The 288,358-nt window shown below is 44.2% G+C and overlaps 1 protein-coding gene across 3 annotated transcripts; it reads right to left on the bottom strand.

Moving 5' to 3' along the window:
- Nucleotides 1-87,585: 87,585 nt before the first annotated feature.
- LOC141126879 (P2Y purinoceptor 2-like) lies at nt 87,586-220,879 on the bottom strand. 3 transcript variants are annotated; one of them, XM_073612914.1, is made up of 3 exons: nt 192,485-193,040; nt 136,625-136,727; nt 87,586-90,415 (listed from the first exon to the last, which is right to left on the bottom strand). In XM_073612914.1, the coding sequence occupies exon 3, from the start codon at nt 90,390-90,392 to the stop codon at nt 89,310-89,312; it is 1,083 nt and encodes a 360-aa protein (XP_073469015.1). In that variant the 5' UTR covers nt 90,393-90,415; nt 136,625-136,727; nt 192,485-193,040; the 3' UTR covers nt 87,586-89,309. The 3 variants fall into 3 exon arrangements, with proteins under 3 accessions (XP_073469015.1, XP_073469016.1, XP_073469014.1); XM_073612915.1 differs by lacking the exons at nt 136,625-136,727; nt 192,485-193,040 and adding an exon at nt 220,776-220,879; XM_073612913.1 differs by lacking the exon at nt 136,625-136,727 and having other exon boundaries at nt 192,485-193,038.
- Nucleotides 220,880-288,358: the final 67,479 nt, after the last annotated feature.

The following is a 288,358-nucleotide window of genomic DNA, read 5'->3' as shown; positions in this document are numbered from 1 at the left end:
GTACCTCGAGCCACACCAGAGAGGCAGCAGGAGCTTAGGGAGCTTAACATGTGGCTGAGGAACTACTGCAGGGAGGAGGAGTTTGGCTTCATGGCCAACTGGGCTGACTTCTCAGTCGGTTACCATCTTTATAGCATTGATGGATTGCACCTAAATAGGAGGGGTGCAGCTTTTTTGGGAATGAAGATGGGCAAAACGTTGGAAGAAATTTTAAACTAGGAGATGAGGAGGAGGGATCAGAAGATGATTTGCTAGTGAACATGGAGAGAGAAGATCTTCAAGTCAAGCCATCATCACCGGAGTCCACTACGTCATCACTCTCTTGAAAGATTCTCATCAGCTCCTTTCTTCAAGAGAGCAATACCACAAGCTATCTTTACCAACAAGAGTGCCACATTATCTCTTCTGCATAGTTCAAGTTTTGTGTGTGGGGATAGTGTTAGAAGACTCAGTGGAAAGTCTGAGGAACCCTCCCAGGGACCAGGTACGGCTTTACCAACACAGGTTCCTACACTGGTGGCGGCTGCCACTCCAGTAACCAGAGGGGATTCCCATCAGCCCTCTATTTCCCTTTCCGCAGCTTCTGAATCACTATCAATATAGTTGGACAAACAAGACAATTGGCTATTCCTAGAAGAAGACTCAACAAAATGTCTAAGGAACCCTCCCAGGGACCAGGCAGGGCTGTACCAATACAGGTTCCTTCACTGGTGGCAGCTGCCACTCCAACAACCAAAGAGTCTTCCCATCAGCCCTCCCAGGAACCCAGTACCTCTGTACAAACACAGGTCCCCACACTGGTGGCGCCTGCCTATCTAGTAAACAGATGGTCTTCCCACCAGCCATCCCAAGGACCAGGTACAGCTGTACCGAAACAGGTCCCCACACCGGTGGCAGCTGACACTTCAGTAAACAGAGGATCTTCCCATCAACCCTTCCAGGGACCAGGTGCGGCTCGAAGAAACATCCATGACCTTTTGGCATCTGCCATCTCAGCTATCTTGTGGAAATGGTAATCGGCCCTCCCAGGGACCGGGTACGACTGTACCAAGACAGATCTCTGCACCAACGCTTCTACTGAGATCACCTAAAAGGTATTTCCAATTTTTCAGCCACATTTTTTACACCTACTTTATATTTTTTACTTGTTCCCATTCACATAGCATAACTTTAAGAAAATTATAAAAATTGCTGGTCACAATTAAAGCCGAAACCCCATGGAAAAAAAAATAAAAAATGGAAACCCAAAATCCAGACCCCCTCCTAAGCACACATCCTGACAGGCCAGGAAAGGGGGGGAGGGGGGTGAGCATACACCTCCTCTCCTCGCCCATACCTCGCCCATACCAGGCCACATGACCTCAAAATAAAGAGGTGCCTTGTCAGGGGGGAGGGGGGTCCCCCTTTTCAAGGTACACTTCTCATGTTGAGGGCACGTGGCCTGGTATGGCTCAGGAGTGGAGGGGGTGCACGCTCATCCCCCCCTTTCCTGACCTGCCAGGCTGCATGCTCGGCTGGGGTTCTGGTATCAGATTTGTAGGAGCCATGTTTTGTTTGTCATTTTTCACACGTGATTCCCTCTTTAAAGGTGAGCAGCAAACTTTACAATTTTTATTAAGTTTTATTCTGTGAATGAGAACATGTAACAGATATAAAGTAGGTATTATCCCAATATGGCTGCAAAAGTGAAAATACCTTTTAGGGGAGCGTCAAAGAAGTTGCGCTGGTGCCCCATTCAAGTGGTCACCATTCAGACGCCCATAAAAACAGCAGAGGCCGGCCAGCAGACCTGGACACAGTAGGTAGAGCTACTAGTGGTAGCAGCTCCACAGACAGACAATCATAGACAATGATGATGGACTATCAGGGCATCCTTGTTGCCCAATCCACCATACTGGGAATGGACTCTCTACCATCTATGAAGAGCCAGGCTTCCACATTCAAGTGAGTTGTCCTGTCCCTGCCTGTCTACATTTCAGGTTACACTCATGACTAGCTCATGTCCTCTTATATAAGACAGAGCTTATCCATGGAGTAGAGACACTATACAGACCAGAGGACATGTATTTGTCCCATTCCACACGAAGGACATCACCAATATTGGAGAAGTTACCACTGAGGCCTACAACAGCTGAAGGACTCTGTAGCTCTAGGTCACTCTACAAAAAGGATCTGCAGCTCTAGGTCACTCTACAAAATGGATCTGCATCTCTAGGTCACTTAAAGCGGAGTTCCGCCAAATTTTTTTTTTAAAGTCAGCAGCTACAAATACTGCAGCTGCGGACTTTTAAAATATGGACACTTACCTGTCCAGGACGCCCGCGATGTCGGCACCCGAAGCCAATCTGTCGCTCGGCTCTCGGGTGCTGCCGCCGCACCCGAGAGCCTTTAGGATATTTAAAGCCGAATGAGGAAGAGGATGAAAAGCGGAACTTCCCTTTATAGGTGAAGTTCTGCTTTAAGATTGGGCAGCACAGAGGCTTAGTAGTTAGTACTTCTGCCTTGCAGCACTGGGGTGTTTGGTTCATATCCTGACCACGACACTGTCTGCATGGAGTCTGCATGTTCTCCCTGTGTTTGCGTGGGTTTCCTCCGGGTACTCCGGTTTCCTCCCACACTCCAAAGACATGCTACCTCGCGTTGGTGATGCAGTGGTAAGCATAGCTGCTTTCTAAGCAGCTGACCCATGTTTGATTCCCGGCCAACGAATGAGGAAGAGGATGAAAAGCGGAACTTCCCTTTATAGGTGAAGTTCTACTTTAAGATCGGGCAGCACAGTAGTTAGCACTTCTGCCTTGCAGCACTGGGGTGTTTGGATCATATCCTGACCAGGATGGAGTCTGCATGTTCTCCCTGTGTTTGCGTGGGTTTCCTCCGGGTGCTCCGGTTTCCTCCCACACCCCAAAGACATGCTACCTCGCGTTGGTGGTGCAGTGGTAAGCATAGCTACTTTCCAAGCAGCTGACCCAGGTTCGATTCCTGGCCAACGCAATCTCACAAGATGGCTGCCTCGCCTGGTAAGTGTTACCCCCCCCCCCTTCTCATAATAGCTGTATATACAATGTTCCCTCTACAGTACTGTGCAAAAGTTTTAGCCAGGTGTGAACAAATGCTGTAACCAAAGGGGCCATGTGATCCCTTCCTGGCTATGTCCTGGTCGGAGATCACTATGAACTTATCATAGGGGCCATGTGATCCCTTCCTGGCTATGTCCTGGTTGTAGATTACTATGAACCTACTATAGGGGCCATGTGGTCCCTGCATGGTTATGTCCTGGTCAAAGATCACTATGAACCTATCATAGAAACCATGTGATTTTCTTCCTGGCTATGTGGGGGGATCGATAGTAGAGAAGGATTTGAAGGTTTTAGTAGATCATAAGCTTAATACATTGCATTGAAAAAGTATTCATACCCCATTCAATTTTCCACATTTTGTCATGTTACAACCAAAAACATAAATGCATTTTATTGGGATTTTATGTGCTAGACTTCTCATCTGCCCCAGCACTGTTATTCCTGCACATCTGTCCCACCTCTGTTCCCCCTGCTCTTCTGCCCCACTACTGCAACCCCCTGCTCATCTGTCCCACCAATTTACCTCCTTTCACATTTGCCCCACCGCTGTACCCCCCTGCTCTTCTGTCCCACCACTGAACCCCCTTCTCATCTGTCTCAACACTGAACCCCCCTGCTCACCTTTCCCACCACTGTAACCCTCTTAACATCTGGCCCAACACTGAACCCCCCACTCATCTGTCCCACCACTGTAACCCCCTGCTCATCTGCCCCATCACTGTACCCCCTTGCTCTTCTGTCCCATCGCTGAACCCCCTTCTCATTCCTCCCACCACTATACCCCCTGCTCTCCTGCCCCACCACTCTAACCCCCTGCTCATCTGTCCCTTCAATACATCTCTTTTCACATCTGCCTCACTGCTCTAACCTCCTGCTTTTCTATCCCACCACTGAACCCCCTTCTCATCTGGCCCAACACCAGTGTTGCCAACTCCCTGAAGTGAAATTTACTGGCAGAACGCCAAAATTTACAAACGGCGCCAATTTTTTTACTGACCCAAAAAATACATGACATTTACTGGCGGATCCACATCTTTTACTGACACTGCAAAAAAGTACCTAAAATTACTGTTTTTAGTGCTAACCACTTGCCGACCGCCTCACGCTGATATACGTCAGCAGAATGGCACGGGCAGGCAGAATCACGTACCCATACGTGATCTGCCTCCCGCGGGTGGGGGTTCCGATCGGACCCCCCCCGGTGCCAGAGGCGGTCGGCTCGAGTTCGCGGGCGATGAGAGGGGAGGCCATCCATTGTTGGCCACCCCCTCCCGATCGCTCCCAGCGAATGAAAATCCTTCCTGTGTCTCTGTAATGTAAACAGAGGCACAGGAAGTGATGTCATCCCTCCTCGAGCCGGTCTTTTCGATCCGGCGCTGAGGAGAGAAGACATCCAAGTAAGTGCACCAACACTACACTGTCAGTAGAACATGCCAGGCACACTTGTCACCCCCCTTCACCCCCCTGTACCCCCTGTCACACTGACATCAATAGCAGTTTTGTTTTTTTTGCATTGGTGGTCAGTTTGTGACAGTTATAAGTGTTAGGGCAGTTAGGTTAGCCCCCTTTAGGTCTGGGGTACCCCCTTTAGGTCCAGGGTACCCCCCTAACCCCCCCTAATAAAAGTTAACCACTTGATCACCCCCCGTCGCCAGTGTCGCTAAGCGATCGTTTTACTGATCGCTGTATTAGTGACACAGGTGACGCTAGTTAGGGAGGTAAGTATATAGGTTCGCTGTCAGTGTTTTATAGCGACAGGGACCCCCATATACTACCTACTAAAGGTTTTAACCCCTTGATTGCCCCCTAGTTAACCCTTTCACCAGCGATCACCGTATAAATGTTTTACGGGTGACGCTGGTTAGTTAGTTTGTTTCTAATAGTTTTTATAGTTTATTATAGTTTTAGGGCACCCGCCGTTTATTACCTTATAAAGGTTTAACCCCCTAATTGCCCGGCGGTGATATAAGTTAAGTTTTTAGGATCAGATAAGGTCTGCGTCGCCCCAGGCAGCGTCAGGTTAGCGCCAGTACCGCTAAAACCCACGCACGCAGCATACACCTCCCTTAGTGCTATAGTATCTGAACGGATCGATATCTGATCCGATCAGATCTATACTCCCCAGCAGTTTAGGGTTCCCATAAATGCAGTGTTAGCGGGATCAGCCCAGCACCTTTTGCTCCTCGGCCCAGCCCAGCCCACCCAAGTGCAGTATCACTGACACTTACAAAACACTAAGCACACATAACTGCAGCGTTCGCAGAGTCAGGCCTGATCCCTGCGATCGCTAACAGTTTTTTGGTAGCGTTTTGAATCAGTCGCTAACAGTCAGGAGCTTTTTTGCCTGTGAGTCTCACTAGTGTACCCCTAAATTTAGAGCCCAAAATACACTAGTGAAGAGGCCTACACGTTTCTGAGCATGACAGATAGTGAAGAGTGAAGAGGAAGTCACTCATCTGTCAGATTCAGGCTCAGAATACGATCCCGTAGAGGACAGCGGCTCCATGACAGATAGCTCTGACGACGGAGTTGTGGTCCCTGCTAAGGTCAGGCGTACCAGACCCAGAACTTCTTCTTCTGTCCTTGAAGTGCAAGAACAGCAGGGCTCTCATATGGAGCAGAGAAGTACTAGTGCCGCTATTCCTTCTGGTGAACTGGCAAGCACCAGCGGCCTAGTACACCCTGGCCGTACATCCAGCACTGCAGTAACACTTGGTGACATGGCGAGTCCCATAAGTGCAGTTCAAGCTGGCGAGGTGGCAAGCACAAGTAGTGTCCCACTGCCACCAAGAAGACGAACACAGGCCCGTCGTGCCCTTCCTGCTGCATTCGCCAATCCGAATTGGGAACCCACCACTTCTGCAGCACCCGTACTTCCCCCTTTCACTGGCCAACCCGGAATTCAGGTGGAAACAGTTGACTTTACGCCACTGGATTTTTATTCGCTGTTTTTCACCGAAGATCTCTATAGATCTATTGTGGACCAAAGCAATTTGTACGCTGGTCAACACATCGCCATTATTCCCCAGTCCTCCCTTGCCAGAGATTGGAGACCAATTACGGTTTCCGAATTTAAGACCTTTCTGGGCCTTTCCCTCCTCATGGGCATAACTAAAAAGAGTGAGTTGCGGTCATATTGGTCCACTGACCCAATTCACCATATGCCCTTGTTCTCTGCCTCCATGACCAGGGCACGATACGAGCAGATTTTGCGGTTCATGCATTTCAACGACAATGAACTCTGTCGTCCTCGTGGAGACCCTGCATACGATCGGCTCTACAAAATTCGGCCCCTCGTAAACCACTTCAACCAGCGTTTTGCAGACTTGTTTACTCCCCATCAAGTTGTCTTCGTTGATGAGTCCCTGATTAAATTTTCTGGCCGCTTGTCATTCAAACAGTACCTTCCCAGCAAGCGTGCCAGATACGGGGTCAAGATGTATAAGCTCTGTGACAGGGCCACAGGCTATACATGTAGATTTAGGGTTTACGAGGGCAAAGATAGTCACGTAGAGCCGACAAACTGCCCTGACTACATAGGAAGCGCTGGCAAGATAGTGTGGGACTTGGTGTCACCCTTATTCGGAAAGGTGTACCACTTGTACGTGAACAATTACTACACGAGCGTGCCACTTTTTAGTCACCTTTTTGATCAACAGATTGGAGCATGTGGCACCGTGCGACCTAATCGCCGGGGCTTTCCCCAGCGGCTTGTAGATTCCCGTCTTAGGCTGGGGGGAGAGAGCCTGCTTGCAGTGTAATAATTTGCTCGCTATGAAGTGGAGGGACAATAAGAATGTTTTCGTTCTTACCTCCCTTCATGCAGACACGACGACCCAAATTACTACGGCGAATGGTGTTGTGGAGAAACCCCTCTCGTGTCCATGAATATAACCAAAATATGGGAGGGGTGGACCTCAACGACCAGTTGTTGGCGCCGTACCTAATTGCCCGTAAGGCCAGACGCTGGTACAAAAAAGTGTCTGTTTATTTATTTCAATTGGCTTTGCTGAATGCTCATGTGCTATACAGAGCTTCAGGACAGACTGGATCCTTCCTTAAATTCCAGGAAGAGATCGTCAGAGCCCTTTTGTTTCCAGACAGTGCTCCACCTCACCTTTCCCAACCAAATGCAGTAAGCCGGCTGCATGAGAGGCTTTTTCCTTATGTCCTCCAGAGTGCCCCTACCCAACGAGCCCCCCAAAAAAGATGTCGTGTCTGCAGCAAGCGCGGATTTAGGCGTGACACCCGGTATTGTTGTCCCTCCTGTCCTGACAATCCTGGTCTATACATTGGTGAATGTTTTGAACGCTACCATACACTAGTTGAGTATTAGCGTAGGGTACAGCACTGCACAGACTAGGACACACTTTCACAGGGTCTCCCAAGATGCCAATGCATTTTGAGAGACCCAAACCTGGTACCAGTTAAAAAAGTTAAAGTTACTAAAAAAAGTGTAAAAAAAAAATAAATAAATAAATAAAAATACAAAAAAATATAAAATAAAAAAAACAAAAATAGTTGCTGTTTTATTGTTCTCTCTCTATTCTCTCTATATTGTTCTGCATTCTATACTGCAATGTTTTATTGTTATGTTTTTATCATGTTTGCTTTATAGGTATGCAATTTTTTTATACTTAGTTTTTTTATTGTTAACCACTTTTTTGTTTTCAGGTACGCCATTCAGCTGCAGAGCGGATTTATTTATCTTGACAGCAACAGCGTTTGCTCCCACGATATATAAAGCCGTGACTCCAGCGCTGTCTGAGGTGATTTCACCACCACAGTTACATACTTCAGCATATACGCCGAAGCGTGGGGGCAGCAGTGGGCAGAGGAGCGATTTGCTCCTAACTTTTGCGGGAGGATGCCCCCATGCTTCGGCATATATATACGGTGCATGTATGTCCATCATTAGAAGTGGGTGGATGAGGGGAGGTATTCTAATGGTGGGCATACCCACCGATCAATATCTTTTTTTCGTTCAGCCCACAGGCTGCATGAAAAAAAAGTTTACAATATATGCCCAACAAGGACCAGCAACGTACTGGTATGTTGCTGGACTTTGAGTGGTTATACCAGAATGATGCCTGCAGGTTTAGGTATCATCTTGGTATCATTCTTTTCAGCCAGCGGTCGGCTTTCATGTAAAAGCAATCCTAGCGGCTAATTAGCCTCTAGACTGCTTTTACAAGCAGTGGGAGGGAATGCCCCCCCGCAGTGGGAGGGAATGCCCCCCCACCCCACCCCACCGTCTTCCATGTTTTTCTCTGGCTCTCCTGTCCCAACAGGGAACCTGAGAATGCAGCCGGTGATTCGGCCAGCTGACCATAGAGCTGATCAGAGACCAGAATGGCTCCAAACATCTCTATGGCCTAAGAAACCGGAAGCTCCGAGCATTTCATGACTTAGATTTCGCCAGATGTAAACAGCGCCATTGGGAAATTGGGAAAGCATTTTATCACACCGATCTTGGTGTGGTCAGATGCTTTGAGGGCAGAGGAGAGATCTAGGGTCTAATAGACCCCAATTTTTTCAAAAAAGAGTACCTGTCACTACCTATTGCTATCATAGGGGATATTTACATTCCCTGAGATAACAATAAAAATGATTCAAAAAAAATAAAAATGAAAGGAACAGTTCAAAAATAAGATAAAAAAAAAAAAAAATTAACAAAAAAAAAAAAAAAAGCACCCCTGTCCCCCCCTGCTCGCGCAAAGGCGAACGCAAGTGTCAGTCTGGCGTCAAATGTAAACAGCAATTGCACCATGTATGTGAGGTATCACTGTGAAGGTCAGATCGAGGGCAGTAAGTTTAGCAGTAGACTTCCTCTGTAAATCTAAAGTGGTAACCTGTAAAGGCTTTTAAAGGCTTTTAAAAATGTATTTAGTTTGTCGCCACTGCATGTTTGTGCGCAATTTTAAAGCATGTCATGTTTGGTATCCATGTACTCGGACTAAGATCATCTTTTTTATTTCATCAAACATTTGGGCAATATAGTGTGTTTTAGTGCATTAATATTTAAAAAAGTGTGTTTTTTCCCCAAAAAATGCGTTTGAAAAATCGCTGCGCAAATACTGTGTGAAAAAAAAAAAATGAAACACCCACCATTTTAATCTGTAGGGCATTTGCTTTAAAAAATATATAATGTTTGGGGGTTCAAAGTAATTTTATTGCAAAAAAAAATAATTTTTTCATGTAAACAAAAAGTGTCAGAAAGGGCTTTGTCTTCAAGTGGTTAGAAGAGTGGGTGATGTGTGACATAAGCTTCTAAATGTTGTGCATAAAATGCCAGGACAGTTCAAAACCCCCCCCAAATGACCCCATTTTGGAAAGTAGACACCCCAAGCTATTTGCTGAGAGGCATGTCGAGTCCATGTAATATTTTATATTGTGACACAAGTTGTGGCAAAAAGACAATTTTTTTTTTTTTTTTTTTTGCACAAAGTTGTCACTAAATGATATATTGCTCAAACATGCCATGGGAATATGTGAAATTACACCCCAAAATAAATTCTGTTGCTTCTCCTGAGTACGGGGATACCACATGTGTGAGACTTTTTGGGAGCCTAGCCGCGTACGGGACCCCGAAAACCAAGCACCGCCTTGAGGCTTTCTAAGGGCGTAAATTTTTTATTTCACTCTTCACTGCCTATCACAGTTTCGTAGGCCATGGAATGCCCAGATGGCACAAACCCCCCCCCCCCCCCAAATGACCCCATTTTGGAAAATAGACACCCAAAGCTATTTGCTGAGAGGTATAGTGAGTATTTTGCAGACCCCACTTTTTGTCACAAACTTTTGAAAATTGAAAAAAGAAAAAAAAATACATTTTTCTTGTCTTTCTTCATTTTCAAAAACAAATGAGAGCTGCAAAATACTCAACATGCCTCTCAGCAAATAGCTTGGGGTGTCTACTTTCCAAAATGGGGTCATTTGGGGGGGGGGGTTGTGCCATCTTGGCATTTTATGGCCTTCAAAACTGTGATAGGTAGTGAGCAGTGAAATCAAAAATGTATGCCCTTAGAAATCCTGAAGGCGGTGCTTGGTTTTCGGGGCCCCGTACGCAGCTAGGCTCCCAAAAAGTCTCACACATGTGGTATCCCCATACTCAGGAGAAGCAGCTGAATGTATTTTGGGGTGCAATTCCACATATGCCCATGGCCTGTGTGAGCAATATATTATTTAGTGACAACTTTGTGCTAAAAAAAAAAAATTGTCACTTTCCCGCAACTTGTGTCAAAAAATAAAATATTCCATGGACTCAACATGCCTCTCGGCAAATAGCTTGGGGTGTCTACTTTCCAAAATGGGGTCATTTGGGGGGGTTTTGTGCCATCTGGGCATTTATGGCCTTCAAAACTGTAATAGGTAGTGAGGAGTGAAATAAAAAATTTACGCCCTCAGAAATCCTGAAGGCAGTGATTGGTTTTCAGGGCCCCGTACGCCGTTAGGTTCCCAAAAAGTCCCACACATGTGGTATCCCCGTACTCAGGAGAAGCAGCTGAATGTATTTTGGGGTGCAATTCCACATATGCCCATGGCCTGTGTGAGCAATATATCATTTAGTGACAACATTTTGTAAATTTTTTTTTTTTTGTCATTATTCAATCACTTGGGACAAAAAAAAAAAAATATTTAATGGGCTCAACATGCCTCTCAGCAATTTCCTTGGGGTATCTACTTTCCAAAATGGGGTCATTTGGGGGGGGGGGTTTGTACTGCCCTGCCATTTTAGTACCTCAAGAAATGACATAGGCAGTCATAAACTAAAAGCTGTGTAAATTCCAGAAAATGTACCCTAGTTTGTAGACGCTATAACTTTTGCGCAAACCAATAAATATACGCTTATTGACATTTTTTTTACCAAAGACATGTGGCCGAATACTTTTGGGCCTAAACGTATGACTAAAATTGAGTTTGTTGGATTTTTTTTATAACAAAAAGTAGAAAATATCATTTTTTTTCAAAATTTTCGGTCTTCTTCCATTTATAGCGCAAAAAATAAAAACGGCAGAGGTGATCAAATACCATCTAAAGAAAGCTCTATTTGTGGGAAGAAAAGGACGCAAATTTCATTTGGGTACAGCATTACATGACCGCGCAATTAACAGTTAAAGCGACGCAGTGCCAAATTGTAAAAAGTGCTCTGGTCAGGAAGGGGGTAAATCCTTCCGGGGCTGAAGTGGCTAAACAGTGAAAATATCAATATTTGAACTATAAACACATAGCTAGTGCTATTAGCAATGTGTTTAAGTTAAACAAAAGCCAAAAAACATATTTCCCAATTTACATGAAGGTCAGGTTACTATAACCCGGCCAGCAGAGAGTTCCCCCTTACATCAGAGTGTGCAGGATGGTAACCAGAGACCACCTTCCGTAGAGTAAATACACTAAGGTAAGGGGGGTTACTAATATAGGGGGGAACCTTTATATCAGTGCCCCCTTACATTATTGTATTCACTCCACCCTTACATTAGTGGCCCCCCCCAGACTGGCCTGGCGGCGCTGTCACTGACCTCAGGTGCACCTTGCAGGGCTCAGTTGGACGGCTCCAGCTTGGCGGCTATTCTATAGTCTCCTCTCCACATTCCACACATGTTTGTCTCTTCCCGTAACCCCCATCCCGGTGGCGCTCCCACTCTTGACTCCTTTCTAGGATCCTCTCAGAGACTGCAGACATGATAAAAGACAAGAGATGGTCAGAGGCTGCGAACATGATACAGAAGGACAGAGGCTGCAGACATGATACAGGAGGTGGACAAAGGCTGCAGACATACTACAGGAGGTGGACAGAGGCTGCGGACATGATACAGGAGGTGGACAGAGGCTGCAGGCATACTACAGGAGGTGGACAAAGACTGCAGACATACTACAGGAGGAGGACAGAGGCTGCGGACATAATACAGGAGGTGGACAGAGGCTGCGGGCATACTACAGGAGGTGGACAAAGACTGCAGACATACTACAGGAGGTGGACAAAGACTGCAGACATACTACAGGAGGTGGACAAAGACTGCAGACATACTACAGGAGGTGGACAGAGGCTGCGGACATACTACAGGAGGTGGAAAGAGACTGCGGACATACTACAGGAGGTGGACAGAGGCTGCGGACATACTACAGCAGGTGGAAAGACTGCGGGCATACTACAGGAGGTGGAAAGAGACTGCGGGCATACTACAGGAGGTGGAAAGAGACTGCGGACATACTACAGCAGGTGGAAAGACTGCGGGCATACTACAGGAGGTGGAAAGAGACTGCGGGCATACTACAGGAGGTGGAAAGAGACTGCGGACATACTACAGGAGATGGAAAGAGACTGCGGGCATACTACAGGAGGTGGAAAGAGACTGCAGGCATACTACAGGAGGTGGAAAGAGACTGCGGGCATACTACAGGAGGTGGACAGAGGCTGCTGCAGACATACTACATCCTCACAGTAGCCTCCTCCTCTGCCCACCATCAGATTACTTCTCCACATCTTCAGCGTGCTGTGTCCTCCTCCTGTACCCCTTTCACCTCTCCACAGGTCAGGGCAGCACAGTGCTGCCCTGACCTGTGGAGAGATGAAAGGGGCGCAGGAGGAGGACACCGCACACTGATGAATCTGATGTGGATTGGAGAAGTAATATGATGGTGAATAGAGCACATCAGTCTCTGTCCCCTGCATATGCCATGCAGCCAGGGCCAGGGACAGAGACTGATGTGCTCTATTCACCATCATATTACGTCTCCCGGCTCCCAGTAATGTCCTCCTTTTACTACGGATATTATCCCCCCTACAGCTTCACTCTCCTTCAGTACCTCCGCTCCGCCTATGACGAGTGTGCAGTGCAGTCATGCACTGCCTGAGAGGACAGAGTCGCCTGGCTGGCCGCCGTGGTCTCTCTCAATGGATTCGAAAATGGCGCCAGGCGGCGCAATTACATTACTGCGCATGCGCCGCCCAGCCGAGCGCGTACGAGCTTTCCCGAGCCCAGGCAGCGTCGGAACGGCGCATGCGCCGTTGCGTGGTTGTGATCGCGGCCATCATTTTTACGAGCACCAGTGCCCCTAAAGGCTTTCACAGGCCCCCTGAAAAAGGGTTCAAATTTACGGGCTGCCCGTATATCTACGGGCGGTTGGCAACACTGCCCAACACTGAACCCCCCTGATCACCTGTCCCACCACTGTAACCCTCTTCTCATCTGTCCCACCGCTGTACCCTCCTGCTCATTTTCCCCACCGCTGTACCCTCTTCTCATCTAAGATATTCGTGATATGCAGAGTGGTGAAAGGAAGCAGAGATGAGACACATCTACCTGTCCTGGCACATTCACCCTTCTGATCCAACTCTCGCATCCAGCCCACATGCTTGTATGTGATGTATGGGATGGATGTATGGGATGTATATTTGGGGTGTATATGCCGCAGCAAAAGTTGGGTGTGATTTTCAGAGTCTGTGTGCTGTATGACGGAGCTGTGTAAATCTCAGGACTGGATGGACAATCACCAATCCATAAATTGGGGGGTCAGTAACTTGTAGATCTTGGACAGGTGATTGGTTGTATAGTTGTGTAGAGAGGTGGGAGAGGGGTTGTGTACAAGGGTGGGGGAGGAGTTGTGTACAGAGGTGGGGGAGGGGTTTTGTACAGAGATGGTGGGGGAGGTGTTCCCTCAGATGAAACGGCTGTGGTAATTACTATAGCAATGAAACTGATCAAATCACCTGTGGAAAATAATGGGAAGCCTGAAAACATGACCTGTTGTGGCGCCTTGAGGACTAGAGTTGAGAAATACTGACTTTGAATCCCGGAAAGGAAGTGATGTCATCATTCTTCCGGCGCCATCTTTGTTGAAGGCAATAGCCGGTGTTTCGTCAGAATTGGTGACCCGTTAGAATGTGTAACAGAAGTGATGTTCCGTCACCGCCATCTTGCTACACCCCGCACTCGGCCACAGTAAACATACAGCAAGAAGGTGGGAAGCGGGCATCTTGTTACACCCAATGGAGTTATACATTTCACTGTTATTTTTAACAGTAAACGCAGCTTATATCGTGAAATACAGTATTTACAATTCTGTCAGACTGTGTAGATGTTGATATTTGAAAGCAGCGGCAAGCCTGCTGATCTTACAGGTTTTCAAATCCGACAGAACACTGCTACATGCTGGGACTTGTTGTTCATACACTGAGAATCCTCCATAGAGGTCTATGGGGACATGCTGGGACTTGTAGTTCATACACAGAGAATCCTCCATAGAGGTCTATGGGGACATGCTGGGACTTGTTGTTCATACACTGAGAATCCTCCATAGAGGTCTATGGGGACATGCTGGGACTTGTTATTCATACACTGAGAATCCTCCATAGAGGTGTATGGGGACACGTTGGGACTTGTAGTTCATACAGAGAGACCTCCGTAGAGAACTATGGGGACATGCTGGGACTTGTAGTTCACACACAGAGAATCCTCCATAGAGGTCTATGGGGTGCTGGGACTTACTATACTGTACTGTACATGGACAGACTTTTAACTAAGCCAACATTTCTGTATTAAAAAATCCTTTTTTTTATTGGTCTTATATTTTTATTGGTTTATATGTAATATTATAATTTTCTGAGATACTGAATTTTGGGGTGTCACTAGCTGCAAACCATATATATCACTCTGTGTGTAACACATCTGTATAAAATATATCACTTTTTGAATGCAATTAGGCCAATTTCACACCGAGGCGCCGGCGGTAAAGCGCCGCTATTTTTAGCGGTGCTTTACCGTCGTTTTTGCTGAGGTATTCGGACGCTAGCGGGGCGGTTTTAACCCTTTTTCAGCCGCTAGCAGTGGTTTGGCCGCACTGCCCATTCATTTCAATGGGCAGGAGCGGTGGAGGAGCGGTGTACACACCGTGCCAAAGATGCTGCTTGCAGGAGTTTTTTTAACGTCCTGCCAGCGCATCGGCAGCGGCAATCTTCTTATAGCCTAGGCCATCTTTTTTTTTTTTTTTTTTTAACAACAAGGTTGGTCTTTATTGAAAAAGAAATGGCATACACAATAGAGTCAATCAGAACAGTGAGTGGCCACAAAATAATGCACACATGGCTTACAGGAAGAAACAATTAAATAAAGTACATATCATAAGTAATTTGACTTGGTCCTATCAGTGGAATAGGAGGGGAAGGGAAGAAGGGAAACTGGAGGGGAGGGGGGGGACGGAAGGGAGACCAGCAATATCACCATACTACATGTAGCATTGAAACGGTAACATTTATGTAATCAACATCCGGGGTCCGTCCAAGGACGCCACACTCTCCTAAACTTCTGAGGGCACCCTCTGCTTATATAGGTCAGTTTGTACAAAGGTAGGACGGCATTGACTGAATTTTCCCACGCCTTTACCGTAGGAGCGCTACGGGAATTCCATTTCAATACAATCCCCTTCTTGGCATAAAATAGCAGCAATGATATCAACAACTTAGTATATCTGGGTCGCTGGTCATCATCGTGTATGCCTAACAGCGCTAATTCTGGGGTTAATGGGAGCTCTAGTTGTAGACGAGCATTAATACCTTCCATTATTGTGGACCAATAGAACAACAGCCTGGGACAGGACCAAAACATATGTATATATGAGCTGTCCGGTGATCCACATCTGGGGCACTCCGGGGATTTTTCAGGGTATATTCTGTGCAACCTCTGAGGCGTGAGATATGTCCTATGAAAAAACTTGGCCTGTACCAATTTGTCCCTGGAGGATATCACTAGTTTAAAACTTTCCTCAAAACTTTCCTCGTAGGACTCCCTATCCAAAGTAGGGATATCAGCACCCCATCTAGTCCAAAGTACCTCCATCTTGGGAGAGTCTTTCTTAATGAGAGTGAAATATAGCGCAGACAAAGGCTTGGACAGATCCTCCTGGGCCAACAAGTCCTCAACCGCATCAGATGTGAGATCTGGCGGGGTCGGGAACTGCGCACGGAAGGCGTGCCTCAACTGGTGGTATCGGAACAGCATCCACCGAGGAAGGCCAAACGACCTACCCAAATCTGAAAAGGAGCGGATAGAACCGGCTACCACAATATCCTTTAGCAATTTAATGTTATACCTAGCCCAAACCTGTGGGTCCGGGATTGTCCGGAAATGTGGGAGGGAAGGGTTTCCCCACAGGGGACAGAAGGGTGACCACCTACCCGGAGAGACAAACCTCCGTCTAGCTATGCTCCACACCGCTAAAGTAGTTTTGGTAGGTATCGGCAAGGAGGGGTATGCTGAGACTCCCCGATATATCAAATTACCCAATTCCTTGAGAGACCCTACGACAGTCGCCTCAAGACAGACTGCAGCATTGGCTTTAGATTGTTCCAACCACCATCTGACCGTGACCAATATGGCCGCCCAGTAGTAGATCAGCAGGTTGGGCATCGCCAACCCCCCAAAATCCACCGGGAGCTGCAGAGTCGACCTAGCCAGTCTAGGGAAGGAGCCCCTCCACAAAAAGGAGCCAATACAACTGTCCAGCTCCCAGAAAAGGGAACGAGGCAGCAGCACCGGGCAGTTCCTGAACAAATAAATACATTTGGGGAGATAAATCATCTTGAGAACGTTGATACGTCCTAGTAGATTAAGGGGCAGGCTGGCCCACCTAGAGCAGTGTTCTTTAAGGCGTGACACCACTGGTTGAATATTAAGGCGTTGGAAGGACTGGGGATCTCTCGCTACCCTGATTCCCAAATACATAAATTCATCCACCCATCTCAGCGACGACTGCACCGCGGACTGTCTGGCCTGCGCATCAGCCTAGGCCATCTTTATGTAGAGCAGCAATTCTTTTTTTCAGATCCTCAGAGAGTTCTTTGCCATGAGGTGCCATGTTGAGCTTCCAGTGACCAGTATGAGAGAGTGAGAGCGATAACACCAAATTTAACACACCTGCTCCCCATTCACACCTGAGACCTTGTAACGAGTCACATGACACCTGGGAGGAAAAATGGCTAATTGGGCCCAATTTGGACATTTTCACTTAGGGGTGTACTCACTTTTGTTGCCAGCGGTTTAGATATTAATGGCTGTGTGTTGAGTTATTTTGAGGGGACAGCAAATTTACACTGTTATACAAGCTGTACACTCACTACTTTACATTGTAGCAAAGTGTCATTTCTTCAGTGTTGTCACATGAAAAGATAGAATAAAAAATTTACAAAAATGTGAGGGGTGTACTCACTTTTGTGAGATACTGTATATTTGCAAACGTGTGCAAACAAAACCCTCTGTTTTTAATGTGAATTGTTAGACAGGGTTAATTTGTTTGTTTTGCAGGCTGGCTGGTAAGTGTGTCGGGAAATAATTTGTTACTTTGTGATTTACATTGTATTACTGTCCACAGTACTCCCCTAACAATGCCTTCATCTGCTTTTTTCTCCAAGTAGTCGGAGCCATCTTTGTTCAGGCCTCATCCAGGATCACTATCCACTCACTGGACTGAGATGCCAGTTCAGAGATAACACAATCATGTAAATCTTAGTGCCTGTGCAGTTCTTGGCTGTTCTCACAAATGTTTGATTTAGATGAGCCCCTGTGGCAGCCTCTGAGCTTGTGGCTTGCTAAAAGTTACAGTGCTGCAGTTGGATCACTGGGGGGGGGGCAGGAGATTGAGGGAATGTTTCCTGGCCTGGGCAAACTTACGGACTGGAGCTTAAAGCGGAGTTCCACCCAAAAGTGGATACCAGACCCTTATTCGAGCATGCGAGCTAGCGCCCCCCCCCCCCCCCCCTCCTAAACCAAACCAGGTCACATACCCTCAAAATGGAGGAGTGCTTTGGGGCAGGGGCCTCTTCCCCACAACCCTGACTGGTGGTTGTGGGGGTCTGCGGGAAGGGGCTTATCTGAATCTGGAAGCCCCCTTTAACAAGGGGTCCCCCAGATCTCCCCAAAAAATGTAGTGTATAACTGACAGTAGGCAGTTTTTCACAATCCCTTCATTAAAAAATATATATAAAAAATGTCCCCCACAAAGAGAAAAAAAAACCTCTGGCCCTGAAGAAGTCTCCCATTGTCTGCCCGCTCCGCCATCTGACAGCTCTTAAATAACTAAGGGGCGGGGTCACTGACATTCGGCTGTCAGTGGGGAAACTCGCTGACAGCTGATGAGTCATCGGTTGTTAAGGATGCAGTGGTCGGCTTCCCGGCCCACACCTTAACAACCAACTATTCTTCACACAGAATTAGAATGAGTCAATCAATTTTCAACTGATTTTCAAAATTTGGAATTCGTTAGAAAATAAAGAAACCAAACGAGACTAAACGAAATTTTCCATCCTGCATATGCCTGATGACATTGTAGAGCACAAACAAAACGATTACATGTGTCAAAGCCAAAGTCATAACAAAGTAGCACTCATCCAAAGTCACATCAAGTCGCAGAGTAAAGTCGCAATGGAAATTGCATGATTTTAACACCTTCCCGCCACAATGGCAGCGGTGGGCAAATGGGCGTACCTGTACGTCCCCTTTAAGAGGCGCGCGCCCGCCGCGTACAACGTGACCATGCCCGCAGGACCGGCGGACTCAATGTCTGCCGGTCTTGTGGCGATTCATGTCACGGATGCCTCAGAACGGGGAAGTGCCTATGTAAACAAGGCATTTCCCCGTTCTGGCTTGTGTCATGGCAGAGATCACTGCTCCCTGTCATCGGGAGCAATGATCGCTGTCATGTCAGTGGAAGCCCACCCGCCCCTCACAGTTAGAATCACTCCCTAGGACACACTTAACCCCTTGATCGCCCCCTAGTGTTTAACCCCTTCCCTGCCAGTGTCATTTACACAGTAATCAGTGCATTTTTATAGCACTGATTGCTGTATAAATGACAATGGTCACAAAATAGTGTCAAAAGTGTCCGATGTGTCCGCCATAATGTCTCAGTCCTGATAAAAATCGCAGATCGCCACCATTACTAATAAAAAAAAAATAAAAATAAAAATGTCATAAAACTATCCCCTATTTTGTAGACGCTATAACTTTTGCGCAAACCAATCAATATACGCTTATTGCGATTTTTTTTTTACCAAAAATATGTAGAAGAATATATATCGGCCTAAACTGAGGAAAAAAATTGTTTTTTTATATATTTTTGGGGGATATTTATTGTAGCAAAAAGTCAACAATAATTAGTTTTTTTCAAAATTCTTTTTTTGTTTATAGCGCAAAAAATAAAAACCGCAGAAATGATCAAATACCACCAAAAGAAAGCCCTATTTGTGGGAAAAAAAGGACCTCAATTTTGTTTGGGTGCAACGTCGCAACGACTGCGCAATTTTGAGTTAAAGCGACGCAGTGCCGAATCGCAAAAAGTGCTCTGGTCAGGAAGGGGGTCAAATCTTCTGGGGCTGAACCGGTTAAATACCACCAAAAGGAAGCTGTAATTGTGGGGGGGGGGGGAATTACATACATTTTTTGGGGTACAGCGTCGCACGACTGCGCAATTGTCAGTGAAAGTAAAGCAGTGCCGTATCGCAAAACCTATACGTATCTCCTCCTGGGTTACAGCCAGGTCCTACACCACCGCTCCAAAGGTTCATCAATGGTTGGAAGAAATTGGCGAAAGTGGAGTTTTGGCTTAAAAATTGGGACATTTTGGTCAACAGTGCCTTGTAGCATTGGGGTTCCCCGTTCAAATGCCAGCTAGGACACTATCTGCAGTGAGTTTGCATGTTCTCCCTGTACTTGGGCAGGTTTCCTCCCACACTACAAAGACATGCTGGTAGGTTTATTGGCTCCTGTCTAAATTGGCTGCATGTGAGCATGTATTATAGAGATCTTAGATTGTAAGCTCTTTGAAGGCAGGGGCTGATGTGAATTTAAAAAATAGAAAGCACTGTGTAAATTGTCAACGCTAAAGAAGGTGTCACCTTGTGGCAAAATGCATGAGAAGCTTAGGGTGCCTATGGCTTTAACCACTTGTGGACTGCCTGCCTGCTATGTACTGTGGACAGGCAACAAGCAAAGCAACTGAGCTGTATGTCGCTGCCTGGTTCCTGTGTGATTGTACACAGCGGGAGCCCGTCAGCAAGTCCGGGCCAATGATTCACAGCCGGGACCTGCTGGTTGGCTGTGTCCAATTACAGTCCAGAGCGCTGTGTTGACAATCAACACAGAGCTCTGTACAGAGAGAACAATCTCTCTGTTTCTCATCCCTGCAAAGCATGGGATAAAGAGGCCTCATCTGTGCCCTCTAATACCTCCTTCCAGTGCCACTTGCCAGTGCCATGAATCAGTGCCCTCCAGTGCAGAAGTGTCAGCAATCAGTGCCACCTATCAATGCCCACGAGTGCCACCTATCAATGCCCACCAGTGGTGCCAATCAGTGCCTCATCAGTGCCGCCCAGCAGTGCTGCCTATCAGTGTCACCTACCATTGCCGATCAGTGCCCATCACTGCCACCTATCAGTGCCAGCTATCAGTGCCACCTATTAGTGCCCTTCAGTGCCAACTATCAGTGCCCTTCAGTGCCGCCCATTAGTGGCCACCAATGCCACCTATCAGTGCCCACCAGTGCCACCTATTAGTGCCCATCAGTGCCGCCTTATCAGTGCCCATCAATGCAGCCTCATCAGCGTACATCAATGAAGGAGAAAAATTACCTGTTTGCAAAATTTATTAACAAAATGTATTTTGTATTTTTTTTTTTTTAAATCCGTCTTTTTTAATATTTTTTTACAAAAAATGAAAACCCCAGAGGTGATCAAATAACACCAAAAGAAAGCTCTATTTGTGGGAAAAAATGAAAAAAAATTCATTTGGGTAAATTCGTACATTTGTAAATTAGAAAATTCAGAAATTTGTAAATTCGAAGTTTGAAAATCGAAAAAACCCGAAAATTCAAAAATCTGAATTAGTAACTAACTATTAAATTCTAGGTATTGTAATTTCCTTTCAAATTTGACTGTCAGTGAACGTAACAAATACAAATTTATCCGAAGTTACGAATTATCCAAAATGAATGCTGCATCTAAACAAATGGAACGGAACAAATTAATAATAAATAATAATAATAAAACGTTGTTATTATTATTATTGTTATTTATTATTATTAATTCATTACGTTCCATTCCGTTTTTTCAGATCATTCATAACTTCGGATAAATTTGTATGTGTTACGTTCACTAACAGCCAAATTTGAAAGGAAATTACAATACCTATAATTTAAAAGTTACTAGTAATTACTAATAGTTAAGTTAGTATTAGTTAACTATTATTTCAGATTTCCGAATTTTCGAATTTACGAATTCACTAATTTACTAATGTACGAATGCACGAATGTACGAATGCCCGAATTTACGAATGTCCAATTTTATCGAATTTCTGAATATTCGGAAAAAATTTGTTAAACGGGTTTTCGTTAATCGGATATTCCCGAATAAACAAATTTGTCGAAATTTGTTAAAAAACTAATTCGGAACGAAACGAATTGCACATGTCTAATCTGTAAGACTAGATGTCCAGATCACCCCAACCCCCCCTTACATCAGATGTCAAGAGCCCCACCATCTGTACAGAGGTCAAGAGCCCCATCCTCTGGTGTACAGAGACTGCAAGAGGCTGATCCCAAGTTAGAGTCAGGTGCGTACCTATTTGCATGCAAAAGAAATTAATTCAACGTTTGGGTCTTTCTATATGGTTTATATCTGCAATAAGTGAAAAACAAGTCAACACAATTGAAGCCTAACTCCGCATTTAACCACTTGTGGACTGCCCCATGCACATATACCATACCTCCCAACTTTTTGAGATGGGAATGAGGGACACCTATCAGCAAAAGTATGCAGGCATAGGACACACCCCTTGCCATGCCCCCTTAAAGGAGAATTGTACAAAAAACAAGATTGGTTAAACCAGGGGTGTCCAAACTTTTTTCAAAGAGGGCCAGATTTGGTGAAGTGAACATGCGCGAGGGCCGACCATTTTGCCTGACATTCTTTGAACCATTAAAATTCGGTCTAAGTGTGTTCGTCCAAGCAGTATTACACTGCCCAACAAGAATTCTCTTGCCTTTGTGGCTGTGTGTGAGTAAAGAGATGAGCTCGGGCGTCTTATTTGGATATACCATATTTATCGGCGTAAAAAAAAAGGCACCTTCACTTTAAGAGGGAAGTTTCAGGAAAAAAAACTTAAATTTTAAATAAAGAACTGTGAAGCAAAATAAGGGTCAGGGCCCATCTGCAGACCCCCAATCGCCACGAATGCAGAACCCACCATTGCTAGGAATGCAGCACCAACAATTGCCAGGAATGCAGCACCAACAATTGCCAGGAATGCACCCACCATTGCCAGGAATGCACCCACCATTGCCAGGAATGCACCCACCATTGCCAGGAACGCACCCCCCATTGCCAGGAATGCAGCACCCATCATTGCCAGGAATGCACTCACCATTGCCAGGAATGCAGCACCCATCATTGCCAGGAATGCACTCACCATTGCCAGGAATGCAGCACCAACAATTGCCAGGAATGCACCCACCATTGCCAGGAATGCACCCACCATTGCCTGGAATGCACCCATCATTGCCAGGAATGCAGCACCCACCATTGCCAGGAATGCACTCACCATTGCCAGGAATGCACTCACCATTGCCAGGAATGCAGCACCCATCATTGCCAGGAATGCAGCACCCATCATTGCCAGGAATGCACTCACCATTGCCAGGAATGCAGCACTGACCATTGCAAGAAATGCAGCACCCATCATTGCCAGGAATGCACTCCCCATTGCAAGAAATGCACTCCGCATTGCAAGAAATACAACAACGACCATTGCCAGGAATGCAGCCTTGGAGGGGACATGGAGGGGGCAGGACGAGCGCCAATGATATCCTACAGGAGAATCTCCTGTTTACACAGCGGCTTCTTTAAGTAAAAGTCCCGCCTCCTTTGATGGACAGAACAGTCGTCCAATGGCAACGCCGGAGACAGGACTTCCTAGTACAGAGGCTTCCGTGTAAACAGGAAATACTTCTCCTCGTCCCGCCTCCTCCCTCCGAGGCAGCCAGACTATATATCTGTTGTGGCCCCCGGCGCTGGGAGATCTTCGGGGGCCACAAAAGATATATATGTTTAGATAACCAGGCGGCCCGTTCAAAACCAGACCGCGGGCCGCGATTGGCCCGCAGGCCGGACTTTGGACATGCCTGGGTTAAACCCACAAGTGCTTTTTTTTGCCACTACTATTCCTTTACACTGGCTTTTGGAATTTACAAATGCAGCAATTTAGAAATCAGATAAAAGGTTTAGCGCTGAGAAATAGATTGATAGATAAAAAGTGCATTTTTTTATACAGCTATATAGATCAGACCAAAATGAGGGACAAATGAGGAGGAAAGAGGGACAGAGGGACATTGCTCCAAATCAGGGACAGTCCCTTCGAAATCAGGGACAGTTGGGAGCTATGCATATACAACGATGGGGGCAGAGACTCTGCACCCGATCACGTACATTTCTGGGTAGGGGGGTGCGTGTGCATGCCTGCCGCCCCATCTTTGATGTGCTACAGCACAAGTCAGTTAGCAGGTCCCAGCCAACGATTTATGGCCGGAACCTGCTGATTGGCTTAGCGAATCACAGTATAGAACCCTGTGTTTACTAACAACACAGGGCTCTGTACATGGAGCAGAGATGTGGCTGTAAATCAGCCACATCTACTAGTAAAAGCAGCACATATTAGACACATTACACATTATTAGGCACACAGTTAACCCTTTCCTTGCCCCTAGATGTCAACCCCTTTCTAGCCAGTGTCCTTAGTACAGTGACAGTATACAGTATTATCAATGATCACTATATTAGTGTCACTAGTGATGTCAGTATCAGTCAGTTCCCACTCAGTTTCAGTTAGTGTCCCGCCGCACAGTCCCACTATAAGTCACTGATCACCACCATTACTACCATAAAAAAATAAAATAAATAAAAATTCCAGTGTTTATGCCACCATTTGTAGACGCTATAAACCAATCAATATACACTTATTGGGATTTTTTTTTTCTTTACCAAAGACATGTAGCAGAATACATTTTGTCCTAAAATTATGAAGAAATTCGATTTTTTTTTTTTAATTGGATGTTTTATAGCAAAAAGTAAAAAATATTGGTTTTGGTTTTTTTTTTCAAAATGTTTGGTCTTTTTTCGTCTATGTAATAAAAAATAAAAACCCAATGGTGATCAAATAACACTAAAGGAAAGCTCTATTTTTAAAATTTTGTTTTTGCACAGAATTGCATGACCACGCAATTTCCAGTTAAAGCGGAGTTCCACCCAAAAATAGAACTTCTGCTTTAAGTGCGCGTGACCCCCTGTCATTTTTTTTGGGGGGGGGGGGGGGATACCCTCTTTTTAGAGGGATCCAGCTCCTACATCCTCCCGGGGCACCACAGCGCCGGAAGGAAGTTCACTTCTCAACCCCCCCTCTCAGCAATCATCTGGGACACGTCACAGGTCCCAGATGATTGCCTGGCCAGTCACAGTGCGCAGCACGACTCGCGCATGCGCAGTGCGTGTCCGGCCCTGAAGCCACAGCTGGGTGCCCACAGTGACAATTCGGGTGCCGCAGAGAGGAAGGGGAGACCCCTTTCACAGCGAGGGTGTTTTGCAGGCGCTATAGCGTTAAAAATAGCGCCTGCAATCCGCCCTCAAACAGCTGCAGCATTGTCTCCAGTGTGAAAGCCCCGAGGGTTTTCACACCGGAGCGCTGCGCTGGCAGGACGTCAGGAAAAGTCCTGTCAGCAGCTTCTTTGGAGCGGTGAAGGAGCGGTGTGTTTACCGCTCCTCCACCGCTGCTCCCCAGTGAAATCGATGGGGCAGCACTGGGATACCGGCGTCAAAACGTTGCGGCGCATTGCGGGAGTTTTCAACCCTTTCTCGGCCACTAGCGGGGGGGTAAAACGCCGCTAAAATAGTGGTGTTTTACCGCCGATGCTGTGGGCGGCTCGGTGTAAAAGCCGTCTAAAGTAGCACAGGTGGTAATGTCGCTTCAAATAGTTAACCGCTTAAGGACTGGAAGAATTTGCCCCCTTAATGACCAGGCCATTTTTTTTTGTGATACGGCACTGCTTCGCTTTAACTGACAATTTCGCGGGACGTGCGACGTTGCACCCAAACAAAATTGATTTCCTTTTTTTTTTCCACAAAGCTTTCTTTTAGTGGCATTTGATCACCTCTGCAGTTTTTATTTTTTGCGCTATAACAAAGAGCGGCAATTTTGAAAAAAAATAAAAATCGCAATAGGCGTATATTGATTGGTTTGCGCAAAAGTTATCGCGTCTACAAACTGTGGGATAGATTTAGGGACTTTTATTTTTTTATTATTTTTACTAGTAATGGCGACGCTCTGCGATTTTTTTTAGCAGCACTGCAACATTGCGGCGGACAAATCTGACCCCAAATTACACTTTTTTGGGGACCAGTGACACTATTACATTGATCAGTGCTATAAGAATGCATTGATCGATGTAAGAATGGCAGTGGCAGGGAAGGGGTTAACACTAATGCCTCGTACACACGAGCGGAATTTTCATCGGAAAAATCTTGGATTCCGCTCAAGTTTGCCTTGCATACACACGGTCACACAAAAGTTCTCTGAACTTTCGGCCGTCAAGAACGCGGTGACGTACAACACTACGACGAGCCGAGAAAATGAAGTTCAATGCTTCCAAGCAAGCGTCGAATTGTTTCCGAGCATGCGTGGTTTTTTGCGCGTCCGAATTGCATACAGATGAACGCATTTTCGGATAGGAACTTTTTCCGACTGAAAAATTGAGAACATGCTCTCAATCTTTTGCTGGCGGGAATTCCGCCAGCAAAAGTCCGATGGAGCATACACACGGTCGCAATTTCCAACCAACAGCTCACATCGGACTTTTGCTGGCGGCATTTCCGATCGTGTGTACGGGGCATGAGGGGCGATCAAGGGGTTAACTGTGTTCCCTTAGGTGTGTTCTAACAGTGTGGAGGGATGGGTTTACTGGGACGTGACAGCGATCGCTGTTCCCGATCACTGGGAACAGCAGATCTCTGAGATGTCCCCTGTCAGAACGGGGATCCGCCTTATTTACCATTCTGCCTCTGTATACCGCGATCGCAGTTTTTTTTGTGCTGCTTTATGAATTGAACTTAGCTAGGAGAGCAAAAAACAATATCTATGCATGATGCAAAGAGCAAATGATGGTTTGTAGTGAGCAGCTTAGGTTATGTTCACATTTGTGCGTTGGGGGAACGCATGCAAAAAAAAAAAAAATCGCACCCTTTCCCGCAAGGCACAGAAACACAATGCCCTTTACAAAGCCATTCATTCTTAAAGTGATTGTAAGGGTTCGTTTTTTATTTTTTGTAAAATAACAAACATGTCATACTTACCTCCACTGTGCAGCTCGTTTTGCACAGAGTGGCCCCGAACATCTTCTTCTGGGCTCCCCCAGCGGCTCTCTCGTCTCCCCCCCGCATCAGATAGCCCCCTAGGAGAAGAGCTTTCCTGAGGGGGTTACCTTGCGGGCGCGCTCCCGAGGCCAGCATTCGGCGTCCATAGCCGTTGAATGTATGACTCAGCCCCGCGCCCCCGGAGCCTGCGTCATTGAATTTGATTGACAGCAGCGGGAGCCAATGGCTGCACTGCTATCAATTTATCCAATCAAGAGCCGAGAACCCCTGGCAGAGAGATAACGCGTCCCCGTCGGGTCAAGTTCTAGGGCTCAGGTAAGTAAAACAGGGGGAGCTGGGGGGGCCGGTCACTGCCAGGTGTTTTTTCACCTTAATGCATCGGATGCATTAAGGTGAATAAACATGAACCTTTACAACCCCTTTAAAGTGCTACTAAACCCACAACAGTAAAATCAGTCTGTATATGCAGTAAAGCATGCTTGTTACACTCACTGTGGAACCTAAGGGGTTAATCCTCCGCATTGTGTAAAAAAAAAAAAGTCTGTTTGATCCTGTCTTCTCTGATCCTCCCCTTCTTCCACTGTCCCCAACCCATCTCCTGATAGAACAGAGCCTTGGGGGCACTCTGCACATGCTCAGTTTGGTGTGTGTTACTAGAGAGTTTGTTTTTTTCTTCGGAGGGTGCATGTGATCAGCACGGGTTCAATCAGCACTGTCCAGACAGAGGGTCAGGGGTCCTGCAGCCTCATAGGACAATCAGGGGAGAATGAAAACTCCTTCTTCAAGCTTTAAAAAAACACTGATAAAAGTCACAAGACTGCTATATACTGCTGATGAGAAAAGGTATTTAGCAGTTTATAGTTACTAAGAGCCCTTGCACACTGGGGCGGGGGGCGGCGTCGGCGGTAAAACGCCGCTATTAATAGCGGCGTTTTACCGTCGGTATGCGGCCGCTAGCGGGGCGGTTTTACCCCCCGCTAGCGGCCGAGAAAGGGTTAAAAACCACCGCAAAGCGCCTCTGCAGAGGCGCATTGCCGGCGGTATAGCCGCGCCGTCCCATTGATTTCAATGGGCAGGAGCGGTAAAGGAGCGGTATACACTCCGCTCCTTCACCGCTCCGAAGATGCTGCTAGCAGGACTTTTATTACCGTCCTGCCAGCGCATCGCTCCAGTGTGCAAGCCCTCGGGGCTTTCACACAGGAATACATGCAGCGGCACTTTCGGGGCGGTTTGCAGGCGCTATTATTAGCGCAATAGCGCCTGCAAACCGCCCCAGTGTGCAAGGGCTCTTAAATAATTGCATTTCCATGTTCTGTGTACTGTGGGAGACCAGATATAGTGAATGCAGGGTCCTGGGTTTAGTAACACTTCAATGGCACTCCCATGCATTTGCGACCGGGAGCGTTTCCACATGAAGATTTGTGTGCGACTATCTTGGTTACTTGGGGAGCCACAGCCTGGTCTGAATAATGTGTCCGGGTTTCAGTCCGCCTGAAACCCGGACACATGATTCAAAACCTTGCCTGTCCGGCCTATTTCATGCTGGCCATATCCAGGTAAATTGTTGTTTTGAAAAAAAAATATTTTTGGAAAATTCATTTGATTTTCTAACCATTGATAGGGTCAAACTGACAATCTTTTTTGACCATGGTGACAATAAAAAAATTGAAGGAGCAGGATGGAAAATGTTTCCTGAGCTAAAAAAACAAAACAAAAAACCACCAAGCCTCCTTTCACATCTGTGCGTTTTGTTAATGGTACTCCCACACATACAGTCAGGTCCATAAATATTGGGACATCGACACAATTCTAATCTTTTTGGCTCTATACACCACCACAATGAATTTGAAATGAAATTAACAAGATGTGCTTTAACTGCAGACTTTCAGCTTTAATTTGAGGATATTTACATCCAAATCAGGTGAACGGTGTAGGAATTACAACAGTTTGTATATGTGCCTCCCACTTTTTAAGGGACCAAAAGTAATGGGACAGATTAACAATCATCCATCAAACATTCACTTTTTAACCACTTCAGCCCCGGAAGGATTTACCCCCTTCCTGACCAGAGCACTTTATGCGATTCGGCACTGCGTCGCTCTGACAATTGCGCGACGTGGCTCCCAAACAAAATTGACAGCCTTTTTTTCCCCACAAATAGAGCTTTCTTTTGGTGGTTTTTGATTGCCTCTGCGGTTTTTATTTTTTGCGCTATAAACAAAAATAGAGCGACAATTTTGAAAAAAAAACGCATTATTTTTTACTTTTTGCTATAATAAATATCCCCCAAAAATATATAAAAAAACATTTTTTTTCCTCAGTTTAGGCCGATATGTATTCTTCTACATATTTTTGTTAAAAATAAAAAAAAAAAATCGCAATAAGCAATTATTGATCGTTTTGCGCAAAAGTTATAGCGTTTACAAAATAGGGGATAGTTTTATGGCACTTTTATTAATAACAACATTTTTGACACATTTTTGGGACCATTGTCATTTATACAGCAATCAGTGCTATAAAAATGCACTGATTCCTGTGTAAATGACACTGGCAGTGAAGGGGTTAACCACTAGGTGGCACTGTGGGGGTTAAGTGTGTCCTAGGGGCGTGTTAGGGGGGGGTGGCTACATGTTACACGTCACTGATCTCTGCTCTGATGACAGGGAGCGGTGATCAGTGACACTGTCACTAGGCAGAACGGGGAGATGCTGTTTACATCAGCATCTCCCCGTTCTTCCTCCACGTGAGGCGATCGCGGGTATCCCCACGGCGATCAAGTCCGCAGGACCCGCAGACCCGACTCACGGAGCTTGCCGCCAGCGGCAGGCACGTGCCCGCTGGCTGCCCCTTAAAGGGCAACGAACAGGTACGTGGTTTTGCCTGTACGAGCCCTTCTGCCGCAGTATATCTGCGTGAGGCGGTCGGCAAGCGATTAATACTTGGTTGCAAATCCTTTGCAGTCAATTACAGCCTGAAGTCTGGAACACATAGACATCACCAGACGCTGGGTTTCATCCCTGGTGATGCTCTGCCAGGCCTCTACTGCAACTGTCTTCAGTTCCTGCTTGTTCTTGGGGCATTTTCCCTTCAGTTTTGTCTGGCAGTAGGTTTTGTTTTTCTGCCTTCAAATGCCAAAAAACAAAACAAAAAAAAAACATCAAATGCCCCAAAAAGCATTGTTGGTGTTCCGGCTGAAATTATACTTTTTAAATAAAAATACCCCTATAATACACAAGCTCAGGGCTTTTTTTTCTCAGAGAATAGGTGCCCCCTTTTGGGAGTTCCTCATTGTCTTTGCCCCTACCTACCTCTGAGCACCACTCCCTGGTTCCACCCCCTACCCACCTCCCAGCACTGCCCCTTTTAGAGTATACAGAACTAAGTAACATTTGTGGTACTAAGTAATTTGTATGGAATTTGTTATTGATAACAAGAAAAGTAATAAAATAGACCCCCCCACAGCCAACAACAATAGACCCACCAGCAACAATAGATCCCCCCCCTGCAACAATGGACCACCTACAACAAAATACCACCCAGCAACAGTAGACCCTCTAGCAGCCAGCTATAATAGACTGCTCCCTCAACAGTAGATCCCTCCCAGCGACAACTGACCTCCCAGCAACATAAGACCCACCCCAGCAACAATAGACCCCCCCCAGCAGCAACAATAGACCTCCCCCAGCAGCAACAATAGACCTCCCCCAGCAGCAACAATAGACCTCCCCCAGTAGCAACAATAGACCTCCCCCAGCAGCAATCAACCCTTCTGCAGAAATAGATCCCCTCCAGCAACAATAGATCCCCCAGCAGCCAGCATCAATAGACACTGTAGCACAACCCAGCACTCCTTGCCATTACATACATTCAGTGCTGGAGGTGCCGGAACTGCGTTCCCCGCGCATACCCGCTGAAAAAAAGCCCTGCATAAGCTTAATGTATTTTAGTAAAGTTAGTCTGTAAACTAAGGTCTGTTTTGTTAGCTTATAGCAGTAGTTTGTTATGTTATAAACTTACAGCAGGCCGTGGGCATCTAAAGTGTGGGCATCTGAAGCCAGACTGTATTTCTTCCTGGATCTCATCCTTGCAGATCTCGCACATGCTCAGTGCAGCACAAGCAGTGTAATAGGTTTCAGGTCAGGTTTCCATAGCAACGGTGATGTCAAAGGAAGTTGCAGCCCGTTCCCAGAAGGCATTGCAAACAGGAAATGATGCGATGGGCCACGGCCAGGGAGGAGGAAGTGAAAAATGAATACAGCAGATATACAGTAGCTGCTGAGAAAAAAATAAAAATATATATACAATTAGTTTACAGTGCACAGTTTAGTGAGGGATGCTGAAGATGGGTGGAACTCCACTTTAATGCTTAGCATGCATGTGGCCTTATACTTAGGCCTTGAGCTGGGCCGCACTCCTCCACAGTAAGGATACACTGAGAAGGGGGCAAGCGGACATCTTGTTACACCCACCTGAGTTTTGTATTTCACACTTATTTATAACAGTAAACGTAGCTTATATGGTGAAATACAGGATTTCGAAATCCGTCAAACTGTTTACATGTTGAATTATAAAAGCAGCGCTGTTCTGTCAGATTAGCAAACCTGTGAGATCAGCAGGTTTGCCGCTGCTTTTATAATCCAACATCTAAACAGTCCGGCGGATTTCTAAATCCTGTATTTCTCCTTATAAGCTCTGTTTACTGTTAAAAATAAGTGTGAAATGCAAAACTTCGCTGGGTGTAACAAGATGTCCGCTTGCCCCCTTCTTAGTGTATCCTTACTGTGGAGGAGTGCGGGGTGTAGCAAGATGGCGGCGAGGGAACGTCACTTCCGTTACAATATCTGATGGGTGGCCAAATCTGACGAAACACCTGAAACTGAAGGACGGCAAAATCCTTCAGCACATCTGCGCACACGTGGTTTCGCGTAAACGTAATTCTCTCCTAGGTGAGAATGGAGGAAGTACAAAACAGCACAAAAAAAAAAAAGTTTAAAAGTTTTTAAAAAAAAAAGTAAAAAATGTTTTTCCATTTGTTACAGAGGGAGGGGGCTGGAGGCAGATACAAACAATTCATTCTTTGGGGTGAAGGTCTACTGTAAGCTAGCCATAGAACCTACCGAGCAGCTGAATTTCAATCCGTGTGTGGCCATCCTTGCTCAACAGAATTTGATTGTTTAATCGACAAAGGGACAGGCTAGAAAACATTTCTCGTTTTAGAGGCGGCAGCGGCTGATGATAATATTCTGACAGCAGCAAGTCAGGTTTAGCCTGCTGGCTGAATGAAAACAAACCCCGTCTATGGCCAACTTTACGCATCTTAGTGAAACGGCATAATGGTGGCCTTTGCTCCTTTACACCCAGATCCCCCTCTACTTGGCACACCTCTGTATGCATGTTTGTACAGCTGTTTGCTTGAATGATGGAGTGTAGCTTTTTGCTATAACCAAGCTGGTATCTTTTCGATCGCAGGTGAATGGGGGCGCGCAAAAAGGATTCGCAAGGAGAGAACGTCATACGATTTCTGCAGGACTTCAGACTGATTGGAGAAAATGGCCTCCATATCCTAATACTAAAAAAAGACAACTGATTCTGTTTAGTGGTATCTAATTCTAAAGATGACCTGACAGGTTTATTCAATGAAGTGGTGCCAAGGGTAGGGCCCATTCACACCAGCTCCAGTATATTGCTCTTATGCTGATGACCAGGGGCGTTGCTAGGTGGCAAAAAGACCAGAGGCTTCAGCTCGAAGTCCAAGGCCAGCAATGGGGGGGGGGGGGTGTATGCGATGCAGGCTTTTTTCTGGCTGGGCGGTGGGGTTATCCACTGTGCCCATCAAATGCAGCCACTGTGCCCCATCAAATGCAGCCACTGTGCCTCATCAAATGCAGCCACTGTGCCCCATCAAATGCAGCCACTGTGCCTCATCAAATGCAGCCACTGTGCCCCATCAAATGCAGCCACTGTGCCCCATCAAATGCAGCCACTATGCCCCATCAAATGCAGCCACTATGCCCCATCAAATGCAGCCACTGTGTCCCATCAAATGCAGCCCCTATGCCCCATCAAATGCAGCCACTGTGCCCCATCAAATGCAGCCACTGTGCCCCATCAAATGAAGCAACTGTGCCCCATCAAATGCAGCCACTGTGCCCCATCAAATGAAGCAACTGTGCCCCATCAAATGCAGCCACTGTGCCACATAAAATGCAGCCACTGTGCCCCATCAAATGCAGCCACTGTGCCCCATCAAATGCAGCCACTATGCCCCATCAAATGCAGCCACTATGCCCATCAAATGCAGCCACTGTGCCCCATCAAATGCAGCCACTGTGCCCCATCAAATGCAGCCCCTATGCCCCATCAAATGCAGCCACTGTGCCCCATCAAATGCAGCCCCTATGCCCCATCAAATGCAGCCACTGTGCCCCATCAAATGCAGCCACTGTGCCCCATCAAATGAAGCAACTGTGCCCCATCAAATGCAGCCACTGTGCCACATAAAATGCAGCCACTGTGCCCCATCAAATGCAGCCACTGTGCCCCATCAAATGCAGCCACTGTGCCCCATCAAATGCAGCCACTGTGCCCCATCAAATGAAGCCACTGTGCCCCATCAAATGCAGCCACTGTGTCCCATCAAATGCAGCCACTGTGCCCCATCAAATGCAGCCACTATGCCCCATCAAATGCAGCCACTATGCCCCATCAAATGCAGCCACTGTGTCCCATCAAATGCAGCCCCTATGCCCCATCAAATGCAGCCACTGTGCCCCATCAAATGCAGCCACTGTGCCCCATAAAATGCAGCCACTGTGCCCCATCAAATGCAGCCACTGTGCCCCATCAAATGCAGCCACTGTGCCCCATCAAATGCAGCCACTGTGCCCCATCAAATGCAGCCACTGTGCCCCATCAAATGCAGCCACTGTGCCCCATCAAATGAAGCCACTGTGCCCCATCAAATGCAGCCACTGTGTCCCATCAAATGCAGCCACTGTGCCCCATCAAATGCAGCCACTATGCCCCATCAAATGCAGCCACTATGCCCCATCAAATGCAGCCACTGTGTCCCATCAAATGCAGCCCCTATGCCCCATCAAATGCAGCCACTGTGCCCCATCAAATGCAGCCACTGTGCCCCATCAAATGAAGCCACTGTGCCCCATCAAATGCAGCCACTGTGCCCCATCAAATGCAGCCACTGTGCCCCATCAAATGAAGCCACTGTGCCCCATCAAATGCAGCCACTGTGCCCGTAAAATTAAGCCACTGTGCCCCATCAAATGAAGCCACTGTGCCCCATCAAATGCAGCCACTGTGCCCCATCAAATGCAGCCACTATGCCCCATCAAATGCAGCCACTATGCCCCATCAAATGCAGCCACTGTGTCCCATCAAATGCAGCCCCTATGCCCCATCAAATGCAGCCACTGTGCCCCATCAAATGCAGCCACTGTGCCCCATCAAATGCAGCCACTGTGCCCCATCAAATGCAGCCACTGTGCCCCATCAAATGCAGCCACTATGCCCCATCAAATGCAGCCACTATGCCCCATCAAATGCAGCCACTGTGTCCCATCAAATGCAGCCACTGTGCCCCATCAAATGAAGCCACTGTGCCCCATCAAATGCAGCCACTGTGCCCGTAAAATTAAGCCACTGTGCCCCATCAAATGCAGCCACTGTGCCCCATCAAATGCAGCCACTGTGCCCCATCAAATGCAGCCACTGTGCCCCATCAAATGCAGCCACTGTGCCCCATCAAATGCAGCCACTATGCCCCATCAAATGCAGCCACTGTGTCCCATCAAATGCAGCCCCTATGCCCCATCAAATGCAGCCACTGTGCCCCATCAAATGCAGCCACTGTGCCCCATCAAATGAAGCAACTGTGCCCCATCAAATGCAGCCACTGTGCCCCATCAAATGCAGCCACTATGCCCCATCAAATGCAGCCACTATGCCCCATCAAATGCAGCCACTGTGTCCCATCAAATGCAGCCACTGTGCCCCATCAAATGCAGCCACTATGCCCCATCAAATGCAGCCACTGTGTCCCATCAAATGCAGCCACTGTGCCCCATCAAATGAAGCCACTGTGCCCCATCAAATGAAGCCACTGTGCCCCATCAAATGCAGCCACTGTGCCCGTAAAATTAAGCCACTGTGCCCCATCAAATGCAGCCACTGTGCCCCATCAAATGAAGCCACTGTGCCCCATCAAATGAAGCCACTGTGCCCCATCAAATGCAGCCACTGTGCCCCATCAAATGCAGCCACTATGCCCCATCAAATGCAGCCACTATGCCCCATCAAATGCAGCCACTATGCCCCATCAAATGCAGCCACTGTGTCCCATCAAATGCAGCCCCTATGCCCCATCAAATGCAGCCACTGTGCCCCATCAAATGCAGCCACTGTGCCCCATCAAATGAAGCAACTGTGCCCCATCAAATGCAGCCACTGTGCCCCATCAAATGCAGCCACTATGCCCCATCAAATGCAGCCACTATGCCCCATCAAATGCAGCCACTGTGTCCCATCAAATGCAGCCCCTATGCCCCATCAAATGCAGCCACTGTGCCCCATCAAATGCAGCCACTGTGCCCCATCAAATGAAGCAACTGTGCCCCATCAAATGCAGCCACTGTGCCCCATCAAATGCAGCCACTGTGCCGCATCAAATGCAGCCACTATGCCCCATCAAATGCAGCCACTGTGCCCCATCAAATGCAGCCACTGTGCCCCATCAAATGAAGCCACTGTGCCCCATCAAATGCAGCCACTGTGCCCCATCAAATGCAGCCACTGTGCCCCATCAAATGAAGCCACTGTGCCCCATCAAATGCAGCCACTGTGCCCGTAAAATTAAGCCACTGTGCCCCATCAAATGCAGCCACTGTGCCCCATCAAATGAAGCCACTGTGCCCCATCAAATGCAGCCACTGTGCCCCATCAAATGCAGCCACTGTGCCCCATCAAATGCAGCCACTGTGCCCCATCAAATGAAGCCACTGTGCCCCATCAAATGCAGCCACTGTGCCCCATCAAATGCAGCCACTGTGCCCCATCAAATGAAGCCACTGTGCCCCATCAAATGAAGCCACTGTGCCCCATCAAATGCAGCCACTGTGCTCCATCAAATGCAGCCACTGTGCCCGTCAAATTAAGTCACTGTGCCCATGAAAAGCAAGAAAATCAGCACCCATTGTATTTCTAAATCCGATTGAATATTACTTATATGGTGGGGAGGAGGGGGAGGGGGAGACACCAGAAGCACCTTAATACCTTTATCCTCTCTTCTGTCCGAGTCACCACGGCCGTTATTCTGTTCTCCTGCTGGCTGCTGCCCATACACACAGCGTGATTTTGGAGGGAGAATGCAACTGCATCCTTGGTGTCACTGAAAGAAAAAAAGTCCCTGCCCATTGATGGTGTCTGGAAGAAAAAAATGTCCCTGTGTCCATCATTATGTGATGTGCACCAGTAAATTTAAGGGGGTGGGGTGGTAAGAAGCTGACAGTGGGGTACAGGGGGGATGATGATGACAGGGGGATGCATACGACAGGGGGATAATGATGACAGGGGGATGCATATGACAGGGGGTACAGGGGGAATGATGATGACAGGGGGATGCATATGACAGGGGGTACAGGGGCAGTGATGACAGGGGGATGCATATGACAGGGGGATGATGATGACAGGGGGATGCATATGACAGGGGGTACAGGGGGAATGATGATGACAGGGGGATGCATATGACAGAGGGTACAGGGGGAATGATGATGACAGGGGGATGCATATGGCAGGGTGTACAGGGGGATGCATATGACAGGGGGTACAGGGGGTGATGATAGGGGGATGCATATGGCAGGGTGTACAGGGGGATGCATATGACGGGGGTACAGGGGGGATGATGATAGGGGATGCATATGACAGGGGGATGATGACAGGGGAATGCATATGGCAGAGGGTACAGGGGGGATGATGATGGCAGGGGGATGCATATGACAGAGGGTACAGGGGGGATGATGATGACAGGGGGATGCATATGGCAGAGGGTACAGGGGGGATGATGATGACAGGGGGATGCATATGGCAGGGAGATGATGGCAGGGGAATGCATATGGCAGAGGGTACAGGGGGGGTGATGATGACAGGGGGATGCATATGGCAGGGGGATGATGACATGGGAATGCATATGGCAGAGGGTACAGGGGGATGATGATGACAGGGGGATGCATATGACAGAGGGTACAGGGGGGATGATGATGGCAGGGGGATGCATATGACAGAGGGTACAGGGGGGATGATGATGACAGGGGGATGCATATGGCAGAGGGTACAGGGGGGATGATGATGACAGGGGGATGCATATGGCAGAGGGTACAGGGGGGATGATGATGACAGGGGGATGCATATGGCAGGGAGATGATGGCAGGGGAATGCATATGACAGAGGGTACAGGGGGGATGATGACAGGGGAATGCATATGGCAGAGGGTACAGGGGGGATGATGATGACAGGGGGATGCATATGGCAGAGGGTACAGGGGGGATGATGATGACAGGGGGATGCATATGGCAGAGGGTACAGGGGGGATGATGATGACAGGGGGATGCATGTGGTAGGGGGGATGATGATAAAAAGCTTGATGAAAGGAATCGGAGGTAGTGTGATGGGATGCCAGGAACAGGGAAATGATGAGGGGCATGATGATGACAGGGGACAGTAGATGGCATCATATCATTAGGGCTGTGCGTGTGTGAGGTGACAGGTGGCTGATAGCAGGGAATGACATCACAGGATGTGTTAGTGTCGGGCAGCAGGACATGCTATATGTACCTTGAGACTCCGGCAGACTGGCTCCCCGCTGATTGCGATGCCTGCTCTGGCAGGTCCTCCACTACAGCCTTCCATCCCGGAGATGAGGTCAGGGAGCTGCTCAGCCACGGCGGCCATTATCCGCACTCTGCACATGTTAGGAGATCCGCAGAGTGCTGGAGAAGGGGAGGAGTCGGGGGAGGGTAGCAAATGAATCCACTCACTGACCCAACAACTAGTGGACGGAGGTTGTGACAAGCTCCCAGCGCCGCCTTCTTTTCCTCCACAGAACGCTGCCCTGAAAGGACTACTACTGTTACAAATGGAGATATGGAACCAGCGGCCTTGGCTGATTCACTCCGCCGGTAACAGTGCAGTGGGCGGCGCCACAATGGCCACATTACACAGAAGGAAGAATGCAGCTGCCGCCACCGCTGCTGTACGTTCTTTCTGGACCTGCTTTGACACTCGGGGCTATTGAGCCCACATTCGGGGCTCCAGCCTCAATAGCCCACCCTTAACGACGCCTATGCTGGTGACATTGGTAGGGGTGGTGTGGTGTATTGCAATGTTTACTTTTTTTCAACTTTATTGAAATGTCACAAAATTACATTTAACCGTATACACTGCAGTGCATTGACATGTGGTGACATGCTTGCATTTTTTTATGCAATACATTACACACCACAGCACATGTATGGTATGAACAGGGCACATAGAGAACATTTGTTTTATATCTGCCCCTGGGTTGAGCCTGTGTTGATGCCAATCAATGCAGCCCGATGCATCGGGTGTGATTGAGCACTAATGATAGGTTGCACTAGCAAAAAATGGGTTACTGCATACCTCCCAACATTTTGAGATGGGAATGAGGGACACCTACTAGCAAACGTATGAAGGCATAAGACACGCCCCCTGCCACACCCCCTTAAAGGAGAATTAACCAAGAAACAAAAGGTTAATTAAATCCACAAGGGCTTTTTTTTTTTTACTACTATTCCTTTATATTGGCTTTTAAAATTTACAAATGCAGCAATTTAGAATTTAGATGAAAGGTTTAGCACTGGCTGGGAAACACCTTTTGAAAGATAAAAAGTGCATTTTATATACAGCTATATAGAACAGACCAAAATGAGGGACAAATGAAGGGGACAGAGGGACATTTCTCGAAATCAGGGACAGCCCCTCAAAATCAGGGACAGTTGGGAGCTATGGGTTACTGCACTTTTTAAAGTCACCATTGCTCTTGTAGCAGTACCATTCTATAGGCATAGATGTAGCTTGATCTTTAGATCCATTGACTGTTGTGCTGGTATCCACAATGGTATCTATAATGTGCTCTTTGCTGGCCTCTGCAGGAGAGCTGCTGCCATGACATGTAGGATCAGACAGCCACTTTAGGGGACTGTTGCTGCTGGTTAACCAATCAGATTAAACCTGTAAATGCAGATTAGGAAAAAAAAATTAAAAAAAATACATTTGATGTTTTTTACCTGATAATGCAGCCACTTTTTTGTCTTCCCAATAGAAGCTCTATGGACCGACATAGAAGCTAAGCTGGTATTAATTTTACCATTCAGCACTGGCCTCCAGAGCTTGTTTTCCACTGTGGATGTTCTCTGCATGGAATTGCTTTCCCAATATTTACCTGAATTTCCTAGAACGTTTCCAGCCACAAAAACATACTGCTAGCTACTACTTCCTTCCCCTAGTGTGTATGACTGTGGTCATAAATAGACTAATCTCCTCCAGTGGTAGGGAGGGACCCAATGTGTGTAGTGTTCTTGATAAGGTTCCATGGCCTACGTAATGTTACACAACTAATAATTTAATACTATAGAGCCATAAGTCATGTTGGTCCTTTCTTGCTTTTAAATAGGTGAAATACTGCATGTATCACTGTCTTGCACAGCACACTGGTTTGCTTTTAAAGCAGAACTCCAAGTTTCAGTAAAAATTAAATAATTTGTGTGGTCCAAGCTGGTCCAAAAGAACTATTTGCTTCATCAGCAGATGCAGCAGCTGTGTAAACTAGCCTCAGCTATATACTAGGGGTGCAACGGATCAAAAATCTCACGGAACGGATCGATCCTCGGATCACAGTCACGGATCGGATCATTTTCGGATCAGCAAAAAAAAAAACACACAAATCTTGTTACACCCACCGGAGTTTTAGATTTAAAAGCTATTTTCAACACAAAACCAAGCTTATATGCATAAATACAGTATTTGTGCATATAAGCTCAGTTTTGTGTTGAAAATGGCTTTTAAATCTAAAACTCCGGTGGGTGTAACAAGATGTCCGCTTGCCCCCTTCTCACTCTATCATTATTGTACTGTGCAGGAGTGTGGGGTGTAGCAAGATGGCGGCGACGAAACGTCACTTCCTGTCGAGACAGCGGCAGCTTCCGGGTGTACTAAGATGGCCGCCGGCTCCGGAGCTAGGCCGAAGCCGCGGCCTTTCCTATGGCTGAGGCCGAAAAGTGCTCCGCGGATCGCGGGTGTGCCGATCCGCGGAGGGTGATCCGTACGGATCACGGATCGGCAACGATCCGTTGCACCCCTACTATATACAGTATACAGCAATGTGTTCCAGCAGCAGGACAGGGGCTTCCCGCACTGAGCACTGCTTAGCCATTCCAAGAAAGCTTTGTACAGTGGCAAGAAAAAGCCATTCCAATAGACAAACACAATGTGCCTTAAGTAATATTTAGATAGATTTTTATTTTTTTTTAAATAATAAACATGTTCTACTTACCTGCTCTGTGTAGTGGTTTTGCACAGAGCAGCCATCGTCATCATCTTCTCGGGTCCCCCGACCGGTGCTCCTGGCCCCTCCCTCCTGCCGAGTGCCCCCCCAGCAAGCAGCTTTCTATGGGGACACCTAAGCAGGCTCTGTCCCAAGCCATTGCTCTGTGTGTCAATTCACAAACAGAGGGCGGCTTGGCCCCGGGCCATCCCTCTCTCCTTAGTGGCTCACTGGCTGTGATTGACAGTAGCAGGAGCCAGTGGCTCAGCCAATGAGGAGGAAGAAATCTGGACTGAGATGGGGCTCAGCTAAGTATTAGGGTGGGCTTGGGGGGGACCGCTGCGCGCAGAAGGTTTTTTTACCTTCATGCATAGAATTCTTCAAGGTAAAAAAACCTTGTGCCTTTACAACCGCTTTAAGCTAATAACACACAAACAATTCTAAGTTCTCCTGTCTTTATTGAACACTTTCCTGGGCCACATTGGAAGAAGAGGAATTGTCTTGGGCCACACATAAAATACAATAACAATAAGGAAAGCTGATGAGCAGAAAAAGTCAGACAGATCACACATTAACCACTTCAGCCCCGGAAGGATTTACCCCCTTCCTGACCAGAGCACTTTTTACAATTCGGCACTGCGTCGCTTTAACTGCTAATTGCGCGGTCATGCAATGCTCTACCCAAACGAAATTTGCGTCCTTTTCTTCCCACAAATAGAGCTTTCTTTTGATGGTATTTGATCACCTCTGCCGTTTTTATTTTTTGCGCTATAAACGGAAAAAGACTGAAAATTTTGAAAATAAATGATATTTTCTACTTTTTGTTATAAAAAAAATCCAATAAACTAAATTTTAGTCATACATTTAGGCCAAAATGTATTCGGCCACATGTCTTTGGTAAAAAAAATGTCAATAAGCGTATATTTATTGGTTTGCGCAAAAGTTATAGCGTCTACAAACTAGGGTACATTTTCTGGAATTTACACAGCTTTTAGTTTATGACTGCCTATGTCATTTCTTGAGGTGCTAAAATGGCAGGGCAGTACAAACCCCCCCCAAATGACCCCATTTTGGAAAGTAGACACCCCAAGGAAATTGCTGAGAGGCATGTTGAACCCATTGAATATTTATTTTTTTTGTCCCAAGTGATTGAATAATGACAAAAAAAAAAAAAAAATTTACAAAAAGTTGTCACTAAATGATATATTGCTCACATAGGCCATGGGCATATGTGGAATTGCACCCCAAAATACATTCAGCTGCTTCTCCTGAGTACGGGGATACCACATGTGTGGCACTTTTTGGGAGCCTAGCCGCGTACGGGGCCCCGAAAACCCAGCACCACCTTCAGGATTTCTAAGGGCATACATTTTTGATTTCACTCCTCACTACCTATCACAGTTTTGAAGGCCATAAAATGCCAAGATGGCACAACCCCCCCCCAAATGACCCCATTTTGGAAAGTAGACACCCCAAGCTATTTGCTGAGAGGCATGGTGAGTATTTTGCAGCTCTCATTTGTTTTTGAAAATGAAGAAAGACCAGAAAAAAAATTTTTTTTTTTTCTTTTTTCAATTTTCAAAACCTTGTGACAAAAAGTGAGGTCTGCAAAATACTCACTATACCTCTCAGCAAATAGCTTGGGGTGTCTACTTTCCAAAATGGGGTCATTTGGGGGGGTTTTGTGCCACCTGGGCTTTCCATGGCCTCCGAAACTGTGATAGGCAGTGAAGAGTGAAATCAAAAATTTACGGCCTTAGAAAGCCTGAAGGCGGTTCTTGGTTTTCGGGGTCCCGTACGCGGCTAGGCTCCCAAAAAGTCCCACACATGTGGTATCCCCGTACTCAGGAGAAGCAACAGAATTTATTTTGGGGTGTAATTTCACAAATCCCCATGGCGTGTTTGAGCAATATAACATTTAGTGACAACTTTGTGCAAAAAAAAAAAAAAAAAAAAAAAAATTTGTCTCTTTCCCGCAACTTGTGTCACAATATAAAATATTCCATGGACTCGACATGCCTCTCAGCAAATAGCTTGGGGTGTCTACTTTCCAAAATGGGGTCATTTGGGGGGGTTTGAACTGTCCTGGCATTTTATGCACAACATTTAGAAGCTTACGTCACACATCACCCACTCTTCTAACCACTTGAAGACAAAGCCCTTTCTGACACTTTTTGATTACATGAAAAAATTATTTTTTTTTGCAAGAAAATTACTTTGAACCCCCAAACATTATATATTATTTTAAAGCAAATGCCCTACAGATTAAAATGGTGGGTGTTTCATTTTTTTTTTTCACACAGTAATTGCGCAGCGATTTTTCAAACGCATTTTTTGTGGAAAAAACACACTTTTTTAAATTTTAATGCACTAAAACACACTATATTGCCCAAATGTTTGATGAAATAAAAAAGATGATCTTAGGCCGAGTACATGGATACCAAACATGACATGCTTTACAATTGCGCACAAACGTGCAGTGGCAACAAAATTAATACATTTTTAAAAGCCTTTAAAAGCCTTTACAGGTTACCACTTTAGATTTACAGAGGAGGTCTACTGCTAAAATTACTGCCCTCGATCTGACCTTCGCGGTGATACCTCACATGCATGGTGCAATTGCTGTTTACATTTGACGCCAGACCGACGCTTGCGTTCGCCTTAGCGCGAGAGCAGGGGGGACAGGGGTGCTTTTTTTTTTTTTTTTTTTTTTCTTTATTATTATTATTTATCTTATTTTTAAACTGTTCCTTTCATATTTTTTTTTAAATCATTTTTATTGTTATCTCAGGGAATGTAAATATCCCCTATGATAGCAATAGGTAGTGACAGGTACTCTTTTTTGAAAAAATTGGGGTCTATTAGACCCTAGATTTCTCCTCTGCCCTCAAAGCATCTGACCACACCAAGATCGGTGTGATAAAATGCTTTCCCAATTTCCCAATGGCGCTGTTTACATCCGGCGAAATCTAAGTCCTAAAATGCTCGTAGCTTCCGGTTTCTTAGGCCATAGAGATGTTTGGAGCCACTCTGGTCTCTGATCAGCTCTATGGTCAGCTGGCTGAATCACCGGCTGCATTCTCAGGTTCCCTGTTGAGACAGGAGAGCCAGAGAAAAACACGGAAGACGGTGGGGGGGGGGGGCATTCCCTCCCACTGCTTGTAAAAGCAGTCTAGAGGCTAATTAGCCACTAGGATTGCTTTTACATGAAAGCCGACCGCTGGCTGAAAAGAATGATACCAAGATGATACCTAAACCTGCAGGCATCATTCTGGTATAACCACTCAAAGTCGTGAATGGCGTACCTGAAGACAAAAAAATGGTTAACAATAAAGCACAGTAAACGGTAAAGTATAAAAAATTGCATACCTGAAAAGCAAACATGATAAAACATAATAACAATAAAACATTGCAGAATAGAATACAGTAAAAAAGAGCAGAACACCAGAGAGAGAATAGAGAGAGAGAGAACAATAAAACGACAACTATTTTTTTTTATTTTTGTTTGTGTTTTTTTTTTTTTTTTACACTTTTTTTTTGTAACTGTAACTTTTATAACTGTAACCGGTTCCAGGTTCGGGTCTCTCAAAATGCGATGGCATCTTGGGAGACCCTGTGAAAGTGTGCCTAGTCTGTGCAATGCTGTACCCTACGCTAATACTCAACTAGTGAATGGTAGCGTTCAAAACATTCACCAATGCAAAGACCAGGATTGTCAGGACAGGAGGGACAATAATAGCGGGTGTCACGTCTATATACGCGCTTGCTGCAGACACATCTTTTTTGGGGGGGTTCGTTGGGTAGGGGTACTCGGGAGGACATATAAATGCCTCTCATGCAGCCGACTGCATTTGGTTGGGGATGTGAATGGGGGAAATACGGGCGCTGCAGAAGTGGTGGGTTCCCAATTAGGATTGGCGAATGCAGCAGGAAGGGCACTATGGGCACGACGGGCCTGTGTTTGTCTTTTTGGTGGCAGCGGGACACTACTTGTGCTTGCCACCTCACCAGCTTGAACTGCACTTATGGGACTCGCCACGTCACCAAGTGTTACTGCAGTGCTGGTATGACTACGACTGGGGTGTACTAGGCCGCTGGCGCTTGCCAGTTCACCAAAACGCTACAAAAAAAAGTGACAGTGATCGATCGATACTGCACTTGGGTGGGCTGGGCCGGGCGGAGGGGCAAAACGCAGGTGCTAGCAGGTATCTGGGCTGATCCCACTAACACTGCGTTTTTGGGAACCCTAAACTGCTGGGGACACTAGTATAGATCTGATCGGATCAGATATTGATCCGATCAGATACTATACCACTAAGGGAGGTGTACGGTGCGTGCGTGGGTGTTAGTGGTACTGGCGCTAATCTGACGCTGCTTGGGGCTGGTGCTTGCCAGTTCACCAAAATGCTACCAAAAAAACTGTTAGCGATCGCAGGGATCAGGCCTGACTCTGCGAACGCTGCAGTTATGCGTTTAGTGTTTTGTAAGTGACAGTGATCGATCGATACTGCACTTGGGTGGGCTGGGCGGAGGGGCAAAACGCAGGTGCTAGCAGGTATCTGGGCTGATCCCGCTAACACTGCGTTTTTGGGAACCCTAAACTGCTGGGGACGCTAGTATAGATCTGATCGGATCAGATATTGATGTGTTCAGATACTATACCACTAAGGGAGGTGTACGGTGCGTGTACGGTGCGTGCGTAGGTGTTCGCGGTACTGGCGCTAATCTGACGCTGCCTGGGGCGACGCATATCACCGCCGGGCGATCAGGGGGCTAAACCTTTATTCGGTAATAAACGGCGGGTGCCCTGACACTAAAAAAAATAAACGAACTAACCAGCGTCACCCGTAACAGTTATACGGTGATCAGTGGTGAAAGGGTTAACTAGGGGGCAATCAAGGGGTTAAAACATTTATTAGGTAGTATATGGGGGTCCCTGTCGCTATAAAACGCTGACAGCGAACCTAAATATTTACGTTCCTAACTAGCGTCACCAGCGACACTAATACAGCGATCAGAAAAATGATCGCTTAGCGACACTGGTGACAGGGGGTGATCAAGGGGTTAAAACTTTATTAGGGGGGGTTAGGGGGGTACCCTAGACCTACAGGGGGCTAATACTAACTGTCCTACCACTGCTAACTGTCACAAACTGACACCATGCAGTAATCAGGAAAAAAACAAAACAAAAAAACCTGCTTGCTGTCAGTTTGTGACAGGGGGGGGGGTGATTGGGGGGGGATCGGGGGGCGATCGGGGGGGGATCGGGGGTGTTTAGTGTGCCTGGCATGTTCTACTGTGTTGTGTGTGTGTTGGTGCACTTACATGTCTTCTCTCCTCGGTGCTGGAACGGAAACTGGCCAGCCGAGGAGAGATGACATCACATCCTCTGCCTCTGTGTACTATACAGAGGCAGGGGATGTTTCTCATTGGCTGGGAGCGATCGCGAGGGGGGGGCCACGATCGGATGGTCTCCCCCTCGTCTCTCAACTCTCCCAGCCAAACGCCGACCGCCGATGGCACCGGGGGGGGGTCCGATCGGACCCCCCGCCCGCGGGAAGGCAATCACGTACCAGGTACGTGATTTTGCCTGCCCGTGCCGCTCTGCTCACGTATATATGCGTGAGGCGGTCGGCAAGTGGTTAATGATCATATACTTCATTTTTTTTGTGATATATTTAATTATAAAAGTAAAGGATGGGAACATTAAACTAGTGCGATATTTGACACCGTTTTTGATAAAGGAACGTATCAATATCTGGTTGGATGGATGTAGTAGCAATTCTCAATGAATTCTCAAGGTGCTCATCAGATATTTTGGTTGGAAATCCTTGGAAATAGTTGCTCACAAAATATAGGAGCTGCTGAAAACTGATGACCTTAAGGAGTGACTGTAAAGAGTGGGAGATTTTTCTTTGGGAAGAGAAAAAAACGTATAAAAGTCCAATAAAGAAACATTGTTACGTTTTTCGGAGGGAAAACCAAGTGAACCCATAGACTAATTACTAAACAACCTCTGCCGGGTCAGCCCCCCATATCAAAATTTTTGAAAAAATCTTATGCAGTTTGTTAGATCTTTGTTAGATCAGGTTAGATCAACCATTGTTTGCGTTAGATCTCACACAGAAGAAGCGATATTAACAGTTATTTGCTGGGGGGCTAACCCGTCATCAGCCCCCCTTTATCAAAAAATTGACCAAACAGTTAGCTATTTTGGAAGCAATTTGTTAGATCCGGTAAGATCAAGTGGTTTTAATGTTAGATCTCACATAATTAGGGACTTATTAAGTGATTAATGAGGGGGGGCTGGCCCCCCCTTATCAACTTTTCTGGCCAAAAATCATTCAGGCTAATAGATATTCGTTAGATCCGGTAAGATCAAGTGGTTTTAACGTTTGATCTCACATCATTTCAGAGATATTCCACATCAAAATAGAGATATTAGGTGGTACATATGGACGGGTTAGTCCAACTTATCGAATTGTCTGGCCAAAAACCATTCAGGCTAATAGATATTCATTAGATCCGGTAAGATCAAGTGGTTTTAACGTTAGATCTCACATCATTTCAGAGATATTCCACATCAAAATAGAGATATTAGGTGGTACATATGGACGGGTTAGCCCCCCCTTATCAAATTTTAGGGCCAAAAATCATTCAGGCTAATAGATATTCGTTAGATCCGGTAAGATCAAGTGGTTTTAACGTTAGATCTCACATAATTAGAGACTTATTAAGTGATTAAGGAGGGGGGGGCTGGCCCCCCTTATCAAATTTTCTGGCCAAAAATCATTCAGGCTAATAGATATTCGTTAGACCTGGTAAGATCAATTGGTTTTAATGTTAGATCTCACATCATTTCAGAGATATTCCACATCAAAATAGAGATATTAGGTGGTACATATGGACGGGTTAGCCCCCCTTATCAAATTTTCTGGCCAAAAATCATTCAGGCTAATAGATATTCATTAGATCCGGTAAGATCAAGTTGTTTTTCATACATGAAATATATGAAAAGTATATTTTAAATATCTCTGAAATAATGTGAGATCTAATGTTACAACCACTTGATCTTACCGGATCTAACGAATATCTATTAGCCTGAATGATTTTTGGCCAGAAAATTTGATAAGGGGGGGCCAGCCCCCCTCATTAATCACTTAATAAGTCTCTAATTATGTGAGATCTAACGTTAAAACCACTTGATCTTACTGGATCTAACGAATATCTATAAGCCTGAATAATTTTTGGCCAGAAAATTTGATAAGGGGGGGCCAGCCCGTCCATATGTACCACCTAATATCTCTATTTTGATGTGGAATATCTCTGAAATGATGTGAGATCTAACGTTAAAACCACTTGATCTTACCGGATCTAACGAATATCTATAAGCCTGAATAATTTTTCGCCAGAAAATTTGATAAGGAGGGCTAACCCATCCATAGCTTAAACCTGATTGTAGGGTTTATCACGCTTATGTGTCAAAACACGAGAGTGTGAAGCATATTTATCCACGAAGCAAGTGGCAGGAAAAAATGCTTTGAAAAGTCATCAAACATCTGGAAACGATCGTGCTATGTGGCTCTAATACGTTGCAGCCAAACCGATGAGCTAAAATAGTTGACCATGTGATTGGGCATTCTTTGCAAAGTTAAGGCTTACCTCATTTACTAAGCTCTGCAGCAATCCAGGAGATAAGGCTTATGAACGATTATACATCATACGGGGTGACATCTCTTATTGAAAGTGGGGGAAATTTCTCTGGCGCTGACAGCTACCGGAACACCCGAGGCTGGGTAAAAGCCTAAGGCACGTTGGGTCTCTGTGAAAGGAGACCTAGGGAGCTGGTAAGCGGCAGTATTATCTGTGGTGGAGGCACTTTTTTCAACATACCCTCACACTCTATCACGTCCAGTGTTGGAACTGCATGTCACTATTTATGAAAAATCTTTAATCCATCCCCTGGAAGAGTGCCTATATCAGTTGACTTATTGCTTTTTTGAAAAAGAATTTTTTTTTTGTAATGGACTCATACATTTAAAATATAAGTTTTATGGAATGTTTTTGATATAATTTTTCACTATTTTATTGTGCACTGATCACGGGTGTTAGTGAATACTTTTCATATAAGTGTAATGGTAGGACTCGCAAAGATTCATGCAAGGAAGTTTAATATACAGCGCAGCTTATTATTTTGAATAATCCATCCATATGTACCACCTAATATCTCTATTTTGATGTGGAATATCTCTGAAATGATGTGAGATCTAACGTCTCTGAAATAATGTGAGATCTAACCTTAAAACCACTTGATCTTACCGGATCTAACGAATATCTATTAGCCTGAATGATTTTTGGCCAGAAAATTTGATAAGGGGGGCCAGCCCCCCCTCCTTAATCACTTAATAGAGATATAAGGTGGTACATATGGACGAGTTACCCCCCCCCATTGCAATTTTCTGTCCAAAAATTATTCAGGCTAATAGATATTCGTTAGATCCGGTAAGGTCAAGTGGTTTTAACGTTAGATCTCACATCATTTCAGAGATATTCCACATAACAATAGAGATATTAGGTGGTGGTACATATGGACGGGTTGGCCCCCCCACATGTAATTTTCTGACCAAAAATCATTCAGGCTAATAGATATTCGTTAGATCCGGTAAGATCAAGTGGTTTTAACTTTAGATCTTACATAATTTCAGAGATATTCCATAAAAAATAGAGATATTAGGTGGTACAGAAGGTACATCCATCTTCAACCGTCTCTGGATGGTCTCTGGAACCTTCTTTGCATGGTTCTTCAGCGGGTGCCTGTAGTCTCTCCTCACACCTCAGTTCACCAATTTTGGAGGGACGTCCAGTTCTTGGTAATGTCACTGTTGTGCCATATTTTCTCCACTTGATGATGACTGTCTTCACTGTGTTCCATGGTATATCTAATGCCTTGGAAATTCTTTTGTACCCTTCTCCTGACTGATACCTTTTAACAATGAGATCCCTCTGATGCTTTGGAAGCTCTCTGCGGACCATGGCTTTTGCTGTAGGATGCGACTAAGAAAATGTCAGGAAAGACCTACTAGAACAGCTGAACTTTATTTGGAGTTAAAGGCACTTTAAATGATGGCAGGTGTGTACAGACTCCTATTTAACATGAGTTTAAATGTGATTGCTTAATTCTGAACACAGCTACTGTACATCCCCAGTTATAAGAGGGTGTGCACACTTATGCAACCATATTATTGAATTTTTTATTTTTTCTCTAAAAAAAGATTTCAGTTTGTTTTTCAATTGAGTTGTACAGTTTATAGGTCACATTAAAGGTGGAAAAAGTTCTCAGGGGTGTGTAGACTTTTTTATAGCCACTGTAAATCTCTCTATCATCATATTGCCATTGTCCTTGATACGTTGGACACTAGAGGGCACTAGTATATATCTGTAGCAGATTTTACTATTTACAAGACACATTCATAAATTCCATTATTTAAAGGAGATTCATTGTCTTTTCTGCATCACTCATTGTCACAAATTGTAGCAGATCCTTTATAAACAAATGAAAGGAAATACACTTTATTCTGTAATGCTTTTCCATCACAAGGGTTCATGATAATTATCTTTCTTTGATAAGGGATGATAAATTCCAGACTAAGATAATGGCCCACGTGTTGCACTCTTGAGCAGGAGGGTCATCGGGTGCGTAGCTGGATCGCTGCATGTGCCATCCGCTCCTGTCAATATTTGCTGATAGGCGTTCGGTACACAGAGGCGCTAATTACCTCTCAAAGTTTCTGTGACAACTAACCCAGCCCGGTGTTGGAAAATGTCTCTAATGTGGATATTCTCGTTGTTAATGCAAAACAGTAATTGCTTAGGAAGTGCATGACGCCAGGTAAGTTAAGTATATGATATTGGAGATTAAGGGAAAGCAAGTGTAAGGACGGAACAAACACACGGGGCGGAAAAAAAAATAAGCCCTAACAAAACAGGGGAGATTTTACTAGCCTAAGGTCACATTTTCATGTCTTTTCATCAATAGTGTCTGAATTCTTACATTTTTTTTCATTTACGTATATATGCTTTTCTTGGTGTCCAATAGGCATATACACTCACCAGTGACTCGGTTAAATTGATGATAGGCAACTCCTATCCTCATATTGATTAGTGGTTCCAAATTATTAACAACTACTGCAGTAGGGAACAGACACAAAAGATACGCTCAGCATCTTTCCAAATAACTGTTCTGCTTTATTATGACGCAATTGAAGGTTTTTATACACATGATTACGTAGGTATCACATTAATATTACAATTGTAGGTTTATCGTAACAAGGGGCGTTACATAGGCAGGCTAATTCTAATCAGGACTCGAAAGAATGTAAACATTTACTGAAAACATTATTAGTGCCGTGTGCACAGTGAGGGCAGAGTGCAATACATATAAAATAGAATACAATTATATACAGAACTTACAAATTTCCATTACACCAGCCACTTTATTAGGTACACCTGTTCAATTGCTTGGTAACACAAATTGCTAATCAGCCAATCACATGGCAGCAACTCAATGCATTTAGGCATCTAGATATGGTGAAGGCAACTTACTGAAGTTCAAACCGAGCATCAGAATGGGGAAGAAAAGGGGATTTAAGTGACTTTGAACGTGGCATGGTTGTTGGTGCCAGACACGCTGGTCTGAGTATTTCAAAAACTGCTGATCTACTGGGATTTGCACACACAGCCATCTCTCGGGTTTACAGAGAATAGTCCAAAAAAGAGAAAATATCCAGTGAGCGGAAGTTTTGTTGACAAAAATGCCTTGTTGATGTCATAGGTCAGAGGAGAATGGGCAGACTGGTTCCAGATGATAGAAAGGCAACAGTAAAGCCCCGTACAAACGATCGGATTTTCCGACGGGAATTGTGTGATGTCAGGCTGTTGGCGGAAAATCCAACCGTTTGTACGCTCCATCGGACAATTGTTGTCGGATTTACCGCAGACAAATGTTGGACGGCAGACTTTAAAATTTTCCACGGACAAACATCTGTTGTCGGATTTTCTGAGCGTGTGTACACAAGTCTGTCAGACAAAAGTCCAAAGTATAAACACACATGCTCGGAAGCAAGGACAAGCCGGAAGCAGTCGTTCTTGTAAACTAGTGTTTCTTAATGGAGAATTAACATTCATGACGCGGCAAATTATGAAATCTCAAAATACAGCGCACAATTCTCTTCTTCTTTAATGGGATAATAATGAAGCTGCTTTGCTGGTGATACTGATGGAGTTATTGCAAACGGATTTTCAAAGGCTTTTTTTTGCTAGTGATATCAAGAATAATATTATTATGCTTGTCATTTTTTTTTTTTTTTACCACAACACCATTATCCTGAAGTTTTTAAGATCAAAGATACAACTATGTTGGTGTCCCTTTTCAATTTTACATTGTATTTTTTTAAATGTAACTGCCTACTCCCAAACTGTCATTTGAAGTAAAACACATAGCCAAGTATTATTCTACACTATTTTTTTATTGTGCATTAAAAAAAGAAAACAAATAAAATTAGACATGCTATCTGCCAATAGAACTTAACCAAAAAGTGTATTCTATGTATCCAAAAATATAGAAAATATAACAAATCAAATCATTATTCAACCAAAAAATAAAATAAAAGCCTCATTCATGTGTCCTGCTTCTTAATATAGGGGGTCACCAATGCCAAGAGTTGGTGAAAGCAGGGGTCCGTCATCCGGAGATAATTCCGAAAATCATCTGGATTATTCTCCTGGTGCTCCCGCAGCAAAGGCATATGACATAATTGGTCACAATTAATAAAGCAACCAATTTTTGGTCAAAGAAATCCTCCTCCTCCTATTCCTGGACTTGGGTCAAAGCAATAACTCCAAGGCCAATAATAAATAACATGTTATCTCCTCCGATTCCGCAACATGTCTGGTTGATGAATGGCCGTTCAGAAACGAACTGAAAAGCGCAAAATGATAAGCGCAAAATGAAATGCGCAAATCAATACTCACCAAACACGAAATGATCAGAAGGAGCCCAAAGGGTGGAGCTGAAAAAACACGTAGTACGTCACTATGTTCATGTTTGTTGGCTGACAATTCCTTGCCGTTTGTATGCAAGACAAGTTCCTGGCTAACGCCCTTTGGACAAAAGTCCGAGGTTTTGTCTGCGGAAAATCTGATCGCGTGTACGAGTGTAATCACTCATTACAACCAAGGCATGCAGAATACCAACACATCGAACCTTGAAGCAGATGGACTATGGCAGCAGAAGACCACACCAGGTGCCACTCCTGTCAGCTAAGAACAGGAAACTGAGGCTACAATTAGCACAGGCTCACCAAACTTGGATAATAGAAGATTGGAAAAACGTTGCCTGGTCTGATGAGTCTCGATTTCAGCTGCAACATTCAGATGGTCGGGTCAGAATTTGGTGTAAACAACATGAAAGTATGGATCCATCCCGACTTGTATCAACGGTTCAGGCTGGTGGTGGTGTAATGGTGTGGGGGATATTTTCTTGACACACTTTGGGTACCTTAGTACCAACTGAGCATCATTTAAACGCCATGGCCTACCTGAGTGAAGCAGGAAAAAATTCTCACCGCACAGGTATGGATCTACACCAGGTGTGAACTCCATTGTCTTCCAGGATAAAGAGCCCCAGGTGCTGGCTAATGCTCAATCATGTTGAAGGTAGATAAGAAAATCCGGACAGCCGCACTCCAGGAAAATGTAGTTCAAAAATTATTTATTTATATTTTTTTGAGCATATAGTATACAAAACACTATGGCAGAAGGTACAGGCAATCAGCTAACGCGTTTCTCACTTATGCTAAGTGCTTACTCATAGCTCCTTCCAGCAGGATAATGCACCATGTCACAAAGCTCCAATCATCTCACCACTGGTTTCTTGAACATGACAATGAGGTCACTGTACTCCAATGGCCTCCACACTCACCAGATCTCATCCAATAGAGAACCTTTGGGATGTGGTGGAATGGGAAATTGGCAACTTGGATGTGCAGCCGACAAATCTGCAGCAACTGTGTGATGCCATCATGTCAGTATGGACCAAAATCTCTGAAGAATGTTTCCAACACCTCGGTGAATCTATGCCACCAAGGATGAAGGCAGTTCTGAAGGCAAAAGCGGGTCCAAACCGGTACTAGTAAGGTGCACCTAATAATGTGGCCTGTGAGTGCAATTGCCCATTTAAATAGGCTAAAAAGTTCACCCCCAACACCCCCCCCCCCCCCCATTCACACAAACAACCCAGGGTCATGCAGAAGACAATAACCCAGAATTCTCCCCCTTGATATTTTCCAATACATTTCAGTTACTGAGCACAACCATAGCAAAAGCTTTTGAGGTTGATTTACTGAAGGCAAATAGACTGTTCACTTTGCAAGGGAAGTTGGGAAGGGGATTTTCTCCAGAGCTTAGTGAATGGGGTGAAGCACTGCCAACTTCCATCATCCAATAATGTGCAACCAAGACGGCTGTTTTTTTTTTACCTTTCACGTGATTGGGACATTTTTTGCACCACATTCACTAAGCTCTGGGGCACATTCCCTTGCAAAGTGAACAGGCTGTTTGACTTTAGTAACCAACCCCTTTGTATCAGTGTGGTGCTCTGGATGCTGATAGGCATATCATTTCTTATTTGGATAGGCGTTGATATTTCACCATCCACCCCGTTCCACCCACACCACTTATGGTAATGCAGGAGATATGTTGAGGGACACAATGCTCTAGAGTTCCCTGATATTTTTCCAATGACTTGCAATTACCGGGTATCCAAATGCGCAAGATTTAGGCAAACTTCCTGGCACCAAGGGCAAGAGACTAACCAATCAAACAATGTTTGATATGAAATTGTATTTCCCTCCAGATTTGATTCAGAATGTCTTGTTTGGTTTGCGCCCAGCCCTATCGTTTATTGTGCAAAATAAACCAAAAAAATTGCGCTTGTGTTAGACCTATAAAAAGCTGCAAACACAACAGTGAAAAATTTTCCATCCAAAGATAATATACACTATATTGTCAAAAATATTGGGACGCCTGCCTTTACACACACATGAACTTTAATGACATCCCAGTCTTAGTCTCTAGGGTTCAATATTGAGTTGCCCCACCCTTTGCACCTATAACAGCTTCAACTCTTCTGGGAAGGCTGTCCATAAGGTTTAGGAGTGTGTCTATGGGAATGTTTGACCATTCTTCCAGGAGCACATTTGTGATGTCAAGCACTGATGTATGATGAGAAGGCCTGGCTCGCAGTCTCCGCTCTAATTCATCCCAAAGGTGTTCTATCAGGTTGAGGTCAGGACTCTGTGCAGGCCGGTCCGGCCCCCCCCCCCAGCGCTCATCCATGTCATCCCATAAATCTCTTTATCCATCCACGTTGTTACATCTAATAAAACATAAAAACAAAGCCAAGGGACTGACTTCTTGTGACGGGATACAAGTGGAGAATGCGTGTTGCCTGGCTGTATAGGAGTAAGAGATAGACATGGGCAGAACAAAAAAAATCACTTTGTTTCGATTCATTATTTACATTTAAATTTGTTTTGTTAAATCATCTTCTGAATTTGTTTCATTTATTCAAATTCAAATCAATACTAATTTTTCTAATTCCATTCGAATTGCATTCCAAGTTGAATTGAATTCTATTCGAATTACATTAGAATCAAATTTATTCTATTTGAAATTCAAATTTGGGAAGATGGTTTTATTCTTTCTATTCCATTCTATTCTATTGTTTTTTTCTATTCTATTGTTTTTTTCTATTCTATTCTTTTATTTTCTATTCTGTTCTCTTCTTTTCTATTATAGTCTATGCTTTTCTATTCTATTCTATTTGAATTCTATTTGAATTCAAATTTATTCTATTCGAATTTTGGAAAACGGTTATATTGTTATATTCTATCTATTCTATTCTTTTTTATTGTCTATTCTATTCTATTCTATTCTATTCTTTTATTTTCCATTCTATACTTCTCTATTCTATTCAAAGTCATTTTATTCGAATTTCAGAAGATGGTTATATTCTTTCTATTCTATTCAAATTAATTCTATTCGAATTTCAAAGATGGTTATATTCTTTCCATTCTATTCTATTTTTTTTTCTATTCTATTCTTTTCTTTTCTTTTATAGTCAATTCTATTCTTTTATTTTCTATTCTATTCTAATGTATTCTTTTCTGTTCTATTCAAATTCGAATTGATTTTATTTGAATTTTGGGAAATGGTTATGTTCTTTTATTTGCCATTATATTCTTTTCTATTCTCTTCGAATTCAAATTTATTCTACTTAAATTTTGAATTTTAGAAGATGGTTTTATTTTTTCTATTTTATTCTATTCTATCTCTTATTCTGTTCTATTCTATTCCTTTATTTTCTATTTTGTTTTATTCTATTCTTTTATTTCCCATTCTTTTCTTTTCTATTGTATTCCTTTTTTTTCTATTCTACTTAAATTTTGAATTTTAGAAGATGGTTTTATTTTTTCTATTTTATTCTATTCTATCTTGTATTCTATTCTATTCCTTTATTTTCTATTCTATTTTATTCTGTTCTTTTATTTTCTATTATATTCTATTCTTTTCTATTCTATTCCTTTTTTTTATAATCTAATCATTTTTTAGGGGAAATTTGAATTGATTCGAAAACTATTTGAATTTGATTTGAAAACCATTTGAATTCAAATTTCATCTGAAATTTTGATTCGTTATTTCGGATTCGTTTTAAATTAATTACTATTGTAATTCGACTTTCCGAATATCGAAAAAAGGGTCCGAATCTCAATTCAGAATGAAATGAAATGTACAGTATAGTAGGAGTGCCAGTTACCAGCAGCCCCTTCGGGGGGTAGTGCTACACTAATATTAGGGGCTTGCCTGGCCTGGAACGTTGTTAATGGTGCCTAGTGTTGTCCACTTTATCTCCTACAGCTCAAAGGGCTGTGTTAAGAAATAGCTGCAAAGGGAAGAGAGTCCTCACATTCTTATTCAGTGTTCTGGAGTAGCCCACAGCTTTCCTAAGCCCCATCCAAGTTAATATGCAATATTAACTTGGATGGGGCTTAGGAAATATGCAATGCCGGGCACTTTTACCCCCTTCCTGCCCAGGCCAATTTTCAGCTTTAAGCGCTGTCACACATTGAATGACAATTGCACGGTCATGCAACACTGTACCTATATGAAATTATTTGATTTTTTTACACAAATAGAGCTTTCTTTTGGTATTTTATTTTTTGCAAAAAAAAAAAAAAAGACTGAAAAAAAAAAAAAAAAAAAAAAAAAGTTTTTCTTAGTTTCTGTCAGAATTTTTAAAAATGTTTCTCCTTCGCTGATGTGCGCTGATGAGGCTGCACTGATGGACACTGATATGCTGCGCTGATGAGGCAGCACTGATGAGACGGCACTAAAGGACATTGATGAGGCGGCACTGATGAGATGGCACTGAAGCTCATAATGAGCACTGATGAGATGGCACTGAAGGGCAATGATGAGGAGGCACTATAATTGCAGCACTGATGGGCACTCATAGGTGGCTCTGATATGCAGAACTGATGAGCAGGCACTGATGAGAAGGCACTGAAGGGCACCGATGATGTGGCACTATAATTGCAGCACTGATGGGCACTGATGGGCACTGATAGGTGGCACTGATATGCAGCACTAATAGGCGGCACTGATGGGCAGCACTGATATGAGCAGGCACTGATGAGAAGGCACTGATGAGAAGGCACTGAAGGGCACTGCTGAGGTGGCACTGATGAGGAGGCACTATAATTGCAGCACTGATGGGAACTGATAGGTGGCACTGGTATGCAGCACTGATAGGCGGCACTGATAGGTGGCACTGATGAGCAGGCACTGATGGGCAGCACTGATGAGCAGGCACTGATGGGCAGCACTGGTGAGCAGGCACTGATGGGCAGCACTGGTGAGCAGGCCCGACTGGCATCACTGATGGGCACAGATTGGCATCACTGTTGGGCACTGACTGGCATCACTGCTGGACACTGTTGGGGCTGCACTCATAATCAGTGCCCTGATTACCTGTGCAGGTCTCCCCTGTGAGGCGATGCCGCTGATCGGCTCTCCTCTCCTCACACTCCGTCAGTGTGAGGAGAGGATAGGAAAGCCGATAACCGGTGTTTCCTTGTTTACATGTAATAAGCTGTGATTGGACACAGCTGACCACATGGGTAAAAAGCCTATTCATCAGGTCTTTATTGAGATCAAGGTGGCGCCGTGTGCCACGACACAGTATGCCCTGTTGGGCACGCAAGCACGGTGAGACTGGGACAACGTCACGTAACGTCATCCCAGAACGAGAGAGCATTCCGCCCTCTGTCATTGGTCTATACAGCTAGGGGGAGTTGGTTAAAAAGGCAACCTCTAGATTATGTACTGAGCCAAAGGAGTCAATGTTGCTGTTTGCCTGGCTGCCGCTACGCCTGTGCGAAAAGAGCCCGGGGACACAAATAAGCGGCCCTTTCAGAGGTTAGCACTGCAAAAGTATTGGAGGATCTTCATGGATGGCTTCTCCCATTGCCTGGTAGATCCATGAAAGGGTTCTCTCTCTTCCATTGGGTTTCCAGGAACCTAGGAAGATCTGAAGAGGGTAAACTTTGGGGGGATAAAATGTCTTCTCCGTATATCAGTATCCATGTCAGTCTATTACATTCTTCCTTCCCACATATTAAAAAGATGTTTATTTTAGATTTCCTCTAATTACACACGCAGACGGGGATAGTTTATCTTACAACTAAACATCTTTAGCTTGGTTTACATCAGCAAAGCAATCAGGACCACTTCCACTTAGCACTGACAGATGGTGCAGTTTATGGTCTACGGTTCGGGAGAATTTCCTGCTGTGGTTTATAAAATACTTATCATTCGTAGAACTGGCTGGAGAAAAGATGTCATCTCCGTATTAGATAACAATAAAACTGCTTGGAGACTAAAAAAAATGTTTGTATCAGCTGGATATCTCAGTGAGTTCTCAGATTCCTCTACTTAAAAATTGTATGGATTCAGAGTAGATTTGTCTTTGTTACTGTAAACCCTACAATGAACTTCTTTTATTTATGCCCTTTTTGTCTCTTAAATATACTATTTGTTATATACTGTATATTTCACAAGTGCAAAAAATACCTGTTGATCCCACCAGAAATCCTGTGAGCTGATAACTTGCTGTATATGCTACCTCTGCTGCACTGTAATCATTTAATATTTTTAAATGTAATTAGGGATGGGCCCGATGTTCGAGCCGAACGTAAGTATGGGGCGCTCGCGGGACGTTTGGCCCGTCGACGGGTGCCCCATAATGCACTGTGAGATCACAGTGCATTGATGGCTGCTGATTGGCCAAAGCATACACCTGACCTGTATGCTTTGGCCAATCACAGCGTGATGTACAGTGAGAGCCATGATTGGCTAAAGGCAGGGTGCCTTTGGCCAATCATGGCTCAGGGGCTAAGTCCACGCCCCACACTATATTAGGCTGCTTCCAACAGCGGCTGTATATAGTGTGCATTAATTGAGAGAGATTAGGCAGGGTAATTAGTGGATTGAGCGTGCAGTCAGTGTAGTGTAAATAAGGCAGTGCAGCGTATATAGTGCAGTGTAGTGCAGAGTATATAACAGAGTGCAGTGCAGGGTATATAGTGCAGTGCAGAGTATATAACACAGTGCAGTGCAGAGTATATAATACCGTGTAGTGCAGAGTATATAATACCGTGGAGTGCAGAGTATGTAATAGTATATAATGCAGTGCAGACTATATAGTGCAGTGCAGTGCTGAGTATATATTAGTGTATTGAAGTGGTTAAGGGGAATCCTATGACAGAATTAGTAAGAAAATAGCATGGAATCCCCCCAAAATCCACACCAGGCCCTTATATGGTATGGATTTTAAGGGGAACACCACTCCAAAATTAAAAAAAAAATGGCCTGTGGTCCCCCCCAAAATCCATACTTGACCCTTATCCGAGCATGCAGCCTGGCAGGCCAGGAAAGGGAAGGGGACGAGCTAGTGCCCCCCTCCTAAACCATACCAGGCTGCTTGCCCTCAATATGGGGAGGGTGCTTTGGGGTGCCCAAAAGCATAAAAATTCTGTACAGTGTTGCATGACCGTGCAAGTGTCATTCAAAATGCAATAAAAAATCACTGCTCCTTTAAAAACATTCATTATAAAAACTTTTTTTGCATTGATACATGTCCCCCAGGGCAGGACCCGGGTCCCCATACACTTTTTAATGACAATAATTTGCATACAAAAGCCTTTAAAATTAGCACTTTTGATTTTTGATGTTTGTGTCCCATGGAGTTTAATAGAGTTTGCATGTTCGCTAGAACTTTTTCCAGTTTGCGGTGTTCTGGTGCGAACCAAAAGGAGGGGTGATCCAATGATCCTGATGGCACAACTACCCTCCCTCTTTTCACCACACCAATCTCAACATCAATAGTGCCAATTTACTATGGGAATTGAAACATCAACTTCTATTGGCTCATTTATAGTATTTTCTATTTACCTTTTATGGTATCATTGAAAGGGCGCTGTTATACAGAATTCTTTTATGTTTTTTCATATGATAATAAAGTCTTTTCATTTTTCATTTGGTGGAATTTTTGCATACCGTGTGTCCATATTTTTAAATTATTATGGATTAGGTTGCATCGCTTGTAGACATAAGACCGTTACATAGTTACATAGTAGGTGAGGTTGAAAAAAGACACAAGTCCATCAAGTCCAACCTATGTGTGTGATTATGTGTCAGTATTACATTACATATCCCTGTATGTTGCGGTCATTCAGGTGATTATCTAATAATTTCTTGAAGCTATCAATGCTCCCCGCTGAGACCACCTCCTGTGGAAGGGAATTCCACATCCTTGCCGCTCTTACAGTAAAGAACCCTCTACGTAGTTTAAGGTTAAACCTCTTTTCTTCTAATTGTAATGAGTGGCCACGAGTCTTATTAAACTCTCTTCTGCGAAAAAGTTTTATCCTTATTGTGGGGTCACCAGTACTGTATTTGTAAATTGAAATCATATCCCCTCTCAATCGTCTCTTCTCCAGAGAGAATAAGTTCAGTGCTCGCAATCTTTCCTCATAACTAAGATCCTCCAGACCCTTTATTAGCTTTGTTGCCCTTCTTTGTACTCGGTCCATTTCCAGTACATCCCTCCTGAGGACTGGTGCCCAGAACTGGACAGCATACTCCAGGTGCGGCCGGACCAGAGTCTTGTAGAGCGGGAGAATTATCGTTTTATCTCTGGAGTTGATCCCCCTTTTAATGCATGCCAATATTCTGTTTGCTTTATTAGCAGCAGCTTGGCATTGCATGCCATTGCTGAGCCTATCATCTACTAGGACCCCCAGGTCCTTTTCCATCCTAGATTCCCCCAGAGGTTCTCCCCCCAGTGTATAGATTGCATTCATATTTTTGCCACCCAAATGCATTATTTTACATTTTTCTACATTGAACCTCATTTGCCATGTAGTCGCCCACCCCATTAATTTGTTCAGGTCTTTTTGCAAGGTTTCCACATCCTGCGGAGAAGTTATTGCCCTGCTTAGCTTAGTTTCGTCTGCAAATACAGAGATTGAACTGTTTATCCCATCTTCCAGGTCGTTTATAAACAAATTAAATAGGATTGGTCCCAGCACAGAACCCTGGGGAACCCCACTACCCACCCCTGACCATTCTGAGTACTCCCCATTTATCACCACCCTCTGAACTTGCCCTTGTAGCCAGTTTTCAATCCATGTACTCACCCTATGGTCCATGCCAACGGACCTTATTTTGTACAGTAAACGTTTATGGGGAACTGTGTCAAATGCTTTTGCATTTCCTTTATCTAGATGGCAACTCACCTCCTCATAGAAGGTTAATAGATTGGTTTGGCAAGAACGATTCTTCATGAATCCATGCTGATTACTGCTAATGATATCGTTCTTATTACTAAAATCTTGTATATAGTCCCTTATCATCCCCTCCAAGAGTTTACATATATTGATGTTAGGCTAACTGGTCTGTAATTCCCAGGGATGTTTTTTGGGCCCTTTTTAAATATTGGTGCTACATTGGCTTTTCTCCAATCAGCTGGTACCATTCCAGTCAATAGACTGTCTGTAAAAATTAGGAACAACGGTCTGGCAATCACCTGACTGAGTTCCCTAAGTACCCTCGGATGCAAGCCATCTGGTCCCGGTGATTTATTAATGTTAAGTTTCTCAAGTCTAATTTTAATTCCGTCCTCTGTTAACCATGGAGGTGCTTCCTGTGTTGTGTCATGAGGATAAACACTGCAGTTTTGGTTACTGAAGCCCCCCGATTCACTCATGAAGACTGAGGAGAAGAATAAATTCAATACATTTGCCATCTCCCCATCCTTTGTAACCAGATGTCCTTCCTCATTCTTTATGGGGCCAATATGGTCTGTCCTCCCTTTTTTACTGTTTACATACTTAAAGAATTTCTTGGGATTTTTTTTGCTCTCCTCCGCTATGTGTCTTTCATGTTCTATCTTAGCCGTCCTAATTGCACCCTTACATTTCTTATTGCATTCTTTATAAAGTCTGAATGCTGAGGATGATCCCTCAACCCTGTATTTTTTGAAGGCCTTCTCCTTTGCTTTTATATGCATTTTTACATTGGAGTTAAGCCATCCAGGATTTTTGTTCGCTCTTTTAAATTTATTACCCAATGGGATACATTGGCTAATGCCCTTATTTAATATGCTCTTAAAGCAAACCCATCTCTCCTCCGTATTCTTTGTTCCTAATATTTTATCCCAATTTATGCCTTTTAGCAGGGTTTGTAGTTTAGGGAAGTTGGCTCTTTTGAAATTCAGTGTCTTTGTGTTCCCTTCATGTTTCCTATTTGTGTGATTTATACTGAAACTAATTGACCTGTGATCGCTGTTACCTAAATTGCCCCGTATTTCCACATCTGTGATCAGGTCTGTATTGTTGGTAATCAGTAGATCCAGTAATGTTTTATTTCTAGTTGGTGCGTCTACCATCTGACCCATAAAATTATCCTGCAAGACATTAAGGAACTGGCGAGCCTTAAATGAATGCGCGGTTCCCTCCGCCCAGTCTATGTCTGGATAATTAAAATCCCCCATTATGATAACACTTCCCATCCTTGCTGCTAATCCAATTTGTGATAGGAGATCCGTCTCCACTTCCTCCCTCAGGTTAGGGGGCCTATAGCATACTCCCAGTATTATTTTCCCCTTAGCTTCATCCCTTTGGAGCTCTACCCATAAGGATTCCACCTCCTCACTAGCTCCCTCAGTGATGTCATCTCTCACATTCACTTGTACATTATTCTTGATATATAGGCATATCCCTCCCCCTTTTTTACCCTCTCTATCCTTGCGGTATAGGGTATACCCTTGAATGTTTGCCAGCCAATCATGAGAGCTGTTGAACCAGGTCTCTGAAATTCCCACAAAATCCAAATCCTCCTTGTACAACAGTATCTCTAGTTCACCCATCTTGTCCGCCATGCTCCTGGCATTGGTGAACATGCCACATAGTTTAGACCGGTCGCATATTGTCCTCGTATTTGGTGTTTCAAGATTGCAACTAGGACTTGCTACTATACTCACCTTGTGTTTTTGTGCTTTGGTTAACCTACCACTAATGCCCCCAATACTACCCTCTGGAATATCTTCCGCGCTGGCTATCACTGTCTCTGGACCCCCCCCCCCCCCATAGTTTAAAAACCCCTCTAACTGTTTGGCCATCTTCATTCCCAGCAGATCTGCACCCTCCTCATTTAGGTGCAGTCCGTCCCTTCTATAGTACGGGTTACCAACTGAGAAGTCGGCCCAGTCCTCCAGGAACCCAAACCCCTCCTTACTACACCAGCTCTTCAGCCACTTGTTTACTTCCCTAATCTCCCTCTGCCTTTCTGGTGTGGCTCGATGTACCGGTAATATTCCTGAGAATACTACCTTGGAGGTCCTTTTCCTCAATTTAGCACCTAAGTCCCTAAAATCGTTCTTTAGGACACTCCATCTGCCTCTGACTTTGTCATTGGTGCCAATGTTACATACTGTATAGGTATTGTCTCCTTAAAGTGAATTTTCATCCTTTAAATCATATAAAAGGCACAGCCAGAAATATTATTATATCATAATTTGAAAAAAAACATTCACCTTTCCATGCAAACTTACATTATCTTACATTCCGGTCAACTTTCAAGTGCCTCTTCTTTCCACAGCCACCATCTTTACTAAGGGCATCTGGAGATACAGCCACTTTCTTGTTTTCTAAGCCGGCCTCCGTTGATGATACACCGCCAATCTCTTGCGTGTGTACCCAGCTGGGGAAAAATATTCACCTTCCCATGCAGGTTTACATTATCTTACATTCCAGTCAACATCCAAGTGCCTTTTCTTTCCTGAGCCGCCATCTTCACTAAGGGCATCTGGGGATCCAACCACTTCCTTATTTTCTAAGCCGGCCTCCGTTGATGTTTTACCACCAATCCCTTGCATGTGTATCCAGTGCTGTAGCTGGGGAAAACTATTCACCTTCCAATGCAAGCTTACGTTATCTTGCATTCCGGTCAACTTCTGAGTGCCATTTCTGTCCCGAGCTGCCATCTTCACTAAGGGCATATAGGGATTCAGCCACTTCCTTGTTCTCTTAGCTGGCCCCCATTGATGATACACCCCCAATCCCATGCATGGCCACCCAGTGCCTAAGCCAGGAAATCATACAATGTGGCAACATAGAAAAAATATGATTTCCTGGCCAGAGTTATGGGCACATGCACAGAATTATTGGCAATTTTGGAAGTCAGGGGGAAGAGAACAAAAAATGTTACAGAATTTAAAGTATAACTAAAGGCAAAACTTTTTTTTTAGTTTAGTAGAGTGGAGATGGATTAGAACCCCTGTCCATTTTTATTGCTCTCTGTGTCCCCGTTAGGGAGATTCCCCCCCCCCCCTCTATTTGTCCAGTTTATCATTATCATTGGAAATTAAAGTAAAAGACAATCCCAAATTTGGAGTTGTCCCCAGAAAAAGTAATAGAGGGGAACTCTTCAAATGGGGATACTATTTCCAGTGACCTGGGGGTCCCCAAAGAGTTCCCTTAATTTACAGGGATTTCTTATCACTTCCTGTTTGGCTATGGGACAGGAAGTGAACGTAAATCTCCCCAATGGGATACAGATGGGGAAAAAAAAATCTGACAGGGGTTATATCCGTCCCTTGCTATATCCAAAATGAAAAAAAAAAAATTGTCTGTAGTTCTACTTAAATAAAATAAAAAAGTTGTATGCAATTCTTCAAGCTCAGGGGGTTGATAGTAATACTATCTGTAATGTGCAAAGAACTGGAAGGGTCTGCTTGAATCAATGACTTTTACATGCATTTTGATATTATTTGTGAATCTACATGCAATACAAGCCTGTGTACATATTGAAAAACAGATTTGACATTCATGGCTACCACAACCCCAATTCATCTGTCAGAAATGATCCAATGCTTAATCCGCAAAGGATTCTGGGTAATGCAATGCAAATGACAAGCCTTGTTCTCACATCATCCCTGTTGAGTCTTGGATGAACATGCTTGTTTGAACAGAGATTACCCATACTGCACTGCAAAATACCTACTCTTAAGACCTCAAAATGGCAGCTGAGCTATTCAAATAGTTTAGAATAAACTTGGCGTTTGCATATCTTTTCCATTCAGATTTTGGCTAGGGATAAAAGAATGGAAAATGTTTTGGAGAAGCTTCAGATAAACAAATATTAATGCAATTACAGTAATTGTATACATGATTATTGGAAATGCGTTAGTTAGACTGGGTCTTCTAATATCTTATATCATGATTTTATAAATTGTGAGGATTTCTTTTAAAATTTGATAATAAAACTGCTTTACTCCAGCTAGAATTGCTAAATGTCTCCCTACCTACCCTCCCAAATGCTTTAGGGCAGTGGTTCTCAACCTTTCTAGTGCTGTGACCCCTTGATAAAATTTCCCAAGTTGTGGGGACCCCTAACAGTAAAATTATTTTCGTAGTGTGGGTTGTCAGCACCACTGACACCATGTACCACTCTTGACTAAAGGATCCGTCAACCTTGGGTCCTTACCATTAAAATTAAAGACACAGACCGCGTGACATGGGTTTTAAAAGGCCACAGCAGCCCCATTTATTAACCAAACAATAAATAACATAACGTGAAAAAACACGTAACACATACCCGTAAGAACAAAAATAATATCCAACAGCAAGAGGTCTTTGGGTGTATTAAAAAAGGCACACTTTATGACCTTAATGGTCTATATCCTCAGCTGAACCCCAACTGGCTCGAGGACGCTCAGACATCACACCAACTTCCATATTCCCTTCCCCCAGGGGACTTATCTCCTGGGAGAACCACCGCTAACCAAAGGAAAGCGCCATCCTTAGATGGGCCCCACTAATCCTGTGACCATGCAAAATTTTCACTGACCCCCCAAAGACCCCTTGAACCGCCGACTGCTGCGACAAAATTGAACAGTAAACCTTAACATGAAATTATACCATAAACCATAAATATAGTTGTTTTTTTTTTTTTTTATGTTTCCCTTTTTTTTTTTTTACTTATGTGTTTTCCTTCTCTTTTTCCTTTTTTTTTTTTTGGAAAAGCAAAGCGTGAAACAACAAAAACATTTACCCCATCCCTAAACACCAACACTCCCCCAACCTGTCCAGCATGCTAACCCCTAACACCAGGGCGGGAGGGCGGGAAGATGTCTCCTCTCCAACTTCTCTGAGTGATGAAGAATCCACCCCCTACACCGGACCCCAAGCCTCTGGGCCCTGCCCCATCTGATTTCTACCTTCAATCAGGTAAGAGATGACTTCGTGCCCTCACCACTGACCTGACTGATCGTTACTTGACCCCTGTTCCTCCCATAGTCATGCAGCCCCTGCGTCCATTCTCTCCTATGGGTCTCACTTTCTCTTTGTTCTCCTTTCTTTCCTTTTATCTCTCTCTATGCCAATTTCTTGTCCCCCCCCATTCCTCTTTCTAGCCAGCTTTCTTGTTCTTTCTCCTATTCTTTCTCTCCCTTTGTCTTTGTTCCTTCCCCTCTTTTCCTCTCCCTTCCATGTATTCTATATTTTTATTCCTTCTCCTACTCCTTGGTGGTGGGGATGGGATGAGTGGCAGTGCTGGCAAGTAGTTGGGATGAGTGGTAGTGCTGGGGGGAGTTCTGATTAGCCAACTTAAGTGCTCTTGATCAAGGTCATCTGCTGATGTGAGAACTGTAGTGGGGACTTTTAATGGCAACTATAATCACAGGTGGTGTCACTCACTGTGTCTCCGGCTTCACTGTGTCTCCAACGTTGTGGTGTCTCACAGCAGTGACACCTATGCCGAAATCAGGAGATGGGGTCTCCTCCAGCCCCACCCACTTCACATTCCTCACCAGTCAGCTGACCTCTAGTCTCTGCCCCCCAGCCATGCTGTGAACTGAATGGGCGGCTGCGAAGAGGCTGAGAGGGCGGCTGCGGGCTCCAGGAACAGCCCAGCTGGGCGGCCATAGGCTCCAGGAACAGCCCAGCTGGGCGACCACAGGCTCTAGGGACAGCCCTGCTGGGTGGCCGCGGAAAGGCTGGGAGAGCAGCGCGGGCTTCAGGAACAGCTCAAGATTCGGTGACCCCTGGCAAATCATCATTTGACCCCCGAGGGGGCCCCGACCCCCAGGTTGAGAACCACTGCTTTAGGGGATGTTCAGACCTAGGTGATATGAAGCATATATGGTGGACATGCCCAGAAGTCAAACGATTGTGGATAAGGGTCTACAACATGGTCAATTCGGTATTACAAATAAATGTACAAGAAGACCCTTGGGAGGCTCTTCTACACAAACCAGTAGAAGGCTCTACCAAATGTGAACGCGCTCTTGTGACCCATATATTCTCGGCCATGAAACAGACGATCGCAGAAGCGTGGAAGACACAGATTCTCAACTTTGCAAAGTGAAAAGTCGGGTAGACGGTACCCTACTAAATGTGAACTTGACAGCGATCTTAACTGATACCAATGATAAATTCCTATGTACCTGGCAGCCCTCCTTAGATTACTTTCCATCAACACAACCACCTATGCGCTTCCTGGAACTGTAATCTATAACGGTGCGCTTATATTTCTGTAGCGAGCCTCTGGGACAGAGATGGCCTCCCTTTCACACCCCCCCCCCTTTTTTTTTCTTCCCTCCCCTCTCTCTCCTCTATCTCTTCGTCTCTTATTTCTGATCCTCTCCACTTCAGAATGGGCCTTTTGCTTAAGGAAAGCGCGGTACCCCTTATTGGTCCCTTGGACGATGATATTGTCTTTAGTTCTGTGGTTTCCAGCTGAAGGGTCCTCTTTTAGGACATGAAGCATATCACAATCTTAAACATGGCTTTGATTTTTCTCCACCTTACAATTTAATGTTGCTTGGTTATTTTCTTTATCATTACATCATTGCTTAATGTTCAATACTTACGGAGGGTAACTCCCTTTGAATCTATACCTTTTATCATACTTTTTTTTTTATTTGCATTATGTAAGTGTCTATGTTTCTTATCATTTCCAATAAAATTCAAGTGAAAAAAAAAAATTGATAAAACAGTATTTTATTAATTGGCGTAGTCATGCCTCAAAATTCCCACCTAGATATACAGTATCTCACAAAAGTGAGTACACCCCTCACATTTTTTGTAAATATTTTATTATATCTTTTCTATTATATCTTTTTTTATATGTGACAACACCGAAGAAATGACACTTTTCTACAATGTAAATTAGTGAGTGTACAGCTTGTATAACAGTGTAAATTTGCCGTCTCCTCAAAATAACTAAACACACAGCCCCAGTACATCCCTAAGTGAAAAATGTCCAAATTGGGCCCAATTAGCCATTTTCCCTCCCCGGTGTTATGTGATCGTTAGTGTTACAAGGTCTCAGGTGTGAATGGGGGGCAGGTGTGTTAAATTTGGTGTTATCGCTCTCACTCTCTCATACTGGTCACTGGAAGTTCAACACGGCACCTCACGGCAAAGAACTCTCTGAGAATCTGAAAAAAAGAATTGTTGCTCTACATAAAGATGGTCTAGGCTATAAGAGTGCCAAGACCCTGAAACTGAGCTGCAGCATGGTGGTCAAGACAATACAGCGGTTTAACAGGACAGGTTCCACTCAGAACAGGCCTCGCCATGGTCAACCAAAGAAGTTGAGTGCACATGCTAAGCGTCATATGCAGAGGTTGTCTTTGGGAAATAGACGTATGAGTGCTGCCAGCATTGCTGCAGAGGTTGAAGGGGTGGGGGGGTCAGCCTGTCAGTGCTCAGACCATACGCTGCACACTGCATCAAATTGGTCTGCATGGCTGTGGTCCCAGAAGGAAGCCTCTTCTAAAGATGATGCACAAGAAAGCCCGCAAACAGTTTGCTGAAGACAAGCAGACTAAGGACATGGATTACTGGAACCATGTCCTGTGCTCTGATGAGACCAAGATAAACTTATTTGGTTCAAATGATGTCAACCAGGCGAGGAGTACAAAGACAAGTGTGTCTTGCCTACAGTCAAGCATGGTGGTGGGAGTGTCATGGTCTGGGGCTGCATGAGTGCTGCCGGCACTGGGGAGCTTCACTTCATTGAGGGAACCATGAATGCCAACATGTACTGTGACATACTGAAGCAGAGCATGATCCACTCCCTTCCCTTCAGAGATTGGGCCACAGGGCAGTATTCCAACATGATAAAGACCCCAAACACACCTCCAAGATAACCACTGCCTTGCTAAAGAAGCTGAGGGTAAAGGTGATGGACTGGCCAAGCATGTCTCCAGACCTAAACCCTATTGAGCATCTATGGGGCATCCTCAAACGGAAGGTAGAGGAGCACAAGGTCTCTAACATCCACCAGCTCTGTGATGTCATCATGGAGGAGTGGAAGAGGACTCCAGTGGCAACCTGTGAAGCTCTGGTGAACTCCATGCCCAAGAGGGTTAAGGCAGTGCTGGAAAATAATGGTGTCCACACAAAATATTGACACTTTGGGCCCAATTTGGACATTTTCACTTAGGGGTGTACTCACTTTTGTTGCCAGCGGTTTAGACATTAATGGCTGTGTGTTAAGTTATTTTGAGGGGACAGCAAATTTACACTGTTATACAAGCTGTACACTCACTACTTTACATTGTAGCAAAGTATAATTTCTTCAGTGTTGTCACATGAAAAGATAGAATAAAATATTTTTATTAAAATGTGAGCGGTGCACACACTTTTGTGAGATACTGTATATACGAAAAGTGCCTGTGAATGGTTTATTATGTTAAGCGTGTGGCACAATAAAGCGAACCTTTTGAATTTTTATTTTGTCTCATAAATAAAGCTATAAGAAACAAAGGAGGTTCTGAAACTAGGTGCTATGCATCAATAGACATACATTTATCAAAATTATGAATAAATCAACTACCTCTGAAACCGAAACGAAACTTGAAGTGTAACTAAAGTGCAGTGTGTCAGCGTTGCTGATTGGAGAACTATAAAGTGGGGAGGGGTTAGACCCTCTGTCAGATTTTGCTACTGGGGATTTTTATTACTGGGGAGATTCACCCCTCCATTTGTACTGTTGACCAGAAAATGAGGGGAAATCTAAAAGTTCAGAGTTGTCCACAGAACAAGTGGTGAAGGGAAATCTTCCAACGGGGACACCTGTCTAACGGAGGGGGGAGTTCCCATTACTTTAGGAGATTTACACTAACTTCCTGTTGTGTTTTGATGACAGGTAATGAAGGGAAATTTCCCTAATGGTACACATACAGCAAAAAATAAATTCACAAGGTTTAACCCTTTTCTACAATATCATAAACTAAAAAAAAAAGGTTTTATTTTGGGGTTTGATACACTTTAATAACAACTGTTGAGATAAGATATCAGACACAAGGGGGTTGATTTACTAAAGGCAAATAGACTGTGCACTTTGAAAGTGCAGTTGCAAGGGCATTTGCTACAGAGCTTAGGAAATGAGGGAGAGCTCTTCTGACTTCCATCATCCAATCATGTGCCGACCAAACTGCTGTTTTATTTTCCTTGCATGTGATTGAGTACTCTTTGCAAAGTGAAGCCTCACCTCATTTACTAATGGTATGCGTGCAGGAGAAAAATCTGGACAGCCGCACTCCGGAATAGGCAAATAAATAAAATCTTCTTTATTCAATAACGTAGCATAAAATCAGTACATGGCACTGTTGGAACAATACAGCATAACCGCTAACGCGTTTCACGCTCTTGCGGAGCGCTTACTCATAGCTGGCGCTTACTAAGCTCTGGAGCAAATGCCCTTGCAGCGCGCAACTGCACTTGGAAAGTGCACAGTCTATTTGCCTTTGGTAAATTAAACCCAAGAAGTGCATTGTTTATAGCAATGGGGTTTATTTACTAAAGCTAGAGAGGGCAAAATTAGTCACAATTCTGCAGAGAAACCAATAAGCTTCTAACCTCAGCTTGTTTCATTAAAGGGGTTGTAAAGTCAGAAGGTTTTTTTATCTTCATGCATTCATTCTATGCATGAAGATAAAAAACCTTCTTTGTGCAGCAGCTCCCCCAGCCCCCCTAATACTTATCTGAGCCCCATCTCTATCCAATGATGTTCACCAGTCCCTCAGCTGTCTCTCCCTCCTGATTGGCTGAGCCATTGGCTCCCGCTGCTGTCAATCAAAGTCAGTTAGCCAATCAGGAGAGAGGGGGCGGAGCTAAATCACAGCTACGTGTCTGAATGCATACACAGAGCTGCAGCTCGGCTCAGTTGTCCCCATAGCAAGCTGCTTACTGTGGGGGGTATTCAACAGGAGGGAAGGGTCAGGAGCACAGAAGAGGGACCCGTGAAGAGGAGGATCCAGGGCTGCTCTGTGCAAATCCACTGCAACAGAGGAGGTTTGTTTGTTAATTTTTTAAAAAATTAGACTTTACAATCACTTTAAGCTTTATCAATAAAACCTGGAAGCTGAATGGTTTCCCTCTAGCTTTAGTAAATAAACCCCAATGAAACAGCCAACCCCTAGGGGTTGATTTACTGAAGTCAAATAGACTGTGCACTCTGTAAGTGCAGTTGCTCAAGAGCTTAGTAAATGAGGTGGAGCTTTACCTTACAAAGAGTACCCAATCATATGCAAGGAAAATTTGATGGGTGCCGGCTTTGAGCGATCCCTGACCCACTGACCCATTTTAGCACCAAACACAACAGTAGAACCGCTAACCTTCTAAAAGCCCAGGATGAATTTTTCTTTTGTTCTCCAGTACAAGAGTAATCCAACGTTTGCCCAATTCACACCTAGCGTTCCTGTGTGTATTTTTTTTTTTTTGGCGCATTTTCATGTGTTCTGCACGTGTTTTTCCCACGATGCACATTGGGCAGCCCAGTAATAACTTGAATGGGCTGCCCTATGAACGACAAAAGTGACAAAGAAGCTCCTGCACCTACTTGGGCATCAAGCTTCTCTCGGTTTTATTATTGTGCATTTTGCACACATTTGTAGTGCGTTTGTCACGTGACAAAACACGTATTTGGTGTGCCATTAACAGTTAATGGCATTGCAAGAGCAACACACGTTTTGCATGTGTTCCCAGGAACGTGCGTGGAAATGCGGGTTTCTGCGCCCGTTCGTGGAATACGCAGGTGTGAATGGGACGTAACATCCCAAGTGCTCTGCTGTTAGATGTAATATGTTTACTTTTGTGTTTGAAACTTGAACCATTGTACAATGCATGCAAATTCTATAAAGCAACTCTATACCTAGAAAGGTTGCTGATGGGGCCCAACTGCTGATCTTTGAGATGCTAGCAATGCCTCTCCCTCTATTAAGTAACATCTGTGATGCCACAATTCCCTTTTAATCTTTTCATACTATTTATTTACAGTAGTTGTTCTAGATACAAATGCTTCAGAGAGTAAGGGCTAAAGTTCTATGTGTGCCAATGAGAACGGGTTTGGTTCCCACACGCTGATGGAGTCACTTGAAACATTGAGAAAAGAAAGAGAAAGGCAGGAATGTAACACAATAGCACATTTATAAAAAAAAGAGAATGAAAAGTAACAGGAACTGGAGAGGTGGGTGACATTTTAGCTGTTCAACTGGCTTGGCAGCTTTCTTTGGTAAAATGAACTTTTCTAGTAAAGGTGTGGGTCTTCCCATAATGTAAATCTCATACTGCACAGAACGGACAGGTTTCCCAAAGTTAATCCTGCTAATGAGCTGGACCCAATGAAAGCAGAGGTCATATTATATTATTATTACATTATTATTATTATATTTATATATTTTTTATATATTATTATTATTAGAATTATTATTATTAATATACATGATTTTTATGGCGCCAACAGCGCTTTACAATATAAAGGGGGACAGTACAATTACAATGCAGTTCAATACAGAAGGAATAGGAGGGCCCTGCTCATGGAGCTTACAATCTAAAGGACATTTGTTAAAGCGGAGTTCCACTCTGAAATTTTTTTTTTTCAGAATCAGACTCCTCTAAACCTATAAAAAAACATTTGGAGGAAAAAATGTATTTATACTTAGCAGAATTGCCCTGTTGCTAGGTAGTCCTCCTAATCTGCCACTTCCTGGTCCGTCACTTCCTCTCTCGCCTGTGCTCCTGGGAAATGATGTGTCATCATTTCCCAGGAGTCTGTGGGCAGTACTGTGATAAAAAATTGTATTATTTCCTGCCAGGAAATGACGCGATTTAAGACGGATCACAGTGCCGAGATGTGTTTATCTATGTTGCCATAACAACGGGTGGGACCTTCCTCTGTCGCCGCCCGTTGTTATGGCAACTTTAGAAACAATCAGCGCTACGCCCGCCGGTGAATCGCGCATGCGTGAGATCGAGAGGTGCATGCTGGTTACTCAGCATGCACCTCTCAAAGGCTTATCCAGGAAGTGATAATCATGATGGCAACGGCCACAGCAGGAGGGAGAAAATTGTAAGTAGTAAATTTATATTTTAGAAAGATCCACAATTAACCATGTATAATCGTTTTTTATTTCAAAAATGAATGATGCTCGGATCAATAAAAAAAAATAAAATAAAAAACATTTGTCCGGAACTCCGCTTTAATATTTATAGAAGGCAAACCATCTATGCAAATATGAAGCTTATTCTAACTATGCTTTATAGAGGGTTTATGCCTCCCTCTGGATCAACTGTGGGCAGTGGCGGCCCATCCATTAGGGGCGCACGGCACCGCCCCCCCTAGCCATGCGTCCAGCCCCCTGATCTACATGCAGGGCACTGGACTGTGGATTCCAATGGGGGGGGGGGTTTGAAGCACATGTTTAGAGCCAGAGGCTCTAATAGACTTCAAAAAAGGGTGGGCTTGGGGAGCAGAGCACTGCGCTCCGAGCCCACCCAGTTGTGTGCCGATAGTGAATGAATATTTGCTATTTTCACACTAAATCTCCTTCCCGCCAATCAGGAAGTGGGTTGTTTGGGTCGTGAGACCCATTTCCCCAGTTGGACAAAAAGTCAGGCGATCCTATTGCATGGCTAGTGCCCAGGATGAGGAGAGAGAAGACGGAGAGGACAGCAGAGCCGCTGACTGCCACCGTGCCGTGCTGGAAGACACCGGAGCCTCAGGAGGAGAGAGGAGACGGAGAGGAGCCGCAGCCCACAACTGCCACCGTCCACCGTGCTGGAGGACACCTGAGTCACAGGAGGAGAGGAGGAGAGAGGAGACGGAGAGGACACCGGCGCCGCAGCCCGCCACTTAGATGGTGTAAGTGCCGGACCGACCGGAAGACAGTGACTGGGGGGAGTGCAGTGTTGTTTGCCACCATCCCCCCCCAAAAAAAAACACCACACCAGCCTTCACTGACTGTGGGTATTGGGTCGGTATGTGGAGGTTTTCTTCACTTTTTTTTTCTATTGAATAAACTACCAGTGGTACTTTTTTTTAGTCACTGACCCATTTAGGAATCTAATGAAAGCTATGGACCCCCCCCTCATAAACACAACTTTGCATGCAATGAATATATGTACTTTTTATTTTATTGAGATTTGATTGCCTCATACATACAGTATATGACATAAACAAAGTGTGATAAACAACCTTAACAAAAACTTTCTCCTTTTCATGCAAAAAATAATGGCCACTCAATAGAAAAAATCACTGCTGCAAAAACAAACATTGGCAAAAGCACGATGGTCTTCTACTCCAAATTCCACTTCGGTCAGGAACAAAATGAATTGGTTTATGTCCAATGAAATACTTGCTGCTATTGTTTGTGATAATATAGACAACTTTGAGAAAACATGGTCCACATGGATTACATCTTACTAACCACGAAATTTTGATTTATCAAAAAAAAAAAGAAAAATTAAATATAAACATATTGTGCAAATTAAACAAAACAGTTTTAATTCTACCCAAATCTACTGCTGCTGCTAGAAAATGACAATTAGCACCTGCTATTATGGAGTGGCACAAGATGACGGTTGTGCAGAGAACGGTAATATAAGTTAAAGCGGAGCTCCACCCAAAAGTGGAAGCTCCGCTTATCTGCCTCTTCCCCTCCGGTGCCACATTTGGCACCTTTCAGGGGGGAGGGGGGAACAGTTACCTGGTTTGACAGGTACCCACTCCCACTTCCGGGTGAGCACGCTGCAGCTGTTTGTCCCCCATCCTCTTTCCCCCACCACCAGGCCATTCACAAAGCACAACAAGCTTTGTGTATGTGCGGAAGGGAACCAGCTGTGGAGCCACAAGGCTTCACTGCCATTTCCCTTACAGGCAATGGTGGTGGGAGCACCCAAGAGCGGATTGAAACATCGGCTGGGGTGCCTACATCACTGTATTTCAGGACAGGTAAGTGTCCTAATATTAAAAGTCAGCAGCTACAGTAGTTGTAGCTTCTGACTTTTAATTTTTTCATGGGGGGGCTGGAGCTCCTCTTTAAGGCCCCTTTCACACAATCGGATCGTTCAGGTCCGCCTGTCAGTTTTGATGGCGGACCTGAACGGGCGCTCCATGTTAGTCTATAGAGCGTCGGATGTCAGCGGAGACATGTCCGCTGACATCCGACCCGGTCCGGCAGACGGATGGCCCTACGTCCAGGTCCATCGCTGGCGGATCGGATCGGGTGAGATCTGATGAAAACGGACATGCTGTCTGTTTTCATCCGATCCCTCCATAGGCGGCAGCGGCACCTGACAAGCCCCTCCCCGCTCAGTGAGCAGAGAGGGACCTGTCATCCGCCGGCTCAGAGGAGATCAGCGGACTGATCTCCCGTTGAGCCGGCGGACAGAGGCGGACTCCGTGGAAGCGGAGTCTGCCTCATGTGAAAGGGGCCTAAAAGGTAAACATGGGCCAACAACTAGTCAAGACATGCTTAATGGTCAGCATTATAAACAATGGCAGGGTGCATTTTCTTTCTTTCTTTTAAGTGGAAACCATTGATCGGGGAAAGGGGGAGGGCTGTATAGTGAATGTAAATGTTATTTTTATTCTGACCCTCATGGACCCCCTGAAACCCATCCATGGACCACTTAGGGGTCCATGGACCCCAGGCTAAGAACCCCTGGACTAGATGTACTTGTGTCTTTTTTCAACCTAACTTTGTAACTATGACTGTACTATTGATGAATAGAAGGCCCACTCCAATGTTCACTTCCAAAGGCTCTTTATTCATTTGTCAAAATTGCAACTGCATCCATAGTGTTCCTGCCCAAGGACTTCACTTCCAATATGGATGTAGTTGTAATGTTGACAGTTTATTAAGGAGCCTTTGGAAGAAGTGAGCATTGGAATGCAGCTTCTTTTCATCAGTGTTCCATGACAACAAGCAAAAATGAACTTCTTGAGCCAGCACCCTAGGCGTTCCCAGCAAGCAAGACAGATGCAGGTCTGGAGCAAGTATACAGGTAAAACATTGGTGTGATGTGTTTTACCTGTTGAAAAAGTTGTAATGCTGTTGAACCAGTTCCATGACCCCCAGCCACACACCATATCCAGATCCCTGACCTCCGTTTTTTCCACTGCAGATATATAATACAGATTCGTTACCATCCTATGCATTACATTGATGAGGTCATCATCAAGTTTTTTTTCTTGCCTGCAGGATTCCATTGGTAGATTGAAAACACTGTATGGTTAATGTTAACTAGTTCAGGGCAGGACTGGGCTTGGGGTAAGGTGACCAGATTTTTCAAATGAAATCCGGGGACATATTTTATTTTTTACTAGTAATGGCAATCAGGGATTTAAAGCGGGACTACGATATTGCGGCAGACTTATCGGACAATAAGTGAAATTTTTTACACTTCTTTGGGGACCAGTGACACTAATACAGTGATCAGTGGTAAAAAAATATACACTGTCACTGTACTAATGACACTGGCAGGGAAGGAGTTAACATCTAGGGCAATCAAAGGGTTAAATGTGCGCCTAGCAAGTGTTTTCTCACTTTGGGGGAGGTGCCTTTACTAGGGGAAGGCATAGATCCCTGTCCCTGCTTTGCAGGAACACAGGATCAATGTCTTCCATACTGACAGAATGGCAATCTGCCTTGTTTACATAGGCAGACCGCCGTTCTGCCTGTGTACAGAACGATCGGCAGGTACCGGCAGACATCGAATCCGCTTGACCTGCTGATCGGCTCTGATGCCAAGAAATGCAGGATCATGTATATATATATAATTCTGCGCAGCGCGACCGCCCTATAGCAGTAAATCTGCCAGCATACCAAGAAAATATAAGGGTCCAAAGCAGTGGGAGAACTATCAGGGTTGCAAAGGTTGTCTTGCCACCGGGCCCTGGTGTTCTGCCACTGTGGGGTACCCCAGCCTCCTCTTGCTGTCCTGCCCCTGCTATTGACAGCGCTGGTCTGGCATCTCTTAGAATTTACAGGCTGGTTCTCTTGTCCTAAGGACGGGAGAAATCAGTCTGTTTTTTTCAGTAACTGAGAGTCCTGGTGGAGTCCTTCCTGCAACTCGCTCTTCTCCCTGCCAATGAGGATGCAAGGGAAGGAGCAGATCGGGCGGCCATGGCTGTGTGAGCGCTCGCATTATGCAGTGTCAGTGAGCAGAGGGAGGGGGGAGGAATCACCGGCAGGAGCTGACTGGGGACGCTCTCCCTCTTAGACATTGCCTTTTTGTAAAAAAAAAAAAAAAATGTTTTTTTAATTGGCGGGGGGGGGGGGGGGGTCACATAGTGAGGCACAGCATAATGTTGGGGGGGTCGGTGCCCGCTCTGGCCCCCCTCTAGGGACGCCATTGTGGGGCGGTCGGCAACTGGTTAAGATCATCAGCATCATGATAACACACAGGCAGCAGGCACTCTATCATGGCTCTGGCTGGCTCTGTCACAGTGTGTCACATAACATGGCTGCTGGGTGCTGATTTTGGTAATTTATGACCAATAAGTTAACAAAATCAGCACCCAGCAGCCATGTTATGTGACACACTGTGACAGTGCACTGCCAGCCAGAGTGCCTGCTGCCTGCAAGTTATGATATCATCCATTATGCCAGAGATATGGACACAGTGCAATGTAGTTGATTCACAGGCACCCCCAAAGCATGTGTTGAAGCCTTAAAGGCACTGGTAGCCCCACAATCGGATCCACTTCCCCTCTGTTCCTGCTGCTGAACACTTTCAGCTGAGCTCAGCTGCCTCTCTCTGCCTGTTGCTGCCACCGCTGCCCGCCTCAAAGCCTCTCAAGTCTCACTCTCCAGGCCCCCGTCTACTACTGGGTGGGGAGCGGAGCTGGGCAGAGGAAGATCACTCCACCAGGGAAGACAAGGAGATAGGCAGGCAGGCGGCTGGCCGGAACTTGAGCCAATACAGAAGAACATACGAGCACAAGCAGAATGGGCATGCACCCAAAACAGAAAAAATAGTCTCTCTGCTTCGACCAGCACATGATCAGAAAGGGGCACAGATAATGGAAGAAATACACCCCCCTCAGCTAGTAGGAGCGGCTGGGTGTGTAATTCAGAATTCCGTTTTTTAAATTCTGCTCTGACTGTCTTTGAAATTGCCTGGGCCCCTGTTCAAATCTAATCCAGGGACAATAACGGGGACAGACTTGGTCCGGGGACAGTGTCCTCAGTCTGGGGTCTGTCCCCGGAAACCAGGGACATTCGGTCACCCTAGCTTGAGGGTGGGGGGGCATTTGCATCCTTGTCTAGTACTAATGAGACACCTTGTACTTGTGGCCCTTCACCTATTAGATATAATTCAGAGCCATCTGCTCCAGCATCAGTCAAATGAAAATCTCCCAGTATCAACTCCTTTGGGTTCCTGTTGTTGGGTAGTATAGCCAAGCACATTTGGTTAAATGGAAAACACAGAGTGGTTGATTTACTAAAGGCAAATAGTCTGTGAACTTTGCAAGTGCAGTTGCACTCATTTTCTCCAAAGCTGAGTGAATGTAGTGAAGCTCTGCTGATTTCCATTATCCAATCAAGTGAAATAAAATGCAGTGTTTTTATTTTCTCCTTGCATGTGATTGAGTATTCTTTACAGAGTGAAACTTAAATTGCATTCACTAAGCTCTCACACTCGCAATGTGCAGAGTCTATTTGTCTTTAGTAAATCAACCCCAGTGCTTAACAAGAAAAGGTTGGGTTTGACCTGCTTTGCCTGCAGTCCAAACAAATCGAACACAAAGGGGGTTATTTACTAATGGCAAATCCACTTTGCACTGCAAGTAGTAAATCAACCCCATAGTGTGTCAGGCACAACCTCTGAACTGCCATGCCTATTGCTTGTTATTATCAATGAGATTTTGCTGATCTGCATTTGACGTAAATTCAATATGGACCTCAAACCCAAAGTCATGGATAGAAAGTCAGACATGAACAGGAACTTCATAGTTGCTCAGTTAACTGCTCTTTGCAAAAGATAAGGTGTGCAGAAAATCTTTGTAGATACAACACCTGCAGAACCTGAAAAAGATGGGCTTCAGCAGCAGGAGATCATGCTACGAATTTATGTAGTTCAGACTGTTCTTATGATGTAATGTAATGATGCATTGAATGTAGGGTTGCCACCTCATCCCTTTAAACCCGAACACAAATTAATTACTCAGGTTCTGTGGCTGATTAAGGTGGTAATTAAATTCACTTGGTGCCTTAGCTGCATTAAACTAGCCCCAGAACCTGTGTAATTCATATGTTCATATTCGGGTTTAAAGGGATGAGGTGGCAACTCTAGTTGAATGGTTTGTTGGCACAAATAAGCCCTGTAGCTATGGGCGTCCGCAGAACTTTTTTCAGGGGAGGGCATCATTTTAGGGTCATCTATGCACCGCCCCTTTTTGACAATGTCATTATCACATTATCATGGTCAGAGACTGCAGACGTAGTACAGTCCCTAGGGCCTCTCTCTCTGGTGGCGCTGGGTAGTGGGAATCTCTCTGGTGGCGCTGGGTAGCGTGGCCCCTTTCTGGTGGCGCTGGGCAGCGTGGCTCTCTCTCTGGTGTAACTGGGCAGCATGGCTCTCTCTCTCTGGCTTCCGCCCAGCACGCGCCTCTTTCTTTGTCCTGTAGTACTCACTCCATCAGCTTTTTTCCAGGCTGCAGTCTCTCAATCTCTCTCTTGATTGAGCTGTAGCCTCCTTTCTGAAAATGGGGCCGCCAATCTTTGGGACTACATGTCCCATGATGCTTTCCTCTCCTAGTCTCCTTTGATTGGCCCTCAGTTATGGCCAATAGGAAAGGAACGGAGCGGGCAGGAAGCTGGGCGGGAAACCTGGTGAGAGACGCCTTCTCTTCTCCCTGACTGGAGAAGGGGGGAGAGCGGGGGAAACCTTTGACAGCCCGCAGCTCACCTTTCTCCTGACACCGCACCACCGAGTTCACTGCTGGACTGAGCAGGGAAAACAACAGGGAAAGTCACACTACACTGATGGGCGGGCTTGACAGCACCTTGATGGTGTCACCCCGCTGGCTGCCCACACCCCCATAGCGACACCACTGTGCTGAATTTAAGATCCGATCCCTGATTCCAGGGGGGGGCACTTGACCCACCTTGCCCCTACCTGCGGACGCCCATGCCTGTAACATTATTTCAGTTCCATAACATAGCTTTTCCTGCTAAGCATGTGTAACTCTATGGCCCCTTTCATACGGGCACCTCTGTCTTGCAGTTTTCACTTGCTCAGCGGGGGATTGCTCCCCTGATTCCCACTGAGCAGGCGGATGACCGGTCCATCTCCACTCATTGTACAAAGCAGACACAGTCCCACTCTCCTCTATGGGAAGATTGGGTGGAAACGGACCGCCTGTCCATTTTCATCTGATGCGATCCGCCAGACAGATGGAAAATATGGACTACCATCCATCTGGATTTTGCGGGCAGGATCGGCTCGGATGGTGCCGACATCCACCGCTCCATAGGGGAGACTGCAAGGTCCAATCAGGTCCGCCTGAAAAACTGACAGGCAGACCTGATTGGAAAACCTGTGTGAAAGGGGCCTAAGGGATAGTAGAGGTCCTTGAGTATAGTTCTGATATGACGCAGTACTATCCAATTATTGACCAAACCTAACTGGCAGGCAAAGGGCCGCATTCGGCCCCAGGGCCACAGTTTGGAGACCACTGCTATTTAGTATAGGAAACAAGTTATAAATATAATGAAGGATGCTTCATTATATATATATCTTGTTTCCTATACTAAATAGCAGTGGTCTCCAAACTGTGGCCCTGGGGCCGAATGCGGCCCTTTGCCTGCCTTTATCCGGCCCTTGAGACACAACTCCTCCCACTGATTTGAGACCCTTTTCTGCCAAATGACACCAACAATGAAGCGCTAAATCTCCCACACACCAATAATGGGGCACTATTCCTCCCAATGATAGGGCACTACTCCTCCCCCTAACACCAAATGTTGCAATGTTTACTCCTACTGATGCCTGGAAATTTTCCGCCACCACTGCCCACAGTCCGGCCCCACTAAAGTCTGAAGGACAATAAACTGGCCCGTTGTTTATAAAGTTTGGAGACCCCTGCTATATAGTAAAATGTTTTTGGATCCCTCGCCCTTTGCAGCTTCTGAGAAGGCTTTCCAAAAGATCTTGGAAAATGGTCAATTGTGCCTAATCAGCAATAACAGCATTTGTGAGGTTGGGAGTTGATGTTGGACAAGAAGACCTGGCTTGCAATCATCATTCTGAATTATCCCAATGGTATTCATTAGAATTGAGGTTGTGGCTCTGTGTAGCCTACTCAAGTTCTTCCACACCAAACTGGTCAAACCATATCTTTATGAAGTTGGCTTTGAGCACAGTCATAGTGGAACAGATAAAGTACTTTCCCTAAATAGTTTTCACCAGGTTGGAATGGCACGACTGCCTAAGATGTCTTTGAATGTTGTAGAATTAAAAGTGTCCTTCACTGGAAACACCTGCACTCTAATTATGGGTATGCACATACTTTTGGCACTATAGGTAGGTATGATGGACAGGTACCTTTAGACCTCTCATGAATGTACACTAAACATGCACTTTTTCATATGCACATATTTGTTTTTTTATGGAAGAATCCAACCTCCAAATGTCAGAATTTGATCCCCAGACTATGGATATTTATTACAGTATCTAAGGGTGTCACAGATTAAGCACCATATATTTTAGGATTGCCAATTGTGGGATGTCAAGTCAAGGACCTGGTGTGGGTAACAAAACTGAATTTCCCAGGAGCACACAAGAAGCACTGGACACATTTAAATCCATATATCCATGCTGCAAGCTTTGCTGGACTGCTATTGGACTGTTATGATTGGGATTAGAAAGGTTTGGTTTAAACACTTCAGCCCCAGAAGGATTTACCCCCTTCCTGACCAGAGCACTTTTTGCGATTCGGCACTGCGTCGCTTTAACTGACAATTGCTTAGTCGTGCGGCGCTGTACACAAACAAGATTGACATCCTTTTTTTCCCACAAATAGAGCTTTCTTTTGGTGGTATTTGATCACCTCTGCGGTTTTTATTTTTTTGCGCTATAAACAAAAAAAGAGCGACAATTTTGAAAAAAAAAGCAATATTTTTTACTTTTTGCTATAATAAATATCCCCAAAAAATATATAAAAAACCAAATTGTATTCTTCTACATATTTTTGGTAAAAAAAAATCGCAATAAGCGTATATTGATTGGTTTGCGCAAAAGTTATAGCGTCTACAAAATAGGGGATAGATTTATGGCATTTTTATTATTATTTTTTTTTTTTATTAGTAATGGCAGTGATCTGTGATTTTTATCGTGACTGCAACATTATGGCGGACACATCGGACACTTTTGACACTATTTTGGGACCATTGTCATTTATACAGCGATCAGTGCTATAAAAATGATTGCTGTGTAAATGACACTGGCAGGAAAGGGGTTAAACACTAGGGGGTGATCAAGGGGTTAAGTGTGTCCTAGGGAGTGATGTTAACTGTGGGGGGATGGGCTACCACTGACATGACAGCGATCACTGCTCCCGATCACTGGGAGCGGTAGATCCCTGTCATGTCACTAGGCAGAACAGGGAAATGCTTTGTTTACATAGGCATCTCCTCATTCTGCCGCTTTGTGATACGATCGCAGGACACCGGCGGACATCGAGTCCGTGGGACCCGCGGGCACGGTCACACAGTACGCGGCGGGCGTGCACGCCCCCAATGCCGCAATTTAAAGTGGATGTACCTGTACGCCCATTTGCCCAGCGGTGCCATTGTGTCGATGTACATCGTCATGCGTTGGTCGGCATGTGGTTAAGCATGTAAAATACTTTCCCTTGTTTTAAAAAAAAAAAAAAAGAAAACAAGCAGACCATTTTTCCATTTAAATGTTTATTACAAAAATTATATATCTCAAAACAAAACGTTTCTTTAGCTTCAAAATAAAGTAGATTATAATAAATTAACTATTCTAAAGACTTTTTGAATTAGGAAATAAAACATCTATATTTATAAAATATAATATTGTTTAGTACAATGTACACTATCACACAGGATGTTTCTGTACACCACAGTTCCACAGAAGAACCCTCAATATTCAGTGGCATATGAACAAGGAGACAATCAGCCATATTGCTCCCAGACTGATAAAACAATGGCAACATTCAAAGGAGGACTATAGGCAGTAGAGAAACCATTTTATACATACAGTATAGTGTATAGCAGGGATGGAAGAATTTGTTTTATATATATATATATATATATATATATATATACAGTATATATACTGTACATGTTTTAAATTTATATATAGAGATCTATATCTATATATATAGATATCTATAGATCTAGATATAGATCTATATATATAGATGTATATATATATAGATAGATAGATAGATACATAGATAGATAGATAGATAGATAGATAGATAGATAGATAGATAGATAGATAGATAGATAGATAGATAGATAGATAGATAGATATAGATATAGATATAGATAGATATCTTTAAAAATAGTGGATGGACGGATCTGTTTGATGAATTTATTTTGTTCAGCCTGCGGTATGGCCAGCCTTAGAAAAAGATCGCCTGAGAAAACGAATACAGCAAGATATAAAAGTATTTCCTAAGGAACTATTCAGTATTTTAAAAACATGGCTAAAGTGCAAGCATCTGATTAGCAACAGAAAGGTGTGCTTTTATATTCTTTTCCTCTAGTCTTTATAAGTCATCCCTGCTGTAGGGCGTGTTTAACATAAAAAGATGACTAAAGGATTTATGTATCTGACACTAATAGGGGTGTTGATTTACTAAAGGAAAATAGATTGTGCACTTTGCAAAGTGCAGTTGCTCCAGAACTTAGAAAATGAGGAAAAGCTCTGCTGATTTCCATCATCCAATCATATGCAAGTAAAAATGCTGTTTTGTTTTTTTTAATTTTCCTTGCACATGATTGGGTATTCTTTGCAAAGTGAAGCTTTACCTCATTTACTAAGCTCTGGAGAAACTGCACTTGCAGAGTGCAATTGTACTTTGCAAAGTGCACAGTCTATTTGCCGTTAGTAAATCAACCCCTATGGGGGTTGATTTACTAAAGGCAAATCCACTTTGCACTACAAATACACTTGGAAGTGCAGTCGCTGTAGATCCGAGGGGGACATGCAAGGAAAATAAAAAACAGCATTTTTGCTTGTACACGATTGGATGATAAAATCAGCAGAGCTTCCCCTCATTTCAGATCTTCCCCTCAGATCTACAGCGACTGCATTTCCAAGTGCACTTTCAGTGCAGAGTGGATTTGCCTTTAGTAAATCAACCCCTATGCATACCTCCCAACTTTTTGAGATTGGAATGAGGGACACCTATCAGCAAAAGTATGCAGGCCTAGGACACACCCCTTGCCACGCCCCCTTAAAGGAGAATTGTACAAAAAACAAGGTTGATTAAACCCACAAGTGCTTTTTTTTACCACTACTATTCCTTTATATTGGCTTTTGGAATTTACAAATGCAGCAATTTAGAAATCAGATGAAAGGTTTAGCACTGGGAAACGCTTTTTGATAGATAAAAAGTTCATTTTATATACAACTATAAAGATCAGACCAAAATGAGGGACATATGAGGAGGAATGAGGGACAGAGGGACATTGCTCCAAATCAGGGACAGTCCCTCGAAATCAGGTACAGCTATGCCTATGTGTCAGTATAATGTCAGTAAAGAGATAGTCCTGACATAAACAGAGCATAGGGGTTGATTTACTAAGGGCAAATCCACTCTGCACTGAAAGTGCACTTGGAAGTGCAGTCTCTGTAAATCTAAGGGATAGATCTGAAATGAGGGGAAGCTCTGCTGATTTTATCATCCAATCATGTGCAAGCAAAAATGCTGTTTTTTTTATTTTCCTTCCATGTCCCTCTCAGATCTACAACAATTGAACTTCCAAGTGCACTTGTAGTGCAGAGTGGATTTGCCTTTAGTAAATAACACAATTTTGCTGGTCAAAATATTGCATTCTTCTGAAAAAGTAAGAGATAAACACAAAATGAATAGGCTGCATGTAACTTGATTATTTTTTTTTTGCACACTTTTGGTGGCTTATTGTGTGCATTTGTTTATTTTAGTTTCTGGGTAAATTAATTTTTATTTCTGTTTGGGTCCCCAGTATGCCGATTTCCCCTCATTTCCTGTACTGATGAAATCATGACACACAGGGAAGTGAGGGAAATACAAAAGAAACTGAGGTTCTAACTCCTGTACAACCTGCTAATATGTTTTTATTGCTATTTGTGTCAATGCTGATATATTTTTCCCACTTTCAGTGCTGGAGACATGAAAATGGAAGCAACCTTCCCAGAGGATACACAGACCTGAGAGGAAAACGGTTTCAGGATTTGAACCAATCAAAAACTGTTAACAAATAATTGATGCAACAAATGCACATTTAATTATTTGCTTTTTATAGAATTTAGTCAGCCGTCCGAACAATCCTTTAGAAAAACATCTGTTGTTCAAAAATTAATCTGCTAAAAGACAAGTACCTTAACCACTTAAAGACCAAGCCTATTTTTTTATACTTGGTGTTTTTTTTGTTTTTTTTTGCTAGAAAATTAAATTACTTAGAACCCCCAAACATTATAAAAAAAAAAAAAGTCCCTTTAAGGCCATTGGGCGGAAGTGACGTTTGACGTCGCTTCCGTCATCCAATGGCACAGAGTCGAGTGGGAGGCATCATTCCCTCACTCGACTTCCTGCCCATCAGGGGTAAGGATCTGATCGCCTCCGCTGCTACCGACGGCTCCGGTCATCGGCGGAGATGACCGGGACGCGGCGGGATGGGGGGGGTGTCACCTAAAAGTGATTTTGCGGCCAACCCGCCACGGAGAACACTTTTATCCTAAAGCGGACCGCCCGCCGTGATTAAAAAATACCGGGGTTATGGAAGCTATCTGCTGCCATAACAGTGGTATTTAACATCAAAGTAGCGGCGTATATCCACAGTGGCCGGTCTGGAAGTATGTAAAAGATAAAACCTTTAGGCTTGGCGTTTTTTAAAAGGAGTCAGGTGCAGTTTTGTTCACCGGTTCAGGTGTGATTCAGGTGCAAATTTTTACTTGAAATTGCACCAGAACTGGACTGAAAAATGCACAGCACTCTTTTTTTAAAAATGGACCGCGGCCGGCCTACATATATGTGAACCGGCTCCAGAGAGAAGGCTGCGGGTTCACATGTCATGCAAATTGGATGTGGTTCAAAATGCATCCAATTTTGCATATATGTAAACCGTGCCTTATGCTCCATACACACCAGCTGAATTTCCGTCACAAAAAGTGTGATGGGAGCTTTTGGTCGGATATTCCGACCGTGTGTACGCTCCATCCAACTTTTTCTGTCTTAATTTCCGCCAGCAAAAGATTGAGAGCTGGTTCTCTATTTTTCCGATGGAGAAAGTTCTTGATGGAAATTCCGTTCATCTGCATGCTCGGAATCAATTTGACGCATGCTCAAAATTCATTTTCTCGGCTTGTCGTAGTGTTGTACGTCACCACGTTCTTGACGGTCGAAAGTTCAGAGAACTTCTGTGTGATCATGTGTATGCAAGCCAAGCTTGAGCGGAATTCCGTTGGAAAAACCGTCCAAGATTTTTCTGACGGTAATTCCGCTCGTGTGTACGGGGCATCAGGATAGAGTGGAGGTGGATTAGAACACCTTTTAGGGTTTTATTGCTGTCTGTATCCCTGTTAAGGAGATTCCCCCTCTCTATTTGTTCTGGTTACCATTGTCCTCAAGAGCAAAAGCAAAAAAAAAAAAATCCCACATTTTGGGTTGTTGCCAGAACAGTAATAGAGGGGAAATCTTCCAATGGAGACACTAGTTGGGTTGACCCTGATGACACCCCAGGATTCCCTCACATTGGAGGGGTTTCCTCTCCTTTCCTGTTTTGGATATGGGTCACAAAGTGATAGGAAATTGCCTATCCTACAGATGGCAAAAAAACAGTAGTTTTAACCCTCCCTTATTCTTTTGGAAATTTAAGTGTTGCCTTTATTGCTTTCATTTCAAACATTCATTCTTGCATTCAGAAGAACATTTAGTGAAAAGTCTTAGTATCTCAAGATAGAAGCTTAAAACCTTTGGGCAAATCAATCTCCAAGGACATGTCTTTGGGTATGTCAATCACCTGTGTATAGAATTCTGAAACTGTTCAGGTTTCCACTATGGTCTCCACTCTATAATTAAATGTCTCTGCCAAGCTCATCAATCATTCCAGTAATGTTCACAAGGTTTAGCCAGTGAACATACATACCTACATTATGTGTTGCTTTGAGACCACTTGGAGACCAGTGGTCTCTAAACTGCGGCTCGCTTGCCTTTGTCAGCTAGCCAACCAACCACCCCCCCGATGTTCACTTGAACACCGCTTTCAACTCACACATGCTTTCCCCCCATCGCTAGATCACTGCATAGCTCGCCCGTCGCCCACCAGGCCCCCCCCCCCCCCCCCCCCGCCGCCAGCATGGCACTTACCCCATCCAGGTCGCGGCTTCGGCGGCTTTCCCCCCTGCATCTCCCAGCGGTCGCTTCTCCTTCCAGCCAATCAGGACTTAGGACTCCCGGCCAATCGGGTAGGAGAAACAAGAAGACATTAGCGAATAATAATTCGCTAATGTCACACAACTGGGTGGGCTTGGGGCACAGTGCTCTGCGTCCAGAGCCCAGCCTTTTTGAAGCCAATTAGAGCCTCAGGTTCTAATCAGTTTTTGAAAAAAACAAAAACATTGGAATCCATGCGTCCGACGCCCTGCATGTAGATTGGGGCCGGGCGCAGGGATTAGAGGGGCAGCGCTCTACATGAGCCTCTGTTCTTGGGACACTATTTCTCACACTGATATGAGGCAGTATTCCTTCCACTGACACCAAAGATGTGGTACTATTCCTTCCACTGACACCAGTGATGAAGAACTATTCCTCCCTAAGGACCCTTTCACATGGTAAGCTTGCTCGGATCTGTCTGTCCGTTTTTCAGGCGGATCCAAGCGGGCCATCCATTGACTACTATGGGAGACGAATATCAGCGGAGATATGTCCGCTGACACCCATCTGCCAACCGATCCGCTAAAATCAGATGTATGACAATACGTTCGCCATCCGTCTTATTGGATCTGATCGGCTGAGATCTGATGAAAACGGACATGCTGTCCGTTTTCATCCGATCTCTCCATGGTAATCAGCGGCGCTCTGACAGGCCCCTCCCTACTCAGTGAGCAGAGATGGACCTGTCTCCTGCTGAGCTGGCGCTCAGCGGATCCACCTCGTGTGAATGAGGCCTAATGCTGCGTACACACGATCGGATTTTCCAACAACAAAACCGTGGATTTTTTTCCGAAGGATGTTGGCTCAAACTTGTCTTGAATACACACGGTCACACAAATGTTGGCCCAAAATTCCGAACCTGGGAACGTGGTGACGTACAAGACGTACGACGAGCCGAGAAAAAGGAAGTTCAATAGCCAGTGCGGCTCTTTCTGCTTGATTCCGAGCATGCCTGAACTTTTGTGCGACGGACTTGTGTACACACGATCGGACTTTCCGACAACAAGTTTTGTTGGCGTAAAATTTGAGAAACTGCTCTCAAACATTTCTGGGCGGAAATTCCAACAGCAAATGTTCGATGGAGGATACACACGGTCGGACTTTCCGACAACAAGCTCACATCGAACATTTCCCGTCGGAAAATCCGACCGTGTGTACGCGGCATTAGACATGAATGATGAGGCACTATTTTTCTCACTGACACCATCAATGGGGCACTGTTCTTTCCGCTGATACCATTTTCTACTCCCACTCGCCAGTCCAGTTCCACCAAAGTCTAGAGGGCAGTAAACTGGCCCTTTGTTTAGAAAGTTTGGAGACCCCTATACTAGACAAACTGATTTTGGCATGGAAGGGCTGTTTATTGTATTATATTGTTTTCATTGGCTGTATCTGAATTGTGAGTATAACTATTTTATCCATATTATCCATACTCACTGTCACCCATGCCTACACCCACTCACACAATCCATGCTAATGACTTGTTTCTTAACATTCTTTTTCAATAAATAGATCATTTTAATGCATTACAATCAACCCAAAATGAGCATTATTACTTTTACTGAAAATTTGGGTTTAGATACACTTTAATGGTCCCGTTTAACAAACAAGATCTTCTAGGTTCCCGCAATTCAGTGCCAAAAAAAAAACAGGTGGACTTGGCCCCTTACATCCTGGTGATTACGGTTGGGCTAGGACTGGGGGCTGGGGACATGTGGGGAGAAATGGGAGTTGAGCTGTTCTCTGCAGCATTACTGTTCGTGGCTGAGCTTAAGTTATTATTTCGTACATAGGCTGAGAACTTGCTTTTAACTTTGGTGAGCCCACTCCTAGAAATAATATTCCTTCGCGCAGTTTGTCCGGCAAGAAAGTACAAGATGGGATCCAGACAGCTGTTAGCGCTAGCCAGCGGTCTTGTCACTTTGTAGGCCATGTTGATTGTGTTCAGCGTATCACAGTCAAGGTCTAATTTTCTAAAGTAATAGTACAAGGTTCGGTTCACGTGAAAAGGTAAGAAGCAGATGATGAATGTGAGAAGCACAATAATGATCATCTTAATTGACTTCTTCTTGGAGTTTGAAGTGTCAGAAGAAGCTGCTGAGGGCTGCATGAGGGCCCGGGTCATCAAAGCATAGCAGATGATGATGATAACAAATGGGACACAGAAGAGCAAAGCCAAGCTGACCGAGCTGTAGACGACGAAGGTATCAAATAAATCCACACTAGAGGTGTCGTGGCAGGTGGTGGTATCTCCCTTTGTGCTCGTGGTCACAAAATACAATATTGGGGACTGGAAAGCCGCAATGAAGACCCAGACCACGACAGATATAATGCGAGCATTTCGAACCTTTAACCAACTCAACGACTTCATAGGGAAGCAGATCCCAATGAATCGGTGGATACTGATGCAAAGCAAGAAGAAGATGCTGCAATACATGTTGTTGTAGAAGAGAAACTTGATGATTTTGCACAAAGCTTCACCAAATGGCCAGTCATCGCCCTGGGAATAATAGTAGATCAGCAGGGGCAGGGAGATGACGTACAGAAGGTCCGAGATAACCAGGTTAAACATGTATGTGGTGGAAGCATTCCAGGGCCTAAGCCGGAACAGAAAGATGTAAAGGGCCAGGATGTTGAGAATAAGCCCAACGCAGAGCACGATCCCGTAGGACACCGGAAGCAGAACATACTTGAAATCTTCATCAAACACACACTTGTAGGGGTTGGTAACATTTTCTGAGCTATTCATTGTTCAGCCGCAATGCTGTTGACCTGTTGAAAACACACAAAAATTAGCCAAAAATTTTAAAAAAGTGAAAAGCTCATCACAGATTTAAACCTCAGACATAAAATATAAACAAAGCATATCCCTCTGTAGCAGGCCCGGACTGGCCATAGGGCAGACCGGGCGTTTGCCCGGTGGGCCGAGGGCCGCTTGGCTGCCAGGCCGCATGTAGAAGCAGGCAGGGCTGGCCGTGGGACGATGTGCATGGCTGAAAGCCGCAATTCGCGGCGCATGTGCCCTGCAGCCCCCGGTCACCTGGCAACCAGGACGCAAGGAGAGGAGGAGGGACAGAGAAGCCGAGGCCACCATACTTCCCTATATGTGGCCGCAGCACCTTGCTTGCTTTCAAGTGCGGGGGGCAGGTATGAGACCCACCCCCCACACTTGAGAGCCAGCAAGGTGCTGCGGACACATATAGGGGACGTGGTGGCCTCGACTTCTCTGTCCCTCCTCCTCTCCTTGCGTCTTGGTTACCAGGTGACCGGGGGCTGCACATGAAAGACGACTAGGTGCTTCAGGGGTAAGGGAAAGCAGTACACACCCACTCCTCTTCCCGCCTGTGAAGGGGTTCGATCTGATGCTCCAGGGCAAGAGAGTGCTCCTTTCCTTAATGGTAACTATGATCCATTTATACCTGGCTCTGTGAGTAATATTTGTACCTGGCTCTGTGAGTAATAATGTGTACCACCTGGCTCTGTGAGTAATAATTTATTACTGGCTCTGTGAGTAATAATTTGTAGCTGGCTCTGTGAGTAATAATTTGTACCTGGCTCTGTGAGTAATAATTTATTACTGGCTCTGTGAGTAATAATTTGTACCTGGCTCTGTGAGTAATAATTTGTACCTGGCTCTGTGAGTAATAATTTATTACTGGCTCTGTGAGTAATTATTTGTACCTGGCTCTGTGAGTAATAGTTTATACTGAAACCCCAAATCAACCGCCCAGACCCCGCCCGTCATGAACGAATCCAACACCCCCACCCCCCGCGTGCGGGCTGCTCAATCTAAAATGCCCGGGCCTTTTTTTGGGCCTGCTCTGTAGTGTGTACTTGTCCCAACTAAGAGCACTAAGTGTCATTTCTATCTGCTGCTTCTTTCCTCTGCTATCAGCATGAATCACTTCTGACAAGTTTTCCTGAACCCAAGAGAAAAAAGTTGACAGGAGAGGGCACAGCCTGTGATTGACAGCCTCAGCTCTGTTCCCGTATGCTGTGTGAAGGAGGTGTGTCTCTTCCCTCCAATCAGCTCTCCAGAGCATAATTTCAATATATATATATGTAGCCAGCTTTTAAAACAGGCTCAGGGCCAGTAGAAAATCAGGATGTTTTATGGTTTAAAAACAAAATAACGAACACCGTAACTCACCAAATATCATAAACTAACTATATTATGAAATTTAAAAAAAAGAAAAATCTTCAACAAGTTAATTTTAACAAATAAAAATCATCCGTAATGCTTATTAACATGTGTGAGTTGACAGGTTAAGTTGACAGAAAGATCTGATAGTGAATCGCTGAATTAGTTGTACAGTTAATCAGCTTGACTACAAGGTCAAAAAACAGAACTATATAGCACAAATCTGACCAATCACGAATGTTATGACTCCTGCTGTAAAATGTATTGCTTGTCTTATCACACATTAATGAAAACTCATGCCTTTTCTACTGTTAACCAGTGTACATAGAGATGCTTATACTAGTCCTGGTGCTGAACACCCAGAGGAGCGATATAATTGTAGAGATATGAAGGAAGCAAAAAGTAATAATGCTGCCCATCTAACTTATCACCATCTTTATTTTATCTGTTGATTTACCTCCAACGTTTGACAAACTCTGCACCATTCCACAGAAAACATCAAACCTTCTACATTAGTCCCGCCCACGAGGAACTTGCCACCGGCTGTCTCTATCACAGTCAAACACGTCGATTTTTTTCATACACTGTATACTGTAGGACTTTACAAAGTACATACCGTATAACCACCCAGAAATCGTCTGCCCCCAAGAAACTAAAATGTTTTCTCAACCACACAATACTGAGACACAATTGTTCCAGAACCAGGAAGGGTAGGCTTACCTATCAATATGCTCTTGGATTGTGGGAGGAAACTAGAGACCTGGAGGAAATCCACAGAAATACAAGGTGTATATATGCACCTCATAGAGAGAGTGCCAGTTGGGAAACATGGCAGAATCTGGTGGGCTCATTCAGCCCCTGGATTCTTATATGTCTTGAATGCTCCAACGGCAATATCTCTCTGCCAAATATGCTAACCTTGCTTCCATTCTTCCTGTTCTTTCCCATAGAGAAGCATGGAGGGGTCCTGTGTGCCTTTGGGTGTTCCAGCTACTCTATTTACATTCTGCTAATATAATATACAGTAAGTAAAAATAATCCAAGAGGATGGTAAGAACCCCTTTCAATAGGTACAGCAGATGAGCAGGCCTGGAACCCCACGCCACCCACATACACCAAGTCACGGAGATGGAAAATAATTTAAGAAGTTCAGCTTTCCATTCAAAGCTGATGGCATTGAATAAAAGAATTAAAAAAGTCCTTGTTAAAGTGTACTTCTGGCTTCTTGAAAATGCATAGAGCCCTCCACCTATCCATGTATCTTCCAAAACTTTAATCAAGACCTATTAAAAGAGATAATGCCCATGGCCCTAATTGTTATTACTATTATTATTATAATACAAGATTTATTTAGAACCGACAGTTTGTGCAGCTCTTTACAACATAGGTTAATTCTAACTAAAGTGTGCTCTGTTCTGCCCTCTCTCTTCCCAGTGTCTCGCCGTTTAATAAATGTGATAGGTGGCCTTTAATGGCCAATAGAGAGGCATGAGATCTAGAGAGACAGGTCAGAGGGTGGCTAAAAACTTTGGTTTCCTAAAGATAAACTCCAGAGCGGATTAAAAAAAAATAACACAATTCAATGTCATTCTCAGTGGTGGCCCGTCCATGCGCCCAGCCCCTAAACTACATGCAAGGCGCCAGACGCATGGATCTCAATGGGTTTTTTTTTTTTTTTTTTAAGTACAAGATTAGAGCCTGAGGCTCTAATTGGCTTAACAAAAGTGTGGGCTCTCGGGGGTGCAGAGCACTGCGCCCTGAGCCCACCCAGTTGTGTGACAATAGCGAATTAATATTACCTATTGTCTTCCTGATTCTCCTCCCGGACAATCAGGAAGCAGGTCTTAAGACCCGATTGGCCGAGAGGATAAGCCATCCCATTGGTCGCCGAGGAAGAAGCGATGCAGGGTGAAGCCGCTGAGGAGGAGGAGACGCAGAGTGAAGCCACCAAGGAGGAGGAGACGCAGAGTGAAACCACCAAGGAGGAAGCCACTGAGGAGGAGGAGACACAGAGTGAAGCCGCCGAGGAGGAAGCCACCGAGGAGGAGGAGACGCAGAGTGAAGCCACAGAGGAGGAAGCCACCGAGGAGGAGGAGACGCAGAGTGAAGCCACAGAGGAGGAAGCCACCGAGGAGGAGGAGACGCAGAGTGAAGCCGCCGAGGAGGTAGCCACCGAGGAGGAGGAGACGCAGAGTGAAGCCACAGAGGAGGAAGCCACCGAGGAGGAGGAGACGCAGAGTGAAGCCACAGAGGAGGAAGCCACCGAGGAGGAGGAGACGCAGAGTGAAGCCGCCGAGGAGGAAGCCACCGAGGAGGAGGAGACGCAGAGTGAAGCCACAGAGGAGGAAGCCACCGAGGAGGAGGAAACGCAGAGTGAAGCTGCAGAGGAGACGCAAAAAGGAGCCAAAGCTTTTTTTTCTTCGAAGCACATGATTAGAGCCCGAGGCTCTAATTGGCTTCAAAAAGGTGTGGGCTCAGGGTGCAGAACACTGCGCCCTGAGCCCACCCAGCTGTGTGACAATTGCGAAATAATATTCACTATTGTCTTCCAGATTCTCCTACCCGGCTACTCAGGAAGTGGGTCTTAAGATCCAGTTGGCCAAGAGGCTAAGCGATCCCACTGGTCGCCGCGGAAGAAGCGATGCAGGGTGAAGCCGCTGAGGAGGAAGCCACCAAGAAGAAGAAGATGCAGAGTGAAGCTGCCGAGGAGGAAGCCGCCGAAGTGTAGGAGACGCTGTGTGAAGCTGCCGAGGAGGAAGCCACCGAGGTGGAGGAGACGCTGAGTGAAGCTGCCGAGGAGGAAGCCACCAAGGAGGAGGAGACGCAGAGTGAAGTTGCCGAGGAGGAAGCCACCGAGGAGTAGGAGACGCAGAGTGAAGCCGCCGAAGAGGAAGTCATCGGGGAGGAGGAGGCGCAGAGTGAAGTTGCCGAGGATGAGGAGACGTAAAAGGAGCCGAAGCTGCCTGTGACCTAGATGGGGTAAGTGCAGGGCTGGTGGGCTGACCAACGAGCAATGGGGGGGGGCTTGGTCAAGGGATAGGGGGTTTGACTGGTTGACCGTCTGAATGGGGAGGGGGTGGCGGGTGGTTTGTTTGTTGCCAGCCCCAAAAAATTAAGCACCAGCCGCCACTGGTCGTTCTGTACTTACTAATACATAATGAACTTTATTTTTCAAAAGTCAAGCATTAAACTACAGCAGAGAAAGATCAGGTCTCCTGCCCTGCCAGACAGGGTTGTGTTGTCTTTCTACATTTTTTTCTGAGTTAATATTATGTTATCACTTTTTCCATCAGTTATTTTACCACACTGTTTTAATGACACGATTGCCTCATCCTCAGATTTTATGATTTTACCTTATCTAAACTGATTTCAACAATAAACTCTTTGACTCTGATTACACGAGATAAACTCACCCTTCTTTTTACATGAAGGCATAGCACAGTCATAGGGGTTGATTTATTAAAGGAAAATAGTCTGTGCACTCTGCAGGTGCAGTTGCTCCAGAGCTTAGTAAATGAGCAGAAGCACTACTGACTTCCATCATCAAATCATGTGCAAGCAAAAATGCTGTTTTTTTTTTATTTTCCTTGCACTTGATTGGATACTCTTTTCAAAGTGAAGCTTTACCTCATTTACTAAGCCGTGGAGCAACTGCTCTTGCAGAGAGCAACTGCACTTTGCAAAGTACACAGTCTATTTGCCTTTAGTAAATCAACCCCATTAGGGTAATGTTTGTCAATATATTTGAATGTATTGCCAATGCACCAGAGTGGACAGAAAAAACACACCTGCACCTTCTTTTCTGACGCATAGGGGTTGATTTACTAAATGGCAAATAGACCGTGCACTTTGCAAAATGCAGTTGCCCTCTGTAAGTGCGGTTGCTCCAGAGCTTATTAAACGAGGAAAGGCTTCACTTTGCAATGAGTACCCAATCACATGCAAGAGAAATAAAAAAAAACTGCATTTTTGCTTGCACATGATTGGATGATGGAATTCAGCAGAGTTTCTGCCTATTTACTAAACTCTGGAGCAACTTCTCTTGCAGAGTGCACAGTCTTTCTCCCTTTACTAAATCAATTCCAGAAGGTTTGATTTACTAACACTACAGTGTGCAAAATCGGGTGCAGCTCTGAAGGGAAACCAATAAGCTTCCAGTTTTTTGGGGTTTTTTTTCGTTGTCAAAGCTTAACCTCCCTGGCGGTATGATTATTTCAGATTTTAGGTGCTGAAAGCGGTACAATTATTATTATTTACAGATATTTGGCGTTTTATATTGTATGCCTGTAATTCTTAGGAATAATTCACTTATATCTGTCCAAACAAGAGTCTAGTAGACATCCCGGGTATGATAAAGTTTGAAAAACGAAATAAAAAATTAGAATATAATAAATAACTATAAATAATTATACCAAATAATAATATAATAATAATAAAAATTATTCAATAATGTAATAAAATCAAAAACACAGAAATTTGCTCAGTTGCAGAATTGTCGCTTTCGTTACTTTTAGTGTTTGGTGACGGATTTCCCCACAAATCACTATCGCTCAATTCCGCAAGTGATTCTAATTTATTATCGCTGTTTTCTAGCTGGTCTAAAGCTACTTTTGACGTAAAGGGACGGTTTTGGTTGCTATGGACAATCTCCAGTTTCCAGGCAGAAAGAACAGCATATATAATATAAAACTGCATGCAGGACACTGGACAGACCACTAGGGACAAAGGGGATGTGTAATTACCCTATTTATCGGCGTATAACACGCACTTTTTTCCCCTTAAAATCAGGGGAAAATCGTGGGTGCGTGTTATACGCCGATCCCCGCTAATTGTGAGCTATCGGTGGCGATCGCCGCCGACATACACATAGCGAGTAGTTTTAAATATGGCGCCGCGGAGTTCGGAGGGACTCGGCGGAGCTGAACAAGCGCCGCCGAAATCACAGAGCCGAGATACACATAGTCGAGTGTATTCGGCTCTTTCCAGCGCCGCTCACAGTCACGCCCAGTCCCGCCATTGGACCTGTGTTATGTCCATCATAGGGCGGGACTTGGCCGGAAAGAGCCGAATACACTCAACTATGTGTATCTCGGCGGCGTTCATTCAGTTCCGCCGGCGCCGAGTCCCTCCGAACTCCGCGGCGCCATATTTAAAACTACATGCATGTGTATGTCGGTGGCGGCGGCGGTAGGCATGGACACTGGGGGCAAGGCTGAACTGGGGCAAGGCTGCACTGACAAGGTTGCACTGGGGCAAAGCTGCACTGACAAGACTGCACTGACAAGACTGCACTGGGGCAAAGCTGCACTGACAAGACTGCACTGACAAGACTGCACTGGGGCAAAGCTGCACTGACAAGACTGCACTGACAAGACTGCACTGGGGCAAAGCTGCACTGACAAGACTGCACTGACAAGACTGCACTGGGGCAAAGCTGCACTGACAAGGCTGCACTGACACTGAAAAGGCTGCAATGACACTAACAAGGCTGCAGATGAACACTGATGAGGCTGCATTGACGGGCATTTTAATGTAAGTTTCTTTTCCTTAAACTTCCCTCCTAAAAGTTTTTTTCCTTAAAATTCTCTCCTAAACTTGGGGTGCGTGTTATACGCCAGCACGTGTTATACGCCGATAAATACGGTATTTGATACAGTGATGTAATCTGTAAGATTACAGTATACTGTATGTATTGTGTGTGTTTCACTTTTTGAATTTGGCGCCGGACTCCGTCCCCGTGCGTCGCAACGCTCGCAGGGAACGGAGCTCGGCACTGTGAATCGAGGGAGACACGGCGGCTCGCCGATCACAGCTGGGAGACATCGCAGGATCCAGGGGACAAGGTAAGTAACCTCTACATGGATCCTGCGATGCGATCCCGAATCTGGCTCGGGGATACCGTTTTTGGCACCACCATGCTCAGCTGCACTACATTTTGTACTTTCCAGTTTTAGTAAATTAACCTCACAGCATTACAATGCAAGGTAGTGTGCATACCTCCCAACTTTTTGAGATGGGAATGAGGGACACCTATTAGTAAAAGTATACAGGCATAGGACACACCCCTTGCCACACCCCCTTAAAGGAGAATTGTACAAAAAAAACAAGATTGGTTAAATTCGCAAGTGCTTTTTTACCACTACTATTCCTTTATATTGGCTTTTGGAATTTACAAATGCAGCCATTTAGAGATCTGATGAAAGGTTTAGCGCTGGAAAACACTTTTTGATAGATAAAAAGTGCATTTTATAAACCTCTATATAGATCAGACCAAAATGAGGGACAAATGAGGAGGAATGAGGGACAGAGGGACATTGCTCCAAATCAGGGGCAGTCCCTCCAAATCAGGGACAGTTGGGAACTATGAGTGTGTAGTGCAGGTACATTGGGGTGCAATTCAGAATGAATGGCTCTATAATGTACCGATACACGTAGGGTGCATTGCTGCATGTTGCAGTAATTTGCACAATTCGCACAATAACATGCACATTATATCAAAGCAATGGTGTGAATCCAGCCTAAAGAACATTACAGGCTAAGTAAAAATCTATGCAACAGCACACTGAAAATTTGAATGCAGAGGGGTTGATTTACTAAAGGCAAATAGACTGTAATAGTCCGTGCACCTTGCAAATGCAGTTGCTCCAGAGCGTAGTAAATGAGGAGAAACTCTGCTGACCTCCATCTTTCTTTTTTTTTTTTTTTTTTTTTTTCCTTGCATGTGATCGGTTATTCTTTGCAAAGTGAAGCTTCCCCTCATTTATTAAGCGCTGCAGCAACTGCACTTGCAAAGTTCACAGTCTATTTGCCTTTAGTAAATCCGCCCCATGTAGCCACTGTGATGGCAGGATTTGTGCTGATTAACCAAGTGATCTCTGTCATGTCCCACCCCCCCTACAGTTAGAACACACCCAGGGAACACACTTAACCCCTTGATCGCCCCCCCTAGTGTTAACCCCTTCCCTGCCAGTGTCATTTTTACATTGAGCATTTTGCATTTTTATAGCACTGATCAATGTAATAATGTCGCTGGTCCCCAGAAAGTGTCACTTAGGGTCAGATTTGTCCGCCGCAATGTCGCAGTCCCGCTAAAAATCACAGCTCGCCGCCATTACCAGTAAAAACAAAAAAAAATAAGTCCCTAAATCTATCCCATAGTTTGTAGACGTGATAACTTTTGCGCAAACCAATCAATATACGCCTATTGTGATTTTTATTTTTTTTTACCAAAAATATGTAGAATATATATAAACTGATGAATAAATTTGTTTTTTTTTTATATTTTTTTTTTTTATATTGTTGGTCTTTTTTTGTTTATAGCGCAAAGAATATAAAAACCGCAGAGTTGATTAAATACCACCAAAAGAAAGCTCTATTTGTGGGGAAAAAAAGGACGTAAATTTTGTTTGGGTGCAACATCGCACGACCGCGCAATTGTCAGTTAAAGTGACGCAGTGCCTTATCGTTAAAAACGGCCCGGTCATTAAGGGGGCAAATCCTTCCGTGGTTAATAGCGGCAGCTCCCAGTCTGCAGACAAACCCCGGAAATGTCATATATAAACAAAGTTTGTTAAGGTGGGACCTGGTTCCCTTTTGTCCTGTGCTGTTTATTAGTAATGTGTGTCAGAGCATCCTGTTTTTAATGCAAGATACAATTCATGTCAGAATTCTGTGTTATTTATAAGATGTTATGTACTACCTGCCTGCAGATCATCGGAATCCCTGCCAAATCAGCGTCAATTCTGAACTCAGCACAGACCAATCATATCACTGCTCTTCCCATTATTCCAAATGAGTCCACAACACTTAAAGTGGAACCAGGGAGAGAATAAAAAAATGACATATATGACGCACTCTGTCACTACCATGAACACAAAAGTCTTTGTTTTTCTGAATCCACCATGTGACATCATTTTTTTTTGTAACCAGTTGATCCTGCCATGAAGGTTTTTTTTTGCCTTCTTTTAACCACTTCAGCCCCGGAAAGTTTTACCGCCCTTAATGTCCAGGCCATTTTTTTTGCGCTACAGCACTGCGTTATTTCAACTGACAATTGCGTGGCCGTGCGAAGCTGTACCCAAATAAAATGTATGTCCCCCCCCCCCCCCCACAAATAGAGCTTTTTGGTGGTATTTGATCACCTCTGCGGGTTTTTTTTTTTTTTTTTTTTTTTGCGCTGTAAACAAGAAAAAAAAAATCTTTTTGCTATAAAAGATATCCAATGCATTTTAAAAAAAAAATCTAATTTCTTCATCAATTTAGGCCAATATTCTGCTACATACTTCGGGTAAAAAAATTCCAACAAGCGTATATTGATTCTATTATGGGGGGAATTGGCGCTGTTCAAAAATGTATAACATATATTAAAATGAAAAGAATAATGCAAATCAATAAAAAATAAAGGTAAATACAAACCAATAAAAATAAAAATAAATACTCCAGGTGATATTTACCCAAACACACTAATGTGCTATAAAGTGCAAAGTGCTGGAAAATATGTGATCTGAAATATATGTAAAATAAATACAATTCATGAAAAATAAATAAATATATAAATAATGGTGATATTAATAACTCCAGATAACATCCTGTAAAAAAGCTGAAAAATAAAACAAAGTCTTTCAAGTGAATCCGCAGCAAACCACAGTGAAAAATTGATTTGCATTTATTGATTTGCATTATTCTTTTTATTTTAATATATGTTGTACATTTTTGAACAGCGCCAATTCCCCCATAATAGAATCTCTTTTGTCTGAATTTCACTGAGGTGATATTCTTTGCTGGGGGGGGGCTGCAGTTCCTTTTTTCCTAAGCGCGGAATAACTGTCCTTTAAGCGTATATTGATTGTTTTGCGCACAAGTTATCGCGTCTACAAACTATGGGGTATTTTTATGGCATTTTTCTTTCTTTTTTTTTTACTAGTAATGGTGGCAATCTGTGATTTTTAGAGGGAATTCGACATTGCGGCGGACAAATCAGACACCTAACTGACACTTTTTTGGGGACCAGCGACACTAATACAGTGATCAGCACTAAAAAATAAAAATGCTCTGTTACTGTACTAATGACACTGGCAGAGAAGGGGTTAACATCAGGGGGCGATCAAAGGGTTAAATGTGTACCTAGCTGGTGCTTTCTGACTTTGTGGGGGTTGCTCTGATTGGATGAAGACAGAGATCGGTGTTCCTGCTTAGCAGGACCACAAGATCTCTATAACTTCCCTGTCAGATAGGTGATCTGCCTTGTTTACATAGACAGATCGCCGTTCTGCCTCTCTGGGGAAATGATCGCGGGTGCCCGGCGTACATTGGATCTGCCGGACCCGCTGATTGGCATCCCCTGTGCCTAATCAGTGCGCGACAGCACCTCCGGCGGCGCGCGCCCCCCAGCGTCTATTACACGATATGACATACATGTACATCGTTTCACGCAATAGAACCAACCTGCCACAGTAATGCCCCGTACACACGGTCGGATTTTCCGATGGAAAATGTCCGATCGGAGCGTGTTGTTGGAAATTCCGACCGTGTGTGGGCTCCATCGGACATTTTCCATCGGAGTTTCCGACACACAAAGTTGGAGAGCAGGAGATAAAATTTTCCGACAACAAAATCCGTTGTCGGAAATTCCGATCGTGTGTACACAAATCCGACGCACAAAGTGCCACGCATGCTCAGAATAAATAAAGAGATGAAAGCTATTGGCCACTGCCCCATTTATAGTCCTGACGTACATGTTTTACGTCACCGCGTTTAAAACGATCGGATTTTCCGACAACTTTGTGTGACCGTGTGTATGCAAGACAAGTTTGAGCCAACATCTGTCGGAAAAAATCCTAGGATTTTGTTGTCGGAATGTCCGAACAAAGTCCGACCGTGTGTACGGGGCATAAAAGTGCAGTAGGCGGTCGGCAAGTGGTTAATAGACCAAGCTGTTCAGCACAGTGGAAGTTAGAGGGTTGAGACAAACCATTTAACACTGGCAGGGGTGCTGGTAATGATCAGCTTCTATTTATTTATGTAAAACCTTAATCCCAAAGAAAAAAAACTATTGCTGTAACTGCTTATAAAGTATTATCTGAAGTTTGGCTTTAATTTGTTAGTCACTTCCATCTAACACTACAACAATGCTGCTGTCTGAGGGTGACTATGTTGCTCCTCCATAGATACAGCGGAGGAATGAGTGTAGCCACCCTTATGCCCCGTACACACGGTTGGATTTTGCGATGGAAAATGTTCTATAGGAGCTTGTCGTCGGAAATTCCGACCGTGTGTAGGCTCCATCGGACATTTTCCATCGGAATTTCCGTCACACAAAATTTGAGAGCTGGTTCTCAAATTTTCCGACAACAAAATCCGTTGTCGTAAGTTCCGATCGCGTGTACACAATTCCGACGCACAAAGTTCCACGCATGCTCGGAATCAAGCAGAAGAGCAGCACTGGCTATTGACCTTCATTTTTCTCGGCTCATTGTACGTGTCGTACGTCACCGCGTTCTTGATGTTCAGAATTTCTGACAAGATTTGTGTGGCCGTGTGTATGCAAGACAAGTTTGAGCCAACATCCGTCGGAAAAAATCCATGGATTTTGTTGTCGGAATGTCCGATCAATGTCTGATCGTGTGTACGGGGCATAAGACAGGAAGTGTGGTACTGGCAGGATCACCAGGTAAAAAAGTAAAGGAATTTAAAAAGCCTGGAAAAAATCCATCTACCATAAAAAGGGTTAGTAAGTTGAAATATATTCTATTTTTGTTCTTGAGTTTAGATCCACATTAAACCTTAACTAAAAGGCAATTTTTTTTTAGTGTTGGATAGAGCAGAGATGGATTAGAACCCCTGTTTACCGTTATCAATATAAGTGGTGGTAAAATAAAATAATACATTTTGGGTTTTCACCAAAACAGGATCACCCCGGCACTGTTGTTTAGAGCGGACAGTTGACTTTCATGTGATAACAATCGATGCGGCTAAGTAGCGTCTCTGCCGCTATCACAAGCCGTGGGACGGGGCGCCCCCCGCCACCTTACGTCCCTCTGCCAGGTCTCCTGTCCCATTGGGAGATCCAAATGACCAGCCGGCACGCCCTCCGGCAGGCCGAACACCCAAACAAAGCCGGAATCGGCTTCGATCGGGTCTCCGATGTAGAAACCCGGAAGCGGCGTCACAATGTCACTTTCGGTTTACTGTTTCGGTTTATGTCCTTAGTTGTTCTTCAGGAATGTATGGAAATGAAAGTGTTTGTGCCCTGGGTTGGCTTTAATCAGTTCCCGTCTTTGTGAATAGCACTGCTTTGTGTATTTATAATGAGTTTATCCTTCTCAAGACATTACAATGAAAAGGTCATATCGAATGGCATTTGTTGTTACTGCGATGCCCACTTTGCCATCTCTGGGGTTAATTTACTAAAGGCAAATTGATTGTGCACTCTGCAAGTGCTATACCTCCCAACTTTCTGAGATGGGTATGAGGGACACCTATCAGCAAAAGTATGCAGGCATAGGACACACCCCTTGCCACACCCCCTTAAAGGAGAATTGTCCAAAAAAATAAGATTTATTAAACCCACAAGTGTTTTTCACCACTACTATTCTTTTATATTGGCTTTTGGAATCTACAAATGAAGCAATTTAGAAATCAAATGAAAGGTTTAACACTGGAATTCACTTTTTAATAGATAAAAAGTGCATTTTATGTCCATCTATATAGATCAGACCAAAATGGGGGACAAATGAGGAGGGACATTGTATATATGCAGTTTAAAAATATGCAGTTTTTATTTATTTTTTTATTTTCCTTGCACTTGATTGGGTATTCTTTGCAAAGTGAGGCTTTACCTCATTTACTAAGCTCTGGAGCAGCCACGCTTGCAGAGGGCAACTGCACTTTGCAAAGTACACAATCTATTTGCCTTTAGTAAATCAACCCCTATGTCTCTAGGTCAGTGCATTTTAGTTCAATTCCTTTTTATTGTTGAAGTGCTGCATGGATAGACATAGCTGCAGAGGCGGCTCTCTAATTAGGCAAACTAGGTGACCGCCTAAGGCCCCTCACTAACAGGGGCCTCGCGGCCGCCTACTTTGCTTGTGCTCAATCACTGACGTCGACGCCGGCAGCTCCGCCTACCCCCGCTGGGGCTCTGTGGCTGACTGACGAATCGGGTACTGCCCGAGGAATAGCGTCTCCAGCACGGAGCGGTTGCATCCCGGTCCGGTGGCAGCAGGTGCGGACAGCGGAACAGTTGAGGCCTCTAGGTGGCGGCAGCGGCCGGATGATAGCACCCGGCTCCTGGTGCCATCTCTACAAGGCGTGTGTCGGGCGGCGGCATGCGGGAGCCGCAGCTGGGCTGCTCCTTCAGCCTGCGCTCACCCGACCTCTCCGCACCTGCCTCCAGCTGAGCTGCCCCGTGACTGAACATGAAGGAGCTCCGCCTCCAATCTCCTGATGCCGCCTGGCTGACCAGAGAGAAGGTGAGTGCCGTGCAGCCTTCCTGTGTGCCTGGATGGGAGGAGCGGTGGGCGGCGGCATATAGCGGAATTGATCTTTCTTTATTCCTCCTGCAGCCGCTGAATCATCTGCAGGAAGGAGAGGAGGAGAAGTGAGCATTCAGTGAGCATTAAGTGAGCAGGAGGTATATAAAAAGTTCAATTCCACTATATGCAGCCGCCCACCGCTCCTCCTATCTAACTTCTTCTGCACTCCCTGTGCTCTCCGACCCTCATTGTGCTCCCTGGCTCCTCCCCCAGTGCTCTTCAGCTCCCCCTGCTTTCCCCTCGCATTCTTTCTGACTCCCCTCCTCTCAAGCTCCCCTGTACTCTCAAGCCCCCACCCCTCCTATGCTTTCCACCTTCCCCAGTGCTTTCTGCCCCCACAACCCCAGTGCTCTCCAGCTCCTTCCTGTTCTTTGCCCCCCTCTCCTGCTCCTGCCCAGTGCTCTCACAGACTGGGACATGGAACACAGCAGGGTCTGCAGACAGGGACAGGGCTAGGGATCTCTCTCACCCCCTTTCCCTCACCCCCCCTCTTTATCATCTTCTCCTATCTCTCTCTCCCCCCTCCCTCTTTTTGTCACCCTCCTTTCTCTCACCCCTGGTCTCTCTCCCTCGTACCACCCCTCTCTTTCTCACCTCCCTCCTCTGTGTCACCCCCAGTCTCTCTCACCCCCTCCCACCACACACTCCCTCTCTCCCCTCTCTCACTCCCCTCTCTCTCCCCCCTCTCTCTCCCCCTCCCCCCTCTCTCTCCCTCCCCCCTTCTCTCTCTTTCTCCCCCTTCTCTCTCTCTCCCCCTTCTCTCTCCCTCCCTCTCTCTCTCCCCCCTCTCCCCCCCCTTCTCTATCCCTCTCTCTCCCCCTTCTCTCTCCCTCTACCCCTTCTCCCTCCCTCTCTCTCCCCCTTCTCTCTCCCCCCCTCTCTTCCCTTCTCTCCCACACCTCGTCTCTTTCTCTCTCCTGCCACCCCTCTCTTCCACAACCCTTCTCTCTCTCCCTCACCCCCTCTCTTATTCACCTCCCTCCTCTGTGTCACCCCCAGTCTCTCCCACCCTCACTCACTCCCTCCATCTCCCCCCCCCTCTCTCTCTCTCTCCCTCCCCTCTCTCTCTACCCTCTCTCTCCCCTCTCTCTCTCTCCCCTCTCTCTCCCCCCCTCTCTCTCCCCCCTCTCTCTCTCTCTCCTCTCACTCTCTCCCCCTCACTCTCTCCCCCCCTCTCTCTCTCTCTCTCTCCCTCTCTCTCTCTCTCCCCTCTCTTTCTCCCCCTCTCTCTCCCCCCCCTCTCTCTCTCCCCTCCCTCTCCCCCCTCTCTCTCCCCCCTCTCTCTCCCCCCTCTCTCTCTCCTCCCTTTCCCCCCTCTCTCTCCCCCCTATCCCCCCTCTCTCTCTCCCCCCTCTCTCTCTCCCCCCCTCTCTCTCTCCCCCCCTCTCTCTCTCCTCTCTCTCTCTCTCCCCCTCACTCTCTCTCTCTCCCCCCCTCTCTCTCTCCCCTCTCTCTCTCTCTCTCCCCCCCTCTCTCTCTCCCCTCCCTCTCCCCCCCTCTCTCTCCCCCCCCTCTCTCTCTCCCCCCCTCTCTCTCTCCCCTCTCTCTCTCTCTCTCCCCTCTCTCTCTCCCCCCTCTCTCTCTCTCTCTCCCCTCCCTCTCCCCCCCTCTCTCTCCCCCCTCTCTCTCTCTCTCCCCCCTCTCTCTCTCCCCTCTCTCTCTCTCCCCTCTCTCTCTCTCTCTCTCTCTCCCCTCTCCCTCTCCCCCCCTCTCTCTCTCCCCCCTCTCTCCCTCTCTCTCCCTCTCCTCCCTTCTCTCCCCCTTTCCCCCCTCTCTCTCCCCCCTATCCCCCCCTCTCTCCCTCCCCCCTCTCTACCTCCCCCCTCTCTACCCACTCTATTCCCTTCTTTCCCACCCCTCCACCTCTCTCTATCCCTGTCTCTCTCCCTCCCTCCTCCCTATCTTTCTCTGCACTGTGTTGGGATTCCCCCACTCTCCTTCCTCCCAAGGCATGGGAAATTCTTAGAGGGGTAGGTTGCCACCTTGCTGGGCCCCTGATGTTTTATTGGCTGCATATGTCTGATGGGTGAGGAGGTTGCCCTGGAAGTGGTGCTGATGAACTGTGTGCTAAATCCGTGCATCTTTCTGCAGCCATTTTAATTGCTTGAATTTTTTTTCCCATTATGGGCGTGAGTGGGGCCTCATGTGTAAAATTCGCCTAAGGCCTCACAAAGCCTAGAGCCGCCTCTGCATAGCTGCAAGTGTATTGGATGACAATCACTGCTCAATTATTGTCAGTAACATCCATTACAGCTGTACTTCTTACAGTTAGCAGTTATCTAGGTCTTCCAGTAAATAGCTAACTATCATTAGCATAACAATGGGTGACAACAGCAGCATACAAATGAAGGCACTAGAACTGACCCTAAATGTTACCTCTCACCGGCCGGCGGTGGCGTGCATGCGCACCCCCTACCCAGACATGTCGGATCACGTACTAGCAGAGTCACCTTGCCGCCGTATATGTAAGTTATTCAATTGCCAAGTGGTTAAGAACATTCTTTTTTTTTTTTTTTAGTCATCAGTGGGGTCAAATTCACGTTCGTGTTTAACTGCAGCGTATGTGGTTTTTGTTTGAAAAAGTCCATTCACTCCAGAAATGAATTTTAAAAGCAATTAAAATCTTAAAGCAGAACTTCTCTTGAAAAGGGAAGTTCCGCCCATGCTCCTCCCCCTTCCTCTGAACTTTTTTCAGGGAGTGGGTACCCATACCTCCCAACGTTTTGAGATGGGAACGAAGAACACCAGTTAGAAAAAGTATGTAGGCATAGGACACACCCCCTTAAAGGAGAATTACAAATGCAGCAATTTAGAAATTGGATGAAAGGTTTAGCGCTGGGAAATGCTTTTTGAAAGATAAAAAAGTCCATTTTATATAAAACTATATAGATCAGACCAAAATGGGTGACAAATGAGGAGGAAAAAGGGACGGAGGAGGGACTTTATTCCAAATCAGAGACAGTCCCTCGAAATCAGGGGCAGTTGGGCGCTATGGGTACCTATTCCTGGCAAGTACCTGCTCCCACTAGGCAAGCTGAATGGAAGTTTGGCCCCTCCTCCCCCCTTTGTGCCTAGGTTTGGCACTTTTTGTTTTTTAGGGTACCTCTTTCTGGCAGGTACCCACTTCAACTTCTACTGAGATCACCTAGGTGATCCCAAGTCCCCTCCTGCAAACTCCTGGGACACATCACTGGTCCCAGGAGGCTGCGGGACCATTTACATAACACAGCGTGTCTACCACATTTGCAGCGGGGAGCCGGCTGGGAACCAGCAGGAAGGCAAAGATGCTTTCCCAAAGTCATCATGGCAGCTCCGGGGACCTGAAGACTAGCAAAGAACCGGCCCGGCGTGATGACAGCGCTGCATCTCTGTGCTAGTAAATTTCTTTTTGTTAAGTCAGCGGGGTTTATGATCAAATGACCGCGGTGATTGGCTACCACTTGTTTGGATAGCTCCCGATTGCAAGAAGCTTTCCTTTAGCCTCCATTAACCGCACCGGGAGTGCGCAGGGGGCGCGGTCTTGGCAAAGCTGTTACTGCTAATTGGTACGTAAATATGCGGCCTCTCTGCGCCAAGTCCCAACCGCCGAGAGGCCTCATATTTGTGTGCCGTTGGCCCCTAGGGGGTTAAAGTACTTTCAAACGACAGTTGTCAAGTCAACAACTGTACAGAAAATGTTTCCTACGAATGTTTGTACAGCAATCTACCATTGTCTGGCCAGATCTTGTTTCTTTATACCTTTTCTAAGTATAGTTTTTACTGAGAGTTTAATACAATAGATTTTGAACCTTGGATCAACCACACATAGTGCAAATACCTGCTAGGACCGCTATTACCTGGCATGAGCCCGGGATAAATCAATGCTCACCTATGATACTTGGATTTTATCAGGTGCAGACCACGTGACTCAAACAGACATACCACAAAGGAAAGATAAACTCTACAAGATAGTCACTAAGTGGCACACTTCAACTGAGTACAACACACATTGCTTTATTGAAAAAATGTTCAATCAAAATGGCAAATCCAATCCCTTCACCAACACTTGTAAAACTATAAAGACAACTTTGTCTTGCTTACAGGTAGCAGCTTAGGTTTGCCACCTGTCCGGGATTCACCCGGACAGTCCAGGTTTTGAAACATGTGTCCGGCTTTCGGGCGGCCTGAAACCCAGACACATTTTTCAGACCGGACTTTGGCTCCCCATATAACCAAGATAGTCACACACAAATCTGTTGCTGTCGGGGAGCTGCGGGTGGCTGTCTGGGGGCAGTTTCGGCATCACCGGGGGGCAGGGTGATGATGTCAGCAAGAACAATTTGGCTACACCCACTGTTTGCTGTGGCGCGCTATGCGCACCGCATTATTACTCTCATTGGGATGTCCCAGGCCGCTAAAGTGTTCGGGTTTGGCTTGAAGAAAAGGTGGCAACCCTAGTGCAAAACCTGTTGTAGCTCTGCATAGAAACCAATCGGCTTCCAGGCTTTTTGTCAAAGCTTAATTGAACAAGCCGAAGTTAGAAGCTGATTGGATACCATACACAGCTGCACCAGATTCTGAGTGTTCCAGTTTTAGTAAATCATTCCCTATGCAATCCAGTGTGCTGTAATGAATTATAGCATGCTGCCACACAAAATTTAATAGAAAGAAAAAAAAAATGTGACAGGATTTAACAATGCATCACAGCGTATGGCAGTGCAAGTTAATAATGTGGTTGAACTATACCTACCTAAACATTGCGTGATGTTCCCCTAGAGAGGACCATCTTGTACCGAAGCTTCAACCTGCATTCATCCCACAGTCAGGACTCTGTGCAGGCCAGTCAAGTTCCTCCACCCCAAACTCGCTCATCCATGTCTTTATGGACCTTGCTGTGTGCACTGGTCCAAATCATTTGGTGGAGGGGGGATTATGGTGTGGGGTTGTTTTTCAGGGGTTGGGTTTGGTCCCTTAGTTCCAGTGAAGGGAACTCTTAAGACATCAGCATACCAAGACATTTTGGACAATTTCATGCTCCCAACTTTGTGGGAACAGTTTGGGGATGGCCCCTTCCTGTTCCAACATGACTGCGCACCAGTGCACAAAGCAAGGTCCATAAAGACATGGATAAGTGAGTTTGGGGTGGAGGAACTTGACTGGCCTGCACAGAGTCCTGACCTCAACCCGATAGAACACCTTTGGGATGAATTAGAGCGGAGACTGTGAGCCAGGCCTTCTCGTCCACATCAGTGCCTGACCTCACAAATGCACTTCTGGAAGAATGGTCAAACATTCCCATAGACACACTCCTAAACCTTGTGGACAGCCTTCCCAGAAGAGTTGAAGCTGTTATAGCTGCAAAGGGTGGGCCAACTCAATATTAAACCCTACGGACTAAGACTGGGATGCCAATAAAGTTCATGTGCGTGTAAAGGCAGGTGTCCCAATACTTTTGGCAATATAGTGTATATCTGTGTTTGGTTTGCACTATTTTTATGGGATTATTTGCTTTTGCACAACATTCACAGTCGTTTTTTGTACATATCTAAGCAGGGTAGCACTATTTATTATACAATTTTTGCACTTTATTAGCTGTGGCTAAGCTATCAGGTGCCTGCAGCAGCTTGCTCCCTTCCATTAGCATCACCTTATTTAAAGTGATAGTGCTGGATTACACTACATATATAGTTTGCACAGAGTTTTACCACTGCAGAGCGGAAACATCCCACAAGAGCTGCAGTTTTTGCGTTGTTCTGACCCAGTCGTGTAGCCATTACAATTTGCCCCTTGTCAAAGTCGCTCAAACCCTTACGCTTATTTTTTTTTTTTTTCTCTTTTTTTCAACACATCAACTTCAGGGACAACATGTTCACTTGTTGCCTAATATATCCCACCCACTTTCAGATGCCATTGTTACGAGATAATCAGTGTTATTTACCTGTCAGCAATAACAGGGGCAATAACTTCTCCGCAGGATGTGGAAACCTTGCAAAAAGATCTGAACAAATGAATGGGGTGGGCGACTACATGGCAAATGAGGTTCAATGTAGAAAAATGAAATATAATGCATTTGGGTGGCAAAAATATGAATGCAATCTATACACTGGGGGGAGAACCTCTGGGGGAATCTAGGATGGAAAAGGACCTGGTGGTCCTAGTAGATGATAGGCTCAGAGGGTTCTTTACTGTAATGCCCCGTACACACGGTCGGACATTGATCGGACATTCCGACAACAAAATCCATGGATTTTTTCCGACGGATGTTGGCTCAAACTTGTCTTGCATACACACGGTCACACAAAGTTGTTGGAAAATCCGATTGTTCTGAACGCGGTGACATAAAACACGTACGTCGGGACTATAAACGGGGCAGTGGCCAATAGCTTTCATCTCTTTATTTATTCTGAGCATGCGTGGCACTTTGTCCGTCGGATTTGTGTACACACAACGGATTTTGTTGTCAGAAAATTTTATCTCCTGCTCTCCAACTTTGTGTGTCGGAAAATCCGATGGAAAATGTCCGATGGAGCCCACACACGGTCGGAATTTCCGACAACACGCTCCGATCGGACATTTTCCATCGGAATATCCGACCGTGTGTACGGGGCATAAGAGCGGTAAGGATGTGGAATTCCCTTCCACAGGCGGTGGTCTCAGCAGGGAGCATCGATAGTTTCAAGAAACTATTATATAAGCACCTGAACGACCGCAACATACAGGGATATACAATGTAATACTGACACATAATCACACACATAGGTTGGACTTGATGGACTTGTGTCTTTTTTCAACCTCACCTACTATGTAACTATGGTTAGAATGTTATGGCTGATCGGTGTATGTATACTGTAGACTTTTTTGGTATAGTTAAATAAAAGAAAAAAAAAAATGACGCCAAATGTGTGACCAGAATAGGGTATAAAAAATGACACGCGGTACAGCTGTAGCAATGAGTAGGAGATAATAAACCACTTATCACATGAAGCAGCAATGGATCAGGCGGCTCAGGAGAAGCTGGGAATGTGATATTTGTTGTTTCAATGATTCAGAACTTCACAACTCCCATTCAATTGTACAGAGGTGGATCTGACGCACATCTGCTCCTCACCTCTCCACCCCGCACACATAGAAAATAATGCAGCAGATGTTTGATATCGGATATTTACAGAGGATAAACTCTTGTGTTTGCCCTTTGCAATAATCTCCTATTTGATGTGACACTGCGCCTTGTTTTATAACTCTTATCTGAAGAATGAACATGTGCACCATCCTCGCAGCAGTGACAGAAAACCTCCCACGCACTTGTCAGCTGATCTCCTAATCTGTACAATGGTTTTGGGTATTTGTTTTATTTTTTTAACTACAGTCAGAGCCAGAAAAAATAGATTTAAAAAACTGTTGTCTTTTTAATCTGATACATATGAAATATCCCATATAAATATTGTGTAATTTCACTTTAAGCCAGCAGGTGGCGCTCTTAGTTTCATTTGACATGTTTTTCTATGCTTGCTGAAAAAAAGTCTCTTGTTAGGCTTAAATTTACTCACACAAGTAAATTATCCAAAGGAGAGCCCTTCTGCTGTGTACAGACGGCCCCGCTCAAGTTTTAATCAGAGACGGGGATTCTGAGAACAGACGGCTACTGCTGTACTCTCAGTTTGGAAAAAGTACAATGCTCAGTCAATCTGGTGTCATAGGCTATATAGGGCCGCTTTTACCAGCTGTACGTCCTGCTGGTTCTGAATGGCAGCCACCCTGGTACTTGAGGATATTCAGGTGATATTATAATTCTCATATTCCTTGAACTTACGGTGGAATTTTTTTAATGTTTTTCATTTCCTGTTATACTTTTCTATCTTGACTTCCTAAGCCCTGCTCTGAACTATGCTTTTTTCTGTTGATGTTTCTCATTGATCTACACTGCTTCTGTGCAATTCCGGCCTCGTTAGGCCTGAAGCTGTGCTGAGACACTGACACTAATTTAGAATTGGTATATATGGTACATAGGGTGATCAACGCTCTATTTCACTCACTATGTGGGCGCTTGTGTGCATATATGCACGTGTATGTGCCTATATGTGAGTGCATATATCTTTGGTTATTTAGCAGGACTTTAATATTTTCTTGCTTCCTTTAATGTCTCCTTATTCCCCCTTTTTTGGTTTTCTTTATTGATTATTATTAGGTTCTTGGTTTTTCTTTCTTTTTCTCCCCTTATCAATTAGTGTTTTTCCAATAGTTTTTTCACTTTTTATACAGGGCCTTTTGGCCATCTGATTTTCTCCATTCCCATAAATTGTGAACACCTTTGGCGCCCCCTAGCCTGTGTTTCTTATTCTCGTCTACACAGCTTTTGTAAGTATGGAGGCTATGTTAGCCCATTTGAGTAAACTATAATTGTCCACCATTATGAATTGATCGTTCTTCCCTTTTCTAATCTCACTTTTTCCCTGCAAGTTCCCTGCAGCTACCCTCGCTGTGTCCCTTTTGTTGCCTTTGGATGGTTTGGGTGCGTCCCCGCCCGTCTGGTGACATGTGGAGGTAGGTGGCTTGGTTAACCATTGGAGGGTGGTTTTAGGAGCCATGTTGTACGATCAATGTATTAATCAATCATGTTCATATGTTTTTTTACATATTGCTATGTTATATGGTAATTATTTGCTTTTCTGTATTTATTGTTCAATAGAGCCATCACCGTATGCTGGCAATTACATATTACCCTGAAGAAGCCAATGATTGGCGAAACATGTAGGGATTGCTACTAGTAATTGTCATTGACACTTTGGCCAGTACCAAGTATTTGTAACACTCTGTATTTTATGCACCTATGTATTGTGTTTTCTTTACTATTTTCTATTTAATAAAATGTAAATTTTTATTATAAAAATAATTGTCTGTGACTATATACTGGGCACTGTTATAATCCTTAGTTCTTATCCTATATTTATAGGTGCACATTGTCTTAAAGTGCATTTAAGGCCCCTTTCACATTGGGGCGGTGGGGGCGTCGGCGGTAAAACAGCTCTATTTTTAGCGCTGCTTTACCATAGTTTTTGCGGCGGTATTCGGCCGCTAGCGGTGCGGTTTTAACCCCCGCTGGTGGCTGAAAAAGGGTTAAAACCGCTCGCATTGCGCGGCTATAGCCGTGGCATTGCCGCAGTATAGCTGCGCTGCCCCATCGATTTCATGGGGCAGGAGCGGTGAAGGAGCGGTGAATACACCACTCCTTCACCGCTCCAAAGATGCGGTTTGCAGGAGTTTTTTTGCCAGCGCACCGCTTCACCACTTCAGTGTGAAAGCCCTCAGGCTTTCACACTGAAGAAACAGTAGAGGCAGTTTTAGGTCGGTTTGCAGGCGCTATTTTTAGCGCACTAACGCCTGCAAACCGCCCCCGTGTGAAAGGGCTCTTAGGCTACTTTCACACTGGGGCGGGGGCCTTAGCGGTAAAGCGCCGCTAATTTTAACAACGCTTTACCGCTGTTATAGCGGCACTAGCGGGGCGCTTTTAACTCCCGCTAGCGAGGAAAGGGTTAAAAACGTCCAAAAAGCGCCACTGCCGAAGTGCTTTACAGGCGCTTCGGCATCGGTGCCCATTGATTTCAATGGCAGGGGCAGTTTAGGAGCGGCCCTCAACCGCCCCAAAGATGCTGCTTGCAGGACTTTTTTTCCCGTCCTGCAAGCGCACCGGGGTGTACACTCACTACTTTACATTGTAGCAAAGTGTCATTTCTTCAGCGTTGTCACATGAAAAGATATAATAAAATATTTACAAAAATGTGGGCGGTGTACTCACTTTTGTGAGATACTGTATATATACTTTTTTTTAATATACACATTTAGTACTACTTGGTAGTCAACCAGGATACTCATATCCTGTAATATACTGCATGGTTTAATGTAGCAACATTAAGATACGTAAATCTGTTAAGCAGATGGGCCCCAATGCTATTTAATTGCGTTGCTGAAAAAACTTGCCTACGCTGACAAATAAAAAAAAGGTCACTTGTAAATCAAGTAAATGATTAATCCCATAACCCCTGACATTTCTCTAACTGTCTCATAAAGTGAGATGACAATATGGATAGTGAGGGACCTTGATCATCACACACAGATGTAAGCTTGTGTATAGCTATGTGAACTATTGCGCTCATAAATACCACTATGAGCAAACACTGATGATCCGCATTCTTTAAAGCAGTCAAAAAACTTAAATCTGATGTATATAAAAGAGTCATTCAGGGGCCATTCCACCAAAAAATCTAAAATGTCAGCTATGGGTGAACGCTGTTCGCTGTTTCTTAGGCCTCATGCATATAAGGGACCTTTGCGGCCGCTGTAGTATTTCAGTCCTTCACGGCGTAGTGTGCTACCAATTGTTTTCTTGGTGACTATGGTCCCAGCTGCCTTGAGATCATTCTGGGCTGATTCCTCACCGTTCTCATGATCATTGGAACTCCACGATGTTAGATCTTGCATGGAGCCCCAGACCGAGGGAGATTGACCGTTATTTTGTGTTTCTTCCATTTGCGAAAAATCGCACCAACTGTTGTCACCCTCCCACCAAGCTTCTTGGTGATGGTCTTGTAGCCCATTCCAGCCTTGTGTAGGTCTACAATCTTGTCCCTGACATCCTTGGATTGATCTTTGGTCTTGGGCATGGTGGAGAGATTAGAATCTTACTGCTTCTGTGGACAGGTGTCTTTTATACAGGTAACAAGCTGAGATTGGGAGCACTCCTTTTAAGAGAGTGCTCTTAATCTCAGCTTGTTACCTGTATAGAAGACACCTGGGAGCCAGAAATCTTGCTGATTGACAGGGGATCAAATACTTATTTCACTCATTAAAATGCAAATCAATTTATAACTTTTTTGAAATTAGTTTTTCTGGATATTTTTGTTGTTATTCTGTCTCTCACTGTTAAAATAAACCTACCATTAAAATTATAGACTGATCATTTCTTTGTCAGTGGGCAAACATACAAAATCAGCAGGGGATTGAATACTTTTTTCCCTCACTGTACATACAAAATACATTATATAATATATTGTATACATACAGAACACAGTGGGGTTGATTTACTAAAACTGGAGAGTGCAAAATCTGGTGCAGCTGTGCATGGTGGCCAATCAGCTTCTTACTTCAGTTTATTCAATTAACCACTTCTGGACCGCCCACCGTCGTTATACGTCGGCACTTTGAAGGAGGGTATCCAGTGGCGAAATTTCCAGGGTCGCAGCAGTCGCACTTGTGACTGGGCCCTTGAGTTCTGCCACTGTAGGGGGGCCCGCCGCCGCTCGGGAGATAGTACACTCACTGGTCATTCATGGGCACACAGTCCCCGCCCGCTCCACCCATCCTCCCCGCTCCTCTCCGCTCATCCTCTCCGCCCACACTTACGGGCACACTGCACAGTCCCCTCCCTCTCCGCCAATCCTCTTCGCCCGCTCCGCCTATCCTTTCTGCCCGCACTCACACTGCACAGTCCCCGCTCGCTCCGCCTATCTCTCCTCCCTCCTGCACGGGCACAGTCCCCACCCATCCTCTTCACCCTCCCGCACGGCACAGTCCCCGCCTGCTCTGCCCATCCTCTTCGCCCGCTCCGCCCATCCTCCCTGCCCGCACTCACGGGCAGACTGCACAGTTCCTGCCCGCTCCACCCTCACTCACGGGCACAGTTCCCGCCTGCTCCACCTATCCTCTCCGCCCGCTCTGCCCATCCTCATGGGTACACACAGGCCCTGCCCATCCTCTCTGCCCACCCAAGCAAGACCTAGCAAGGAGGGGGAAGCAAGTGATCTGCGAGTAATCTGCAAGTGAGTGGCACTGTATTCATCCCTCGTATCAACATTGCTAGTGCTACTTATCCCCCCCCACACCACTACCACTGCTGCCACTGATACCTCCCACCACCACTACTGCCACTGATTCCCCCCCTACACCACTACTGCCACTGACCCCCCCATACCACCATCACTACTGCCACTGATCCCCCCCACACCACCACCACTACTGCCACTGATCCCCCCACACCACCACCACTACTGCCACTGATCCCCCCACACCAACACCACTACTGCCACTGACCCCCCCACACCACCACCACTACTGCCACTGATCCCCCCCACACCACCACCACTACTGCCACTGATTCCCCCCCACCACCACCACTACTGCCACTGATACCCCCCACCACTACTACTGCCACTGATACCCCCTACCACCACTACTGCCACTGATCTCCCCCCACCACACCACCACTGATTATCCCCCACACACACCACCACGACCATTGCTGCCACTGATCCACCCCCCACACCACCATGACCACTGCTGCCACTGAGCGACCAACACCCCCACAGCCACTGGTCCCATCCCGCAACCACCATCCTTGCCACTGATCCCATTCCCTCCCCACCACTGCCACACATCCCATCCAATCCCCCCCTTCCACTACCACTCAACCCATCCCATCCCCCCCCAACCGCCACCTTCGCCACTGATCCCATCCTCCCACCCCCACTGCCACTAATTTCATCCAATGCCCCCCACCGCTTCCACTCATCCCATCCCCCCAACCACCACCCTTGCCACTGATCCCATTCCCCCCACCACCTCTGCCACTCATCCCATTCAATCCCACCTCCCTCAAAGACCACCCTTGCCACTGTTCCCATCCCCCCTCACCGCTGCCTCTCATCCTATCCCCCATCACCACCACTGCTGCCACTGATCCCATCCCCCACCACCACCGCTGCCACTTATCCCAGGGGCATAACTACAGGGGTCACAATTGCAATGGCGCACATGTTGCCCATGTACACCTGGATGGGGGAGCATATAGAGGAACAAATCTCCTCCATTTTTCTCCTGCAGCCACTAAAAGCCTGCTTCTCTTCCTCTCCCTCCAATAGGCATTGCGTGGCTGCAGGAGGAAAATGGAGGGGATTTGTTCCTCCATATGCCGCCCCTCCTATCCAGGTCCTGCTGCCCCCCGGATCAGTGGCAAGGGCCCTGGCCAGAGGTCAGGGGGGCCCTTTATGGTTTCTTGTACCAGGGCCCTGAAGGTTCTAGTTACGCCACTGAGGGTATCGTTGTTATGGCAGCAACTAGCTGCCATAACCCCAGTATCCTCGTCTTCAGCAGGCGGTCCGGTTTAAGATAAAAGTGTTCTCTGTGGCAGATTCGCCGTGAGATCACTTTTATCAGCAGTGGGAAAGGGCCCCCCCCCTCCCCGCCGCAATCTGGTGCCCTCCGCCGCTTACCGGAGCCGTCGACAGCAGCGGAGGCGATCGCGTCTGTCCCCTGCCTTTGTATGGAGACGAGTGAAGAGGGGAAGATGGCCCCCATCCGTCTCTATAACAATGCAGGGCGGAAGCGACGTCAAAATGTCACTTCCGCCCATAGCTCCTAAAGAGCAATTTTTTATTTTCATTTATTTAAATGACATTTTTTTTTTTTTTTTTGCATTTTAATGTAAATATGAGATGTGAGGTCTTTTTGACCCCAGATGTCATATTTAAAAGGTCCTGTCATGCTTTTTTCTATTACAAGGGATGTTTACATTCCTTGTAATAGGTATAAAAGTGACACTTTTTTTTTTAAAAAAACAGTGTCAAAATGTAAAAAAAAAGGTAAAATAAATAAGAAAAAAAATTTTTTTTAAACGCACCCCATCCCGACTAGCTCGCGTGCAGAAGCGAACGCATAGGTGACTAGAGCCCGCATATGAAAACACACATTTTCAAACCACATATGTGAGGTATCGCCGCGATCGGTAGAGCGAGAGCAATGATTCTAGCACTAGACCTCCTCTGTAACTTAAAACATGCAACCTGTAGAATTTTTTACACATCGCCTATGGAGATTTTTAAGGGTAAAAGTTTGTCGCCATTCCACGAGCGGGCGCAATTTTGAAGCGTGACATGTTGGGTATCAATTTACTCGGCATAACATTATCTTTCACAATATAACACACAATAGAAAAAAAAATGTATAATGTTTGGGGGTTCTAAGTAATTTTCTAGCAAAAAAAACCTGTTTTCAACTTTAAACAACAAATCTCAGAAAGAGGCTCGGTCTTTAAGTGGTTAAGCTTTGACAACAAAAAACTCTGGAAGCTGATTGGCTTCTATGCAGAGCTGCACCAAATTTTGCATTTTTTTGTCCTTGCTAGAGGAGAAAATTGGAAACAAAAAGGTGTGTTTAAAAAAATATAAATAAATTAAAAATAAAGAAAATAGTTAGATTAGGGTTTGATCTAGGTCAGTGTCAGGGTTAGATTTAGAGTCAAGGTTAGGGTCAAAGGACATAGGTAGAATCAAAGATTGGGGGTCAAAGGTCAGGGTCGGTGTATTTTAAGTAGTATTTTTTAAAGTTAGTATCAGTGTCAGTTAATGTCAATATCAGTGTGTTTTTAAGGTAGGATAAAAAAAAAATGTGCACTATTGTTTCTGGGTCCTACTAAGGATACATACAACTTACAACAACTAACGTACACATATGGGGTATTGTTGCGATTGTCAGGAACAGGAAAATGTATTTTAGGTTGTTCTTTGGTGGTAGGTTATAGTAATGGCAAGAAATATGCAGCTATTTTTTTTTTTTTTTTTTTTGCTTTTTTTGTGCCAGTTTTCCGTAAATAATAATAAAAAAATTACCATCAAATGAAAGTCCACTATGTCCTGAAAAAAAAAACAAGGTATAATCTACCTGGATAAACCAAGTAGTTGTGATGTTATGTACAGTTTTACTAACACGTGCCAAAGTTGCAAAACTGTGTTCAGGTGTTAAAGTGTTACTAAACCCAGGAGCCTGCATTCACTATATCTGATCTCCCACAGTACAACGAACATGGAAATGCAATTATTTTAGTAAATATAAACTGCTAAATACCTTTTCTTATCAGCAGTATATAGCAGTCTTCTGACTTCTATCAGTGTCTGGTTAAAGCTGGTAGGAGGAGTTTTTTTTTTGTTTGCCGGCTCCTCCCCCCCAAATAATATAGCACCAGCCGTCACTGCTCTCTAGCAATACACACCAAACTGAGCATGTGCTGCTTGTCCCCTATTGCTCTGTTCTGTCAGGAAGTAGACCGGAGTCAGTGGTCAGACAGCCTTTTTACACAATGCGGAGGACTGACCCTTGAGTTCCACCGTTTGTATAACAAGCATGTTTTACTGCATATACAGACTGATTTTACTGTTGTGGGTTTAGTAACATTTTAAGATTTGTTATACCTTCATCATGAAGGAGTTAAAGGTCGCGCGCTGCCTTTTTTTTTATGGTTTTTACACTTTTTTTCCAAATTTTGTTTAAGTTTTTTATGTTTTTTTAAACTCTCCACTGATACAACTAAAACTAATGACAATGCACACTCAGGAGCTGGCAGATGATGCATGTTATCAGCATGAAGTCAGACAGTTGACAGGGAAGCATTTGGAAAGCCTCTCATATTTGGCTGTTGGCTCAAGAATCACCCTCATAAAATATAAGTGAAACTAAATAATAAGGCAAATATAAAACATTTATAGGTGAACTTGCACAGTTATAATAAACAAATGCTGTATAATCCAATTCTTGCATAAGGCCGCACCTAGAATATGCTGTCCAGGTCTGGGCACCAGTCCTCAGGAAGGATGTACTGGAAATGGAGCGAGTACAAAGAAGGGCAACAAAGCTAATAAAGGGTCTGGAGGGTATTAGTTATGAGGAAAAGTTGCGGGCACTGAACTTGTTCTCTTCTTTTTTCGCAGAAAGGAGTTTAACAAGACACGTGGCTACTCATTAAAATTAGAAGAAAAGAGGTTTAACCTTAAACTGCATAGAGGGTTCTTTACTGTAAGAGTGGCAAGGATGTGGAATTCCATTCCACAGGCGGTGGTCTCAGCGGAGGGCATTGATAGCTTCAAGAAACTATTAGATAAGCACCTGAACGACCACAACATACAGGGATATACAATGTAATACTGACATATAATCACACACACACAGTATCTCACAAAAGTGAGTACACCCCTCACATTATTGTAAATATTTTATTCTACCTTTTCATGTGACAGCACTGAAGAAATTACACTTTGCTACAATGTAAAGTAGTGAGTGTACAGCTTGTATAACAGTGTAAATTTGCTGTCCCCTCAAAGTAACTCAACACACAGCCATTAATGTCTAAACCGCTGGCAACAAAAGTGAGTAAACCCCTAAGTGAAATTGTCCAAATTGGACCCAATTAGCCATTTTCCGTCCCCGGAGTCATGTGACTCATGTTACAAGGTCTCAGGTGTGAATGGGGAGCAGGTGTGTTTAATTTGGTGTTATCGCTCTCACTCTCTCATACCAGTCACTGAAAGTTCAACATGGCACCCCATGGCAAATAACTCTCTGAGGTTCTGAAAAAAAGAATTGTTGCTCTACATAAAGATGGCCTAGGCTATAAGAAGATTGCCAAGACCCTGAAACTGAGCTGCAGCACGATGGCCAAGATCATACAGCAGTTTAACAGGACAGGTTCCACTCAGAACAGGCCTCGCCATGGTCGACCAAAGAAATTTTCGTGCACGTGCTTTGCGTCATATCCAGAGGTTGTCTTTGGGAAATAGATGTATGAGTGCTGCCAGCATTGCTGCAGAGGCCGAAGGGGTGGGGGGTCAGCCTGTCAGTGCTCAGACCACACGCCGCACACTGCATCAAATTGGTCTGCATGGCTGTTGTCCCAGGAGGAAGCCTCTTCTAAAGATGATGCGCAAGAAAGCCCCCAAACAGTTTGCTGAAGACAAGCAGACTAAGGATATGGATTACTGGAACCATTTCCTGTGGTCTGATGAGAGAAAGATAAACTTATTTGGTACAGATGGTGTCAAGAATGTGCGGCAGCAACCAGGTGAGGAATACAAAGACAAGTGTGTCTTGCCTACAGTCAAGCATGGTGGTAGGAGTGTCATGGTCTGGGGCTGCATGAGTGCTGCCAGCACTGGGGAGCTACAGTTCATTGAGGGAACCATGAATGCCAACATGTACTGTGACATATTGAAGCAGAGCATGATCCCCTCCCTTCGGAGACTGGGCCGCAGGGCAGTAGTCCAAAATTATAACAACCCCAAACACACCTCCAAGATGACCACTGCCTTGCTAAAGAAGCTGAGGGTAAAGGTGATGGACTGGCCAAGCATGTCTCCCGACCTAAACCCTATTGAGCATCTGTGGGGCATCCTCAAACAGAAGGTGGAGGAGCACAAGGTCTCTAACATCCACCAGCTCAGTGATGTCATCATGGAGGAGTGGAAGAGTACTCCAGTGGTAACCTGTGAAGCTCTGGTGAACTCCATGCCCAAGAGAGTTAAGGCAATGCTGGAAAATAATGGTGGCCACACAAAATATTGACACTTTGGGCCCAATTTGGAAATTTTCACTTAGGGGTGTACTCACTTTTGTTGCCAGCGGTTTAGACAATAATGGCTGTGTGTTGAGTTATTTTGAGGGGGCAGCAAATTTACACTGTTATACAAGCTGTACACTCACTACTTTACATTGTAGCAAAGTGTCATTTGTTCAGTGTTGTCACATGAAAAGATAGAATAAAATATTTACAAAAATGTGAGCGGTGCACTCACTTTTGTGAGATACTGTAGGTTGGACTTGATGGACTTGTTCCCTTTTAGAACACTTTCAGGGCTTGTTCACAGTACCCAGTACGCTCCGTGTTAGTGCCCTCTCTGTGCCAGCAGTGGGAGCGGTGCCTTGTGTTTTTACAATGTAAGGCACTATTTACCTTTTCCTTTTCTTAAAGTAATTCTGAAGGCTGAAAAAACCTTCAGTATTCAGCTCCCCCCACAGCCCCTTCTAATACTTACCCAAGCCCAATCCAGCAAAGTGCATAAGAGTAGCTGCTCTCCCTGGCCTCCACCTCATCATTGGCTGAGAGGGAGCAGCCATTGGCTCCCACTGCATGATCACAACACAGAGCAGTGCAACGGTTGGGAGCCACGTAGGACTCTTTTGCCTGACGAAGGGGTCCTGCGTGGCTCTGAAACTTTGCACTGCTCTGTGTTGTGATCATGCAATAAAATCCGTTTGGACGCTACCTTATGATGCATGGTGTGCTGGCTACTATATACATTGTGACTTTTTGAACCAGTTCCCAGCTGGTTGTTGCTGCAGCACCCAAACCTTTAGAGCTATATCCAGGAACGTGTGCGATGGGAATATGGAGTACTACTTATGGACACAAAGAGCAGGGTTCAGGAGTGAGCACGCACGAGTGCCCATAGCAAGTGGCTTTCTATAGGGGCACTCGGAGAAGAGGAGGAGCCAAGAGCTGCAGTGGTGGACCGCTCAAGCTAGCTCCAATGCTTTGTGGAAAATTTAGGTTCATCTGCGTTTTTCCACAACACACTGAAACCTGTGTAGCCCCCTGGAGTTTAGGCAGGGTTGCTCCTCACAAATTTACTTGCCGGGAGTAGTTATCCTGGTTGATTGTTAGAGATCTATTGATTTCTCTGTAAGTTTGGCCTTGTTGCACTTTTCTCTTCTACCACTAGGTGGCTGGGAACTTGGTGGTACTAGATATGAGAAGGGCAACCCAAGGTCAGGTTATGGGGTATCTCAGCCAATGGGGAGGGGTTTTCTTGGATCCCTTGGCCTGCTGGGAGAGCCTAGATATTTGGGTGGAGTCAGGTTATTTATGTTCTGTGCCACCTGGGCGGCTATCTGGATGGAGATGTGTTGTATTGCCCGGGCTGCTAGACCAGAGACTGGGCCTATCCTGGGCACATCTGGCTGCTAGGCTGTCTGAGGGCCTATCCAGAAGTAAGAGAGCAGCGCAGGGTTGGGATTGCGGCTTGCAGTCCAACCAGAGTTGATGGTTCTGCTAGCCGGGGAATCTGGTGGTCGGAGGTAGAGGGGAAGCTGTCGCCACTAAGAGACTATCCTCCTTATTAACAGGGACCACAGTAAGTACCGGAGCAGTATTCTCACCGAAAGGCAAATTGGGGAATCGGGAAACTTCAGGTGGTAATCAAGCCAGGGACCCAGCCATATACCACCGTGAAGATTGCAGAAGCTTAGTGAATCAGAGCTCAGTGTTCTGAAAAACTACAAGGAGAAGTTGTAGAGAAGGCAAAAGAACTGTTACGCTTTTTGTTAGGAACTGCTGAAGACTATTGCTATAGGAGACAGCATTCCTGCATGTGCAGATGTGGCGTCTTGCTGGAGGCCTTTCCCTGCCCGGCTGTCTTCCTATTGAAGTCCCGGAGTGTGCTAATTGAACTTGCAACTACTCAAGGGTGTCCTGGCCCTAACCCTCTTCCCCCCAAAAAGTTTGTAAGAAAAATAAACATCTCTTTTGCATTCAAGAAGTGTCTGGAGCCCAATAACTTTATCCACCTTGCACCCACTATGCCTCACAATCCACCATATACAGAAAGATGTCAGCTATCTCTGGCCCTGTAGGTTCTCATCAGACTGAAGGGGGCCGGAGACCTTGCTACACCTGAAAACAGGTCCCATAGAAAACTCTTACGGTGACTGCCATTGATCAAGTGCAGAAAAACGCCTGACGAAATGCAAAGCAGGACTCTGAAACGTCATGTACGCTTCTCCACCACTGAAGTCGATGGGAATTTGCTGAGTTTGACATGTGTTTCAAAATGGGAAAACAAAGCCCATGTTCACAAGCACTTACAGTGGTCTGGTCTTTATATTGTTTTTTAAACTTTTTCGAGATCTGAAACATATGTTAGAAAACTAATTACCGGCTTTCTTATTTGTTTTCCTTTGTGCGTTTCGCACCCTTTTGCCTTGCATCATGTCCAATGCATAGCGTGCAGGCTGGTTGAATTCTTGAACCTACTCAGCCTGCCTCGTGACAATAGCGAAATTCGCAAGAAATGTTTAAAATAACTGGGGAATTTAGTTTTTGACACATCTTCTCTATGTAAGTATTTATATTTAGAACTCTCCTGTTTCTCAGAATTTCTGTCTCAGTGCAAAAGGCAAACTATCAATTATGTCAGTGACAATGGGGTTGATTTACTAAAGGCGAATGGACTCTGCACATTGCAAGTGCAGTTGCATTCTGCAAAAGAAATCTGCTCCAGAGCTTAGTAAATGAGAAGAAGCTCTGCTGACTTCCATCATCCAATCACATGCAAGCAAAAATGCTGCTAATTTTATTCCTACTATTTCCACATTTGTTTGGGCATTTGCATTGTCAACAAGTGATCAATCTCTGCGAAATGGACAATTTCTGGCAGCACATATATATATACCTGCAATCTGCAGCTTACACAACACTATGTGATATTTGTCCTGACAGACAGGCCATCTTAGATCAGACATGTCTCTGGCACTGCCCTGGCTCAATAAGCAATGCTCTGCTTTTCATTGTTACCCAAATACCTTTATTTAGCTGCCTTATCAGCCCACGATAAGAAGCAAAATGTAGAATGTTTACACTTATCGGCCTTTTCCACAAGACCTTCCAGGACATACACCAAAGAACCTGACTAAATGTATGTGAAATGTAAATAATATTAGCTGATGAATGAGATGTGGAAAGCAACAGCTATAAAATAGATAAAGTGTACAAATATGATTGTTCCCTGTGCTTGAACACTCACATAATCCAACTATGCATGTTAAATTGGACCTGTCAGTATACTGTGCATTGAAAAAGTATTCATCCCCCTTGAAATTGCAACCAAAAACGTACATGTATTTTATTGGGATTTTATGTGATAGACCAACATATAATTGTGTAGTGGAAGGAAAATGATAAATGTTTTTTTTTCACGTTTTTTTCAAATAAATTTGTGAAAAGTGTGGCGTGCATTTGTATTCAGCCCCCTTTACTCTGATACCCCTAACTAAAATCTGGTGGAACCAATTGCCTTCAGAAGTCACCTAATTTGTAAATTGTGTGGTTTAATCTCCGTATAAATACAGCTGTGAAGCCCTCAGAGGTTTGTTGGAGAACTTAGTGAACAAACAGCATCACGTAGGCCAAGGAACACACCAGACAGGTCAGGGATAAATTTGTTGAGAAGTGTAAAGCAGGTTAGGTTATAAAAAATATCCCAAGCTTTGAACATCTCACGGAGCACTGTTCAATCCATCATCTGAAAATGGTAAAGAGTATGGCACAACTGCAAAGCTACCAAGACATGGCTGTCCACCTAAACTGACAGGCCGGGCAATGAGAGCATTAATCAGAGAAGCAGCCAAGAGGCCCATGGTAACTCTGGAGGAGCAGCAGAGATCTACAGATCAGGTGGGAGAATCTGTCCACAGGACAACTATTAGTCATGCTCTCCACAAATCTGGCCTTTATGGAAGAGTGGGAAGAAGAAAACCATTGTTGAAAGAAAGCCATAAGAAGTTGTGTTTGTAGTTTGCGAGAAGCCATGTGGAGGACACAGCAAATATGTGGAAGAAGGTGCTCTGGTCAGATGAGACCAAAATGTAACCTTTTGGCCTAAAAGCAAAGGTGCTTAGGGTAAAGGTGATGGACTGGCCAAGCATGTCTCCAGACCTAAACCCTATTGAGCATCTGTAGGGAAGAAGGTGGAAGAGTTCAAGGTCTCTAACAACCACCAGCTCCGTGATGTCATCATGGAGGGGTGGAAGAGGAATCCAGTGGCATCTTGTGAAGCTCTGATGAACTCCATGCCCAAGAGGGTTAAGGCAGTGCAGGAAAATATTGGTGGCCACACAAAATATTGACACTTTGGGCCCAACTTGAACATTTTCACTTAAGGGTGTACTCACTTTTGTTGCCAGCGGTTAATGGCACATTAATGGCTATGTGTTGAGTTATTTTGATGGGACAGCAAATTTACACTGTTATACAAGCTGTACACTCACTACTTTACATTGTAGCAAAGTATCATTTCTTCAGTGTTGTCACATGAAAAGATAGAATAAAATATTTACAAAAATGTGAGCGGTGCACTTACTTTTGTGAGATACTGTAGGTTGGACTTGATGGACTTGTTCCCTTTTAGAACACTTTTAGGGCTTGTTCACAGTACCCAGTACGCTCTGTGTTAGTGCCCTCTCTGTGCCAGCAGTGAGAGCGGTGCCTTGTGTTTTTAAAATGCAAGGCACTATTTACCTTTTCCTTTTCTTAACCTCCCTGGCGGTATACCCGAGTCTGGCTCGGGGTGGATTTTTCATACCAAAAGCGGTATCCCCGAGCCAGACTCGGGCTTGCATCGCAGAATCCAGGAAGAGTTTACTTACCTTGTCCCCTGGTTCCTGCGATGTCTCTCCGCTGTGATCGGCGAGCCGCTGTGTCTCGCTCGATTCACAGTGCCGAGCTCCGTTCCCTGCGAGCGTTGCGACGCACGGGGACGGAGTTCGGCGGTAAATTCAAAAGTGAAACACACAGTACAGATACAGTATACTGTAATCTTACAGATTACAGTACTGTATCAAATAATGACACATCCCCTTTGTCCCTAGTGGTCTGCCCAGTGTCCTGCATGCAGTTTTATATATATAAAACTGTTCTTTCTGCCAGGAAACTGGGGATTGTCCATAGCAGCCAAAACTGTCTCTTTACTTTAAAAGTGGTTTTAGACCAGCTAGAAAAAAGGATAATAAATTATAATCACTTGCAGAATTGAGCAATAGTGATTTGTGAGGAGATCCGTCATCAAACACTAAAAGTAACAAAAGCTACAATTCTGCAACTGAGCAAATTTCAGTGTTTTTGATTTGATTACATTATTATATAATTTTTATTATTATTATATTATTATTTGTTATAATTATTTATAGTTATTTATTATATTATAATTTTTTATTTCGTTTTTCAAACTTTATCATACCCGGGATATCTACTAGACTCTTGTTTGGACAGATTTAAGTGAACTATTCCTAAGAATTACAGGCCTACAATATAAAACGCCAAATTTCTGTGCAAAATAATGGTACCGCTTTCAGCACCTAAAATCTGAAATAATCATACCGCCAGGGAGGTTAACGTAATTCTAAAGGCTGAAAAAACCTTCAGTATTCAGCTCCCCTCACAGCCCCTTCTAATACTTACCCAAGCCCGATCCAGCAAAGTGCATAGGAGTAGCTGCTCTTCCTGGTCTCCACCTCATCATTGGCTGAGAGGGAGCAGCCATTGGCTCCCACTGCGGTCAATCACAGCCAGTGGGGATGGAGCGGAAGCAGGGCCGAGCCTGATTCTGTGTCTTATGGACATACAATGTAGATATTTGCCAGCACACTGTGGATCAACAAGGTAGCGTCCAAATGGATTTTATTGCATGATCACAACACAGAGCAGTGCAATGGTTCGGAGCCACGTAGGACTCTTTTGCCTGACGAAGGGGTCCTGCGTGGCTCTGAAACGTTGCACTGCTCTGTGTTGTGATCATGCAATAAAATCCGTTTGGATGCTACCTTGTTGATGCATGGTGTGCTGGCTACTATATACATTGTGACTTTTTGAACCAGTTCCCAGCTGGTTGTTGCTGCAGCACCCAAACCTTTAGAGCTATATCCAGGAACGTGTGAGATGGGAATATGGAGTACTACTTATGGACACAAAGAGCAGGGTTCAGGAGTGAGCACGCACGAGTGCCCATAGCAAGTGGCTTTCTATAGGGGCACTCTGAGAAGAGGAAGAGCCAAGAGCTGCAGTGGTGGACCGCTCAAGCTAGCTCCAATGCTTTGTGGAAAATTTAGGTTCATCTGCATTTTTCCACAACACACTGAAACCTGTGTAGCCCCCTGGAGTGTAGGCAGGGTTGCTCCTCACAAATTTACTTGCCAGGAGTAGTTATCCCGGTTGATTGTTGGAGATCTATTGATTTCTCCGTATGTTTGGCCTTGTTGCACTTTTCTCTTCTACCACTAGGTGGCTGGGAACTTGGTGGTACTAGATATGAGAAGGGCAACCCAAGGTCAGGTTATGGGGTATCTCAGCCAATGTGCAGGGGTTTTCTTGGATCCCATGGCCTGCTGGGAGAGCCTATATATTTGGGTGGAGTCAGGCGATTTATGTTCTGTGCCACCTGGACGGCTATCTGGATGGAGGTGTGTTGTATTGCCCGGGCTGCTAGACCATAGACTGGGCCTATCCTGGGCACATCTGGCTGCTAGGTTGTCTGAGGGCCTATCCAGAAGCAAGAGAGCAGCGCAGGGTTGGGATTGCGGCTTGCAGTCCAACCAGAGTTGACGGTTCTGCTAGATGGAGAATCTGTCAGTGGTCAGAGGTAGAGGGGAAGCTGTCGCCACTAAGGGACTATCCACCTTATTAACAGGGACCACAGTGAGTAACTGAAGCAAGTACCGGAGCAGTATTCTCACTGAATGGCACATTGGAGAATCGAGAAACTTCAGGTGGTAATCAAGCCAGGGACCCAGCCAGCGGAGGTGACGCTTGCAGAGCAGCCGTGTGTGTCAAGCCAGAGACCGAACAGGCCAGTGGGGTGAAGCTTGAGAAGTATTTGGAGTGCCAAGCTAGGGACCCAGCAGAGAGGCGGGGATGACGCTTGAGGAAGATACCACCGTGAAGATTGCAGGAGCTTAAGGGATTCAGTGGCAGTGAATCAGTGGGTCTGGTGAGAGACTGGGAGCTCAGTGTGCTGAAGAACTACAAGGAGAAGTTGTAGAGAAGGCAAAAGAACTGTTACGCTTTTTGTTAGGAACTGCTGAAAACTATTGCCATAGGAGACAGAATTCCTGCATGTGCAGATGTGGCGTCTTGCTGGAGGCCTTTCCCTGCCCGGCTGTCTTCCTACTGAAGTCCCGGAGTGTGCTAATTGAACTTGCAACTACTTAAGGGTGTCCTGGCCCAAGCCCTGTTTCCCCCAAAAAGTTTGTAAGAAAAATAAACATCTCTTTTGCATTCAAAAAGTGTCTGGAGCCCAATAACTTTATCCACCTTGCACCCACTATGCCTCACAATCCACCATATACAGAAAGAAGTCAGCTATCTCTGGCCCTGTAGGTTCTCATCAGACTGAAGGGGGCCGGAGACCTTGCTACACCTGAAAGCAGCAGTAAAACGTGAACAGGTCCCATAGAAAACTCTTACGGTGACTGCCATTGATCAAGTGCAGAAAAACGCCTGACGAAACGCAAAGCAGGACTCTGAAATATCATGTACGCTTCTCCACCACTGAAGTCGATGGGAATTTGCTGAGTTTGACATGTGTTTCAAAATGGGAAAACAAAGCCCATGTTCACAAGCACTTACAGTGGTCTGGTCTTTATATTGTTTTTTAAAACTTTTTCGAGATCTGAAACATATGTTAGAAAACTAATTACCGGCTTTCTTATTTGTTTTCCTTTGTGCGTTTCGCACCCTTTTGCCTTGCATCATGTCCAATGCATAGCGTGCAGGCTGGTTGAATTCATGAACCTACTCAGCCTGCCTCGTGACAATAGCGAAATTCGCAAGAAATGTTTAAAATAACTGGGGAATTTAGTTTTTGACACATCTTCTCTATGTAAGTATTTATATTTAGAACTCTCCTGTTTCTCAGAATTTCTGTCTCAGTGCAAAAGGCAAACTATCAATTATGTCAGTGACAATGGGGTTGATTTACTAAAGGCGAATGGACTCTGCACATTGCAAGTGCAGTTGCATTCTGCAAAAGAAATTTGCTCCAGAGCTTAGTAAATGAGAAGAAGCTCTGCTGACTTCTATCATCCAATCACATGCAAGCAAAAATGCTGCTAATTTTATTCCTACTATTTCCACATTTGTTTGGGCATTTGCATTGTCAACAAGTGATCAATCTCTGGGAAATGGACAATTTCTGGCAGCACATATATATATACCTGCAATCTGCAGCTTACACAACACTATGTGATATTTGTCCTGACAGACAGGCCATCTTAGATCAGACATGTCTCTGGCACTGCCCTGGCTCAATAAGCAATGCTCTGCTTTTCATTGTTACCCAAATACCTTTATTTATCTGCCTTATCAGCCCACGATAAGAAGCAAAATGTAGAATGTTTACACTTATCGGCCTTTTCCACAAGACCTTCCAGGACATACACCAAAGAACCCGGCTAAATGTATGTGAAATATAAATAATATTAGTTGATGAATGAGATGTGGAAAGCAACAGCTATAAAATAGATAAAGTGTACAAATATGATTGTTCCCTGTGCTTGAACACTCACATAATCCAACTATGCGTGTTAAATTGGACCTGTCAGTATACTGTGCATTGAAAAAGTATTCCTCCCCCTTGAAATTAAAACCAAAAACGTACATGTATTTGATTGGGATTTTATGTGATAGACCAACATATAATTGTGAAGTGGAAGGAAAGTGATAAATGTTTTTTTTTTCAAATAAATACGTGAAAAGTGTGTCGTGCATTTGTATTCAGCCCCCTTTACTCTGATACCCCTAACTAAAATCTGGTGGAACCAATTGCCTTCAGAAGTCACCTAATTCGTAAATTGTGTGATTTAATCTCCGTATAAATACAGCTGTGAAGCCCTCAGAGGTTTGTTGGAGAACCTTAGTGAACAAACAGCATCACGTAGGCCAAGGAACTCACCAGACAGGTCAGGGATAAAGTTGTGGAGAAGTTTAAAGCAGGGTTAGGTTATAAAAAAATATCCCAAGCTTTGAACATCTCACAGAGCACTGTTCAATCCATCATCCGAAAATGAAAAGAGTATGGCACAACTGCAAACCTACCAAGACATGGCCGTCCACCTAAACTGACAGGCCGGGCAAGGAGAGCATTAATCAGAGAAGCAGCCAAGAGGCCCATGGTAACTCTGGAGGAGCTGCGGAGATCCACAGCTCAGGTGGGAGAATCTGTCCACAGGACAATTAGTCATGCACTCCACAAATCTGGCCTTTATGGAAGAGTGGGAAGAAGAAAGACATTGTTGAAAGAAAGCCATAAGAAGTTGTGTTTGTAGTTTGCGAGAAGGCATGTGGGGGACACAGCAAATATGTGGAAGAAGGTGCTCTGATCAGATGAGACCAAAATGTAACTTTTTGGCCTAAAAGCAAAGGTGCTTAGGGTAAAGGTGATGGACTGGCCAAGCATGTCTCCAGACCTAAACCCTATTGAGCATCTGTGGGGCATCCTCAAACAGAAGGTGGAAGAGTGCAAGGTCTCTAACAACCACCAGCTCCATGATGTCATCATGGAGGAGTGGAAGAGGACTCCAGTGGCAACTTGTGAAGCTCTGGTGAACTCCATGTCCAAGAGGGTTAAGGCAGTGCTGGAAAATAATGGTGGCCACACAAAATATTGACACTATGGGCCCAACTTGAACATTTTCACTTAAGGGTGTACTCACTTTTGTTGCCAGCGGTTAATGGCACATTAATAGCTATGTGTTGAGTAATTTTGAAGGGACAGCAAATTTACACTGTTATACAAGCTGTACACTCACTACTTTACATTGCAGCAAAGTATCATTTCTTCAGTGTTGTCACATGAAAAGATAGAATAAAATATTTACAAAAATGTGAGCGGTGCACTCACTTTTGTGAGATACTGTAGGTTGGACTTGATGGACTTGTTCCCTTTTAGAACACTTTTAGGGCTTGTTCACAGTACCCAGTACGCTCTGTGTTAGTGCCCTCTCTGTGCCAGCAGTTGGAGCGGTGCCTTGTGTTTTTAAAATGCAAGGCACTATTTACCTTTTCCTTTTCTTAAAGTAATTCTGAAGGCTGAAAAAACCTTCAGTATTCAGCTCACCTCACAGCCCCTTCTAATACTTACCCAAGCCCGATCCAGCAAAGTTCATAAGAGTAGCTGCTCTCCCTGGTCTCCACCTCATCATTGGCTGAGAGGGAGCAGCCATTGGCTCCCACTGCGGTCAATCACAGCCAGTGGGGATGGAGCGGAAGCAGGGCCAAGCCTGATTCTGTGTCTTATGGACATACAATGTAGATATTTGCCAGCACACTGTGGATCAAAAAGGTAGCATCCAAACGGATTTTATTGCATGATCACAACACAGAGCAGTCCAACGGTTCGGAGCCACATAGGAATCTTATGCCTGACGAAGGGGTCCTGCGTGGCTCTGAAACGTTGCACTGCTCTGTGTTGTGATCATGCAATAAAATCCATTTGGATGCTACCTTGTTGATGCATGGTGTGCTGGCTACTATATACATTGTGACTTTTTGAACCAGTTCCCAGCTGGTTGTTGCTGCAGCACCCAAACCTTTAGAGCTATATCCAGGAACGTGTGCGATGGGAATATGGAGTACTACTTATGGACACAAAGAGCAGGGTTCAGGAGTGAGCACGCACGAGTGCCCATAGCAAGTGGCTTTCTATAGGGGCACTCGGAGAAAAGGAGGAGCCAAGAGCTGCAGTGGTGGACCGCTCAAGCTAGCTCCAATGCTTTGTGGAAAATTTACGTTCATCTGCGTTTTTCCACAACACACTGAAACCTGTGTAGCCCCCTGGAGTGTAGGCAGGGTTGCTCCTCACAAATTTACTTGCCAGGAGTAGTTATCCTGGTTGATTGTTAGAGATCTATTGATTTCTCCGTATGTTTGGCCTTGTTGCACTTTTCTCTTCTACCACTAGGTGGCTGGGAACTTGGTGGTACTAGATATGAGAAGGGCAACCCAAGGTCGGGTTATGGGGTATCTCAGCCAATGGGCAGGGGTTTTCTTGGATCCCTTGGCCTGCTGGGAGAGCCTATATATTTGGGTGGAGTCAGGTAATTTATGTTTTATGCCACCTGGACGGCTATCTGGATGGAGGTGTGTTGTATTGCCCGGGCTGCTAGACCAGAGACTGGGCCTATCCTGGGCACATCTGGCTGCTAGGTTGTCTGAGGGCCTATCCAGAAGCAAGAGAGCAGCGCAGGGTTGGGATTGCAGCTTGCAGTCCAAACAGAGTTGACGGTTCAGCTAGACGGAGAATCTGTCAGTGGTCAGAGGTAGAGGGGAAGCTGTCGCCACTAAGGGACTATCCACCTTATTAACAGGGACCACAGTGAGTAACTGAAGCAAGTACCGGAGCAGTATTCTCACTGAATGGCACATTGGAGAATCGAGAAACCTCAGGTGGTAATCAAGCCAGGGACCCAGCCAGCGGAGGTGACGCTTGCAGAGCAGCCGTGTGTGTCAAGCCAGAGACCGAACAGGCCAGTGGGGTGAAGCTTGAGAAGTATTTGGAGTGCCAAGCTAGGGACCCAGCAGAGAGGCGGGGGTGACGCTTGAGGAAGATACCACCGTGAAGATTTCAGGAGCTTAAGGGATTCAGTGGCAGTGAATCAGTGGGTCTAGTGAGAAGACTATTGCCATAGGAGACAGCATTCCTGCACGTGCAGATGTGGCGTCTTGCTGGAGGCCTTTCCCTGCCCGGCTGTCTTCCTATTGAAGTTTCGGAGTCTGCTAATTGAACTTGCAACTACTTAAGGGTGTCCTGGCCCTAGCCCTCTTTCCCCCAAAAAGTTTGTAAGAGAAATAAACATCTCTTTTGCATTCAAGAAGTGTCTGGCGCCCAATAACTTTATCCACCTTGCACCCACTATGCCTCACAATCCATCATATACAGAAAGATGTCAGCTATCTCTGGCCCTGTAGGTTCTCATCAGATTGAAGGGGGCCGGAGACCTTGCTACACCTGAAAGCAGCAGTAAAACGTGAACAGGTCCCATAGAAAATTCTTACGGTGACTGCCATTGATCAAGTGCAGAAAAACGCCTGACGAAACGCAAAGCAGGACTTTGAAATGTCATGTACACTTCTCCACCACTGAAGTCGATGGGAATTTGCTGAGTTTGACATGTGTTTCAAAATGGGAAAACAACGCCCATGTTCACAAGCACTTACAGTGGTCTGGTCTTTATATTGTTTTTTAAAACTTTTTCGAGATCTGAAACATATGTTAGAAAACTAATTACCGGCTTTCCTATTTGTTTTCCTTTGTGCGTTTCTCACCCTTCTGCCTTGCATCATGTCCAATGCATAGCGTGCAGGTTGGTTGAATTCTTGAACATACTAAAACTGAGTCAGCCTGCCTCGTGACAATAGCAAATTAGCAAGAAATGTTTAAAATAACTGGGGAATTTAGTTTTTGACACATCTTCTCTATGTAAGCATTTATATTTATCTCTCCTGTTTCTAAGAATTCCTATCTCAGTGCAAAAGGCAAACTATCAATTATGTTAGTGACAATGGGGTTGATTTACTAAAGAGGAATAGAGTATAAAGAAATAGTAGTGGTAAAAAAAGAGCACTTGGGGGTTTAACTAATCATTTATTTTGTATAATTCTCCTTTAAGGGAGAGTGGCAGGGGGTCTATCCTATGCCCACTTTTGCTAAAAGGTGTCCCTCGTTCCCATCTCAAAAAGTATGTATGACATATGTAATTGTACTGTCCCCCTTTTTATTGTAAAATGTTGTGTAAACTGTTGGCGCTAAATAAATCCTGTATAATAATATTAATAATATACTGTATAGAAGTCTGGATGAATAAACCTCCATCACATCACACTATAAAGCCACCGTATCACTTGTAATATTAAAAAGCAGGTGATTGTGCCTAGGCTGAGAGGTGCAGTCTGGGAGAATGATGTCATCAGTCTGCTGCAGGCAGGAGGAAGCAATTTCTTAGTCTCCTCTACCCCCAGTGATCAGACTGCAATATTTTTGCAATGTTTTTTGCTGAATCAGACAAAATTTGACCCATGGGGGCCCTGCAAGCACCACCACTGACCCAGGTGAAAATTTTTCAGTGGAACAGTGACTTCAAGCAACAGTTATCCCACCTGCTTGACGATGGGTGTGGAGATGGGAGTGTTAATCACCAAGGTAGCAGAGTTTCTGATGGTTGACTTTGCCAAGATTCCCATTTTCCATCACATGCCCAAACTACATAAGAATGTTACTACTATACAGGAGAGGCCGATAGTTGCAGGTATTGGCTCCCTGTTTGAAAAATTGGGCCAACGGATAGACCAATACCTGCAGCCATTGGTCACTAGGCTGCCGGGTTATATCAAGAATACCTCATCAGTACTGAAACATATACAGGAGGTAGAGTTGAAAAACGGTTACCAGTGACTTACATTAGATGTAAATTCGTTATACTTGTGTATTGCCCATGACCTTGCAATCAAAGCTCTCCAATACCATTTGACACAATATAGCTGTCAGGGCTGGGCTCAACCCTTCCTTCTCTGAGCTGGCCGCTCAGCTGTCGGCTAATTGCCAGCTCCTATCTCTCCACAGTCACTCAGCTGTTGATGATATCCTGCTCATCAGTCCTGCCTACTTAAGCCGTCTAGTCCAGAGCAGCTCTGCCTTCGCCTTGGTCAACATCACAGAGACTGTCTCCTGAATTCCTGTTAAAGACTTGCTTGGCTGACATCCCTTCTGGCTCCAGATCCTGCTTGCTGTTTTACTACGCTCATCTCCGGCTCCCTGATGTTTGGCTTGTCTGACTAACTGTTCCGATTCCTGAACTCTGGCTATGTTTTGACTACGTTTGTTCTATTTTCTTTTATTATTAAACAAGTGTGATTCATACTCTAACTGTACTTCTGTCTCGGTCTGATTTCATGGTTTCTGACAATAGTATGTATGCTGTAGCACTTAGAGAGTTTCTGGTTATGTCAGTTGATTTCCTCCTTACCCGCAATTATTTCATGTTCGACCGGATTTTTTACTTGCAGTGTAGGAGGGCTTCCATGGGGGCTCGTTTCTCACCTTCCTTGGTGAACCTGTACATGGGTTGGTGGGAGGAGAATTTTCTCTTCTCTGTTACCAACCCATGTGCAGGTTCTATCCTATGGTACGGTCGATACTTAGAGGATCTGCTCCTAATTTGGGACAGTTCCTCTCTTGATTGTGCCTCCTTTGTATCCTGGGTTAACGATAATTCCCTTAATTTGGAATTTCGTTCTGACAGCCATAATGATACTATACATTTTTTAGACATAACCTTAATGGAAGATGTTGTCCAGGGTATCGTAACTACCCATGCGTATTGCAAGGAGTGGACAATTTGCTACATTTGGCTTCAAGTTGTCATCTCACATACACCAACCGATTGATTGTGATAGGGCAGTTTACTAGGGCCAGACGCAACTGCTCTACTGAAGAAGCTTTTAATAAAGAATCTAATAGTATTACATCAAGGATTCAGTTACGGCAATATGACAAATCGAATGTTGCTAGAGCAGCCTGTCTGGCCTCAGAGAAAAATAGACATATACTTTTGGAGAATGCTGACTTAAGGAGAATTAAAACGAGTAAAGTTGACGTGAGTACCAGGAAGAGGAGTCGGGTTCGGTCCGGTTTGTTACCGCCTTCTCCTTGGAATTCAACGAAATTAAAAATATTATACAAAAACACTTACCTATACTCTCCATGGATAATGATTTGGCACCAATCATTACGACGGGCTGTAGATTTTCAAGCCGCCTTGCCAAAACATTAGGTAATATTCTGTCTCCCAGTCTCTGGCAGACACAAAAAAACCTGGCTTAGCACTGTGGGATCGTACATTTGTGGTAACAACACATGTCGCTTTTGCAGTAGACACTCAAGACAGCATAGGACAGTTGTTTCGCGTGCCACTGGATGAGAATTTTCCATCCGTGATTATATAAATTGTGGCACGGACAACGTAGTCTATCCTGTCGAGTGCAGCAAATGCAATAAACAATATGTAGGCTGTACTTCTCGACCAGTGATGGGGAACCTTGGCACCCCAGATGTTTTGGAACTACATTTCCCACGATGCTCAACTACACTGCAGAGTGCATGAGCATCATGGGAAATGTAGTTCCAAAACATGTGGGGTGCCAAGTTTCGCCATCCTTGTTCTAGACCATTAAGAGCAAGAGTTAGTGAACATTTCCATGGGGCATCTTATAACAGTGACAAAAATCGATCTAACGTATTCAAACATTTTAAGTATGAACATGGTGGGAATATGGCATCTTTTTTCCTTTATAGGTTTGGAAAGAGTTAAATTGTTTTCTTGTGGCGGGGATACACACCGCCAACTTTTGCTACGTGAGGTTTGGTGGATATTCAATCTCCAAACCAGAATAACCAAGGGAATGAATCACCGTTACGATGTAGGTCTGGTCCTCAAATAGCTTTCCCCTTCTTTTTTTGATGTATGTGTATATTACTATGCATATATTGTTTAAATATTTTCTGCAGATGTATTTTTCTTCTCTATTACATATATATCAACAAGGGATTATTCTATTTTATTTTACTAGGTGTTATATTAGGTATTACTTCCTACCCTCCTTCTGTCAGCCTTACACCTGCTGACATTTTGTGTGATTAATCACTGATTGGTCAATTAAATGTGTTAGTAATTGAAGGAGTGGCAGAAACCATTCTTGATGTTTTTGTATATATATATATATATATATATATATATATATATATATATATATATATATATATATTTGTAGCGAGGTCCCGGGCCCCATTTGGTCTAATGAGAACCTTCAGAGTTAGGGACAGCTGACATCCTTTTAATTAGAGTGGGTTACAAGGCATGGGGTGGGTGTAATGCAAGGTAGATCAATGGGCACCAGATACTTCTTGAATGCAAAGAGATTTATTTTCTGAACAGAACTGTGGGAGAGCAGGTTAGGGCCAGGACACCCTTAAGTAGTTGCAAAGTTAATTAGCAGACTCCGTGACTTCTATGGGTAGACAGCCATGCAGGGAAAGGCACCCAGCCGGACACCACATCTGCACGAGTAGGCTCGCTGTCTCCTATGCCACAGTCTTATAACAGTTTCTAACACAAGTTGTAACGAACTTCTTTACTTCCTCTACAATCACTTCTTGTAGGTCTTCACTCAACTGAGCCCCCAGTCTCTCTCACTAGACTTGCTGATCCACTGCCACTGGATCTCCTGAGCTCTTCCAACCTTCTCAGTCAGTACCTTCCTTAAGCGCCACCCCCGCTTTCCTGCTGGGTCCCTAGCTTGGCACTCACAGATACTCCTCAAGCGTCACCACACTTGCCTGTGGGGGGGGGGTGTTGGTAGTGGGGTGTCCCGCGATCCATCCGCGCGGGGGGGGTGTGGTGTGAGCGGGGTGTCAGCATATGAAGCATTTGATGGACACACTGGCAGCATATGATGGGCACACTGGCAGCATGTAATGGGCACACTGGCAGCATTTTATGGACACACTGGCAGCATATGCTGGGCACACTGGCAGCATTTGATGGGCACACTGGCAGCATGTGATGGACACACTGGCAGCATATGATGGGCACACTGGCATAATTTGATGGACATACTGGCAGCATATGATGGGCACACTGGTAGCATTTGATGGCACACTGGCAGGATTTGATGGGCACACTGGCATAATTTGATGGACACACTGGCAGCATATGATGGGCACACTGGCATCATATGATGGGCACACTGGCAGCATTTGATGGTACAGTGGCAGCGTTTGGCACAGTGGCAGCCTTTGATAGCACAGTGACAGCCTTTAATGGGCACAGTAGCAGCGTTTGATGGGCACAGAGGCTGTGTTTGATGGCACAGTGGCAGCGTTTGATGGGCACAGTGGCAGCGTTGATGGCACAGTGGCAGTGTTTAGCACAGTGGCAGCGTTTGATGGCACAGTGGCAGCGTTTGATGGGCACAGTGGCAGCATTTGGGCACAGTGGCAGCGTTTGATGGGCACAGTGGCAGCCTTTGATGGGCACAGTGGCAGTGTTTGATGTCACAGTGGCTGCAATTGATGATTTTTTTTCAAAAAATTTTTGCCCCCCCCCCCCCAGCCGCCACTGTCCAGGACACTCCTTCTGATTAGCTGAGATACAGCAGCAGCGCCATTAGCTCCCGCGGCTGTCAGAGCCAGTCAGCCAATCAGGGGAGAGAAAAGGGCCGGGGCTGTGTGTCTAAATGGACACAGGGAGCTGTGACTCGGCTCCGGTTCCCCCATAGCAAATGCTGACTGTGGGGGCACTCAAAAGGAGGGAGGAGCGAGGAGCAGCAAAGAGGGACCCGAGAAGAGGAGGATCGGGCCTGTTCTGTGCATGACCAACTGTACAGAGCAGGTAAGTATAACATGTTTGTTATTTAAAAAAAAAAAAACAACAAAAAAACAAGACTTTACAATCACTTTAATGCTTTTATGCTGTAAAAGTGTAATAAACAACAAACGTAAAAGCTCTTAAGCTACTGGATGACAGGAAAATGAAATCTAATTGGTTGCTATACTTTGCACATAGTTTCATGAAATAAGCCCGTAATTACAATGCAACAGATCTCCACAGCAGATATCAGGTGACCTGTACCCTACACAAAGGCCAGGCCGTTCCCTGAGGGACACAGGAATAGTTACCGGCTTATTGTTGCTTGGTAACCCGAATGTAAACAGCCGATGGCGTTACTTCAAATCTTGGGGGCACATACTTAAAATTATGATTTGGCTTCAGCCTAATTCTCTTTTTAGCAACCGGCAGTTTAAAATGTGCCAAATTTGTGTCATTGACGTTCACACAAGGTGCGTCCAAATCTAGGACAGGAGAGTTGTCAGCAGAGTTAGGCAGAGACTAGTGATTTGGGTTAAAGTTATAGCTGTAGTAGTATAATGACAAAACGAATAATGCTCTTGCACACACCTAAGCCTGGTCCACACGATCGGATTGTTGGCCAACAAAGCGTCAGACTTTTGTCTGAAGGGCGTGTGCCTGGATCTTGTCTTGCATACAAACAATACACAATTGTCGGCCAACAAACACGAACGTAGCGACGTACTACGTGGAATTTCAGCTCTTGATCGCCACCCTTTGGGCACCTTCTGCTAATTTCGTGTTTGGTGAGCATCGATTCCGAGCATGCGTGTTTGTACTTTGGACTTTTGTGTGATGGACTTGTGTACACACGATACGAAAATCTGACAACAGACCGTTGTCCACCGAAAATTTACTAGCCTGCCATCCAACATCTGTTGGCCGAAAGTTGGCCAACAATTGTCTGAAGGAGCGTATTAACGGTCGGATTTTAGGCAAACAGTCTGTCATCACGCAATTCCCTGCCGAAAATCCGATCGGTTATAGGCTTTACTCTATAACCCTAATACAAAGGTCTTTAATCTCTAACTTCTTTAGAAGACCGCCCCCATAGCAGATTTAGGGCGGCAGCTCTTTGCAGAAACACTTATATATATATATATATATATACAGTCCCTGACAAAAGTCTTGTCGCTTCTCTATTTTGTAGAAACTCCTGCTATTAACCTGACTTTTAATTAATCAATTGGTGTTAGAAATAGCTCATATGAAAAGCTAAAGCCCTCCCAAATGATGTTTAATACACTGAAATAAATTAGTTTCACTGAAAAAAGATTTATCATTTAATCAAGTCAGACAGGTCAAATTTTGGCAAGACAAAAGTTTTGTCGCCTATACAGAAATTGAACAACTTTACTGAAAATCCAAAAATATGTCAGTAAATTAAGTAGTGGTGCTGTGAGATCCAAATTTAATATCTTGTATGACTTCCATGAGCTTGAAGGACAGCATCCATGTGGTTTGGCAAGGATTCATACAATTTATTGATGAAGTCATCAGGAATAGCAAAATAGCATGCCTCCCAGAGTTCATCAATATTCTTTGGTTTCGTCTTCCATGCTTCATCTTTCATCCTACACCACATATGCTCAATGATGTTCATGTCTGGTGACTGGGCTGGCCAATCCTGGAGCATCTTGATCTTCTTTGACTTAAGGAACTTTGATGTGGAGATGGAAGTATGCGATGGAGCACCATCCTGCTGCAAAATTTGGCCTTTTTTATGGTTGGGAATATAAGAGGTAGCTAAGATTTCTTGGTATTTTAGACTATTGATGTTGCCTTCCACCCTGCAGATCCCTCGCACACCCCCATACTGGATGTAACCCCAGACCATGGTTTTGCCTCCACCAAACTTCACTGTTTTCTGGGTAAATCTCGGCTCCATGCGGGTTCCAGTAGGTCTCCTGCAATATTTGCGGCGACTGTGGTGTAATTCAACAGAAGATTCATCTGAAAAATCCACCTTCTGCCACTTTTCCAGAGTCCATCCTTTTAGCAGGCTGTAGCCCTTGGCAAATGCCACACTGTTTTTCAATTGTCTTTTGTTTAGTGCTGGCTTATGGGCACTGATTCGACCATGGAGGCCATTTCCAGACAGAATCCAACAAACTGTTCTGGTTGACACAGGGACTTCAGGTGACCAGGTCTCGTGGAGCTCTGCTGCAGTGGAAAATGGGCTGGCCTTGGATTTTCGAGCCAAAAAACGGTCCTCTCGAGCAGTTGTCTTGCGGGGTTGGCCTAACCTGGCCTTGTCCAAAACTTCTCCAGTCTCTTCAAATCTTTTTTTTATCCTCTGAACTTGACGCTGAGACACATTGAAGGTGTCTGTCACATCAGCAGTGGATCTGGTCTTCAGCCTCTTGATAATCAACACTTTAGTCTTAATCTTAGGCATGTTTGCAGAGGTCTAGTTGCAGTTGAGAAGGTCTAGTGTACTGGTGTTCTTTTTATACACACCTGAGACCTAATTGATCCATTATTAGTCACAGGTGAAGCTCAGGCGACAACACTTATGTCTTGGCAAAAATTGACTCAATGGGCTTTACCAAGCTGTGAATATTAGAATACTTTTTGTCAGTTTAGTTTTGCACTGAAACATTATTACAAAAGCTGTTGGGATTAAAATGACCCATTTCTTGTAACAAAATCTTGATTAGAAATATATTTTAGCGGCACTTCAGGTCAATTTGTATACAAGCGACAAGACTTTTTTCAGGGACTGTATATATATGTGTGATTCTGCACTTCAGGGTTTTGGGCGCGAGCGCGCGCCACTGCTGGCTCGCTCCCACTGTGATTTTACACAGTGGGAGCTGATCAGCGGGTCCCGTAGACCCGATGTCCACCGGGACCCACCGATCGTTCGTTACTCTGACAGAATGACAGTCTGCCTATGTAAACAAGGCAGACTGTCATTCTGTGAGTACAGAAGACACGGATCCTGTGTTTCTGTGAAGCAGAAACACCGATCCATGTCTTCCAGTAGTAAAAGCACCTCCCCCACAGTTAGCAAGCATTCCCTTGGCACACATTTAACCCTTTGAGCGCCCCTGATGTTAACCCCTTCCCTGCCAGTGTCATTAGTACAGTGATAGTGCATATCTTTTGCGCTGATCGCTGTAATACTGCCACTGGTCTTCGAAAAAAGTGTCAAAAGTGTCAGTTAGGTGTCCGATTTGTCCGCCCTCATTACTAGTAAAAAAATAAATAAATGAAACAAATAAAAAAAAAAATATTCCATAATATGTAGATGCTATAACTTTTGTGCAAACCAATCAGTATACACTTATTGGGATTTTTTTTTTACCAAAAATATGTAGCAGAATACATATTGGCCTAAATTGAAGAAGAAATTAGATTTTTATTTTTTTATTTTATTGGATATGTTTTGGAGCAGAAAGTAAAAAAATATTGTTTTTTTTTTAATAAAAATTGTCAGTCGATAGCCTTGTGAAATAAGCCATTCAGTTTAAAATAGAAATGAAAGGCAAAATGTTTTTTTGTGTAGATATATAAAAAAAAAAACAATATAAATACCTTTTTCCCTTTCTTATAAGTCACATAATTAGTCAGGTTGAAAAAAGACACAAGTCTAGTTCAACCAAAAAAATAATAATAATAATAATAATACAATCCCATATACATAATCCTTTACCCACAGTTTATCCAGAGGAAAGCAAAAAACCCCAGCGAAGCATTCTCCAATTTGCTACAGCGGGGGAAAAAATGATTTCCTGATCCCCCGAGAGGCAATCGGATTTTCCCTGGATCAACTTTACCTATAAAAATGTTAGTACCTAGTTATATCATGTACACCTAGGAAAGAATCCAGGCCTTAAAGCAATCTACTGAACTTGCCAGAACCACCTCTGGAGGGAGTCTATTCCACATTTTCACAGCTCTTACTGTAAAGAAACCATTCCATATTTGGAGATGAAATCTTTTTTCCTCTAGATGTAAAGAGTGCCCCCTTGTCCTCTGTGATGACCTTAAAGTGAATAACTCAACACCAAGATCACTATATGGACCCCTTATATATTTGAACATGTTGATCATATCCCCCTTAATCTCCTCTTCTCAAGAGTGAACAAATTCAGTTCCTCTAATCTTTCCTCATAGCTGAGCTCCTCCAGGCCTCTTATCAGTTTGGTTGCCCTTCTCTGCACTTTCTCCAGTTCCCCGATATCCTTTTTGTGAACTGGTCCCCAAAACTGAACTGCATATTCCAGATGAGATCTTACTAATGATTTGTACAGGGGGGCAAAATGATATCTCTCTCTGGAGTCCATACCTCTCTTAATGTAAGAAAGGATAAGTGATCTCATTCCCTCTGTTCTAAGCTGCAAAAGAGCCCTGGGGGGAAGAATAGAAGCAGCACACTGATCTTCCCAGTGACAGTCTGTACGGGGGGGTGGGGGGTGTCAGGACAAGTCTGATCATTGGAGGAGAGCAGGTTGAGTTCCCAGCATAGCTAGAGAACTGACCACGCTGTGCTCTCCTTCTCATGCCGCGTCCACACGGTCGGAATTTCCAACAACAAATGTTCGATGGGAGCTTGTTGTCGGAAATTCCGACCGTGTGTAGGCTCCATCGGACATTTTCCGTCTGAATTTCCGACAAACAAAATTTGAGATCTGGATCTCAAATTTTCCGACAACAAAATCCATTGTCGGAAATTCCGATCGTGTGTAGACGCACAAAATTCCACGCATGCTCGGAATCAAGCAGAAGAACCGCACTGGCTATTGAACTTAATTTTTCTCGGCTCGTCGTACGTGTTGTACGTCACGCGTTCTTGACGTTTGGAATTTCCAACAACATTTGTGTGACCGTGTGTATGCAAGACAAGTTTGAGGCAACATCCTTCAGAAAAAAAACATGGATTTTGTTGTCGGAATGTCCGATCGTGTGTATGCGGCATTAGAGTGGGCAGTTTTTAATAGGAAAGCAGAGGGACTGGTAGGAACACCGAGGATTTCACACAAAGGAAGCAATACAAAGAGAACAGGATACGTTCTCATACAAGTACATGGTACAGCAGCCACATATCAGGAATATGACATTTTGGGGTAACAAATGCTTTAAGATAACTCTGCAGGAACTTGCAAACTTACTGGACTTCCAGAAGGATCAACAGCTACTTTTTTGCATTTATCAAACACTTTTAATGGTAAACTTAACAGACCTAAAGGGAGCAAATAAGAGAAGTTCATCGTTAGGGTTTACATAGACGTTAACAGAAGTGTCATGAATTGCCCCATTTCACGATAATGGTTGGAAAGTTACAGTCATTTAATCCACTTAGTGAATCACTCTCCATGACCTGTTTATGTATATATTGTATATGTAAAAGCAAATAGTGCTAACAGTGTATACATTGCCATTACAATACAAATGTCCGCTGGAGGTCTAAATAATGACCGCTAAGTGTTTACAAACCAATATTTGTCTGCGATAACCTTGCAGAGAAATGTTAGCTTATAGACCCAAGATGAAAAAAAAAACCAAAAAGCAAAAAAAACAACACGTTATCATTTAACTGTCAGTAAAAGGGAATAGAGAGTTCCCAGCAAAGTCTCACGTAAGCCACCACCGTTTTCTGTTGACTGTTACATTTTCCAGCTCAGCTTGTGGTCTTCTCTCGTGACTGTTCTTGTGAAAGAAAAAGGAAGACGCAAACATTAAAGCAACTGATCACAGGTGTTTTGTTGATCAAAGTGGCCAATCAGGTTCTTCCCTTTATCCTTCAAGTGCAGCAAAACGTAAAATCCAAACTAGCTGTGAAGAACTGCTTCCTTGGATCATTTTTTTCATTGGGTGAAGGATGAAGTATGGATAGTTGTCATTTAGGTGTCCTTTTAAGAAGGAGAGGTACGTTGCGATCAAAATGATCATGGCTTATCTCACCTGTGTACCAGTGTATGTAGTTGAGATGAGGAGCAACAGAGGACATGTTCTCGGCTCCTCAGCACACGGCACTTCGCTTCATTCACTGTTACGCAAATGGCCGGTTTATGAAGGTGCAATCTGAGCACCTAACTGGCCATCAGTGTAAAATATCTCACTCCCTGCTTCTTCAACCCAAGAAGAGTTCAAGAAGCAAGGAGAGAGCTTCCGCAGAGTGAGCAGGAGGACTTTCTTCTTTCTCCATCAGCACCAGCAGATTAAAAATGAATATGAATAATAACTGCAAATGTGTACACGTACTGTATGTACTTGAAGTTTCGCTCAAAGCTGGAGGATAAAAGATTTCCCCGCCGGTGTGTAGAAATGTGACAGCAGGCATCCCTGAACTAATTCAGGAGTGTGGACATTTTCAAGGTGAGACACCACTCTAACCAACCCGGTGCTTTAGACGTGGATGTAACTGTGACGAGAAGACTTGGCTCGCAGTCTCCGCTTGAATTCATCCCAAAGGTGTTCTATCAGGTTGAGGTCAGGGCTCTGTTCAAGCCAGTCAAGTTCCTCCACCCCAAACTCGCTCATTCATGTCTTTAGGGACCTTGTTTTGAGCACTGGTCCAAATCATTTGGTGGAGGGGGGATTATGTTGTAGAGTAGTTTTTCAGGGGTTTCCAGTGAACTAATGCCGTGTACACACGGGCGGACTTTTCGACCAGACTGGTCCGACGGGACGAATCCTAAGGACAATCCAACCGTGTGTGGGCTTCATCGGACCTGCAGCAGACTTTTTCGGTCGAAAATCAGACGGACTTTAGATTTGGAACATGTTTCAAATCTTTCCGACGGACTCGAGTCCAGTCGAAAAATCTGCTCGTCTGTATGCTAGTCCGATGGACGAAAACCGACGCTAGGGCAGCTATTGGCTACCAACTTCCTTATTTTAGTCCAGTCGTACGTCATCACGTACGAATCCGTCGGACTTTGGTGTGATCGTGTGTAGGCAAGTCTGTTCATTCGAAAGTCTGTTGGAAGTCCATCAAAAGTCAGTTGAAAGTCCGTCAGATAGACCGTCGGACCTTTGATGCTGAAAAGTCCGCCTGTGTGTACACGGCATAAGGGGCCAAGAGAGTGTTGACAGGTACAATGGTAAACTTAACCACATGCCGACCAGCAGCCGCAGTTGTACTGCGGCAGAATGGCACGGCTGGGCAAAACTACGCTATGTAACGTCGCTCTGCCCTGTGGCCACTAGGGGGCGCATGCGTGCGTCCGCCGCTCTACCCCCGAGTCGATGCGAGTGCCCGGCGGTCTCGATCACCACCGGGCTCCCGCGATCGCCGCTGAGACACGGAGAACCCGGAACTGTGTGTGTAAACACACAGCTTCTGGTTCTCTGAGGGGAGAACAGACGGATCGTCTGTTCATACAGAGTATGAACAGACAATCTGTTATCTTCCCTGCACAGTCTCCTCCCCCCTTCAGTTAGAACACAAACTAGGACACACTTAACCCCTTCACTGCCCCCTAGTGTTAACCCCTTCACTGCCAGTGATACTTTTACAGTAATCAATGCATTTTTAATCGCACTGATCGCTGTATTAATGCCAATGATCCCAAAAATGTGTCAAAATTGTCCGATGTGTCCGCCATAATGTGGCAGTCATGATAAAAATCGCAGATGGCCACCATTACTAGCAAAAGAAAAAAAAATTATAAAAATGCTATAAAACTATCCCCTATTTTGTAGACGCTATAACTTTTGCGCAAACCAATCAATATACAGTGGGGACAGGAAGTATTCAGACCCCCTTAAATTTTTCACTCTTTGTTATATTATATTTTTTATATATATATATATATATATATATATATATATATATATATATATATAGCCATTTGCTAAAATCATTTAAGTTCATTGTTTTTCCTCATTAATGTACACACAGCACCCCATATTGACAGAAAAACACAGAATTGTTGACATTTTTGCAGATTTATTAAAAAGAAAAACTGAAATATCACATGGTCCTAAGTGTTCAGATCCTTTGCTGTGACACTCATATATTTTACTCAGGTGCTGTCCATTTCTTCTGATCATCCTTGAGAGGGTTCTACACCTTCATTTGAGTCCAGCTGTGTTTGATTATACTGATTGGACTTGATTAGGAAAGACACACACATCTGTCTATATAAGACCTTACAGCTCACAGTGCATGTCGGAGCAAATGAGAATCATGAGGTCAAAGGAACTGCCTGAAGAGCTCAGAGACAGAATTGTGGCAAGGCACAGATCTGGCCAAGGTTACAAAAACATTTCTGCTGCACTTAAGGTTCCTAAGAGCACAGTGGTCTCCATAATCCTTAAATGGAAGATGTTTGGGACAACCAGAGCCCTTCCTAGAGCTGGGCATCCGGCCAAACTGAGCTATCGGGGGAGAAGAGCCTTGGTGAGAGAGGTAAAGAAGAACCCAAAGATCACTGTGGCTGAGCTCCAGAGATGCAGTCGGGAGATGGGAGAAAGTTATAGAAAGTCAACCATCACTGCAGCCCTCCACCTGTCGCTGCTTTACGGCACAGTGGCCCGACGGAAGCCTCTCCTCAGTGCAAGACACATGAAAGCCCGCATGGAGTTTGCTAAAAAAACACCAAGGACTCCAAGATGGTGAGAAATAAGATTCTCTGGTCTGATGAGACCAAGATAGAACTTTTTGACCTTAATTCTAAGCGGTATGTGTGGAAAAAACCAGGCACTGCTCAGCACCTGTCCAATACAGTCCCAACAGTGAAGCATGGTGGTGGCAGCATCATGCTGTGGGGGTGTTTTTCAGCTGCAGGAACAGGACGACTGGATGCAATCGAGGGAAAGATCAATGCGGCCAAGTACAGGGATATCCTGGACGAAAACCTTCTCCAGAGTGCTCAGGACCTCAGACTGGGCCAAAGGTTTACCTTCCAACAAGACAATGACCCTAAGCACACAGCTAAAATAACGAAGGAGTGGCTTCACAACAGCTCCATGACTGTTCTTGAATGGCCCAGCCAGAGCCCTGACTTAAACCCAATTGAGCATCTCTGAAGAGACCTAAAAATGGCTGTCCACCAACGTTTACCATCCAACCTGACAGAACTGGAGAGGATCTGCAAGGAGGAATGGCAGAGGATCCCCAAATCCAGGTGTGAAAAACTTGTTGCATCTTTCCCAAAAAAACTCATGGCTGTATTAGATCAAAAGGGTGCTTCTACTAAATACTGAGCAAAGGGTCTGAATACTTAGGACCATGTGATATTTCAGTTTTTCTTTTTTAATAAATCTGCAAAAATGTCAACAATTCTGTGTTTTTCTGTCAATATGGGGTGCTGTGTGTACATTAATGAGGAAACAAATGAACTTAAATGATTTTTAGCAAATGGCTGCAATATAACAAAGAGTGAAATATTTAAGGGGGTCTGAATACTTTCCGTCTCCACTGTATGCTTATTGCGATATTTTTTTACCAAAAATATGTAGAAGAATACATATCGGCCTAAACTGAGGAAAAAAATGTTTTTTTTATATATATTTTTGGGGGATATTTATTATAGCAAAAAGTAAAAAATATTGCGTTTTTTTCAAAATTGTCGCTCTTTTTTTATAGCACAAAAAATAAAAACCGCAGAGGTGATCAAATATCACCCAAAAGAAAGCTCTATTTGTGGGGAAAATAAGGGAAATCAATTTCGTTTGGGTGCAACGTTGCACGACCGCGCAATTGTCAGTTAAAGCGACGCAGTGCCGAATCGCAAAAAGTGCTCTGGTCAGGAAGGGGGTAAAATCTTCCAGGGCTGAAGCAGTTAACAGACCTAAAGAGAGCAAATATAAGAAGTACATTGTTAGGGTTTACATAGACGTTAACGGAAGAAGTGTCATGAATTGCCCCATTTCACAATAATGGTTGGAAAGTTACAGTCATTTAATTCACTTAGTGAGTCACTCTCTGTCCATGACCTGTTTATGTATATATTGTATATGTAAAGGCAAATAGTGCTAACAGTGTATACATTGCCATTACAATACAAACGTCTAAAAACGGTCTAAATAATGACCGCTAAGTGTTTACAAACCAATATTTGTCTGCGATAACCTTGTAGAGAAATGTTAGCTTATAGACTCAAGATGAAAAAAAAAAACAAAAAAAACAACACGTTATCATTTAACTGTCAGTAAAGGAGAATAGAGAGTTCCCAGCAAAGTCTCACGTAAGCCACCACCGTTTTCTGTTGACTGTTACATTTTCCAGCTCAGCTTGTGGTCTTCTCTCGTGACTGCTCTTGTGAAAGAAAAAGGAAGACCCATACATTAAAGCAACCGATGACAGGTGTTTTGTTTCTCAAAGTGGCCAATCAGGTTCTTCCCTTTATCCTTCAAGAGCAGCAAAACGGGAAATCCAAACTAGCTGTGAAGAACAGCTTCCTTGGATCATTTTTTTCCTTGGGTGAAGGATGAAGTATGGATAGTTGTCATTTAGGTGTCCTTTTATTTTTTTTTTTAACTGTTTTGCTTGATATTTTCATCAAACGAAATACAGTGGAAACAAATTACAGACAATCCACAATATATAAGTAGATAGTCAACAATCAGACATTGTTCCCTACTTTTAAAAGAGCAACAATATATTGTGAAAAAAAATTCTATAAATTCCCAGAGAAGGCAGGGATATCAGTAGTAGAACAATTCCCAATATGGGCAGAACATACTGTAGAACAAAAACCGATGAGATGAGCACCTAGTTATGATAAAGAATATGGCACAGGCAACAAAAAGGGAATAAAATATGCATTCCATATAATAAAGACCAATAAACCACTCCTCTACTTATATATCAGGGCTAGGCATTACACCTAGGTATCGAAAAGTTCTATCAATTGGTCCCAAATTTTAGCAAATTTATGAAGGCACCCCCTTGCCTCGTAAGCGAGCTTGTAAGTTGGCAATACCTGATTGATCAGACCAATTGATTAAGAGGAACAATTGTAGAATGTATCCACTGTAGTACAACAATCTTCTTAGCGGAAAACAAAAAAAAGCGTAGGAACTTTTGATAGGAACTTAAATCAACCTCCTCCAATATCCCCAATAGGCACCATTGTGGATTGCACACATTAGGAAGACCGAAATTTGAGGCTATAAAATGGGTTACATCAGACCAGAAAGGTCTTATTTCGTCACAGTTCCAGAGCGTGTGAAGCAGATCCCCAGAACATTTACGGCATTTATGACATTCAGGACTATCACTTTTATGCATCTGAAATAGCCGGAGTGATGTGCAATAAATCCTGTAAAAAAAGCGCAACTGAATCGTTCTGTCTCCGGCTGAGATGGTAGTGACAAAATAAGTTTGAAGAAGCTCTTCCCATTTTTCATCGAGAGGTCTGGGATGTCAGATGACCAACGGTCTTTCAAAGTCTGCAGCCCAGTGGGTTTGTTCTGTACTGCAGAACAAAGAAGATCAGCCCCGCATGCTCAGGTTGTAACAAAGCTTTTTCTAGGGTAGAATTGTGAAATTGTACCCCCCTAAGACTTAATTGAGCCATGGCCACATATTTTAATTGGAGCTATCTAAAATGCCAAAAATTTGGAACCCTAAATTTTGAGCGGGCCCTGGTCATATAACTGGTGTATATATTTCAACCATTTCATCGCCCAGAGACAGGCATCAGGCAGGTTGAAAAAATTAGGAAAGGTTGGTTTAAACCAGATTGGATGATTAGGCGAGATGGAGTATGAGGACTGGGAGTCATGTACTAGGGATAGGCAATGCTCATAGATTTTTCGGGAAACTTTTAACATAGCCGTGCCCTCAGTGGCCTGGACAAATCTCCTATAGATTAAAATAGTCAGGACTTCATAAGAGGAAACTAAGGTTGCTTCAGCCACTGTGGCAGCATTATTTACTTGGGTGAAAAGCCACCAGTGTATGTAGACAAGTTGAGAGGCATAATAATATAGTCGCAAATTTGATAACGCTAGCCCACCCTGGGACGTAGGGTCTCCATGAAGATTCTGGGGTTCTTAGGGTGTTATAGAAATGATGATAGGAGAGAAACTATTTCCTGAAAAACCCTTTTATTATTTTTATTATTATTATACATGATTTATATAGCGCCAACAATTTATGCAGCGCTTTACAATGTAGAGGGGAGGACAGCACAATTACAGTACAGTTCAATACAGAAGGGACAGGAGGGCCCTGATCATAGAACATTCTAAAGGGAGGGGGTGGTGGTACAAAAGGTAATAGATGCAGGGAATGATTTGATGGGGGGTGGCTCGGGGACAGTTGTTAGGTGGGTGTGGGATAGGCTTCCCTGAATAAGTGAGTTTTTAGGGATCTCCTAAAGGTGGACAGGTTAGGGCAGTGATGGAGGACCTTGGCACCTCAGATGTTTTTGAACTACAATTCCCATGATGCTCATGCACTCTGCAGTGTAGGTGAGCATCATGGGAAATGTAGTTCCAAAACATCTTGGGTGCCAAGGTTCACCATCACTGGGTTAGGGGCTGATCAAACATACCGGGGCAGGGAGTTCCAGAGGATGGGAGAGGCTCTGGAGAAGTCCTGAAGACGAGCATGAGAGGAGGTAACAAGGGAGCTAGAGAGCAGGAGTTCCTGGGAATAGCGGAGGGGACGATTTGGGCGATATCTGCAGATGAGGTTGGTGATGTAGATGGGGGCGATGTTGTGGATAGCCTTGTATGTTGTGGTTAGCATTTCGAATTTTATACGGTGGGGTAGGAGAAGCCAGTGAAGGGATTGGCAGAAAGGGGCAGCAGTCACGGAGCAGTTAGTAAGGTGTATTAGTCTAGCAGCAGCATTCATAATAGACTGAAGGGGGGATAGCCTGCGTAAAAGTAGGCCACTAAGGAGAGAGTTGCAGTAGTCAAGGCAGGAAATAATCAAGGAGTAAATACATTGTTTTGTGGTGTCATTAGTCAGGAAGGGTTGAATTCTGGAGATGTTGCGGAGGTTAAAGTGGTTGTAAACCCTTTACAACAACTTTATGCTACAGGTAAGCCTATAATAAGGCTTACCTGTAGCTATAGCTACCCAGGATATCTCCTAAACCTGCATGGTTTAGGAGACATCCCCTATCGCACTGGGGCAAACTGAAGCAACGGCACGTATGTGCCGTTGCTTCAGTCTGTGTGCCGTTACCGGCGGCCCCCGTGCACATGCGCTGGAGTGACGTCTTCGTTGGCTCCGGGCAATCGCAGCGCCAGAGCCGCGATATACGGAAGTAACCCACGGGAAAGCTGTCGCCAGCCGGAGGGGGAGACGAGGACGGCTTCGGGGGCTTTGTTCTCGAGTAAGTAATTCATAAGAGCTAGGATGCTATGCTATGCATACTAGCTCATTATGCCTTTGTCTTGCAGGGTTTTTTTTTAAAACAGAATTTACAACCACTTTAAGGCAGCAGGATTTAGCCAGTGATTGGATGTGGGGGCTGAAGGAGAGGTCAGAGTCAAGAATTACACCCAGCACCCTGGCATGTGTGGAGGGACCAATGGTTGTGCTGTTGATCTTAATGGTAAAGTCATGGGGGGGACGGGACCGGGAAGGAGGAAATATAACAAGCCCAGTTTTAGAAAGATTGAGTTTGAGAAAGTGGTGTGACATCCATACCGATATGTCATTCAGTAAGTTTGAGATCCGTGAGGAGATCGAGGGGGTGAGTTGAGGAGTGGAGAGATAGATCTGGGTGTCATCGGTGTAGAGGTGGTATTGGAAGCCATGGGAGGTTATCAACAGGCCCAGAGAAGAGGTATAGAGCGAGAATAGGAGGGGCCCAAGGACAGAGCCTTGGGGTACCCCAACAGAGAGAGGAAGACGAGCGGAGGAGATGGAGTTGTAAGTGACATTGAAAGTGCGCTGACATAGATCGGAGGAGAACCAGGATAAAGCAGAATCACAGAGGCCAAGGGAGTGTAGTTTGCTGAGGCGGAGCAGGTGGTCAACTGTGTTGAAGGCAGCAGAGAGGTCTAAGAGTAGGAGTATGGAGTAATGCCCATTGGTTTTATCAGTTAGTTAGTCATTGGTGAGTTTTAGTAGGGCAGTTTCAGTGGAATGTTGTGGACGGAAGCCTCACTGTAGGAGGTCAAGAAGGTTGTTGTTCGTGAGGTAGTGACTCATTCGGTCATGGACAAGACGTTCGATGAGCTTGGAGGCAAATGCGAGCAGGCAGATGGGTCTTAACTTTTTCAAACAGGTGGGGTCTAGTGAGGGTTTTTTAAGTATGGGGGTAACCAATGCATGTTTGAGCGGGGAAGGAAAGGTGCCGGAGGAGAGGGAGAGACTATTTCCTGAAAAATCCGTTTAGGATTATATACTGGAAAGTTTGACAGAAAAAATTAAAATTTAGGCAAAAAAATTTTTTTTTTAAAGAGATTGACTATTCCTATCAAAGTCAAGGGTCAAATTTTCCCAACTGCAGATAGGAACTGGGCATTATTCAACTGGGAAGAGGAGTAGTGATGGCCAGGAGTTGGAGAGTGAGTCTGCGGGGGGGGAGGGGGGGGGGCTGTGCTGAAGTTCGGGTGAGTATAGCAGCCAGAGCTTCCAATGGACTGATTTGTTTTTATGGAATTGCAAAAACTGGAATTGGGCTTCAAGGTTTTTATTCTTACTGAATACTGAATAATTTGTTTGCACTTCTATTACATAAAGTTTTGAAAATTTCTATTTAGAGAGCCTTCTTTTGCCGTGTTCTTTGCACTATTTTACTGTGTCTATACCTACTGTTTACTCTTTTACTGTAAAACTTGAAAAAAATAATCAAAATTTGTAAAACAAAAAGTTTTGAAAATCTTTATTTTATATAACTTTTCTTCCATCCTATACACCTTTAAATGGTATTCTTAAGAAGCTGATTTGATTTTATTTGTATTTAATTGTTTTGTTAGGTAGCTATTATTTCCATCTTCTCTGTATTTGAGAGTAAAGGCAAGAAAATTTGGTCTGAATTAAAAAAAAGAAAAAGAAAAGAAGAAGAGGAAGTAAACCTTGATAGTCTCTGGATTGCACTGGATGTGCAATATTTGTTCTCTCTTAAGGTGTTCTCCATCTTAAGGAAGACAATAGAACAGAAATATGAGGAAATATTAAAACACAGAAACCTTTCATAGCTGACAAAGACAATACCCCATTATAGTGGGATTTTCCCCAGACAATTGTACCCCAAAAATACAAGGAAGCAGTAAAGCTCATTATAGTGGAATTTTTTTCCAGACGACAATACCCCAAAAATACAAGGAAATGGTAAAGTAGATTATAGTGGGATCTTTTCCAGACAATAGTACCCAAAAAATACAAGGAAACAGTAAAGTACATTGCAGTAGGATTTTCCCCAGACAACTGATGACTAAAGAAACTCTTATCTTCTGTGTCTATGATAGGCTGTAACTGGCACTGAATGCTGCAAAGAACCACTAAAGGCGTATTTTTCCAGATATAGATGTTTTTAAGCTCTTTAACCACTTCAGCCCCAGAAGGATTTACCCCCTTCCTGACCAGAGCACTTTTTGCGATTCGGCACTGCGTCGCTTTAACTGACAATTGCGCGGTCGTGCGACGTTACACCCAAACAAAATTGACTGCCTTTTTTTTTACCACAAATAGAGCTTTCTTTTGGTGGTATTTGATCACCTCTGCGTTTTTTTGCGCTATAAACAAAAAAAGAGCGACAATTTTGAAAAAAAGCTATTTTTTTTACTTTTTACTGCAATAATATCCCCCAAAAATATATATATAAATTTTTTTTTCTCAGTTTAAGCCAATATGTATGTATATTTAGGCAAAAGATTTTTTTTTTTTTTTTAAAAGAGATTGACTATTCCTATCAAGGGTCAAGGGTCAATTTTCCCAACTGCAGATGGGAACTGGGCATTATTCAACTGGGAAGAGGAGTAGTGATGGCCAGGAGTTGGAGAGTCAGTCTGCGTGGGGGGGGCTGTGCCGAAGTTCGGGTGAGTATAGCAGCCAGAGCTTCCAATGGACTGATTTGTTTTTATGGAATTGCAAAAACTGGAATTGGGCTTCAAGGTTTTTATTCTTACTGAATACTGAATAATTTGTTTGCACTTCTATTACAAAAAGTTTTGAAAATTTCTATTTAGAGAGCCTTCTTTTGCCGTGTTCTTTGCACTGTTTTACTGTGTCTATACCTACTCTTTTACTGTAAAACTTGAAAAAAACAATAAAATTTTGTAAAACAAAAAGTTTTGAAAATCTTTATTTTATATAACTTTTCTTCCATCCTATACACCTTTAAATGGTATTCTTAAGAAACCGATTTGATTTTATTTGTATTTAATTGTTTTGTTAGGTATGTATTCTTCTACATATTTTTGATAAAAAAAATTGCAACAAGCGTATATTGATTTGTTTGTGCAAAAGTTATAGCGTTTACAAAATAGGGGATAGATTTATGGCATTTTTTTTATTATTTTTTTTTTATTAGTAATGGCGGCGATCTGCGACTTTTATCGTGACTGCAACATTATGGCGGACACATCGGACACTTTTGACACTATTTTTGGGACCATTATCATTTATACAGCGATCAATGCTATAAAAATGCACTGATTACTGTGTAAATGACACTGGCAGGGAAGGGGTTAACACTAGGGGGCGATCAAGGGGTTAAGTGTGTCCTAGGGAGTGATTATAACTGTGGGGGGGGGGATGGGCTACTACTCACATGACAGTGATCACTGCTCCCGATGACAGGGAGCAGTAGATCTCTGTCATGTCACTAGGCAGAACAGGGAAATGCCTTGTTTACAAAGGCATCTCCCCATTCTTCTGCTCCATGACACGATCGCAGGCACCTGGCGGACATCGAGTCCGCGGGACCCGCGCTCACGGCGCATGAGCGCCCACAATACTACTTCTTAAAGGGGACGTACCTGTACACTCATTTGCCCAGCCGTGCCATTGTGCAGACGTATATCGTCGTGCGCTGGTCGGCATGTGGTTGAAACTCTAAAGGCACATATAAAGAAACACAATGAAGCTCTGCATTCAGTAGTAAACCACTATATGTGTTTTTTTTTAATGCAAGCAGAATACATGCCTGAATTTACCTAGCGTTATTCTGCCTTCTTCTTAAGAGAGGAAAAAGCAGCACAAGGAGCCAAACAGTGTGCTAACAAAGAACATGCTGATAGGAGGAGAGAGCAGAGTGACAGAGGAAATCATCAGTCAGCTGCTTCTCCTTTCACTGTCCAGTTGCAGGCCGGGGGGAAGGACAAGACCTTTAAAATGTTACTAAACCCAGGACCCTGCATTCACTATATCTGGTCTCCCACAGTACACAGAACATGGAAATGCAATAGTTTTAGTAAATATAAACTGCTAAATACTTTTTCTCATCAGCAGTATAGAGCAGTCTTGTGACTTCTATCTGTGTCTGGTTAAATCTTGTAGGAGGAGTTTTCATTTACCTCTGACCGTCCTGTGAGGCTACAGGACCCCTGACCCTCTGTCTGGACAGTGCTGATTGGCCCAGTGCTGATCACATGCACCCTCCCAAGGAAAAAAACAAAACAAAACCAAACTGAGCATGTGCAGAGTGAGGCTCTAAGTGGCTTCAAAAGTGCACTGCGCCCCAAGCCCACCCAATTGTGTGACGATAGCGAATTAATATTCACTAATGTCTTCCTGCTTCTCCTCCCGGCCAATCCCGGCTCAGGAAGCGGGACCCGATTGGCCGAGAGGAGAAACGGTCCTAGTGACTGCCGAGGAGGAGGAGGGCAAGTCGTGCCGCCATGAAGCCAAGGAAGGAGGAGACGCAGAAGCCCGCTGCCCGGAGGAAGCCCAAGACCTAGTTGGGGTAAGTGCTGGGGCCGATCGACCGACCAGGGGGTGGGGGAGGAGGGATTGTCACCCCACCCCCCAAAAAAATATACCACCAGCTGCCACTGGTAACAAGAACAAAAGACAGTCATGGCAGGATCACCAGGTATTATTCTCGTGAAAAAAAACATAGACTTAGAAAGATTAAAGCAATGTATGAAATGGCATTATTATGGTAAAGCTTACATGACATTTTATTTTTGGGGTTTAGCCTCACCTAAAATTGACATCATTGATTTTTTTTAATATTTGTTCGTCTTTTTTCTAGTACATTGCACCACTTGACAGTATAAAGCTGACTGATGCAAAACACTGAAAAGGATCTACAGATTATATTATTTATAAGCTTCCATTAAACAGATGAGTAATTATTAGTAAAAAAGTCACCCTCTGCCTTCCGCTGTGATTGTGTCACTGTTCCAGCTTTGGGCTGGGATGGCAGCACTGGGGTGGATGATGCATACATAACACAATGCAGTATTTGTACTTGGTCATCTGGAAAAGATTCTGTTCTAGGGGTAAATTGCAGGTTATGCTGATTCTAGAAATGTGAAGCAAACAAGAAGTTTGTGTTTGAGTCCTGTCGATGAAGCAACAGAACTGAATACACAAATATGTCACCCCGGTCAGCTTAGCGACACATCCATGCCGTAGGATGGCTTTGAGGTCATTGACTTTCACCCACGGGAGACGGATAATGATCTACTGTCTCATCTCCGTTCATTTCACTTGCCTGGGAGCTTAAATGGAAAAAAAAGCTTTTAACCCTTTAGGGTAAAAGTCAGACGGACCTAGAAATAAAACATGTTTCAAATCTTTCCGACGGACTCGAGTCCGGTCGAAAAATCCGCTCGTCTGTATGCTAGTCTGACGGACTAAACCTGACGCTAGGGCAGCTATTGGCTACTGGCTATCAACTTCCTTATTTTAGTCCGGTCGTACATCATCACGTACGAATCCGTCGGACTTTGATGTGATCGTGTGTAGGCAAGTCCGTTCGTTGGGAAAGTCCGCCGAAAGTCCGTCCGATAGACCGTCGGACCAGTCCGGTCGAAAAGTCCGCTCGTGTGTACGCGGCATTACAGGATGGCAGATACACAAGAGACATGGGAACTGATTGCTGGGTTAGAAGCTTTTAGGCTTCAACCTGAATAATAATGAAGAGTGGAACAGTAAAGCAGGTTGCTAACAAATATTTACCAAAATGTTGGTGATGAATTAATTGTTTATAGTCCGTTACCAGACATGGATCATACAAAGCATGAAATAACCCTTCGATAGCAATACAGAATCTATGGCCCCTGCTACCCTAATCACCCCCCGGCATTTGCCTTATTTGAGAAACCTTCATCGATGGCTTAATGTATCATTGGCCTCTTGTGAGGTCAGAGTCTGCCACTCATTCAGCTGCAGCAGAAGGAGCTTCTTCCTCCATATACCTATGTTGACCATTAAATCTGAACTTTAGCTAAAAAAAATCCCCTTTGGTAGCTCCCCTCCCAGTATACTAAGACTCCCATTTAGTCCAGGTAAAATGAAGTAGGCAGAACTACTGATCCAAATCCTCCCTCTTGCAAGCCGACTGGTCCCAACTAGCCCCTCTTCTTCACCGGGCATGTGGCCAAGCCTTTTCCGATATTATCACAACCGATGCAGGACCAGGGTGCCTTACATAGTTACAAAGTCTGGTTGAAAAAAGACACAAGTCCATCTAGTTCAACCAATAAAAGGGAAAAAACGGCACTGTACATGAGAACATCAAGGCCCCACCCACATTTTCAAGCTTGAGAAGTATTGGATGAGAGTGTCAGGTGTCGGGGGAGAGAAAATACATGAGTAGGCTTTCTACAATTAAGCTTTAAATGTTTTTCAATCTGTACCTATGGATTTCCCAAAATTTGTATGCACACACTGGAGTGAAAGCATGAATGGCACAAAGAAAAGCCTGGGTGGGTACCTCTGGAAATAGCTACAAAGTAACTGGCACCTAATTGTCAATATTAACTGGCTATCGTCGGGGCCCTTTTGTAATGTGGTGCACGTGAAGCGGAGGATCAGGCACACAGCCACTCCAGCAGCAGAGCAGGGAAGTGAGAGGAGAGAGACTGGCTGGAAGACACACAGGCCGGCGCTCCTCTCAGCCAGCGGCCACCCAGCTTATCATGAAGGAGTAAAAATTGTAGGGGAGAAGAGGCTGTGGGGCTGGTCTAGCAGCACAGAGGGACATGCAGGATTAGGGGGTTATGATCATTTTAACAGCTTTTTCTGGTCCCCTAGCAATCAACCCATGCAGCATGGAGCAGCCCCACTGCAAGGGAGGATTTTTACATTTGGGAATTCAATTTTAACATGTTTTAAGCATGTTATTTACCTGTAAAATGGGACTGTGCTAGGGAATTGAGTAGTTACATTTTCTAAAAGGGGCAAAGACACATTGCAAGCCATCAAAAAATGATTTATAGAAAGGAAAATCATTAAAAGTAACCATGTAAAATACTTGACTGTTCTACGCTGTAACACACAATTATTAATTTCATCTTTTCATTTGTCAAATCACTTTATTTTAGTATGACTTTATATCACAATGCTAGTACTCTCATAGATTAAAGGAAGACCATACTTTACAGATGTGCCTTGGCTTTGTCATTTGGCTTCCACGCATATTTGAAAGAGCATGAACCACTTACCGTACCTATTTATCATTCATATTATTTATTGATTTATTTATTATTACTATTCTATGTCTATTTCTAGCTTTATTTATTTTTTTATTATTATAATTATTATTATTAATAATAATAATATTTACATGAGTATAAACATATTTTAAATGAGTTTCTTTTTCTGGCAAGCACAGTGTTGGCAAACTACTTCTTTTGTAGCTGTAATATTATCATTTGAACTCAGATTTCCATTATAATTCACTTCTGACACGTTCGGGAAAAGAGCCAAGGAAGGGAAGTGTATAGCATAACTGAGAATCATCAAAGGTAAACATTGTAATAAAAGACCGTAAGATCACTTGTCTTCTGTAATCACAGGGTGAATTTACACAAATGAAGGCTCTTCTTAACATAACTTCCTCATCAGATATTGTACAAGAGTTAAAGAGGTTGTAACCTTAAAAAAAAAAAAAAAAAAAAGATCCTGTTCCCCTATAGCAGGTTAAACAGCACAGTGCTTGTGCTGTCTAATTTGTCCCTCTCTATGTTGTAAAAAACATGGTTAATCCTGCCTGTTCCTGTGTCCCCCTTAGTGTGCTGACCACGGTAATCATGGCTGCTGATCCATGATTACCGTGGTCAGGTTACACGCCTTCGTCATCCCGCTGCTCTCCTCTCTCCTCCTCCCTCCCTGCCTGTAAGCTCCCATGTGTGTGTAAACTGCCTCCCTCCCTACTCCCTCCTGCCGCTATCAGTAACTGGAAGTAAAGTTAAATAAATATTACTGCCAGCCCCTCTGTTCTACTAAGCGATCCTACACTATGTACATGTTTGTATAAAATTGTCACTGTAAATACCTTATTTCCGATCGTTTCTGGCTGGTCACATGACCTCCGGCCACTCTCCTCCCCCAATCTAAGGGCTACAGTGGGAGGGGCTGAGCGGAGAGCACATTGGTTACGTGACCTTCCGGCTGACGTCAGAGGGGGATCTCTGACCCTCCCGGTGTTGCCCTTAGATGGGGGGGAGGAGAGCGGCCGGAGGTCACGTGACCGGCCAGAAACGATCTGAAATAAGGTATTTACAGACACAGTTTTATACAAACATGCACACAGTGTAGGATCACTTAGTAGAACAGAGGGGCTGGCAGTAATATTTATTTGACTTTACAACCACTTTAAGCCTAGTACACACTACTATGCTGGGTTGAACGAAAAACAAAAAAACTGACAGCTCAGGTCGGAGCCACTGTACTAACAATCTGATGTTAATACAGCGATCGCCCCTGCTGTGCTATTGTGTTCTGACAGGGGGATGCCTCCCCACCATTGGCCAACCGGGAGCCGGTCGGCAGACCTTTTTCGGTCATAACCCTTTGACAAAAACTGGCTGAGTGGCCGGCTTCTGACGGACTGTCTGCCGTACACACGACAATAGAAACCAGCCGATGCCGCTCAACGATTCGGCCCATGTCTACTAGGCTTTAGCGGTTAAGGAGACGTGTCCCAGAAATACATCCTTTATTACTACTGTTTGTAACAGTCTAAAGTAGCGTACACACTATAAGAAAATTGGAAGAAAAATTCAGTATGAGGTACGACCATACAAACTTTCTAAATGAAAATTTCAGAAGGGACAAATGCCACAATTTTTCTCGTACGTGAACAGAACAAGGGATTTTTGTTTAATGTACACTGTTTTCCTATGAGAAAAATAAGATACGAAAGACTGCACATGACCAGAAACAATAAACAACAAAAAAAAGCCTTTGTCGTACGACTTGCTGTGAATCATTGAGGAAAACCGGCCGATCATTTGCCTGATTTTCTTATGGTGTGTACCCTACTTTACACTAGTCTGTATCATGACCACACTTGGATTTTGGGGGTCAAGTTCAACAAAACTAATATAAAGGTGCTCAATACACTTTTCAAATGCCCCCCTTATGTAGACATCTACAAGTCCTGACATTACTGCTGCATGCCGCTATCTTGGTTGAGATATCAGCAGACTCGGTACTGTAACTGCAATTGACATTTTATATCAGCCTTTCTAAAATTTTGTACCCCGGGGAAACCCTTCAAGATAATATTTGGGTCCCAGTGAACCCTTCTAAAACCAATTCACAGGGCGTCATTAGGGAAAATGCCCTTTATATTGGTGATCAATGGGAAGAATTCCATCCTTACACTGGTGGTCAGAATTCCACCCTTTCAGACAGCTAAAAATATCATTGGTGTTATGCTGCCAGTCTGCAAACTGGTGTTGACCTTGGAATTAGGCAGGCACCATCACATGGGAGGTCATTCAGCCACAGATCAAGGAACCCCTAGCAAGTCTAGGATGAAACCTAGTAGATAATGACTATAATACTACTGTAGCAAGGTCCCAGGCCTCCAGAAGCCTATTGGAGACCTCCAGAGTCAGGGAGAGCTGACATCCTTCTTAGAGTAGAGCGGACATCCTTCTCTGCACCCCCAGCCCACCCTTTTTTGAAGCCAATTAGAGCCTCAGGCTCATGTGCTTCAAAAAAAAAACAAAAAAAAACATTGGAATCCATGCATGTAGATTAGGTGTCGAACACATAGCCACTACAGCCGCGGAAGAATTTACCTCTGATCACCTCTGTGGTTTTTCTTTTTTGTGCTATAAAAAAAAAAGAGCAACAATTTTGAAAAAAAAAAGCAATATTTTTTTTACTTTTTGCTATAATAAATATCCCCCAAAAATATATAAAAAAACGAATTTCTTTCTCAGTTTAGGCCAATATGTATTCTTCTACATATTTTTGGTAAAAAAAATCACAATAAGCGTATATTGATTGGTTTGCGCAGTTATAGCGTCTACAAAATAGGGGATAGATTTATGGCATTTTTACTGTTAATTTTTTTTTTTTTTTATTACTAATGGATCTGCGACTCTGGGACCACTTTACCTACAGGTAAGCCTAGATTAAGGCTTACCTGTAGGTGCAAGAAATATCTCCTTAACCTACACTGTTAAGGAGGTATTTTACAAAAACCGGGCACAGCTGTCTACGGTGCAGGTGCACTGAGCATGCTGTTATTGAGGGCGAACATGCCGCCACTGATGGCACCCGCGCGCATGCGCCGGAGTGACGTCATAGCGGCGGCTCCAGCCAGTCACAGCGCCGGAGCCGCGATACCCAGAAGTTACTCCGGGATAGATGGCGACGGCGGAGGAGGCGAACGAGGGTCACTTCGGGGGCTTCGATCTGAGGTAAGTTGTTCATAATGAGCTAGTATGCGTACCATACTAGCTCATTATGACTTTGCCTTGCAGGGTGTATGGGTGTATTTTTTTTTTTTTTTTTAGGCTTTAGGCTTTACTTCCTCTTTAAAGGGGACGTACCTGTACACCCATTTGCGCAGCCACGCCATTGTGCCGACGTATATCATTGTGCACTGGTCGGCAAGCGGATAGATTAGGGGGGCAGCGCCCCTGCACCCCCCACATGGAGCGGCCGCCACTGCCAATCACGTGCAAGGAAAATTTTTAAAAAATGCATTTTTGCTTGCATATGATTGGATGGTGGAAGTCAGCAGTGCTTCTGCTTATTTGCTAAGCTCTGGAGCAACTGCACTTTGCAAAGCACACAGACTATTTGCCTTTAGTAAATCAACCCCAATGAGTGAGCTAAGGCTCCTTTCACACGGAGGGGAGCAGGGGCAGATCCAGGGGTTCACGTCACTCTTTTTCTGCCATCACTCTTCTATGTTTCCATGTATATGGCAACTCGCTAAACATTGAACACATGCACAAGTCATGGTCCCTCTAACACCTGTTTCCCCCTCTTGAGGCTCATCAGTGCGTAGTCAGTTACTGGATACTTCCCCAGCTGTGTCCGATGTGAGGACCAGCTGTCAGTGGGTGGATGAACTGGCTGGGTTCAGGTTCAGCTGTAGACGTCCTTTCCCCTGACTATAATGGCAGATGTCATGAGTAATGAAGCAAGATGTGATGTGTAATGCAGATGTGAATGTCCGCAGTATAATCGCTATGAAGCACCATCTCTATCCGTTTCCACCGCCTGTGCTTTAACCCTTTCACTACCATGCACATAGACTTGAAAATTAAAAATAATATATTTCCTTAGAGTTCAGCGCCAGGTTTCTATCTTTGTATCTCTACTTAATTTCAATCGGGTACAGACATACATTTTCATCATAAAGTAACATAGAAACATAGAAAAGTGAAGGCAGAAAAAAGACTGAGTAGTTCATTAAGGCCCCTTTCACACTTGTGCATTTTGTCCTGTGACTTGGGACTTGTACCCCTTGATTTCCAATGAGTACCATTCATATCTGTGCGACTTCAAGTTGCACCGACTTCAAAGTAGTCCCTGTACTACTTTGGTCCGACTTTGATGCGAGTTGCAAAATCTACGGAAATGAAGAAATCCTGGACTGCAGCACTCTGAAGAAAGACATCTTTATTTGTAAATCGTTAAAATCCAACAAAAGCCATCTCACAGGAACAGTGTGTAGCAGTAGCTAACGCATTTCACATCGATAGATGCTTACTCATAAGCTGATATGAGTAAGCATCTATCGATGTGAAACGCGTTAGCTACTGCTACACACTGTTCCTGTGAGATGGCTTTTGTTAGATTTTAACGATTTACAAATAAAGATGTCTTTCTTCAGAGTGCTGCAGTCCAGGATTTCTTCATTTCCATTTTTTTTCTGTTTTGTTTTTTTTTTTTGTTTTTTTCATTAACTTTATTATCGGAGTATAGATCTATGTTTGCCCCAAACATGTTTGAAGCCATTTACGGTTGACTGTATCACTACCTCTGCTGGAAGTTTATTCCAAGCGACAACTACCCTTTCAGTAAAAGATTAAAGTGATATTAAAGTCTCGTCCCCCCCCCCCCCCCCTTCATGACCAGGCCATTTTTTGCGGTACGGCAATTGCGCGATTGTGCGACACTGTATCCAATTGAAATGTATGTCTATGGTATGATTTTTTTTACCAAAAATATGTAGCAGAATACATATTGGCCTATATTGATGAATACATTTGATTTTTTATTGGGTATGTTTTATAGCAGAAAGTAAAAAATATACTGTATATATTTTTTTTTAAATTGTCTGTCTTTATTTGTTTATAGCGCAAAAAATAAAAACCGCAGAGGTGATCAAATACTACCAAAAGAAAGCTCTATTTGTGGGAAAAAGGGACATAAATTTTATTTGGGCACAGCCTTGTACGTCAGCACAATTGTCAGTTAATCACTTTTGCCCCCCGGAGGAATTTGCCCCCTTAATGACCAGAGCATTTTTTTGCGATAGGGCACTGCGTCGCTTTAACTGATAATTGTGCAGCCATGAGACGTTGCACCCAAACAAAATTTTCGTCCTTCTTTCCCCACAAATAGAACTTTTTTTTGCTGGTATTTGATCACCGCTGTGGTTTTAATTTTTTGCGCTATAAAAAAAAAATGACCGACAATTTTTAAAAAGAAAAAAAACTTGTATTTTAAACTGAATGGCTTATTTCACAAGGCTATCGACTGACAATTTTGATTAAAAAAAAACAATATTTTTTACTTTCTGCTATAAAACATATCCAATAAAAAACAATTTACAAAAATCAAATTTCATCATCAATTTAGTCCAATATGTATTCTGCTACATATTTATGGCAAAAAAAATCCCAATAAGCGTATATTGATTGGTTTGTGCAAAAGTTATTGCAGCTACAAACTGTGGGATATATTTATGGAATTTTTTTTTTTTTTTTACTAGTAATGGTGGCAATCAGCGACTTATTAGCGGGACTGCGATATTGCCGCCGACAAATCGGACACCTAACTGACACTTTTTATACTTTTTTGGGGACCAGTGACATTATTACAGTGATCGGTGCTAAAAAATACGCACTGTCACTGTACTAAAGACACTGGCTGGGAAGGGGTTAACATCAGGGGCGATCAAAGGGTTAAATGTGTGCCTAGCTGGTGATTCAGTTTTAGTGGGGGAGGTGCTTTTACTAGGGGAAGGCATGGATCGGTGTTTCTGCTTTACAGGAACACAGGATCCATGCATTCTGTACAGAACGGCGATCTGCCTTATTTACATAGGCAGACTGGCATTCTGCCTGTTTACCGAATAATCAGCAGGTGCCAGCGGACATCGAAAGGACCCGCTGATCAGCTCCCACTCTTTAAAATCACACCGGGAGTGAGACGCTGGCGACACGCCCTCGCACCCAATACCTGGAAGTGCAGGATCATGTATATATACATGATCCTGCGCAGCGAGGCTGCCCTGTAGCAGTAAGAACCCTTTCACAATGGGGCGCGGGCCACTATACTTCGTGATGACGTATGACCGGACTAAAATAAGGAAGTTGACAGCCAGTAGCCAATAGCTGCCCTAGCGTCAGTTTTTGTCCGAGCATACAGACGAGCGGATTTTTTGAACGGACTCGATGTTCCAAATCTAAAGTCCATCTGATTTTTGCCCGAAAAAGTCAGTTGCAGGTCCGATGAAGCCCACACACGGTCGGATTGTCTGCCGGACTCGGTCCGTCGGACCAGTCCGGTCAAAAAATCAGCTCGTGTGTACACGGCATTGGAATGGCCCAGTCAAAGTCCAGACCTAAATCCAATTGAGAATCTGTGGCAAGACTTGAAAATTGCTGTTCACAGACACTCTCCATCCAATCTGACAGAGCTTGAGCTATTTTGCAAAGAAGAATGGGCAAAAATGTCACTCTCTAGATGTGCAAAGCTGGTAGAGACATCCCCAAAAAGACTTGCAGCTGTAATTGCAGTGAAAGGAGGTTCTACAAAGTATTGACTCAGGGGGGCTGAATACAAATGTACACCACACTTTTCACATATTTATTTGTAAAGAATTTTGAAACCCATTTATCATTTTCCTTCCACTTCACAATTATGTGCCACTTTGTGTTGGTCTATCACATAAAATCCCAATAAAATATATTTACGTTTTTGGTGACAAAATGTGGAAAATTTCAAGGGGTATGAATATTTTTCAAGGCACTGTATCTATAGATTGTTATTGCGGTCTGTGTCCTCGGTGATGAGAATATTGGCCCCTTTCACACATACGGACCATTTGTCTGTTTTTCATCCATCCGTTGACTGATGAAGATGTACATCAATGCATCTCTATGGAAAAACTGATGTAAACAGATGATTCACTATTTACATCAGTTTACATCCGCATCCATTAACATCTGCTTTTTTAAACTGATCAAAGCCCTCTTTTTGTTCCATTAAAAAAATGGAATGGACATACAATGTATGTAAACAAACGGTCAGTTTTTGCATCAGTTATTGCATTGGTAGTAGATGTAAAAAACTGTTGAGAAAATGATGAGCAACTAATGAAAAACGGATTTAAACTTCATCCACTTTTTCTTTAAAAAAACATAAATGAACTGATGAAATGAACGGTCCGCATGCGTGAAAGGGGCCTTTTTATTATTATTATTATTATAAATGATTTATATAGCACCAGCAGTTTTCACAGCGCTTTACAACATGAGGGCAGACAGTACAAATACAATAGAAATCAATACAGGAGGGATCAGAGGGCCCTGCTCATTAAAGCTTACAATCTATACGTTTATTCCTGTGTTTTTACCTGGCAAGAAAAGCGCAAGAAAAATGTTTCCCTTTAAATCCAATGGGATTACAGGTGCACTGCGTTTTGAGAAGACCTGCATGCTGCATCTTTGGCACTGTTTTGAAAACCACACCAAAAACGCAGCTTTCTATTGAAATGAACGGAAATTGCGGTAAAATCGCGATTTGCAAATTTGGTGCATTTTTGAGTCACGTGTCCACTTATCACAGGTGCAGGCAACTTAAAAAAGGCACAGGAAACGCATCTGAAACAGCAAAATCACATTAAAAATACATATTTTGCTACAGAGTAGTGTGACGGGGCCCTTATCCTCTCTATTTCTCTTGGTAACTATTGTCACCGAGATAGAAAATGATGGGATATCCAAAATTTTACAGAATAGGAGTTGAGGGGAAATCTTCCAATGAGGAGGACTGTTACGGTGAAAGCTGTCTACAAGAAGAATTCCCCTTTCATTGTTGAGATTTCCTCTCACTTATTTTTGCGTCTCTGGGGAAAAATGTGAAGGGAAATCTCTCCAATGGAACACGGAAAACAAAATATTAACTGATATGGGTTTTAACCCTTTCCTACTCTACCCAACCTTAAACCATAACACACAATACATTTACACCCCTAAATTGATAATGCATACACTTTACATTGCAAAATGGCTTAGTGGTAAGCGTGCGTTGATTTGCAACATGGGGATCCTAGGTTTGAGCTCTATCAAGGACCTTTCTTGTGTGGTTTGTATGCTGTCCCTGGCCAAGATAATTAGCTGCATGAGGTCGCTGTTTTTGAGCCCCCCCCTCCTCCTGGAAACATTTGAGAGCCAGTACTGCCCCATGCACACTCTGGATGCCGCCCCATTTTTGCTGCTGCCCCTCCTTTTGGTTGCTAGGGCACTGGCACAGTAACCAATGACACCGTGGCTCTGCCCCCCAGCATCCTAGCAATCAATAATATTGTGTACATCATCGGTTTCTAGGATGCTGGCAGCTGGGCCACAGTATCATTGGCTGTTAGAATATAGGCAGCTTGGATGTACAGCATCATTGGTAGTTTTGGTGTAGGCGGCCGCCTGCACCATAGCAACCAATGACACTGTGAAGCCCAGCCACCAGCATCCTAGCAACCAGCTCCGTAATGCTTCTCTGTGCATAAAGGGCAATAGTACTGATCTTCAGCAAGGATGGCTTGTGCAGTATGGACACTCTGGTCCTTAGTGCCATCCCTTACCAGGTGCTACCTGAGGTGTGCTCCTCGTTTTGCTCCATTGGTGGCACACTGCTCCTTGGTTATGTGTCGGTTCCCAACATCAGTTCAAAAATATACTGGTATCAATCCTTACACCCCTTTCCACCCTAGAATTCCTCATCGCACATCTTTCTACAAAACAGTGGTGGAGTGCAGGCATCCAATGAGTAGAAGACCTATTCCAGGGGTCGCAACTCAAATCCATGGATGAGTTAATAAGCATGTACCACATCTCACCAAAATACCTTTTTTCTTACATGAGGGTGACCACGTTCATGAAAGCCCATCCCAAATCCTCCATACATGTGCATCCTGATGCTTGGAGGTTTCTCAAGAGCCTTAATTCTAATACCAAAGGGATCCCATTGTTCTATTCTCCAATTTAAGGAAACATTCTCCAAAACTACCCCCATGACTCAGTGGGAACATGACTTCCATCAAACTTTCACTGATAACCAATGGAAAATAGCTATACATTACTCCTAGAGTGTCACCCACTGCGTTAAGCATTGGGAACTATATCAAAAAGACCTATCCAGATGGTATCTCACCCCATACCGCTTAGCAAAGTTCTATCCCAACACCTCCCCACTATGCTGAAGAGGATGTGGACATCCTGGTACCCTTCAACACATACTCTGGTTATGCAAGGGACTAACCAACTACTGGAACAAAGTTTTCCAGCTAATATCCCAAGTCACTGAAATACTGACCAAGTCCAACCCAGCACTAGATTTACTTCACTTAGGTCAGTGGTGTCCAAACTATGGCCCTCCAGTTGTTAAGGAACTACAACTCCCATCATGCTCCAGCTGTAGTTTGGACATCCCTGACTTAGGTATAGAACACTTCCCCACAAGTTTTCGTAGTATCATAGTGCTGATCAGGGGAGGCCCGTCCATTAGGGGCGCCCGGGCACCACCCCCCCATCCTTGCCACCCCCTATATGCATAATGGATAGATTCATGCATAGCGTCGCGATCACCCCCTATTCATGTGTCCGGCCCCTTTCGGATCACCAAACATATGAATTACAGCAGCCAGGGATTTTTTTTTTTGAAGCGCTGATTAGATCCATAGGCTCTAATAGGCTTCAAAATAGGGTGGACTCGGGACGAAGAGCATTGCATCTGGAGCCCACCCAGGTGTGTTGCAACAGTGAATGAAAATTCGCTGTTGCAACACTGATCTTCCTCCCGGGCCAATCGGGAAGCAGGTATGAAACCTGTCTCCCGATTGGCCAAAACGTCTGGCGATCCTATTGGACGCCTAGCGTCGGGAGGAGCAGAGAGCAGAAACCACGGAATCTGCACCAGGAGAGGACACTGGAGCAGCTTTCCCCGAGCCCCCCACGCATCCAGTAAGGACAGTGGGCGGTGGTGGGGTAGTGTGTTAGTGCCGCTCCATCGGCAGCACTGGGGGGGCTGTTTGCCGCCCCCCTCCAAAAAAAAAACCACCAGCCACCACTGGTGCTGATTCTTATATCCGCTAAGAGGCTTCTCACCAGACTTTGGAGGTCCGAACAAGCACCCAACATCTCTGAGCTTGTAGTTCTTGTAAATCTCACATATAATTATGAAAAAGGTATAGCCCTTAGAAAGAGTTCCCTGTACAAATATAGTCAAACGTGGAGCCCATGGATCCAAATTATTTCTCATACCACTGCCTGAAACATTATATATATTGCTGACATCAGATGATGTTACCTTTTCTTTACATCATTTGCCTGATTGTTGAAAACAATGTTTTACATAACTGGTCTGTTGTAGACCTTGCTGTCTTTGTGTCCCTTGTACTCTGTACATCACTTGTATTACCTTTTTTTAAAAATGAATCAAAACCTATTGTTGAAAAAAAAAAAAACAATAACATACTGGTGTGTTAAATGAAGCCTACTTCCACCTATAATGAAAACTACCTTGTCTGTCCCTGCTCTAGGAACAAGCAAGTAAATTAATCAGCATTAACTATTTTTAATCCTTATTCTTCTTGCCTTGATGAATTTACAGGAAGGTATGTTATATTTACTTGTTTTAAGCTTTTTTGTTTTTACATTTATAGTTTCATACATCTAGAGTTGCCACCTGTCCAGGATTTGCCCGGACAGACCGGGTTTTGAATCATGTGTCCGGGTTTCAAGCACACTGAAACCCGGAAACATTATTCAGACTGGGCTGTGGCTCCCCAAGTAACCAAGATAGTCACACACAAATCTGTTGCCGTCCGGGAGCTGCGGGCATCTGTCTAGGGGAAGGTTTGGCATCCCTGGGCAATAATGCCAGCAAGAGCAATTTGGCTACACCCAATTTCCGCTACAGCACGCTATGCGCACGGCATTACTACTCTCCTTCCCTTGGGGCACCCAAAGGTGCCCCAGGCCGCTTAAGTGTTGGGGCTTTTTTTTGTTTTGTTTTGTTTTGTTGGGATGTGCCTGGTTTAATGTGCTTTTGCTTGTATACTTTGTATTGTTTTAATGTTGTTTGCATATAAAAATAAAAAAAGAATTTGTTTTAACAAAAAGTGCTCGGACTTGGCTTGAAGAAAAGGGGGCAACCCTACATACATCCCAAGAGTCTTCATGGATTTTTTTTTCTTTCATCTAAAGGAGTGGAGGAGGGGCTTTCTCAGCTAAGCATATCCTCCTGCCTGCATGCCTGAGCTAAGGGCAAATGCATTCTAGAAAGTAAATGCTACATGAATTATCTGCCCTTACTCAAGATGACCGCAGCTAGAAATGCTGTAAGGGTGTTTTTCAAAGTTATTTGTCAGCAAAATAAAGCCTGGACACATGGATGGGTGAGTTTACTGTTAATTAATAAAAAAATTATTAACCACTTGCCGACCAGCCGACGTCATTATACTGCGGCAGGTCAGCGCGTTCCCGCAAATCTCCGTAGCTGTATGTCAGCCCTTTAAACAGCTCTAGCAGGCGCGCGCCTGCTGCGCCGCGGGGGGACCCGGCAGGCGCTATGTCCACGTGCGGTCGCGAGCACGAGAGCCAGAACGGGGATGTGTGTGTGTGTAAACACACACATCTCCATTCTGTCAGGAGAGAGAGATCATCTGTTCCTACTAAGTAGGAACAGCAGTCTGGCTCCTCCTCTACTAAGTCACATCCCCATACAGTTAGAAACACCTAGCAGGGAACACATTTCACCCCTTGATCGCTCCCCTAGTGTTACCCCCTTCCCTATCAGTGACATTTACACAGTAATCAGTGCATTTTTATAGCACTGATCGCTGTATAATTGTCAATGGTTTCAAAAATGTGTCAAAAGTGTCCGATCTGTCCGCGGCAATGTCGCCGTACCGCTAAAAATCGCAGATTGTTGCCATTACTACTAAAAAGATAAATAAAAATGCCATAAATCTTTCCCCTATTTTGTAGACGCTATAACTTTTGCACAAACCAATCAATATACGCTTATTGTGATTTTTTTTTTTTTACCAAAGATATGTAGAAGAATACATATCGGCCTAAACTGATTAAAAATTTATTTTTTTTACGTTTTTTTTTTTTTTTTTTAGATATTTATTATAGCAAATAGTATCAAATATTTTTTTTTCAAAATTAACGTTTTTTTCTTTTGTTTATAGCACAAAAAATAAATACCGAATAGGTGATCAAATACCACCAAAAGAAAGCTCTATTTGTGGGGGGAAAAAAAAAGACATACATTTTGTTTGGGTACAACGTCGCATGACGGCGCAATTGTCAGTTAAAGCGACGCAATGTCGCATCGCAAAAAATGACCCGGTCATGAAGGGGGAAATTCTTCCGGTACGTAAGTGGTTTTTGTTTGTGGTGCTCAGTTTAGTCCCCCGTTAGCGACCCAAAAATGATCTAAGCCATTCAATCTGCATGTGAGTCCGACAACTAGCAGTTTCAAATCTCAATGGCAGCCTCTATATTCTCTTAGCTCTGTTAATGCAAAGTAACAGACAAACCACGGCTTGCAACAGCTTGTGCAGGCAGGTGGAGCTGCGGACCTAGAAGAAAAAAAAAAAAAAAATCTCGATTTCTCAGGATATAGAAGAATCAATGACTGATTCAGCCTGGCCACCTCCAACCACATAACGGAAATACAAGTTTTAAGCGGAAAGGTCTTATTCTATATCGGTCACCATTGTCTATGTATTTCCAATCTCTAAGCCTTAGCGAGAGAATAAAATCATTTTTCCCTCCAACGTAGAGTGGGGATCATACAGGAACTGCATTCCAGAGTCATGAATCAGCCGTCATAACAGCTCATCACACTGAGAAATCATTAGGCGTCCAGCCCGGCACAGCTACACTTCTGTAACTCAATCTCCCCGAACGAATAGAACATTGCGGCAATAATCACAACCACTTCTCTCTCTGCTTCTTCAACATGCTGTTTGGAAAGTGTTTTTTATATTCTAAAAAATGTGTAGGGGCTTGTTTAGCCTTTGCGGTTGGGTGGCGTTAAAAACACGTGGTCGAGCTGTGTTTTTACCACCCTCTCTTATGCTGCAAAGGTAGCAGATGGGAATGTACTTATGCATAGCTCCCAACTGTCCCTGATTTCGAGGGACTGTCCCTGATTTGGAGCAATGTCCCTCTGTCCCTCATTCCTCCCTCATTTTGGTCTGATCTATATAGTTGTATATAAAATGCACTTTTTATCTATCAAAAAGTGTTTTCCAGTGCTAAACCTTTCATCTGATTTCTAAATTGCTGCATTTGTAAATTCCAAAAGCCAATATAAAGGAATAGTAGTGGTAAAAAAAGCACTTGTGAGTTTAACCAATCTTGCTTTTTGTACAATTCTCCTTTAAGGGGGTGTGGCAAGGGGTGTGTCCGATACCTGCATACTTTTGCTGATAGGTGTCCCTCATTCCCATCTCAAACAGTTGGGAGGTATGCTTAAGTACCAAAAAGTATCCCCCTGTTGTGTTCAATGGGCAGTACAACCGCCAAACGCAATTCATTCAAGTGAATTGGACCATGCTGCAATCACATGCATTGCATTGTTGTTCATGTATGGGGCAAACAATAGGTGGTGAGCAGGCAAAGGCATGCTAGCAGAGGGTGCCTGGGCAAACACCAATCACCTCGTGTGGCATAGATTCCCCCTGATGCCAGGCCCTTCTCTCCCCCAACAGCACTGCCACTTTCCCTCCTCTCCTCACCTACCGGCTGCTGCTCCTGCAGGCACACATATGTCATTTATTGGCCCTTCTTTTTCTGAATGAACACATGGTACCGATCACTCGCTGTGTTCATTCATAAATGAAGCATAATAAACTGTGTTTGGCATGCTTCAGTTTGTGAATGAACAGAAAGCCGCTCAGCAAAGAGCACTTCCCATTCATTCACTGTTTAGAGCAGCTGAGGCTGCAGAGAAAGGGATTGGGGAATCTCTGTCCTCAGTCCTTTTCTCTATCTCAAAAGTGAGAAATCATGGGTCTGTTTAGACCTCTAATATTTCACCAAAGCCCCCCCCCCCCCGTAATAGGGCTCCTTAAAAATTGTAAGAAAAAAATAAAAACATAATAAAAAAATAAAATATGAAAGATAGATAGATAGATAGATAGATAGATAGATAGATAGATAGATAGATAGATAGATAGATAGATAGATAGATAGATAGATAGCATAGGCGTGCACACAACGTGTGCCAGGTGTGCCTGGGCACACCCTAATCAACCCCATGTGGCACAGATTCCCTCTGTTTAGACTCCTGATATTTCACCAAAGCCCCTAATGGGGCTCCTAACAATTTTGTAAAAGAAAAATAGTAATTAAAAAACAATATAAAATAAAATAATAAAAAAAATAATACTAAAAAAATAAAATAAAAAATAGAATAAATAATAATAAAAAAAATAAAAAAATAGAATAATAAAAAACTACTGACACCAATCTCTGAAAGATAGATAGATAGATAAAACAATAAATAAATAAAAAATATAATAATAAAAAAATAATAATAAAAAAACAATAAAAAAATAGAATAAAAAAATAGAATAATAAAAAACTACAGACACCACACTCTGCCTTCCTGACACAGTCAGTATATATACACATGGGCAAACAGGGGCATACAGTATTTTTCTTTGAGCTTTGGGGTGCACACGATAGATAGATAGATAGATAGATAGATAGATAGATAGATAGATAGATAGATAGATAGATAGATAGATAGCTCATATTACAGTACAGTATATATTAAGATTTCTTCTATAAACACACTTATGACATATGAAATTATCTCTAGGATATTTTTCTAGGATATGTTTTCTGGTTATCTCTTTTCATAATACAGCATACACACCGTTGTACCTTCTCCAGATTCTTCTCCTCCAAACCTGATCTAATCTTCAGAATAATTTATACAAGGTCAGTACTATACTTAACTCTCATATGTTATCAACTTTTATATATATCCAAATTGATATTTGCCTTTGCACCTGTTGATGGGCATTGAGTACAGCTGCATAAGCTGCAAGTTCTCCCCCGGCTTTTTCTTTCCCTAACAATCTATTTCATGTATAGGGATTATACTGCAGCTTTGCCGCATAGTCGTGCATTTGTCAGCCTTAAATTTTAAGACTCAGCTGCAGATTTTTTCAAAGCTCTTTTGTAATACATTACTATATCGGTGAATTGCAATAACACTTCATTATTTAGTGTCATATAACTGTGTTTTTCATCCACCTGGTCATAAATAGAAAAAAGAAAAAGAAAACTGAGCCCAAAATGATCCTTGTGGCACACAATGGCTGACTATAAAGAGGAATTAAACTTCTGTGTATTATTTGTAATTATAGGTATATCTATAATAAGTCTTACCTATAGGAACTGTAAATGTCTCCTAAACTTGCGCTGTTTAGGAGATATTTAATGATATATGCAGCTGATTACATCATCAGTGCATGCTCTCTGAAGGAACGGCCACCCGTGCCATTACCTCAGTACCCTGTGCTGTGACCGGCGGCTGCCAGGCGCATGCGCGGGGGTGATGTCACACGGCTCTGGCCAGTCACATAGCCGGAGCCCGCGAACCTGGATGGAAGATGAGCGAAGATGGATGGGGCCTCCAGTGAGACGATGAGGGCTTCATTTTCAGGTAAGTGTAACATAATGTGCTAGTATGTGATGCATACTAGCACATTATGCCTTTAATTTTGCAGGTCAGAAAAGAAAAAAAACAGCACTTTACTTCCTCTTTTAACTAATTAGGAATATATTAGTAGCTTTTGTCATTCTTTATGTGACTAGTCTTTATCCCATGTACAGTACAAACATTCTTTAGTCCCTGCTTGCTAAACCTCCACACCAACCTATTATGGGGAACGATATAAAATATATACACTGTTGGGGTTATTTGCTAAAACTGGAGCAGACAGAATCAGGTGACCAATCAGCTTCTAACTTCAGCTTGTTCAATTAAACTTTGGTGATAAAACCTGAAAGCTGATTGGTTGCGATGCACAGCTGCTTCAAATTCTGGCTTCTCCAGTCTTAGTAAATTCCCCTCTATGTGTGCATGTTCCCTTCCTATACAGAACACTACAAATATACACAATATCCATATAATGTATTTACCTCTGTCTCCTGAGAGCTAATAAAGTCCTTCTGTAGTCAATGGAAGCCGGAGATGCTTATGTCAGGAAAAGCCTGGATACTTCCTACGTCTCCTCAATATATAGCCCGGGATTCCTTCTATAAATCACTGTGACAATGGCCATTTACATGTTTTCCATACAGTCTATGTATATGTCATCTCCTCCGGCCCCTCTGCCGGGAATAGACAAATACTGACGTTATTATGGCTTACTCTAAATCTCATACAGTGAGGGAAAAAAGTATTTGATCCCCTGCTGATTTTGTATGTTTGCCCACTGACAACAAAATGATCAGTCTATAATGTCAATGGTAGTTTTATTTTAACAGTGAGAGACAGAATAACATCAAAAATAACCAGAAAAACACATTTCAAAAAAGTTATGAATTGATTTGCATTTTAATGAGTGAAATAAGTATTTGATCCCCTATCAATCAGCAAGATCTCTGCCTCCCAGGTGTCTTCTATACAGGTAACAAGCTGAGATTAGGAGCACTCCCTTAAAGGTGCAGCGGACAGGGATATTTGCTTCGCTTTGTGCTCCTGGCAAAGTTGACCTGTCATGTAGCAAGTAAATTAGGAAAAGCCGCAAATCCCCCTGCAACCACGTGCAATGCAAAATGGGGTTAATACAGGTGGTGAGGAGGAGATGCATCGCTTCCTCGCCACCTGTCAGTAGCCTCTGGAGCGCGATCCAAACGTGGATTGGGCTTCAGAGGCAGGGGAAATTTGGACACATGTCTAAAATTACCTTTTGGCTAGGTTCACACATATGTGGCTCTGTGAGCTGGGTTTTGCACAGGAACAGCAGCTCATTCATTTGAATGGGCTGCTGTGCCACCTGAAACACAGTATAAAAGGTCCCTGCAGTATTTTAGAAATCGCAGTCCGCATGGGAACTGCAAGTGCAGCGCGGTTCCCAAAGCGGAAGCGATATCCAGTGCGTGTGGGGTGCCATTAGGATTATTGGCACCTGCACGCATCCAGTGCATTTTTCTGTGTAAGGTGGTTGCAGCTGCGGAAACAGGTGCAGACCCGCAGTGTGAACCACCCGCACAGATGCGAGCCCAGCCTTAGCAATGCAATAATGAGTACAGAGTTACATTCATTTGTATCTTTTTTTATCTGCCTGGAATTCAGCTTTTAAAGCAACAAAGTTTCCTTGTAATGAATTCTACAGCAAAATGAAATGTTTTGTGTTTATTGATACATCATATAAAGAGCTATTCTGAGAGACGACGTAAATCAGAAACACAAATAGCAGATAATCTTTGTTTGTTTGGCTGACTTCAATAATAGAAAGGAAAGAACAGCTTTCAGTTTCTCGGGTCCTGAAGAACAAGTTATTCCCGTAGTCCATCTCATTGTCCTGACTGTGCCAGAAAAATTGAGACCCAGACTGAAAACCATATGTGTCAAACACAACATGGCCCTCCAGGCCATTTCATGTGGCCCTTGCACTTCTCCTGCAGCTGCTGCACCCCCCCCCCTCGTTTCTGCCCCCACATTGTCTCAGCAGTCATGGGCAGAGAGGAAGACAGAACTCCCCCTACAGATCCTGCACCTCTCTGTGCAGCAACAGCATACCCTCCTCTCCATCTCCCCTGGACTCAGCATTCAGCAGACTCCAGCAGCTGACTCCATCCCTCCTCTGGTCCTCCTCCAGACCCTGCACTTTCTGCTTCCCCAGCAGCAGCATAAGGTTAGAGGGGTGTACTGTAATGTAAGGAAGGGGGGGACTTGACTCCTGATGTAAAGGGGGACGGGGTGCAACCCTGCTCTGGACATCTAGTCTTACAGATACAACCAGCCCTTTGAGGGCATTCATAATGTTGATGGGGCCCGCAATGAAATTGAGTTTGATGCCCCCACTATAAACACTCAGGCTCCACTCATATTTGTTGTCTTGGGATCTCGCGCTGCGATTCTGCCTGCGATCTCAAATCGCACGGCAGTCGCAAAATGCATTTTCAGTGGCACCTAAAAATGGAGCCACTTTGCCACAATAGATCTGTGCCCTGAGAAGAAATTCTGCATACAGTACTTTTTTGCAGCGCAGCCACCGCACGCCGACCAATAGAAGTTCATGAAATGTCCCCGTGAGGTTGATCTACTAAAACTGAAGAGTGCAAAATCTTGTGCAGCTCTGCAGAGAAACCAATCAGCATCCAGTTTTTTTTTTTCAAAACTTACTTGAACAAGCTGAAGTTAGAAGCTGATTGGCTACCATGCAGAGCCGCACCAGATTTTGCACTCTCCAGTTTTAGTAAATCAACTCCATTGCGACATTTCCATAAAGTTTGTTTAAAAAAAGAAACATGAACAGTGTTATATATGGCAATTGGCACATCAGCACTGCCTGCACCACAATGCCCAGCTTCACACTGAGCTGTGGGAATGAAGATTTAGCTCCCGCATGTCAGTCCCGATTTCGGCTGCGATTTCAGAGACATCTGTTCGGGTTTCTGCACAGATGTCAATGTAAATCGCAGCCCGAAATCACAAAAAGTACTACAGAAACTACTTTTTTTTTAATCGTTGCAGTGCCACAGATGCGGCGTCACACCGATTAGGACGGTGCCATTGACAGCAATTGCAGCTGATTTGACAAGTGATTTGACAAATGTCAAATCGCATGTCAAAACGCTCCAGTGTGAACCAGGGCTTAACGAGGCTTAAAATGAATCAGCTCACTCAGCACCTGTACTCATCCATTATCATGATAATGATCCTAGGTGCTGAGTGCGCTGCTGTGGCTGCAGATAGTGTTTGCAATGTAACTATTACTACCTCTGTCAGGAGTGGTCATAGTGTGCAGTAAAACCTTGGATTGTGAGCATAATTCGTTCTGGAAACATGCTTGTAATCCAAAGCACTTGTATATCAAAGCGAATTTCCCCATAAGAAATAATGGAAACTCAGATGATTCGTTCCACAACCATTTATTCATAAGTCCTTCAGTTTATAGTCCATATAAAAATATAGTAATGTGATAAATTGTGTAATCATAAAATGTCCATCCACAAATGGAAGCCTCCACAAGGGGATTAAAAGCAAACCCAGCAGGAGCTCCAGAGTATAACAGAGAAGTGAGGCGCCTCCAAGTGTAGCAATATGTTGCTAAATGTTGTACCTTCATTAAATGTAACCATATTGCTACAATTAGAGACGCCTCTCTTCTCTTTTATACTCAGTTGTGACATAACGCTACTTGTATATCAAGTCAAAATTTGTCTAACCACTTGCAGCCCGCCATATAACAAAATGATGTCGGCAAAGTGGTTGCGATATGCTGACCAGGCGTCATATGACATCTATCAGGATATCAAACCGCTGCGCGCCCCCCGGGGGGCACGCATCGCGGTGATCGTTGTTGAGGGCTGTCAGTCTGACACGCCGCAACTCCGATCTAGGTAAAGAGTCTCTGACGGAGGCTCTTTACCACGTGATCAGCCGTGTCCAATCACGGCTGATCACGATGTCAATAGGAAGAGCCGTTGATCGGCTTTTCCTCACTCGTGTCTGACAGACGCGAGTAGAGGAGAGCCGATCGGCTGCTCTCCTGACAGGGGGGTCTGTGCTGATTGTTTATGAGAGCAGCCCCCCCCCCCCCTCAGATGCCCACCCAGAACCACCAGGATACCGCCAGGACCACCAGGGACGCCACCACATTGGACCACCAGGTATGCCACCCTAGACCACCAGGCAGCTGCCAATCAGTGCTTATCCCCAATGCCTGCCAGTGCCATCAGTGATGCCTTTTAATGCCATTTATCAGTGCCCGGCAGTGCCGCCTATCAGTGCCACCCATAAGTACCCATCAGTGCAGCCTTTCAGTGCCCATCAGTGTCACCTATCAGTGCCCACCAGTGCCACCCATGAGTGCCCATCAGTGCCGCCTATCAATGCCCATCAGTGCCGCCTACCAGTGCCGCATATGAGTGCCCATCATCAGTGCCCATCAGTGCCACCTCATTTGGTGCCGCCTTATCAGTGAAGGAGAAAACTTACTTATTTACAAGATTTTATAACAGAAACAAAAGAAAAACTTTTTTTTTTCAAAATTTTAGGTCTTTTTTTATTTGTTTAGCAAAAAATAAAAAACGCAGAGGTGATCAAATACCACCAAAAGAAAGCTATATTTGTAGGCACAATTCTGTTTAGGTACAGTGTTGTATGACCACGCAATTGTCATTTCAACCGCAACAGCGCTGAAAGCTAAAAATTGGCTTGGGCAGGAAGGGGGTGTAAGTGCCCTGTATTGAAGTGGTTAAATGTAACTATATTTCTACACTTAGAGGCGCCTCTCTTCTCTTTTATACTCTGTAGTGACATGACGCTACTTGTATATCAAGTCAAAATTTGTTTAAAAATGTTGCTCGTCTTGCAAAACGCTCTCAAACCAAGGTTTCACTGTATGCAAACACTGCCTACAGCCCCTTCCGCATGGGGCAGACTGCGTTCTGATCAGCTGGGGAATCCGCTCACAGATCCCCCCGCTGATCAGAGCAGAGCGGGCAGGTTACAGGTCCGCGTCCGATTGGTTTTTGTAGAGCAGACCTGGACACAGCCCACTCTGTTCTATGGGCTGCAGTGTGTAAACAGACTCCGTTGTCTGTTTACATCTGACTACCTCTGATCCGATCCACCTACACAGAGGAGAACAGATTCCCTTCTGTTTGTTTTTAGTGGACCCAACCGAATCATAGGTATGCGGGGGGGGGGGGGGGTCAACCGACGCAGATCTGTTTACACCACCTGGAATTTCTTCCGCATTCTGATGCTTGGTTTGAACATCAGCAAGTTGTCTTCACCACATCTAGATGCCTAAATGCATTGAGTTGCTGCCATGTGATTGTCTGTATTTGTATTGCCAAGCAATTGAACAGGCATACCTCCCAACTTTTTGAGATGGGAATGAGTGACACCTATTAGCAAAAGTATGTAGGCATAGGACACACCCACTGTCACACCCCCTTAAAGGAGAATAACACACAAAAAAAATCATAAAAATTAATTAAACCCAACAGTATTTTTTTTAACCACTTTATTCCTTTATATTGGCTTTTGAAATTTACAAATGCAGAAATTTGAAAATTGGATGAAAGGTTTAGCACTGGGAAACACTTTTTGAAAGAGAAAAAGTATATTTTATATACAACTATATAGATCAGACCAAAATGAGAGACAAATGAGGAGGAAAGAGGGACAGAGGGACATTGTTCTAAATCAGGGACAGTCCCTCGAAATCAGGGACAGTTGGGAGCTATAGAACAGGTTTACCTAATAAAGTGGCCAGTGAGTGTATATCACTCTGCCAGGGCTGCCAGGTGCCTGTGGGTGGCTGGAACTACAATCCTAGCATTGGCAAGTGCACCACGGTGAAAAAAATAAGAAAAGTCAGTCGTTGCTAACGCCTTTTGGGTTCCAAACTTAATGGGGACCAAGGAAATATTATGGACTTGCTTTTATTTACTCCAAGTGTGCAGTGTGTGTCAGGGCACAGTGGACCCCCTTCACTTGAGGCCTACGTGCCCCGCACACATGGATGATACTCCATGGCCACACAGGGTGATCAGGGTGTGCCCGGGCACAGCCGATGCACCCCGTGCACACACCTATTTTTTTCTTTTCAACATTTTAGCACAGATCCACTTCCCAAAAACTGTATTTTTAGTCTGGGGTAACAATGCATCAACGTGTTTCCACTTGGCAGAGGACAATCGCTTGTAGATCCTATATGTGGGTATCTGGGTTGTGACGACAAACGAAGTGGCGTCAGGTCTCAGGCTTTCTATGTTAAGCAACGATAAAGGAGTGGTAGGATTACATAAGATCCAAGCCTGGAAGACGTACTGACATGCCTTGCATACCTCCAGTACAGTGAAATTTAGTTATTTAATCCTTTTATATAGAGCTGGACAGATGAAAAAAACAATTCACAAGCTCCCATGGATAAACACTCCAAACCTTCAATACAAAGCACAACGCCGCCATCATGTCACACGTAAATACAGACGGCCTTACAGAAGGCATACAATGTAATCACTGCACAGCAAAATACACACTGATAATGAACAACAACATAAGATAGTCGTCCCCGATCCCGGCTGCGCTCATATCAGGTAACCGCCAGCTGACCGATCGTAGGTGAAAGGATCGATTGGATGGGCTTGAAAGCCTATTCTGATAAATATTCTTTCCTGTGTGATAAAACGGCGCCTTTTCTATCCTCTCCCATAAACTCCATTTGTGTAAAGATCAGCTCCAGCTAAAAAATTTATTTATTTTTTTTTTTTACATTTTGGTTACAATGAGAAGGGTTAGAAGTATGGGAAATCTACAACATACGAGGCCTTAGCAGAAGTTCTAACCCTTCCGCATCTCCTGGCTCTGTTCCTGTCTGGCTGGAAGTCCCGGATGTTCCTGTCCACCTTTGTGTGTCCCAGCTCCTCCATAAAATAGATAAAAACCTAGCAGGGATGGTGGGAACCCCTGGTAATGGGTGCAGAAGGTGCAGGAAGATCATAACCTATACTGGTTAATTGGGTCCCAACTCTATAGAAGCCGTGGTTTCCATACACTGCACCGATGATGGTCAAAAAGCTGGAAATAGCTGTATGCTTAATCAATGACTCTATAACATATGTGTCAAACACAAGGCCCACGGACTAAATGTGGCCCCCACACCACTCCTGCAGCCGTGGCACCCCCCTCGTCTCCACCCCATCTTGCCTCTGTAGTCAGCAGCAGAGAGGAGGACAGAACTCCTCTGCCAGATCCTGCGCCTCTGTATAGCTGCAACACCCCCCTCGTCTCCACCCCTATCTTGCCTCTGTAGTCAGCAGCAGAGAGGAGGACAGAACTCCTCTGCCAGATCCTGCGCCTCTGTGCCCATCCAGGTGTGTTACAACAGCAAATATTCATTCGCTGTTGTAACACTGATCCCGGCCAATCAGGAAGAAGGTTTGGACACCGGTCACCCGATTGGCTGAAAGGATAGGTGATCCTATTGGACACCTAGGAGGAGGAGGGGAGGAGCTGGAAGCTGCCATGGAGGAGAGGACTCTGAGCCGAGCTGCTGCACCAAGCTGCCCGCCACCCGCCATGATGGGGTTGTGCCGGACCGACCTCCAACCAGCCGCCACTGACCCCAACCCAACTCTATAGAAGCCGTGGTTTCCATACACTGCACCGATAATGGCCAAAAAGCCGGAAATAGCTGTATGCCGAATCAATGACTATAACATATATGTCAAACACAAGGCCCACGGGGCGAATTCGGCCATTTCATGTGGCCCCCACATCCCCACATGCAGCTGCTGCCCCCCACCCTCATCTCCACCTCTGTATTGCCTCTACAGAGAGGAGGACAGAACTCCTCCGCCAGACGTTTGCCCGCAGTCTGCTGTGATTTAAGGCTGTTTCTTAGCTTGCTCTGTTGGGTTAGAAGGCCGTTATAGGAACACTTACGATCGATCGATCTCAAACGTTGTGTACACAAATCATAAACACATTGGTTTGCATTAAAGAGATCCAATCAGGGAAAAGTGAGAGAGTCTGTAAATGCCACCCCAAGACCACTTAAAGTGACACTAAACTCTGATTGGAAACATTTCTTATATATTGCAGCTCTTACCAAATCTTAGATGTGATGGCTGCATTCGTATTTTATTTATTTATGTAAAATTTGTATCCCAAAAGGAAAAAAAAAAGTGTTTGCTGCACCTGTTTGTGTAACTACCGTCTGAGCTGAAGTTTGGCTTCAGTTTGCTCGTGTATCTAAATCTGCTAATACATCTAATACTCCCCTCCCCCCCAGACTGACAATTCTAAATCTCCTAAAACCTTAACCTAACACTAAATCTCCCAAAACCTAACCCTAATTGTAACCTAACATTAAATCTCCTAAAACCTAACCTCAACCTTATACGTAACACTAAATCCCCTAAAACCTAACCCTAATTGTAACCTAACATTAAATCTCCTAAAACCTAGCCTCAACCTTATACCTAACACCAAATCTCTTAAAACCTAACCTTAACCTAACACAAAATCCCACAAAACCTAACCCTAACCTAACACTAAACCTCCTAAAACCTAACCTTAACCTAACACTAAATCCCCCAAAACCTAACCCTAACCTAACACAATCTCCTAAAACCTAACCTCAACCTTGTACCTAACACTAAATCTCCTAAAACCTAACCCTAACCTAACACTAAATCTCCTAAAACCCAACCTTAACCTAACACTAAATCTCCTAAAACCTAACCCTAACCTAACACAATCTCCTAAAACCTAACCTCAACCCTGTACCTAACACTAAATCTCCTAAAACCCAACCTTAACCTAACACTAAATCTCCTAAAACCTAACCCTAACCTAACACTAAATATCTTAAACCCTATCCCTAATTTTAACCTAACATTAAATCTCCTAAAACCTAACCTCAACCTTATACCTAACACTAAATCTCTTAAAACCTAACACTAAATCCCCCAAAACCTAACCCTAACCTAACACAATCTCCTAAAACCTAACCTCAACCTTATACCTAACACTAAATCTCCTAAAACCTAACCCTAACCTAACACAATCTCCTAAAACCTAACCTCAACCTTATACCTAACACTAAATCTCCTAAAACCCAACCTTAACCTAACACTAAATGTTTTAAAACCTAACCCTATCCCAACACTAAATCTCCTAAAACCTAACCCTAATTTTAACCTAACATTAAATCTCATAAAACCTAACCCTAACCTTAAACCTAACACCGATAATCTCCGATTATGTCTGGCTCTTACTCCTTCCCCCCCCTCGCCTTCTAGGGCACACACACAGGTCCCAGAAGTTGGTGGGACCATTCAAGAAGCGCAGCGCGATTTGCACATGTGCAGTAAGAAAGCGACTGTGAAGCCTGAAGGCGTCACTGCTCGTTTCCCTTAGTAAAGATGCCAGCGCCTGCACCCGAAGCTGATTGAAGAATCGGCTCGGGGTGCCGACATCGCTGGATCACTGGACAGGTAAGTGTAGCTGCTGACTTTTAATTTTTTTTTTTATTTTATTTGCTCCGGAAAGGTAAACCTTTCCGGAGCTGAAGAGGTTAAAAAAAAAAAAATTAATCGCAGTCTTAAACCCAACAACTAAATCTAACCCTAAGGCTAAATCTCCTAAAGCCTAACACTAATATTAACCCTTAACTGCTAACAGTAACCTCTCGCCTTGTGATGACACATTTATCCTCCTGTCTCTCCTACCCTATTTCCCCGAAAATAGGACCTAGCATGATTGTCGGTGATGGCTGCAATATAAGCCCTACCCCCCAAATAAGCCCTAGTTAAAGTCCTTGTAGGTCTTATTTTCAGGGTAGGGCTTATTTTCGGGGAAACAGGGTAGGGCTTATTTGGGGGTTAGGGCTTATATTGCAGCCATCACTGACAATCACGCTAGGTCTTATTTTCGGGGAAACAGGGTAGCACCAAAAACAAAGCGAATGTTGGTAAAAATCAATAAAAATGTGCAATAAAATATCAATCTACTATACCCAGCCATTCATACTGCAATTCATTCATTTACTCTGCTGCAGAATAAACATCCCCAGCACCCTCTATTTCCAGCGGAACCCGTCCAACGCAACAAGAATGTTCACTTCCGGGAATCTGTCCGCTCAATGGACTCATTAACATTCATTAGCAATTCCGGAATGACAACTCTTCTTCTGTTATTTCTACTAATTATTTATTAACGACACAACAATCTTCCCTGATAATCTGACAAAGTCAATAGGCAGTAAGAAGGAATGAAAATGGTACAGATTGTATCTCTGGTTACTGACAACTTTCACAGAACTAGAGACAGAGAACTTTCCCCCAATGAGCAATCATTTCCCCAAATAGATAATAGATGGAACCTGATTGGTTATCTCTGTGCTTCTGTCTTTTTACTTAAAAAACAAACAAACAAAAAACAAGTATATTTTGTACGGATAAGTGATTTTTATTCACTTGCTACGTTATGTTTTTTTTAATCTTATTCATATACACTCACCGGCCACTTTATTAGGTACACATTGTTCAATTGCTCGGGAACACAAATTGCTAATCAGCCAATCAGATGGCAGAGACTCAATGCATTTAGGCATCTAGACGCGGTGAAGATGACTTCCTGGGGTTCAAACTGAGCATTCGAATGGGTAAGAAAAGGGGATTTAAGTGACTTTGAACGTGGCATGGTTGTTGAGTCTGAGTATTTCAAAAACTGCTGATCTACTGGGATTTTCACACACAACCATCTCTCGGCTTTACAGAGAATGGTCCGAAAAAGAGAAAATATCCAGTGTGCGGCAGTTGTGTGAAGGATAGGGTTGCCACCTCATCCCTTTAAACCCAAACACATATTAATTACTCAGGTTCTGTGGCTGATTAAGGTGGTAATTAAACTCACTTAGGGTCGGTTCACACTACAACAACTTGGGATCCGACTTCTCAGCCCTCAAGTCGCCCCAAGCAGCTTGACTTTGGGAAATGCATTATAGTCAATGAGAGCCGTCTTAATGTACACTACTGAAGTCGCTCCGACTTCAGAAAAGGTTCCTGTACTACTTCAATCCGACTTCTAGGCGACCTGTACCCATAGAATTCAATGGAAGTCGCCTCCAAGTCGGATCTCCATCTATATTGAAGCGACTTTACAGGAAAAGAAATTTGTTTACCCAGGAAAACCCCTCCCTCCCAGAGAGCTGATTATTCTGTGATTGGCCACAGCCAAAGTCGCCTGTCCTGGAGGCGACTTGAAGTCGCGTTGTAAGTTGCTTAAAGCCGCGCTGAAGTCGCCTTGCAAAGTCGCGCTGAAGTCGTGTTGCCCCTGTGTGAATCGAGGCTTAATGCCTTATCTGCATTCAATTAGCCACAGAACCTGTGTAATTCATATGTGTTTGGGTTTAAAGGGACGAGGTGGCAACTCTAGTGCAGGAAAATGCCTTGTTGATGTCAGAGGAGAATGGGCAGACTGGTTTGAGATGATAGAAAGGCAACAGTAACTCAAATAAACCACTCGTTACAACCAAGGTATGCAGAACACCGTCTCTGAATACACAACACATCGAACCTTGAAGCAGATGGGCTACAGCAGCAGAAGACCACACCGGGTGCCACTCCTGTCAGCTAAGAACAGGAAACTGAGGCTACAATTCACACAAGCTCACCAAAATTGGACAATAGAAGATTGGAGAAACGTTGCCTGGTCTGATGAGTTTTGCGACATTCAGATGGTAGGGTCAGAATTTGGTGTAAGCAACATGAAAGTATGGATCCATCCTGTCTTGTATCACCGGTTCAGGCTGGTGGTGGTGTAATGGTGTGGGGGGGGATATTTTCTTGGCACACTTTGGGCCCCTTAGTACCAATTGAGCATCGTTTAAACACCACGGCCTACCTGAGTATTGTTGCTGACCATGTCCATCCCTTTATGACTACAGTGTACCCATCTTCTGATGGCTCCTTCCAGCAGGATAATGTACCATGTCACAAAGCTCCAATCATCTCACCACTGGACAATGAGATCACTGTACTCCAATGGCCTCCACAGTCACCACATCTCAATCCAATAGAGCGCCTTTGGGATGTGGTGGAACTAGGGTTGCCACTTTTTCTTCAAGCCAAACCCGAACACTTTAGCGGCCTGCGACACCTTTGGGTGCCCCAAGGAGAGTAGTAATGCGGTGCACATAGTGTGCCACAGCTGACATAATCGCCCTGCCCCCCCCAGTGATGCCGAACCTGCCCCCCAGACAGCCGCCCGCAGCTCCCAGAAGGCAACGGATTTGTGTGTGACTATCTTGGTTACTTGCTACAGCCCAGTCTGAATAATGTGTCCAGGTTTCAGTCCGCCTGACACCCGGACACATGATTCAAAACCCGGACTGTCCGGGTGAATCCCAGACAGGTGGCAACCCTAGGTGGAACGGGAGATTCATATCATGAATGTGCAGCCGACAAATCTGCAGCAACTGCGTGATGTTATCATATCAATATGGACCAAAATCTCTGTGGAATGTTTCCAACACCTTGTTAAATCTACTCCACCAAGAAGGCAGTTCTAAAGGCAAAAGGGGTCCAACCCGGTACTAGCAAGGTTTACCTAATATAGTGGCCGGTGAGTGTGAATCTGTCCCGTTTAAGAGTGAAAAATGTCACCTTCCATAAGTGATAGTAACAAAAAAGGAAAAAAGGCTCTAACACAATCAAATAAGTCCAAAAAAATGACAGCTCAGTAGGTGTGCCCTCTAGTGTTGATCTGTATTACGTTTTATCTGTCAACTGCTGTGAGATAAACAATTACAGGACAAACAGTCAATTCCTTGCAGTGGCTACAGTGCTATTTCAGTGAGATGGGAGAAGTAGTAAAGCCAGACTTTGTAGGTCTACTCCGACCCCTCATTCTAATATTGCTTGTGAAACACATCCAAACATTATCCAATCAGGGAGAAAAGTCATAAAGGTCTCTTTGTGAACTGCCATTCTTGTCTCCTGATTTGCCTGTCTATGATATCTGCCTTGATTCTCACAGTGATAATAACATGCTTATCTGGGAACTATGGCTTATGTGACATTGTCCTTTTGTCCCCTTTATCATACAGTTACCATAAAGAAGTAAAAAAAAAAAAATGCTTGCATGCAAAATAGCAGATTCCTTAAAGGGAAATGTAAAAAAACAAAATAGATACTCATGTTATTTTTTATGTAGTTTAGAGTATATGTAAAGCCCAATTATTATTTTTTTACATTTCAACAGAGTAGGGAATTTCTGTTTTTTTTGTTTTTCTTCCTGTGTGTGTCCCGTCAGGAAATGTACCTATACTTCCTGTCCCAGAGACACGACAGGAAGTAAGGGGAAAAAAAAAATATCACCGCTCTAGGAAAGCCGATCGAAAGCAAACATCTCCTCCATGCTGGAAGCAACAGGTGACGGCAACGCTTGTACAACGAAGTAATTAGAGAAAGTCCTGGACAGCCGCACTCAAATTAATATGTTGCCTTTATTAAATAAAAGTCATAAAAGATACATGCCGCAGCAGAAAAATGCAGGAATACTGACGCGTTTCACACTGTAGTCAGTGCTTAATCATAGCTATTCTAAAGGCTTCTAAATACCTTATCTCCGATCTCTTCTGGCCAGTCATGTGACCTCCGGCCGCTCTCCTCCTCCGATCTAAGGGCTACAGCGGAAGGGGCCGAGATCCCCTCTGACGTCAGTGGGGGAGGTCACGTGACCGCTGTGCTATCCACTTAGCCCCTCCCACTGTAGCTAGCCTTTAGAATGGAGGAGAGCGGCCGGAGGTGACCAGCCAGAAAAGATCGGAGATAAGGTATTTAGAGGCCTTGTTTTACACTAACATTTACACAGTGTAGGATGGCTTCATAAAAAAGAGGGGCTGGCAGTGATCTTTATTTAACTTTACTGCCAGCTGTTAATAGCGGCAGGAGGGGAGAGGCGGCCACACACACAGGAGCTGACAGGCAGGGAGGGAGGGGGAGAGGAGAGCAGCGGGATGACGGAGGCACATAACCTGACCACGGTAATCATGGATCAGCAGACATGATTACTGTGGTCAGCACACTAAGGGGGACACAGGAACAGGCAGGATCAACCAGGTTTTTACAGCCTAGTGAGGGGCCGATTAGATTAAACCTGCTGTAAGGGAACATGATCTCTCTCTCTTTTTTTTAATTTTATTTTAGGGTTACAACCTCTTTAACTTTAAGCACTCAATCTGTGCTTTCTGTTTAGTAGTTCTGAACAGCGATCGTGCTTTACTATTATTAATGCCAAGCCAACCTATCAGTCTGCTCAGACTACAAACAATAGACCCTGTGGATCATTTACTTTATTTCAGCCGTTGTTCAGCACGGTGGGTGATAAAAGATCAAAGAAAGAGAAGAATCCACACATTTCCACAACACAAACTGTTATCTCTCTGCTATCAAAATACGGAACTGCAAATAAAAAACTAACTGTCAGTACAGCACACCGCACTTGGGGCTATCAGTGCCCTTCAGTGCCAGCAAGTCTCTAACTGGCAATGCAAGCTGTGAACTGTCGTCTTTCCACAAAAGTCAGAGGACCAGTCCTATAAGACTACTGTCTTGCCATTTACAATGCCAGCCTGTCTCAGAGTGGCATACAATGCAGATGTTTTTTTTTTTGTTGGGCAGCAGTCCAAGCTGGCACAGATGGCCACAGCAATCTGAGGCTTGTAGTTTCACATCAGCTACCCATCAAATCTTGTAAGATTGCCAAGCAATGTTGGATAAGCTGGCCATGCACCTTGCAATCTGAATGAACAATCTCCTTGCAATCTGAATGAACAATCTCCTTGCAATCCGAATGAACAATCTCTTTGCAATCTGAATAATCTCCTTGCAATCTGAATGAACAATCTCCTTGCAATCTGAATGAACAATCTCCTTGCAATCTGAATAATCTCCTTGCCATCTGAATGAACAATCTCCTTGCAAACTGAATGAACAATCTCCTTGCAATCTGAATGAACAATCTCTTTGCAATCTGAATGAACGATCTCCTTGCAATCTGATTGAACAAATTCTCATATCTAAATAGGGTTGCCACCTGTCCGGGATTCACCCGGACAGTTCAGGTTTTAGAATTATGTGTCCGGGTTTCAGACTGTCTGAAACCCGGGCACATTATTCAAAGCGGACTATGGCTTCCCAGCAGGGTTGCTGGCTGCAGTTGTGTAAGCCGAGAGTGTCAGACAGGAGAGGAGAGAGGGCTCAATCTGCTCCTCTTCCTCCCTACCCCTCTGTGTCTGCCCACACTCCAATCCCCGGCGCTGTGTCTCAGAAAAGGAAAGCTGGGGTTGGAAATTTGAAGTCCAGCAGCCTCAGATACATCTGGATGGGAGGTGCTGACTGCCAGGGGGTGAGTGAGCTCACCATCCATCCCTGTCTGTGACTGAGGTCTCCCCTCTTCTCTCTCCTGCCTCTGAGTGAGTACACTAAGGTAAATAAGGGTTCTCAGAGCACCCTTTACATCAGAGTTCCCCTTTACACCAGAGACCACAGTGTTCCTCCTTACATCAGAGTCCTCTCCGTACATCAGAGTTCTCAGTGTTCCCCTTTAGATCAGGGTTCCCAAAGGATCCCTTATGTCAGAGTTCCCAGAGCTTTCCCTTACATCAGAGTCTGCAGAGTCCCCCAAAGGGGGACTCTGTAATTAACTTCACGTAGTTAGGAATGTTATTATATTATATATTATATATTATATTATATTATATTATTATATAGTATTATATTATATAGTATAGTATGTTATACTATAAAAAAAATTGCTGTGCGTAGCTAAAGTGTTCGGGTTTGAGATAAAAAGTTGGCAACCCTCTATCTAAAACAATACTACCTGGTTTGATACAAATGAGTAGATTGTTTAGGTTGGGCTTCTACTATACAGTTAAAATACATCTAAAAGAGACTGATCTGGATTAACTGTGGTTATAGGATTGTGTATATAGGAATTTTTATTGTCCCTTTTATTACTTGATCTAGATGGACTTGTGTCTTTTTTTTTTTCAACCAGTCCAACTCTGTAACTATGAATAGAAATTGCACGTTTAGATGGCAAGGTGTATGGGCACATTTAAGCTCGCCACATTTTTTTTTTTTTTTAGTAAATTTTAGCTGCGTCCAAACCACCGGGAATCGCAAAAAGCAATTACAAGTAGTCTCCCATTCACGTGTTGTGAATTGTGAAGTCACAAACTGGGCAATAAATAAACAGCTTTAATTCAGTTTATCAAAAGAATTCATTAAAAATGGAATCAAAATGAAAAAAAAAAAAAAAAACTTCACCTAAACCGATCAGATTTTTTGATCACGGCAATTTCGACCCCTTTCAACTCGTGGTCGGTCGAAACTGCCATTTTATGTCTTTGACTTTGCAATTTCAAGAAAATATTGAAATGAAAAGTTTTATCTCTCAATCCAATATTTACATGTATACCCAGCATTAGCTCCTCACCCGGCATGGCATGCTGGGTTTTGTAGTTGCACAGCAGCTAGCGGGCCATGTGTTGTCATTCTGCATGAGGAAGTTGGCACGGTTTGCGGTATATTTATTGAAACAACATCCACACCCCTGAACTTCCACAAAGTTTTACTAGCAATCACAGCAATGTATCCAGTACTCACCGTAGAAGTTGGAACCAAAGTCTTGGGGGGGTCTCCCAACCTCCAGAAGACTACATGTCCTCCCTCAAGCCGCCAAGTGCCAATCCCTGGATCCAAAGTCTATAGAATCAGCATGGTTTTTCTAGGGTTTCACCACCAGTCCAGGCTCGTTCCTTAGCTATCAGCCTGTGTGAATGAATACCTTGGGAGGCCAGCTATGAGAGGAGGGAGGAGAGGATCTGGGAGTGACTGGCTCAGACTCACATATCTCCAGGCACTCAAACATACACACATCTATGACATCACCGGGGGAAATGTCACCATCTGACCCCGGCACTTGGGATTTTTAGGTACATCACAAGGTTTGCAGGCCAAAATATCCCCATCGTCATATCAGAAGGAAACACATTGCAAGTTTTTTTTTTTTTTTTTTTTCAAGAATAAGAATAAAACCGTTTCACTTCATTATTCCTGTGTTTTGATCAAAACAGTTTCAGTTCGGAGTTCCCATTTTTTCTTTTGAAATAAACACTTCATTTTCGGTTTCTACTGCTGGGAAGCTGGTGATATATTAACTCCCAGCGCCTGGGAGAGCGGCACCGGTAAATTGTAAAAATCTAACACTAAACTTCCCATTAACCCCAATATAAATATCTTTCAAAAACGAAACTTACAACATTTCTGCTCCCCACATTCCTCCAGCGATCAACAGCAGTGCAAATCAATGGCTGGCTGATCAAAAAACAAAACCAAAAAAAAAAACAATCTATCTATGGCCAGCTTAACACTAACAATAACTTGTCCTATAACCATAACCTTCCTTCTAAACCTACCTGCATCAATAACCTTCACATTCCTTATTACACCAAACAGACCACTAACCTGCCCTTTAACCCTAACACTGGCTTTCCCTAATGGAAAATGATTCCCTTGTTTGCGGGGACACTAATCCTTACTATAGCTCTGTAACCCTAACCTTTACACTAACCTTCCCTGTGACCCTGACCCTTATGCCCTGTACACACGGTCGGATTTTCCAACGGAAAAAGTGCGATCGGATTATGTTGTTGGAAATTCCGATCTTGTGTGGGCTCCATCGGACTTTTTCCGTCTGAATTTCCGACACACAAAGTTTGAGAGCAGGCTATAAAATTTTCCGACAACAAAATCCGATCGGTTAAATTCCAATCATGTGTACACAAATCCGACGCACAAAGTGCCATGCATGCTCAGAATAAATTAAGAGAGGAAAGCTATTGGCTACTGCCCTGTTTATAGTCCCGATGTACGTGTTTTATGTCACCGCGTTCAGAACAATCGGATTTTCCGACAACTTTGTGCGACCGTGTGTATGCAAGACAAGTTTGAGCCAACATCCGTCGAAAAAAATCCTAGGATTTTGTTGTCGGAATGTCCGATCAATGTCCGATCCTGTGTACAAGGCAATACACTAATCTGCCCTGTAACCCTAACCTTTACACTAATCTTCCCTGTAAACCCTAACCCTTACACTAATCTGCCCCGCAACCTTAACCCTTACACCAATACTAATCTGCCCTGATCAGCGGTTGCCGGGGGCTGTGACTAATCATAGCAGAAGCGATCAGTGATCAACAGCAGTGCAAATCGATGGCTGGCTGATCAAAAAAAAAAAAATCTATGGCCAGCTTAACACTAACAATAACTTTTCCTACAACCATAACCTTCCTTCTAAACCTACCTGCATCAATAACCTTAACATTCCTTATTACACCAAACAGACCACTAACCTGCCCTTTAACCCTAACACTGGCTTTCCCTAATGGAAAATGATTCCCTTGTTTGCGGGGACACTAATCCTTACTATATCTCTGTAACCCTAACCCTTACACTAATCTGTCTTGTAGCCCTAAACCTTACACTAATCTGTCTTGTAACCCTAACCATTACATTTATCTTCCCTGTAACCCTAACCTTTACACTAATCTTCCCTGTAACCCTAACCTTTACATTAATCTTCCCTGTAACCCTAACCTTTAATCTTCCCTGTAACCCTAACCTTTACATAAATCTTCCCTGTAACCCTAACCTTTACATAAATCTTCCCTGTAACCCTAACCTTTACATAAATCTTCCCTGTAACCCTAACCTTTACATAAATCTTCACTGTAACCCTAACCCTAACACTAATCTGCCCTGTAACTCTAACCCTTACACTAATCTGCTCCACAGCCTTAACCCCTTACACTGATCTGCCCTGCAACCCTAACCCTTACACTAATCTGCTCCTCAACCTTAACCCCTACACTAATCTGCTCCTCAACCTTAACCCTTACACTAATATTAATCTGCCCTGATCAGCGGGTGCCGGGGGCTGTGACTAATCACAGCAGAAGCAGTGTGGCCTGACTTTATGGGAGGAGCCCGGGGGGGGGGGGTTATATTCAGCCCACTCACCTGTATCCCTCACCTGTATGCCGGTCCCGGTGCCAATGGCTGCACTGCTATCAATCTATCCAATCAAGAGCCGGGACCCCGTGGAGAGAGGGAGAGCGCGTCTCCACTGACGTAAATTCGGGGCTCAGGTAAGTAAAACGGGGGGGCGGTCACTGACAGGTGTTTTTTCACCTTAATGCATAGGATGCATTAAGGTGAAAAAACACGAGGGTTTACAACTCCTTAAGGGTTTTTTACCTTAAAGCAGTGGTTCTCAACCCTTTTAGTGCCGTGACCCCATGATAAAATTTCCCAAGTTGCAGGGGGCCCCTAACAGTAAAATTATTTTTGTAGCGTGGGTTGTCACTACCCAAAGCAAGACAAGTCATTTGCGTCTCTAACCCACGAACATTTAGCGCTCCCTGAGTCCCTTCAAACCCCTATGGTACATTTTAGGATGTACTACTCGTCCTCTTTGTTCTCCTTTCTTTCCCTTTTATCTATCTCTATTCCAATTTCTTGTTTTTTTCCCCCATCCCTCTCTCTAGACATCTTTCTTGTTCTTTCTCTTATTCTTTCTCTCCCTTTTTCTTTGTTCCTCCCCCTCTTTTCCTCTCCCTTCCATGTATTCTCTATTTTTATTCCTTCTCTTACTCCTTGGTAAAGGGAATGGGATGAGTGGCAGTGCTGGGGGGAGTTCTGATCAGCCAACTTAGGTGCTCTTGATCAAGGTCATCTGCTGAGAACTGTAGTGAGGACTTTTAATGGCAACTATAATCACAGGTAGTGTTACTCACTGTCTCCGGCTTCACTGTGCCTCGGACTTTGTGGTCTCGAAACAGTGACACCTATGCCAAACTCAGGAGACAGGGTCTCCTCCAGCCCCTCCCACTTCACGTTCCTCACCAGTCAGCTGACCTCTAGTCTCTGCCCCCCAGTTATGTCTTGAACTGAATGGGTGCCTGCAAAGAGGCTGAGTGGGCGTCCGCGGGCTCCAGGAACAGCCCACCTGGGCGGCCACAGGCTTCAGGGTCAGCCCTGCTGAGCGGCCGCAAAAAGGCTGGGCAAGCGGTGCGGGCTTCAGGAACAGCCCAGGATTCGGTGACCCCTGCCAAATCATCATTCGACCCCCGAGAGGGTCCCGACCCCCAGGTTGAGAACCACTGCCTTAAAGTGTCAGTTATCCTTTACAGAAAAATCTGTAAGTCGAACCTACACAGGTCCCCCCCCCCCCCCCCCCGTCCCACTGACCTGGACCGTGGTAATCTCCAGTTCTAAGCCCGGTATATCCACACCAGGAGCCCAGGGCTTATCTTAGGAGATATTTACTGTATACGCCATGGATGATGACATCGGCGCATGCACTCTAAAGGAATGATGGCCGCCCGTGCCATTTCTTCAGAGCCCTGAGCCTTGACTGGCGGATCCCGCATGCTTGCGTGGGAGTGACATCATCGCGGCTCCGGCCATCCACAGCCCTGGACCCCGTGAACCTGGAAGAAACATCAGGGAAGATGTCAGCCATCTCAGCGGTGTGCGGGCGCTGCTGGAGGGCTTTGTTCTAAGGTAAGTATTTCATAATGAGCTAGTATGCGATCGATGCATACTAGCTCGTTATGCCTTTGTCTTACAGGTTTTTTTTTGTTTATGTTTTTGTTTCCCCGTGGTTTACAACCTCTTTAATGCATTCTATGCATTAAGGTAAAAAAAAACCTTCTGTGCTGCAGAGCAGCCCCCAGCACCCACTTTTTATTACCTGAGCCATTGGCTCCCACTGCTGTCAATCTAATGCTGTGACGAGAGAGCAGGGGGTGGGGCCGATCCACCTACTCTGTGTCAATAGACTCAGACAGGGTGGCTCGGGAGCAAGCACACAGGGTGTCCCAATGGAAATTGGGTTTCCGTGGGGGCATTTGCTGATGAGGAGGGGCCTGGAGCACCGGTGGGGGACCTCAGAAGAAGAGAATTGGAGCTGCTCTGTGGAAAACCGTTGCACAAAGCAGGTAAGTATAGGCATGTTTGTTATTTTAAAAATAAAAAAGGTTTATTGTTACTTTAACAGTAACTCACCATATAATCCTAACCCTTGTGTGATCCCTCCTTTTAACACTAACCATCCCTACAACCCTAACACGAATGCTCCCTATAACCCCATTAGCTTCAGTAGGAGCCGCTGTACTAACAATCAGATGTTAGTACAGCGATCTCCCCTGCTGTTCTATTGTGTTCCGATCAGCCATTGGTTGAGAGTGCTGATCGGGAGCCCATTTTCAGAACGGCTGCCATACATATATATTATATTGAACCGGCCGATGTCGTCTAACATTCGGCTGTGCGTGCGGGGCTTAAAACCAGTGGCAGCCGATGGTAATTTTTTTTGGGGGGGGGACGACAGCAAACAGTAGCAATAACCGCCCCCCCCCTGGTCGACTGGGTATGGAGCACTTACTCCATCTATGGTGGGCAGCGCTTCTCCCAGACTTCACCAGCGGCTTCCCCTGCTCGGTGGCGGCGGCTTCCCCTTCCCCTGCTCTCCACGGGCATCATGGCGGCCAATCAGAACTCTTCTCTTTTCGACCAATTGGAACGGGTCTCAGACCTGATTCTGATTGATTGGCCCGGATTGAGGATCGGTGTTTCAATAGCGAATATTAATTTGATGTTGTAACACCTGGGTGGGCTCGTAGCGCAATGCTCTGCGCCCGGAGCCCACGATATTTTGAAGCATATTAGAGCCTCTAACACAACCCCCCACCCACCCCCCCCATAGGAATTCATGCGCCCGGCGTCCTGAAAGAGGCTGGACGCATGAATAGGGGGTAACGGCCGTGGATCATAGAGCATCAATTAGGATGTGGCGGCCGTGGATAGAGGGGCTGGCACCCGGGTGCCCTTAATGGATGGGCCACCAGTGCTTAAAACTAACTCTGCCTAATGTAAAATGATCCCTTTGTTTACTGGGTTCCTTGTGTGAAAAACTATTTTTTTTTTTGGCAAATGGATATAATAAAATGTATTGTAATACAACCTTGTTAATGGATGTAATACGACTTGTACAATTTCCAGCTATACAACACAAAAGATAGTATTGATTCAGAAATGATTACATAACAATCAACCAAACATAATATCACTAGAGACAGAAATCCCAAGCATGACTTAAAGGAAATCTGAGCCAAGAGAAATATGACGGTGGTTGGGCTCCAGGCAATGCAGGCTCGCTGTCTGTTATGATAATTCAGTACCTTCAACAGTAAGTTTGAGTAAGTCACTCAAACCAAACAAGCAAACTACTCAAAAGTTCTTCCCTTTATGACCTCACTTGCTGCATGCTTGGTCTGAGGCAGTGCATTGAAAAGGTTTAAAGTTGGGTGCTAGTGTTCCAAAAATCCCTTCTAAGCTTTTTTGAACTTAAAACCATCCACATGTACCTCCTAGTACTTCCAAGTTTAGGCTTGGGACTTTTATCTTTACTGACGCTAAACAAACTCTAGCGGGAGCGTGGGGTTTGGACCGCCAACACTTATGCAGGTGAAACAAAAACAAAATAGTACTTATTCAGTAAAAAGCTGCCACCTATCCTACACACTATAATAGAAAATGTTTAAAAAGTCTGGAAATTTTTGGATATCCAATTTCTTGGGAGGAGATTTTAACAAGTCACTATGGATAATTTCAGCCTCCATTGATGGTCCAATGGGGATTCACGTTATGCATAGGTGTCCACGCTGGCCAAACTCCAAACTCCTTACCCTGATCCCCTTCCTCCCTGCTTCTTCTTCCTCTACTCTCCCTAATTTGTAAACTTTCTTTTCTAAACTAATTTCTGTTTTTTCAAGTCCTTTATCCTCAAAATACATGTATTTTATGCTTTCAAAAAAGCCAGAGGAGTGTTCTCTTGGTGGGGACCTCTCCCCATATAGCACTCAATTTTAGAGGTGATACTTTAACCTAACTATCCTTAGAAGACATCTAGAGTACATAAAACCTCTCCCGAAAGGATTATTCATCACTTTTGAGGCATATGTAGCCCTAGATTACATATGTAGCCCTCTTTTGGCGGGAGGGGGGGTATGAGAAACAACCTTCCTCAAACAGAATATTGCGTTAAACCTGCAGGTAAGTAAGAGAACCAGAACCTTTTCTAAGTGGAACGGTGGGATTGATAATAAAGCTGGCAGAGTCTCTACCCAGGACAGGGCCTCTATGAATGGAGGGGATTCCCTTTACCGGGAAATGAATCAGTAATCTAATCAAAGTAATTGGGAACAGAAAAACTACTGCAACCACCATATAAGAATAACCATAAACATATAGATGCACGCTAGTATAGAAATAATACAAACTTTATATAAGAAAAGCATAATAACAGTACATACTGTAAATCTAATGTACAAACAGGTACGTTGTATTATCACCAAAGGGCCCGATACGAGTCCTGGTGGGGAATTGTGCATATATATATATATATATATATATATATATATATATATATATATATACAGTATATTTATATTATTATTTAAGGTACTTATATAGCGCCCTCAATTTACGCAGCACTTTACATATACATTGTACATTCACATTGGTCCCTACCCTCAAGCAGCTTACAATCTAAGGTCCCTAACTCACATTCATATGCTAGGGCCAGTTTAAAAAGAAGCCAATTAACCTACCAGCATGTCTTTGGAGTGATTTATATTGGCTGCGATCGGCGACGTTCAGCTCTGCTCGGCTCCGGCACCCCCCCACCTCAGGCCAAAAGCGGTACTGCACACCACTTTGGCCTGAATCGTGCTCATTTTGCGAGTCAACACTCGCAAACCGAGTTACGAATTTTAAAAATACAGTACTCGTATTGCGAAGCGCTCGTTAACCGCGTTACTCGCAATCTGAGGTTCCACTGTATAGTTATTAATATAGAAATCTTCAGATGAAAGTTGCAGCAAAGTCCAGTTGCAGTGGCCCCTGAGGATGATGCGGCATCTGTCGTTATGTTGGAAACCTGAAGACAAGATCTGCGATGATGAGGAGACCCTCAAACATTACCTGGCCAGCCTGGAACACAGTCCTAGTTATCTTGCACTAATTGTCTCTTCTGATCTGGTATTAGTAGCATAGACAGAACATTTGGTTGAGACCTTCTCTCTCCACTTCGTCCTTGCAGGATCTTTTCCCAACAACTCCAGAGTCAAGAAGTGACATACATAACTATACATTACAGTGAGATACTAGCAGCTGACAGTAGAGTGCAGCGAATCATTACACAGCCAATACATATCTGCTTGGTAACTTACTGTACTGGTCTCTGCACTTTCATTTCATACCATATTTCAAGATGTGTACTCTTGTATGACTGAAGTTACTATATTTTTTTGTATGTGGATTATATAGTATAATATCAGCATTTTCATTATGTGGTCAGTAAATTATATAGCTCTCTCGACATAAGTTTCCTTCAATCACCTCATGGCCAAAGCAACATGTAGTGAAATTATTGAAATTTTTTTTTGCTTTCATAAGCCTAAGGGGCGATGGGGTTTGAAAATGACTGTCACACGGCTAAAAATAAAGATCCCTAAAAAAATATATAAATAAATAAAGATCCTTATTGTTGTGTTGTGTGAAAGCTTTGTAAATTCAGCCTATAGTCTATTTGCAAAATTTTCACCCAAACTGGTGGTTGTAAAAAAAATTGTTCACCCAAAATGTAATCATATACTGTAGCATTTATTATTATAGATCACAATAAAAATATAAAACACACGTATTATATTAGAACCCTTGAAATACACAATAAATTAGGACATTGTGAATCTGGAATGCTGGAATGCAGCATGTACTAAAATAAATTCCTTCAGCTACTTGGCCCAATCTTACACCTAATTGCTGTCTTACTGCATGCCAAAAAAATAAGATTTATCATGACCTTGAGATTTGTAAGTATGCTAATCTTTTAGCCCAGGTTCACACCGCCAGCGGGAATGAAATTGTGCGAGTTCAGCTGAACCTGCACCATTTCATTCCCGCATGTCAGTCCCGACTTCGGGGGCGATTTCAGAGACATCTGTGCGGGTTCCTGCACAGATGTCTATAGAAATCGCACCCCCAAGTTGCCAAAAGTAGTACAGAAACTACTTTTGGGAATCAGTGCAGCACCGCAAATTCTGCGTCACACCGATTCGGATGGTGCCATTGGCGGCAATTGCCGCCGATTTGACATGCGAATTGACATGTCAAATTGCATGCCAAGTGGCTCCAATCTTAGGCTTACTGAGGAGTTGACAGGGTCAGTGGCTTTTTGTTGAGTAGGCTTACAGGCTTAGTAAGGATGGGGTTAATTCCCTTTCATTAAAACTAGAGAGCTGCAGTACCAAATCTCCCCGGTTATGCGGTGCAGCAGAAGTGTGTTGTTAAAGTGACACTAAACAATACCCTAATTCCCCATCCCTGAAATTTTTCATTGAAGTATAACTAAAGGCAAAACTTTTTTTTTCAGTTTTGGATAGAGTAGAGAGGGATTAGAACTTTTGTTCGTTCTTAATGCTGTCTGTGCCCCCGTTAAGGAGATTTCCCCTCTCCTCCTATTTACCATTATCATTGAATCTAAAAGTAAAAGAAAATCTCAAATTTTGGGTTGTCCCCAGAAAAGTAATAGAGGGAAAATCTTTCATTGGGGACACTAATTCTTGTGACCAGGGGGTCCTCAAGGAATTCCCTTAATTTGCAGGGATTTCCTCTCACTTCCTGTTTGTCTATGGGACAGGAAGTGAAGGGAAATCTCCATAATGTGACACAGACGGCGGAAAAAAAATCTGACAGGGATTCAAGGACCCCCAACTGGTCATGTTTTCAGGCTCACCATTATTTTGCACAGGTGATTTGATCAGCTTCACTGCCTTAGTAATTACCACAGCGGCTTCATCTGAGGGAAATCCTGAAAACATGACCTGTTGGGGGTACTTGAAGACTGGAGTTGAGAAAAATTGTCTTATGCAGCGTACACACGAGCGGACTTTTCGACCAGACTGGTCCGACGGACCGAGTCAGGAGGACAATCCGATCGTGTGTGGGCTTCATCGGACCTTCAGCGGACTTTTCCAGTCGAAAATCTGACGGACTTTAGATTTGAAACATGCTTCAAATCTTTCCGATGGACTCGAATGCGGTCAAAAAACCCGCTCGTCTGTAAGCTAGTCCAACGGACGAAAACCCACGCTAGGGCTACTGGCTGTCAACTTCCTTATTTTAGTCCGGTCGTACGTCACCACGTACGAATCCGTCGGACTTTGGTGTGATCGTGTGTAGGCAAGTCCGTTCGTTCAAAAGTCCGTCGGAAGTCCGTCAAAAGTCCGTCGGAAAGTCCGTCGGACCAGTCCGGTCAAAAAGTCCGCCCGTGTGTACGCGGCCTTACTTTATCCAAAATGAAAAAAAAAAAGTTTTGCCAATAGTTCTACTTTAAGGGCCCTTTCACACTGGGGCGGGGGTGACGGCAGCGGTAAAGCACCGCTATTGTAAGCGGCACTTTACCGTTGGTATTCGGGGGAAACCGCCCCGCTAGCGGCCAAGAAAGGGTTAAAAACCCAGGGCTTTCACACTGGAGACAAAGCAGCGGCACTTTCGGGTTGGTTTGCAGGCGCTATTATTAGCGCTATAGTGCCTGCAAACCGCCCCAGTGTGAAAGGGCCCTAAATCATTTCTTATTGTGCTTTTCTGCCACCTTGTAACATTTTTTTTTTGAAAAATTCTGTTTATTATTTTTTGTAACAACAGTTACAAAGAAAACAGAAATAATCGCCCAAAACCAGGCCGCACACTACAACATAACACAACGTTCTTCAGCACTGGACTTGCTGTATAACCCTGAGACTGAACATGTGAATAGTACAAACAGGTTCAGTGACCTATATACATGGTACATAAAACTTCACAAAAGAGCAAATACTGGCTTCACCCACCTAGTATAAACCACAGGTCATCAAATAATACAACAGACCCATGGAATGATGTATAGGCCCACCCACACCCACCCAAAATGGAGAAAGACAGGCAGTTTTCTCATATCTCCAGACCAGATCCCACACATATAATATATTACATCGCATAGACACTGTAAGGTAGCCATTTAATCCAACACCGTGGATGTACTGTTTATCCAATTACCCCACACTTTATCGAACTTCTGTGGTATGCCTCTGCTAGCATATGTACCCTTGTATAAGGGGATGGCTTTGTTAACAAGTGCCTTCCATGCTGGAATAGATGGGGGGGCAGACTTTTTTCAGGAAAGGGTGGAAAAGTGGTGGGAAATTACTGCGCTAAACCAAAATAACTGAAAAAAAGCTGCTAACACTCAAAGTCCAAACAGAGTGAAGGGGATATAGCGTAGCGCTCAGAGATAAATATACAGTATACGTGACATATAATAAATGTGCAGAATAAACATGAGATCCTAGGTTCACTGTTATGAACAGAAGGAAATAAAGGTGAAGTTCAACAGAAAGTGTCCATCAAAAACACAATGGTGAATCTTCAAATGAGAAATATAAATGGTGTAGATAACATAAACTGATAGTGAAGTTGTAGTTTGTGAAGAAATCCTCTGTCATAGGAATATATACTATTACTGGATGTGGTGGAACCACTTACTAGTGGTAGTGGGTCAATTGAGCTTATGTGGGCCGAATGCCACACGGTTTTGGCTTGAGCAGGAGAAGGATCACTCCAGACAGGATGCAACCACTCTTCAATGGTGATGGTCCCAGCAAGATTCCTCAATCCTTGTAGTTCTCCGATGTATATCAAAAGCCTCCACACAGTGTGGAGACCCTCAGGAGGTTGGAGTATGAGCAGGGGTCAGTAAAACCAAGATGAAAAATGGAAAAAAAAAGGAAAAAAGCTCCGTATGGTGCAGGTCAAAAACCACAAAGGTTTATTTAAAATTGTGGTACATCATATGGAAATGGGTACATAAAAACTGGTGATCACAAGTAAAAAATGGAACAAAGAGCAGTATGGGGAGCAAGGATAGCAGGACCAACACGTTTCGTCCCAACGGACTTTAACTGGGGCATGGAAAGAACTATTAACTTCCTAGCATAATAAAATAATAACGTCAACAAAGTACAAGCCATTCTTCTTGGAGCTAGGGCATCAACAAGTCCTAGGAGACACACCTCGGCCATTGGCTGTACACTGATGGCAATAACCTCCTCCACACACTTGGTGGCCCCCCACCAAAAAGTTTGGATGGCCGCACAGTTCCAAAATATGTGTAAAAAATTGGCATAAGATGACGTGCACGACCAGTAGCCGTGCGACTTAGTAGGGAATAATTTAGCCAATCTGGCTGGAGTGAGGTAAATGCAAAAATTTGTATTGAATAAGGTGATCCCTGGTCGATACAAATCTTGAAAAGTTAATTTACCAAAGATCATCCCAGTCATCTCCATCTAACTGAGGGTCCCAGGCCACTCGACAGCGTGCAAGAAGCTCACCAACCTCTGTAAACAATTGTTGGTAGATAGTAGACAGGGCCTTAATGTGGAAGTAAACCCCCCTATCGTTTTCAGCCAAGGAAGCTGCCATTGTTGCCTCTGTTTAATCTACAATGATGCTGCACATGTGATCAGTTATGACACCAGCTATTGGATGGTTTGACAGTTTGGTTGAGAGCACAACCAATGGGAGTGTTATATTTCCGGCATGAGCCGGAAATGAAACTGTTTTAAGGATGGGTTAACTTCCGCTTTAACTAAAGAGTCATCCCTCAGTAGAGACTCCTGGTCACTCATTTGAATCCTAAGGATGTTATTATTAAACTGGGCGTTATACGCACGTCTAAGTTGCAAATAGCGAAACAGATGGGTATTGGGAAGGTGGTATTTGGCTTTCAGAGTATCAAACTGAAAGAACTTTCCATTACTCACAATATCTCCAAGTCTCTCAAAAATGAATTTGGTTCAAATGACTGGATCAGGGTAATCAAAAAAATGCACCAGGTTAGAGAAGCCCGGAGCAAAAAATAATAAAACAAAAATAGCAGAGGGCTGACATGACAGGGGAAACAGGGTACATAAAAAGAGGGCTCACTTGATTGTGAAAGCCGTGGAGGAGGGGGGGACAGAGTTAATAAATAAATCTGGCCCCTCCCTAGCGTCACCACAGCGTGCAGGAGCAAGATTCCCACCCACCCTCCCTTTTGTTTGTTGTCGTTTTTGTTCGATATGTTTTTTTTTTCCACAGAGCTGTATGACCTCAGGATGTTGTGGCAGTTGGCGGGTGTTGGTCTTTGTGGGTGAATGAAGACACCTCGGAAGGAAGAGTTCAGGACCCATCGGTGGTATGGGTCCCGGTGGCGGTATTCCAGTTAACAGTGGTTTAGCTGGAAGTTGGTTAGCGGGTGCACTGCGATCAGTGGGTTGTCCCTGAGCCAGCATGTTGGCTAGAGGCCTATTATCACATTTGAAAGGTACCGCAGCGCAGTATTAAACAGATGGTATTTTGGGGTTCCTGTAAAGACCAACGCTAGTAATGACTAATGGGTTTTTTGTAACAGATGTTTTACGGTTATGTTAATTTTAAATTTAATTGGTTAATAAAAGAGGCTGCTACGGCCAATATTTACTCCAGTTTGGTGTGGTCTTGTTTAATGGGTAATGGTATGGGGTTTGGAGTATGGGGTTGTCCGGCAGTAATGGATGGATGGTACATCTGTTATACAATGGTCAAGGATTCCTCCATAACGGTGAGGAAAAGTCGTTGCCTACGCTCTACCAGTTGCACGCATGGAGATGGTGACATTGTACGGAGCCCTGCTTCCTCATAACAATAAATGAGACAACTCCTCATAGGAGCCAACTATGGCCGCCTCCAGAGCAAAGGGCCGCATCATCGCCCGGGACAATAAGTTATCTGTAAGCGAAAACCTATTGGCCCGCCAGAAAATAATGATAAAAATCAGGAACCGCCAGCTCCTCTTGTTTCCAGGGCAGTTGCAATACCTGAAGTTTAAACCTGGGGTTTCGTCCCTGCCACAGGAAAGATGTAACCAACTGTTCTATACTCTTAAATATAGATTTCTGTATCCAAACAGGTGAGTTCCAAAATATATAGGGAAAGAGAGGTAAAAATTTAATCTTCAATAAATTTACTCTACCTTAACCACTTCCGGCCCGGAAGGATTTACCCCCTTAACCACTTAAGCCCCGGACCATTTGGCTGGCCAAAGACCAGAGAACTTTTTGCAATTCGGCACGGCGTCGCTTTAATTGACAATTACGCGGTCGTGCGACGTGGCTCCCAAACAAAATTGACGTCCTTTTTTTTCCCCACAAATAGAGCTTTCTTTTGGTGGTATTTGATCACCTCTGGGGTTTTTATTTTTTGCGCTATAAACAAAAAAAAGAGCGATAATTTTGAAAAAAATCGCATTATTTTTTACTTTTTGCTATAATAAATATCCCCAAAAAATATATAAAAAAACATTTTTTTTCCTCAGTTTAGGCCGATACGTATTCTTCTACATATTTTTGGTAAAAAAAAATCGCAATAAGTTTATATTGATTGGTTTGTGCAAAAGTTATCGCGTCTACAAAATAGGGGATAGCTTTATGGCATTTTTATTAATCGTTTTTTTTTTTACTAGTAATGGCGGTTTTTATCGTGACTGCAACATTATGGTGGACATTCATATTTATACAGCGATCAGTGCGATTAAAAATGCATTGATTACTGTGTAAATGTGACTGGCAGTGAAGGGGTTAACCAGGAGGGGGCGCTGCAGGGGTTAAGTGTGTCCTAGGGAGTGATTCTAACTGTAAGAGGGATGGGCTACGTGTGACAGGACACTGATCACCGCGCCCGACTCTCAGTGTCTTGTCACTAGGCAGAACGGGGAAATGCTTGTTTACATCAGCATTTCCCCGTTCTTCCTCTCCGTGAGACGATCACGAATATCCCCGCGGACATCGAGTCCGCGAGACACGGAATGACACTCACGGAGCTCGTGGCAGGGTCGCACGCCCCGCCGGCGGCGCGCACGCAACCACACGGCAGCAAATTTAAAGGGACATACCTGTACGCCCATTTGCCTGTCCGTGCCATTCTGCCGACGTAAATGTTCGTGCGGCGGTCGGCAAGCGGTTAAAGCGGAACTTCAGTCATTTTTTCATCTTTCCATCTACTAAATCTTCTGCACTTGTTGTTTTAACTTTGGATAATAAAACATTTTTTTTTCTGCCAGTAAATACCTTATACAGCCCACTTCCTGTTTCTTGTCTGGTAAAAAGCCTAGGCTTATGACATCATGCACAGCTCTCTTTCTCACTCTCACTCTCATGAGAATTTGCCAGGAAGGGAGGGTGGCTGAGTCATAAGAGGGCCAATGAGAGATTCAGAGAGGTGTGCCTCTGTGTGTCTGTGTAAATTTAGGAAGTGAACAGGCAGCAGCTTCAGCTGCCCACAGTTAAAATGGATGCAGCCAGACTCAGTGGAGGAAGATTTCTGCAGCATATTTGGCAAGTACGGAATCACAGTATATATATATAATAATATGCAAAGTGGTTGGAGGGAAGCTTCAGAATGGTAAAGATGTTTTTATTACAGATTATGTGAGCAGACTGCAGTTCCCCTTTAATGACTAGGCCATTTTTTGCGATACGGTACTGTGTCGCTTTAACTGACAGTTACGCGGTCGTGCGACGCTGTACCCAAATAAAATTGATGTACTTTTTTCCCACAAAAAGAGCTTTCTTTTTGTGGTATTTGATCACCTCTGCAGTTTTTATTTTTTGCGATATAAGCAAAAAATCTGACAATTTGGAATAAATTCTATATTTTTTACTTTCTGCTATAATACATAACCAAAAAAAAAAAGAAAAAAATGTATTCACCAGTTTAGGTCAAAATGTATTCTTCTACATATTTTTTGGGGGAAAAAAACGCAATAAGCGTATATTGATTGGTTTGCGCAAAAGTTATAGTGTCTACAAAATAGATTTATGGATTTTATTTTATTTTTTTTATTGTTTTTACTGGTAATGGCGGCGATCTGTGATTTTTAGCGGGACATTGTGGCGGACAAATCTGACCCCAATTGACACATTTTGGGGACCAGTGACATTATTACAGTGATCAGTGCTAAAAAAAATGCACTGATCAATGTATAAATGACACTGGCAGCAGGGAAGGGGTTAACACGATCAAGGGGAAATGGGGATCCCCGTTCTGCCTCTCTTTACTGCGATCGTGGGTGGCCAAAGCTTGCCGGACCCCTGGGGCGAGCTCCTGCAGGACGTGGCGGCACACGTGCACTCCTCCAGCGGCGGGCGCGCGCCCGCTGTATCTCATGCACAGACCAACGTACAGGTATAATGCAAATTATAAGATAAAACAATCAGCGCCACAAGTAAAAAATATTGTGATGTTTAAATAAGATAACCTAATAATAAACGTGCACAGCTGCTATACATTCCGAGTGGTACACCACACTAATTTCAAAATAGATAGTAAATAAATAAATGTAGCGCTATGTGTAAAAATATATATATATATAAATATAAAGTGCAAATCTCTATAATAAATAAATCCTACAAATAAATAAATAGTCCATAAAATGAAAAAATGAAGAAATAAAACATGAAAAAAGAAAAACTCTTCTTGTGATCAGTGTATCCACACAATTCCACCACCAGTGATTGCTCGTCCTCAAAGGGAGTGCACACCACCACCAGTAAAAATGCGCGCTCACCTCCCAGATGAGTCAAAACTCATATGCGGATCTCCCCACGAGCTCTTTGCTCTCACTTCCTCTTCCCAATCAATGGTGGGTAATCCAGATGGCTCTTTTCTTAATGGTAACTCAGCTCATTAACATCCAAAGAAACTAATCACCTCCCAGCTTGGCTCAAGATTCCATGAGTTCAGGACATGTAAATATTAAGTATAGAGACCATAGTGTTCTCCGTATACAAATTTATTCAAAGCCCCCAAACAGACAAGTTGCACTTACAAGATAAAAACTTTGAAATTCACATATAAACCAGAGTAGCACCATCGTGTCCACATGCACAGTGCCTGGCTGGACGTCACTATCAGCACTTCCCTTCTAGACGCGTATCAGCCCATCACAGGCCTTCCTCAGTAGGCCACCTGCTCTGCACCAACGCAGTGGAGATGCAATTGTCTCTGGGCAGCCATCAAAAGGTCAAATCTGCCTGTGGTAGGGTCAGAATTATAGTCTGTGGAACAATCTGTTACTAATTGTTACTAAGAAAGGGTAGTGGCCATCTGTAGCTTTTTTATAGCAACAATGGAAGAAATATATTGCCCTCTAGTGTAGGCCTTAAAAGCATCCCAAGTAGTTTCTGGAGAGGAGGACCCAAAATTATGCTCCCAAAGTTCAGCCAACAATGGTGGGATCTTATCTGCAAGGTCTGGATGGGAGACCCAGTGAGGGCCTAGCCACCACAGTGCTGCATTGCGGGAGGCAGGAGAACGGAGAACTACTACTAGAGGACAGTGGTCAGAGTGGCAACTAGGCAAATAGGATGCCTCAACTACATCCGCAAGAAGTTTAGGATTGGAAAAGGCTAAATCAATGCGGGAGGAGGTCCTGTAGGAGCCTGAAAAGCAGGAGTGGGATCGTTTCCACCTTCAAATTTTGGTGAGACCCACTGCCTGAGCACAGGCAGAAAGGTCTGTGGAGAAGTTTCTGGAAGGGGTGGGTCTATCTAGCTCTGAGGACAGTGTGGCATTAAAATCTCCCATAATCAATATTCTTGCAGGGCAGAAGGGGGTCTTTCCTATCTATTTACTAATGCTGGCAACATTAAAGTGATGCTAGTCTCGTATTTTTTTAGTTAGAAAAACATGTTATACTTACCTGCTCTGTGTATTGGTTTTGCACAGAGCAGCCCAGATGCTCCTCTTTTTGGGTGCCTCTTTGGCGCTCCTGGCCCCTCCCTCTTGTTGAGTGCCCCCACAGCAAGTAGCTTGCTATGGGGGCACCAGAGCCGAGCCCCAGCTCCGTGTGTCCATTCAGACATGGAGCCGTGACCTGGCCCCGCCCCTTTCTCTTCTCATTGGCTGACTGACTTTTATCGACAGCAGCAGGAGCCAATGGCACCGCGCTGCTGTCTCAGCCAATGAGGAGGGGAGTCCTGGGCATCCGAGACACTCCTGCAAAATTGCTGCATCTAGATGGGGCTCAGATAAGTATTAAGGGGGCTGCTGCACACAGAAGGCGTTTTATCTTAATGCATAGAATGTATTAAGATAAAAAACCTTCTGACTTTACAACCACTTTAAGGTTAAAGTAGGTCAAAGCTGATTGAAAGAATGAAGTTCTGCTTTAAGTAGGGGAATGCTAGAACCCCATCAGGCTTTTTGTTGTTTAGAACATACATACCCGAGGTGCCAGATTGAACTTTGTATTAGTTTAGGATTGTAGAAAGTTAATCTTATTCAAATGGTGCACAGTGGCTCCGGTGAGGCTGCCCTTAACAAAAAACAGGGCACCCTTATCCAGGGGACAAAGAATTTGGAACACATGTATAAAATGAATAACGAGAGTGCTAGACCAAAGAGATAAGAGTGCAGAATCTTTTAATATTAGTGTTAGTTCATAACAAGAAAACATAAAATGGCCAATGCGTTTCAGGGCTCAAAGGCCCTTTTTTATGGCTACAAAAAAAGGTTGTAAAAATATAACTTCCCATGTTATTCAATTAATATTAAAAGTCTTTAACCCATATATAAATAAAACACAAGCAACTGTATGGTGATCTAAAATTATTATACAAACTGGCCCATTATGACTGATTATATCAATAAAATGGTGAGCCATAGCATTCATGATGGGAACAGATCTCATTAAAAATTAACAAAATATTTTTAACAGTATAATAAAATGTAATGGAAGTAAATACAGTGCCTTGCAAAAGTATTCACTCCCCTTGGCTTTTTACCTATTTTGTTACATTACAGCCTTTAGTTCAATGTTTTTTTTAACCTGAATTATATGTGATGGATCAGAACACAATAGTAAAAGTAGGTGAAGTAAAATTTGAAAAATATATACACAGAAATCAAAAACTGATAATTGGCATGTGCGTATGTATTCACCCCCTTTGTTATGAAGCCCATAAAAAGCTCTGGTGCAACCAATTACCTTCAGAAGTCACATAATTAGTGAAATGATGTCCTCCTGTGTGCAATCTAAGTGTCACATGATCTGTCATTACATATACACACCTTTTTGAAAGGCCCCCGAGGCTGCAACACCTAAGCAAGAGGCACCACTAACCAAACACTGCCATGAAGACCAAGGAACTCTCTAAACAAGTAAGGGACAATGTTGTTGAGAAGTACAAGTCAGGGTTAGGTTATAAAAAAATATCAAAATCTTTGATGATCCCTAGGAGCACCATCAAATCTATCATAACCAAATGGAAAGAACATGGCACAACTGCAAACCTGCCAAGAGACGGCCGCACACCAAAACTCATGGACCGGGCAAGGAGGGCATTAATCAGAGAGGAGCACAGAGACCTAAGGTAACCCTGGAGGAGCTGCAGACTTCCACAGCAGAGACTGGAGTATCTGTACATAGGACGACAATAAGCCGTACGCTCCATAGAGTTGGGCTTTATGGCAGAGTGGCCAGAAGAAAGCCATTACTTTTAGCAAAAAAACAAAATGTCAGGTTTTGATTTTCCGAAAAGGCATGTGGGAGACTCCTAAAATGTATGGAGGAAGGTGCTCTGGTCTGATGAGACTAAAATTTAAATTTTTGGCCATCAAAGAAAACGCTAAGTCTGGCGCAAACCCAACACATCACATCACCCAAAGAACACCATCCTCACAGTGAAACATGGTGGTGGCAGCATCATGCTGTGGGGATGTTTTTCAGCAGTCGGGACTGGGAGACTGGTCAGAGTTGAGGGAAAGGTGGATTCTGCTAAATAAAGGGATATTCTTGAGCAAAACCTGTACCACTGTGTGTGTGACTTGAGGCTAGGACGGAGGTTCACCTTCCAGCAGGACAATGACCCCAAACACACTGCTAAAACAACACTTGAGTGGTTTAAGGGGAAACATATAAATGTGTTGGAATGGCCTAGTCAAAGTCCAGACCTCAATCTAATGGAAAATCTGTGGTCAGACTTAAAGATTGCTGTTCACAAGAGCAAACCATCTAACTTGAAGGAGCTGGAGCAGTTTTGCAAGGAGGGATGGGCAAAAATCCCAGTGGTAAGATGTGACAAGCTCATAGAGACTTATCCAAAGCGACTTGGTGCTGTGATGGCCGCAAAAGGTGGCTCTACAAAGTATTGACTTTAGGGGGGGTGAATAGTTATGCACGTTGACTTTTTCTGTTATTTTGTCCTATTTGTTATTTGCTTCACAAAAAAAAAAAAATAAAATCTTCAAAGTTGTGGGCATGTTCTGTAAATTAAATGATGCAAATCCTCAAACAATCCATGTTAATTCCAGGTTGTGAGGCAACAAAACACGAAAAATGCCAAGGGGGGTCAATACTTTTGCAAGGCACTGTACATATTAAGTGAAAAAAATAAAAATAGAGACTCAATCAACTTAATGGAAATAACATTTTTTCATTGTCTGTTTCTTTTTTTGCAGATTTTCCCTTACTTCTTGTCTGGTAAAAGATTGTTGAAAAGAAATTAAAATAAAATCTACCTAGCAGAGCCCCGGGGGTTCTAATCCATCCCCACTCTATTTGAAATGTAAAAAAAAATTTGGACTGTATATACATTGTAATCAGACTGGACAAATAGAGTTACAAATACTCTGAGAGGCCTATGTATAGCAGTGATCATCTGTCACCCACCTCATCTGTCAGCAGTGATCATCTGTCACCCACCTCATCTGTCAGCAGTGATCATCTGTCACCCACCTCCCCATATCAATCAAAAATCAATTTTTCATTTTTCAATTGTGTGTGTATACCCCAAAAGTCTGATTGCTGTGTGAAAAGGGTAATGGGCCAGAAATATTTGTCACTTCTTTGACAATAACCTGTGTTTGGAGTTTCATAGGACTAACCAATTTGGTCAGAGCTATTCCTTATTGCACTGGGCTTTTTCTAATAGGCACGGTAGGCTTGTGCCTATAGCCGCCCTCTGGGAGGGGTTCCTGAAATCGTCAGGACCAGCTATCATTTTGACAGCTGGATCCTGAGTGTCTTCACAATGTGTAAAAGTGATTGAGAAAAAAAAAAAACAGTTTTAAGCAGCACAACTGGTGTATGACTTGTTTATGGATTGGGCGTAACATGCCAGGTTTTCTCTGGAAACCCAGTCATTATTAATAACAATAAAGTCATGATATAAAATCATGATATCTGGGGTTAAATGATTAAAGACTGGAACTCGTTTGGCTGTAGCATAAAGAGAATTTTTTTAGACTTATCAGTAATAATGGTAGGGAGATAAGGAGAGAAGGATTAGGCACCAGTCCCAGGTATACAGTGGATATAAAAAGTCTACACACCCCTGTTAAAATGTCAGGTTTCTGTGATGTAAAAAAATGAGACAAAGATAAATCATTTCAGAATGTTTTCCACCTTTAATGGGACCTATAAACTGTGCAACTCAATTTAAAAACAAACTGAAATCTTTTAAGTGGAAGTAAGAATAAAAAAAATAAAATAATATGGTTGCATAAGTGTGCACACCCTTTACCTAATACTTTGTTGAAGCACCTTTTGATTTTATTACAGCACTCAGTCTTTTTGGGTATGAGTCTATCAGCATGGCACATCTTGACTTGGCAATATTTGCCCACTCTTCTTTGCAAAAACACTCCACATCTGTCAGATTGTGAGGATCTCCTGTGCACAGCCCTCTTCAGACCACTCCACAGATTTTCAATCTGATTCAGGTCTGGGCTCTGGCTGGGCCATTCCAAAACTTCATCTTCTTTTGGTGATGCCATTCCTTTGTTGATTTGGATGTATGCTTTGGGTCGTTGTCATGCTGGAAGATGACGTTCCTCTTCATGTTTAGCTTTCTAGCAGAAGCCTGAAGGTTTTGTTCCAATATTGACTGGTACCTGGAACTGTTCAAGATTCCCTCTACCCTGACTATGGCTCCTGTTCCAGCTGAAGAAAAACAGCCCCAAAGCATGATGCTGCCACCACCATGCTTCACAATGGGTACGGTGCTCTTTTGGTGATGTGCAGTGTTGTTTTTGCGCCAAACATTTCTCTTGTAATTATGGCCAAAAAGTTCAACCTTTGTTTCATCAGACCATAAGTAATTTTTCCACATGCTTTTGGGAGACTTCAGATATGTTTTTTTGCAAAATTTAGCTGGGCTTGGATGTTTTTGTTGGTAAGAAAATGCTTCCGTCTTGCCACTCTACCCCATAGCCCAGACATATGAAGAATACGGGAGATTGTGGTCACATGTACCACACAGCCAGTACTTGCCAGATATTCCTGCAGCTCCTTTAATATTGCTGTAGGCCTCTTGGCAGCCTCCCCGACCAGTTTTCTTCTGGTCTTTTCATCAATTTTGGAGGGACGTCCAGTTCTTGGTAATGTCACTGTTGTGCCATATTTTCTCCACTTGATGATGACTGTCTTCACTGTGTTCCATGGTATATCTAATGCATTGGAAATTTGTTTGTACCCTTCTCCTGACTGATATCTTTTAACAATGAGATGCTTTGGAAGCTCTCTGCAGACCATGGCTTTTGCTGTAGGATGCGACTAAGAAAATGTCAGGAAAGACCTACTAGAACAGCTGAGCTTTACTTGGGGTTAATTAGAGGCACTTTAAATGATGGCAGGTGTGTACTGACTCTTATTTAACATGAGTTTGAATGTGATTGCTTAATTATGAACACAGCTACATCCCCAATTATAAGAGGGTGTGCACACTTATGCAAGCACATTTTTTTTTTATTATTTTTACCCCCCCCCCCAACAAAAAAAAAAGATTTTAGCTTGTTTCTCAATTGAGTTGTATAGTTTATAGGTCACAATAAAGGTGGAAAACGTTCTGAAATAATACATTTTTGTCTCATTTTTTTTACATCACAGAAACCTGACATTTCAACAGACTTTAAATATCCACTGTATCTGTAGTACAAGGTGAGGGGGCCACTTGGCAGACCTTTCATCAGAAATGATTAGACAGCCCCACCATAAGATTTTATGTGTCCTTATAACAGAGACCCCAGTGCAATCCCTTTTTAGGAGGAAGGACTCAACAGTCCCTTGAATAGAATATTTTTACATGAAGATAAAATGTCCCTTGGTACAATAGGATACACTTGCTCACTTTTGAATATCTGCATTGACAGCATCTCCACCTTGCTGAACCCCTCTTTGAGGATCATCTTCTTACCGAAAACCTTCTTGGTCATGTCAAGGACTCGCCCATCCACTTCTTTCAGTTTCAGCATGACTGTCTGCTTAATCCAGGGCTCCAAGGTGGAGAGCCCGTCTGCGGACAGAGTCGGCTTGGCTGACCCCGACAGGCTGGTGCCAGCCAGGAGAGAAGTGGAGGTCAAGGGGAATTAATCTGGGGTCTTGATGGAAGTGGCGGAAGCAGGGTTCTCCTTCTTTGTCTTTCTCTTCCCCATCGTTGAGGAGCTCGGTGGAAGGTGCTTTAGGAGTTCTTCCGTGGCTTCCTTCTTATTCCCCAACATCTTCACTCTTTTACAGCATTTAAAAAGGCAGAAGGCAGTAACGCAGAGTAAGGGTAAGGGTTGGAGCGAAGATCGCAATCTCATTCCCTGTGGGGGCTAAGCCTCTAACCCAATAGCAGCGAGCAGGTGAAGCTAAAGTGAATTTGACAATCCTACAAGGCCAGGCAGAGGGTACACCACAAGGACATAAAGGCTTGGATAGAAACCCAGTATAATCCATTTTTAGGAGGAAGCATTCAACAGTCCCATGAATAGAATATTTGTACCAGAAGATGAAATGTCTCTTGGTTCAAAAGGGTACTATTGCCCACTTTTGAATGTATGTTGCATTCAAATTTCGTAGTTTATGTATTACAAAAATACCAATTCAAATGCTCAGTAATTTTACATCTGCCTGAACATATCTCTTAAATGTAAAAATTTACATTAAAGGGTTAAAGGGGTTGTAAACCCTCATGTTTTTTTCACTTTAATGCATCCTCACACTGACTGCCCCCCCCCCCGTTTTACTCACCTGAGCCCTTCGTTCCCTCAGCGGAGACGCGCTCTTCCTCTCTGCTCGGGGTTCTCGGCTCTTGATTGAATAGATTGATGGCAGTGCAGCCATTGGCTCCTGCTGCTGTCAATCAAATCCAATGACGCGGGCGCCGGGGGGCGGGGCCTAGTCTGGCAGTCTGCGTCTATGGACACAAATGCTGAACTCGGGAGTGTGCCCGCAAGGTAACCCCCCAGGAGATTGTTTTTCCCAGGGGGTTTACCGATGTGAGGAGGAGCCGTGAGAGCTGCCGGGGGACCCCAGAAGACGATGATCGGGGCCACACTGTGCAAAACTAACTGCACAGTGGAGGTAAGTATAATATGTTTATTATTAAAAAAAAAGGTTTACAATCACTTTAAATCTCCTTTTCACGTAGAAATGAAAAGGTGAACTAATACCATACATCAGGAGCAGCTAGTCCAAAAGGGGCGCAGGGGCATCACCCCCCTAGTTTGCATGCGTGGATGCATGTGGGGCACCGGACTCATATGTTTTTTTTGTTTTTTTTTCAAGCCACATTATCAGAGCCTAAGACTCTAATTGGCTTGAAAAAGGTTGGGCTCCGGGAGCAGAGCACTGCACCCCAAACCCACCCACTCAATCAATATTCTCTATTGTCTTTCAGGTTCTCCTCCCAGCCACACAGGACAGGAGGCAAATCGGGTTGGCCAGGAAGAGAAGCAGAGGAAGCCGCGGCGCTGCAATGGAGAAGAGGGGAGTACGAACCCGGGGGGGGGGGGGTGTTTGTTTGGCGCCCCCCCCCAAAAGTTTAGCACCAGCCACCACTGCCCTACATCCTCCCCCCTGGGTCTTTGTATACTTCCATGGGTTACCAGCTGTGCCCATGCAGCCTGTGTAGCTGTTCGGGGATTTGAAATCCTTCTTCTTCCTCTTGAAGGATGAGTGATGCTTTGTACCAGCACTTAGCAATCAGAATTGCTCTGATCTGTCCCAGAATCCCTGCAGAAAGAAGAGGGAGAAGAGTGGGAATTTCAAATTCCCCGAACCATTACACTGGCTGCATGTGCACTCATCACCCATGGAGGTAAGTACAACATCGACGGGGGAGTTGGGGAGGTTGTAGGATGTTAGTTCACCCTTGTCAGTTCCAATTTAAAAAGGGTGAATGTACATTTTAAAATTGGAACTGAACTCAAGAAAATTAAGCTTTGCAATGTTTTAAGGAACATCTAGAAATGCTAATTATGCCTAAGCAGTACCCTGAAAAAAATCTACCTTTTTATATGAAAAATAGCAGTGTAGCTCCCAGTATGTGAGTGTGCCTACTCACTCCTGTGCCTACAGCTTTATAGTTGTGTATCTGCAATGTAAGATCTAAAGTACTACTGCCTCTGATTGCTAGGCTAAAGAGATCTGGAGTGTGATTTGGGGATGTCACTTCTGTGCCGTTCACTGTTCTCCTTGCTGGGGGCTTTGAGGAGGCAAAGCCCTGCCTCTGCCAAGATGGCCACCTCCATACAGAGACACAGTATAGAATGAGGCATGGTAAGTGGGGAAAAGTTCAGCTCCCGGAAGACCACTATTAATGTTGGGTTCAGACATCTTCTTGCAGGCAGGCACCTTTAAATGACACTCCAAACACAAGTCAAGTAGATATTATCTTAGTTTTTACTGGAATAAAAGGTATATGTATAAAAAGGGGTTATTGATCAACTGAGTTCTGGATAACAGGCAAGACTCAGGTGAGAAATCCCCTAAACACAGCTTAATTACGGTTCAACGGTACAAAGGCACAATATACATACATACATATACCGTATATATATATATATATATATATATATATATATATATATATATATATATATATATATATAATTATATATATATATATATATACACACACACACACGCACACACACACCACACACAGTGGAATACCAACTAGAGGATAAACTGGAATCACTGGTTAATGCAATATGATACCACACTAAAGGGGGATCCCAGGCCGGGCTATTCAACCTTCATATCCTAACGAGAGACCAGATAGGAGTAGGATAGGGCCCTTTAACAGATAGCAACAGCAATGTCCAGGACGCAGGCCAGCAATGGTCTTCACCGGCAGATGGAGCTCATTGAATTATATCCAAGTTATGGCACAGTGAGGTGATGGCAAGCAGGACAGCTTGAACAGACTAGTGATGTTCCTTATAGTAGTTTCATCTACAACCTAGCATCTTGGACTAGACTGTTAAAATGAATTTATAGAATTATCAAATTTTAATTTACCATTGGGAAGGAGTCAAAGGGGGTTTAGTCCATGCAGTCCACACTTTAAATCTTGGCTGCAGACAGAGATAGTCAAGAGGGGTCGCTGATAAGAACCAGCAGGGTGAAGTGTCCCGGGCCTGAAGGAACTGACAGCTTCAGTTAATAGCTAGCTGCCTCCAAGCTGTGCATGGTAGCATGATTTGGGAACCAGGAAACGCGCTTCGGAGTATGGAGTGCAACTCTTTTGTCTGTTTGACCTATCGCTTCAGGATTAGTCTATACTTTTCAACACAGGCATTATCCTGAGGCACCTGTATTTCTGCTTTTTTGTTGTCCTCTAGATAAAACATGAACAATGTAATTGAGGGTTGTAAAAGTATTAGACTGAGCAGATTTACTTGTTTCAAAAGTTGAAATAATCTGCTGCGCTGCAAATTCCTGTGGCCGGATAGCAGCTGTAGAGCTGGACTACTGTGCTGTATGTAAGTCTATCTTCAGCGGTCCTACACACAGGGGCGGACTGATAACTCATGGGGCCCCCGGGCAATAGGAGATTATGGGACCCCCAGGCAATCAGAGATTATGAAGCCACACAGTATACACACACACAGTATACAATTACACAGTATACACATACATGTACACACAGTATACACAGACAGATGTAAAAAAAACCCAGATTTATACATACTGTCCCTGGTTTTACTGAGGCTGGCAACCCTGATGGGGCCCCCTAGTGGCCCAGGGCCTCGGGCAGTGCCCGAGTGGCTCAATGGTCAGTCCGCCCCTGCCTACACAGCACCCAATTGCCCCCCCCCCCCACTATCCCCCTCCCCTGCTGTCAGAGCTAGAGCTCTCCCATGAGTATAGCTCATGTCCCCTGCTTATTGGAGAGCTTTAGCTCTGATAGCGGGACAAGTGTGAAACCACTGCATTCATACTCAACCACAACACAGGGGACTGATTTTCCTGGATATGCCCAGGAAATATGTTTCCTGGCTTTCCACCCATAGCAGCACAGAGAAACCGCACCTGGTGAAGCCGAGGTGGCTGGGCATGTAATCGGCAACCAGGTATATGGCAGGAACCCAATACCATGCAGCTCCTATTTAATATGCTTTGGAACTCACCTGTGTTACCAGTCCCAAGACTCATCCACCTGTTCACCTGTGTTACCAGCCCTGAGACTCCTCCACCCACTCACCTGTGTTACCAGCCCTGAGACTTCTCCACCCGCTCACCTGTGTTACCAGCCCTGAAACTTCTCCACCCGCTCACCTGTGTTACCTAACATGAGACTTCTCCACCTGCTTACCTGTTTTATCAGCCCTGAGACTTCTCCACCTGCTCATCTGTGTTACCAATCATGAGATTCTTCTAGCCACTTGCTTGTGTCACCAACCCAGACACTCCTCCACCCACTCACCTGTGATACCAACACAGAGACTTCTCCACCCACTCAACTGTGTTATCAATTATGAGATTCCCCCCAGCCGCTTGCCTGTGTTACCAGCCTTGAGACTTCACCCACTCATCTGTGTTACAATCATGAGATTCTTGCAGCCCCTGAGATACCAGCCCTGAGACTCCTCCACCTGCTCACCTGTGTTACCATTCCTGAGACTTCTCCACCTGCTTACCTGTGTTATCAGCCCTGAGACTTCTCCCGCTCACCTGTGTTACCAGCCCTGAGACTCCTCCACCTGCTCACCTGTGTTACCATCCCTGAGACTTCTCCACCCGCTTACCTGTGTTATCAGCCCTGAGACTTCTCCCGCTCACCTGTGTTACCAGCCCCAAGACTCCTCCACCCACTCACCTGTGTTACCAGCCCTGAGACTTCTCCACCTGCTGACCTGTTTTACCAGCCCTGAGACTTCACCACCCGCTCACCTGTGTTACCAATCATGAGACTCTTCTAGCCGCTTGCTTGTGTCACCAGCCCCGACACTCCTCCACCTATTCACCTGTGATACCAGCACAGAGACTTCTCCAACAACTCACCTGTGTTATTAATCATGAGATTCCCCCAGCCTCTCGTCTGTGTTACCAGCCCTGAGACTTCTCCACACGTTCATCTGTGTTACAATCATGAGATTCTTACAGCCGCTTGCCTGTGTTACCAGCCCTGAGAATCCTCCACCCACTCACCTGTGTTACCATCCCTGAGACTTCTCCACCCACTCACTTTTGTTATCAATCATGAGATCCCCCAGCTGCTCGCCTGTGTTACCAGCCCTGAGACTTCTCCACCCGCTCATCTGTGTTACCTGTCCTGAGACTTCTCCAGCCGCTCACCAGTGTTACCAGCCCTGAGACTTCTCCACCCGCTCACCTGTGTTACAATCATCAGATTCTTGCAGCCACTCGGCTGTGTTATCAGCCCTGAGACTCCTTCATTCACTCACCTGTGTTACCAGCCCTGAAAATTCTCCACCCACTCACCTGTGTTACAAGTCCTGAGAATCTTCCAGCCACTCGCCTGTGTTGCCAGTTGATATCCCTCCAGCTGGTCGCCTGTGTTACCAGACATTGCCTGGACCTCACTGTGAAAGATGCAGTCTATGAGGATAAATACAAATTGTCAGCATCAGGATCGTTAGTGGCAGAGTCGCCCATATGCCCTCAGCCTTTGTGTACTGTACTATTTATTGAATTATTTGTATAGGTGACCATTGTCACCAAGAAAAAAAGTGAGGCAAAATCCAAAATGTTAGAGTTGTCAAAAAACAACAAAAAAGTTAATTTTCCAGTGAGGAGAGGACATGTATTCTGGTTATAACTGTCTTATAGGGGAATTCCCCTCATTTTAGGAGATTTCCACATTGCTATATAGGCACTATACAGGCACTTAAATGGTATTAATAACACTTACAATGTTGTTCTCCTGAGGGTTCACTAAGTGATTTTGAAAGGAGCACAATCCAGACTCTTTATAACTTCAGTGTGCGGGTTTTATTGAATCCTCCTGTTATTTGGGATGGTGCTGCTACATTATAAAGAATCTCAGGGTCAGCTTATATGGAATGTTCCCAACTAGCAGTGCCGATGACATCATACCCTACGCTCGGCAGCTGTTGTTCTGGACGTCAGTCAGGGAACAAACTGTAAACAATTAAGGTGACAAATGAACTTTACTGTGTAGGTCAGGTCTAATGGGAGAGGTCCTCACACTCCCCAAACTACCAGTCCAACAGATCCAACAGGATTAGCACAGTTCTGAAGCCAAAATGACAGATCATATTATAGTTGGATTCCAAATTTTCCAGAAACGACTCAATGTTTAATATTATCTCATGGTGGGACTGCCAACAGAAATACATAGATAAAAAGCAAGCAATATACCCAATTCAGAAGTGGGCTGGCAGAGATGCGGTAATAAGTGAGTGCTATGAGAATTGGCAGTTTGGTACCTTGCACCTGCCCGTCTACAGACACCCTTAGGGCAGAACTCCAGCTAAAATATATATATATATATACACAGTATATACAGTATCTCACAAAAGTGAGTACACCACTCACATTTTTGTAAATATTTTATTATATCTTTTCATGTGACAACCCTGAGGAAATTACACTTTGCTACAATGTAAAGTAGTGAGTGTACAGCTTGTATAACAGTGTCAATTTGCTGTCCTGTCAAAATAACACACAGCCATTAATGTCTAAACCGCTGACAACAAAAGTGAGCACACCCCTAAGTGAAAATGTCCAAATTGGGACCAAATTGTCAATATTTTGTGTGGCCACCATTAACCCTCTTGGGCATGGAGTTCACCAGAGCTTCACAGGTTGCCACTGGAGTCCTCTTCCACTCCTCCATGACGACATCACAGAGCCGTTTGAGGATGCCCCACAGGTGCTCAATAGGGTTTAGGTCTGGAGACATGCTTGGCCAGTCCATCACCTTTACCCTCAGCTTCTTTAGCAAGCCAGTGGTCATCTTGGAGGTGTGTTTGGGGTCCTTATCATGTTGGAATACTGCCCTGCAGCCCAGTTTCTGGAGGGAGGGGATCATGCTCTGCTTCAGTATGTCACAGTAAATGTTGGCATTCATGGTCCTCTTAATAAACTGTAGCTCACCAGTACCGGCAGCACTCATGCAGCCCCGGATCATGACACTCCCACCACCATGCTTGACTGTAGGCAAGACACACTTGTCTTTGTACTCCTCACCTGGTTGCTGCCTCACACGCTTGACACCATCTGAACCAAATAAGTTTATCTTGGTCTCATCAGACCACAGGACATGGTTCAAGTAATCCATGTCCTTAGTCTGCTTGTCTTCAGCAAACTTTTTGCGTGCTTTCTTGTGCATCATCTTTAGAAGAGGCTTCCTTCTGGGACGACCGATTTGATGTAGTGTGCGGCGTATGGTCTGAGCACTGACAAGCTGACCCCCCCCACCCCTTCAACCTTTGCAACAATGCTGGCAGCACTTATACATCTATTTCCCAAAGACAACCTCTGGATATGATGCTGAGCACGTGCACTCAACTTCTTTGGTGGACCATGGCGAGGCCTGTTCTGAGTGGAACCTGTCCTGTTAAACCGCTGTATGGTCTTGACCACCGTGCTGCAGGGTCTTGGCAATCTTCTTATAGCCTAGGCCATCTTTACGTAGAGCAACATTTTTTTTTTCAGATCCTCAGAGAGTTCTTTGCCATGAGGTGCCATGCTGAATTTTCAGTGACCAATACGAGAGAATGAGAGCGATAACACCAAATTTAACACACCTGCTCTTCATTCACACCTGAGACCTTGTAACACTAACGAGTCACATGACACCAGGGAGGGAAAATGGCTAATTGGGCCCAATTTGAACATTTTCACTTAGGGGTGTACTCACTTTTGTTGTCAGTGGTTTAGACATTAAAATATTTACAAAAATGTGAGGGGTGTACTAACTTTTGTGAGATACTGTATATAATCATCATAATGCCACATACTGCCCATACCTTATTCTTTATTCATTGCTTTTTATAGACACCATGTGAGACACTCAGGACACCTACCTATATCCTTTACCTGGATTCCCTCCCCTTAGTATACACTTGGTGGTATGTGACCTATTCTTTCCCTACCAGATCACATATAGAATTTTGTCTATATCATAGACCACATCTCCAATTTTCACCTCTGTGTCCATGCTAGGTGGTCTCAATGTGCACCTTTTCGGCCTTCAAAAATGACTGGACTTCATATCCTCTCATTAAGCCCTCGTCTTTTCCAGCTATCCAGCCGTTTTCTTTTGGGAGTGTGCACACCTGTATACAGTGATACCATCAGGCAATGGTTTTCTACTGGTTTTTATGAATTTGGCTTTTACCCTATGAATGAGGAGCACTTTGTAAGTACATCATACATGTTTTGCAATTTTTTGCTTATTGATATGTCATTGTTGGATGTTCTACAATTTTGTGATTTCTTACCATAAATCATACTACAGTTCATGTAGAGTTTTGCCCTGAAGAAGGAGCTATTTTGACTCTGAAACGCGTTGAAAATTTTCTCTGCACGTACACACCACAAATAAGTACACAGACTATTGTATTCTATGATCTTATGCTCTTTTCAGTACTTTTAATGTCATTTGTACAATTGTATCTTTTTTTAATGGAAATGTAATAAAAATTATACATTTTATGATATAATATTGTTTGAGCCATTAACCACTTAAGCCCCGGACCATTTGGCTGGCCAAAGACCAAAAGCACTTTTTGCGATTCGGCACTGCGTTGCTTTAACTGACAATTGCGCGGTCGTGCAACGTGGCTCCCGAACAAATTTGACGTCCTTTTTTTCCCACAAATAGAACTTTCTTTTGGTGGTATTTGATCACCTCTGCGTTTTTAATTTTTTGCGCTATAAACAAAAAAATAGTGTCAATTTAAAAAAAAACGCATTATTATTTACTTTTTGCTATAATAAATATCCCCAAAAAATATATAAAAAAACATTTATTTTCCTCAGTTTAGGCCAATATGTATTCTTCTACATATTCTTGGTAAAAAAAATCGCAATAAGCGTTTATTGATTTGTTTGCGTGCTTACAAAATAGGGGATAGCTTTATGGTATTTTTATTAATATATATATTTTTTTATTAGTAATGGCGGCAATCAGCGATTTTTATCATGACTGCAGCAGACAGATCTGACACTTTTGGCGCGATTTTAGGACCATTCACGTTTATACAGCGATCAATGCAATTAAAAATGCATTGATTACTGTGTAAATGTGACTGGCAGTGAATGGGGTTAACCACTAGGTGGCGCTGTAGGGGTTAAGTGTGTCTTAGGGAGTGATTCTAACTGTGGGGGGGAGGGGCTATGTGTGACACGACACTGAACACCGCTCCCCATTACAGGGAGCGGTGTTCAGTGTCAGTGTCACTAGGCAGAATGGGGAAATGCTTGTTACATTAGCATTTCCCCGTTTCTTCCTCTCCGTGAGACGATCTCGGGTATCCCCACGGACATCGAGTCTGCGGAACCCGCGATCACACTCACGGAGCTCCCGGCGGGTGCGCGTCCGCAAGGCACCTCTTAAAGGGCAACGTACAGGTACGTTAATCTGTTTGTATGTGCCCTTCTGCCGACGTATATCTGTGTGAGGCGGTCGGGAAACGGTTAAAGAATTTAAGGAATTTAACCCTTGTCAGAAAGATAAAAATGAATAGCTTATTAAAGTGGTTGTAAACCCTTTACAACTACTTTAAACTACAGGCAAGCCTATAATTAGGCTTGCCTGTAGCTGCACTGGACATCTCCTAAACCTGCACGGTTTAGGAGATATCCCTGTATTTGCATGTGCCGACGTCATGCAGCACATGCGCATTTAAGCCAACTGAAGCAACGGCACGTATGTGCCGTTGCTTCAGTTGTACTTGCGCGGGAGTGACGTCATCGCGGCTCCGGCCAATCACAGCGCAAGCCCCGGGCGACATGTCGGCTGCCTTTTTTTTTTGCAAGAGGGATTACTTCCTCTTTAAGAGATTGTATCATCTTCAATTCAGAGATTTCCCCCAGCAGTACTTTTTTTTTCTGATACTAGATCTCCTCAATCTGACGGCCAGCTTCATTCAACCCACCTCCTTTGAGCCGAGGTCATCCTGGACCCACCCCCAGCCTGTGACTGGACAGTGAAAGGAGAAGCAGCACAGTAATAAGCTCATCTCTCTATCGCTCTGCTCACTCTTCCTATCAGCATGCTTCTTCTCAGCACATGAATTGATTGGCTCCTTGTACTGCTTCCCCCCTTCCTGATTCTCTGCTCAGCATTCTATGTATTTAGCTGTTTGCCTGGAGTTAACCACTTGAAGATCAGGCGTTTTTTGAAACTTTTTGTTCAAGTAAAAATTAGTATTTTTTTCTAGAAAATTACTTAGAACCCCAAAAATTATACATTTTATACATTAGCAGACCCTGGAGAATGAAATGGCGGTTGTTGCAATATTTTATGTCACACTGTATTTGCGCAGCGGCCTTCCAAACACATTTTTTTGGGGGGAGGAAACACTTTCATTAATTAAAAAACCCCACAATAGTTACCCCATTTTTTTGTATATTGTAAAAGATGATGTTACACCAAGTAAATAGATACCTAACATGTCATGCTTTAAAATTGCGCATTCACGTGGAATGGTGACATACTACAGTACTTAAAAATATCCATAGGCGACGCTTTAAATTTTATACAGGATACCTGTTTAGAGTTACAGAGGAGGTCTTGGGCTAGAATTATTGCTCTCAATCTAATGATCACGGTGATACCTCACATGTGTGGTTTGAACACCGTTTACATATGCGGGCGCGGCTTACACATGCGCTCGCTTCTGCACGCGAGCACGGAGGGAGTGATGGAGTGCTTTCATTTGTTTTATTTATTTTACTTTTTATTTTTACACTGTCCTTTTATTTATTTTTTTATCACTTTTGTTCCTATTAAAAGGAATGTAAACATCCCTTGTAAAAGAAATAAGGCTGACAGGTCCTCTTTATTGAGAGATCTGGGGTCAAAAGAACCCCAGATCTCTCATTTACCAAAAGCGAAATTAAAAAACCGAAAGTTACCTAAAATGATGCTCTGGTCCTCCAAGGGCATAGAGATGAGTGGCAGCCTGGCCTCACTCGACTTCCTGCCCAGCAAATGTGCTCATCGGATGGTTTTCGGACTTCACCAATGGCTCTCGTAAGCCCAGAAACAGGGAAGCAGCAGGGGGTGGGCACCCCATATGCGGTTCTATTTTGCTGCGATTGTTGCAAGAATATATAAAACCCATGTGACAAAAGCAAACCTGGCTTGGGGCCAAAATTTGGTCCTTCTTTGGCTCGACAAACACACATAGGGCAGCCAATTTAAGGTAGTGGGCTATCCTATGCATGACACCTGGAAATGTGTAAATTGCGCAAAATATCACGCGTTCCCACTATGTGAAATGTGAATAGGGCCTAACAGATTTTTACTTTAATGCATTCCCTGCATTAAGCTATGAAAACTCCCCACTGTTCACCCTACCCCTCCAAACACCTACCTGAGTTCTGTCAGGTTTCCAACACTGTTTTAGCTACAGCTCTTCTCCCTTCAATTACTGGTCTCACATAAGACACTAAGAGCTGCAGGAGCAGGGAGTCAGGGGAGACAGGTGAGGCAGAGCCTCACCTGCCATGAATATAAAAAAAACCCCAAAAGATCGTCTACGAGGGTCGTAGCCCACCACTGTTCAAAATTTGGGGCTCCTACGACCTATGGTTCTGGAGATACAGGGCCCCTTGTGCAGCCTCTCGGAAGCTATATACAGAGCGGCCAGTTTAAATACAAGCTGGCACACCCTGTTTGCAGCAGACTGAGAGGAAGAGCTCACAGTGCCTCTCCTCACTTGTCAGAGGCACTGAGCTCAATGGACAGCTTGGAGTCTTGGACCAATGGTAAAGCACCATTAGTCTAAGCTGTCCAATAAAAATGCTGCAGGGGAGGCATGCCTCTCACTGCAGTGTCTAAAAAGACAAATACTCCCTTCCAGCCCAGCCCTCCTAACTACCAGGAAAAAAACGTGTTTATGGGTATAAGATTTACCCACAATCCTAGGTTTTTCTCACACAGTTAGGAGGGAGAATGAAAATCTGCTGCTACTGAAAAGGTACTTTTTTAATCAAGCTAAATTATATATTATTATGCTATATGTTATGAGATAATAATTTATTATTTATCTATTTACTGAGAAATTACTGGTTGAAAGTCATATCTTCAAACTTCAACTTGTCCATTAAGCCACCTGCTTGAGTACAGATTTTGAAAATATAGTAAATTACCTTAAAAATAATATATAATAATTTGTATGTTACTTACTTATGGTAATTAACCCCTTGCCAACCAGGCCAATTCTGACATTTCTCTCCTACATGTAAAAATCATAATTTTTTTGCTAGAAAATTTATGTAGAACCCCCAAACATTATATATATTGTTTTAGCAGACGTCCTATAGAACAAAAAGGGTGGTCATATTTATGTTACATGGTATTTGAGCAGCAATTTTTCAAATGCATTTTTTTTGGAAAGAAACTTTCATGAATAAAAAAAAAAAAAAAAACACTAAAGTTAGCCCGTTTTTTTTTTGTATACTATGAAAGATTACGCTAATAGATACCTAACATGTCACGCTTTAACCACTTGCCGACCAGCCGCCGTCATTATACGGCGGCAGGTCGGCATGATCCCGCGAACCGTCGTAGCTGTACGTCAGCTCCTTTAAGCGGGATAGTAGGCGCGCGAACGCACGCGCTGCACCGCTGGAGTGCCGATGCTCCTGACCGGCGGTCACAATGACCGCCGGCCACGCACAATTGCAGACACGAGAGGCAGAACGGGGACGTGTGTGTGTAAACACACAAATCCCTGTTCTGTGAGGAGAGGAGAGGCAGATCGTGAGTTCCTAATAGCTAGGAACCACGATCTGTCATCTCCTATAGTCAGTCCCCTCCCCCTACAGTTAGAACACACACATAGGGAACACAGTTAACCCCTTCATTGGCCCCTAGTGTTAACCCCTTCCCTGCCAGTGACATTTATAAAGTAATCAGTGCATTTTTATAGCACTGATCGCTGTATAATTGTCAATCGTCCCCAAAATGTGTCAAAAGTGTCCGATGTGTCCGCCATAATGTCGCAGTCCCGATAAAAATCGCAGATTGCCGCCATTACTAGTAAAAAAAATAATAATAATAAAAATGCCATATATCTATCCCCTATTTTGTATATTTATAACTTTTGCGCAAACCAATCAATATACGCTTATTGCGATTTTTATTACCAAAAATATGTAGAAGAAATATCGGCCTGAACTGAGAAAAAAAATTTGCTTTTTTAAAAAAAAAATTGAGGATATTTATTATAGCAAAAAGTACAAAATATTGTGTTTTTTTCAAAATTGTTGCTCTTATTTTGTTTATAGCGCAAAAAATAAAAACCGCAGAGATGATTAAATACCACCAAAAGAAAGCTCTATTTGTGGGAAAAAAAGGATGTCAATTTTGTTTGGGTGCAGCGTCGCACGACAGCGCAATTGTCAGTTAAAGCGACGCAGTAGCCTGGTCATTGAGCAGCCAAATCTTCCAGGGCTGAAGTGGTTAAAAATTGTTTCTCCATGGGATGTGGTGGGAGTTCTCTGGGAATCAACTCATAGGTGATTTCTCTTCATTCCTTTATTATAAGTGGTTAAAATTGCACACACTTGTGGAATGGAACCAAACTTCAGTGCCTAAAAATCTTCATAGGCGACACTTTAAAATTTTTTACAGGTTACATGTTTAGAGTTACAGAGGAGGTCTAGCACTAGAATTATTGCTCTCACTCTAACGTTTGCGGCGTATGTAACCTGTGTGTGTATCTGGCTCTGATACTAGCCAGTGCCTCACCAGTCACTGACCTCACTGTAGGTTCCTGAGCAGGAGCCATCAAACCACACATGTCAGGTATCATCACGATTGTTAGAGTTAGAGCAATAATTCTAGTACTGGACCTCTTCTGTAACTCTAAAAACTGGTAAGCGTTAAAAATGTTAAAGCAGCACCTATGGAGATTTTTAAGTACTGTAGTTTGTCACAATTCTACGAGTGTGTAATTTTAAAGTATGACATGTTAGGTATCTATTTACTCGGCGTAACATCATCTTTCATATTATACAAAATAATTGGGCTAACTTTACTGCGTTTTTTTTTTTTGTTTTGTTTTGTTTTTAATTTAGTAAAATGTATTTATTCCAAAAAAATTGAGTTTGAAAGACCGCTGTGCAAATACAGTGTGACATAAAATATTGCAACGGCTGCCATTTTATTCTCTAGGGTCTCTGCTAAAAAAAATAAAAAAAAAAAAAAAAATATATATATATATATATATATATATATATATATATATATATATATAAAATGTTTGAGGGTTCTAAGTAATTTTCTAGCAAAAAATACAGATTTTTACTTGTAAGCAACAAGTGTCAGAAAAAGGCTTAAGCCTCGTACACACGATCCGATTGTTGGCAGGGGACTGTGTGATGACAGACTGTTAGCCTAAAATCCCAACCGTTAGTACGCTCCTTCAGACAATTGTTGGCCAACTTTCAGCCAACAAATCTTGGATGGCAGGCTAGTAAATTTTTGGCAGACAACGGTCTGTTGTCAGATTTTCGTATCGTCTGTACACAAGTCCGTCACACAAAAGTCCAAAGTACAAACACACATGCTCGGAATCAGTGCTCACCAAACACGACATTAGCAGAAGGTGCCCAAAGGGTGGCGACCAAGAGCTGAAATTCCACGTAATACGTCACTACGTTTGCGTTTGTTGGACGACAATTGTGTGCCGTTAGTATGCAAGACAAGTCTGACGCTCTGTTGGCCAACAACCTGATCGTGTGTACGAGGCTTTAGTCTTCAGGTTAAACTAGGTGCTTTGGATAGAGCCAGATACACACTATAGAAGGATATGCTTAGTTCAGTTTTCATTTCAGAGGTTTCTAACCACTTTAAAGGTGCAGAGACACACCAGAAGCCAGGCCAGGGGTTTAGAAATGACTAAAACCAGACAGCTCAACAAATAGTAGTTTCACAAGGTTCTGGTTTCCTTTAACCACTTAAGGACCGAGTCTCTTTGAGATTTGTTGTTTACAAGTTAAAAACAGTTTTTTTTGCTAGAAAATTACTTAGAACCCCCAAACATTATACATTTTTTTTCCTAACACCCTAGAGAATAAAATGGCGTTCGTTGCAATACTTTCTGTCACACCGTATTTGCGCAGCGGTCTTACCAGCGCACGTTTTTTGGAAAAAATACACTTTTAAAAAATAAGACATCAGTAAAGTTAGCCCAATTTTTTTTTTATATTATGAAAGATAATGTTACCCTGAGTACATTTTTTTCATCAATGGTTTTTTTATTAATTTTGCAAAGAGTATATAACAATACAATGTGCACATTGTATATTAGGTACAGTACAGTCGTTTAGATGTATACAATGAAACAGATTATCTGATTAATGCTATAGCATATAGCAGAGAGCTGTCAAAATGCCTCTTCCGATATCGGAGGTTAATTATGGCATGAGTAGCACTACCCCAGGCGCCCTAATGGGAACACTTTTCACCCGGGGGGGTGGCACTCTGCGTGGACAGTCTCCGGTTTAGATAGATCATAGGTAAGACAGAGTCTATAAGTAAAAGCAGTAGGAGTATTCAAGAGAAGGGAGAAAAAAAAAGAAAAAAAAAAAAGAATTATCGAGAAAAAAAACGGTAACGATATGTTGCTTATCATGAAAATAAGAAAGGTTTCTTGATCGTCAGGTGATTGGTCATGAAAGGAATGATGCAGCTCCAGTCCACATCTCCCATGGCCTCCAGTTATATTTCACAGTGTGTGTAAGGCCCGCGCTAGAGGCCATCATCAACTCAAAGCTGTAGTGGAGGTTCACCGTATCTAGAGTATGTTCAACGGAGGGGGTAGCATCCGTTTTCCATAGTCTTGCGATACATAATCTTGCAGCTAACAGAATATGGGTCACTATGTGTCTGTAAGGTGTTGGTATTGTTTCAATAGTGAGGTTTAGCACAGCTAGATCAGGTGTTGGGTGTACATCTTGGTGTACAACGTCTGATAGTATTTGGAAGATCTTGTTCCAGTAGTTACGCAATTGTGGGCATGTCCAGAAAATGTGAAGCATATCACCTCTGATTGAACACCCGCGCCAGCATTGATCGCTGATAGAAGGATTGAATTTAGCAATTCTGGATGGGGTTAGGTACCACCTGAGGTGTATTTTTTGGGTGTTTTCCCAGAGCGTGGCGCATTTTGTGGATTTATATACTGACTGGATCGCTTTTTGCCATTGGTGTTCCGTGTAGGTCTGACCTAAGTCATGTTCCCAGTGGATATGAGGGGGTTTCTTGGTAAACTGCTGTTTATGGTGTAGGATATTATAAAGTAGGGATATCCCCTTGCGTTTGGGGATGGAGGACGTTAGAAAATCCCATGCTTTAGGATGTATAGTGTATAACTGAAGGTGGGATTTTCTAAGGCAGTGGGTGACTCGGAGGTAGGTGAAGAGTTCTGTTTGGGGTAAGTTATATTCTTGTTTCAAGAGGGTAAAAGATTTGGGTTTGTCTATGAGTAGAATGTGTTGTAAGGTTCGGATACCGTTCTTGGCCCATTGGTTTAAATTTAGGTCTGGGGAGAGGTGATGGAGGGTTTCAATAGGGATAGGAGTGGGAGGATTATCGGGTGTGTCGCCGCTGTTTTGTATTAGTTTTTTCCATGCTGAGACTGACGCTACCATGGTGGGAGGTGTTGCCGCTGACAATTTTGGGCCCCAGGGTGAGCTCATCAACCAAGATTGTAGGTTTGGGCGAAGTAGGTGGGAGTGTTCTATTGAGCTCCAAAGTTTATTAGGTTTTGCGCGGAACCACTCACCAAGCTGGTCCAGTATCGCTGCCGTGTGATAGTCTTCGAAATCTATTGTCCCTGAGCCCCCCGCCAATCTGTGATTTCTAAGTGTCGAATGTGCGCATCTAGGTTTGGTTTCATTCCATATGGTTTTGTTAAGTATGGCTTGCAATGATTTAAAGTAGTATTTAGGTAGGGGTACGGGTAAAGTTCTGAACAGGTATAGGATTTGGGGTAGGTGTATCATTTTGAATGCTGCCAGCCTACCTGACCAGGAAAGGTTGTGTTTGGTTATGGCCTGTGCTTCTATTTTTAAAGTGGCGAGGAGAGGTTTGAAATTGGCTGCAAATAGGAGTTTAACTGATTTCGTAAGGTGGATTCCTAAGTATGGGATGCTGTGGTCGGCCCAAGCAAAGGGGAATTGTGCTTGTATCAGGTTTCGAGAAGTAGCGTCTAGTTTAAGGTCTAGAATATGGGACTTAGTTACGTTGAGCTTGTAATATGATACGCGACCAAACCAGTCTAACAATTTTTGTGCTTCAGGAAGGGAGGAATTTGGATTGGTGAGTACTAGTATGACATCATCAGCAAAGAGGCTGATTTTGTGCGATGTTTTCCCTATTGTGACTCCTGTGAGTAGGGGGTTTGAGCGAACGTGTTCCGCTAGTGGTTCCATGACCCTGAGTACATTGATACCCAACATGTCACGCTTCAAAATTGCGCCTGCTCGTGGAATGGCGACAAAGTTTTACCCTAAAAAATCTCCATAGGCGTTGTTTAAAAAATTCTACAGGTTGCATGTTTTGAGTTACAGAGGAGGTCTAGGGCTAGAATTATTGCTCTCGCTCTACCGATCGCGGCGATACCCCACATGTGTGGTTTGAACACCGTTTTCATATGCAGACGCTGCTCATGTATGCATTCGCTTCTGCACGCAAGCTCGACGGCACGGGGCACGTTTAAAAAAAAAAAATGTTGTGCCACTTTTATTCCTATTACAAGGAATGTAAACATCCCTTGTAATAGAAATAAAGCATGACAGGACCTCTTAAATATGAGATCTGGGGGTCAAAAAGAGCACAGATCTCATATTTACACTAAAATGCAATAAAAATAAAAAAATAAAAATGCTGTTATTTAAAAAAAATGTAAAAAAAAATATGGCCCTTTAGGAGCTATAGGCGTAAGTGACGTTTTGAAGTATGGAGATGGGTGGGGAGGCCATCTTTCCCTCACTTATCTCCATACCCAGCATGAGAAAGGATCCGATCGCTTCCGCTACTGCCGATGGCTCCGGTAAGCGGCGGAGGGCACCTGAGCGCCTCGGGAGGGGAGGGGCCCTCTCCCACCACCAATAAAAGTGATTTTGCGGTGAATCCACCACAGAGACCACTATTATCGGAAAGCGGACCGCCGCCGATGAAGAGGATACCAGGGTCATGGCAGCTAGTTGCTGCCATAACAACGATATTGCTCGTAAAAATTAGGACGTATATCGGCGTGCGGCGGCCCGTAAGTGTTTAAATGTAAACTAGAGGGTTACAAAATTCCTGCCAGAGGAACTAGGACTGTGCACAGAGGGGTTCTTTGGTATTGGTAGAGACCAATGCCTGGGTATTATTATTGTGAACGTATTACTTTCGGTTTATGAGTAAGCAGGGGCGGACTGACAACTCATAGGGCCCCCGGTCAATAGGAGATTATAGGGCCCCCGGGCAATAGGAGAAGATTATGGGGTCCCCGGGCAACAGGAGATTATGGGGCCCCCAGGCAACAGGTTATGGGGCCACACAGTGTACACACACATACAGTATACACACACAGACACACAATATACACACACAGTATACACACACAGAGTACACATACACACACTGAAAAGGTACTGGAGAGGCGGGGCAGCTATAATCTTGGGATTTTTTAAAAAACACAGATTTTTACATACTGTCCCTGGTTTTATTTAGGCTGGCAACCCTGATGGGGCCCCTTAGTGGCATGGGGCCCTTGGGCAGTGCCTGAGTGCCCGAATGGTCAGTCTGCCCCTATGAGTAAGGTATTCTTTCATGCATACTGTACATACTGATTTTTTTCCAGCTGGGAATTCAGGAAATCTAGTTATGTCCAGGAAATCTTTGTTGAATTTTTGCTTTGGGAACGTATTCTTATCATAATCAAGAGGCATTTTTATTCCTGAAAAGTGAAAATAAAGGGTTATATTGTTTCATTCTGGCGTAGAAGTGCGGCATTGTCACTTATCATTACCGGGCCTGTTATCACAGTGTAAATATTGAGACGTTAATGTTCCCTCTGTGTGTGAATGTTTAGCGACTACCAAAAACAGCAACGGCGGCAAAAAGATAAATGAATAAACCCAGTGTTGTGATTAGAGACATCTTTGTGGTTGATATCACAATCTCGGGTGTCTGTGTGACTATTAAACACAAAGCTGGTAAATATAAATCTTGCTATAATAACATACTCGATCAGCTAGCATCTATTGATTGGTTTGCATAAAAGTTATAGCGTCTACAAACTATGGGATATCTTTGTTTATTTATTTTGTTTTACTAGTAATGGCGGCGATCAGCGACTTATAGCGGGACTGCGATATTGCGGCAGAAATTCTGACACTAACTGACACTTTTTGGGAACCAGTGACACTAATACAGTGATCAGTGCTGAAAATATGCACTGTCACTGTACTAATGACACTGTCTGGGAAGGGGTTAACATCAGGGGCGATCAGAGGGTTAACTGTGCGTCTAACCAGTGTTTATGTGTACTGTGTGAGGTGATTTTACTAGGGAAAGAGATGGAATTTATTCCTTGCTTTGCAGGGACGCAAACTCCATCCAGTGGGGTGCTCCTGCCCAAAGGGATTTGGTCATAATCCATGCAATAGACAAACGAAGATTTGGGGGGCACAACCTAAAAGATGCATTAAAGATGGTGCAGCCATTTGACCATAAAACAGAACAAAATATATCAGTGCACATATGCAAAAAATGACATTTAACTCCTGCAAGGCTATTTAAAACACCTAAACATTTGTCGCAGTAAGTGGGCTTAAGCACCATATAGCCATATGGTGTGACCAAATCCCCCTATTTTTTAAAAATGTTCAGGTGTTTTAAATAGCCTTGCAGGAGTTAAATGTCATTTTTTGCATGTGTGCGCTGATATATTTTGTTCTGTTGTATGGTCTTATGACTGCACCATCTTTAATGCATCTTTTAGGGTGTGCCCCCCAAATCTTTGTTTGTCTATTGTATGGATTCTGACCAAATCCCTTTGGGCAAGAGCACCCCACTTCCTCATCATTGCCTCTAATTAGTGTCCAATTGTGTTAGAGGAGGAGTCCTTTAGTTCTCCCATATAGAGGAGTGTATTTCTCCCATGGTTCAGAGAAGCAGGATCTTCCATTCTATGGATAGCGTAGGACCCACTGATAATGGGGTAATTTGTTGCAGTAAGTGGGCTTAAGCACCAAATAGCCATATGGTGTGACCAAATCCCCCTATTTTTTGAAAATGTTCAAGTGTTATAAATAGCCTTGCAGGCGTTACATGTAATTTTTTTGCATGTGTGTGCTGTAATATTTCGTTCCTAGAAAAAAAGACGCCAGCACCCCCTGGGCCCTAGCCAGTCTGAACTCCCCTCCCTTCATCCCGTGGAGCATCTTCTGCCTGCTGAGGAACCTATGCAGCTGGGTCGGACCAAGCTAACCCCCAAAGAACATACTAGGCGCAGAGCTCTGGGCTTGTGTCTGTATTGTGGGGGCAAGGGTCATTTTTGTGACTCCTGCTCACTGCGTCCTGGAAACGCTCGGGTCTAATACATCTGGAAGGTGGAATATTGGACCCAGAAATCACCTTCTCGTCTTCTTTCAGTGTTCCTTCATGTAGGCGATTCCCCTCAATCAATCTTTGCATACCTGAATTCGGGGGCTGCTGGCAATTTTATGGACTGGAGAACTGCTTCTTCCATGAAGCATACCCTTTTGCCCCTCACTACGCCACTGTTAGTCTCGGCAATTGATGGCACTGTTCTCCCAGGGGGCCCTATCTGCTTCCAGACTCTCCCCATTAAGATGTCTGTAGGGATACTCCACCAGGAGTGGATATCCTTCCTTATTCTACCCAAGGCCTTGACCCCCATTGTATTATATTATGCTGTTGGTGATCGGGAACTTCTTGCAATTAAATTGGCATTAGAGGTGTGGCGTCATCTCTTGGAGGTCACTCCATAACGGTTTTTACTGATCATAAGAATCTACAGTACTTACAGAATGCTAAAGGTCTAAATCCCAGACAGGCCAGGTAGAGTCTTTCCTTTTCCCATTTTAATTTCACAATTACATACAAACCTGGTCCCTGCAACGATTGGGCTAATGCACTCTCTAGGTCATTTGACTCTTTGGATGAGGAGTCCACCCCTCAACCGGAGCCAATTGTTCCGACCTCATGCATTGTTGCCCATTCTACCACCCTGGAGTCAAAAACTCCTTCTGGCAAGACCTTCGTCCCCACTGAACTAAGAGCTAAGGGACATGATTCCAAGGTGGCAGGTCATGCTGGGTTCCTCCGATCCTTTCTGCTCATCAGTCGCCACTACTGGTGGCCTAATCTCCGCTCCGTTGTCAAAGAATACGTTAAGGCTTGTCATGTCTGTACTCAGTCTAAATCCTCCATACAAGCCCCTGCTGGTCTTCTTATGCGATTGGTCCTCCACTCCCGTGGGCAGAATTTTCTCACAACAATCATGTAAATACCAGTTTTTAGAAGACACCCTTTTTCACAGTTTAGCTACAGCTCAGTAGCCTTTCAATTCCATTTGGGGTGACGTTCATGATTCCCTCCGGGCAGCTGCTGACAAATTCAAAGGCTTTGCCGGCCGTTGCAGGCGTAAACCACCTTCTCTACAGCCAGGGGACAAAGTCTGGCTCTCCGCCAGGAACATCAAGCTCCGAATTCCTTCTCTGAAGTTTTCCCCAGGATTCATTGGTCCGTACACTATAACCTTTAAACTGAATCCAGTTTGTTTCAAACTTCAGGTTCCTAAAAGCCTCAAAATCTCTAACCCCTTCCATGTTGCCCTTCTGAAGCCTTTAGTCCTCAATAAGTTCTCTCGTCCTCTCTCTACCGCAGCCCGGTTTCTGAGGACAATCAGGAGTAAGAGGTTAGTCAAATTCTGGATTCCCGGCTCTGTAGAGGCATTCTTCAGTACCTCGTGCATTGGAAAGGTTTTGCTCCTGAGGAGAGGTCTTGGATCACTGCATTTGAGGTCTTTGCGCCTCGTCTGTTGAGGAGGTTTCATCTGAGGTTTCCCTCTAAGTCTGGGCCCAGGCGGGGGAGGCCTCATAAGGGGGGGGGGTACTTTCATGGATCCGGAATAATGTTTGTCTGTCAGCTTACCTCTCCATGTGTTCAACTTAAGAGACTAGCCGCCCTTCACCTGGCTGTAATCTCTCCTCACAGCATCGCTCCACCCCAGGCCCTATCAGGGAACACTATATTAACCTGTGCACTGCAAGCCAGCCCTGCTGATCAATATTGTGTGTTTGGCTTCCGTGTGCTCCTAGCTGTGTGTTCTACGTCTGATTCTAGTTACTGATGTTGGCTTATTCTTGACTGTCCTTGTCTGCTTCATATCACGACTTTGGCGTGTTCCTTGACTATCCTTACCTGCTTGTTGCCCTGACCTTTGGCTTTCTCCTGACTATCCTTTGTTGTCGCAGTCTGCTGCTTCCTCTCTACCTTCCTGTAGTCTACCATGAGTGTGAGCTGGGAGGCCCGGGGGTCGCGACCTGGAGCCAGTCAGCCGTAGGGTCCACTACCTTGTGGTGCACTCCTGACCCCAACGGGGTGCATCTGTAACCTGGACTCAGGTGACCTGACACCTTCCTCCTTGTCAGAACGGCAATCTGTCTTGTTTACATATGCAGATCGCATCTCTGTGTCTCTGCCTGACAATCGGCGGTTGCCAGCGGACATCGAGTACCGTGCACCAGCCGATCAGCTTCTGCTGTGTGTGGTCACAGCGGGAGAGAGCCACTGACGGCACACATGCGTACCCCTACCCAGATGTGCGGGACCGCGTAAATATACGGGATTCGACCCACAGCTGACACCTTATAGCAATAAAACTGTAGACAAGTAGTTAAAGTTCAATAGCAGACTTTTATTTATGAGGAACCTCTGTCAGCCATTTATTGTTGACTGTGTGCCCACTGGGGAAATTTTTACTTCACTACCTGTCAAGGTGACCACGCAGTTTTGGACTATTGTCCAAAACTACAAGCAGGCAGTCATTTATTGCAGAACAGACATAGCATATCTCTGCTGCAGCAAGACACTTACCTGCCTGCTCGCAGTCTTCTACTGAATGTACACCGCGCTGCAGATGGCACACTCCACCTGTGCCAAAATGACTGACTCCTGTGCGCATGTGAGGGATGACATCATCCCCCAGAGGCCGGAAATCTGGTACACGGGAGAAGATGAAAGCGACCACTGAAGGATGCAACCACTGCGCCACTTGAAGGTGGAGGTGAGTATATTCAGGAGTTTAATTCCATTCAATATTGATCATGAAGCCCTGAAAGGCACAAGGTGCTTCTGGTGTCTGCTTGGAAACAGTTCAGTAGAATCAGCTTATTCTCGATAATGTAGTGTTCTGGGAAAGTAACTGCTAAGACATGAAATTAATGTATTGACAGGAGAGAGGGAAATCTTCAGGGCACAGAATTATGTAACAAAAGGAGACCCACTCAGAAGTGCTTGATTTATTTTTCCAGAAATCAAGCTACACTGGATGACATGAAAATTAGAGTAGTGTTTCTCAACCACAGTGCCCCCTAGCTTGTTGCAGAGCCCAAGCCCCTCATAGGGCCCCCAACATTATCCCACAGTGCCCCTGAGCCCTTACAGTCCCGTCAACTCCCCTTAATTGCTCCTGCAAAACTCCCAGGCTCCCGAGAGTTGCCCCTGGCTCTCTCCAGAAACCGCATCCCCTACAGGGCCAACAAGTCTAATGCAGTCCCCTAACAACCTCCAGAACCTTTATTCCCCCACAGTGATACCGAGCCCCCTCCAGAATTTCAATACATATTTTGTCTCCCTATACTTTTATTATGTGAGTGTAAACTGTTTTTTTACAGATGGGGCCCAGAAGGTTTTAGACGAATTTACAAGGTCCTGGTCTTAATAAGGTTGAGAACTGCTGAATTACAGTAAGGTACTCGGTGTTGATGGAGGAATCCCTCCTGCAGAGCTATTGTATTCTGACAGCAGGGAGAGTTTCCCGCCGTCAGAGTACGATGATCAGTATTGCCGGCCCTAGCCAGTGGCACTAATCGAGCAAAGCAAAGACAGGCTGGTTATACAGAAATCGTTCAAGAGATGGACTACTGTACAACCAGCTTGTCCATAGATTGATCAAAATTTGGCTGGACCCTGCTGAACCGGTCGAATTTTAATCCATCAAAGGCCAGCTTAAGAGAAGATCACATGCTCCCATGTACCCAGGAGCTCAAGGTTTTTTAAAGTGGCTGTTATGGAGCCAACCAAGTAACGTGGGAGCCAAACAAAAGTGAGCATAATTTTGCCAGGGGGTGCACTTCCAAGATGCTCTGCCACTTTGCCCTCAAAGGGTGTGACAAAGACAGAGTCTCTTTAAGAGTAATCATGTCTAAGACTGGATTTACATCTTAGGTGCCTGTAGGCACAGAAAACTTGGCACCCCAAAGTATACGTAAATCTCAATCTCATATAAATATTAAAGGGGTTGTAAACTCTTGTTTTTGTTTTTTTTTTTAAATAACAAACATGTAATACTTACCTCCACTGTGCAGTTCGTTTTGCACAAATGGCCCCTATGCTCACCTTCGGTGGTCCCCCTGCGGAGCTATCAGCTCCTCCCCGCATCAGAAAAGCCCCTAGGATAAGCGCTCTCCCTGGGGATTACCATGCGGGAGCCCTCCCGAATCCAGCATTTGCGTCCATAGACACAGAATGCCAAACTCGGCAGAGAGGTAGAGCGCGTCTCCTCCGTGGGAACGAATGGGCTTAGGTGAGTAAAACGGGGGAGCGGGCTGGGGGGCTGGTCTGTGTCAGAAGTTTTTTCACCTTAAAGTGGGGTTCCACCCAAAAAAACAAAAATACCTGAAAAATTCTAAAAACAAAAACAAAAAAAACATTTGGATATTTTTTTTTTTTACTTACCTCTAAATGCCTGTTGCTAGGTGGTCCCTCGTAGTCTGCCTCTTCCTTTGCCTGGGCTGGTGACATCACTTCCCCCTCGGCACAGGAAGGGCTCGGCTCTGCTCCCTCCCTCCTGTCAATCATCTGGGACCCATTACAGGTCCCAGGTGATTGAGCGGCCAATCACGGCGCACGGCGCCGCTCGCGCATGCGCAGTGGGTGCCAGGCTGTGAAGCCACAGCCCGGCTCCCACAGTTGAAATGCCGGTGCCAACGAGCGGAGGGGGGGGACGAGCGGGGCTTCGATCCCCCGCATCGCTGGACCCAGGGACAGGTAAGTGTCCAATTAAAAGTCAGCAGCTGCAGTATTTGTAGCTGCTGACTTTAATTTTTTTTTTTTTTTTAATGGACCCCCTGGGTGGAACTCCTCTTTAATGCATAGGATTCATTAAGGTGAAACAACATGAGGGTTTACAAGCCCTTTAACTTGTTAATGTAATCTAAAGTGGAATTTTAGAAAAAAAAATTGGTGTACAGGCAGGATTTTTAATACAGGAGAGGCATATTGTGTCTCTTCTGCATTAAAGCTTCTTACCAGCCTATCTGCCCCGTACACAGAGCTGCACACTGATCTCTTTCCATGTGTGGGAGTTCATTCATCTTGACATTGCAATTGTACACTGAGCTGCGCAGTGCCAAGATGAATGAACTTCTGCACATGTGTGGGACTGCCATCATCTCGGGGTAGCCAAAGAAAATGGCCAGAGATGAGTACCCAGAAGCAGACCAGACAAAGATGTCAGCAGCCAGCAGGGAGCTCGGGAGGCTGCAGCATTGGAAAGGAGGTGAGTATAGTTCCCCTTTAACAAATTATTTTGTTATATTTACAACCTGCAGCTTTCATTAAAAAAATATCCGATGATCCTGCCATGAAAGTTCCTGTTCAGGCACTTCCGGTTATAGGTTGACAACGCTTTCTCCTTGTCTCCCAATTAGGGGTAAGCATAATGTTAAACAAGAAGTGAGCTGGTAATGCTGTTGATCGAAAGCGGAATTGATCTCCTGATAAGAGATCTGGGCAGCTGGTAAGAGGCTGTGATTTCCTAGATGGAAGGACTTTCCTATCTTTCATCACTATTTTCTATGGTGTTTTTCAAGTTTGATGTCACTTTTTTATATGAAGGAGAGACTTTCTTCCACCTAGGAAATCACAGCCTCTTACCAGCTGCTCAGATCTCTTATCAAGAGATCAATTCCGCTTTTTGGCTTATGACCCAGCCACAGTCTCTTAATAAACCGATTAGATAACACTTCTCCTTCTCTCCAGTCTTTCCCAAGTATCTCTCAGTCAGCCATCAACCAAATGAGAAAAGAAAAGAACTCCCATAGTGTAAAACTGTAAACTTCTATAAAAAATTAACTATTTTATATGAAGGAGAGATTTTCTTATATTGTGACCAGCAATCTATCAACAGCATTACCAGCACACTTCTCTTTGAAAATAACAACTCCCACACGTACATTTTTAATACTTCAAGATGTGATTTCTTTTTATGATGCGATTATTTGCAACACTGTAGAGATAGATTACTGTGAAGTGATTATATTTAGATAATTGTATTTTTATTATTCAAAGTTATGCAGCACCAATTGTGAAATTACATCTTGGTCTCATATAGCGCAGTTTCTTTGTTTAACATTTTGCCGATTGTGGGTATCTCACATTTTAAACTGCAGCAAGACCCCAGTATTTATATCTTCTAGAACAGACAGGTGATCATAATCTTGTCTCTCCTGGAAATATTCTTCAGACAGCGCTGTATTTTTTTTATTATAAGGGGTAAGCATAACCCTATTTGGTAAGGGGTAGGGGTAAGCATACCCGTTTATAAACGCCCTGGTAGTCCAGAGGTTTAAGCCAGCTCACAGCTGTAGAGCAGGGTTGCTCAACCTTTTGAAGAGCAGGAGGCCACTCAAGTGATTTGGTAACTGGTCGCAAACCACAATGAACTATGGGGTCTTACCACCTCTCAAACCGCAAATATAAATGAGCCTTTACTTTCCTGAGTCCCCTATAAGGCTGCTATCACAGTGATCCGCAGGTGCACCTGCGGCTTTCCTGTGGTTAGCTGCGCTTTGCCATGGACTTCTATTATATCTTGCGGGTGTGGTGCACTTTCTGAAAGTGCACCAAAACTCCTGCAAGAAGCTTAAAAACCCGTTTAAGTGCTAATGTGACCATTGCAAAAGTGCAGTGTTTGTGATATTTAATACCCTGACCTTTTCCTCTTCCAGCTTCTGCTGGCATCGCTCTCCAAGCTCCTGGAAAGGTCCCAGGGGAAGTGCAGTTGGTATCATTCCACCTGGGACAGAAGCTGGGGCTACAGAGGAAGCATAAGCTTATGAGGGGTCATGCTCCCTCTGCAGCCGCCTGCTTCCTCCGCTGCCGGCGCTGGTTCCATGCCCTTTGATGCTCTGGGGTGGCGGGTTGGCAACCTGTTGATCATGATCTGGGGTTGCGGACCCACCATCCTAGAGCATTGGTATGTACTTCCCTGGTTTGAGGTCGCAGGCCACATCAGAGGGCTCTGCTGGCCACATGTGGCTTACAGACCACAGTTTGGGCATCCCTGCTGTAGAGCTACTTGTCTACGTTTACAGTAATTTGAAGTGCCTGCCCTCCTCCAGTGCTGTGGTGTTCCTATTGGCTCTTTCATCCCTCTGGGTCATCCCAGGACCACTATAAATGGCTTCAGGATGCCAAGCAGCAAGAGATCAGGAACCTCCTGTTGCCAGATGTTTGGCTAAGAATGGAGAATTTGTGAAACAGCTGCTCTCTGTAACTGCTACCCCACAGTGATGATCTAGATAACAGCTATATCAGCAAGAGGAGGGGGCTGATGATCAGGAAGAGTTCAATGGACTGAGTCGTGTAGCACTGCACTGTGGGAACTGTAGTCCAAAGGAGAGAATCTACTGTGATCAAGAGCTTTTGAACTGCATTTCCCAGAAAGGAGATTGCCAGGAGAAGGGGAAAGAGCTGCATTTTCTCAGGCTGTACAGGACACAGCTTACTCCTGCCATGAGGGAGCCTGGAGAGTGCACATTGTTGTCCAGTGTGCACCATCACTGCTGCATTTCAGTGGCCTGAGTGGGACACAGAGCTCTAAGTTCAGGGGTGCCAACAGCCAGAGTCACCTGGATGCAGACCAGAGTGGACTAATCCCTGTGTGTGACCAGATGGTAAGCTGCAATATCACTGGGACTGGTGGGCTGTTGCTGTGGTGATTTACTATCTGCTTTTAGAGAGACTGAGCCTTTTAAGAACTGACCATACAACTGACCATACAACCATCTAGTAACCTTATTGCTGCCTGCAGGCTTGACTGGGACTATTCTTATGTGCAACAATGGTACATCTGGGCCCCAACTTTAGCTGCCTGAAGAGTTAGGACTGTCCCTTTACAGACTGTCCCTTTACAGCTGCTACAGAGACCTTTACCTATTGTTTATGCTAAGAAGTACCTGTCAGGTCACCTGACTCCAGGCGAAAGATGCACCCCGTTGGGGTCTGGAGTGCACTGCAAGTTAGTGGACCCTACGGCTGACTGCTGCGGATGGAGCTCTAGGTGATATAGGAGAGTAGGTACTCTGATGACACTGGGAGCTTGAGCATTATATTTCCCAGGGTGCGGAACCTAAGAGCCAGCGGGTGTTCACCAGAGGCCCCTAGTGGTGGGGAGGGATTTAGCTCCAGGTCGCAACCCCTAGGGCCTCCCATGCTCACGGTAGACTATATGGAGTTAGAGAGGAAACAGCAGACTGCAACAAAAAAGGATAGTCAGGAGAAGCCAAAGGTCGGGGCAACAAGCAGGTAAGAATAGTCAAGAACAAGCCAAGATCGGTAACTAGAACCAGACGTAGAACACAGAGCAAGTAGCACATGGAAGCCAAAAACACAATATTGATCAGCAGGGCTGGCTTGCAGTGCACAGATTAATATAGAGTTCCCTGATAGGGGTTGGGGTGGAGCCATACTTTAAAGAGAGATTACTTAGGAAGCCAGGTGAGAGTGGCTGGCCTCCAAAGCTGAACACATGGAGAGGTAAGCTGACAAACATTACTACATATCCATTAAAATACCTCTCAGGGGACATAGTTCAACCTTTCTAGGACAGAGGATTTTTTCAATCTCAGGGAACCCCTGCTAAAATTGGCTATATCTACAACCTGTACTACATTAGTGTGATAGTCAGTGGGAAGAATTCTCCTTACATTTATTACAGGTACTTATATAACACCATCAATTTACATAGCACTTTTACATATACATTGTACATTCACATCAGTCTCTGTCCTCAAGGAGCTTACAATCTAAAGTCCCTAACTCACATTCATTCATACACATACTATGGCCAGTTTAGACAGGAGCCAATTAACCTACCAGCATGTCTTTAGAGTGTGGGAGGAAACCAGAGTACCCGGGGGATACCCACACAGGCACAGGAAGAACATGCAAATTCCAGGCAGGTAGTTTCATGGTTGAGATTCGAACTGGTCACCCTAGTGCTGCCAGGAGGAAGTGCTAACCACTTAGCCACTGTGCTGCCCATTTGAGGTCATTGGGAAGAATTAGGCCATTACAGATAGCTAAAAAGTTTAATGGAGTCAGTGGGATCTCATCCAAGAGGCAGAAAATGCTCATTACTCAACAACCTCTGGAAGAACCCTAGGTTTCTATGGAACCCTGGTTGAGAAAACCTTGTCTTAGCTATTCTCCTAGAGTGCACTTTAGACTAGTTAATTTATGCTCAAACCACCATTCATTTTAACCCGTAACAAAACATTGAGTTAAATTACCACTAAATGGTCTTGTGTCTATTTTCTGGTACTAATTAACAACCTAGGTTAAAAGTATCTATACTCCTGTTCTTATAAGTATATGCAGTGACTTTCATTCAACCAGGTGTGTCAGAGTGGCTACAGTTGTTTGACGCAGAACAGAGAACCCAAATTACCAAGCAGTTCCTTTGGGGATAGCGCTAATTCTTTGATCTCTTCTGCGATGACTGAACCCGGAAGCTCTAGGATTTCATCAACTTATAGGTTCAGAGTTGTGATTCCCCGAATACTGTAGCCAGGGAAGCAGCTAATCAAGCATTATATGTGCTTGGTAAACTGTAGTGGAGAGCAGGGAAAAGATTGGTGGTATAATAAGCCCTCAATGTCTCTATAAAGAGGACCTGCCACTTGCCCAATTCTATCACATAGGGGTCTTGTTAGTCCCCTTGTGACAGCAATACATTTTAAGAAAAAAAAAATTAAAATAATAACAAATATATATTATTAAATTAATAAAAATAATTTAAAAATATGTACAAGCACCTGCGCACACCCAAATGGAATAGGCTTCCATTGGAGACAAGTTTCTGTTTCAACACACATGGTCCATTGTTGTCACCTTTAGGAAATCCGCCCTGAAGAAATGCCATGCAGTCAGAAGTCGCTGAAAGGACGCTGTAAAAGATCAGCTGCACTGAGATACAAATAGGGGTGAAAAAAAGTAAAAACACAGTTTTAAATAACAATTGATTATGATACACTGTTCTAGAAAACTAAATGCCATTCAATTAGTATGTACATCTACTATAACCCCAGCCCATCAATACATGTCGCACTCTAAGCCATACCACTGTTTTGCCGACAAACTATTAATGGAATAAATGTACTTCGGGCAACATGTGGGATGTGTAATTTGTGGAAAAGAATTTGTATACAAATACACTGATAGCTGTGCCCTTTTGCGTACACATGTATACACACTTTGCATGTGTGCGTGCTATTGCATGCAAGTGCATGGACGAATGTTGAATTGTGTTCCCATTTTCATCTGATGATACAAAACACTAAACATTTTTAGGTTTGGAACTCCCTCTCCCTTTGTTTTCCTTTGTTGTTTTTGTTTTATTTCCCCCCGTTTCTGCAAGCCTGATAAGTCGCCTTCCCTCCTTGTGTCACTTTTTTATTTTTGAGGGACGAACGAAATGGCAGGCTTGTCTGCCTTGCCCTCTATAATGTATCTTCAATAAGATGGCGTAAAGTGTCTACAATTGCTGAAGTAGATCCCGTGCGACAGCGGGCACACGGGAAATGACGTCTGGATTACACTTCCGCCGCCTGGACCGCACAAAGAAGTAAACAACATGGCATGCGTTCCACCCGCTGCCTTTGGGTGTTGCAGAGCTTTTTCAAGGTGAGGCATTTGTTGAGGCAAGCGATCGTGCACATTATGGAATCGAGATGAGGACTGGAATGAATGAGGGAGAGGAGATTCGTACCCCTGGGTGATTGATCTGAAATGGCCTCCGCTAGGGTAGTATGGATGTCAATGTGGGTGTTATGGCCACTGTTGCTGTTCCAGTTCGCACCCTGATGCTTCCCATTTGCAGTCTATTGTGCATGATCTCTGCACACACTCTGCTTTACACGTGGTTCATATATGCCGGGGCGTAATACTAGCACATGTCTAACAATCCGTGATTTCTAATATGTAATATCATGTGTGTATATATGAATATGTTACACCTATGCATATGGGCCAGTCTAGGAACAAGTGCACTTTTAGATGCGCACTTTTGAGTGGATGCATGTGCATGTGTCATGTGCACAGATGTTTCTACGTGTGTATATGTATGTATGTATATGGGGGATTCCAAGGTGCCTAGCTAAGGTCCACCTTTCACTGGACCACCCACAGATGAGGAAGGGGCACCGGCGCCAATCAGAGATGTGCCTCCTAGATGAGCACATGTATTTAGGTAGCTGTAAGAGACTGTCAGAAACCATGAACCAGACCGAGACAGAAGTACAGTAAAATCACACTTGTTTATTAATAAAAATAAAAAGGTAAATAGAGTAAGCCTAGTCAAAGCATAGCCAGAGTCCAGTAACCGGATCGTGTAGTCAGCCAAGCCAGGGTTCAGTAACCAGATCGGGTAATCAGCCAAGCCAGAGTTCAGTAACCAGATCGGGTAATCAGGCAGGTCAGAAGTCAGGGATCCAAGTAGAGGAACGGCAAGCAGGATAAGGCGCCAGAAGGGATGTCAGCAAAGCCAGTCTTTAAACAGGAACGTACTGTAGGAGATGGTTTCTTGTGATGTGACCAAGGCGAAGGCAGGAATGAAATGAGCTGGAGATCTTTAAATAGGCGGGACTCATGAGCAGATCCACAACAGCTGGTTAACTGTGGAGAGAGATGAGAGCTGGCAATTAGCCGACAGCTGAGCGGCCAGCTCAGAGAAGGAAGGGCTGAGCCAGCCCTGACAGAGATAAACACTGTTAGGCTCTGAGGAAGAAGGTATAACCTTCGAAACGCATCAGCCAGCAGCAGTTTTCACGTCCTCTCTTCAGGATATGGAGACTGCTATCCGTGGACGGACTGTCACAAGTCAAAGATTGTTACAAGTGTGATTTTCTCTCTACCTTTGTGAGTAGTTTTTAATTATGTTTTTTCTTAATAAATGTATCAAAGGCTAATGCACAAGGCTGCTGCGCCCTCTCTTTTCTGTTTTCCCATTTGATTGCTAGGATATCCCTATCCTGGAGGGCAGCAAGGCCGAAAGCTATTGTCCATCTTGAACTTTGGACTGCCTGGCTTACACATTCGTGCGCAAGAGTGTTTGTTTTGCTGTATTGAACATGTGGGATGGTATGATTCCAAAAATATATATCACCATCGCACCTTCTTCTTCATTTAGTAGAACCCTTTTAACCTTTTATTTATTTATGATATAAAGCCTATGCAATAAATGACAAAAAAAGCTTCCTTACCAAACACACAGGGTTTCTACATTAAGGCAAGCATGGCAGTGTACCAATACAAGCATCATTCCACCCCAAAGACATGGGAACAAACAAATAAAAGCAAACACATCCACAAAAAATATCAATAGCATAAAATAGAAATCAAAGCATACACAGATAATAAAACTGTTGGCTGGCACAGCAGAAGAGTGTGATTTAAGTATTCACTTAAAACAAATGCTTATTCTTCTTCCTACTGATGCCAATGATATGGAGTTTATTTTATTCCATTGGCACCAAGGACATGGGGCGTATTTTATGTCATTGACAGCAATGATATAGGGCTTTTTTATCCCACTGACACCAAAGATATGGGGTTTATATTATCCCATTGTTAATAAGGAGGGGGATTATTTTATCTCACAAAAAAAATTATACAGAGCTCATTTTATCCCACTGACACCAACAATGGAGTTTATTTTATCTCACTGACTGACTGTTTTATCACACTGTCAATAACAATGAGGCTTTATTTTATCTCATGGACACCAGCAATAACAGCCTATTTTATCCCACTGACGCCAATGATTTGGAATGACAATGCTCACTCATTGTACTCTCATTAACAACTTATCATCCCGTCCTCTTCAACTCTTCTTTACCTTTAACTCTCTACTTCGTCCTCCACTGCCTCCATCCACTAACTCACTGCCCAGGAGAACACCAATCACTTCAAACATAAGTTTTATACAATTTGTGAAAAGATCTCCGCTGTACAGATACTTTCTCCATGTAACACTCCATGTCCACAGGTACAATCATTGTTTCTTTCCTTCAACCTCACCACTACAGACGAGGTTGCTAAACTTTTTTCTAAGGTCCACCTAACCACCTGCCACCTGGACCTTGTTCACTCGCTAATGCTACAGTCACCCTCTGGCTCTGTCTTACACTCTCTAACTCACATCTTCAATCTCTCCCTCTATTCTGGCATCTTCCCTAACTCTCTAAAACATGCACTAGTCCCCCCCTCATACTTAAAAAGCCCTCACACAGCCCTCACTAGACCCCACCAATCTTAACAGCCTATGCCCCATCTCCATGCTCCCCGTTTTCTCCAAAATCCTTGAACATCTGGTCTACAACTGACTGAGCGACCACCTCGCCAAGAACAACTTTCTTGATCCCCTTAAGTCTGTATTCCGCCCTCAACGCTCCACAGAAACTGTTCTCCTAAAACTCACAAATGATCTCCTAACAGCTAAATCCAATGGACACTATTCTGTACTCCTACTCTTGAACCTCTCTGCTGCCTTTGACACACTGGACCACCCCCTCCTCCTCAAAAAACTCAACGCCTTTGGTCTCTATGACTATACTCTTCGCTGGTTCTCATTCTACTTATCCAGCTGCAACTTTAGCATTACTTACAATTCTACTTTCTCCTCTTCTCTCCTCTTCCTTTCTCTGTTGGACCTCTCTTATTCTCCATCTACACCTCCTCCCTGGGTCAGCCTCCCTTGGCTTCCAATACCATCTCTACACTGACGACACCCAAATTTATCTCTCTAACCCTCAGCTTACTCCTTCAGTCTCCTCATGTGTTACTAATCTATTAAAAGACATATTAGTCTCTTCTCTCTCTCATTCTATGCAAGTCTGGGATTCATCATGTAGGGCTGTGCCTCTTTGGTCCCCACACTCCAGTTCAACAACCCGGTATTTCCACCTGGCCTATGCCGACAAGAATTCCAGTGGTGGATTGATAATGGCCTGCAGAGAATAGGTGATTTTTTTGGCCATAAAGGAATTTGTCCAGTCTCCTACTTTGTGCAGCGGTTGAAGGTGCCTCTGAGCATTTCCGTCTCCAGCAGATCCTGCACTTTCTGCGTTCGTTGCAGAGATCCACATCTGATATTATTACGTGCTCTGCTTTTGAGTCCAGCTGTTTACATGGGGTTGCTTGGAGAGGGGGCATCTCAATGCTGTACAAATTGTTTGTTTACCCATCTGCGAAATTGCCGTATATGTTGGCGTGGGACCGGGACTTAGGGAAGGAGATTGATATGAGTGATTAGTGGAAGTGGTCTCCTCGTACATATAAGGGTATCATGAACACAGCCCTGGCGGAGGGAGGACATAAGGTGCTTTCTAGATGGTACCTGGTGCCTGACCGCCTCTCCAAAATGTACCGGGGAGCTTCCTCTCTGTGTTTTCAAGATGTGGTCAACCTGGTACGATGTTTCGCGTATGGTGGACCTGTGCCAAGGTTGGCCAGTTTTGGATTAGTGTTCATTATTTATTTATTTATTTATATTTATTTCAGGTACTTATATAGCACCGTCAATTTACGCAGCGCTTTACATATACATTATACATTCACATCAGTCCCTACACCCTCAAGGAGCTTACAATCTAAGGTCCCTAACTCGCATTCATACATACTAGGGCCAATTTTAGACAGGATCCAATTAACCTACCAGCGTGTCTTTGGAGTGTGGGAGGAAACCGGAGTACCCGGAGGAAACCCACGCAGACACAGGGAGAACATGCAAACTCCAGGCAGGTAGTGTCGTGGTTGGGATTCGAACCAGCGACCCTTCTTACTGCTAGGCGAGAGTGCAACCCACTACACCACTGTGCCGCCCAATTCCCTGATCTATTCTGTGACCATGGTGAATATAGTTAAAAATCCTAAGGTGGCTCTTCTTAACGAACCTGTTGTTGATATTCCCAAACGTGTTCAGACTTTAAACTATTTTATGTTTCTCACGGCTATAATCGCTATAGCGACCGCTTGGAAGAAACCAGTTGTAGATTTAGCTGTTATGAAAAATAAACTGACATGGATCATGCGTAACAAAAAGCTGGTCAGTATTTTGCAGGATAAAACTGCTAAGTTTGACCGTGTTTGGGATCCTTGGGTTAAGTACCTCCAGCTTCCAGCTGACTGAGGGGTGTGGGTGGTGGAGGCGGGAGTTCGGACAGTCCTTTTCCTTTTGCTGTGTCTCATCCTTCTTTTCCTCCCTTCCCTTCATTCTTTTCTTTGTTTTTCTTCCTTTTATTTCCTCTTCTGCCCCTTTTCTTTCTTGGATCCGTATTTCCTCTATTATCTAGTTGAGTTGCTATCACTTGTGGTTGCGTATTACGTTTACCCATGGCCCATTCTGGTGTGCTGGTAGGTGATAGCAAAGTCTGGTTCTAATGTTTTTCTTGGGAGGAGGCTTTCTGAATGGGATGGCTGTTTGCTCCATATGACCCTTTTGTTTATGTTGAATTCCTACTTTACCTGGCATCCTTTTGGGTTGGGAGTAGCTGGTGGCATAATATTTGATTCCCCCTTTATTGTTCTTACTGTTTTAATATGTACCACCTGCATTGTGGATTCCCCCCTTTTTTTCGGAAATTTTTTTTCAATAAACATTTTGAAACAGAAAATACATATCAGTCTAGATGTCACACCACTTCCTCAATTCCAGTCTATCCAAAACCGAGCTCATAATATTTCTTCCCCCACGTGCCTCTTCCCCTGATTTATCTGTCAAGAAGATCGATAGCACTACTATCAGCCCGTCCCCGCATGCCAAGGTTCTAGGTGTAGTCCTATACTCTGAACTATCCTTTCGGCCCCACATCTAATCACTGTCCAAATCTTGCCGCCTCAACCTCCGCAACATCTCCAACATACAGCCCTTCCTAACCAATGGCACCACATAGCTCCTAGTTCACTCTCTGGTCATCTCTCACTTCGACTACTGCAACTCCCTCCTCAAGGGATTACCTTTATATAGGCTATCCCCTATTCAGTCCATCATGAATGCTGCTGCCAGACTCATCCACCTTACCAACCGTTCAGTGTCTACTACTCCTCTCTGTCAATCCCTCTACTGCCCTCTGATCATCCAACGTATTTAATTTAAAATACTTACAGTAACTTACAAAGTCACCCACTACTCTGCCCCCAGCTACATCACTAACCTGGTCTCAAAATACCAACCTACACGTTCTCTTCGTTCCTCCCAAGACCTCCTGCTCTTTAGCTCCCTTGTCACCGCCTCCCAAGCTCACCTCTAGGACTTTTCCAGAGCCTCTCTTATCCTTTGGAACTCTCTACTTCAATCTGTCCGACTATCTCCTACTCTCTACTTTTCTGTTAGACGATCACCTGAAAACCCTCCTCTTCAAAGAAGCCTATTCTGCCCACACCTAACAACTGCACAGTTATTACCTTTTGTATCACTTGACCCTCCCTCCTAGATTGTAAGCTCTAATAAACAGGGCTCTCTGATTCCTCCTGTATTGAATAGTATTGTTACTGCACCGTCTGCCCTCGTGTTGTAAAAAGCTGGGCAAACTGTTGATGCTATATAAATCCTGTATAATAATAATAATAATACTGTACTGGAGGATCAGCATTGTCACTCCAAGCTACATGCTCCTGATTTATACTACAGAACACCTCCCCTCTCTTCATATCCATAACAGGGCGGAGGTGTTAGGAAGTTCACAGAAGTGGACTGGGGAGGGCTAATAACACTACTTGAGATTTTAGTGCAGCAAAGGCACTGCTGTTATCTCACTAAAGGAAGTTATGAGGAAGTTATTAGCTTGCTGGATCATAGGATCTGGAGGGGGGTTTTGGGCAATTATAGAACATATAGAACAAAATGCTTCTAATGGTATATTTAAAAGACCAAATGGGTCAAATAAGAGAAGTTCATTATTAGGGTTTACCTGTACTTTAAGCATGACAATGAAAATTGTGAAACGGCAACCTGATAGGCTTCTGCTAGTGCAGACGAAGCTCTAATTGCATTTATATGTGAAAATTACATCATTATAATATCATAGATCACTGGCTGGGCTTTACTATTGGCTTGTTTGATGTATTCAAAGCTAGAGATAAGCATGAGGGAAAAATTTGTTTGGATTTTGTTTCTTATATAAGGTTTTGTTTCGTATATTCAGATATTCGTTGTTCTGAATCAGTTCAGATTTTTGGACATTATTTCAGAAGATTGGCTATACTCGTTTTAACGCGTTACGTCGTTATTCCGGGAGATTAGTTATGCACTCTGAACCATCCCTGCTAGTCCAACCCACAAAGAGAAATGGAATGAGCTGATTGGACAATATTGACTGGAGTCACGCACCTGAAAGTAATGAATGGAACAAAATGAATTTTGGATTCATACATTAGGTTATGATTCAGAGATTCTGATGGATCCACCTCCATTCAACTGAAACACAATAAGTAGGAATCATCTTATTTCACATTTATACCTTACTGAATTTATTGCAATACGTTTCGATTTCATATGTAGTGCATTTTTTATAGTAATGAAAAATGATAATGCAAAATAAAAACGAAATGGATTGGAACCAATTTGGATCATTCTTTATGTTATTTTGGATGCTTCAAACATTAACAAGATGCCCAAACTAGCACATCATGTCATCCGAATGATACTAATGAATACAAATTAATTTATTGTTTTGTTTTAATTTATTTTGAATCAATTGCAATTCGTTACTATTGTGATTCTGCCAAATAACGAAAAATTTCGGCTGAAATAAATCGCACATGTCTATTCAAAGCTAAGCTCCGTTAAAACAGTTAAATGCAGAGTTGAAACATATAGCTTAATCTGCCACAATATTTGTAATTTTATCCAGCTGTTCCTGACATATACAAAATAACAGTCTAGTGGGTGACCTGACTTTTATATTGCAGTCAAGCAATCAGTGGTGGCTGGTGCTCAATTTTTGGGGGATAAACAAACACCCCCCCCTCCCCCGGCAGGTCCGCACTTACTCCATCCAGGTCGCGGGCAGCTTTGGCGGCTTTCCCGACCTCTCGTCCCGGCCAATCCGGTCTTAAGACTTGCTTCTTGTCTGATTGCCCTGGAGGAGAAGCAGAAAGACAATAGCGAATGTTGATTCACTAATGACACAAGTGGGTGGTCTCGGGGCGCCTTGCTCTGCGTCCCGAGCCCAACCTTTTTGAAGCCAATTAGCGCCTCAGGCTCTAATCACGTGCTTCAAAAAAAAAAAAAAAAAAGCTAGTAGAAATGTATGCGTCTGGCACCCCGCATGGAGATTAGGGGCCAGCGCATAGAGATTAGGGCAGTGACGCGCCTGCGCCTCTTATGGAACGGCCACCGCTGCAGGCAATACAGCTAGGTTACCTTCTTGCCCCCAGCCTGTGATTGGACAATAAAGGCACATTTCTCTTCTACTGTCGGCACATGTGAATGTAACAAAGCATAAATGGCTTTTCTGCTGATCCCTCTTCCTACTGTACAGGGATTACACTAGGGTTTAAATATTTATGCTAGTTGCATTTAAACCAGGCTTTCACATTGGAGTGAAAGGAGAGGAGCTTTAAAGACACTTTGCAGGTGCTATTTTTAGCACTATACCTCAGTGTGAAAGGGGTCTTAGAAATGTCATTTTTCTGTGACACTGTTATTAACATGGGAAAGATGCGCTACTTTACAGGCATACTAGGGACACCCCCCAGGCATGATATTTAAAGGAATATTTCATTTTTATTTTTTCACTCACTTTAAGCATTATTAAAATCACTGCTCCTGAAAAAATGTCATGGGAAAGATGCGCTACTTTACAGGCATACTAGGGACACCCCCCAGGCATGATATTTAAAGGAATATTTCATTTTTATTTTTTCACTCACTTTAAGCATTATTAAAATCACTGCTCCTGAAAAAATGTCAGTTTTTAAAACTTTTTTTTTGCATTGATACATGTCCCCTGGGGCAGTCCCCAAACACTTTTAATGGCATATGTCTTTAAAATGAGCACTTTTGATTTTTCACGTTTGCGTCCCATAGACTTTAATGGTGTTCAAACAAATATGTTGCCTGTTCGCATGTTCTGCTACGGACCGAACCGGGGGGGGGGGGGGGGGGGTTCAGCTCATCTCTATTAGTAACTAACACTGGCTGTTTTGTAACTTCATAATTGTTTTAAAAAGGACTTAAAATCTTTGCTGAATAGTAAAGGTAAGAAGATGCTGATAATAGTAAAGCAACCTTTCATATTTTTATGGGATAATAGTGGGATAATAGTGGGATAATTGTGTGCTTTTAAAGTATATCTAAACGCAAGAACAAATATGTAATATATTGCAGCTTACCAATCCTTAGATGTGATGGCTGTATTAGTTTCCTTTTTTTTTAATCTTTTTTTTTACCTGGGATCCAGCCAGTCACACTCTTCCTGTCCTAGAGTTACAACCCTCACCCATTGTATTGTATCTGTGGAGGAGCAGTGTTGTCACCCTAGGACAGGAAGTTTGTTAGGACAAAAGAACATCTCCCCCTCTCCATAACATGTGGCATGGGAGGGGTGTTTTATAGTCCACAGTGAGAAATGGGAACAAAGCTAATGGATGGAAGTCCAGCAGAGAAAAATTGCTAAGGAAGTAATCAGCTCACAAGAATTTTGTAAGGAGCGTCAGGCGTTTTCAATGGTATATTTGTATATTTAATACACAAAAAGGGAGCAAATAAAATAAAATTATAGTTAAAGGATAACTAAATAATTGGGTTGGGGGGGGGGCAGTAATCCAAGACCTGGCACCAGGGCCCTTTTTCCACTGGGCACGCTGGGCAGTTGCCCGGGGGCCCCACTTGTATAGAGGGCCCCATCCAGGGCCGATCCTCAGCGCTGCAATCTGCTGCTTAAGTTAACTGACTGTACTGGTTGCCCACTTGCTAGAATCACCGGCCACCTGGCGTCTAGCTAGTAACAAGTGACGTCAGTCAGAGGCCGCCCCAGCATTCATAACGTGCTGCGGCCGCCCCAGCTGCTAGTGAACAAGCTCCGCCCACCTCTGCCATGTTCTTCCGACAGCGTGGAGAGGGAGCGGAGCAGAAAGACGCCCCTTGTTAGCTGGCGCTGCCTTTCTGCTGTGAGTGACACACTGTACTGCACCAGGCCGGCGGCCTCAAGTAAGTCTAACACTGTCTACTTAAGTAAGTTCAAGTAGTGCATCAAAAACAGCCACTGTCTGTGCCCCTCAAAAGCTGCCACTGTGCCCTTCAAACACAGCCACTGTGCCTATCAAAGCTGCCACTGTACCCATTAAACACAGCCACTGTGCCCATCAAAGCTGCCACTGTGCCCATAAAACACAGCCACTGTGCCCATGAAAGCTGCCACTGTGCCCATTAAATGCAGCCACTGTGCCCATCAAATGCAGCCACTATTCCCATCAAATGCAGCCACTGTGCTCATCAAACGCTGCCACTATGCCCATCAAAGCTGCCACTGTGACCATCAAAAGCTGTCACTGTGCCCATCAAACACAGCCACTGTGCCTATCAAAGCTGCCAGTGTGCCCATCAAAAGCTGCCACTGTGCTCATTAAACGCAGCCACTGTGCCCATCAAACTGTTATATTGTCCAAATGTTGTGTTAATGTTTAAACACTGATTTTGTTGGAAGTACCAATAAATATAGCCTTATTGATAATTCGCATTTTTATTCTTGTGCATAATTGTGTAGACAGGGCCCCAGTGCACTGTATTGCGGGATTCAATCTGAAGTGTTTGTATTGTGTGTAATGTGAACGTATAAATTAGCATTCATTCTGCTGTAGCTGTGCGCGCTCCCGCTGTGTGCTCACTCCCGCCGCAGTGTTTTTATTGTGTGTAATGTCACTTCCATGACATTATCTAATGGTTTCACTGACCGGTATTGTGGAAAAACTTGTGGAACGCATATGGAAAACTTACACATGCGCAGTGCGTAATTTGTCAGTGGAACGTCACTTCCAGAGCAAACTGCGATGGGCCACCGAATGTGTCATTACACCCTGCAGGAAGATGAAGAGATACAAACATGTCTGTAGTCCATATCAGGAGAGCAGTCTTAAGCCTAGTACAGACAATGAGAAAATTGTACAAAAAATACCGCTTTCGAAGCGATCGTACAATAATCTGATTGTTAGTACACAGCTTTCATCCGAAATTATCCAAAGGGACAAACACGAAAATCTTTTGGTCCGAAAATACAATACAAATAGAGATGGGCCGATGCTCGAGACGAACGTAAGTTAGACCCAGACATTGGGTGTTCGTTTGTTCGTAGAGCAGAAGAACTAATGGGACGCTCGTGAGAAGTTTGCCCACCGACGAGCGCCCCATAATTCACTGTGGGATCGCAGTGCATTGAAGGCTGCTGATTGGTCAAGCAAGCACCTGACCTGTATGCTTTGGCCAATCACAGCGCGATGTGCTGTGAAAGCCATGATTGGCCAAAGGCAGGGTACCTTTGGCCAATTTATGGCTCAGGGGCTAAATCCATGCCCCACACTATATAAGGCTGCTGCTTACATGGCAGCCATATATAGTGTATGAATGGAGATAAGGCAGGGTAGTTAGTGTAGTGTGTAGTCAGTCAATGTAGGGTATGTAATACGGTGTAGTGTAGAGCAGCCCTCAAATTTTCCACTCGCCTACTCGCATTTTGCGTGTGGAAAATGAGGGCTAGCGAGCGTGGGCTGCCTGGGAGCAGGGGGGGGGGGCGAGCACCGCCGGGTTGAATGGGAGCCGTTCTCCCAGTGACCGCAGAGGGGAAGAGAGAGGAGAGAGCTGGCAGCCGGATTATCAGAGAGCGGGGACATCGCTGTTTACATTTCAATTGCCGTGTGTTCCCGCCACTCGCCGTTACATACAGCCCCGCCTCCTGGCCCCGGGCCCCGATAGACAGATCACCCGTCCAATCCCGTGACGTGTATCAAAGTCCCCGGGCCAGGAGGTGGGGCTGTATGTGACTGCGATGGGCAGGAACGATGTCCCTGCTCTCTGATAATCCGGCCGCCTGCTCTCCTCTCTCTTCCTCTGCACTGGTAGCCTGCATTGATGGACACAGGTGAGGCTGCATTGATGGACACAGGTGAGGCCGCATTGATGGACACAGGTGAGGCTTCATTGATGGACACAGACAGGCTGCATTGATGGACACAGGTGAGGCTGCATTGATGGACACAGGTGAGGCTGCATTGATGGACACAGGTGAGGCTGCATTGATAGACACAGGTAAGGCTGCATTGATGGACACAGCTGAAGCTTCATTGATGGACATAGGCAGGGTGCATTAATGGACACAGGTGAGGCTGCATTGATGGACACAGGTGAGGCTTCATTGATGGACACAGGTGAGGGTGCATTGATGGACACAGGTGAGGGTGCATAGATGGACACAGGTGAGGTTGCATTGATGGATACAGGTCAGGCTGCATTGATGGACACAGGTGAGGCTGCATTGATGGACACAGGTGAGGCTTCATTGATGGACATAGGCAGGCTGCATTAATGGACATAAGTGAAGCTGCATTGATGGACACAGGTGAGGCTTCATTGATGGACACAGGTGAGGGTGCATTGATGGACACAGGTGAGGCTGCATTGATGGACACAGGTGAGGGTGCATTGATGGACACAGGTGAGGGTGCATTGATGAACACAGGTGAGGTTGCATTGATGGACACAGGTGAGGTTGCATTGATGGACACAGGTGAGGTTGCATTGATGGACACAGGTGAGGCTGCATTGATGGACACAGGTGAGGCTTCATTGATGGACACAGGTGAGGCTGCATTGATGGACACAGGTGAGGCTTCATTGATGGACACAGGTGAGGCTGCATTGATGGACACAGGTGAGGCTGCATTGATGGACACAGGTGAGCATACCTCCCAACATTTTGAGATGGGAATGAGGGGCACCTACTAACAAATGTATGTAGGCATAGGACACGCCCCCTGCCACACCCCCTTAAAGGAGAATTAACCCCAAAAAAAGGCTAATTAAATCCACAAGGACTTTTTTTTACCACTACTATTCCTTTATATTGGCTTTTAAAATGTACAAATGCAGCAATTTAGAAATCAGATGAAAAGTTTTGCACTGGGAAACACTTTTTGAAAGATAAAAAGTGCATTTTATATACAACTATATAGATCTGAGCAAAATGAGGGACAAATGAGGTGGAATGAGGGACAGAGGGACATTGCTCCAAATCAGGGACAGTCCCTCGAAATCAGGGACAGTTGGGAGCTATGGGTGAGGCTGCATTGATGGACATAGGTAGGCGGCACTGATGGACACAGGTAGGCGGCATTGTTGGGCACAGGTGAGGCTGCACTGATAGGCACTGATAAAGCTGTTGTTAATATTTATTTTTATAACTTAATTCTGCATAAAACATTTAAGTGTCATTTCATGAGATCATTTTTGAGGACGTGTTTAGGGCCGGAATGGTAGGGGTTGGGTGGGGCAACTGGTGGCATGTAACCCCTGAGGCCTGGCTAGTAGCTCAGGACTTGAAATTTTGAGCCCTGGTGTAGAGTGTATATATATAATACAGTGTAGTGTAGAGTATATAATACAGTGTAGTGTAGAGAATATATAATGCAGTGTAATGTAGAGTATATATAATACAGTGTAGTGTAGGGAATATATAATACAGTGTAGTGTAGGGAATATATAATACAGTGCAGTGTAGAAAATACATAATACAGTGTAATAAAGAGAATATATAATACAGTGCAGTGTAGAGACTATATAATACAGTGTAGTAAAGAGAATATATAATACAGTGCAGTGTAGAGACTATATAATACAGTGTAGTGTAGAGAATATATAATACAGTGTAGTGTAGAGAATATATAATACAGTGTAGTGTAGGGAATATATAATACAGTGTAGTGTAGGGAATATATAATACAGTGCAGTGTAGAAAATATATAATACAGTGTAATAAAGAGAATATATAATACAGTGCAGTGTAGAGACTATATAATACAGTGTAGTGTAGAGAATATATAATACAGTGTAGTGTAGGGAATATATAATACAGTGCAGTGTAGAAAATATATAATACAGTGTAGTAAAGAGAATATATAATACAGTGCAGTGTAGAGAATATATAATACAGTGTAATGAAGAGAATATATAATGCAGTGTAGTGTAGAGAATATATAATGCAGTGTAGTGTAGAGAATATATAATGCAGTGTAGTGTAGAGAATATATAATACAGTGTAGTAAAGAGAATATATAATACAGTGCAGTGTAGAGAATATATAATACAGTGCAGTAAAGAGAATAAATAATACATTGTAGTGTAGAGATTATATATAATACAGTGTAGTGTATAGAATATAAAATACAGTGCAGTGCATGGCAGGCCCTTCGGGTCTGGTATGGATTTTAAGGTAAAATCCACACCAAAATTTACAAAAAAATGGCGTGCATGCACGAGCAAGCGCCCCCCCCCCCCCCCCCCCTCCTGAACCATAGCAGGCAGCTTGCCCTCAACATGAGGAGGGTGCTTGTTGACGGGGGCAAGGGCCTCTTCCCGACAACCCTGGGCTGTGGTTGTTGGGGTCTGCGGGCGGGGGGCTTATCAGAATCTGTAAGCCCGCTTTAACAAGGAGGCCCTCAGATCCCAGCCCTCCTTCTATGTGAATGGGTATCGGGTACATTGTACCCCTACCTATTCACCAAAAAAATGTACAAAAGAAAGAAATACAGTAAACAGTTTTTGAAAAGTCCTTATTAAAGAAAAAAAAAGTGTCCCTCAATGTAATCCACCGTCATTCACAGTCATGAGACGTCAGAAGGGGGCGGTGCCACTGTGTGACTTATAAAAGAGCTGTCAGAGCAGGGAGGAGGCAGACGGCTGGGAGGCCTCCCAGGGGGCGGAGCGCTTTTTTCTTCTTCTATTTTTTGGGTCCGGCGGGCGACGTGATTGACGGTGGGTGGATTACATGGAGGGACATTATTTTTTATTTTTTTATTTTTTAATAAAGGAGTTGTCAAAAACTCCTTTACTGGGTTTCTTACTTTTGTACTCATTTTTGGTGAATGGGTAGTGGTACGATGTATCCGATAACCATTCACATGGGGGGGGGGGATCTGGAGGGCCCCACCCGCAGACCCCGACAACCACAGCCAAGGGTTGTCGGGAAGAGGCCCTTGTCCCCATCAAATGGGGACAATGTGCTTTGGGGTGGGGGGGTGCAGAGCCCAAAGCACCCGACCCCCCCAATTTGAGGGCATGTGACCTGGTATGGTTCGGGGGGGCGCTCGCTCATCCCCCATTTTCCTGACCTGCCAGGCTGTGTGCTCGGATAAGGGTCTGGCATGGATCTTGGGGGGGACCCCACACCGTTTTGTTTTCTTTTTCATTTTTTGTAATCTGTATTGCCGGGAACCGGCAATACATTACAGCCGCGAGCAAGTTTAAATGACATTTTTTCCTTTAGAAATTTCATTATTGCTGCCGCACTGTTCTACACATCGCACAGATGCACCATTTTACAGGCAGACTAAGGGGTCCCCCAGGCACAAAATTTAAAGGAATATTTCATTTTTAATGTTTCATCATTAAGCATCATTAAAATCACTGCTCCTTTTTTTTTGCATTGATACATGTCCCCTGGGGCAGGACCCAGGTACCCATACACTTTTTATGGTAATAATAATAATAATGAATAAAAAGACACTCACCTGTCCCACAATCCAGCGACGTAGCCACCCAAACCCACCCTTCTCTCCCCCGCCTGTCCGCGGCGCTGGCAATACTACTGTGGGCATCCAGCTGTGACAGCTTGCAGCTTCACAGCCGGGTGCGCATGTCTCACTGCTCAGTCCTGAATTGCCGGGCAATCTTTTCGGACCTGTGATGTGTCCCAGAAGATTGCAGGGGGGAAGTGGGAGCTCGTTGGTAATCTGATGCATCGCGGAATCGAATCGTTGACCAGATAATCGTAATCAAATCGAATCATGAGACCAGTGAAGATGCGCTCCTTTAACATATACTGTAAAGCAAAAAAGTTTGAAAAAACAAAACAAATGCAGCCACAACACCAAGCACTAGTAATCTGCAATATATTAAATTTTGGTTTTGGTTTTGGGTTTAGATAAACTGTAATGTTTACATACACCCCTTTAAGTGAAAGTGTACTTTGCAACAACTAAGAGGAACAATAGGTGTAGCCCTGGTTGGACTTTTAGCCCAACCTACTGGCACCAAGAAGTGTCCTCAGTACAGGAGTAGCTGGGGACCACAGGAGAGCAGGACTGGGATTGGCTGCCTTCCTGAGGCTGGACTTTGGACCCACCCACTGGTTCAAACAGGAGAAGGAAAGCCTACCTCTTTCTAGTGATGATTTAAAGTGGAGGTCCGCCGACCAATCATTTCCCGCGCATGCTCAGTGTTAACAGCGCGGAGCGCCGTAAACACTGAGGTTGCCATCACAATGCGGTGGCGATCCGCACTGACTCCTGGGCATGATGAATCTTAGCTCCCAGGAGACAGTGCGCCGCCCTCTCAGAATACAGTGCGCCGCCCTCCCAGAATACAGTGCGCTGCCGGGGATACACGCCTACTCCCGCGGGGATCCTAAATAGGAAGTTCAACTATGAAGATTGATTACAAGGCAAATAAACAGCCAAAAAAAAATTTTTTTTTTTTCATTTTGACATCTGTACAATGGCAGGAAGGGATTGATATAAACTTAACTATATGTGTGAACCTCTGCTTTAAAAATAAAAGTGGTTTCTCAGCGTGCAGACTAGGTCACACGGTTGCTATCTACCAATCATTACTACAAAGAATCCCTTGTTTTCAACAGAGCAAGATAAGAGGCATAATAAGACCAAACCATGTACATGGATAATTACAAACTATACAGAGAATTAGGGTGTTTAATACACAAACACACACTGATAAGATTATTTAAACTAAACTAATCCCTTTTACAAGCACTGCGCATCCATTTCTTTTTTTTTTTTTTTTTTTGTAGGTTTCTGTTAGCCATCAAAGGGCAGAATTTTTCTAGTGCTTCATAACCTCAGAACTTTCACAGGTTGGGACCCACCTGTCATTAATCAAGGTATTAGAATTTAGAAGATCATCAGAGCACAAGTCGCATGCCAAAGTCGGATCATGCAAGACTGCGATCCGACTTTGATCCGACTTCAATGCTAGTCAATGGGCTGAAGTAGGATCAAAGTTGGACCAAAGAAGTACAGGGAGCATTTTCAAAGTTGGACCGACTTGTGTCAGACCAGTTAGGACGGCTCCCATAGGGAAACATTGATTTTCACACGTCATGCGACATGAGCTCCCAATGTCTGAGCGTTTGTCGCACCAGTGTAAACCCGGCCTGAAGGATAAGATCAAACTAAAGCCAGTCGGGACATTATAACAGTGACAGGACTAGATTAACCTGTAACCAGCCAGAGAGTTATAACATTCACAGTAACCAGAGTATGAAAACAGTTACAGGAGTACACCATCCTATGACCACAGCATTAGAACACCTTATATCATACCTGAAATGAAGCTGCTTCTCCTTGCAATAAAAATTAGACACTTGACAAGTAGTACCCATTATCATTTTTGTGGTGCGTTAATGTGCATTATGTTGCACGTAATTTGCATTGTGTTGAGGCAGCCTATTGAAATGCATGGACTGCCAGTGCGCCCTAAAGAGCTGAAAATTAGACATGACCTATTTTTTCTAATGCAATGCACTGCAAGGCACTACCATTCATTGTGAATAAGGATGAGCTCAGACGTGTTCGAAGTCGACACTGCGGAGCACTAATCACAAGAAGTGAGACATTGTCCCGATGCGCGGCTGCAGAGATCGGGAAATGTCTCACTGCCTGTGATTAGCGCTTCCCAGTGCCGACTTCCTGGCGGGCTCTGCATGTGCTGTTTGCGAACACGCCTGAGCTCATCCTTAAAGCGGGATTCCGGCCAGCTAAAGAAAAATTTTAAAGTCAGCAGCTACAAACACTGTAGCAGCTGACTTTAAATAAGTAGACTTACCTGTCCTGGGTGCCCGCTATGACAGCCGCCCGAGGCCGAACCGTCCCTAGGCTCTCGGGTCCCGGCACCGCCATCCTATGTAAGGGAAACAGGCAGTGGAGCCTTGCGGCTTCACTGCCAGTTTCCTACTGCGCACGCGCGAGCGGCGCAGCGATCTGTGAATGGCCCCGTGGTTTTCTGGGAACACACACAGTTCCCAGAAGACAACGGGGCCACTCACCGAGGAGAAGAACACGCCGTGGACTGCCTAGCAACAAGGGTTTAGGTAAGTATAAAAAATTTTTTTTTTCCAAATGTTTTTTTTTTTATTTTTTTAGGAATTTTGGTGCCATTTTTTTTTTTACGGGTGGCCCTCCGCTTTAATTGTGATGCACTGGAATGCAGTAGTGCATGATGTACCAAAACACAGTAATTCATGGTACGTACGTTACCACAAACAAATCAAAATGGGCCCGTAAAGCTTGTTTTCATCTTCAAGGGGGAACCCAATTCAGTCAAAAAATTTTTGGTCTGTTTATGAATAAATCTCCAATTTAACCTGCAGTTTCAGAATCATGCACCGTATAGTTGGACCCTTGGCTGACTGTACTAGCACACAAGGGTAGCCAAAAAGAACAGATCTTTGGTCTGTACTCACAGGAGTCGCAAACAGATCCTCTCAGGCATGGCTCCCCTTCAGTCAGGTCTTTAGAAGCACTAGGGTCACTCCTCTACTTCAGTTACAGGCCCTCAGGCCGCCCACCTGAGGCCGCATGGCAGCACGTGCAAGGGGTGGCAAGCTTGCCTCACCCCTGGCTGGTGCACTCCACCATCTGGGAAGGACCCAGAGCTCACATTGTTCTCTCAATATATAGGCCAATCCCAGTATGCTCAGGGGCACCTCCCCTGTAATTGGCTGAGACTGCTACCTACTCATACTGCCAATTTTCCTAACTCCCACACATGTTCCAGAAATCTCTACTAGTTTCTAGAACAGTGGAGCAGCCCTAACCAATGAATTGCAGCCTTCTTTTAAGCAGAAATGGTTAAAATAGATTTGCCTCGAGCCCCACTGTTAGGCGGAGGGGCAAACTACACTAATCTCCTTACATCAAGCACCTATACTAGGAGGGTGCTACATCTACAACTTATGATACATTGGTGTGATGGTCAGTGGGAAGAATGCTCCTTACACTTGTAGACATTGGGAAGAATTACCCCCTTATAGATAGCTAAAAAGATCAATGGTGTCAGTGGGAACTTATCTGAGAGGCAGAAATTGCTCATTGCTCAAGGAACCCCTAGCAACCTTTGGAGGAACCCTGTGGTCCATGGAACCCTGATTGAGAAACCCTGATATAGACATTAATGATAACGCTCAGTGAACGGATTGCTCACCTCCCATCATCTGAAACTGATTCTTCCACATCATCCTCCTGGCTGCAGGGTTCACTGCCCGTTCAGTCTCTGGGATTACTCTAATCCAAACATTGTATTCACTAGCAAGAATTTGTTTTAAAGTTTTCAGTGCTTCAGAGACAGTGATAGAGATAGTTCCCAGAGATAGAGGCTAAAAAAAGACATATGTGAATTGGGGTCAATCTTTAATCGGTTCCCGACTGGCTCGCTTACATATATATATATATACGAGGGCAGAATGGCTCCCCGGTGCGAAACCCTGTATGGGTACAGGGTTCCTTTAACCTCCGCCAGGGGGCACGCGCGCGCCCGCTGCACGGGCGGGGGACCCGATAACCACACAAATCCCTGTGCTTTCAGAGAAGAGGAGACATGTCGTTTGTTCCTAGTAAGTAAGAACAGCGAAATGTCTCCTCTCCTACTCAGTCATATCCCCATACAGTTAGAACACAGTGAGGGAACACACATTTAACCCCTTGATCGCCCCCTAGTGTTTTTTTTTACTTTTTTCCAACATATTTCCAGAATTCATACAGAATTCAACACAAACATATTACATACCAAATACATTAACCACTTGCAGACCGCCGCACATAGATGTACGTCAGCAGAATGGCACAGGCAGGCAAATGGGTGTGAAGGTACGTCCCTTTAAATTTGCCGCCTTTTGGCGTGCGCGTGCCTGCGGCACGCCGTGGGTCCCAGGAACTAGATGTTCGCCGATAGCCCGCGATGTGGAAAGGTAGAACGGGGAGATGCCTATGTAAACAAGGCATTTTCCCGTTCTGCCTTGTGTCATGACAGAGATCTACTGCTCCCTGTCATTGGGAGCAGTGATCGCTGTCATGTCCTAGGTAGCCCATCCCCCCCACAGTTAGAATCACTCCCTAGGACACACTTAACCCCTTGATCGCCCCCTAGTGTTTTCCTGCCAGTGTCAGTTATACAGTAATCAGTGCATTTTTATAGCACTGATGGTTGTATAAATGACAATGGTCCAAAAATAGTGTAAAAAATATCCGATGTGTCCACCATAATGTTGCAGTCACGATAAAAATCGCAGATCGCCGCCATTACTAATAAAAAAAAAAAATTAATAATAAAAAATGCCATAAAACAATCCCCTATTTTGTAGACGCTATAACTTTTGTGCAAACCAAACAATATACGCTTATTGCAATCTTTTTTTACCAAAAATATGTAGACGAATACATATCGGCCTAAACTGAGGAAAAAATTAGTTTTTTATATATTTTTGGGGGATATTTATTATAGCAAAAAGTAAAAAATATTGCTTTTTGTTTCAAAATTGTCGCTCTTTTTTTGTTTATAGCGCAAAAAATAAAAATCGCAGAGGTGATCAAATACCACTGAAAGAAAGCTCTATTTGTGGGAAAAAAAGGACGTCAATTTTGTTTGGGTACAACGTCGCACGACCGCGCAATTGTCAAGTTAAAGTGACACAGTGCCGAATCGCAAAAAGTGCTCTGGTCAGGAAGGGGGTAAAATCTTCCGAGGCTGAAGTGGTTTAACTTTATATACAAAAAAAAACACTCCCCTCCCCCCAGCCCCAATTTCCCCTCCTCTCTCCCTATTCCCTTACCCCCCTCATCCCCAATCCCCCTCCGTCCATAAGCTCCCCCCACCATTCCTTCTTTTTTGAATCATCATACCTTAATTATTCTATAACTGGTAAATGATCTATTTACCCCTATGCTTCCCTCTAGTCCTAAAATAAATGGTGTCAATCCTGGTAACAACAGCCAGGGTCCCCACATTTCACCAAATTTATTTATTAAACCCCTATTATACCTGCCATTCTTTTAACAATACATCATTCACCTTTATCCGCCATTCCTCATATGTTGGGCTTCTGGGGGATATCCATTTCATTGCTATAAATTTTCTTGCAATAAATAGTATCCTATTAATGATTAATCTAGTTGCCGGAGTATATACATCTTTTTCTAAGTATCCTAACAAGCATATTTTTGGATCTATCTGTATCTGGGTTTGGTACACCTGGTTAATCATTTCTATCACAGTCTGCCAATATCTAAACAATTTAGGGCAATTCTAAAGCATATGCATTAAAGCGGATCTTCACCCATTTTTTTAACATCATCTCGGTGGCTTCTAAAGGTAACACCGAGTGCTATATGGACCTTTTTTTTTTTTTTCCCTACCTTACGAAATCTGTCTTTCCCTTTGTTCTGTCCCTGCGGCTGTGGGCGTGGACTTTGCGGGTATTTGCATCATATCCTTTCTTCGGGGCACTGTCTCCTGGGATCTCATTGTCATTCATCCCAGGAGACATTGCGGAGAGCCGCCATGAAATCCCGCGTGATGGCAACCTGAGCTCTTGACGGCGCTCCGATTTGTGTTTACTGCGCATGCGCGAGATCGGGGCTAGAACGGGCGGTGCATGCTGGTCGATCAGCAGCACCGTATCCCGGAAGAGGATGCCTGTGGGCTTCACATGCCCATAGGCAAGATGAAACCCGACAACAGGAAAGCTTAGAAGTTATTTTTACTAAAGAAAACTGAGAGCAGTACGCTGTAGAAACGGAACAAGTAAGTTCAAGATTAAAATACATTAAAAATTGTCAGTCTTTCAAAAAAAAAAAAAAAAATGTGGAGACAGTGAAACACCACTTTAAGTCAGCAGATACTCTTGAACATCTCGGACATTCTGATGTTTCCCGTCTACCGCACTGATATAGTTTAGCTGGTGTCCTATAAGCTCTATATATTATGTATAATTGGGTTAAGCATTGCTGTGAAGATACTGATAGAGTTTGTATGGATTCCAATATAGCCTGCCATGTTTCATCTGTCATTTTTCCAATATCTTTTTCCCATCCTTTTCTAGCTAAGTAGCTATTTGTTTCTCTTGTCTGCTCAGTTAGGTGACCATAAAGAGTGGAGATCAAATCCTTCTTAACCTGTTTCTTTGCTAGGGTATCCATAAATTTCATATTTTGTATCTTAACTTTTTTTATCTTTAAACTGACTCTGTAGCGCATGGCGCAATTGTAAATATTGAAAAAAAGTATGAGAAGGCAGTATGTATATTTTCTGTAAATCTTGAAATGTTTTTAATAAATTATTAAATTAAATTGTTATTGGTATAAAGCTGTGCAATATATTTTATCCCCTTTTCTCTCCATGCTCAAAATCCTTTTAATTTGTCTAGTTCCTTATAATTTGTATTACCCCACAAGGGGAAGTATACTGATATGTAATTATATTGCATAATACGTTTCATTTCCTGCCAGACCTTATGTATAAGTCCAAGAGTTGGGCATTGGTCATCAACCAGGCTACCTGTTTCTTTTTGAGCTATCAAATGCTAGTGTTTAGCCCTTCCCTACCAGTGTCATTTACACAGTAATCAGTGCATTCTTATAGCACTGATCTCTGTATAAATGTCAATGGTCCCAAAAATGTGTCAAAAGTGTCCGATCTGTCCGCCACAACGTCGCAATACTGCTAAAAATCGCAGATCACCGCCATTACTAGTAAAAAAAATAAAATAATAAAAATGCCATAAATCTTTCCCATAGTTGGTAGACGCTATAACTTTTGCGCAAACCAATCACTATACGCTTATTGCAATTTTTTTTACCAAAAATATGTAAAAGAATATATATTGGCTTAAACTGATGAAGAAATTTGTTTTTTAAAAACATTTTTGGGATATTTATTATAGCAAAAAGTAAAAAATATTGCTTTTTTTTCAAAATTGTCGTTCTTTTTTTGTATGTGTATGGCGCAAAAAATAAAAACCGCAGAGGTGATCAAATAGCACCAAAAGAAAGCTCTATTTGTGGGAAAAAAAGGATGCAAGTTTCGTTTGGGCACAGCATTGCATGACCAAGCAAATACAGTTAAAGCAACGCAGTGCCAAAATGTAAAAAGTGCTCTGGTCAGGAAGGGGGTAAAACCTTCCGGGGCTGAAGTGGTTAAAATTAAGTAATAACTCTTGCATCCACACAAAGGCCAAATTTCTGTACTCCAGTTTGCTTTGGCATGGGGATAAAATTATTTTTCATCTGTAACAGATAATTCCTAGATCAACATTTACTACTTATTTGTATCATTTTTTGCACAATATTAGTGATGAAATGGAGGAATTTTATTGAGAGTTTACAAGTTCATAGGCTGTTTTCTATCATTTATTTGTAGCGATGTGGACTACAATTATAACTGTGCAACTCCCCGTCATTCTTCACCTATAGACATATCCCTCTAGTGCTGGGCACAAGTGACTCTCATCACATCTGTGAGCCCGACCAAAAAGGACTGTGGTACTAGTAGTCTCTCAGACCGGCGATTCCTTTGTGTGACATGATATCTGGACTACACATCCCAGGGATCCTTGCTACCACCTGAAGAGACTCCTGGGATGAGCTATAAAAGAGTCAGGAGATTTGCGCCGCGCTCTTCTTCCTGGGCTTTGCTGTGCGCACATCTCCCTGTGTGGGGAGGGAGGCTGTGGCCTACCACGCGATGATCGAGTGATTCCAACGCGGCACCCACCCAGCAGATCTACACTACAGTCGTCCGCATCCAACAGACGTGGGTCATCGCTGGTCGTTTCGCTGAAGGACGTCTCTTCCAGGATTGCTGTCGGCAAGGCGTAAGCCGGTCTGGTCGTTGGTGACAGGGCAATTGCCCATCCTTTGCAACCCTTCCTTGCTTCTTTATCTGAACACTGTGTACAGACACCTTTACCTTGGGAACACTTTACTGCAATACTGTTTGGAACACTGTACATAGACACCTCTAATTAGAGCCACTTCAAGGAGTGTCACTAGCTTGTTAAGCCTTTCGGCTTATTACCACACCATTGTGCCTTATTGGATACAATCTTATGAGCTCCAACTGCCGGTGAAGACTATCAGGCCTGCATCTTGGACATTGCTGTTATTACCATTTAAAGGGCCCTATTCCATATTCTGTATGATCTCTCATTAGGATATAAAGGATGAATAGGCCGGCCTGGGGTTCCCCTTTAGTGTGTGACTGCCTGTCCTAGATAACTAACCTTACTGACTTTACAGGTTATGCTCCAGGCTGTAATTCATTGCACATAGATGTAAATTATGTTTTGTGCTGTTGAACTGTTTCTAAGCTGTCTTTTAGGGGGAATTATTCTTCTGAGTCTGGGCTGTTATCCAGCACTCGGTTGACCAATGACCCTCCTCTGTGCATCAATACCAAATTACTTACTCCAGTAAAAGCCTAAATAATATAAACATGTTTCACTTGTGTGACGTGGCATTTTAAAGGTGTTGTGGAAGATGTCTGAACCCAGAGTGTCAGGAGGGTTGGAATGTTCACAGGGTCATGGCGATGCAGAAGAACAGGTGAATCCAAGCAGTCCTCAAGGGGGCCGTGCTACATATTAAATCATTTGTTTATAATGTTTAATTTAAGCAACCTTGTCACATAATTATAAAAATTATCAACCAAGCATGTGCCTGTAGAAGAGAGAGGTGTTGGCAAGAATCCTACTTGCCAACACTTCTCCGCTGCTGAGAAATCATCCCCAGATTTTGCACATTGTGGAGAATTAACCTCTGTGATTCCCTGCAGCTCTCACTGGTTTTGGCTGCTGATCTATTTGTCACTACTGCTAGAGGAACCAGTAAGAGCTGTGGGGGACTTAAGAGATTGACAATCCCGGAAGTGTCAGTTTCCCAGTGGACATTTAGGGGCAGCAGCAAAGTTACAATTAGCAACATAGGCAGCAGTAGAAGTGTTTTGTTTTATTTCTATAGATACATGCTTGTTTTAGCTTTTTCAAAGAAAAATTTAAGCCACAGAATAAGGCTCGGTTCACACTGGGGCGACTTGTCAGGCGACCTAGTCGCCTGACAAGTCGCCTCCCGTTCTGTGCTATGGAACCGTTCTAATTGGAGCGACGCAAGTCGCTCCGACTTAGAAAAAGGTTCCTGTATTACTTTGGGGGCGACTTGGGGCGACTTGCATAGACTTCTATGCAGAAGTCGTCTCGCAAGTCGCCCCGCAGTCGTTTGCAGGTCGCCTCGCTGAGGCGACCTGCAAGTCGTGCCGCCCATGTGTGAACTGAGCCTTAAGTCACGTCCTATACCTCGTCCAATGCTGAAATGCATAGCATTCTCTGAATGGCACCCATGCCAGCTAGCCAAACACAGCTTCCAGGTGCATCAATTAGGCATGCTATATACATAGTTACATTGGTCCAAGCTGAACGGCTCGGGAGCGTGCCCGCTTGGGTGCCCCCCAGGAAGCTGCTTGCTGTGGGGGCACCGGGCAGGAGGCAGGAGCAAGGAGCATTGGCGTAGGACCTGAGAAGAGGAGGATCTGGACTGCTCAGTGCAAAACTATTCAGCCAATGAGGAGGCAGAGACCCGGGAGAACAGCAGCTCTCATGGACATCGCTGGATTGAGGTTGGCTCAGGGAAGTATTGTGGGGGGCGCTGCATACTGAAGGTTTTTTACCTTCACGCATAGAATACATAAGGGTAAAAACCTTCAGCCTTTACAACCGCTTTAAAACCTGAACTGCAGAAATTATCCTTTTTGGCAAATGTGTATTGGCCCAGTTTGGTTCAATGCACGTATCCATCACTGATATCCAAAGGGTAGCTCGTAATCTTCCAGATCCTGCTCAGGGGCGGATCCAGAGTCTAGTCTCGGGAGGGGCACTGCCAGAAAAATTTTTTGGGGGTAAATCTATCGGGGAAATGGCTGGTGTTAGCGCTTCAATCATCACGGCACCATAGTTGTTATGGTGTCAGGATGATTGAAGCGCATTATTACTATTATTACATTGTTATAAAAAATTAAATAGTTTACCTCACCATAATGCAGAATCAGTGGGAGCCCCGAGTGTGTCACTTGCCACGTCACCTGTCACCAGATGCAGATTGTCACTTGCCACGTGGCCTGCCACACGTTGCGGATTGTCACTTGTCACGTCACCTGTCACCAGATGCAGATTGTCACTTGCCACGTCACCTGCCACCAAATGCGGATTGTCACTTGCCATGTCACTTGCCACCAAATGCGGATTGTCACTTGCCATGTCACTTGCCACGTCGCCTGTCACCAAATGCAGATTGTCACTTGCCACGCCACCTGTCACCAGATGCAGATTGTCACTTGCCATATCACTTGCCACGTTACCTGTCACCAGATGCAGATTGTCACTTGCCACGTCACCTGCCACCAAATGCGGATTGTCACTTGCCATGTCACTTGCCACGTCGCCTGTCACCAAATGCGCATTGTCACTTGCCATGTCACTTGCCACATCGCCTGTCACCAAATGCGGATTGTCACTTGCCATGTCACTTGCCATGTCGCCTGTCACCAGATGCAGATTGTCACTTGCCACATCACCTGCCACCAAATGGGGATTGTCACTTGCCATGTCACTTGCCACGTCCCCTGTCACCAAATGCGGATTGTCACTTGCCACGTCGCCTGTCACCAGATGCAGATTGTCATGTCACCTGCCACACGTTGCGGATTGTCACTTGTCACGTCACCTGTCACCAGATGCAGATTGTCACTTGCCACGTCACCTGCCACCAAATGCGGATTGTCACTTGCCATGTCACTTGCCACCAAATGCGGATTGTCACTTGCCATGTCACTTGCCACGTCGCCTGTCACCAAATGCAGATTGTCACTTGCCACGCCACCTGTCACCAGATGCAGATTGTCACTTGCCATATCACTTGCCACGTTACCTGTCACCAGATGCAGATTGTCACTTGCCACGTCACCTGCCACCAAATGCGGATTGTCACTTGCCATGTCACTTGCCACGTCGCCAGTCACCAAATGCGCATTGTCACTTGCCATGTCACTTGCCACATCGCCTGTCACCAAATGCGGATTGTCACTTGCCATGTCACTTGCCATGTCGCCTGTCACCAGATGCAGATTGTCACTTGCCACGTCACCTGCCACCAAATGGGGATTGTCACTTGCCATGTCACTTGCCACGTCCCCTGTCACCAAATGCGGATTGTCACTTGCCACGTCGCCTGTCACCAGATGCAGATTGTCATGTCACCTGCCACACGTTGCGGATTGACAGTCACTTGCTCTGTCGCTTTCCTGCTAAGGTGGTCTCTTGTGTCCCAGAGTCAGGCAGCACATTACAAAACAGGCAGCAGAGAGATGATGTAATCTCTCTGCTGCTGGGGCTGCCTGCACAGTGAGGGGGAACTGCAGGGATGCAGGGCGGGCGCCGGGCGGTGAGAGATGATGTCATCTCTCTGCTCCCCCGCCCGCTGGCTCCCTGATTGGCCAGCAGCTGCTCCCACATTGAGCCACACAGCTGCTCATCCTCTCTGTCACCTTCCTGCTCACCAACTGAGCTGCCAGGCCAGCCCGCTGTCTCCCACCCGCGGATCTATCCGCCAGCTCTCTCACTCACCCGCATTCTCGGAGGGGGCAATTGCCCCGTTGCCCCCCCCCCCTGGATCCACCCCTGATCCTGCTCCAATGGTTTTCCCTCTGCATACTGAACGCAGAGGGTTGCTCGCTCAGATCATGACATCATCTGCTCCTCCTTTCCACCTTGCCCAATCAGAGAATGTCTTATATTCATAATGTCATGGGTACTTACATCAAGCCAAACTGGACTAGTGAAGTTTTGCCAAAAATATGATTCCTGGAGCTTTAAACTAAATTTGTGCTCTCCACCACCAATGTAAGAGAAAAACTCAGCCTGATGATTGACTGCTAATGCCGCATACACACGAGCGGACTTTTCGACCGCACTGGTCCGACGGACCGAGTCCGGCGGACAATTTGACCGTGTGTGGGCTTCATCGGACCTGCAGCTGACTTTTTCGGTCGAAAATCTGACAGACTTTAGATTTGGAACATGCTTCAAATCTTTCCGACGGACTTGAGTCCTTTTGAAAAATCCGCTCGTCTGTATGCTAGTCCGACAGACAAAAACCGACGCTAGGGCAGCTATTGGCTACTGGCTATCAACTTCCTTATTTTAGTCCGATCGTATGCCATCACGTACGAATCCGTCGGACTTTGGTGTGATCGTGTGTAGGCAAGTCCGGTCGTTAGAAAGTCCGTCGAAAGTCCGTCGCAACTCTGTCGAAAGTCCGTCGGAAAGACCGTCGGACCTTTGTTGTTGAAAAGTCCGACCGTGTGTACGCGGCATAACTTTTAAAAAGGTCAAAAGTGTTCTGTAGTTCCTCACTTTCACAATTACTGTTCCAAAATAATTTCCAGCTGCTGGGACTACAGAACACAAGTATACCTTATCCATCCTCCAGTTCCTCATTTCTCTGCATCTACTCATTATCCCGATGAAAAACAACAGCAAAATGGGCTCCAAACAGGGTCAAGGCACCAGCAAAAAAGGGAACATGGCCTGTAATATGCAGTAATGCACTCTGATCCAATTCCCTAAGCGTTCATCAATAAAGACATCTATAGGGATTTTAATGATATACTTTTTCAGTGTGTGTATGCTATTTACCATCAAAGCACTACTCCTTTTTTTAAATTTAATACTAAAATATTTTATTTTGGGTCAGCAGCTGGATTTTTGAAGAGCTTTTGGTAAAGCATTGTGGGTTTATTTTTTCACTGACTTTTGCGAAATTAGCACAGCACATAGTTTTGTGATAATGATTAACTCCTTTTGCGTGATAGAAAATATTTGGAACGACAGTGCGATGTGGTTTATGAGTTACATAAACATCTACTTGGAGTGGAATGTCAATATTAGAGAAGTAGGAAAAGCTATAGTACATTTCAGTGCTCTAGGACAGTGGTTCTCAACCCTGTCCTCAAGGCCATGTTTGCAGATTCTCCTTTATCTTGCACAGGTACTTTAAATCAGAGTCAATGGCTTAGTATTTTGGACAGTTATTTTATCTAAGAGAAATTCCCAAAACATGGCCTGTTGGGGGTACTTGAGGACAGGGTTGAGAACCACTGCTCTAGGACACACATTATTGAAGAATGACCCTGTCTCCTAATAAGGGTTGAGCTAACCATATATCTTTAGATTTCTCTTGTTCCATGGGCTGATCAAGATAAAATCAATAGATTCCTCCATCCATGCTACACACAGTGTGGATGGAGCAACCTGCACTGCCAGCTATTGTATTAAGACAGCCACAGCACCCAAGGCTGCCTGAATACTACTTGAACTGTTCAGCGGATAAATTTGACTTAGTCGGTAGTTAAAATGATAGTAAAGCGTATTAAAAAAAAAAAATGTAGCACCCTTTATTGGAGTTCAGGGCTGGGGGACTCATCCTGGCAGCCCCTCTGGTACCTCCCCCCTGGAGAATCTTCTAGAATTAGAGGGTGGGGATTAGGAAGGGCTGCCATACATATAAATGAGGCCTCAGTCAATCCCTAGTGGTGGGCTGGCAGGGGGCTGAGACAACCTCATAAATAGTCATGGGCCATGCCAGCAGGGGCAGTCAGGTGGAAGATGGCGATGCAGTGTTGAGAAGGTTGTCGGTGGCCCTGAGGGATGCCCCCTAGTCTGGGGGGGGGGGGTCCTGCCTTGGGCTGGGGCTTGGGTGCTAGAAGAATCCTGCTAAAACACAAAGAAGGAGATCTTCCTGGAGGCACGAAAGCACGAGAGAACAGAGTGAGTAGCTCAACACTGATGTGGACTAGGGGGGAGGCTGCCACATGTAGCCAGTCTGCCTTGAAGACAGTGGTGTGCTTAAGTCATCAATTCTTCCCTGAGAGATCTCCTGAGAGTCAACTGGGTGGGTTGGTGAAGAGTCAGTCAAGTGGACTGGTGTGGTGTGGCAAGCTGCAGCCAGGAGGGCTGGCAGGGCCTGAAGAGTTGGTGCGGGGACCAGTGACCACAAAGGAAGCTGAAGGGAAAGTCAAATGCTGTGTCACTCCATGTGTGTTACTGTCAAGGGACTATGAATTCCTGACTGTAATGGGCCATTGCTGAACTGACAAGGACCCTCCAGGAGTGTACCAGCAGAGGCTGAGCAACAGTGTGCAGGAGGAACATAAAGAGGAGTCTGTACGACGGAGTATATAGGAGTTGTTCCTGAAGATTGCTGAAGTCTATCCAAATTGTTAACCCCCTAATAAATACCAAAAAAAAAAAAAAAAACTACAGACTGTTTCTGACTCTGTGTGCCTGTGAAAATTTGGTGCGCCTGGCTGTGCAGGAGTGGGGGGTCCCTTTAATCTGCAGCTCCTACATGGGGTGTGTTACAAAAATATAAAATAGGCATTGCGCAGAGCAATCTCTTCTTCTCTTCTGGAGTCCTCCATTGGTGTTGTCCTATTTCACGTGGGTGCCCCCATTGTAAGCCATATGCTATGGAGGCACCTGAGTGAGCGTACTTCCGAGTCGAGCTGTGTGCATCCAGTGCAGGGAGTGCATTGAGGTAAAACTGTTGAGCTAGTTTCACATGGACTCCAGCTTGTATAAGAGCAGTGTGAACAGCAAGCTTTGACAAAGCATTTGCAGAGCTTTCAGGAAACTTTGCTGAAGCTTTCAAAGTACCATTCAGCACCAGTTTGTAATTGTTGAACACAGATCCTGGTGGGAGTGTTGATTGCCATTTAAAACAATCTTCTAGCAGGGTCAGCACTTCTAAAAGCTTGTTGAAAGCCAGCTGAAGCCTGCTAGCAGCTTGATTAAAGTGGCAATCAGCACTGCCATTAGGATCTGTGTTCAGCATTTACAAACTGGAGTTAAATGGTACTTTAAAAGCTTCAACAAAGCTTGCTGAAAGCTCTGAACATTCTTTGTCAAAGCTTGCTGTTCACACTGCTCCTAAACAAGCTGAAGCCTGTGTGAAACAGGCCAGACTTTAGACCAACTTTAAATCAACTTTTACTGAACCAGGTGGTGCCAACAGGGCCACCCATGGCTCAAATTTAGGCTAAATTAGCAGGATGGTCCAAAATTCGAGTCATGTATGCCTACCTTTACTTGAGTCCTGCTAAAATTCACATTCATACTATACACATTGCTTGCTTTTAACATTTTTTTTCTGTATAGCCTGCTTTTTCTCAGTTATATTTAAAATGGAACTATAGCTAGCAATGGAGATTCTTTTATCCCCTGGACTGAGAAAGAAAAGGTCAAGCCATGTATGGCAGCCTTAGGCAATGTCCCACCCATAAGTTCAGTTGACCAGAAGAATTCAGTCAATTGTAAAGCCAAATTTGGCTTGCATGGATTGTATGTGCCTTTCAATGGTCAAAAAGTTTGATCAAATTGTCTTGTGTATTGCAGATCTGTGTCTATTTTTTCCCCTGTGAAAGTGTTCATTGTATAGTAATATGTTAGGTATTTTATTACATCCATGCAGTTCTATATTATCTATTATGCAAGGATTAAATTCAATGTATAACATTATTTTAGTCAGCAGAAAAACTGTAAGTAAGGTACATGCATGCTTGTCGAGCAGCCTTGTCTCCTGTTAGCTGTCTGCATGTCAGAGTCTGTTATCATACATAAAGATTCACTCAAAAGTGAATTGCAAAATAAGTCACCTAGAGTTTGTATTGTTTCAGGTAAAACAATTATTTAAAAAAACATGATAATAGTCTTGCTAAGAGCCCTTGCACACTGGGGCGGTTTGCAGGCGCTGTTGCGCTAATAATAGCGCCTGCAAACCGACCTGAAAGTGCCGCTGCTGTGTATCCAGTGTGAAAGCCCCGAGGGCTTTCACACTGGAGCGGTGCACTGGCAGGACGGTAAAAAAAGTCCAGCAAGCAGCATCTTCGGAGCGGTGAAGGAGCGGAGTGTATACCGCTCCTTTACTGCTCCTGCCCATTGAAATACCACCGGTGGTATTTAACCCTTTCTCGGCCGCTAGCGGGGGGTAAAACCGCCCCGCTAGCGGCCGAATACCGACGGTAAAACGCCGCTAATAATAGCGGCGTTTTACCGCCGACGCCGGTGTGCAAGGGCTCTTAGATAAGAGGCACAGTCACCATTCTTTACCACCAGGAAGGATGACCTATATACTTCAGTGGGATTCCCCTGGGCTGGCTAAATTTAATATATGGCTTTGCTGTATCCAGCTGAGCTGCAATTCATTTGTCAGGTCTGTTCAAGCTTTCCCTAAATCTGGTGGTTGATTGCTCCTGCCTGCTGTTGGAAGAATGTTCCAATAGTGTAGGAGAGTCAATCCCTGGGTTAGAAATAGTTGTCTGACTCTGGCCAATCCCTGGGAGGATGGCCCAGAAGGCTGGAGAGAAGATAAATATTTGGAAGGATCTGATCAGTCTCTCTCTTCCCCTGGGACATTTCCCTGGGAAGGGGAACATGTGTGTGTTCCAGAGACGTTATTTATTATTATTATTATTATACAGGAATTTTATAGCGCCAACAGTTTACGCAGTGCTTTACAATATAAAAGGGAGACAATACAGTTATAATACAATAAAATTCAAGAGGATTAAGAGGGCCCTGCTCAGAAGAGCTTGCAATCTAATAGGGTGGGGCAGGTGGTACAAAAGTTTGTAACTGTGGGGAATGAGCTGATGGAAGTGGTAAAAGATTAGTTGGAGACGTGATGGGCTTTCCTGAAAAGATGAGTTTTCAGGGATCGCCTGAAGGTAGCAAGAGTAGGGGATAGCGGAACAGGTGGAGGTAGCGAGTTCCAGGGGATGGGAGAGGCTCTGGAGAAATCCAGGAGACGAGCATGGGAGGAGGAGATGAGAGAGCTGCTGGAGTTAATGCTGCTGGACCTCAGCAGGTGTTATGGCTGAGGGTCTGAAGGAGCCTGGACTTGCTTGCTGAAGGAAATTTATCTGTGGAAGCTCACCTGGAAAGGAAGGTGCCTTTCCCCTGAAGAACCAAATACAGAACTCCTCACTGAGGAAGACATATCAGAGGTGGCTGCTAAGGACTGTGATTTTTTGCATAGGGTCTCAGATATACTGGCTGCTATTGAAGGGCCAAGTACTGCTGAAACAGGATTTTTCAGGGAAGTGGTTCCAAGATTTTGTGCCTATCTTGCAACAGTAAACCCTCCTCACTGCATTCGTTCAAGATCTGCAATAACACCGCTAGACTGAGCCTGAATTTGTTGGTGTGCTTCTAGGACTGAGACCAGGGCTGGCAGCTTGTGAACAGGTAAGGGATACCCATTTATTTCCAACAGCCCCTCTGGGAGTTAGCGCTATACATGAAAAGTGCATGTGCTACAACTGTGACTGGCATTAAAGGGTTAGTTCACCTTTGCAAAAAAAACTACCTATGCACATAAGGGGTACCTGTAGATAAAATAAGTTGAATAAGGCCTTTGCTATAGGTGTAGGCCATTTACATACCTCCTAAAGCCTAACTAGAATACTCCTATGACGTTGCTAAGTGAGGCCTAATTACTGCTCACCTCCTTGAGTTATTCTCATTGTTGTCACCAATATTATGACCACTGTCATTCTTATTGCCACTATAACTGTCCTTGCTTCATATTGTCAATATTGTCTACTGCCTATATACAGTGCTTTTAAAAAGTATTCATACCCCTTGAAATTTTCCAAATTTTGTCATGTAACAACCAAAAACATAAATGTATTTTTTGGGGATTTAATGTGATAGACCAACACAAAGTGGCACATAATTGTGAAGTGGAAGGAACATGATCAATGTTTTTAAAAACTTTTTACAAATAAATATCTGAAAATTGTGGTGTACATTTGTATTCAGCTCCCCTGAGTCAATACTTTGTAGAACCGCCTTTCACTGCAATTACAGCTGCAAGTCTTATTGGGGATGTCTCTACCAGCTTTACACATCTAGAGAGTGACATTTTTGCCCATTCTTCTTTGCAAATAAGCTCAAGCTCTGTCAGATTGGATGGAGAGCGTCTATGAACAGCAATTTTTAAGTCTTGCCACAGATTCTCAATAGGATTTAGGTCTGGACTTTGACTGGGCCATTCTAACGCATGAATAAGCTTTGATCTAAACCATTCCATTGTAGCTCTGGCTGTATGTTTAAGGTCATTGTCCTGCTGGAAAGTAAACCTCGTCTCCAATCTCAAGTCTTTCCTTTTCTTATAAGATTTCTCTGTATTTGGCTTCATCCATCTTCCCATTGACTCTGACCAGCTTCCCTGTCTCTGCTGAAGAAAAGCATCCCCACAACATGATAGTTCCACCACCATGTTTCACGGTGGGGATGGTGTGTTCAGGGTGATGTGCAGTGTTAGTTTTCTGCCACATAAAGCATTTTGTTTTTAGGCCAAAAAGTTAAATTTTGGTCTCATCTTACCAAAACACCTTCTTCCACATGTTTGCTGTGTCCCCCACATGGCTTCTCGCAAACTGATAACTGGACTTCTTATGGCTTTTTTTCAACAACGGCTTTCTTCTTGTCACTCTTCCATAAAGGCCAGATATATGGAGCGAACAACTAATAGTTGGCCTGTGGACAGATTCTCCCGCCTGAGCTGTGGATCTCTGCAGCTCCTCCAGAGTTACCATGGACCTCTTAGCTGCTTCTTTGATTATTGCTCTTCTTGCCCGGCCTGTCAGTTTAGGTGGACGGCCATGTTTTGGTAGGATTGCAGTTGTACCATACTCTTTCTATTTTCAGATGCTGGATTGAACAGTGCTCCATGAGATGTTCAAAGCTTGGGATATTGTTTTTTTATACCCAACCCTGCTTTAAACTTCTCCACAACTTTATCCCGGACCTGCCTGGTGTGTTCCTTGGGCTTCATGATGCTGTTTGTTCACTAAGGTTCTCTAACAAACCTCTGATGGCTTCACAGAACAGCTGTATTTATACTGAGATTAAATTACACAACGCTGGACCCTATTTACTAATTATGTGACTTCTGAAGGCACTTGGTTCCACTAGATTTTAGTTAGGGGTATCAGAGTAAAGGGGGTTAAATACAAATGCACGCCACACGTTTTAGATATTAATTTGTAAAAAATTTTGAAAATCATTTATCATTTTCCTTTCACTTTACAATTATGTGCCACCTTGTGTTGGTCTATCACATAAAATACCAATAAAATACTTTTACATTTTTGGGTGTAACATGACACAACATAATGTTGAAAATTTCAAGGGGTGTAAATACTTTTTCAAGGTACTGTACTATAATTATTACCAGCTTCTTGCCCACAAATTGTCATGATTGCTCAATTGTTGCTTGTGTTGTGACGGTTGCCCACTTGTTGCTCACAAGTTGTCATGATTTCCCAGTTATTGCCATGTATTGTGACACTTGTCCACTTATTGTCCACATGTCATGATTGCTCAATTGTTGCTCACATATTGTGATAATTGCCCTGTTGTTGCATGCAAATTTTTTTCATTGCTGTCATATTGTCCTGTTTGTTACCCCTTTATTTTCACAATTACCGCGTACACACGATCGGATTTTCCGACAACAAATGTTCGATGGGAGCATGTTGTCGGAAATTCCAACTGTGTGTAGGCTCCATCGGACATTTTTCGTCGGAATTTCCTACAAACAAAATTTGAGATCTGGATCTCAAATTTTCCGACAACAAAATCCGTTGTCAGAAATTCCGATCGTGTGTAAACAATTCCGATGCACAAAATTTCACGCATTCTCGAAATCAAGCAGAAGAGCCGCACTGGCTACTGAACTTCATTTTTCTCGGCCCATCGTACGTGTTGTACGTCACCGCGTTCTTGACGTTTGGAATTTCCGACAAGATTTGTGTGACTGTGTGTATGCAAGACAAGTTTGAGCCAACATCCGTCGGAAAAAAAACATGGATTTTGTTGTCGGCAAATCCGATCGTGTGTACCTGGCATTATAGTTACTAGTATGTAGTCCATGTATGGGGAGGTGCAGTGTGGTGCGGCAGCAGTAAACACAGAGTCCAGTTGCAGAGTACAGAACTTCTATTAATGTAGAATCCAATAATTCACAACAAACCCAGAGGGAAGACGCCCTACCAGAAACACCCACAGAACATATCAGCAGTGTGTAGCAGAGCAGATCTCAGATGTGCCGATAGTGTCTGTCTTGAGGGCCGGAATGTGGCCTGGCCTGTCCGTACCCAATTGAGGAAATTTCCAGGAGGGCTGGAGTGGCCTATCCTTTCTCTATTTGTCTGGAACCTCTCCCTGCAGCTAAACACTGTCCCTGCCAGATGGATGCCCTGTCCCTACACTACTCAAATGCAAAACGAGTGCCAAGCCTGGGATCCAGAGCCTTAAATAGGTCTGCTTTACCAAAGATGGCTGCCAGAGTCACATGGGGTAGCATCCAATCGGATAGCTTCCCAAGTGACCCAGAAAACCATAGAGAAACCGATTCCCTCTTGACTTCCCCTCAAACTGCAATACCACTGTTGTCGAGCGTGTAAAGTAGAGAAAACAGACTGCACCTGCCTACACGTGTATTACAGGAATGTCCTTTTCTTGCCTTCATATTGCATACAGCACTGTTTCTTTAAAGGACCTTATTACTATCATTTAACCACCTGTAGGCCTGTCACTATCAAACCACAGCACTATTAGCCCCATATGTGGCTGTAGTGGACTATGTATGCTGCTTTTAAACCATTGCTACAAAACAAAAATTATTAAAATGAATAAAAACACATCCAATTGCCATATCCTTTTTCCCCTGAAAAGTTACAGAAAGTTATTTACTGAATCTACATGGAACTGAACTCAAAAAGAGATTTTCTATGTTCTAGATATGTCTAAAAATGTCAGTTATGAGTAAACAGAAATCTGAAAAACATACCTATGAGTGTGCCTAGGCACTCCTATGCCTAAAAATCCCTATGAATAGGCCCTGAATGAGGGTGAAACATGTAAGCAGCAGTGGCGGCTGGTGGCGGTTTGTTTGGGGGGGCAGGAAACAACCCCCCCGGGCCGCCGGTGCAGCGGCAATACCCACCCCCCGCAGAACTACCCCTCCCCTCCCCGCGGCACTAACACACTCTCCCACCACCACCCGCTGTCCTTACCTTGGATGTGGGCAGTGAGAGCGTGGCAGGCTCGGGGAAAGCTGCTCCGGTGTTCTCTCCTAGAGCAGCTTCTGCGGTGACTCCTCTCTCCTCCTCCCGGAGCTAGTTGTCCAGTAGGTTCGCCTGTCCCTTCAGCTAATCGGGTGACGGGTATCAGACCCGCTTTCCGATTAGCCGGGAGGAGGATCAGTGTTGCAACAGCGAATATTCATTCGCTGTTGCAACACACCTGGGTGGGCTCCAGACGCATCCTCTGCGACCCGAGCCCACCCTATTTTGAAGCCTTTTAGAGCCTCTGGCTCTAATCAGGTGCTTCAAAAAAAACCCTGGCCGCTGTAATTCATACGCCATGGTGCCCTGAAAGGGGCCGGGCGCATAAATAGGGGGTGGCCGTGGCAGCCATGTATAGCTCCATGCTATGCATGAAGTTATCCACTGCATATAGGGGGTGGCCTGGAGAGAGGGAGCGGCACCTGGTGCCCCTAATGGACGGGCCGCTACTGCCTGGATGTTTGATAGTTCCAGGTTGTGGACTTAGAGCAGCCACAGACTAGTACACTGTATGTTCAGATAAGTGTGGGGATGATTTACTAAAACCGGAGAGTGCAAAATCTGGTGCAGCTCTGCAAAGAAACCAATCAGCTTCCAGGTTTTATTGTAAAAGCTTAGTTGAACAAGCTGGACTTAGAAGCTGATTGGCTACCATGCACAGTTTTAGTAAATCAATCCCTATTTTCTTGCTCCCACTGACCCCAACGATTTGGGGTTTATTTTATCTCACTGACATCAACTATAGAGCTTGTTTTATCCTACTGACACCAACAATGGGGCCACTCCCTGTAAGGATTGTGCTTGTTTTACACCATAATTGGGTTTATTTTTACTCCTACTGACATCAGTGATGGACGGTGGACCTTCTTTTACTAGTACCTTTCCTTCACTGTTCCCCTATGACCTACATTGTATTGTATAAAACATATTGAAGGAAGGGTGTCACACTGCAGTTAAGACACTTGTACGTGCCTGGTGGGTGGCGTGCAAAGCTTTTGTCTTGAACTCTGAACTCTTCAAGGTGTGCCTACTATTTATTTTCAAATGTTTGTAACTATAAACTGTACTTACCTTATTCTTGGTTTCACCAGTAGCCAGCGCTCTTCCCTGCTCTGGCACTCCTGGGATGTGGATGAGCCCTCACAATCCCCAGTTACAATGCAGAACTGCTGGGCCTACACTATACGTAATGACATAAAAAGAAAACCTGCTACTGGAGGAGCAGTGGAGGTTAACCGCTTGTTGACCGCCGTACACAGATGTACATCGGTAGAATGGCACAGGCAGGCAAATGGGCGCACAGGTGCGTTCCTTTAAATTTGCCGCCTTTCGGGCGCTAGCGCGTGTGCTGCACGCCGCGGGAGCGTGCCCGCGGGTCCCAAAAAACTCGATGTTCTCCGGCGGTCCGCGATTGCGGTGTGGAGAGGCAGAACGTGGAGATGCCTCTGTAAACAAGGCATTTCCCCGTTCTGCCTAGTGTCATGACAGAGATCTACTGCTACCTGTCATCGGGAGCAGTGATCGCTGTCATGTCCTAGGTAGCCCCTCCCCCCCACAGTTAGAATCACTCCCTAGGACACACTTAACCCCTTCATCGCCCCCTAGTGGTTAACCCCTTCCCTGCCAGTGTCATTTACACAGTAATCAGTGCATTTTTATAGCACTGATTGCTGTATAAATGACAATGGTCCCAAAATAGTGTCAAAAGTGTCCGATGTGTCTGCCATAATGTTGCAGTCACGATAAAAATTGCAGATCGCCACTATTACTAATAAAAAAAAAAAATGAATAATAAAAATCTAAAATAAAACTATCCCCTATTTTGTAGACGCTATAACTTTTGCGCAAACCAATCAATATACGCTTATTGTGATTTTTTTTTACCAAAAGTATGTAAAAGAATACATTGCGGCCTAAACTGAGGAAAAAATTAGTTTTCTTTTATATATTTTTGGGGGAAATTTATTATAGCAAAAAGTAAAAAATATTGCTTTTTTTTTTTCAAAATTGTCGCTCTTTTTTTTTTATAGCACAAAAAATAAAAACCGCAGAGGTGATCAAATACCACCAAAAGAAAGCTCTATTTGTGGGAAAAAAAGGACGTCAATTTTGTTTGGGTACAACGTCGTACGACCGCGCAATTGTCAGTTAAAGCAACGCAGTGCAAAATCGCAAAAAGTGCTCTGGTCAGGAAGGGGTAAAATCTTCCGGGGCTGAAGTGGTTAGGGGATGCCAAGGGACATATCTTACAGCCTAAGAATAAGGTTAATAATACTACTTCTCAAAAAAAAAATAATGCTAACCAACATGGACTTTGAGGGCACCAATTGATAATGGTTAAAAAACAGACACATTTTAATAATTCTTGATTACATAATAAAAACTGTATATTCAAAACTAAACAACATATAATTTGTAAAACAAAGCCACCAAGTACAAAGCCCTGCTATAGAAAATGTATCTGTATGCAGCAACCATGCATCATTGCTGTGGCAGGATATTTTCGTTGTGGTAAGGCTTGTAATAAGAGCTCTACATGTTTTGCGAAAGGAATTGAACCCCTAAGGAGCTAAGGTACGTATTTCTAAACAAGTAGAACATTAATTATTACAATCATGTTCACATATACATCAGCAGATAACAGGTACATCATTATATTATACAGAAACTGTGTGTAGTGCCTGTTCTGTCTCAAGGACATATAGCTAAACCTTCTTGTCCCATAAACTTCAGATACCATATTTCTTTGATCTCAGTTTTATTAGAACAAGCCAGGTGAAACTACAAAATAACAGAAATAGACCCCAATAAGTACAATATTGCATACATTACAGCATACATTACAGAAACAACCATCTACAATATAGGATGAGATAGTAAAAACTTACTTTTAAGTTCTCTAAGGGGTCATGGCGATAGATTGAGAAATACATGTCTTGCTTCCAGAGTATCTTCTCAAAGAATGGTGGCTGCTTCACTTCCTGTGAAGATTCTACCCAGAATTCCCTGCTTACTAACAACTTCCTTAATTACACATAGTAAATCAAATAAAAAGAACAAAAAAGAACGCTAGATGGAGCCTGCACACCACATATGATTGTCTTATGTAAATCACACACCTTACATGTAATTTCAACAACACAGATACAGATAATCAGCATAAACATCTGGTGGACAGAACAGCACCCTCTAGTATGTGTGCTAGATGTAGATAGGTTTTTGCCCCTGTAGGAAAATTTTAAGTTTGCCTCAGGGCTAAGCCTGAGCTGGGAATCTGGGTCAGGGTTCAGTGACTCAGGGTTGGGTGACTCATCCTAGCAGCTTCTCTGGTGCCTCCCCCTGTTTTCTGGGAAATTGGAGAATGTTCTAGACATAGTGTGTGGAGGTGAGGAGGGGCTGCTTGGAATATTTATGAGGGCCTCAGCCAATCCTCAGCAATGGGCTGGCAGGGGGCAGGCCACTTCATAAATAGGCATGAGTCATGCAGGGGGGTACAGAGAGGGAACAGATATATGTGTGGGGGGGAACAGACATGCAGGGGGGTACAGAGAAGGAACAGATATATGTGTGTGGGGGGGGGCAGACATGCAGGGAGGTACAGAGGGGGAACAGATATATGTGTGTGGGGGGGGGAACAGACATGCAGGGGGGTACAGAGGGGGAACAGATATATGTGTGTGTGTGGGGGGGAACAGACGTGCAAGGGGGTACAGAGGGGGAACACACGTGCAGAGGGGTACAGAGGGAGAACAGATATATGTGTGGGGGGGGGCAGACATGCAGGGAGGTACAGAGGGGGAACAGATATATGTGTGTGGGGGGGGGACAGACATGCAGGGAGGTACAGAGGGGGAACAGATATGTGTGTGTGTGGGGGGGGGAAACAGACGTGCAGGGGGGTACAGATATATGTGTGTGGGGGGGAACAGACATGCAGGGGGGTACAGAGGGGGAACAGATATATGTGTGTGGGGGGTGGAACAGAGATGCAGGGGGGTACAGAGGGGGAACATACATACAGAGGGGAAGAGAGGGGGAACAGATATATGTGTGTGGGGGAGGGGGGACAGACATGCAGGGGGGTACAGAGGGGGAACAGATATATGTGTGTGTGTGGGGGGGGGGACAGACATGCAGGGGGGTACAGACGTGCAGGGGGGTACAGAGGGGGTACAGATGTGCAGGGGGGTACAGAGGGGGAACAGATATATGTGTAGGGGGTACAGATATGTGTGTGTGTGTAGGGGGGGACAGATGTGCAGGGGGTACAGAGGGGGAACAGATATGTGTGTGGGGGGGGAGGGGGGCACAGATGTGCAAGGGGTGATCGGGTGATCTGAGGTGTGAAGGTGAAAGAATTGTGGTGATCTGTGACCTGAAAATACAGGAATTGGGGTGATCTGAGGTGTGAAGGTTCAAGTTCACCTTTGTAAAAAAATAAATAAATGCAGATCTTTTTGCAGGTACAAAAATGTGGATTTATTATTATTTTTAGAAAGAGCCTGTAAAACATTGTCAGTGTATCTGTATGCTCGTACAGACAGGCAGTTACACAGTTAGTCTGTCTGTATCCTGCCCTAGCCTGTGGACCACGGCTGGTGCGAGGAAGTGAGCTGGTGCCATTTGTCTTCGGGCTGGGTCCAGAGGCACAGGTGCAGGCCTGTGGACCACAGTTGAAGAAATAGGTGAAGAGATGCCGCAAAAGTCTCAGTAAAGGGTGGAGCCAATTGGGGGGGGGGCGTCAAAAATCCTTGCACCAGCCCTGCCTGGAGGGCTTGTGAAAGGGGTAGCTGCAGCCAGGTGGGCAGTGCCTGA

The sequence above is a fragment of the Aquarana catesbeiana genome, linkage group LG02, assembly GCF_042186555.1.
Source record: "Aquarana catesbeiana isolate 2022-GZ linkage group LG02, ASM4218655v1, whole genome shotgun sequence".
Taxonomy (NCBI): Eukaryota; Metazoa; Chordata; class Amphibia; order Anura; family Ranidae; genus Aquarana; species Aquarana catesbeiana.
This window is presented reverse-complemented; position numbering and strand designations above follow the sequence as displayed.

What these genes read in the sequence shown, in the direction of transcription:
- LOC141126879 (XM_073612915.1), bottom strand. Translation starts at nt 90,392, where the DNA reads ATGAATAGCTCAGAAAATGTTACCAACCCCTACAAGTGTGTGTTTGAT.